General features: G+C 42.4%; 10 protein-coding genes, 3 long non-coding RNA genes and 2 other non-coding genes across 47 annotated transcripts in view; 7 read left to right on the forward strand and 8 right to left on the reverse strand.

Annotated features, from left to right (window-relative positions):
* Positions 1 to 894: 894 nt before the first annotated feature.
* On the reverse strand, positions 895 to 22,541 carry ect2 (epithelial cell transforming 2). 6 transcript variants are annotated; one of them, XM_029000718.1, is made up of 26 exons: positions 22,228 to 22,541; positions 21,636 to 21,782; positions 21,383 to 21,462; positions 19,633 to 19,728; positions 18,680 to 18,859; positions 17,893 to 17,982; positions 17,058 to 17,165; positions 15,992 to 16,065; positions 14,994 to 15,124; positions 14,501 to 14,616; positions 14,226 to 14,288; positions 13,912 to 14,134; positions 12,972 to 13,096; positions 9,887 to 10,006; positions 9,717 to 9,785; positions 9,511 to 9,621; positions 9,257 to 9,353; positions 8,917 to 8,998; positions 8,655 to 8,733; positions 7,898 to 8,017; positions 6,999 to 7,137; positions 5,659 to 5,813; positions 4,888 to 4,995; positions 3,958 to 4,098; positions 2,512 to 2,785; positions 1,519 to 1,600 (listed from the first exon to the last, which is right to left on the reverse strand). In XM_029000718.1, the coding sequence occupies exons 2-25, from the start codon at positions 21,760 to 21,762 to the stop codon at positions 2,519 to 2,521; spliced, it is 2,901 nt and encodes a 966-aa protein (XP_028856551.1). In that variant the 5' UTR covers positions 21,763 to 21,782; positions 22,228 to 22,541; the 3' UTR covers positions 1,519 to 1,600; positions 2,512 to 2,518. The 6 variants fall into 6 exon arrangements, with proteins under 6 accessions (XP_028856553.1, XP_028856555.1, XP_028856554.1 ...); XM_029000720.1 differs by lacking the exon at positions 2,512 to 2,785 and having other exon boundaries at positions 895 to 1,600; XM_029000722.1 differs by lacking the exon at positions 2,512 to 2,785 and having other exon boundaries at positions 895 to 1,600; positions 4,881 to 4,995.
* A 1,370-nt stretch (positions 22,542 to 23,911) lies between these two features.
* Positions 23,912 to 76,225, reverse strand: mcf2l2 (MCF.2 cell line derived transforming sequence-like 2). 10 transcript variants are annotated; one of them, XM_029001923.1, is made up of 35 exons: positions 76,162 to 76,225; positions 74,801 to 74,981; positions 62,608 to 62,691; positions 60,667 to 60,781; positions 59,354 to 59,444; positions 56,922 to 57,035; positions 56,499 to 56,615; positions 55,730 to 55,879; positions 55,289 to 55,413; positions 55,076 to 55,190; positions 54,851 to 54,970; positions 54,041 to 54,232; positions 53,336 to 53,527; positions 53,019 to 53,196; positions 51,994 to 52,097; positions 50,077 to 50,165; positions 39,010 to 39,076; positions 38,543 to 38,658; positions 37,640 to 37,709; positions 37,115 to 37,207; positions 36,753 to 36,845; positions 36,342 to 36,467; positions 35,914 to 36,135; positions 35,280 to 35,372; positions 34,428 to 34,506; positions 33,351 to 33,405; positions 33,137 to 33,231; positions 30,350 to 30,448; positions 29,114 to 29,197; positions 28,674 to 28,745; positions 27,816 to 27,905; positions 27,574 to 27,689; positions 27,196 to 27,290; positions 25,969 to 26,060; positions 23,912 to 25,275 (listed from the first exon to the last, which is right to left on the reverse strand). In XM_029001923.1, exons 2-35 carry the CDS (start codon positions 74,877 to 74,879, stop codon positions 25,208 to 25,210), a joined length of 3,690 nt encoding a protein of 1,229 aa, XP_028857756.1. In that variant the 5' UTR covers positions 74,880 to 74,981; positions 76,162 to 76,225; the 3' UTR covers positions 23,912 to 25,207. The 10 variants fall into 10 exon arrangements, with proteins under 10 accessions (XP_028857756.1, XP_028857755.1, XP_028857754.1 ...); XM_029001922.1 differs by having other exon boundaries at positions 51,994 to 52,094; positions 56,916 to 57,035; XM_029001921.1 differs by having other exon boundaries at positions 56,916 to 57,035.
* b3gnt5a (UDP-GlcNAc:betaGal beta-1,3-N-acetylglucosaminyltransferase 5a) lies at positions 40,002 to 45,252 on the forward strand. 2 transcript variants are annotated; one of them, XM_029001931.1, is made up of 3 exons: positions 40,002 to 40,244; positions 41,741 to 41,828; positions 43,578 to 45,252. In XM_029001931.1, the coding sequence occupies exon 3, from the start codon at positions 43,845 to 43,847 to the stop codon at positions 44,982 to 44,984; it is 1,140 nt and encodes a 379-aa protein (XP_028857764.1). In that variant the 5' UTR covers positions 40,002 to 40,244; positions 41,741 to 41,828; positions 43,578 to 43,844; the 3' UTR covers positions 44,985 to 45,252. The 2 variants fall into 2 exon arrangements, with proteins under 2 accessions (XP_028857764.1, XP_028857765.1); XM_029001932.1 differs by lacking the exon at positions 41,741 to 41,828.
* Positions 76,206 to 80,988, forward strand: rfc4 (replication factor C (activator 1) 4). Of its 2 annotated transcripts, XM_029001933.1 has the most exons (11): positions 76,206 to 76,340; positions 76,542 to 76,656; positions 76,846 to 76,924; positions 77,454 to 77,533; positions 77,646 to 77,765; positions 77,901 to 78,044; positions 78,142 to 78,262; positions 78,361 to 78,486; positions 78,582 to 78,662; positions 80,420 to 80,533; positions 80,607 to 80,988. In XM_029001933.1, the coding sequence occupies exons 2-11, from the start codon at positions 76,544 to 76,546 to the stop codon at positions 80,700 to 80,702; spliced, it is 1,074 nt and encodes a 357-aa protein (XP_028857766.1). In that variant the 5' UTR covers positions 76,206 to 76,340; positions 76,542 to 76,543; the 3' UTR covers positions 80,703 to 80,988. The 2 variants fall into 2 exon arrangements, with proteins under 2 accessions (XP_028857766.1, XP_028857767.1); XM_029001934.1 differs by lacking the exon at positions 80,420 to 80,533.
* Positions 80,989 to 81,163: 175 nt separating this feature from the next.
* LOC114801892 (eukaryotic initiation factor 4A-II) lies at positions 81,164 to 85,763 on the reverse strand. The gene is made up of 11 exons (XM_029000368.1): positions 85,695 to 85,763; positions 84,232 to 84,289; positions 84,013 to 84,145; positions 83,369 to 83,508; positions 83,015 to 83,183; positions 82,727 to 82,836; positions 82,509 to 82,652; positions 82,293 to 82,430; positions 82,130 to 82,219; positions 81,963 to 82,042; positions 81,164 to 81,877 (listed from the first exon to the last, which is right to left on the reverse strand). The coding sequence occupies exons 1-11, from the start codon at positions 85,721 to 85,723 to the stop codon at positions 81,733 to 81,735; spliced, it is 1,236 nt and encodes a 411-aa protein (XP_028856201.1). The 5' UTR covers positions 85,724 to 85,763; the 3' UTR covers positions 81,164 to 81,732.
* LOC114802782 (small nucleolar RNA SNORD2) lies at positions 82,904 to 82,977 on the reverse strand. The gene has a single exon (XR_003751795.1). It is a non-coding gene; the product is annotated as a small nucleolar RNA SNORD2 (small nucleolar RNA).
* Positions 83,881 to 83,969, reverse strand: LOC114802781 (small nucleolar RNA SNORD2). Its single transcript, XR_003751794.1, has one exon. It is a non-coding gene; the product is annotated as a small nucleolar RNA SNORD2 (small nucleolar RNA).
* Positions 85,764 to 86,629: 866 nt separating the features above from the next.
* Positions 86,630 to 90,028, reverse strand: kng1 (kininogen 1). The gene is made up of 7 exons (XM_029000911.1): positions 89,774 to 90,028; positions 89,434 to 89,550; positions 89,087 to 89,162; positions 88,432 to 88,598; positions 88,161 to 88,268; positions 87,023 to 87,115; positions 86,630 to 86,935 (listed from the first exon to the last, which is right to left on the reverse strand). Exons 1-7 carry the CDS (start codon positions 89,972 to 89,974, stop codon positions 86,630 to 86,632), a joined length of 1,068 nt encoding a protein of 355 aa, XP_028856744.1. The 5' UTR covers positions 89,975 to 90,028.
* A 2,140-nt stretch (positions 90,029 to 92,168) lies between these two features.
* lamp3 (lysosomal associated membrane protein 3) lies at positions 92,169 to 94,214 on the forward strand. Its single transcript, XM_029000912.1, has 6 exons — positions 92,169 to 92,317; positions 92,522 to 92,739; positions 93,294 to 93,413; positions 93,633 to 93,705; positions 93,783 to 93,953; positions 94,072 to 94,214. Exons 1-6 carry the CDS (start codon positions 92,248 to 92,250, stop codon positions 94,212 to 94,214), a joined length of 795 nt encoding a protein of 264 aa, XP_028856745.1. The 5' UTR covers positions 92,169 to 92,247.
* Positions 94,215 to 96,939: 2,725 nt separating this feature from the next.
* Positions 96,940 to 107,432, forward strand: mccc1 (methylcrotonyl-CoA carboxylase subunit). Its single transcript, XM_029000454.1, has 19 exons — positions 96,940 to 97,231; positions 97,716 to 97,765; positions 97,840 to 97,973; positions 99,094 to 99,189; positions 100,000 to 100,121; positions 100,196 to 100,343; positions 100,445 to 100,566; positions 100,653 to 100,764; positions 100,944 to 101,025; positions 101,118 to 101,245; positions 102,160 to 102,343; positions 102,416 to 102,525; positions 103,478 to 103,694; positions 105,108 to 105,194; positions 105,711 to 105,760; positions 105,893 to 106,030; positions 106,129 to 106,236; positions 106,494 to 106,565; positions 106,761 to 107,432. The coding sequence occupies exons 1-19, from the start codon at positions 97,176 to 97,178 to the stop codon at positions 106,878 to 106,880; spliced, it is 2,136 nt and encodes a 711-aa protein (XP_028856287.1). The 5' UTR covers positions 96,940 to 97,175; the 3' UTR covers positions 106,881 to 107,432.
* A 1,550-nt stretch (positions 107,433 to 108,982) lies between these two features.
* Positions 108,983 to 134,744, reverse strand: atp11b (ATPase phospholipid transporting 11B). Of its 5 annotated transcripts, none has more exons than XM_029000483.1 (32): positions 134,239 to 134,743; positions 129,853 to 129,969; positions 129,623 to 129,712; positions 129,277 to 129,357; positions 128,660 to 128,767; positions 127,762 to 127,890; positions 127,035 to 127,138; positions 126,812 to 126,859; positions 126,584 to 126,648; positions 126,393 to 126,474; positions 126,155 to 126,305; positions 125,634 to 125,831; positions 125,369 to 125,527; positions 125,086 to 125,264; positions 124,619 to 124,687; positions 124,460 to 124,533; positions 124,263 to 124,366; positions 123,675 to 123,856; positions 120,570 to 120,773; positions 120,221 to 120,374; positions 119,961 to 120,063; positions 119,659 to 119,804; positions 119,506 to 119,565; positions 119,090 to 119,217; positions 118,537 to 118,675; positions 118,015 to 118,038; positions 117,457 to 117,522; positions 117,198 to 117,301; positions 116,683 to 116,848; positions 114,509 to 114,639; positions 112,613 to 112,746; positions 108,983 to 110,527 (listed from the first exon to the last, which is right to left on the reverse strand). In XM_029000483.1, exons 1-31 carry the CDS (start codon positions 134,263 to 134,265, stop codon positions 112,644 to 112,646), a joined length of 3,495 nt encoding a protein of 1,164 aa, XP_028856316.1. In that variant the 5' UTR covers positions 134,266 to 134,743; the 3' UTR covers positions 108,983 to 110,527; positions 112,613 to 112,643. The 5 variants fall into 5 exon arrangements, with proteins under 5 accessions (XP_028856316.1, XP_028856318.1, XP_028856317.1 ...); XM_029000488.1 differs by lacking the exon at positions 108,983 to 110,527 and adding an exon at positions 115,507 to 115,592 and having other exon boundaries at positions 112,617 to 112,746; positions 134,239 to 134,744; XM_029000485.1 differs by lacking the exon at positions 118,015 to 118,038 and having other exon boundaries at positions 134,239 to 134,742.
* A 5,333-nt stretch (positions 134,745 to 140,077) lies between these two features.
* On the forward strand, positions 140,078 to 142,571 carry LOC114801597 (uncharacterized). The gene is made up of 3 exons (XR_003751604.1): positions 140,078 to 140,206; positions 141,779 to 141,929; positions 142,454 to 142,571. It is a non-coding gene; the product is annotated as an uncharacterized LOC114801597 (long non-coding RNA).
* Positions 142,572 to 196,451: 53,880 nt separating this feature from the next.
* Positions 196,452 to 236,256, forward strand: LOC114802051 (uncharacterized). Its single transcript, XR_003751681.1, has 3 exons — positions 196,452 to 196,571; positions 196,926 to 197,019; positions 236,214 to 236,256. It is a non-coding gene; the product is annotated as an uncharacterized LOC114802051 (long non-coding RNA).
* On the forward strand, positions 221,758 to 225,594 carry LOC114802052 (uncharacterized). The gene is made up of 2 exons (XR_003751682.1): positions 221,758 to 222,168; positions 224,778 to 225,594. It is a non-coding gene; the product is annotated as an uncharacterized LOC114802052 (long non-coding RNA).
* The window catches only part of sox2 (SRY-box transcription factor 2), a 73,657-nt gene continuing 7,070 nt past the window's right edge, over positions 221,772 to 288,358 (reverse strand). Inside the window, exons 2-8 of one of the 13 annotated variants that reach the window (XR_003751678.1) lie at positions 257,430 to 257,555; positions 256,633 to 256,787; positions 243,442 to 243,635; positions 241,929 to 242,046; positions 236,911 to 236,987; positions 226,542 to 226,613; positions 221,772 to 222,366 (exon numbers count right to left, since the gene is read on the reverse strand). Coding sequence is in view for 10 of the 13 variants with exons in the window: in XM_029000670.1 (XP_028856503.1) it covers positions 238,350 to 239,297 (948 nt within the window). In the remaining 3 variants the exon portion in view is untranslated. Of the gene's footprint in view, positions 222,367 to 226,541; positions 226,614 to 228,063; positions 234,036 to 236,910; positions 236,988 to 238,289; positions 242,047 to 242,151; positions 242,169 to 242,709; positions 242,725 to 243,373; positions 244,568 to 256,632; positions 256,788 to 257,429; positions 257,556 to 288,358 lie in introns of those variants that run through there. The other 12 variants (XR_003751679.1, XM_029000670.1, XM_029000669.1 and 9 more) reach the window with 12 other exon arrangements.

The following is a 288,358-nucleotide window of genomic DNA, read 5'->3' on the forward strand; positions in this document are numbered from 1 at the left end:
TACAGTAGAAACAGTCATTGTGTGGTTGCGTGACTGAGGGAGAGGTTTAAATTATATAAAATATAATTATGTTTATAATTAAAACTGCAGAATTGATCACTTCATTGATAAAAGCACATTTTAAGTTGCTCTGGATAAAGGCGTCTGCCAAATGCCTTAAATGTAAATATAACTTGACGTCTTAAGCACATGGGTGGAGCAAGAGTGTTGTCACTACAGTTGAGTCTGTCTCTTTAATGCTGGTACTTTTCCTGAAAGAAACCTAAAAAAAAAAAATGTAGCTGCTCCTCTGGAGTGTTTCTGGTATATAAATGGTTGGCTCACCATTTCATGATGGCAGTGTTCTCTCTCAGTAGGACAGTGTAGGCTAATGCTCAGCCAAACCCAATTAGGAAAGTCTTGAAGTATATCATAACAATACAAATGTTGGACCTGTGGGTCAGGATACTTTCAGAAATCTTGTGGCGCTCATGTGCTGGAATATCGTTCATGTCCTCTCCCCCTTGCTCATGAGACATGAAAAATAGGGCCAATTTAAAAAGACCTATAAAATACTACTAATAAAAAAAAAATAAATAAAATAAAAAAAAAAACAGTTGTATCTAATACAGTAAATTATATAACTTAAATGAATTAAGGCTACAGATTGAATTATATTAAAAAGACTGTTGGTTTGATTCTTTTATTGAAAATCAAGCAAACTGGTGTCGGGGAAAAAAAACTCTTAAGTCACAATCTCAGTTGTGATTTCCAATGATTGATACTGAACAGTAATCTATCCTGGTAGCTCAGGAAAAGGTCTCTTAGATAAACAAAGATACAAAAGTGCCTTTAAATATAGCAAACACATAGTGAAGAAGAGAAAGAAAGAAGAAGAAAAAAAAAAAAGTCAGGACGGAAAGGAGGAGGGAAAAGACAGCATATTCGCACACTAAAAAGAAAACAAGAAAAATTCTTTACATAGAGTACATATGATTTCTCAGAATAAATACAGAAGACTGGGCTTTCTTTCACCTTCTTCAGATACAAGACATAAGAAAAAAACCTTTACCCACAACAGTAAAGTAAAATGAGTATTTAAAATATATGCAAATATAATACACGGTTTGGGTGTTAGTTGGCCAATACCCTAATTCGGATTACTGGAATTAAACAAATTGCTCTGTAGCTTTATAAAAGCTGGAAACTAAGGCAACTGAAACCAACAGGCTTGTTCCCAGACACGCAAATACTTTCATTTGTTAATCACTCAGTGAAACATTGCTATCAGTCTACAGAAAATGGATATAAAATGTCAGTTAAGTTAATACATTCTTACTCCAATGTTGGTGATTAGTGTGCACAAAACTGCTTTAATACAAAACAGAAAAATACATCCTTCATTTTGCCAAGCCAGACATTAATTGTCAGACCCTCTGCAGCTTTTAAAATGCTCAAAAAAAGAAAAGAAAAGAGGTGTACCATGGACCATTTATTTAAACAACTTTGCTGTTAAAATGAATCCCTTGCATCAAATGAGGTGGGTTGTTGATCGACTGAAGGTATGGTATTTCCTCTCAAACATGGATGGAAGGTTAACCATGGATGGTGAATGAACAACCTGTGTATGAAGAGGGAAAATAAAGTTTGATATTTATTAGAAAAGCTCATGTCTTAGTTCATTCAAGGTCAGCAATTGCCTTTAAAAAAAAACAAAAAAAAAACCACTTAATATTTCATACATTGTTAGGTCTTATGCCATTGCCCTCTCTAGGAATTTACATCAATATTTGTGCAAAACCTTAAATACTCCCCCAATATATAGAGAGTAAAAATTAATGAATTCACAAAGTTGTAATTATTGACTGAATTCTATTAAAATGATTTACATACACATTAACTACAGTTATCTTTAAGCATAGACCTAGTTGAGGACAAGCAAAACACACACACACACACACAGACACACAGAGCTAGTAAGAGAGTGATTATGATAGGAAGAAAGAGTTGTGAGGTGAGAGAGACCTCAGGACCACACAAGTATCTCGCAGCAGATCTGAGCAAAAACACTCTGCATGAAACACGTTGGTGAAAGCCCAATTCCCATGCAGGCTAACGGCGTTTATAGGTGCCACTGCAGTTTCATTGGATGGACCTGGATCAATGCAACTGGCAGGTGGGTAAATTCCAAGTGCGACTTTTGTTTAAAATCCAATGATAAATTGCCATTGCCGCATTGTTCTGCATCCAACGTGAAAAGCAGCTTTCGAAACCCAGATGCCTTTATATCGCGCAAATTAGAGAAGGATTTTTTTTATTGTATAAAGGGATGGTTGATTATATGGAAATACAGAAGAGAGTGAATTTGTTCAAGTGTTTATTTTAGAATGGAAGTAAAATGCACCCATGGGAGTTACGTGCTCGAGAAGCCAAATGAATCCCAGTTAATGACGGTGCCACCACTATATGCCCACTTCTGATCGAGTGAGAGAGGAAGAGGGTGAGTGAAGGACACAGAACTGCTTTGCTCACTTGGGGCCTACAGGAGAGTCTCCCTGCGGGGCGTGACCCTGCCAACTTGACAGGGGAGAGGCTGCCGACACAGTGCCGAGGGAGGAGCCAGATAGGCGGTGGGGGACTTAACGTTGGCCTGTGATTGGTCAGGGTGGCTAAGGGTGGTGTTCTCTGGGGTGCGCACACAAACGGGCACACATGGGCGCGGGGCATGGTCCATAGAGTTGGAGCGCTGCACCACTGCACTCTTTGTGGAGGCACAGAGGCTGAAAGTGGAGGCTGAGCGTGGCATCTAAAAAAAAAGAGAGAGATGGAAGGAGGACGAGAGAGAGAGAGAGACAGAGAGAACGAGCTAGATAAAGATGCAGTGAGGTTTTTACTGAGGTTACTCCACTCTTCCATTCTCAGAACCATCCACTTTGCTTAACAGAAAAGTTTCAAAAGCACTCCGTGTTCGGCCTTTGGTTTTTAAAATGTTTATTTTTATGTTATTATTCATCTCTCTCACTCGAATGGAAAAATAAAAATAAACAAATGGCAATTTTCTGCAGTGTTTCCAGAAACACAGAGTTTACCTGGGCAAGCAACCCAAGCAAAAATGAATGATAATAAATGTATATTTGTCACTTCTGTTTTTAAATATAAAAAACTCTATAATTTAACATCTGTAATGTGAATTTGAGCTGAACAGATGAGAAACTACGGTGTTTTGGATGCAGCACGTTACCCGAAAACCTGAGAAAATATTTCCACCGCTTGTATTGTTCTCTGTTTTAAATAATAATGGTTTTGCGAATAAGTTGGAAGTTCTAGCATTCTGACCACCATAATGCCTTGTAGAACAATGTCAACTCATCACTTGTTCTTACAAATTATTGACTTTACATACACAGACTCAGAGTGGAGATTCACATGGTTGAGGTAGAATCTATTTCAATTTTCAGAAAAGAACAATGTGTGGTTGAACAGGACAACATGAATGAGATATGGTTCATGAGGAATAACAAATTGCCATTAAAAGGTTCTGTAACTCCTTCTTGAATATTTTATACATCTACATAAATCTACATCATGCAAAGTACAAAACAATCTCCTCAAATTAATCTTAAAAAAAAGAGATTCAAATCTGGTGTACAATGCACAACGTCAGCATCCAGACATCGATTCATGTTAGGATGGTTAAAAGTAAGAGATGAGTAACTTGTAAAAGAAAACGTTCCTCACGTTCTACATATATTTCTTCTAAACCCCTGAACCACTACACAGTCATTTAACTGCACAGCAGAATTCAGAACTCAAGTACCTGTTGTTGGAAGAAAACAGTGTTTTCAACAGCACCGCGCACTGTTCAAGGTTAAATGCTTATCAGTGGCGATGGATGCCAAAGGAAGCAAGAGGGACGAGTGGTTGGATAAAAGAGCACAACTACACAGAGCAGACTGTCGGACAGAAAAGGGGACTTACAGCCAGAGTGGACGTGCTGGCCATGCGGCTCATGTGCTCATTGGCTGGGCCAGGGCTTCGTTCGTCGGGAGTGTTGCTGGCCATGAAGGCTCTCTGGATCACACGTTTGGGCGTCTTGGTGAAAGAAAATGCTCGGGTGACCTGGAATAAAGCATAGTAAAAGGTAGTTGCTGTAGTCATTCAAACTGAGGGTGCTTTCACACCTACCGGCTTTAGTGCACTTGAATCAAACTCAATTTCATTTCCTCATTTAGTCCGGTGTGAACACAGTAATATAAAACAGACACCCATGAAAAGGTGGTCTAGATTCGAATCGAAGTCTGCACACATACCAAACTAAAACAGGACCAAACCCTATCACATGATTTGATTACAGCGAGTTATGAGTAAATGTCAAATGCTACATTTCAAGATGTAAATGCGCAACATTTGCCTAAAGTGATAAATACATGTATTATACAATAAAACTGCCAAGGCAACAGCAAACTTGCGTAAATTTACTTCCATCATGTTCCTCCAATTTCACGCAAACACAGTCCACCACAGCAGATCTGCTTCCTGTATTTACTAGTGTTTTTCCCACCGCGACACACCTGCCAAATCAGCGGAGAGAAAGTCTCGCACCCTCAATGTGGGGCAGTAAGGACTAGAGAGTAAGGACTCCTAACTCAAGGGTTCAAAATCCCAAACCGGCAAGGTGCCACTGAGGTCCCCATGAGCAAGGTACCATCCCCCACTCACAGTTCACTAAGGGTGGTGGGTTAGGTGCAGAAGACACATTTTTTTGTGTGGAGTGCATCACAATGCTAATCCCTTTCAATTTAAATAACAGAAGCAGTTGATTCTGTGGTGTCCCATAATGCTTGTGTGTCTGCGCTACAAGGAATGAAGGACAGTCCTTCCCTCGGGATTTAATGTCTCACAAGGCACCTTCTTTGATGTCTTTTTGATGGCTCTGGATGCTCGGCTGAGGGTGCTGTCCATGTCTTTTGTGCTCACTTGGACTGAGTCGGGATCAGTGGACTGGATGAGATCCTCCTATTTAAAAACAGACAGAAATAAATAATTAATTGACTACAGAACTTGTTTTGCTTTGCCGTCAAAATGCAAAGTGCTGCTGTCCAGCTTCACAATATGATTGATATTCAAAAAGGGAGAAGACGAGGGGGAGAATTGCTTTAGGAGGTATAACAGGAGAAATTCTTTGGGGGAGAAAAAAAAAAAAAAAGTAAAGTAGCACATTGCCACCTTGTGGAGAATGTAAAAATTGCAGCAAGGGGTCTTCAATATGTTCATGTCTCTCGTGGGGGACCCATGCACTTGTTTTTAATTATGAAACGAAAATATATATATTGGCACATCCTGGCTCTGGATTTACTGGTAAAACGGCAAGAGGGACCTGTGCATCTGGGGTGGCCATCACTGTCTGGTGTGTAAAGTTCAAGTACAATTGTCCCTCTAATTACATTAATCTGTCTTCCAGGCTTAAGCACAGCAGACAATCTAATAGGATTAAAAAGACCAGAAAGGTCCTTCTGCACCACGTAATCTGTTGGTGTTTAAAAGATAATAAATAAATAAGTAAGTAAATATATAAATAAATAAATGTCCTTTATCGGCCTTGTTGAACCGGTAAAGAGGCACCGTGGGTGGGGGGAGCGGGTGAAAGGGTACGGCATGTTAGCGGGACGGGTGACTCACAGCGTCAGCCCTGCAGATGGTGTTGGCCACTTGCCGGCAGAGGGTCTTCAGCCAGACTGACTTGGGCGTGTCCTCAGCTGTCAGCTGGAAGCTGAACAACAGGTTCTCCTGCTCGGTGGGGAGGTGGACCACCAGCGCGAAGGCATTATGGCACTCTGTGTGAGGGGGAGATAGGAGAAATGAGCGCAACCACAAAGAGTAGAGGAAGTGGAGCTGATGCGCCTGATGGGGCTTCTGGGGTGGGAATCTGCAGGCTCTATGGCTGTTGATCTTGGAGCACCTCACTGAAAACACACAGAGCACTGCTGATCTGCCTCTGTGTGCATTGTTCTTTCTCTCTGCCATTATTTTATTAATGCATGCCTGGGTGACAAGTATTCACAGTCACCAAAGACATTTATCAGTTCTGTCACAGGAACTGATGGACAAAACAATAGCCTGGGATGACCACGTTTGGTATGTTACTTTATAATATTCAGCTACAAATGGCACAATTGTGTTTGGTGTCCATTTAAATCTTCATGATTCCGTGTCTTATTAAGAGGAATCTGTGTCTTTGGTCAGATTCAAGCTGGCCAGCACAGCGCCAAATGGAGCAGCTCAAACCAGCAACAGACTTGGGCTTTTGAAGAACCAGACTGCCTGTCTCTACAACTTCTGGCAAAACCTACCCAACATTCTTATGAGCTCAGTCAGCCTCCTGTTCATAAAAAAAACTAAAATTTAATATAGAAATGAAATTGGAGGGGGGGAAATGCTGTTCAATCAGTCATTTACACTGTATAAAGTGACATGTCTAAAACCCATTAGAGACCAAAACAAAGATCTAGGGACACCTGCATTAATCTTTCTCAGAGAGTTAATACACGAGAGGCAGTATAAAAGCTTATTCTAATATCTGTCCCCATCACAGGAATATGCAGGCAGACAGAAAGAGACAGGCTTAATGCACTGAAGAGCTACTTGCTCATTAAGCACATTCATTTCGTTAGAATCTGAAGTCAAACACAAATGAATTCCTGGAAGAACATATTGTCCATAAATGGCTTTCAGTATATATTTGGATGTGGGAGCTGTCGTTGCTAGGCAATAGAGAACTCCCCTCCTCCCTTTCATTGTTTTCTGAGAACATCTTTACATTTCTGGAGGTTTGTTGCACTGGCCGGGGACAATTAGGATTTCTAAACACAATAAAGCAGTTATTGATATGCAGGACAGATAACATTTAAGTGTCACAGATTTTTTTTTCATAAATTCTGATGTTTATGTGTCCTAAATATGGCGGTCGCTGTACCATCTGTGTATGAGCTGCATGAATGTAGGAGAAATAGTGGGCTCACCCTCTGTGTCCTGAAGGTCCAGCACCCGTCTGATTTGAGAAAGGGGCATGAGGGCAATATGCTTGAGTTGGGCAGGTGGCCGTGTCTGTCCCAGAGGGCTCCTAAAAGTACTGATGACCTTGTGCCGCTTCCGTGCAATCTGTGTAGTCGCAGAAACAAGCCAACGGAAAGAGAGACACACAAAAGGGAGAGAAATGGAGCTGAGAGACAAAGAGCACATCCACGTCCAATCATTACAACAACGAGTACCGAGCGCTCTTTAACCATGACTCATCTGTAACACCCTGCAAAAAGGGAAGCAATCCTGCTCATTATCCCCTCTCTAATGGCCAAGAACTAGGCTAAGAGCCACTGCTCTTTGGATGCAGGCATGTGGACGTAGGGGAGCAGTGGGAGAGGGACGAGGCGTAGAAAAGCATGGGGGCGTTAATCGATGAATTGGGGATTACAAGCACACTGTCCCCTGCGCTCATTACAGACCCTACCTAACACATTTCCAACAGAGCCAGCTGCTGTGCCCCATTGTAATTCAAGTGAAAAATACTTTTTTCTTGGAAAGAAATGTGGATAAATGATTGTTTAAAACATCCCTAATGCAGAAAGTAGAGCCTAATTTTGAGAGAAATGAAGTCAGGGGAGAGCAATTATGCCAAAATCCCAAAATTTCAGCCAACTGTAAAATTTGACACTTTGAATGAAGCATCAGCAGAGACAAAAATGGAAAGCAAAACTCAACACTCCTGTTTTCACATTAATAAAACAGTTAACATTGAAACATCAAAACATGGATGGAAGCCTGTCAGCAGGCCACCTTCTGTGCCTAGTCACCTGAAACTAGAACAAGATGCAAAACCGTTCTAAAAGCCCAGCTAATGCATGGTATTACACTGTAATGTTACCTCAAGGCAGTCGTTGAAGAGGAAGAGGGTGACGTGCTCTCCTCGATCACACGGCTTATCCCCCAGCGCAATGGTCTCCACTCTGTGCACCAGGCTCCGGTGAGACGATAATAAATTGGCCTGAAATCAGCAGAGCTGAAATCAGTGTTAACGCTCGCCACAGCCTTTGAACAGAGAACCAAGGCTTTGCTTATGAATAAATAAAACACAGGCTGCAGGAGATGGGGCCTTGATTATTCAATCAGAGGCACACTCCTTAATGGAGCGCACCATGTATTTATGGAGCTCTCAAACAACCTCTGTTTCGCACTCAATGGGTAATGGAGGGAGCCTGCTTTCTACTCAAATCAGTCCCCAAAACCTTATTACAAACACTATTTATGCGCTTAGAAGCCAGGCTTATCCATATTGAGATTCATGAGGTGCACTTAAGGTAGCAGATGTGTACTCATTCATTCGCCCTGATCAGTTCATAAAGGATTCAGGTGGAAAAAGGAGCCTTTATAAATCCTGTCCAACCAATACAATGAGGCAAAAAAAAAAAAAAAAAAAAAAGAGCTCTGACTGCAGCACCAACAAGCTGATTTGTAAGATGATGGTGTGAAATAAACAATGCTGCAGGTGCAGCCCAGGGAAATGAACTGAATCACATGGGTAACATAAACCTGAATACCTGAAATACAGATGACACAGATTGGAAGCTTATTCCAGTGCCACAGCCTGCCAAACACACTTGGGTTAAACACAAATAGCATACCGGACAGCCATCCACTTCATAAACAACATCGAAGATCTGCTTCTGGCCTTCTGTTTTCCTCTTGTCTTCATTGATGTGACTGGGAAAAAAAACATTTAAACTTCACACCATCATAGTTAAAATTAAGAGTTCTTAACTGTTCTTAAAATTAAATTAGTCATCACAGGTCTTCATTATATTTAAAGTGGACATATAAATTAAAGGATGTTTATTTTCCAGTTATAAACGTATTTGACATTTGAGGCAGCATTACTAGACTTACGTCATAACTTCCTTGAGTGACTCGATTGCTTTTTCTAAAGTGACTTTATCTGGGTTGTCCTCTGAAGTGTGCTTCTTTATGTCTGAAAAGAGATAAGAGCATTATATGTACATTACTTTACTCCCAAACCTATAATTACAGCACCAGGGCGCCAAAACTGCTGCAGAAAAAACACGTAACCAAATAACACATTGTAAGGAGAGAGCCGCGCTGCATAAACCGTTTGTTTTTCTCCCTCAGCCTGCAATCAGAGGGTCTAGACAGAAAGACTAATCTGTGCACCCCATCGAGAGCGGCTGCCGAACTAGGAACGGTAATTCTGAGGCATACAGTATTTTACCGTTGAGTAGGAGAGCCACGCTTGGCAGCCTCTGCACTGGACGAATCAGCAGCTCCACCAGGGTTTGCCGCCCGCATTCGGGCTTTGCTTGATTGATCTTTAAGGATGGGGGGTAAAGGAGTAGAGAAAGGAAAGAAAAAAACATTTGGTTAAAATACAAACACACACACACACACACACACACACACACAGACAAAACATCAACAAAAATCCCCACCTCCACATAGATAGATACCCAAAATTTCAAAACTTACCTTAAGAAAAGCATGAAATCGGGGTTTCTGCTTCTCACACCTAACAATAGTCTCCTTGCTCATCTCAAAAAAGTTGACAAAGGGCGGGTAAGCCTTGACCAGCTCTTTAGACTACAATAAAGCAGAGGCATAAGGTCATGGGCTATCCAGTAAAACTGCTACAAAGGGACAAGTCTAATTTGTAACAAGGCTCCAATCACACTCACATATTTCAGAATGATATCACCAACACTCTGATCCTCTGACCAGTTCATCACCAGCTCTTCCAGGTCAGCCTGTCAAATTAGGTCATCAATATTAAGCACTGCAGACACAGAGGCTGTTAAACAGCACTCTCTTCTCATTTGTTTGATGATGTGAAGGGATGCTGGCCAACCTTTATCCTTGTGTGCACTTCGTAGATGTCGGGAATGCTGCCAAATATGGTCTTAATCTCCTCTTGAGCCAGAATGGGCCCTCCCACCTGACCTTCCTTCTCTAGGGGGTGTTTGAAGAGCTGAAAGAAGAGATATTAAAAGGCGAGACTCAGGGGAGGAAGGTTTTCAACTGTTATATTAGCATGCATATCAACATGTAGGAGAAAGCAGTGCATGCCTAATCAAAGATGGATGGCCAATCTGTAATATTATAATAGACATTGTGATATATTATCATCTTATTTATGAATAATTAATTGTTTTAAGGCACATCATCTAACCCTATTATACAGTTAGAATCATAGGTTCATATCCAAGTCTGACTCCTCCCTTGTGGACAACACACGTCATTGAATAGCAGACGAACAAAACATTTCACAAAAGCTTAGGACACACATTGTTGTACACTCAGCTTTTAGTGATGTTAAAAATCAAAGGTCCATTAGAAAGACTCGTCTAGTCAGGATGACTTTACCCTTTTGGATTGTTGGATGTGACTGTGCCCTGGCAGAGTTACTGCAAATTGGGACACTGACCAAAACAGATGAAAGAAAGAAAAGGGTATGCTTTAGGTCGTACTGAATAGCATTCATTGAGGGACTAGAATTGAAAGTTTGTATGAATGACAGAAAGATCTAAAGCATACCATTAGCATAATATAATTGCAAAAAGAGAATTTTAGTGTGGCCAAACCATTTATGATATACACTCTTCAAAAAAATAAGAGAAAAAATAATGGGAACACTTAAACAACCTAATATAAGCCCAAGTCAATCACACTTCTGTGAAATCACGTAGGAAGCAACACTGACAATCAATTACACAATAAAGGTGTAGTTCTGCAGGTGTTGACCACTTCTCAGTTCCTATGCTTTCTGGCTGATGTTCTGGTCACTTTTGAATGCTGGTGGTGCTTTTACTCTAGTGGTAGCAGTCTACAACCCACGCAAGTGGCTCAGGTAGTGCAGCTCATCCAGATCCTCAGACCCCTTGTGAGACCATATACTGGTGTGGTTGGACCTGGGTTCCTCCTAATGCAAGACTATGCTAGACCTCATATAATTGGAGTGTGACCGCAGTTCCTGCGAGAAGGCAGCATTGATGCTATGGCATGACCCGCACATTCCCCAGACCTGAATCCAATTGAGCACAACAGGAACATAATGTCTCACACAATTCACCAACGATCAATAATTTTGTGGTCAGCTCATTTAACAGGTAAAGAACAAAGTATTTAATAAGAAAATTAAATTAATTCAGATCTAGGATGTCTTATTTTTGTGTTCCCTTTTATGTTTTTTGAGTAGTGTATTTATAAAATATAAGGAGTTTGGAACAGAATCTGATTATTTAAAAATTAAGCATGTCTCTCTTCATGTTTAATAATACACTCACGTAAGAAGTATGAATGGAGCAGTGTGCTGAACAAGTGAAAATTAAAAACCAGAATATTTGTCTTGAGCTGTTGCCAGCTAATAAACCAAGGTTGCACATTCTTAATCTAAGACAGATTGGAGCAAGGCCACCCTGATTGTAATTCAGTAATTACTAACATCAGCTAACTGAAATCTGGCCTTGAGAAATGTTCCCTGATGACTCCAAGCTCCTGTTTCAGCTGAACCACCAATTGCTTTCTATGGCTACAGAGTCACCAGAGTGCCCCATCATTGTTAATTGAATCCTTGAGTCCTATACTCAGGTCTGATTTTGCATACCCACCAATCCAGAACAGTAAACCTGTGGTAGACATAACCAGTAAAGATGGTAGACAGTAGGGCTATGACAGAAATAATCATCCAAAGATTAAGACTTTAAAGATCCCCCATTATGCTTTTATATAGGTCTTTTTGGTCCCCTAACAGTAGAGCTAAACTCTCTTTCTGAAATGCGGGTGTGGTGCAAAACTACACTCCCACAAGTTTTGGTGTGTAGCTTAAAATGAAAGTGTGAAGGAAAGAGGCAGGACGAGGAGGAGAGCGGTCTATAGAAGTTGAGGGGGCATCATCAATACCATTCACCAACCACAATGTTTAGTGCAAATAGGAAGTCGTGTCTGTGTTTTTCCAGAAAAAAAAAAAAGTGATAGTCTCGTGTGACTTAACAAAAAAAATTGTGCTCATTTTTATATCCAATCACAGAGCAACTGCAATTCAAGTTTTCGGTTGGTGGTATTTTCTCTGGGCGGACACAGTATGAGAAAGGGGATGTAACCTTTCCACTTATGACTATGTAGGTGGAGACATTCTAGAGCAGACCATCTGAGATGAACGGCAACGTACCACTGCAATACATTTCTAGCCACTGCATTAATGTTAAATAATCTGAGTGAAAGGGAAATTTGATCATGCCATTAAATATATTTCTCACTTTGCTGTAAATGCACATGCTCACATTGTCTCCCGTCCTGTCTTTGTTTATTGTACATAGTTAGTATTAGTACTTGTTTATTCTTACTTAATGTGAAAGCTCCAGCTTCCAAAAATTTCACACTAAGGAGAAATTAAATTTTAGACTTAAGAATTAGTTTGTTTTTTTTTTTACTTATATTTCAATGCAGTCAAAACAGGTATGGATAAACTGTTATGGAAATTTTCATCTCAATAGGAAATATCCAGTTCCCTAACAAACAAATTCTAACAATAAACTTAGATCAATAATAAAGATGACTGAGTTGCATTAATTAGTATAATGACTATATGAAGAATTGTCAACATGTGATTAATTGATGGCATGCTGTCAATGACCTAATCAATCCAATTCTATTATCCTTGAAAACAGAAAACACTTGAGGTTGACAGTGGGGTACCACCAACACCACTCCCCATGGGAAAGAGAATATAGCAGATACTGGCACAGGTGGCTGGGCAGGATCGGGGCGCGCTACCGACCGAGACGCCGCCACCGAAATCTAATTCATTTTCTCCCCCACTGGTCAGCACTGCTGGGACAGCATGATAAGGAAAGAGACAGGCTCTAAGCATTGCCTCTCTGTAAATGTGTGTGTGAGAAAGAGAGCACGAGAGATAGAGAGAGAGAGATGGTAACCTGGAGGACAGTGGCCAAGATGTCCACGTAGTTACTTTCCGTCTGATACAGCTCCTTGGACACCTGCCACCTGGCTGACTGCTTGGGGAGAGAGGGCGTGGAACTTTTCGAAGGCTTGGTCATCTCTGGAACGGATCGACAGACATGCAGAAGTGACTATAGAGATAGCAAAGGGTTTATGCCAACTTCACAGGTTTGGTTCGGTTTCACACGCGGCTCGATCCGCATTGTGCAGTTTGTGGGATCAGACAGCTCAACAGGATTCTCTACTCCAAGTACCGAGTATATTTCAACAGTGAAAAGAAAATACGCCAACCATCCTGAGCACCACTCTACAGAGATGACATAAGTGGCCAATTATGTTATATTCTGTAAAAATAAGTCTGTCACCAACAACGTTCTTCTGCTCTGCATTTTCTACAGTTTAACTGGCATTCTTTTATCTCTCACTCTCTCTCTCTCTCTCTCTCCACCTACGCTGAGAGGGCATCACCTGGGAGCTCTGGGGTAACCTGAAGGCTGGAGGTATGCTCCCAATCGTGCGGGGAGCAGAACAAGTGCTCCGTGTCAAGGGGATGCTGTGTGGGCCAAGGCACCTTCCGTTGGGTGCTGGAGTGCTGCTGTGCCCTCGTCCTACCGCTGGACTCCCTGTCACTCCTGCTGCTCCGCCTCTTCCTCGGCCTATGCCTGCCCTCTACACTGCATTCTGCAAGGGAGGACAACTCACTGCCATATTTGTTTTTATTCGATTTTTTCTTTCCACGCCTGAGTGTGATCACTTTCTACACCCCTAAGATCAAACAGAATAGAAAACGTGTTCCTGTCCTCAGTGAATTATTCACATCACTATCATCTGCGAATAATAAACAATGTAGAGCTCTACGGGTGATGCTGATACAACTGTGCTTCTGTCTTCAACACAACTGGGAGTCTCCCTCACCTCCCAAAGTTTTGCAGGACTCAGGAGTGTTGGAGATGTCCAGCAGGGAACCCATGGACAGCGAATGCTCTGCTGAGGGTCTCTTGCGAGGTGGGAAGGGGGAGATCTCAGTCTCTCTGGTGATCTGGGCCAGTGTGTCCCGCAGGCGTCGCCTCTTGCGGTTGCTATTGGGCGTGTTGAGGGAGAGCAGGGACACAGCCTTCTTCATGGCTGGACTCTCTGGCTATGAGTGACAGAGTTGACATAACTCACAAGCTTTCGTATGGTGGTGCGGATAAAGCTTAATGAGCAAAGAATTTGTAATTTTTTTTTACCTTCTGATAAGAGTACATTGTCTCTCCAGCCCTAGCATCCATCTGGATACTTCCCCAAAACCACTTGTAAAGAACAGAAGCAAAGAAAATTATAAGATTCAAAAAAATAATTGTAAGCAACCTGATATTTGTCACTGTACATTATCATAAGGCAGTAAAAGAATATTATTTTGGTGAAATACAGGAATCATTTTTAAGCCACACCCATCCAGAAAGTCAACAGATCCTGCAATGGAGCACTAGTGCCTCCACTGGAGAACCAAACAGGCACTTACCTCCTGCTTGACTACGTATAACCTCTTAGATGGTGTAAAGGGCAGCTCCTTAATGGAGTTCTCCTCCACCACCAAGTGGGTACACTTTTCATCTCCAACCTCCAAGTATCGCCCCCCTGAGAAAAAAGGTATGACAGCTGTCATCAGCAACTCAGTAGAAATCACAAGAAACAACAAAACTGACAAGTGGCTGTGGACAGCAGATGCTCCAAATGTGTCAAGTCTTTTTTTTTTTTTTTATCTTTGCAACTTTATTATGAATGGTGTCTAATCTCAGGGGATCTCAATCATATTCCTGTAGGACTGCAGCTGTAAGATACCTGTCCACCAGGTAAAGAGTTAGAATCACTGATCTGATGCATAACACAGTGCTTCCAGTCAGTCACATTATAAATATTTAATAGTCAATCATTCTGAGAGGTGAAGCTAAACAATATCAAATCATTTTCGCATCACAAAAGCTGCAGTACCCCAAAAAAAAAAACAGAAGTACCATGCTTTAGAGTCCGCTCCTCCATGTTGATTTTCTCCTCCTCGGAAAAGCCCAAGAAGCTCAGCACACAGTCTTGAAAAGGAGGGACTTTGAACTCGGTGCGGAATTCCTCATCTCCTGCGTGGAAATTGCTGAAAGGAGAAGCAATGCAGCCAGACACATGCAACATCGGGATTACAGACAAACTGGTGGGTTACAAAACCGAGTAAACAGAGCTGAAGCTCATGTGGCTGACCGGTCAATGAAATAAACAAAGGTGATTATCAACCCTGTCCTCGGGCCCCCAGTCAATATTTTGAAGGCAGAGGAGACATACTTAAAACGGAACGTTGGTAACACAGACTGGCTCGTACATTAACTGCTTGAGCAGGAGTGTAGGTCAGACACGAGTAGAAGTTAAGTGATGAGTTTACCACACTAATGTTCACCTTTGAGGCAGATAAGCATGTTTTATTCATCCTTAATACTGCTGCCGTTCAGACAGTTCCTTTGTCAAGTCTCTCCAAAAGGTGGCATTCTGGGCTGATTTCACAGCACCGTTTCAAAAACACGAAAAAGTGAAATTGGATTGGAACATATGTTGGTAGAATTTGTGTTAATTGTTGCGATTGATAGTGTTGAAGGGACTGTCCTGGATCATCAGTCTTTGCGGTTTATGGAGACGAAACATGGATGGCAAGACACCGTTATAATCTGAGATAATTACAATGCACACACATTCAAACACAACAGGACACATTCTGGGAAACTTCTGTACACGTCTCAGAATGACAACAGGCTCCTAAAACATCTGTGATGATGCAAATTCACAGATGTGTTCTGCTAGGCTGATGCTGTCACATACGAGGCATTCCTCCACCAACCCTGATTGCAATTTATTTTAGCTCCACAGCCTTTCTTCCGCTTCCACTTTGAAATCACATGCGGGTTTTCCTGACACGTTTCAGCGATAACAATGGCACTGGCCTGGAGTGGCATTTGGACTGCTGTGCACTCACATGTCATCCCTGAATTCCCAGGCCTTAAGGATCCAAGCGGGGGTGAGGATGGGTGTGCCCATACACACTGCCAGCTAATGAAAAAAGAACAAAAAGAAAGAGAAGTGAAAGGCCAAGAAAAAACACAATGTGAAGCAGGGGGAACAGAAACCCCACTAAGTCACACAGGGAGACTGTGCATCAATAAAGCATCTCACTATAAATTATGAGAACCACTGCGTTACATGATTTGGCAGAATTATTCATCACCTTTTTGAAGGCTGCAAAAGAGTAGAGCTTTAATCAAAATATTACTTAAAAGTCTCCATAAAAAAAGTTTCCATAATAGCTATTTTAGACCAGTGTTAAAATAGATGTAGCTAGTTCCTAGTGTCTTGCAACCAGCTGGTGCAGTCACTGTTAAACCAGTCAACTGGCAGTCAATTTACCTTTTAACTAAATGACTATTTTAACTTATAAATTCTCATCGACATCATAAATTAAATGGACAGAGTGATCATTTAACTGGATTCTAAATATTCTGATAACGATACGGTGGCTACATAAAAAAACAGACTGGTGTACTAATTGTGCTTCCTAATTGATCACAAGTTTAGCTCTAATATCAGTTAACACATTTGACAAGTGAATATGAAAAAAAAATTGACAGCAATCAACCAGCCACCCTTCCCAGGATTTACCCAGTCGAAAAAAAAATTGATAGAAGGCCAGAGTATTCTTAATTCTGAATTTTCAAAAAGAGAGGGGAAAAGATAAGAAAATGAAAGAAAAAAAAAAAAAAAAAAGACAAAAGAATGTGAGCTCAGCTTTAAAGAATCAACAGAGCGATACAAGTCTCTCATCTGTCAAAGCTCACAGGAAACAAATCCAACAGGAGAGCTGAGAGACTCTCCAGAGACTACTGTGCACGGATGAGCTGAGAGACAGGAGTGAAGCACAGTGAAAACCATTTGATCAGCTAACAGTTACCAGCACAGGCTGTCTGAGAACGGCTGACGCGACCTCCCCACATCAGCCTAATCGCTGTCAAAACCGGAGGAATGAGAACAGTGACTTCTGTACAAACCCTGTACTTCTCTCCATGAGTTGAATGAGCTATAAGGTGCGTGACTTTGGCACTGAAGTCCTTGCGGATGGTGCCGCCCATGTGATGAACCAGGTTGACGAGGTTAACCTACAACACACACACAGTGTTTACCAAAGGCAAGTTTAAAAAAAACTTCCACCTGTAATGGTCAACAATTAAAAACTTACTAATATTACAAATACTAGTCTAATAATAATGTTGCAGTGAGCATGGGGGATGTGCCATATGTAGTTATTAAAGATGTAGCATGTTGGGAGTGTTACAGTTGTCTGCCCATTTGGACTGCCTAATGAACAAGGGGTCTAAGCAAAAAAAAAAAAAAAAAAAAAAAAAGGAGGGCAACAGAAGATGAAGGGAGGAGAAAGGCTTGTGCTGAGCCTTGTGTTGGTGACATCATCCAGGGTCTGAGAGTGGTCATTCATCACTATGGAATCCTCCTATTTTAGACCTTAACAAATCACAAACTGAGAAATCAAAAAATTACTTAAATTACTTAGGGTGGTAGTATCCAAGTGGGTAACACACTCGCCGATGAACCAGAAGACCCGGGTTCAAATCCCACTAACTACCATTGTGTCCCTGAGCAAGACACTTAACCCAGAGTTACTCCAGGGGGGGACTGTCCCTGTAAGTACTGATTGTAAGTCGCTCTGGATAAGGGTGTCTGATAAATGATGCAAATGTAAATGCCATTTCTTGTTTTCAGCTGTTTGTTTCTGTACATACTGTACGTTACATTAATGAACATGCCTCATGCATTATGTCTGTTTTAGCTCATTTGACTGTCCAAAATATGAATCAGAGCTCAACTCACCACTTCATCTTTCTTGCGGAATCCAGTGAAACACAGTGACACGTTGAGCATCGTAGTTGAATACAGAGGACGGGAGGAGAACGGCAAAGGCTGTGGAAGCAGATCAGAGTAAATTGACATTTTAATTTCTATAAAGTGAAATATATACAAAATGTCCAATGTAAGAATGTGTTCCAATGAAATAATTCATGCTATAGTTGTGCCATGAAAAATTAACCATTTTGTATGACACCATTGCGAGAGAGTCCTGCTTCCTTTAATCCCTATACAATCTCTTTTCACGCAGCCACTTGACAGGTTGATTCATGTTTGGGAGTTGCTCGTCTCATTCTGAGTGTTATATAGCCTCATCTTTAAAGCGTTGGCGCCAGTGTCTGTCCTTGTTCACTTTTTAAAGTCATGATGTATTTCTCCATATATCTGTGTTAATCTCTGTGCAGAGACAGATGAGATTTGCAGTGAGCTGTGGCCAGTCGAGTGTTCATCTTCACAGTAATCTCCGGGAGCTGAGCAGGTGCTCTGCTCGTGACTCGGGTAACTACCAAGAATTTTAAGGCTACTAATAAAAAGCTGCATAGGAATGAGTTTAAACTTAAGACCCAACTTTTTTTTTTTTTAATGCATGAACACTTTTCTCTACTGCAGTCTCATAGGTACTTTAATGTAATGCACCCAAAAATACATTTGGGGGTAATGCCAGCGGGAGGAATGATGAGCTAGTTTCCTATGAAGACAAAGGTACCCTGGCAGAAGTGGTAAAGCGCCTTTTTTTTTTTTTTTTTTTTACCTCCTCCCTCGCAGCGCAGTGTAACACCACAGGAGGGCCCAGGATGCGCTTGTCGTTCTGGTAGAGGAAGTCGTAGTCAGGAGACTTGAAATTGCTCAGCACAAACACAGACTCAAATTCCGCGTTCTCCCCATCAAACTGTCTGACATCGTTGGTCTTTATGCACGGCATGTTGATGTCCTAAAAGGAGCAGAGAAAAGTGTAAAAGATAGCACCATTATAGCAGTGGGGTGATAATTCAGGTTTTTTTTTTTTAGTGAATGAATTTGACATCCTACAAGAATAACAGCATGCAGAGTTGCATAGTGTCAGCAGATTGAAATATGATGCGTGGGCTCCCGAGGTCAGCTAATGAACATTATGCAAAGCTGGATTTGAGCTTGTGTACATTGTGAAATTACATTAAGTGAAATGAATCTCACTTTAACTCACATTAAAACTATTCAACATAGACAGAGACATGTAGGAAAATCATTTTAAAGATTCATCACAATTCCTGATGCCTATGAATGTAAAAAAAATTACTTAAAAAAAGCTGTATGTTTATGTTCCAATTTTTTTTATTATTTAAAAAAAGTTGTCATAAAAAAAAGAATCATAAATTAACGGGAAAGTTCACACTTCACACTAATCTCACAGCTGGTGACTGAGACAGGAAGTGTGACTATATTACCTTCTTTGCCATTTCAATCATTACAATTAGTTGATTATGAATTAAACACAAATAATTAAATAATGTGCCCTTGTGCAATGATTCTGAAAGATCATTTTGATGTTATCTTTAGGAACAGACCCTCTGTTAGTTACTTTTAGTGATGACAACAGGTTACCTCATAATCTCATGGTGAGAACACAGGAAGTTTAGACCAGTCACCTTCGGATCACCCAACCCCATGCAGTTAAGTCCCAGACTGTGTGCAGTTCCGCATGCAATCCCAAATCCTGAGACATACCATATTGACTATAGATTTAATCAATTTCTCAGCCGCCTCAGTGCCCGGTTCACCTCCTTTAATCTTTACCACCGGGACTTCCATTATTTTGATGCCCTGCAAGAATGAAGTATTAGCATAAAACTGGCATACGGGCAAACCCGCTACACAAGGAAAAGGCAGAAACTTCAGACAAACGTCAAGCGCAATTCAGGGGGGGGAAGTGCTGCTAAATTAATAAAGTTCAAAGCAGCACAGGGCATTTCTACACCCACTTTGAGGTTATTCAGAAACTAGATGCTACGGTGATCAGGAGATCAAGATGTCGGCAGGACACGCCACTATTGCAGAACAGATAATGTAAAGTTGCCAGCAGGTCTGACAGACACCCCACGAGCAAACTCAGTTTGTTGCTGGGTTTACTGCAGGGTGACTTCAAAACACGAACTCAGAACCCAGAAACAACCACATCGGCCCCTCATCAACAGTCGGCCACTTGGTTCAGGGAAAGACCTGAAAAGCCCAAAGAATTCCTTAGGGGCCAGTGAGTGCAACTTCCAAGCAAAAAAAAATAAAAAAATTGGGAGGAAGAATTGGGAGGGTGGGGTGTCAGCTTTAGACACAATGGCGATGCACTGGAAATCAGGAAACATGGCTCTCAGCATTCTGTGAACATACTAAACCGACACAAGCGGCAAACACATCAAAATCCACTTATTTTCATGCAGAGAGGCTGTAACCCCCTTCCCAGAAGCAAAATAGGAAATGGTCACTATCTCCCTGAAAAGCCTTGCATTTACTTCTCTTATCTTAATGGGGGCTATAAAGCTTTCAGAGAAGAGTGAACTTCACTGCAACATATTCCTCATGGAGGCAGTGAAAAAGTTCATCTTGGTTTAAAACCTGAATATCTAAGGATAAGGCAAGGAATTCAAGAACAAGTTGGATTCTTTCGAAACACGCCACTAAAGTATATCAACATAATCTCTTTAAATATCACTCAGCCTTATCATTTATGCTTGCAACGTCATATGACGTTGCTGCTGCAGGAAATATGGAACTTGGGAATGGAGAGATCAGCTGTGGAACTATTTCATCACAGTAGCAGGGTGTATTTTTACTGTTGCACCTGCGGTATCATCACAGTGATAAACACAATGCTGTAAAGTGAGATATTGTCATTGTTGTATCAGTGTTTAGAACAGACTGTAGCCCACCAATCACGGGTGGGAACAAAAAAAATGTTGCAGCAGTATATTGCTATGCTTCAATTTATTATTTTTGCTGGATTTCAACTTTGAACCTGACAGACAGCACTGATGTTGGGAGGTATTGTGGGTGGTAGTAGCCTAGTGGGTAACACACTCGCCTATGAACCAGAAGACCCAGGTTCAAATCCCACTTACTACCATTGTGTCCCTGAGCAAGACACTTAACCCTAAATTGGGGGGGGGGACTGTCCCTGTAACTACTGATTGTAATTCGCTCTGGATAAGGGCGTCTGATAAATGCTGTAAATGATGTTGAAGCAATGCTGTTATATATGATCAAATTCTGCTTTGAAGGATATCATCTTCATCGGTTGTGTCACAAACTTGTCGTACAGAATGTGAGTATGAACAGTACTGAGGTTACAGAGACACCACGCCTAGCTCCAATCTCACATTACAGCACCTATATTTCGTCCATTATTAAATGCAACTGTAATTCAAAGCAGTTTGAAGTTAAATACATTTCATTGAGGAAGAAACACATTTTTGCACTTGTTCACCTGAAGAGCTTTCACAAGGTCTGCGTTGCCACCTGCTTCTCCCAGCAGAACCACTCTAGTCTCAACTTTAGGCAGCTCCTCTGAAAGAAAGAACACCGAAAGCAAGGTCACTTGCACAGAAAAGAGCAAAGCAATCTGAACAGGGCTGACCTCCAGCCGTTTGACGGACACAAGGGGACGGCGCTCTGCCACACTGAAGAGGGCAGTTAATATCAGAGCGACCGGAAGACGGGCAGACTTCATCTACTCTCACCATACTCCGACGCCAAGTCCGGAAAGGCATGTTCCTTGGAGGTTTCTGCCAGTCTGGAGTCGTATACAGAGGAGTCCACCAGGAAGCTCGGGGCGGTCCCTGAAGTAACCGCACTGCAGTCAGCCATGGCAGCGTGGCGACACGGTCCTGTCCCACGTATCAAAATTTAGACGTGCACGACACGATAGACAGGCAAACAGAGCGAAAAGGACGAAACACATTTTCAAAAAAAGACTGCTGAAGACTGGCCCATTGTTAATGGTCTGAATCACACCACATCTGCAGTCTGAGAGGTGTTTCAGGAAAATATATAAATAAGTCTCATATGTCAACTCTTGGAAAGTGACAAGTCAAGTAAATCCTTACACAAAGCCTTTACTCCGATTGTATGTGTTTTTTTTACATTGCAATACAATAGTCATTTTTTTGTCTAAAGGTAATGTGACTTAGTAATGTGACTTCTGATTTGCTGTTGTCATTAATTGTCATTAAAAATGAAAACAACAACGTTTGCTATATTTTGTTAGTATTTTTCATATCAAAAATGCATACACAAACTGTTTGCGGAACTAGCAAAAAAAATAACTCTCACCTGTTGTGAATCTGAACTTTATGTTATCAAGTGCTGGCCTCGCAAAAAAAATAAAAATAATAAAAATAATAGTTTCTGATGAACTGGCTGGTCGACCAGCTATCCTAGCCTAGCCTAGCTCAGCAGCTAGCCTGGTGACAGACGACCTGGACTAAAGTTACAGGTTGTTAACACGCGTCACGAACGTAACACGGGTGCGGAGGTGGAACGACCAGAACACCTACGGCTCCATTTACGCTGACTAAAGGCTCCGAGATGCGAAAAAGCGTTGTCTAAACGTAATCCTGAAGTCCATGTTTGCGTCGCGTATCCACCTTCCGTGCGAATTCAAAATGTGAGACATTCAGAGCGGCCGCGCGGCGATTGGCCGGCGCGCGAGTGCGTGGCGGACGTCGCCTCTGATTGGCTGCCGGATTCAAACGGCAACGCGCCCAGGAGAGACTCGGGAACGCGCCCAGGAGAGACTCGGGAACGCGCCCAGAAGAGACTCGGGAACGCGCCCTTCGCGGCGAGACTCTCTTCTCCGCCTCGATGTTGTTCGGTGCTCACGTCCTATACTACCACATTTGCAGCATTTGGCAGACGCGCTTTTTCAGAGCGACTTGCAAGCTGCGTGCTGGTTATATAATAGACCAATGCGTAGATATTTGAATTCTACTATTTTACTCTAAATCGAGATGGTGGTGTTCCTTGAAAGTCATATTGTAGAACGATGACAGCTCTTTGTCTGTGCTACTGTCATGTAACTCTCATGGACGCATGATGAATTTCTCCCAGGCATCGTGGGCCTCGCTTCTGTGTCTTCAGAGGGCCTCTGAAAACCTGCACTGAGCCTGAAGGACAAAGTGCTGAGTGTCGCTCTGTTTTTGTGTGTGTGTGAGTTTGTAGAGCTGGTGCTTGTGCATGCCTGTCACATATTCCTGGCTCTTTGTGCCAGCTCTGCTTCCTCCTACCTCCCCTCCCTTGAAAAGCGCTCTCAGAAGAACAAAGCGCAGTGGAGCCTGCCTCGCTGCCCCCTTCTCGCTCTGTCATCCCTGCGAAGGCTCACCTCACCAATTCCTCCACAGCGCCTGATTGGCCGTTATGGACTTAATGTTTGTGCAGAACCCTTCCTACTGGGGTTCACCACTTCGGCCCACGCTGCCAGTTTCAGGAAATGCTGGGATTTAGAAGGAGCCACCGGACTGGGCTGTGGAAAAGTAATTGGTGCCTTTGCTGGAAATTGCACTGTCAGTGAAAACAAATGTGGCCTAAAAGCAACATATTTCATAATATTTGGCTGTTACATTTAATTTAGCTAGGTTTAATGGACAAAGATGCCCTTTGTCAACCTGAGCAGAAAATGGAAACTGGTAAGCCATTGTTTCAAGAATCATAATTCTTAATAAGGGTCACTGCACACAGGCACAACATGGGGTTGTGTAGAGAACAACCCAGGCCGGTGCATTCTAAAACATTTAACTTTATAATAGGCTTGTCTTTAAAATTTTATCTCGACAGACAAAAGCAGATGAAAGTCAGCACTTGCCTCCAACTGAGGGAATACATTATGCTTTAGGTCTAACATTAATGGCTTTCTTCTTTCCCTCGAGGGCGTTGCAATGAGTAGGCCAGAATTATAATGATGTTCCCGCTGCGAACTGCCATACCTGAGGTGTCATTGATCACAGGCAAAAAAGAAAAGTCATATCCGCCAGCTTTTAACAATGCATGTATTTCATTATACATTTAAAAATGTACAGAAAAGGCAATTTACAGTTCTCTCACATTCCACTGACACTGTCCAGACAGTGCAGTCAAATCGTCTTTGTGTTCCGCTCTAAATAATTACAGCCCATTTCATAGATATGAGACGTTAAAATAGATCCAAGAATCGACATTTAACATCTGCGCGCACCACAATTTACAGCCTGCAATGTCCAAGAAAGACTTCCGAAGAGTATTCTCTGAAATCTCAGACGGAGTTAAGTTACACAGGATGCCTGTGGAATCCATCATTCATTGTTTTCAAGAAAAGCATTTTTAAGACAAGCTGAGTTATTTTCTATGTACTGGAGGAGCCTGAATTATTGATAAGAGATGCGAAACATACTTTATAACATTCAGATGAGGCTGTGGTGTAAAAAGACAGCAATGCGTCTTCCTATCTACTGCAACGAGACCGTAAAGATAACCATTATGGTATGGATCGAAGTTTAATGCAAAATATATTTTCCAGTCGAGATTAAAAAAAATAAGGTGCAATTGTAAATTGTAACACTGAAGTCTGTAAAAAGCATATGACATGAATATATATTCTCAGGGATATAAGACTTGATATGCTGAAAAAAAGAATATACATGTACACTTTTACATGATCAGCTGGGTCTTTTCGAATGATAACATGAGCACTGTAGCTGACACGAAAAGAGTATATAAATATATCACAAACAAATTAGATTACTATTATTCCTCAAAAAAGTGCTTATTAAGATGCACAGACCACTTTTAACCTGAAAAGAAGTCTACATGTGATAAATTCAGCAGGACAGTACAGTTGATATAGTCCAATACATATTGTCAAGTCATTTCTGAGACGTCATCAGATGCTTCCACTCCAGCTGCCATCGTGCCGTTCTCCAGATCTTCTCTGCCGTCTGAATAACGGCTTCTCGCTTTTTTACTCTTTAGTCAAAGGAGAGTCTGCCCGGCGAAGGCACAGCGGGGTTGCTAATAAAAGCACACTGAGCACCATCTTGCAACACGGACTTGAGACTCTCTCTTGGGGCCTTCGCTGACCGCGTGCAATTTGTTGCACGACACCGGCAGCCAAAAACACGGCCACCGAGGGGAGCAGTTCACAACCTTCAAAAAAAAAAAACTGCAGCTGGCCTGTCCATAGCAGCAAATGAGTCTGGCTCTTCGTAGTTCTTTTTCAACATGTGTGTGCGTCAGCCCCGCAGGACTCCCGCGAGCTTGAGGCGAGCATGCGGTGCGAGAGTCAGGCGGCGCTGTCGTCATCCTCCTCGGCATCCGAGAGAGCCGCCGTGCATGTGTCACTGAAGATGTCTGCGGAGACGGAGAAACGAAGCGGTTAGTCAGACGCCCGGGTCGGCTCCCGGGTCGAAGCGGCTATTTGTGCACTTAAGTGCCAAGCAACAGGAGAGCGTGGAAGGGAGGAAGCGGGTTGGAGGTGGTCATGGTTCCAGCCGCAAAACACAGGGCCTGAGTGCATTTTCTGACCAAATAAGAGAAGCGGCGAATTAATTTCAACGTCAAACTGCTAATTGCAAAACCCTTACAAATCCAGTCTGTTTTTAACAGCCTTTAAATGTGTTTACATGGTTTCAGCTCCTCTTATTTTGCCGTAAAAACGCAAACCAAAACTAGCCTTTGCAGCCAGTATCCCCGATTACTCAGTTAATTCACAAAATGCAAAATGCTAAATAAAAAAAGGGAGGCATTGGGGCTCGCAAACATTATTAAGTGCTTCCAAATGAAATGAAACTGCGTCAGGGAGGCAGAGACACGTGCACGGGGGGCAAGGCTCAGCGCGAAGGGATGCATTCGTGCACACAGGGGTCAGTTCTCGTGCTGGCGCGGGAAGCTGCGCCTGCGTTATCTCTACCACCGGTCGTCGTCGGCAACCAAAAGAGGGTTTCAAGCACACGCTGGGTCGAGAAGGAACGCGGTAAAAGGGACGGGTGGGAGGGGTGGCGCGAAGCGGTCGCCTGGCATTGGACGGTCTGTTAGTCAATGTACCGGTGTTACTGTAAAAGTCTTCCCCTCTCGACGAGTGCAGCGTTGCCGGCGGCAGCTGCCCTGTCTTCTGAGTAATAAGGTTCTTGACTAGCCTAAAACATGGAAAAGAGCGTTCAGGTTTGCAACTCAGTGACTATGTTCGTATGGTTTTTACGGCCCCGGGCCGTTGGAGGGACCGGATGACTTTCCTCCTCTGAAAAGCTGACACTGACGATGTCTTTAAGCATCCGGCTTTGTACATTTACATGGGTTTTGATACACGGTTTCCAGAACGGGTCTCTTTGTGAACTGACATTGCAGTGGATTGGGAATTTTCCGGAAGCGTTAACAAGCTCTGAGGCCTAGACGCGAGTGCACTCATGTGGGCCATGCTTCAGAAAGCGCGTTTCCTGTACAGGGTCTGTCTTGTCGTTTGTAATCTCGCAACCTGCTAGAAAGCTAAGCGCTCGGAGAAATTCACACGGCACCTGGCACAAAGCAGTTTAGATGCCGGTAATACAGCGGCCGTCCGCTGCGCCGCCCCGCCCCGCTCGCCGATGTAACTGCACTGTCGCCCAGAGGCTCTGGACGGGCCTCGGTGGGAACGCGGGGTGTGAAACAGACAACTCTGGCCTGCAGACAGGTGTGGCCTCTCCTGGGGATGACATGCTAACTGCGAGGCGAGTGGCAGCTTATTCTGTGTTGAGAATAAAAAGAACAGGATTCCTGCTGCCTAGATGTGTAGGAATCTGCCCAGTGGTTGTTAGAGAAGGGCTGCTGAGTTCTTCATAAATCTTTACGACACTTGAAGGCGGGGGGAAATAGAAGAGACGACAGAAGAGCGTGTGAGACTTTGAGCTTAGAAAAATGCTTTTTTTGTGTGTATGAAATATGCATGAGGTGACGAAATATGATCATGTTCAAAGCATCTTTAAGTGCGGCTCTAATTTCATGGAGTGTTAGTCACCACAACAATGCATTTAAAATAGATAAAGACAGAGATAACCAGAATTTAAACATTCTGTTTTCACTGTAGTTCTGGTATACACGTCTAACCAAGAAAAACTCTTTCATGTTCTAGACAAGAAGGGGAAAGGAACCTATTCTTGTTTTAAAAAGAGCTCATCTGACCTGGTAACTGTAATAGTCATGGCCTCCTAATAACACACACAGGTTTGTGATGACGCCTCTCCTTTACGGAACGGCATTTGCAAGTCCCCTGATGAGGGGAGCTCGCCATTTACTCACCAGTGCCCGTTTTCCGCTTCTTCCACGAACTGCACTAAATCTCCTGAATCCTCAGACAGGTTCTGCACCGCCCTCGACTCGTATGTCAGCTGAACCTGAACAGCGGACATGTAAAAAAGAAAAGCATTAGCGTTTGGATTATTTTATGTCTTGTGTGAACATGTGTGTGCAGGGTTCACTGCTTGAAGTCTCAGTCTCACAATAATCATGAAGGTTACAATATAGTGAGAACGCTTGGGGTTCAGAGAGTCTGACGCCAGGCTAATCCCTCTTCAATGTATTGTAAAGTCCTGGGGTCGTGTAACTATTTCTTTCTATGGGATTTTGGAACCGTATGGATACTGGCTTGGGGAAAATGTTGAATGAACGGAAGCCTACATTTTTATTATCGTTCACCTCCTCTCCGTCCGAGGAGTTGGAGAGCTCCTCAGCACTGGACGGAATGGTCTCAAAGTCTTCGGTGTCCATGGATGGAAGGCGACGTTGGGTCCATCCTGTGAAAACAGCCATGAAGACTTTAAATCCGCTTTGATCTGCTGTATTCTTACAAAAATCACAGAAAATGCTGTATATCATCCAAAGGGGAAAAAAAAGTTGTGTTTCAGTCCCTGGAACGTTACCTGGTTGAGAGGTAGATCTAGGCACAGCTGAAGTGCTACTTGTGGTACCTTTATGTTTACTCTGGCCTGGAACAGCGCCACGCAACGTATCTGAGAGAGAACGGGAGCTTTACAGGCTGCTATTCAGATTGGCCGAGCACTCCGCATGCACAATTCACCCCCACGTGCAAACACGTGCATCACACAGAAAGTCCGGCATCACGTAGACCACTGTTGCAGACGCGTTATTCACGCGTGCATGACAAATGAAGTCCGGATTCGGTTCCCGCTGCATGCTCACGGCCACAAGCACTACAGTGCCATGCATTATCAATCACAACACAGTGAAAGCTGCAGAACTGAGCCTCTACGGAGGACATTTGCATCTCAAAAAAACAACATTCAAAAGACTGGAAATGTATTGTCCAGCGTGCATGCCTGTTTAGACAAGGAAACGGGCTAGAATTACAATACAGTTTAACACAATCCACGTAATGAACTGTGCGACTAACGAAGGACAGCACATATAGACGGGTGACAAATTCTAAGGGAAAATCTAAAATGGAAAAATTGACATTCCCTTATTTTCATGTTTTGATGATCTCCCACCGGTGTTCAGTCGGGCTGGGATCTGGTCACTGAATACCATTTACATAATGTTCAGGCTCATCAACCATTCGGTGGCCCTCATCAGATGATAAAGGTGAAGTGACGCATCCCTCTAAGACCGCGACAGCGTACAAGATTCCCTGCTCGTATATTCAGGTTATTCCCCTTAAATTTGTCACCCGTCGGCATTAATACGCCACATGCACACTTCAGCGGTCATTTCCTCTCCCCTCTTATCGATGTACAATAATCACAGGACTTGGCAGGCACCTTCGTAACCCAGCGGCGTCGGGTCGCTTTTAATCTGATGTCTCTTGGATTTAAGGCTAGCAGTGAGCGGCCCTGTGAAGCAGCGAGTGAGGAAAATGAGAAATTAGGCAAAGGAACCAAAAGCACAGGAAACGCTTTCAAAGGAAATTAGAAACGCGTTTGATTCTTGCTGTTCTACATTTTAATTAAACGACAAAAAAGACTGCGCCTTTGAACTCCGGAAATAATTGCAAGGGCAATATTTGTAAATGTCAACCAGTCCAAATGTCAGCGCGACAATGCTCGCTCTTCATCAAAGACGAGATTTTATTCCTATATGTTATTTTCCCAGGAGCCAAATGATCCAGAACGCGAGGGCCCTAATGCACATGACTTGTATGCACGATTACTATTATTTCCGGCAGGGAGCAGGAGAGGCTGACCACGGCGCATGCAGTTACCTTTGGTGCGCGCAGTGGCAGGCGCATTGACAGAAGAGGCTAGAGAGAAGCGGCGAGGGACTTCGGTCTCCTTAGGGGCCGGCGCTGCAGCGAGAGGCGTGTAGGGGGTTAGTCTCTTGGCCCTGACTGAACCGGGCGGACGGGATGGAGGGAGGAGAGAATACAGGAGACAGGCGGCAGCAGCAATGGCAGATGGCAGGAACGGGGACAGGAGATGGTGAAGAGTTTTGGGACGTCAATTGATTTGTACCGTGCACGGAAACTGTTCATTGCTCATGAACCGCGAGGAAGCTTGGGCTATTCGTTCATGAACAGTGGGGTGACTGATGCAGAGTCCGACACGAACTGATGAATGGCGTGAGACGGAGGCAGCAAAGGGATGATAAAGACAAATAGTGTCGGGTGGGTGACGTGGCCACTTCGCCGATGTGGATGAAATATCGACTGGGGGTGGGGGAGGGGCGGCAGTTTATGCTAATAAGACCAAATCAATCAAGCGGCGAGGCTTGCCGACTTCGGAGGAATCGCGTCAGCAGGCCAATGAGAGGATAACCACACGCCTGTCTCAGAACATTTTTCTCACACGGCACGGCAGGTCCGGGGCATTCACAAATCAATTATGCGGTGCTGCTGATGGACAACTGATGACACTGGAGCAATGCCCAGGCTTCAGTCCACTTTAAAACCACAAGAGCTAATAAAAACATCCTGTTTTCCATGCTAACCAGATTTTACCGACTTGTATGTCACTGCAGGCCACAGCATATATCCTCACTCACTTCATCCCGGCATTGAGGTAAAAGGCAAAGGTTTTCTAGTCCCAAGGTAATACTGAAGCTAATAAAAGGAAATGTTGAATCAGAGCCTGCTTTTTCCAGAAAATTTAATACACTTTCTTAAATGTCAGTAGCCAGACAGTCACAATGTACCACTACAGCCTGGCATTTTCGAGGCCTTGAAGAATACAGCCCTGGTGTCAGCACCTATATCTGTCTGAGGCGAAGAGAATGTTTGCCTATTTTCCACCATGAGAAAGCCTTGCATATCGTTTTAGAACATGATACGTTCTGTGACTGGCTTTTTGCCGGTGCACAGAGACAGAAAACAGACAAACCGGGGCTTTGTGCGACAAAGACCTTTACCAAAGCCCCAGCCGGACAGAAAGTGGCGCATACAATGGAGAGGCTTTGGTAATGGGGGGACGCGGCAGGATAATAGGTGAGGTCATGGCTTTACCTGAGGGCAGGGACCTGCGGTTGGACAGGCCCTGTAAGGTGAAGCGCTTTTTAGCGAGAGCAGAGGAGCGGTCGGGGTTAGTGCTGGCAGAGGCATCAGCTGAAAGGGGAGAGGGAAAGGGAGAGGGATCAAGTGAAGCAGCAGGTATCACCTGGGCAAGCAGCGGCGAACCCAGCAGCTACTCTGGATACAGTGAATGTCAAAGGCCAGCAGCTATGTACCCAAATACCCGAATTAAGGGCATACATTATAATATTATTCATCATTTACAGAACAAAAAAAAGATACTTTTCACAATTTCAACAGTTCATATATGATTATGGACAGGTTATTATAAATAAGCTTTGCTACAGTTTTAAAGGCGTCATCTTGAGTGAAATGGCCGAATATAAGATGAACTGGGCGTGACTTTTTTTTTTGTTTTGTTAGTTCTACTTTACATTTGTGCCATTTGGCAGACGCCCTTATACAGAGCGACTTACAACGCGCATTCATGTTACAATCAATGAAGTAATTCGTTCTGGTTCACTAGGACCCCAACTATGACTACAATGAATATTATTTATTAGTCAGACTATAGGAATGCAAGTTAGTCTAGGTATTATCTAAAGAGGAAAGTCTTAAGCTGTCGATTAAAAATACTCAGCGACTGTGCTTTTCTGTCCCCGAGGGGAAGTTCATTCCACCCCCTAGGGGCTAAGACAGAGTGTCTTCCTCGTACCTTCATCGGTGGAAGGACCAGGCGAGCAGTACTGGAGGGTCAGAGAGTGCGAGGTACACTGTGTGAGTTGCAATAAGGGCTCTGAGGTAGGATTGTGCTACCCGGTATTTGGCTTTGAAGGCCGTCATCAGTATTCTGAATCTGGTGTGGACAGCTACTGGGAGCCAGTTTCAGTTTTATTTGTCAGGTATATGTAAGTTATATGTAAGTTAACGCAGGGACAAGGTGTATTTACAATTAAATGTGTATTGCTGATATGATTTACCGCCCAACAGTTCCTCCATCATTAATCTAATGATAATAGGTTAGTGGTTTTATCATCATTAAAAGGTCCCCTATTATGAAAATTTCGCTTTGTGAGATTATTTAACATTAATAAGAGTTCCCCTGTCTATGGTCCTGGAGTGGTTAGTGGTTAGAAATGTATAAAGCTTTCTTTGGCCATTCTGCTTTGCTGTTTAGATAGGGGACGGTCAAAGAATTTCCCACCCCTCGCCTAAAAACTCCACTGACTCCACTGAAAATGTGCAAAGCATTACAGTTGCTCGATGACTGGATGTAAAAATGAGAACAAATGTATTTTTTTGTTCTGTCTTGCGAGACTATGAAAAAACAATGGGTTAATTTTATTATTCTGGAAAGATGAAAACACGACATTCTGTTTAAGTCCAACATTGTGGCTGGTGAATGGTACTGATGGTGTCCTTTCCTCAAATGCCCACTTGCTTCTATGGGCTCTCCTTCTCCTGCCTCTCTCCTCCCCGTTAGTATTTAAAGCTACAGACACTGAAATGGCGCATCCTGGGGAAATCCCATTGTGGGACTGGCTCAAAGTGGCTGTAATTCTGAACCATGGCTGAATTTCAGAAAGAGACTTCAGATACAGTTAGGGGACCACTAAGACCTATATAAAAGCATAAAAAGCTTATAATAGGGGACCTTTAAATTAAATAAGTAAAAAAATGTATGTGCATTTATGCAAACAAAAGGTCCAAGCCAATCTGGCAACAATTGTTTCAAGCTCACTTTTCAAAATATTGTATTTGGTGTCACTAGAACCTGGATATAAGATAAGCCGACTTCGTCACACGAATTTTGAGAAGTCAAAACAATAACCTGCATTCTATTAAAAGATCAGCTTGACGCTTCCTGGTGTATGTAACCACATGATACCAACTGACCGATGCATGATTAATCTAGTCAAAGCACAGAAGGAGAACACATCCAGTATTTAAAATGTCAACATTGCGCTTTCCATAAGTGTCATTTAAGATAATTATATATACCTACATATTATCCCAGCATGATGGCTCCCCAGAATGCCACTGTGTGGTTGCTGAATACTTGAAATACAAAGGACCAATACAGACAGCATGATATTCTCATGAACTAACTAATAGTTTATGGTGTTCGGTATACAAAATTCCTCTGATTCAGATTACCAAGCAGTGGGTGTGACGGGCTTCAGACCACCATATTGGTCCACCAAGTAGCCTCACATACAGTATACAAACCATATTTCAGCCTCAAAATGAACCAAATGCAGTCTGACTATGCTTGTTTTGAGGTGTGTGAGAATCTTTTTGCATTAAATTAGACCAGTTATTGGGACATCAGACTAATCCAGAGAGAATTTTGTCCACTTTTTGAAAGTTTGTCCACTTTTCTGAGCATAGTTGTCCTGATCCCAGACAACTCAGTTACCTGTTCTGGCTCTACCTCCAGCAAAGTTTGATCACTAAAGCGGAATTCGAGAATGTGCAGAGTGTGCTGGCGTCAGCGCTGGGTGTCTGGATTGGATCACGGCTCTGATAATAAGGCTTCAGAGATAATTCTACCTGCTGTCCTGGTAATGAAATTAAGCTCTTCTCCTTCTCTGGGTTTGCAGAGGGGCAAGCAGAGTTTATGTGTGTGCGTAACCATGCCTGCATACATGACTACCAAGTTTGAAGCCATCATATAAAAATGAATATATTTACACATAATTGCACATGATTTCATTGTGTGTATAAGTTCAGTATATATGTATGTCATATTGTACATGTTCTGCTTGTCTGAAAGCTCACCTCTTTTCTGCCTCATGTTAGGGCTTGGGCTGCTGCGCTTGTAGCCGGTCTCTGGGCTCGACGAGTCGGACTGCCGAAGGACCGGTTTACGCATCCTGCAGAGAAAAGAACAGAGAAGAACAGCGTCACTCAGCCCAAGTGAACTTAAACATATCCAGACCACAAGCCATTCAGAACATCCTCTGTTGGGAACCGGGTTGAAACAGCAACGTACCTCATGGGAGCGTGATAGATGTTCTCACTAATCCTTTGATGAAGTTGACTTGCTTCTGTATGAAGAAAAAAACAGGGTTAGTTGTTACTATATAAATGCACTAATCGACGACAATAAAACCTGACTGCTTATTGGCCAAGTAAACACCTCCAACACCCCTTACATTGTCCTCCAGGAAAAGGCCACTGCCATATGTACCAGTGAATGTTTGGGTACACCTTGTACCCAGTCACCAAAAAATGTCATCCTGGAGATGCTCTGACCCAGTCTGCTTGCATCAAATATCTGTTATTCTTGCTTCCACCACATCAAGTTCAAGAACTGACTGTTCAGTTGATGTCACTGAATTTGTCCCACACCTAGTCCCATAGTGTCAAGTTGTGGAAATAGGCACATTTTGTAGAATTTCTTGGCTTTGTGCTTATTATATGCATTAAAGTGTTAACAGTGCTAAAGAGTTGTAGAAACTCAACTATACTGTGGACACAAACTGTGTGAAGACTTGATAATTACATGCCGCATGCTTGCTTCAGGGGTCTGTACGTGGTGTGCCTATTTGATGTGTTATGTTAGCACCTTAGATACCACTTCAGAACAACTTATGAGTTGAAGCTATGAGTTTTGTGATTTAGACAAGAGCTTCTGGCAAGTTAAGTTCTGGCAATGTAACCGGACACAGAGAAGGTAATAGATTAAATCAATGAAGCAGTTCAGTATTTGTAAGTGCATTCATTTTAATGACCATTTTGGCCCTCTTACATTTGGTCTAGACATTAGTAAAATGCAATAAATAATCTTCTTAAATTAGGATTGGCTTATATTTGCTGGTGTTATATACAAGTCTTATATTTTGCTCTGTTGATTAAAACAGGATACTGGAGCAACACAGCAGGCTTTAAAATCTGTGGATTAACATCAGTCACCAATGAATACACAGAGCGCAAACACACCTGTCCAGCGCTCAGAAGACAGGAGGGAAATGTTAACATGAAGAAGTGGTCAAGATACGAGTATCTCCAGGAGGCGACAGGGCTACATACATGGAATGGTGCCATCTTGTGGTGAGAGAGTACCTACCTCTGCATGCCTCAAGTTGACCTGTCAGCACTTTACGCATCTCAGACACCCACATGTTCTTCACATCCACAGAGGAGGCCTGGAAAGAGACAGACTGTCACTAGTATTCTTATACACATCAGTGTGTTTCTGGTGGTGGAAAAGCAAACAGCGCAAAGTCCAACACACGGTGGGACAATACTGCCCTCAAGTGGACTGAAAGGAGAAGTAAAGTGTCCATATTGAGTGAGACCCATTTGTGTGAAAAGTGAGATTTTATGCAAAACTGAGATGTTCAAATCAAATGTCTGCTATTGATTGGCTCAGGTAAATGATCTTAAATCTTTTTTTTTTTATTTACTTTAATCTATTTATCTTTGTTAGACCTAGTTTAAATGTGCCTCTCCTGGTTTGCTCCAAATATCTCGCTCTGTCTGTCTATTGCTCTCATTCTCAAAATGTCACCCATATAGTCTTCACCCCTCATACACATATCTGCATTTTAACAGTTTCTGTTAATCCAATGTAGTAAATGTTATGTCTTTTGCATATGGGCATGTACGTTTTTTCCTGGTCGGATATCCTTCCTCTGCACAATAAAGAAGTTCCTGTTGATGATATTTCACTCATATGATGATGTTTCATTTTCATTGTCTCAACATGACATCCTGTAAGGACTGGTGAAGGGACGTTGTAAAGGGAAGTGTTTCCTGAGTGGGGAGATTCTCTCTTTTTCGGGACAGGTGGAGTGTTGTGGCATTTCAGCAAAAGTAAATAAGGCTGCTTGAAAGCAGTCAGTGAGCCCAGCCTTGAGACGTCTGCAGACTGTGAGAAATGTGAGCCACTGCAGTGGAAAGGGAAAGGAAGACCAACCTGGACGATGTATACTTCCTCCCGGCCGTTGTACCAGACCTCAAACTTCTTGTTGTCCCCCTTGACATTCTCAGTAATTCCAACTGCACTCATCTGTAAAACATTTCATATGCAGAACCGTACCACTTTATGATTACACAGGAAAAAGTGATGGCGGGTGAGCAAGCATATCATTTAATTAATTTAAATGTGCTGATGTTTTCTCACAGTTCAACATTTTTCTTAAGCAGCAGTGTCTGAATCTGACAACAGAGCACAGGGTTTTTTGGACAATTACACACCTCTGAGTGCTAATTATATTCAAAGCCACATTAATTCATTATCATTTTAAACAGTTTGATACTGTTTTGCAATTCATGACATGAGATCATTTTCATTTCAATGTTTTTTACCATGTGACTGGAAAACAAGTGTTTTTATATGAAGTCATGTTAACCATGTCCACAAATCCTTGGCAGGATTACTGAAGACTGATCTTACTCATGCACAGATGTTTTTTGAGTACAGTACAGTACTTTACAGGCTGCATCTTCACTCTTATGGGAGTTTAATAAACATCATTTAGTAGTAATGTGTTACATAAATGCTGCTATTTAGTCAAATTAAAAAAAAAAAAAAATCTTTCTGCTCTCACCTTCAGAGAGTGCTTGAAACTGTAGGAGGGGGATTTTTCATGCCCATCTGATGTCTCTTCACGTTTTTTGCAGAAAAGAAGGATCTTGTTGTAGAGGAAGAGGTGTCTTTGCATGGGTTTAAAGCGGGCCAGGTCTTTCACCTTGCTGTGGACTTTCTTATGGTCTGTCCAAATGTTGAAGGAGCCCTGCATGAGCAGCTTCCCCAACTCACTGAGATTACCCTAAAACAGTAGTATGCATATGCACACATATGCATGTATTAATAATAAGCAAAGTACAAGCTCTGTCTTACTCCTGCAGACATGGCTAAATACTCACAATCTCATTATACAAATGTATAAGTTAATGCAGTTCGCAGCTGATCCTAACTAGTCCTGAGTGTAACAAGATTCTCCGGAGAAGTAACACCTGCTCTGGATCAAGATACCTCAAAGCCAGTGATGGCTATTTGGTGCATAGAGTCGTTGACAGACTTTATGATGTCCAGCATCGTCGCCAAAGCCTCCTCCAACTCCACGGTGCCCTCTGAGTTCTTGCTGCATTTTAACATCTCCTGAGATGGGACAGAATGTTCATTTTAAGGTGAAATTCTGCTATGCAAAGGAAATATGTATTGTGCTGTATTTTCTATAACATTCTGCTACTTTTTACTTTGGGAGCAAATGTTGAGGGACTAAGGCAATCCCAGTTAACGTCCGCTCAACTTCTTGGGAGGAAATAATGCAATGTGTAAAAACTAAATTGATTTTTGAATATGAATTATACCACAGCCAGTGTGCATTATCTCGTTCTCCCAGTGAATAAGCACATCACAATGTTGGCAACTTTTGAAACTTACTTTCAACATCAGCTGATACTTGGTGATTCTCTGCACTGGCTTCAACAGATAAGCATCTAGTGAGAGTTTATGGTCGAGCCTCTTCTGGCATTCCTAGATTTAAAAAAAAAATTATAATAATGTTATTTGTCCTGAACTTTCAAAGGCCATGACAAAAGTTGAAATCGAGCCTCATCATGTTTACATATCGATTGTAATGAATATTCTGATTCAACTAATAATGGAACTATTTTCTCTGATGTATTTTCAGTGCAAGTAACAAAGCATCTCTAAAAATTTGCCACACTGGCACATTCAACTCAACTGTTGAAATGAGAGAATCAAGAGGGAGAAAATAAAGCAGTAAATGTGCTGTGTGTGACCTGAAAGAAAAGACTGTCCCCACACTGCCTCCAGAGCGCTTCTGAGCGAGGTTTGTTCTGGCAGTACTTCTCATAGATCTGCAGCTCCTCTTTCTGCTCAAAAATTCCAAAGAGAACAGACCTTAGGTCAACATTGTTTAATTATTATTCATATCCATGCTATTTCCCACCACATGGTGTAGACTTTGAAATTAAAAGAGAAACTAAAAAAATGTTGTGCTCCATTGTTACAAGAAAGGTATAATTCTTTGAAGAGCTTTGAAGAGTCTGTAAAACTATCAAAGTTTATTGAAGCTTTTCCACCTGTTGGTCCTATTTCATACATTATAATACATTTTGTCATATGTCATTATCATTTACGTCTCCAAAGAGAAATGTAGCTTTTTTTCATTGTTAACTGAAATGTAATTGCTTTCATTTTAAATTGTTAATGTTTTTTTATGTATTTAATGAAATAATATTAATGCCAGAATAGCATTAGAAGTGAACGATTGCCTTGATTTAATTGTTTGCTGGATCACTTACCCTTTTTAAAAAACAAGTTCCCACCAGTTCTGGTTTTTCAATGCAGTTTTCTAATTCTTTAAGAAATGTTCTGCAAGGACAAAAAAAAATGCGCGTGTTCATTAAATGCCATTAATGCTGGCATTGTGAGACAGGCTTAAGCAGGGGCTGCTGGGAGAAAATCTGCAGATGACAGATGACTTGGAGCATCGATGCAATTTATTTCAGACACATAGAGTTTACATTCTTGCACAGCATTGTACAATTTATTCATCCTTTCCACAGTTCTACTAACATGAGATGGAGAAAAGCTACGGGCCGTGTTTAATGACGTCACCAAAGCAGTTTCTGCTAAAAATGGCTGCCACAATATTGGTCCACAGATCTGGAAGCTCTCCATTAGAACAAGGGCCGTGTATGTCACACACTGGTGTGAGGGGGAACTCTGTGGCAGTCGGCGGGTCTCCTGTGTCAGGCCGTTTACTCAGTCGGTAACCCGACCCTGATGTGAGGCCTCGCAGGAATATGGGATCTCGACAGCAGGGGCTAGCTGCACAGCTCGGGTCGTTGCCCAGAAGGCATTAAATATACATGACCCGACACACACATACACACATAAACAAAACACCCCCCAGGGCAAGACAATGTCTTTGGTTTCTCAGATGCCTTTTTTCTGTGTCTGGTGTGATCAGAGAAATTGGAAGCATCTGCAGGAGAAGTGGACAAAGTTGTCCGCCCACCGCTGCAGTAGTGGAGTGCTGTCAACTGTGGAAACCATGCCAAGAATGTGAAAGGAGAAGCTCTGAGCTGCTGCTAAATGGCACCAGCTGAGAGTGAGTGGGGGTGTTTGAGGGAGTGGGATGTCGTGAACATTCGTCCAGACGCACAGAGAAAAGAAAATGGACACCGAGAAATGTGTTATACCTATTGTGAAACTCGTAGATCTCCGAAAGGTTGCCGAAAAGAACTTCTTTTTTGTTGTCCAGTCCTGGTGGGATTAGGTGGGACAGCTCCGAGTTGTCAAGCGCCGCTGCATATCCCTGAGGTAACATCCAAATAACAGTCCACAGGTTTTCATTTAGCCATGCTTGTGCACAAGGGTTATAAATGCATAAGAATTTTAGTGTAATGATATGGAAAATATGGAAAAAAGTACTGAGGAGTAGTCGATATAATACACAAAGACCAATGAGAATTTGGTTTGTGCATTGGAAAGCAATACATAATCAAATTAAAGATTTGAGTGAGCACCCTGGACTATTCACACAGGCTACCTGAGGAAGTGTCTGTCAAGCAGGAAGCCATGCCTTCTCAGCATGGTATAATGTTGCATGGTGGTTAATCGATGCCTTTGTTGTCATGAGATGAGACGATGACATAAACAAGTGTACCTCCATAATGCTCTGCAGCTCCTCAACGTACAGTCGCTCTGTTTCAATGAGCTCTGTCATGATGTGCCTGCCGGGGTGAGAAGAGGGTGAAATAGAAGCCAGTCAATAATGACCGATGAACACCCAGCACTCCGTTTGCAGGGTTGGAGTGCACTAATAACATAAAATAAAATAAAAAAGGCGTTAATGGAGACTGCAGTATACAATTTCTGCACTCAACAGGCATGCTGAAAACTGAACAAATTAGGCAAACGAACTGGCATATAAAATATCGGTCAGTGAGGGCAAATGTAGAGCTGGGACTGCATGGGTCGGGAAACGGCCACAGAGAACTAAAGGCAGAGACCTGGCCGTAAAACAAAGCGCTTGAGAAAAGCTAACATTTCCAGACATAAATGAGCCTGTTAATGTGCACATTTGTATGAGTTCTAAGGTCCTGGTTTTTATGTGCCATCACGAGGCTATTGGCCCGCTGAGTGCTATTTGATGGACAACGACATTTTATTGTTCAATAAAGCTCCAACGAAAGTACTAGCAGTGCTGGGGGGTTACTGTGTGTCAGACCGAACACGAGCAGCACATATTCCTTCTACCCCAATGTTAAAGGGCCACAGACTAGGGAAGCACTTATGGGTCAAGAGCGGCTCCATGGCTCCTCTGTGGGTTTATTTACCTTTAAAGTCTGGCTTCTTCCCAGTCTCGGACTAGAAAGCTTTCAGCATTGACACTTATCCCGCTTTTTCCACCTCGTCCGACAGAAACCCAACACTCCCTAACACTGTTACCTCCTGTAACGACACACCTCGCCTAAATAAAACACTGCTGCAACAAAGATCGCCGTGTGCATGCTTTTTTTTTTATTTTATTAATGCGCTATTAATGTATCATTTCTAATGAAGCCTATTGGAATCTCCCATTCAGACAAAAATCAACTGCAGTCGGCCAATTCGACCGCAGTGACAGAGGCCAGGCTTGCTCATATGGCCATGATCCTCGTACAGCCCCTCCTCCACGCCCTCCCCGCTGCGGCCACGCAGCTACAACAGCGGCCACGGACTCACAGAGGTGGAAAGTACAGACAGACGGCCAGCAGCCAGCCAGCGAGCGCGCCCGAGACCCAAACAACTTTTTCAGGAAAAGGACAGACAGAAAAGAGGAAAACCCAACAATACTTGTCTTTCTTTTTTTTTTTTTTTAACCAAAAAAATAAACGTGGAGGAGTATCTTACTGGCCGGTAAGTTTTCTAAAAGAGGACTTGTTCAAGCGTACATTACGAACAGGAAGGCGCACACATTATATGGATATTCACTGGCAAACGTCCAGTGAAAAAAAATAATAAGACAGACAACCGTTTTTTTTTTTTACATTCTCACTGAATTTATGATGTGTGTAATTGCGGTGGAAAGGTCAGCTAATGCTACAATGTGACTTACACAGGCATATGAAAAGGCTACGGATTTTAGAGACAATGACAAACACACGCACACTTTCTTTTGGCCATTAATGAACAAAATATAAATTCTCTCTTGAAGGCATGCATCATTTTGGTTGTAACCCATTTCTATGCAAATGTGTGGGTTCTGTTGAGATATCAGTAGGGGTGGTGGCTGACGAGACGCTACAAGCTTCATGAGAATTTGATCACAGCGAACACAATAACACAGGGTAGCTAGAAATTCTAGTTTGTGTTCATTCACAAGTTATTGCTACTTTTGATATAATATAATAATTTCGTATTATAGACAGATCTGTATGACTTCCAGAGTGAAGTCACTCCATGTGACTTCAGCTGAAGTTAAATTAAACATGACCAGATACATATGTAGACATTTCAAAACCCTTTCTGTTCAAGAAAAGAAGCGGGGATGACTCTCATTAGCTGTGGCCGAATTCTCTTGGCTAACCCAGCTCTGGGACAGGACCCCTACACAGATTATCCACTGTCGTACTGACAAGGCGTGATCTGCCACAAGCTTTTCAGGGGCCTCATTGTTGCAAACGGTGGCTTTTCGTGAACTTGCTGTTGTGACGATTCTTTTTTGGACCAGTCAATGTTTGTACGGGTCTCAGCACTTCTATCTGGGTAGTTACTGAAAGCCCCCCATTATTGAGCTTAACGCTGGGCTGGCAGTTACATTCATTCACCAGGGGTTTAGCAAACTAACACCGCACATGGGTTTAAGGTTGGAGAGGCCAGGGGTAGCTACAACACGGGGCAGCTGTAGCACAAATGTGTCATGAAGACTCAAATCAAGATTGCATGGGCCGGGTAAATGCCCAAGTGCCCTGTTGTGCTCCTAATTTCACAAAATCAGCTGTTTAATTGTGTTATTGTTATTATTTTTTCAAATGTCTACAGATTTCCTTAAAACGTATCGATTTTATTTGCTCGGATGCAGCAAAAATTTAAAGTGCTAGTGTCCACGGCTTGTTGTAACAAGTGGAAAAACAAAGTTTTTTATGTTACAGTTGTACATTCAACAACAAAAAAAGTTGCTGACAGTTACTGCTGATAGAGGTTGCAGTGTCAGACATGTCAACAATGCTTGTAAAAATATTTATAAGACTAGGTCACTATATACTATTCTGATTTATTTAAAACCATAGAAAAAAGGTCAGAATAATGTCATGAATGTCCATGGATTTAGTTATATTATTTCTTTTTCAAATTTATTTTCTTTAAAAGTCATAGCCAAAATAATATCTGAACATGCTGACTATGTATTACAGACCATGCCTGAGTCTTCAGCTACTACAGGTGAATTCAGCCATCTTCTACGAAGTTACAAGAAGCTTTTATTAGTCTAGACACACACTGGTGAGTGTATTAGTTTACTTTCATCATTTTACATTTACATTTACAGCATTTATCAGAGCGACTTACAATCAGTAGTTACAGAGGCAGTCCCCCCTGGAGCAACTTAGGGTTCAGTGTCACAGGGACACAATGGTAGCAGGTGGGATTTGAACCCAGGTCTTCTGGTTTATAGGCGAGTGTTACCCATTAGGCTACTAGGCGTTACCCATTAGGCTACTACCACCCTACATCATCATTACACCATCACAATAGAGAAAGAATATTAATGCATATGTAGTGTACTGAACCTAGATATCATAAATGTGACTGGAAAAGGGCAGAAGCTCATATGCATGAACTGTATGTTTTCGTTTGGGTACCCAACATGTTCAGTAGTAACATCAATGAATGCCTTGTCAAGCCAGATAAGAGTTGCAGAATTCTTAATTGGGAATTTTTCTCCCATTTGTTCCCTGCAAAAGGTCTCGACATATGTTTTTAAGATGAGATGATGTGACATTTGCTTCCAGGACTGGCTTGTATTTATTTGTCCTGTCCTATTCCAATGAAATGTTGCCTGTAACACAAGTCCAAGGCATCATTACATCCACCACCCAGGGTAAATACTTGGAAAGGTGTTCTTTTCCTAGAATTTGGCACCCTTTTCTCCAGACTAGTTTACATCTTCATTTGCAAACATCTGAAGCAGAATTTTGTGGCTAGGAAGCATGAAAGCTTTTATTCTGGTGACTATCATGAAGGTCTTATTTGTTCAGGTGTTACTGCACAGTAGAACAGTGCACTACCATTGAAAGAATTCGCAAAAGGTCTTCTTAGGTCAAACGTTGGCTTTATTTGATTTTTGAGCAATCGAATGAGCGGTTCTTTCATAAAATTTACTGGTCTTCCAGACCTCAACTTGACCTCCCCTCTTCCTTTTAACTGCCATTTCATAATAATAGCTAACTGAAAACACTTTACAGTCATCTTGTAACCTTCTCCTGCTTTGTGATTGTCAATTATTATACTCTTTCAGAATGTGAGAGGAGCCCACAGCAGTTAATTCTGAGGAGTCAGAGAAGTTAATAAGCTTTGAAATCATGTGGCCTTTGAAACTGATGACTTTGAATAAGCCATTAAACTTAAGTTAAATGAGAACTAAAATGTTTTTACACATATGCTGAAGAGAAGTGACAGATTTTACCTTTTCATCCATTTGGTGATCAGTGCATATTTTGCTCGCAGTAACACTTCACAGTTACTCTACACATTGGTGCTTGCAGTGGGGTTCACTGTATGTGACATTTCCAAATGGCAAGATATATAATCGCAACTGCACATCAACATATAAATGTATAAATATGCATGAAAAGCGTCTTTTGTTATTTTACTAGCGTACGAAGCACAGTGAATAAAATGGGTTTGCTGCCATTCTAATGTGTAGGCCAAATTTTTGATTTCATATAAACGTATTATATACTATGAAGGGTGTGAACCATTATGTGGATAACAGACAAACACAAAAAAGAACCCTACTTTGATTAACCTTGTGTGTTGATTTCATTTTTAACGGTGAATAATGTATGTACTTCTGTATGTTCAGTGTTAAGTGTTTTTGCTTAATACCGCTATAATATTATAAGAGCTTTCATTGGATATGTATATTTCAACTTCAGCTGAAATGTCATTTACACCCATATGGGTCTAACCCCTCATTGTAACGAATTCTAATTCAAGGTTTATTAATACACTTCACATTTGTGCTTACAGATGGTTCGAGGATGGCTGATGCATGATGAGCCTCATGGAAGAATAAGATTATGAGGTCAGTGGACTGAGGGAAAGAGAGCGGCCTCTCTTCTTATCTCGCTCCCTCTCCGTCCCTCTACCAGAGAAGCGCATGCCTGGTGGGTCGGATATGATGGAACTCGGAAAGGCCAGAGCTTGGAATCAAAATCAGAGCGGTCTGTGTGGTTCATTGAAGGCGACATACTGGACTTGACAAAAGAGGGCCGCCAGATTCGGAAGGATTGCAGAATGTTTATGAATTTCCGGCGAATCAAGAAATGTCAGTGTTTGCAGTTGGTCTCAATGGGCTTTGCCCTGTCTGTTCTGATGGTGTGCTGGGACCAATTAGACCATCATGTAGTGAGTCACATGAAGTCTTATTCTTACCGCTACCTGATCAACAGCTATGACTTTATCAACAAGAGCTTTAGTGTTAGCCAACTAGAAGCTGAGAGGTTCTCCAGTTTCCCATATTTGCTGAACCACAATGGCAAGTGTGATGAGAAGGATGTGCTTCTGCTGCTGTTCGTCAAGTCATCTCCAGAGAACGTGGAGAGGAGGCAAGCTATTCGCTCCACATGGGGAAATGAGACCTACATTCACCAAGCGCTAGGAGTGACTGTGAGGGTGGTGTTTGCGCTTGGGGTCCACCCTGAACCACAGCAAAGGGCGTATGTTCAGCAGAAGCTCTACCAGGAGGACCAGGTGTACAGGGACCTTGTTCAACAGAACTTCAAAGACACATTTCACAACCTAACCCTCAAGCTACTGTTGCAGTTTCGCTGGGCACATGTGAACTGTGCCCACGCTGACTTCCTCATGTCGGCAGATGACGACATCTTTGTCCACATGCCTAACCTGGTGCATTACCTGCAGAGCTTGAAGGAGCAGGGCGTGCAGGACTTCTGGGCAGGCCACGTTCACCGCGGTGCCCCGCCCATTCGACGTAAAGACAGCAAGTACTACATGCCTTACGAGATGTACCAGTGGGCCTCCTACCCAGACTACACAGCAGGCGCGGGCTACGTGGTGTCCAGAGATGTGGCCGCTAAAATATATCAGGTCTCCCTGTCGCTCAATGCCTCGCTCTACATTGACGACGTCTTCATGGGAATCTGTGCCAATGCTATGGGAGTCTCACCCCAGGAACATGTTTACTTTTCAGGGGAAGGCAAAGCCCCATACCACCCCTGCATCTATGACAAAATGATAACGTCACACGGTCATGTGCATGATGTTCGTTACCTCTGGAAGGCAGCCACTGACCCTGAGATCAGTGGAATTTCCTCAGGACTGATGGGTAAACTGTACTGCACAGCAGTTAAAATAATGCTCCTCTGTAAACCCCAATATTTGAATACTTACCCATGTAAAGCAGCATTTTCATAGTGTACTGTGGGATTGGCAAATTTAGGTATTTAAATGTGTTTGTTTTCCAAAATGACAGGCTAAAGCCATGACCTTAACTTGTTTGCCACTGCAGTTTGGTGGCATAAAACTGGCACTGTGTACCATTTAAATGGCATTGCCTAGCTGAGACTTGAGTTTTTTTTTTATTGTGTGCATTGTACAACTTCAAGCATAAAGTCTTTTTGAATACGTACCAGTCAACCAAGGTTTCTATACAATTGTTTTCAATTAAAGTGGCATATCTATATTCAGTCTCCTTTTTTGTTGCATGTTCTCACTCTGCAAAGACTTGTCTCTACTTCATTTTTCACTTAAACCACAGACCACACCAATCATTTCCTGGACTGTCTACAATAATAGTTTCCCTCCTGGGGGGTGACAGAGATTGCAGGGCAGGCAGGGGGGAAGTATGTTTGTATCTGCACTGAGGTTACCAAAATTTTATTTGCAAAAGTTAAATGTATAAAATCCCAATAACACACCCAAAAGGATAATGAAAACTCAATATAATCCTGTATGCTATATAGAATAGAGCTGTAAATCTTGACAATCCTGTAATTTGTCATGCTCAATTTGTATCATTTTAGTCGGGCTTGGGTCAGTCTAGAACTTCCGGCCTATAGTACTGTCAGGAGGATGCAGATGTGGACATGGGTGGGACATGGGGGTAGAGGAGGCCGCTTCTGAAGAGTGGGTGAGGAGGATCGAGCCAGCTTGGGCTGAGGTAAAGACTGCCATGTGGTCTTAATGTTGTGGCAGTTCCGTGGCGCATGAGGGCAGATGCGCCGGTAGCGGCACCGCAGGGGAAACATTGGAGATGCAATGGAAATAACAAGTAACACTGTTGTGTGGCACACGCTAGGGATGCATGATGCCACTGATTTTCTATTCAATCCGATACCAAATAAAATTCGGCAATATTTACATTTACAGCATTTATCAGACGCCCTTATCCAGAGCGACTTACAATCAGTAGTTACAGGGACAGTCCCCCCCCTGGAGCAACTCAGGGTTAAGTGTCTTGCTCAGGGACACAGTGGTAGTAAGTGGGATTTGAACCTGGGTCTTCTGGTTCACAAGCGAGTGTGTTACCCCTAGGCTACTACCACCCAATACTGACACTGAACCTTTTAGAAAAAAACAAAATGTGTTTGGAGAATCTAAATGAGATTTCTCCCTTCACAGGGAAAAAAGTGGTCTGGTCTACACTGGTCTACAACATCACCAACACACCAACCCCTGCGGTTTAAACAGTTCCACATGGTTAGTGTGTATATAGTGCATTGCAGGTCTGACTTTATGGTGTAAAATCGAGTGAGTAAGACATTTAAACAGTTACCGGAACATGAAGCCATAGGTAATGACTAACACTCTCTTGCATCTGTTGGAATCCTGCTTATAACACATTTTCCATAAATAAGGGAGCTGACTTTTCCCACGCATGTAATGTCATACTTTCTCAACAGTGCAGCGCTTACAAGTCTGTCCTGTGTGAATTTTCACATCAATAGCTTTGAGCAAAAGTAATAAAAACGTATTGATTTTTTCCTGTACATTTGTACTTAACGCGTTAGACTTGGCCTGATTTACATACATCTTAACGCTGCATTCCAGTCTGAAGGCAGTTTCCGTTTCATTCTCTGCCCTCCAATTCACCTTTCCTGTTCTTGTTTCCATCTACACACAACAGGATAGATCCTTAAAAAGTAAATGTTTCCAGCTGCCAAGGTATCTTACACTGCGACGTCTCCTGCTGCGCCACATACTCGCTGAGAAGGAGTCATACAAATCGGCGCGATACGGGTGATCCCAGCTGCACGTTTACCTTCTGGTTATGATCTATTGGGACACGCCCACGTTAACTTGTGACAGGTCATGTTTTAACCTCGTCACCCTGCACATACAGACGCAAATACACGTGATATAAAATGGTGAAAGGTGAAAGACACTCATAGCGGACAACTGCACTTGAACTTCCCTTTTCACTGGGTTGTAAAGGTTTTACTGTTAACCGTACTCTTGTATCCAGGGTCTGTCCAGACTCCAGGCTGTCTGTGTTGACATGTGACCAACGGACCCCACTTGAGATGAGCGAGCGGGAAACTTTCATTGAAATTCAGCAGAAACACAGTTACTACCACAACAAAAGACTGCAGGATTTATGTTATATTTATGACTTTTTTCCCAATTCATTTTATGAAACTTCCAAGAGACCACGATCGTAGCACATCAGTTGATGTGATTGGCTGTGAACTTTGGAGACTTTTGATTCGCTACCTTTTGAAAAGAAACACGTTTGTGAATCGAGCGCTGTCAGGGAAGTTTTAAAAAATCCACAGATAAATGTAATGGTGTTCACACATATATGGGGGTTTGTAAATGCAGGTTTATCAGTTTGTGAATAAATGTAACGACACTGATATTTGTGCATAATTTTTTGGAGTCAAGAAATATATTTGTAAATGGTGTGATATTTATTAATGAATTTTGAAACTAAACTATCTCCCTAGTTTGAAGGTTGCGTTTTCACAATGTACTCAAAGCTACTACTGCACAAAAAGTAAGATGTTCAAAGTAAGTGTTTACTGTTAACATTTCTGAGAGATCCAAGTTCACGTGGGTCCCAGAGAGTTCGCTTGATCAGCAGAACAGCTTTCTCTTGCTGACAAAGCACATGACTAATAGGAATTTTGGGCACAGACCTATTTTTCCTCTGCTCAATAGGTCAAGTCTGCTGACAAAGCAGACAACCAACATGGAATTCTAACATACATAATCCTCCCAAAGTTGCCACTAAATGTAAATCCAGTTTAGTGTAATTGTAAATGTGTCAGCATTAAGTCTGCCACAAGCTAAATAAGCCTTGCAAGTATGTTTTTCCTTTTTTGTCTATTAGCAGTTGCTCACAACACATGACTCCCTCTGCCCAAAATTCCGGATGCCTCCTTCTCTCACGCGATATCTCAAATTACAAATGTTTCCAAATGCCTGGTGTCTAATAATAAAGTGAAAAATGCCTGAATACAGGCATTATACACTGCTCAAAAAATAAATAAAAGGGAACCCAAAATTAAGACATTAAGATCTGAATGAAATATTCTTATTATACACTTTGTTCTTTACATAGCTGAATGTTATGACAACAAAATTACACAAACATTATCGATGAATATCAAATGTATCAACCCACAGAGGTCTGGATTTGGAGGCACACAAAGAAATTTAAGGGGATCCAACTTTGATATAAGGTACTTAAAACAGTGCCTGTATGACCTCTCTGGGCATGGGCATGGACAACACCTGGGCATAGCCCTGATGAGGTGGTGGATGGTCTCCTGAGGGATCTCCTCCCAGACCAAGACTAAAGCTCCGATTCCAATCATCTCTGTTCTCCGTTGTTGTCCCTGGCTGGTGGAACAACCTGCCCTCCTCCACACAACGAGACTATCACCACTTTTAAGAAGCAGGTGAAAACCCTCTTGTTCAAAAAATATTACAGACAAATCTAACACTTACACACGCACATGCGTACACATTGCACAAACAATACAAAATTGTATAAATACATTAGCACCTAACAATCTCTGAGCATGCTCTTCACTGACAAGTTTGGGCCTTATCAGGGCTCTTAGTTTGTAAACTCAATATTCTATAGAAATCGAACGAGAATTGCTGGTGTCTTCCTCTTGTAAGTCGCTTTGAATAAAAGCGTCTGCTAAATAAAGTAAAGTAAAGTAAAGCATCCACCAACTCCTGGACAGTCTGTGGTGCGACGTGGTGTGGATGGAGCGAGACATGATGTCCCAGATGTACTCAGTTGGATTCAGGTCTGGGGAACAGGCGGGTCAGTCCATAGCACCAATGCCTTCATCTTGCAGGAACTGCTGATACACTCCAGCTAAATGAGGTCTAGCATTGTCTTGCATTAGGCGGAACCCAGGGCCAACTGCAGCAGCATATGGTCTCACAAAGGGTCTGAAGATCTCATCTCAGAACCTAATGGTAGTCAGGCTACCTCTGGCAAGCACGTGGAGGGCTGTGCGGCCCCCCCAAAGAAATGCCACCCCATACCATTACTGACCCACCACCAAACTTGTCATGCTGGAGGATGTTGCATGTAGCAGAACGTTCTCCATGGCATCTCCAGACACTGTCACGTCTGTAACATATGCTCAGTATAACCCTGCTTTCATCTGTGAAGAGCACAAGGTGCCAGTGGTGAGTTTGCCAATCTTGGTGTTCTCTGGCAAATTTCAAACATGCTGCACGGTGTTGGGCTGTAAGCACAACCTCCACCTGTGGACATTGGGCCCTGACCGTTTGAGCAGACACATGCACATTTGTGGCCTGCTGGAGGTCATTTTGCAGGGCTCTAGCAGTGCTCCTCCTTTTCCTCCTTGCACAAAGGCGGAGGTGGTGGTCCTGATGCTGGGTTGTTGCCCTCCTATGGCCTCTTCCACATCTCCTGAAGTACTGGCCTGTCTCCTTGCAGCGCCTCCATGCTCTGGACATTACACTAACAGACACAGCAAACCTCCTTGCCACAACTGGCATTGATGTGCCATCCTGTATGAGCTACACTACCTGGGCCACTTGTGTGCTACCACATGCTACCACCAGAGTGAAAGCACCGCCAGCATTTAAAAGTGACCAGAACATCAGCCAGATTATTATTATTATTGCCTATAATCTCCACCTGTTGTCTATTCCATTTGCACAACAGCATGTGAAATTGATTGTCAATCAGTGTTGCTTCCTATGTGAACAGTTTGATTTCACAGAAGCATTATTGAGTTACATTGCATTGCAAGTGTTCACTTTAATTTTTTTAGCAGAGGGGCAAACTCTTTTTGGAGAAGTATGTCATATAAACAACATGTGAGAAGAACCTGTGTTACTATGATTCCTGATTGTTTTCACCTGTATGTGTCTGTTCTCTGTCAGGTCGTTGTTGGGTGATGTTCCCCTGTCCTGTGTTCATGTAATAAATGCCCTGTCTTGTGATGTCCATATGTCCAATGAAATGAACCACAACCTCCTTTCTGCCAAAGTGTGTTTAACAGCCTCTTACCTTCGCCTGTTTGAAAGGCTTTCCTCACTCTCACTGGTTACCAAAACATGGCTGGAGCCTCCCTGGCTTTCTTCGTGCATCACTTCAATCTGCCATTAAACCAGAGGAACACAGGCAATTTAATTACCCTGATATAATTCATGAAGTTAAAATAGAGTTTATTACATAATTACATGTATATAATATGTACAATCATTAATCATATTTATAATGTATCATATATGAAATGTATCTCAAAAGCCAACACCACCACCCCTCACAGTCAAACCAACAGGGTCAGTTCAAGAGAGGTATACGTGAGTGGGCAGGCAGATCTGTGCAGGGAGCATGTGGTGGCAACAGAGGCCGGAAGAGGAGGGGTGCTCTGGATAACTGTTTTTGTCATGTAACTGGAATGCACTTTGTCAGGCCTCTACCCTACGACCTGTCCAACTTGGGTGTCCCACCTGAAGGCTGAGCTTAGGGTCAACTGAGGCATACAAACCCCCTGACCATGGCAAAGTTGGCAATCCCTCTTGGGGGAAAAATAAAACAACATAAAATAAAACAAAATATTCCTCATCAGATTATAACATCTTAAAACGTAACATTGACCTTAATTGGATGGCCTATATCAAAGATATTCAAACCCAACAATAACACTTTTTACTATTGCCAATATTAACAAAACTCAAAAAGGGTTGGCATAGTTGAAAAAAGGATGCATCCTTAAAGTAAAGTGAAGTGACTGTCACATGTGATGCACAGCAGCACAACACATGGTGCACACAAAGAAATTTGTCCTCTGCATTTAACCCATCACCATTAGTGAGCAGTGGGCAGCCATGACAGGCGCCCGGGGAGCAGTGTGTGGGGACGGTGCTTTTGCTCAGTGGCAGCTCAGTGGCACCTTGGGATTCGGACCGGCAACCTTATGATTACGCGGCCGCTTCCTTAACCGCTAGGCCACCACTGCCCCCAAAGCATTTACTTTCCCTTTGTGAGCTGCTGGGGTGGAAAATGAAGAAGTTGACAGTGATGCACTGTATTTGCATCAGTACATAAATCTGTTGAGTGCAGAGTTGGGGCAGGGCTTTGTGTCTGGGTCCTCCAATTGTTTCTATGCATCAGACTGCAGTGCTGTAATAGGGTCTAAAAAGTTGTGCCCGACCAGATCCGACAGGTAGAGCTTTTTAAATCCTGGAATTTTTTTCGTGCACTACAAGCGATGGACTAAATGGGAAAGGAAATATGCGGGGAAATGAGAAGGTATAAAACAATCACCTAGCCCCCATCTAGCCTTTATTTCAATTTCTCAGGATCCATTTTTGCATCACTCTCGCAATAATTACCTGACGATGGTAGCCAAATTAAATAATCAATTTATTTATATTTACAAAATTTACAAATTTAAAACATGCAAAATACTTTACATATCAGCGAAACTAATTTACAAGTAGTACATTATACAGAAAGGATAGGTACTATAGACTAGAAGTTTGTGTATGCTGACTGCTTATTTACTGCACCAGCTCGACTAGAGGGACTAGTCCCTCATTGACTGTACAAATAATAGTTGTTTATTTACTTCTTAATTATCTCACCAGTCCTAAGATTTTGAAGACAAAGATTTGCATCTTCCTCTAAGCCTCTTGTCTTTTTGCTCTTCCCCGAAGAAGAGCTGTGTGAGCCTAGTGGGTGTCACACCTGTCATCTAATTTGTTCCCTCTCCAGTAGATATTCAGATAACCTAGTAAATCATGTCCATATTCAGTTTGTGGGTAATCTTTTATTTTCTTTTTTCAACTTTTTAAGGGGGGCAAGACGTTTGTTTAAGGGGCAAACCAATGAAACAGTTTTATCTGATATGCACACATTTTAATTAAATTAAATGTGTTTATTGTGAAGTTCCAGAGTAAATAAGTGCCAAATGATTACCTTAATGCCTCCCTTTGATTTGCGAATGTTCTTCTTTCTTGCCAGGTCGGCATCAGCAGACTGCTTTAAAGCATTTGAATTGTCTGGACACCGTCGGTTTGCTACTGGTGGCATGGCAGAATGACACAAGTTATACATGTACACACAGTTGTATTTCAGTTTAATAATCACCCTAGCAACAATGAACAGCATGGGTCCTATTTTATTTCTCCTCTTAGCATCCTGAAGGACCCCAACCACCCTGCACTGTCACTTTTTACTTTCCTGCCATCAGGCAAGAGACTCAGACAATTCACACACGCACATCACGATTCAGAAACAGTTTCTACCCCAGTGCCATCAGGCTATACAACACATAGTATGCACTGTCACTTAAATTATGCACAATCACTTTCTTATGCAACTTATATATATTCACCCTTCTGTGACTTATTATTTATTTCTGCTTTGTCTTCTATGTCTTCTATGTATCATGTTCTATGTTCTGTCTACGTGGGAGAGGTTTTCAAGTAAGAATTTCATTGTGCTCTGTACGCTGTACTTTGTACATATGACAATAAACTTCAACCTCAACCTCAGATTACCAAATGCAAGCTTACTATTAATTGAATTGTGGTTCTGTAGCTGTACTTTGTGTACCTTTTTTATTCATTTGAGCTGAAACAATTTTTTTTTTATTACAGTTTCCAGCTAGAAACTGTCCACAAGCAACCTGAAGCGTCAGACCCACTGTTCAGTTCGGTGCTCATTTCCATTCAAAGGTGCCACCCTTGCCACCTTCAGCAAATATGTGCAAGTATACCATTTTGGCCTGAACCTCATTCCCAATTTCTCACTGTAATGGTTTTAAATATCTATTATAACAAGCTGTCACAATTGTCACAATTATTCCTGATTCATTAATTGCTAAACATCCAATTAATTGAGTAAATTGTCAGACATAGTTTTATACAAAATATTCGGATTTAGTATGTTTAGACATTCATTTGTGAGCAATTTTGTATATGCTTGATAATGGAGCTCACCAGTGCTAGCTGGCCTGGGGCTTTTAGGGGTGGGACGCTTGGGGGAGGATTCTGGGCGTGGAGCTACGGGTTGCACAGGCCGTGTCTGTTTGGCAGATAGCCTCTTCAGGCTGACATGTCTCTTCTCAAACATCTCTTGCACATCAGCAAGCCTCTGAAGAGCCTTATCCACAATGACCTACACACAAAGCAAGAAAAAAAACAAGCCAGACTAGATTTTTAAAATGTCCATCAATCATCCTATTAAGGTAATAACAAAATAGAAAGTATAGTATCTTGGATTAGGCTACAATCAAACTGAGTCTCAATAATGATACCTTTACATATTCAGAAAGGATGGTGCCATGCTGCTCATGGAGATCTCTGAGGTTGCCCAGCTCCAGCTTTTCTGCCATCTCCATGAAGTTTTCTATGTCCTGTAGAGCTGATTCTGCCCCCTCCTGAGACTGGCATTTATCTAACGCCTGTGAGGCGAGGAGGTACACTCCAGACTCACACCACTGGTTAACCTGCAAACACACATGCATAAGAACACAGACATGATTCACACACACACATATATATATATATATATATATATATATACACACACTAGATCTTTACAAGCACCTACAAATATGCATCATATGTATTAGAATTGCGTACTAAAAGCAAGTGTACACAAATGTCAGACATTTGATAATCATTAATATAAAAAATACAAGTTGACATACACTCCTCATGACGTAAAGTATATGACATTCATGACTGTTGTTCAGTGCTATGTACCTCTACCTTTTCTGATATGCAAAGACATAATAATAATATTATTATAATATGAATGGCAACAAACCAAGCAGAGTACATTTTTATTAGGAATGTAAGACAAAGGGAAGTTCATTTCTTTCTTGGTTTCATAAAATCATCTTTGGTGTGTAGTACACTTGGCTGGTTAACTCATTGTAGTCAGATTTGTTGGTCTCTCTACTGTTAAACATTCATTAAGTCGTTTCATTAATGAACTTGTCATTTAAGTGCCTTACCTTTTCAATGCCTCTTTGGATTTCAAGTGATTTTGATAGGATGCCAAGCTTCTTCTTAGCCTCGTTGCTGAAATCATCACAGATGCGCCTCAGTTCCACGCACTTTGGCCTGATGGAATCCACAGCATAGTGATTGCTTTGGATGAGCTGATCGCCATGCAAGGCGTGTAACTGGGCCTTCTCCAAGAACTCCTGTAAAATGGCACCAAGTGAAGATCATACATAAAAGATTCTGCAGAAAGGACACCATGGCCAATTTAATATAAGAGTTCTGAAGGAAATCTTGTGCATGAATAACAGTAATAATTTGTCTAATTTATAAAAAAAAAGAATGCACGTGGGTGTGAAAAAAATAATAATGGCATAATTCAAAGTACTTGTTAAAGAAAGAAACATTTTTATACACATTAACTGTATCTGTGTGAAGCCACAGTGGCCCTCACCAGCAAATGTATTAAGAAATAAGTTTTTTCACTATGTCCTGTCCCTGTGTCTTGGCATGGCATGACAATCTGCAAATGATCTATTCCCAGATTTGCAGATGGCCAAAAATGGATATAAGTTGCTGTGTAAATGGATGGGACATTTTTGAGAGAAAACCCCCTGAGACCCCCAAGATCACTGGAACGTCCAAAGAGATTAAAGGTCTGATCCAGGCAGATAAGACAACTCTAGAATGGCTTAATTAAAAAAAAATGCACTGTGTGAAACACATGGATATGTCATTTAGATACATTTTGATGGGAAAATATATGTATAAATGTCATAAAATGTTTTACTGTTTTCAACCAGAATGTGATCAGGCTTGACCTGAGTTTTGTCCTCCAGGGCTTTGAGATCCTTCAACAGCTGCTCAACATGAGCTGCACCATCGCCAGTGTCTGACAGCCCAGCTAAGGCCTCCATTGAGCCATCCAGAGACACCTTCACCTGGGCACAGAGTCAGGGACATCAGGTACAGAAGCCCACAGACAAAATGCTAAACACAGGCCATAAAGAAACACTTCAAGAGTGGGCTTCAAGGAATCCCCTTACCTCTCTGAAGTCCTGCTCAAAGTGGCGTAGCTGCAAGCATTGTTCCAGTTTGAGATGATGTCTCGACCAAAACTGCTCAAAGGCATTTTCTGTTTCGTCCAGCTGTGCCAACAACCTGAGACAAAGAAGAGCATATGCTATATGTGTTATGCCCATCATCAGAAGTTAAGACATTGACTAAAGATGGGAAATATTTGATGTGTCATCAGAAACCTTTCAACTGTGGTTAAGTTCTCTGTTTCATCTGGGTTTAGCTTGTGACTCTCTGACTTGTTGGCTTGATCTCTGATACAAGATAGTAAGGTAGTTCCTTGTTTCATGGCTAATTTAAGTTCATCCTGTAAATAAGAGACAGGCAGATGGGATTATCAAAATGGACTAAAGCGATGTGTCTAATCCAATAGCCATACACTATGATTAAGGCCACTATGATTAAGGCAGAGTGCAAATTATCATATTTTATTCACTACATTACCCATTTGTCCTATTAATTATGACTTATCCATGCATTCACATCTCTTCCTGTACTGTGCATGTAAGTATGCATCATGTCACACTGCTTTTTCTGAGCTTTAAAACATTGTCTATGCTAATGTACTGTATAAAACAGACATGTTTTTGTGATTATGTAAAAATTCAGAATGGCTGTCAGACCTTGAGTTTACTGTGCTTTTCAGAGTGTGAGGCCAGCAGGTCTTTGGTACACTGCACATCATTGGGAAGCTCGGTTTCAGCTAGGTCAGTACCAAACTTTTGCAGCATGTGGGCTGTGGTTTTCACTGTTAAGGCAAAGTTCTCAATGGCCTGTGGCATGGGACAAGAACAGCAAGCTTTAAAAACCTTTGAGAAAAGCCATGACAACAGCTGTATGCCTCTGTATAAGACACTGTTCCATAACTATCATATCAGGTTTAAGACAGCAGTGATAGTAGTAACAAGATAGAATTTAGTGTTGTATATATATGCAATATAAAAATCACTGAAGAAAGAATATACTGTTAAACTGAAGGAGACAAGAGCAGGATGGAACAACAATGTTGAAACCTTTAGGACCACTATTGAAACCCACTGTACCTCACTGTAAAATCTAGACAAAAGGTAGCCCAACCAGCTGCCCAAGCCTAATTTTTCTACAAATGTTGTTGTTTATTCATGAATATTCATTATTTCATATTTTAGACTATTAAAGTAAACAAGAACAGACAAGGTCAGATTTTACATACATTTTACTGGCCCACCACAAAACATCACTTCAATCAGATAAAGTTTTTGTGTACATTGCAGAAACATAATGCTTTATACAAACATACACCTGCTTGGATTTATGCCACCCTTGTCTGGTTTACATGACCAAACCTGCTCATTGAGGGGGTCATGTTTATTGCTACATAGCTGTATTTCTGTGTCGGTGTCGGTAACTCACAGTCCGATGGTGGATCCACTGGCTGTGACAGTATTCCAGGTTTCCTCCCAGTTCACATGTAAGCTGGCCTTTGTCGATGTATCCTTGCAAGTCTGATAAGGAGTTCAGCATGACAATCTGAAAAATATTTGTAAAACTTGTGTATAGTCTTATACTGCAGCTATAGACTGCACAATATTTACCGCAAAAAAATCACTCTGGAAATGTGCATATCAATGAGCATTGACTATAAACGCAGACACATACAAACACACAAAACATGCACAATATGCAGAAGCATGAATACACTAGTTAGTCAATACACAGTATGTCCCCATGCAACATATATCCAATATATATCACAGTGATAGTTGGAAGATCCCTTTCAGGCATGCTCAGGCACTACTTCTACACAGAAGCATGTGGAGGCATGCTTACCGGTACCTTCATTTTAAAGTCGTCCCGATGTAGCCGGATGCCAATGTCAGCAATGGTTCTTTGGATTAAACGTGAGGGTCGCAGAACCAGTACAAGCTGTAAATTCCCTGGAAATGCTCCCTGTTGAAGACAACAGCATATATAAGGAGAGTAAAGGATGAGTGAGAGTAAAGGATGAGTGCCATTACCCACATTAACAAACTGTTTCAGGCCAGGGATCCCATGGGGGAGAAAATTGTCACTGAGCCCCTAAACAACAAAACTAAGCATGATCACAACAGATACACACACACACACACACACACACACACACACATATATATATATATATATATATAAAAGCTCACACCCTTGTAAATTACTGTGAATTTACTTGCAGATTTTTTTTGTTTGTCACCATGGCCAACTGTTTTCCAATTGTGTCACAATTCCTTGCACAGAAACAGTTTTAAACATTAAAACATTTTACATGCTCATGATGTGTGTTAATCAGTGGGATCTGAATGTACAGTACAGGCCAAAAGTTTGGACACACCTTCTATTTCGATGTGTTTTCTTTATTTCCATGACCATTTACATTGGTAGATTCTCCCTGAAGGCATCAAAACTATGAATGAGTACATGTGTTATGTACTTAACAAAAAGTGAAGACCTGGCCTACACAGTCACCGGACCTGAACCCAATCGAGATGGTTTGGGGTGAGCTGGACCGCAGAGTGAAGGCAAAGGGGCCAACAAGTGCTAAACACCTCTGGGAACTCCTTCAAGACTGTTGGAAAACCATCTCAGGTGATGACCTCTTGAAGCTCATCGAGAGAATGCCAAGAGTGTGCAAAGCAGTAATTAGAGCAAAGGGCGGCTATTTTGAAGAAAATAGAATATAAAACATGTTTTCAGTTATTTCACATTTTTTGTTAAGTACATAACTCCACATGTGTTCATTCATAGTTTTGATGCCTTCAGTGAGAATCTACCAACGTAAATGGTCATGAAAATAAAGAAAACACATTGAATGAGAAGGTGTGTCCAAACAGTTGGCCTGTACTGTAATTTGTGCGTTTTTCTTTTGTTAACTCTGGTTTACTGTGTATGTGACCAGCGGTGGGGTAGTACCCTCTTCCCCCTTTGTCACCGATATGGATTAAGCAGTTATGAAAACTGAGTGAATGAGTTATTGTAATGATATGAGCAATTAGTTCCAAAGTGCAAATGTTATAGGCACACTCATAGGTGACCCAGTGACCCAGAAGTGATAGCGTCGCTCACGACGTAAGCTGGTGGTTTTAAAAAACTGAGGTAAAGATCATTCTCCTCAACAACTGCCTGTGTGGTCATTTAAAAAACCCATAGCATAAAATGAAACAGTTATATGGGTAGTGTGGGTGTGATGGAAATTCATATGGTTGCTGTCAGTAAATTATGGTTTCATTTCCTCAACCTTTAGACTTAATAAATAATTTTTTTATATATGGAAAGAGGTGTGTTATCAGCGTATTTTACTGTCAGGCCATAAGCCTGAGCAGTAAAATACGCTGATAACACATCTGAACAATGGGCGGTTATGTTCCAGAAGTGATGGCATGGCTCATAATGTAAATTAAATTTAAGTAAAGATAATTTTCTTCAACAACTGTCCATGCTGTCAATTAAAGAACCCACATCATGAAATGAAACAGTTATATGGGTAGTATGGGTGTGATGGAAATTCAAATGGTTGTTGACAGTAAATCGCGGTTCCATTTCCTCATATAATTAAACTTTAGACTTATATATAATAATTACTATTTATATCAAAGAGGTGTGTTATCAGCGCATTTTACTGTCAGACCATAAGCCGGAGCAGAATTACAATGGGCAACAATGGGCGGTTATGTCAGTGCGGTTATCAACTTGATATTTTGGGTTTTCAAAAACATTGATAGTAAGAAAATTGAAAATGGGACTCAACAAAGAAATAAAAAGAAAATTACTTATTTTTTCTGGGTGCTAAAAACCTATGTACATTTACATTACATTTTACATTTACAGCATTTATCAGACGCCCTTATCCAGAGCGACTTACAATCAGTAGTTACAGGGACAGTCTCCCTGGAGCAACTTAGGGTTAAGTGTCTTGCTCAGGGACACAATGGTAGTAAACGGGATTTGAACCCAGGTCTTCTGGTTCATAGGCAAGTGTGTTACCCACTAGGCTACTACCACCCTATGTAAATCCAAGGCAATAAAATTCTGTGATGCTAGGGTGCCCACAGTCGTAATTTGGTGTAATTACACTACCCTCTCATTCGTTGACTTCAGTGCTGTTCTGTTGTGTTGTGTTTTTATTTTATTGTATATTAAAACCCTTATTCTCTATGCTTATTCACTATGTCGTGCGCCTGTGCCTATTCCTTTAACCGCCATGGCATTACAAAGAGATGGTCATTAGAGTGACTGACCGCTATCCGTGCAAGAGAGGCCTTTACTGAGCTCCATTTGTCTCTGCGCCGGTCTATGATGACAATGAAGCCAATGCTGGCAGCGTCCATGCTGAAAAGAAGAAAAATGCAGAAACGTAGAATTAAATAACAATCCCACACAGGTAAACCAATGTCCAGCAGGAAGTTACAGTGGTGGCCAGTGGCTGCCTGGCGGGTAAGGAAACGGACGCGTTATCAAAAGGTGCCACTGAGCTGCTCCCCAGGCGCCTGTCATGGCTACCCGCTGCTCACCAAGGGTGATGGTTAAATGCAGAGGACACATTTTGTTGTTTAGTAAATTCGTGTTTCCCCTGCTTTCTTTCTGTTTTATGTGTCCTGATGAGGCTGTCAAATCCTGCATGTGTGCTTTGATGTTTGTTTTATGACAAGCTCATGAAAGAGACTATGCCCTGTGGAACAAGCAGTAATGTCATTATGCCAGGGGGCTAGTCCCCAGGCTCACCTGAGGCTGCTCATGTGTAAAAGACAAAGCTTGTGGCACCATGTCACTGTTCACACCCCACAGAGTCAAGGACCAGACACACTACCAACCCAGAATGCAAATCGGAACCTTTCACACCCTTCCCACTTCAGCTGAAGAATGACAAACTAATTTCCTTCTTTTTGTTATGTCCCATAAAGCAGCTAATGTCGTGTGTTTGTCTGCAAATTGTAATGTACCGCCATCTTGTGGAAACAGTGGGCTAATGTAATTAGGAAAAATATGTCATTTACATTTACAGAACTTATCAGACACCCTTATCCTGTGCGAATTACAATTCGTAATGACAGGGACAGTCCCCTTGGAGCAACTCAGGGTTATGTGTCTTGCTCAGGGACATTATATTAGTAAGTAGGGTTTGAACCAGGGTCTTCTGGTTCATATGCAAGTGTGTTACACACTAGGTTACTACCATTCTCATTTCTGTGGGCATGACTGGCATACACTCACAAAGGCCTGCCCCAGCTTTCACTATACTGAGAGCAGTTATAATATCGCACATATTACTATTTGCACTTGTGCAGAGCCATGTGAATACTAGTACTTGCCAATTAGATATTTAAGTAACCATAGAGTGGTGAAAATTAAAGCTGGTATGGAATGCCCAGAGTAAAAGTACACATGCAAAAGTGCTTGTTGCAACATAGCTCTCCAATAAAGCATTAGACATTAAAAAAAGGAAAATGATTTGCAATGTAATGGTCTAAAAAGAAATGTATGAAAATATTTAAGTATGACAATTTAAGTAAACAAACATACAAAATAAAATGTACATAGGATGAAATCTTACCTTGGAATGCTGGTAAGATATGTGACAACATTGAGGAAGTCATCATCAGGAAGGTCATTAAAACCAGAGTATTCTGGGAAGGTAATGATTGGTGCGCCATCTTTTCCTCGTCCCCCTAAAAACATGTATGAAAACATCAGTACACTACCAAGACCTTCGTAACCACTTAAAACTTGTTTTGGAGAACCCATGGGACACATCAAGCATTGGATGGTCTCACGTATTGTAAATTGCATCTGATATGGATTGTGGGACACAATCCCACAATCTGTGGATTTGATTTCCACTTAACCTTGTCTTGGTTGCCCTGTCCCTGTGATCTATTGCCATGTGCCGGAGTGGATTCTGAAGCATATGTTGGTAGCCTTATGCAAACAGACTAAGTTTGTGCTTGTTTGTTTGTTAGGTTTTTTTCCTGATGTTTAAAACTCAATAAGAATTTAAATGATAAAAAAGAAATAGATTTTATTAAACTGTAAACTCACATATACACCACAAGGTGGCAACAAAGAACAGCGGGAAAGAGAGAGACAGACAGACACAAGCCTCATTCACGTATTCACAGCTATTCATAATGTGTGACGAAATTAATAGTTACAAATATAATCAAATGTTTAAGGTTTACATAAAATTTTCTATTGAATCAATGCTTCCTGGTAGCCTAATTGGAAGGTCGACGGTTCAAATCCATCAACCACAGACCACACTGTTCCCCAGGTGCCATTTGCAGCAGCCTACTGCTCCTACACACATGGGTTAAATACAGCAAGATAGTTGTTCTGGTTATGCAGGTTATGGCAGAACTGTAAATCCTTGCCCGAACCCGACCTGACAAACCTAACCTTTTGATTCTACATGGCAGAAACCTGTGAAAAGTATGGCATATTTAACAGTCTGCTGGAAAACTACAGGCAAGGCCAATGTTGCATAACTCTGGACTTTCTAAGGCCCAGCGTTCTTCTTGTAAAATGCAGCACAGCCCCGCCAGTCCCTCGTGGTTTGACATGGGTGGGAAGGAATGGAATTGATCTCGGTGGATCTGAGCACTTGTGGTGAAGAGGTTCCACCCAAGTGTAGCTCATTATAAAGCACTTGTGCTCTTGTTTTTTTTTATTTCTATAAATTGACAACAGTCACCATCAGGCTGCAATTAAAACGGAAATGTTGTTTTTCATTGGGAATTTCATTGGAATCGCCTTGATAGCAAATTGTAAATATAATAAAGAGAAAATGTCAAGTGATACTTGTTTTTAAAACTATTGTAACAGAACCAAATAGGTTTGGACATCTGAGACATGAGCGATACTGTAAAAAGTACAGTAAAAATTACAGTAGGTCGTACCTGTTATCAGGAGCAAAAGGCTGAAATTGAAAGTACATTCTCAAGCAATTGTTAGTTAGATCCTCTTTTTCCAAGCTACAGCTAAACAGGAAACCAGACCTTGTTCCTGATTATTTACTTCCTGAAACACACACTTGATGTGATGCTGGCAAATTGCAGAAGCAGGTGGAGCAGAACTGCGCCAAACATGCAAAGAGTGGCCACCAAAACAGCCCGAGACAGGGGCTCTTTTCTGAAGGTGGCATGTGGGCTACATGGACTGCTACATTATCATCATTTTGATTTAGAATTAGAATAGAACAATGAGCCCCCGCGACAGTAGCTGAGCTCCAGCAGATATAGCCGGAGTGTAATGTAATGAAGCAGGAAGTTCAGTGGTGCACTACGTTGCAGAGGAAGTGATTATTGGACATTACTGTCCATTAGCGCTGCAGAATTTAAAAATTGATTAAGGCACACGTCTCGGGGGTCAAAGGTTACAATCAATACCATGAAGACAAACATATGGGACAACATATTGTAGTGATGATCATGAAAATGAATTTTGAAAGACAATTCAAAAAACGCTCAGAAACAGACAGCGAGATATAGAGGCATACCTGACAAAAGGGCAAACTGCCGGTGTAGCTGCTCAATGATGTCCACAGCCAGCAGCGGCCGTATCTCCTGCTGCATAATCTCATCTGTGAGGGGACACACAGACAGAGAGAGCGGGGAAGGGCATCAGTACAGTATTAAACCACAAACAAAACATAACAGTCATATTTAATATTAGAAGAGTATCGCGAAGACTGGTACATTGCACATGCAATTTGGATGATGTATACATGTATTTGTTCTATATTCTGATGCGTTCAAGCATGAATAGGGCCCCATATCTAGCAACCCATATGTTCATTTGTAAAAATGGCCATTCAAACAAATCCTCTTTTCACTGCACATTGACGGAAATGATCAGTCCCACCATTCTTTGCAAGAAGGGTCACACTAAAGAGCACTGCAGGCAGACCTGGACACTAGAGCAGACAAAAAGTCCACTGTGCGGCCGAATAATAGAGTGCATTAACCCAGACCGCACATTACCAAGGGCCTTGTGAAGCCTTTGCGGTCAGCGCTATAAAGAGGAAAAGGAACAGACTCACAGGACATGGTCACAGACATGACAGAATGTCGCAGCTTCCTGACACAAGAGGAAAATTTTATATATATATATATATATATATATATATATATACACACACACACACACACACACACACACACACACACACACACACACACACACACATAAATAAAATATATATTAAAAGCACACAGACACACACACACACACACACTGTCTGTCTGATGCAGGCCTTTATATTAATGGAGTGGCAATAATAATGCCCATAGTAACCAAATAAGTGTGATGTGATGCTAGATGACACTTGGTCATGTGGTTTACTGACAGGCGACCTGAATGGTCAGGTCAATCTGTCATCCCAAGGGGGTCCTCCCTTTCAAAACTTCATTAAATTCGTCTTCCGGGTTTTGGAAATAATTGCGCACAAGCAAGAAAGGGCTGGTCACAGTTCCTCGCCTCCAAAATACACGCAATTAAAACTCCAGTTGATTCATGTTTCCATCAAAATATTCCTGCAAATCCAGATAATTTTAAATTTGATTCAAGGCTTCACAGTTTAAATTTGCTTCACGGCTCATACGTACACACACACATGGATACGTACACACACAACGGCAAAGAAAACACATGTCCTCACTAATGTGTTCGAGAGGAAGGACCTACGTCAGGGAGGACATGAACTACAGATCTTATCTTGTACCGGTGTCCCCAGACGTCCAGTGCTTGATGTGTAAATAAATTATTACATCCAGTGCAGACAGAAGAAAAGATCCCCTTCACCTGCCCCGCCCCAGCTTTTCCCACAGGAGGCACAAATATTGGAACAGACCGAAGTGAAATAATAGGCCGGACATACGTGTCTATAGAAGTGAGCCGATACGAAGGAATAGGCCAGAAGAGAAGTGATTTGGGGTCATTTCTGTAAGGGCCATCGCATTCTGGCACAAAAAAAAAAACACAACAACAATACACCCCGAACTCAGCAACGGCAATGTGCACTACAACATGCCGTAGACCTGCAGATACGCAATTAATTTATCATGAGGTTAAATGTCAGTCTACCAAACCACATATAGGACAAGGATAACAATTTCACAGAAGAATAAAAAAATTGCCCCAATGTATTTTTTCATCAATGTGTATAGCGTTTGTGTATAAAATGACTGCTGTTCTCCACGATTTATGAGTTTAAATGGCAGATTGCGCAGGCGCCACACGGGGCCTCGGTGGATTAACGTCATGGCAACAGTGCGGTGCAGGGCTATGTTCCTCCCGCTTCGGAAGACTGTTTCCTTGGGTATATTGGAATCGTCCATCTGTCGCAGGCGCCCGCTGCCACCTGTTAACACACTGGCTACCGCGCTCCCTACAGGTGCAGAGAGGTCTGATCCTGAACAATCCAGGCAACATATATTCCGCTTTGTCGATGGGACACCATCCAGACACCATTTCAAAAGAGTCGTAATCGACTAGACGACTACAAACTCACAGGTTCAAACCCCACTTACTACCTGAGTGTCCCCGGGGGGGACTGTCCCTGTAACTACTGACTGCAAGACAGAGGCTTACATATGAAAATGCATTTACAGAAACACTCTTTTACTTCACTGTTTTAGGATTTGCAGGAGAACCACACTTTTGGAGGGGTAAAAAAAAAAAAGAACACAGGCCAACGGCGTATGATTTAGTTCCAATCTTCGGAGGACCGCTTCTGCTTTCCCCTCTATCAGTTCTCTCTTAGCCTTCCGAGATTTACATGAACGCCAGAGTTTGCATATAAAGATAAGTGGCAACGCTGGCTGACTTCTTCTTCATCATCCATAGTCAAATCGTACTGGGTTTCGCTGGCCAGGCTCACAAAATAAATCTGTGGAGCACAGAGTCACTTTCATTTCTCCCACACAACACCACAGAACAATCGAGCCACTTTGTCCCCGGGTATTAACTCCACAACAGGAGACTCGTTGAGCTGCTCGGACTGTTTCCAACGCTTCAAAATGCACAGCTTATCATTGTCCAGTATGGTCCAGCACTCTCCAGTGGCCCAGTCTTATACGCCGTCGTCCAGGTCCATACATTTCTTTTTTTGAAAACGTCCAGTAAAAGTCTTACCCATGAGCGGTCTGCTTCGTCTCATCGTGGTAGCAGAGGGATGAAAACGAAGATCAAAGGTCCCGGGGGGAAAAAATGCTAAAGCCCTGAGCGGTGGAGTCTGACACACGCCAGCATTTGGGTTTCTGGCATTTCTGCCGCTCCCGGTCCCACTCCGGCCGCTGGAAAACACAGCAGCTGCGAGAGAGCCTGGGTGGGAGGCGGGCTTTTGTGGGCAGCCTCGCGCCGTGGGTCACTTTTTCCAGTTGGTCCCTACGGTGTTTGCAGACGGGAGTGTGAGGCGTGTGTGAGGAAGGCAGCGACAGCTGACTTAACACAAACTCCCCCCTTCTCTCTGGTTGGAGATGTCAGATAAGCACTTTTGGGATGGCGGGTAACGTCGGAACTCTCCTCCCTCAAGGCTGCTCCGAGGGAAAGGTCACGTGGCGTCACCCCCCCCCCCACTTTCTAGCCGACCGCTGCCTCAGCGCATGGCCACGCCCCCCCCGGCCCCGGCCACAGCGCGCTGCCTGCGAATGAATGGATGCAACCTTTAGTCTGTTTATGATCGGAGAGGAAGTATTACCCCTAACAGAAGTGGCCGTGGACAAAAGCATTGTATTCAAAGCGAACGACATTTTCCGCCTCGTACAATTCGTACAAAAACCGTAGAACCCCATGAGAAACACGAGCAGCACCGTGTAACAAGTCTGGCATAAATATAACGACACAAAGCCTCACCTTCGATAAGATCTCTTTCACAGCGATGGCTGCTTCCATTTGCATGCATCCACATCCAGGTGAAGATGTGGGCCATCACAATTACAGAGAGGAACCAGGGCTTTTAAAAGCTAGACAGGGAGGGGTCATGAGGGATCAGGCAGAGTTGGTGTGATGGGATGATTAGCGGGAAGGATTTTTTATTTTTTTTTTATCTCAGAACACAACAAACACAGCATACTATCCCTCTAAAGCGCACAATGCGGCTTGTGTTTGAGTGTTGCACAACCATCTGACGCGACCGAGGGGAGCAATGGAGATCGGAATAGGTACGTTAATGACAGCAGGACCTTATGGTTGTGCAATCAATATAATCAACACACACACACACACACACACTGTAAATGTATGCGTTTTCCACATGACCTCCATTTAACTACCTGGGGTTAAAAATTAAAAGAATGAAACCCCTTAAAATGGAGCGGAGAGGGTTTTTCTACCGAGAGCCCTGAAGGAGGAGACCAAAACAAAGCAGCCTCTCAAGCCACGGCAGCCACTGTGCTTCTTCACAGAACCCATAAGCATGTGACCCGAACAGCCGAAAGAGCAGAAACCCCCCAGCTGGCCCTGCATGGAACATCTCATGATCCTGTTCTTCAGTCAACCTACCAGGCCTTGTGTAACACTTTACACCAAATCACCAAAACATACAGAAGGTGCCGATAAAATCACTCTTCTCGGAGCGTGGAAACAATCTCACCACTATATCGACACAGTGAGGAATCGTTTGACTATTTAAGGATCTGAGGTGGAAATCTTAAATCAAATCAATATCCAATTAAATGACACTCAACAACAATACTGCACATTCGTATTTTTCATATATATATATATATATATATTTTAAAAATGTATTATTATTTTTTTTTCCCCACATACGTTCCACATAAAATACAATCAGATCCAAACCAGACCATTTTTTTTAGCAAGTGGTGCCTGAGCAGAGCTCAATCATTCTAAAAAATGTAGTGGTGCCACAGGTTCACATCAGACTTTAAGGAGCCTATAAAAGCCAGGGAAAGCATTTGGGTGAAGTAGGACACGCTTTTATCACCACCCTCTCCCAGAGGGGCAGTAAACCAAGCATGAGGATGGGAGGATTGTGACAAACAATGACAAATACACAAACATACAGTACAGGCCAAAAGTTTGGACACACCTTCTCATTCAATGTGTTTTCTTTATTTTCATGACCATTTTCATTGGTAGATTCTCACTGAAGGCATGAAAACTATGAATGAACACATGTGGAGTTATGTACTTAACAAAAAAAGTGGAGACCTGACCTCCACAGTCACCGGACCTGAACCCAACCGAGATGGTTTGGGGTGAGCTGGACCGCAGAGTGAAGGCAAAGAGGCCAACAAGTGCTAAACACCTCTGGGAACTCCTTCAAGACTGTTGGAAAAGCATTTCAGGTGACGACCTCTTGAAGCTCATCGAGAGAATGCCAAGAGTGTGCAAAGCAGTAATCAGAGCAAAGTGCGGCAATATTGAAGAAACTAGAATATAAAACATGTTTTCAGTTATTTAACTTTTTTTGTACATAACTCCACATGTGTTCATTTATAGTTTTGATGCCTTCAGTGAGAATCTACCAATGTAAATGGTCATGAAAATAAAGAAAACACACTGAATAAGAAGGTGTGTCCAAACTTTTGGCCTTTACTGTATCTAAAACACATAATCATAAACTACATTCTGAGATGGGACCTCCAACCATTTCAAACCAGTATGTGAAAATGTACAGTAGAACGGTTATACACACTACTGTTTAGGGTCATTCAGACTTGCATTTTAGATTTTGTCTATTTCGATAACATCCTGACATCCAAATAAATCCTGTCCAGACTTTCTTCATGACTACAGTAGCTGGAAATGGATGGAATGTCTACATAAATGTTCACTGAAGCCAGTCCGTCCCATTTTCAATATGAAAACCGCTGCCCTGATTAAAGAAGATATAAAACTGTCCTTCTGCCAACAAGTTCCTTTTGTAATATTTTATCGTTGCAAAAAAAAAACAAGGACATTTAAAAATCCACCCAAACCATTTAACCTGAGTTTCAAGGCAGAGCGTCAGCCAAGAATAACAATAAAAGGATGTATCAGACATTTTTTTTGGTGCGGAAAGGCCTCTGATTATGAACATTTTTACACAAAAGCCTCCTGATTGTCCGATCGACAGTAATAACTGGTCCGCGGACAGCCAGAACAATCCGTGGGAGACCAGCGCAAGTTTCCAGACAGGCATGTGGGGTCGGGAGATGGTATGACATGCCCACGTGGACTTGATTATGCTGGGGCCCTTTTTTGGGGCTCCCCAGGGTGTTTGAGAGCCTTTGGCTGCCAGAACAGCAGATCTCCAGGTGAAAAAAAAAAGGGATATGCGCATGCCGACAAAAAACAAAAACTTAAATCTAACTGTTCCAAATCCGCTCATGCATTTGTGAAGTCACGGTGGGAAGTGCTGTCATTTCGGGAAAATGTAAGGTCGCCCTAAGGACAAAGGACTTTATTTTTTTTTTTTTTCTGTTTCCACCATTTTAGGATGGTTAAAAAAAAAAAAAAGAGTCTTGGAAATCCTCCCAGGCAGATGGGGAAACTATGCCAGGGTCTCGGAACAGAACAGAAGCAGCCTCGCTACCTCGCTTCCTCCTGCTAAAGCCATTTCCCGCAAGGCCACAGCTCAGAAGAGCAACATATATTTTACAGTCCGACCAGCAAACGTGGGAAGCACATGCCAAGAATGACTGAGAAGAAAGAGAAAAGTTGTTCATATCTCTCGTCTGTAAGTAAGAAGAACGGGCCAGTGTGCAGGCTGGACCGGACGCAGGTCACAATCTGGAGCTGCTGAAAGCAGGCAGGTCGTGAGGTGGCCCGTGTCTCGTCTAAGCTCTTTAACTGGAATCCAGCCTGGAAGAGCATCAGCACTTCTTCACCTCTGGTGCTGTATCTGATCCATCTGTTGTTTTTAAATCTGTGCGCGGAACGGCCCGAACCTGTCGGAGGTGACGGGAACACCTACGTCTCTCCGCGGCCGCCTCGGTCCCCCGGCACACGGCCAGAAGGCGGTGGTAGGACTCCATCTCTCCGGCCGATATGCGCACCGTGGAGAAGGGGGCGCCGCGAGAGCAGCGGCCGCACGCCGGGCACCGGGAGGGAAGGGTGGGGTAGCGAGGAGGAGGAGAGGAGCCCTCCATCCTGCAGCGCCGTGCATGCCCGGCGTGAGCCGCCACCTGCGTATGCAGCGCCGGGTTTGGCCAAGGTCAGTCCAGCACGGGGATAAAGGACAGAGGATCAGTGGAGAGAGAGAGAGAGAGAGTGTGGCAGTGGTGGTGGGGGGTAAGTCAATTATTCCTGCCGTCAGACGGGTCCCCCCGGTGCGGGATTTATTTACCACTGCTGGCACCTCCCCGCATCTCAACAACTGCTGTCCTTTCCCCTTCCGCTTAAATGATCCTTTACATTTACCTTTACAGCATTAACCAGACGCCCTTATCCACAGCGACTTACAGTCAGTAGTTACAGGGACAGTCCCCCCCCCCCCCGAGACACTCAGGGTTAAGTGTCTTGCTCAGGGACACAGTGGCCACCCTCTACCATTCCGTGATCCCGTGGAGTGTCCTGCCATTTCTGCACGTTTGTGTGAAGGACAGCCAGGTGAAGCAGGTCTTAAACCTCTCTGTACGTAATTAGAATGTATAATCTACTTAACTGCATCTATTCAGAGACTTAACTGTAAGTTTAAAGAGCTTTTTTATCAAGGATTTCCAAATCGTTAAGAATGAATAAGAAAACTCTTTCTTCAGTTAACCGGAACGGTAGAGGATGTCCAAGCAGGCCACCCCACGACGAAGAGTTGGGTTTCAAAGACTTACACATTACAGATCCCATGCTGAGAACGGTCGGCTCCGGGCCGTATATCGACCCCCCCGCGGCCCTCTCCCCTCGCTGTGCGTCCACCTCAGGCTCCGGCGAGCGCCCCGACTCCGAGCCGTGGACCAGCGCAGGCGACTGGCACGGTGGTGCGAGTGCGCGAGCCTCCTCAACAATGCTCGACTCGCCGGGGGCTTCCTCTTCCTCTCCCACCCACCAAGGCATTCATCATTGTAGGGAGCAGCCGCGGAGCGTCAGGAACTGCTCACAAAGAGAGGGCTGCTCCTTAAACCCCCCCCACGCCTCACCGCCTAGTGCACTCGGCCCTATCCCTCTCCCAGTCTGCATGCCGGTTCACCCCTCCCAGGAGAAGGGCGAGTTCCCCTTTTTGCATCCAAAAGTGCCATATGTGTCCACCGCAAGCTGTAGGGTCTAGACAGCCTTCCACACCTCAAATGGCACTTTTTAAAAAATTGAACAGGCCACCTTGGGCATATGGGATTAAAACCAGCGAGGCCTTCTCATGAGAAAATCGTGCACATTTATGGGATTTGAAAAACAATCCCTTACACTTGCAAAAAAAAGTCTTATACAACACAACATGTAAATAAGACACTAAAATATCAATGATGTTGCCCTCAATGAGCAATGTATAGAAAAAGTGCACAAAATTATTATTTAGTAGAAGTAGTATTGGAAAAAGCTCAGTGAAACCCAAGACTTTTCCCACAAAATATATTAAATAAGCAATTAAACGGTAATAAAATTTGAATAACTTAAAACTAAAGACAGAATTCAGGGTCGGTGAATGTGAACTCTGCGGATGGTTTATGAACCACAGTAACCCACGCGTTATGTTAGGTGTACGCATCACGTGTGGTGAACCGGGCAGTGTTACTGTTTGATTTTGGCCACTGAAAGCACTGGAACAGAATGGAATCGGTGTTCTATTTAAGAATGGCAGTGTGCAGTATATACTACAGCGGGCGGAGCCTTTAGATCATTTATTATCGTCGGCAAAAACCACTACAGCATGAAGCTGGTCCTCTTTACATGGAATTGGTGTGTGTAAGGGTGCACGAGAGTTAAGAGGTTAATGCCGCAGCCAGCAGAGGAAAGGATAATGGCCAACACATCCTACACCTCCCACTACTACCAGCTACCGGATTGGAATAAAAAGGACTATATCTCAAAATAATTAACTCCCGAGGGAAGACCAAGGGGAGCCAAAACCTGATGGACTGTGCTTTAATGCATTTACATTTTCATTTACAGCATTTATCAGATGCCCTTATTCAGAGCGACTTACAATCAGTATTTACAGGGACAGTCCCCCCCTGGAGCAACTTAGGGTTAAGTGTCCTGCTCAGGGACACAATGGTAGTAAGTGGGATTTGAACCTGGGTCTTCTGGTTCATAGGTGAGTGTCTTACCCACCCGATGCAAATAAGTCTTACTCGCCAAAAAGCACGACCCCTCTTAAAACCCTCTTATGGGTTTTTAAACGAATAAAAGCCGACAGGAATAAGCTGCCCTGCAACCTTGAGCTGAGAGGTTCAGTTACTGCTGCACAGTGGCACGTATTCGCTCTGATTCGTTTCCAGTAATGCAGAAGCGATCCATTGTGCACCTGACGTGACCTATAGCCAATGGCGCATGACAACGGCTATTTCAAGCCGAGCTCACAACGGTAGCACAGTATTTCAGCGCTGAAGGTGAAACTACACCATATGACATCACAACAGGGTCTCCAACAGCACAGCCCAGTGACCTCTGGTTCTTGGCTCTGGGTAATAAAAACATGAAAACAGGAATGAGCGGGCTTATTAAAAGCAACAGTTCCATGTTTGGATCCGGAGTGTGCTCTTCCTCTCCGTCCCTCCTGGCCAAATTGTGTCTCCTTTTACTCCAGATACCACTAAAACTCTTCCTACCCCTGGAGGTGCATAACGTTCAGCAATATGACTATTCATACATGGAGATGGGGCTTTTACGCTATCATCCTCAGACATAAACACACACACACACACACACACACAGGACGGGACACCAGGCCAGCTCTTGAGAGCACCCTGCTGGCTCGAAGCGATGTCTCGTGTTTGCTTCCTGCAACTGCTGTGGCACATCTCTCACAAATGTATTACATGCTGTCCAATGTGAACGTGGCTCCCACTCGTGCACTTTCTATGCATTTTACTTTCAAAACAAACACTGAAAGCCTAAAAAGAGAGACACAAACAGGAAGGTCCATGTTCTGTGTCAACTTTCAAAGGCACCATGCAGAGCTTTGAATCGTCTGTCTGGGTCGGCAAAGCTTTCTTTTTTTTAACCCCCAAGCATTATTTGAATCCAGTTTTGGAATCTCGGTTTCAGAATTTCATGTGCAATAAATTATATGGCTACATTATGCATTAAACACTAAAACAGGTTTCGCCAAATTATGTTTTCCAAAGAATGTGGACGGAATGAGGAAACAAATCAGATGCAGTCCCACATTAGAGGACAGGATCAGGACCTCATACCATGTCATTAATTAACAAAAAACATTGACATATGGGCAGTTTTTATCCCCCACCACAAACCAGTGAACAAACTGCACTACATCTGCAATCCTCAGTGTAGGATGGACATATTGATTTATGAAATGATTCATCAAAACTAATGAATGGATGGTCCACAACATATATACTCATAAGTGCAATATGGAAAATATTTTTCAAATAAATATTAAAAGAAAGAGTTTTAGAGCTACCACATCTAATGACTATTGTCGTGGAATCTATACCAAAATCGGCTAAGGAAGGAAGGGGGCTGTTGGGACTGTTCTGAAGTGACGTGTTATGGCAGAGTTGCATCAGGAGGAGACCGAGGGAAGGAAGTCTTGTGACCTTCTATTGTTCACCTTTTGTGATGTTCGCCATGGAACCAAGGTTTTTTTCAGCCCTGTGGACCCTCTAATTCTGTGCCAAGGCATAATTTTGTAACACATGGGCACAGGGCCATTGAGTTGAGTCTGGTGTTGATTAAAAGACAATTAAAGCCACAAAGCCTGCTGTGAGCACAAATGTGGAACCAAAAGTGGTTACAGTCTGACAAAAATAGACAGAGAACAACCACAGAGCAGAATTCAATATAAATTAAAAATACTATAGTCCTTTATATACATTTTAATGAATTCATTTTAATAGTAATTATTGTTTTATTATATTAATTTACCATTCGTTGCCATACATTACAATAAACATAATTTTACTTTATTTATTTATTTATTGCAAAAGGGGTCAATTTAAGGTCATTGCAAAAAACCAAAACACTACAATAGCACATCATGAGTTAAAAGACTCATCAGACCATCAGTGGGCACAGAACAAGAATTCAGGACACAGTTAAAGCATGAGAGACTGATGACACACCAGTTTTATGTTTATATATGTATCCCAAAAGTGGGATTTTTTTCAGGAAGGACAAAACGATTGTAGGATGAACAACAAATAATTACCCTAATTAGTAATTACATAACCAACCACCAGGTCATTTAAAAAAAAGACACACAGCAATAACACCTTACATTCCAGAAACCATGACATCACCAGCAACCAATGAGAGCACAGATATGGCCTATATGCTCTCACTAGTAGTGAGTCAGAATTGCAAGACTGAGACGTAACCCAACTGAGTCAGTGCTGTAACACTGCCTGTTTCTGGGTCTGGGACTCTGATGGGACGTGATGAACATATTACATAACAGCTAAAAAGGATAGCAGCTGCAATTACACTAAAGCAACATCCAGCAAAATACTGCCACAGCACTACTGTCTAATAAAGCACAGTTCCAGCAACATCAGGGTCATGTGATCTGTAAAATATTGTGCATCATGTATTTAAATATTTATGGTTCAATGTCTATATTTCATCAAATATTTATTCCAAGGTCAGAATCGTGAACCACGAAAGTCATTTAAAACTACAAATGGTTTCTCAACCATAAGAAATGCTGCTTCAGTTTCAACGCAAATGGCCAGGAGAGAGAGCAGCAGACCACTGGACTGACTGGTGTCATAATTGGGAATCCCTAGTGAGTTGAAGAACAGCAGGCGAAACATTTGGGAGGCAAGGGTCCAGTCCAGGCTGCTGCCATGAATCAATATGGTGAAACGCATAGGCCCCATGCAAAAGGCTGCCTATCACAGTTGCCATGGCAACTGCCAGTACGTCGCCTCAGGGCTGCTGCAGTGCTGGAGCTGCGGATGCGAGAAGCTCCAGCGTGGCACAATAACCTACTTCCTGTGCCTGGCCTACCAAACCTGCCACGGAAGAACGGACCACTCACGAGGATCCTTAATTTTTAACCTGATGCCATACTGCTTAAAAAGTGAACCATTAATCACAATCCTGCAGGGTTAACCCTACAGTCACAATACTGATTTTTAACAATATGAAACTTTCTACTCACTGCAACACTTTCTTTTGATAATTGGAACATAAAAAAATAATTTTGCATTTTAGTGAATCCAAAACCACTCATCAAACAGTAAAATGTGTCAATATTCAAAATGTTCCCATGTTCAGCTTCCTCCTGATTGGCATCCAAGCGAGACAGACGATGTTTTTTTATCTAATCTAATGTAATTACAATTTGATGTGGGAAGCATATTCCAGACAGATCATTTTTTTGTTAAACTGCATTTGTAACATCTGCTTCAAAAAGGCAAATAACGATGGCTATAATTTTAGACACTGAAAAACTGACCACATATCTGTGTGTGTGTGTGTGAGAGAGATTTCCAAGTAGTCCAACCCCCTTTACTACACACTGTCAAACAGGGCACTTGCATCCTGAGGCTGCTGCAGAATCTTCAGATAGATTGCATACCCCCAAATCTCCAGCACATCCCCATTTCCCCTGATTCCCCACTCACCGACATGGGTGACGACACAGTCCACACGCTGCTGAAGCTCCTGCAGAGACATCTCGATTTCCCTCAACCAGCAGAGCATCTCAGGGTGTGTATGGCCGCATCCAGTCTCCCTCCCCTTTCTTCTCCTCCCGCACACGGGAGGGCTTTCCCACGTACCCCGCACAAAGCGTGATGCCACTCCCTGCCGGAAAGCAGAGCTCAGATTTAAAGAGGCAGAAACTGCAGAGTCCAGCCAGCACAGCGTCCTTTTAAAATGTAACCGGACTGCGCAGAGGAGCCTCGGTTAATTATCTCTCGTCTGTGCACACACACACACACACACACACACACACTCCCTCTTGGTGGCCAGGACTGTGTCACTGACTGGGGACTTGCTGGTTTACACGCTGGCCCAGGCACAGAACCACAAATCACAGAGATGCTACCTGCCAGTCGGCTGCTTTAAAACGTGGACTGGAGCTGAGCAATGGCATCCAAAACGTCTGCATTAAGAGTCATTTATAATGATGTTTAAATAGATTACTACATGCTTGCAACCCCCTATAAATTGTTTTGAAAAAATTATAAACACGTGTGTGTGTGTGTGTGTGTGTCTATATATATATATATATATATATATATATATGCATATATTACTATTATTTCTGTGCATATATATAGAGAGGACCATAATTTTATTACAATATTCGTTCCTTTTTGATTGTCCACTTTCTTTTCGTGGGTTTCGGATAGGGATCTCAGCTCCTGGAGCAGTAAGAATACACTTTAATGGTGATCGCTGCCGGCGATGGTGAAAGTCCGCCCCGCAGTTTGCCGTTTTCATCTCCCCCAACACACATCACCCCTGGGACCGCGACGCCTGCCTTGGGAACTGTCTGCCGGGCGACGGCAGCTGCGCCCATCGCCCGCCCCGCCCCGAAGCTTACTGTCAGGTCGTCGCTCTGAATTAGCAGAGCCATCTGAAATAAGGTTTTTACATCACTAAATACATTTACATTTACAGCATTTTACCAGACACCCTTATCCAGAGCGACCTACAATCAGTAGTTACAGGGACAGTCCCCCACAGGAGACACTCAGGGTTAAGTGTCTTGCTCAGGGACACATTGGTAGTAAGTGGGATTTGAACCTGGGTCTTCTGGTTCATAGGCGAGTGTGTTACCCACTAGGCTACAACCACTAAATCTTTTTATCATTTTGTCTCCATAACATGGATATGAATACATAATAATTTACAAACATAAGTTAAATAATTATTTACATAATAATGTACACCAAAAAATGTACATTGAAAGCATGCAAGACACGACAACACGCAGATTTCCGATATAATTCGCCATATTAGCATCATAAAGAGGCACCTGTCAGTGGCGCCGGTCCAGGCGTTGTTTTTCCCGGAAGTGACGTAAAAAGCGGACGCAGGATTCAGACGCGCGACTGGCGGGAGTCCGCGGGACTTGTCGGCGAGTGTGGCGCACGGCCGCACGCTTCACTTGAGGGTTTTTTTTTTTTTAGTTTTGTGGAATTTTTTATTTTTTTGGTAAGAATGTCGCCGTCTGCGAGCTGTTAGTTGCAGTATATTTGCCTCAACCTAAAGCTAGCTTAGTTGCAGCTAACTAGCATTTAGAAGCAATGCGATACTGCGGCTAGCTACGATGATGTCGTTTGCCGCTTTTTCAGTTTCCTTCTATCCACTCTGTGTTGAAATAATTGCCATTTGTATTCCTTATTCTTATTTAAGACATGCAGGCGTTTTTAAAAGGAAGCTCCAGTCAGAGCACTAAGCCTCAGAAAATCAAAGCAGCCGGACCCAGTGGAGAGAAAAAACAGAGACCCATACCATGGGTGGAGAAATAGTAAGCGATTATGCTCTACTATTAGCTTTACGCGGTTTTAAAATGGTTTGCAGTGGTGCGAAGAAACCACCACCATGTAGCGGATATTTCCTGTTTTCATTGTCAGTAACGCAGTTCTCATGCGTGATGTGGTGATCTAATACTGAACAAAACCATGACGGCTGTGTGTTCATTTTTATTATATTACAGCAGACCAAAATGTGTGGACGAGGTTGCATTTCAGGAGGAAGTTGTTGCAGTTCTGAAAAAGTCTCTAGAAGGAGCTGATGTAAGTCTGTGATATGTCCAATTCATTCAAATATCACCAACTAACAATGGAATTCCGATTTCCTGTGAGCTTTCTGGAAGAAACTGAAATTTGGTCTACTAATACTACTTTGGTCTAATATTTTTGGTCTCCTTTGGTCTTATTCTGTTGTCACTCACATTTATATGCAAAAATACATACGATTCTCAGAGACACTTGAGCAGAAATGCAGATCGTACTGTGGGGATTCCCAACTTTTTTTTTTTCTCCCCATTCATCTAGTCCTGATGTCTTGCTGAAAGAAGCACTTGCTCATAGGGGTTGCTGCCCCTATTGAGTTTCTTCTAGACTATTAATAGTCAGTGTAGCTCCCTTGAACCCTGATGTCATGCAACATGATGTCCTGCCAGTTTAGTTATTCTTCCAAGACTGTCTTTTTGTGATTATACATAAGTTATGCACGTTATGTGTAGGTTAAATGCACAGGCAGTTTGTTTGCACATAGTTCTAAAGGAGTGAAGAACATGTATTATCTTTCTCATCTCTGAAGTTACCAAACTTGCTGTTCTATGGACCACCTGGCACAGGAAAGACCTCAACCATTTTGGCAGCAGCAAGAGAGCTCTATGGGTGAGGTTGCGCTGTTTGTACTGTAAACTAAAGTCGTTCCAGTGCTAAATCTGTGGTTTGTGTGTCTGTATTAAATGGCACTTGGGAATGAGATGGATTTTCTGCTCTGCAGCCCGGAGCTCTTCCGGCAGCGCGTGCTGGAGCTGAACGCCTCAGATGAGCGAGGGATTCAGGTGGTACGTGAAAAAGTGAAGAATTTTGCTCAGCTGACAGTGGCAGGATCCCGTGCAGAGTAAGGGCTAGTCTGTGTGCTCTCCACCTAAAATGGTATCTTGATGGATGTATTTGGTCTGTAGACATGAACTGAGAAACATATCAAAGCAAGGAGAAACTGTATTATAACACTGCTGACCTCACTGTTCTTTAGTGGGAAGCCTTGTCCTCCATTTAAAATAATCATCCTTGATGAAGCGGACTCCATGACCAATGCAGCGCAAGCTGCCCTCAGGCGTACCATGGAGAAGGAGTCTCGGACCACGCGCTTTTGCCTCATTTGCAATTATGTGAGCCGGTCAGTGAAACCCCTGTTTACTCACCACGTGTGCAGCACTTGAATGGCTTTCAAGTAGATGTTGTATTTACCTGTTGTTTGACGGTCTGCTGCTCAGGATCATTGAACCCCTGACGTCCAGATGTTCCAAGTTCCGCTTCAGACCACTTGCCAATGACGTCCAGGAAGAGAGGCTACTGAACATCTGTGAGAAGGAGAATATTAAATACACTAAAGAGGTGATAACACTGGAGATGCACATTGATACTGGCCTTGTAATACATGAATTATTTTAGAAACGGTTGCTGAAATTTGGTACATTTATTGTTTATCACAGGCAATCCAAGCTTTAGTCAAAGTTTCGGATGGGGACCTTCGAAAAGCAATAACATTTCTTCAGAGTGTAGCCAGACTCAATGGTGAGAAGGAGATCACCGAAAGTGCTGTGATTGAGATAGCCGGGGTGAGTGTTCTCATTATTACTCAATACAATGAATTGTGAATACTGCTGGATTTGCCCTGAAGTGTGAATTTTTTTTTTTTTTTTTTTTTTTTAAGGTTGTGCCCTCAAAACTAGTTGATGGATTGCTTCAAATCTGTTACAAGGGCACATTTGACAAGATGGAGATTGCAGTAAAGGTATGCAAAGACATAAAGTTGGTAATATTTATAATTTCATTTTATCCTGAGCAGTATTACTGCTGTATCAATCATTTGAGATACTGTAGGGAAAATAAGTATTTAATACACCCCCAGTTTTTCAAGTTTTTCTTACAAAGAATAGCGAGATCTGTAATTTTCATCATAGGTACCCCTCAACTGAGAGTTTGTCTTTAAGATTCAAGATTGGTTTGTCAGAACAACAGTATTCACAGTATACAGTGTTGAAATGATGTTTCACACAGACAGCCCCCCCATAGTGCAATCATAAAAGAAAAGAATATTTGTATATACACACTAGACTATACTAACTAAAGCTTAAGTACTGTACAGGTTCTCTCTACAGGATAATCACTCCTATCCTCCACTCATTACTTGCATTAATTACAACTGTTTGAACTTGCTACCTGTATAAAACACCTGTCCCCATGCTCAGTCAGACTCCAAAATAGACCTGCAAAGGGTTTGGACGGGCTACAGGCAAACAGCTTGGTGAGAAGCAACAACTATTGGCAAATTTATTCGAAAACTTGTCCACTTGTCCAGTTTGCTAAAGACCAGATGAGGCATGGTAGAAGGTCATGTGGTCAGATGATACTAAAATAGGTCTTTTTGCTATGAACTCCATTCGCCGTGTTTGGAGCAAGAAGAAGGGTGAGTATAATCCTAAGAACACGATCCCAAGCCAAGTAGTGACCTAGCCAGTCTCCAGACCTGAACCCAAAAAAAAATTCTATGGAGGGATCTGAAACTGTGATGCCCGGCGACAGCCCCGAAACCTGAAAGGAGTGCTGCAGCGTGTGCAAACTTGGTTAAGGACTACAGGAAACACCTGACCTCTGTAGTTGCTTCTGTACCAGATATTAAGTTCTATTTTTCTATTGTATCAGATACATACATACTTTATGCAATAAAATGCTAAATAATTATTTTAAATTCAAAAAATCACATTGTATGATTTTATGAAAATTACATATCTCCATTCTTTTTAAGTGGGGAAAACTTGAAAAATCATCTGTGTCTTACATATTTTCCACACAATACACAAATTTTATGAAGTGGTTTGCCAGGTATTTTTGAGAATAGGACCTTGTTTCATGTAATTATTTGTACTCTATAGAGCAGATCTTCCCTTCCCCCAGTTTAGTAGTGTGAGTGTCTGTCCTGACCTCATTCGAAAGGAAGCTATTAGCGTCAGGGTTCTGCTGCAAGATTCAGCGTTAGCACACTGCCTGTAAGGGAGCTTTTAAAACTTGTTTGGCAGCCATGGCCGCATTTTAAGATTGGGCCATTATTCAATGGAACAAACAGCTCATGTCGCAGCGGCAGCAGCTCAGCTGTAAATGCTGAACTCTTATGGTATGCTTGTTCATGTAGGCCAGAAAACCATAGCAACTCTGTCGAGAATTTTAGAATTTTTTTTCATAAGTTTGCCATTGCATGTTTTTAATTCAAGTTTACAATGTCCAAATGTATTTTCAAATACCAGTTTTAACTGTTTTATCCCCTTTTTGGCACACTGCTTTATGCACATTTAGTGTAGTTTAGGGAGGTTGTGTAATCTGATATTTGAATTATGCAGTGTACATAAATTGCAATACGTCAATCCAGGGCGACACAGACAGCCCATTTTGACCTCACAATCATTTTCAAGATTTCATCCTTACAATGTTTTTTTTTTTTTTACTTTATATTGAAGAAAGTAACATTTTTGTTTTCCCTATTACTTTAAACAGAGCTTGATAGATGAGGGCTATGCTGCAACACAAGTCCTTAACCAGATACATGATGCCATCATAGATGCCAGCCTCAATGACAAACAGAAATCTGCCATTACTGACAAAATGGCAGTAAGTATTTTCAGTTGTATCTAAATTGAATTAAGATACATTAGGTATGATACTTAACATTGTTTTCTTGTAGGAAGTTGACAAGTGCCTGGCTGATGGTGCTGATGAGTACTTACAGCTGATGAGTCTGTGTGCAGTGATCATGCAGCAAGCATCCCAGAGCAGCTGAGCTGGACATCCAGTCTTATATGTCAGTTAGTGGAGATGTTCCCACTGGATTTTTCCCCAAACTCTTTGAGGGTTCAAGTGCTGTTCATAGAAGAGCTTTGTTTCATATCTTGTCTTTTGTGAATACAACCTGACTTATTTCAATGCATCTTTATTTCTTTAATGCCAATAAAATAAACGACCATTTAAAAAAAAATAAATTCTTGACTGCATTAGGATGGGTTTTTTGAACTGTGCGCTTTTGCTATTAAAATAAAAACAAAAAAAAGGCTATTCTTTTCATTTGACAAGTACAGTTGCACATAAAATTTTTGCATGCTTTGGAGTAGCATTGATTCTTCATTGCCAGGTTAACTAGCTCAATGGTAAGTATTGACTTTGCATTAATGAGCCAGGTCTGTTAGGTTTACTCCCCCCCCCTAATACAGACTTAGACACAAGTACTAGTCCAGGGTCAGCAAATAAGACACGTAATATCATTCCAGTTTATTTCAAAACAGGACAAATACATTTCAAGGTCAGGTAAGTGCTACTCTATAGATATATATTGTGGCCCACATTTAAGCAGTATTGGACCTATTAAAAATAAAATTTAAGAAAGTAGGATAAATACATTGCACAAAAGAAGAATTGCAAAGTGCTTAAATAATGAAAGGCCATTTTTATCAGATACTACAATAACTGCACGGATGCTAGCTTCACAAAATTAGCAGACTTGACACAGCATTTATACCTTTTAGTCCACAAATAAGTGATTAAATGATACAAGACATCTACTATACACACATTTATAGATCTAGGAAAATAATACCTAAGAACGCATATACTGTGAGAACTCATGTCTATTTGTAAAGCCCACAGTTAAAAGGACTATGCCTACAGCAGTCCCTGTAACAGCTCACGACCAAACGTCTGGAGTTTCTGATTCACTTTCAGCATGGACAATTCGAATTCGGATTTAAAAACAAGCACAATGCACCTGTGTGTTTCAGCAACAGAGAGCACGGCCTTACAAGACAGCAGCCCGGGAGTTAAATCAGGTCGGCCACATTCATAGGCATCTCCTCAACTGTAGTATTGTAAAATGTCTCAATGTCCCGAAGAATCCTCTTGTCCTCCTCGGTAACAAAATTAATAGCAACTCCTTTCCGGCCAAAGCGGCCACCGCGTCCAATTCTGGTGAGAAGGGGAGATGGCGAATTAGTCAATTAACTCATTTAACAAAAGGAAAAAGCATGACGACTGCAACAAGAGCACGGACCTGTGAATGTAATTCTCTCTGTTGGTGGGCAAGTCGTAATTAATGACCAGGGAGACTTGCTGCACATCGATGCCACGAGCCTACGTTGTATTTTAATAATTTATAGAGGTAATCAGACTTCAAATGCACAAACATGCGGCACATTTTTTTATTTGTGTCAGCATTACCAGCAAATCTGTGGTGATCAGGACTCTGCTGGACCCTGATCGGAATTCTCTCATGATCACATCCCGCTCCTTCTGGTCCATGTCTCCATGCTAAAGAGGGGACAAGACTCATTACACAGTTCCTGGCACGCACACATACGACCTCATCATGAGAGGAACTCACCAGGGCAGAGACGGTGAAGTCCCTGCCATGCATCTTCTCAGTCAACCAGTCCACTTTTCTTCTTGTGTTTAAGAAGATCACGGCCTGAGTGATTGTCAGAGTCTCATATAGATCACAAAGTGTGTCTAATTTCCATTCCTGGTGGGGAAGCAATTGGAAAAAGTTCCCTTTTGCCCAAATCCATTGTAAATTCTCTTTAATTGGATCCCGACTCACCTCTCGTTCTACGTTGATATAGAACTGCTTGATACCCTCCAGGGTAAGCTCCTCTTTCTTAACCAGGATGCGGATAGGCTCCCGCATGAATTTTTTTGTCACCTCCAGCACATCGGTCGGCATGGTGGCAGACAGCAGCACAACCTGAAACAGACGTTCCAGGGATGTTTAAGAGATGGCAGCGGCCGTCCTGTGGAAACTTGATGGGCACAGCTTACTTGGATGTTGGTGCTCAACTTTTGAAATATTTCATAGATCTGATCCTTGAATCCTCGACTCAGCATTTCATCAGCTTCATCCAGGACAAACATCTTGATCCACTTAGGAGCTGCACAAAGACAACCAATGCTACTGTGATCTAGTCGATGGGTGTGACCAAAAGTTGAGGCAATTACTAGTGATCAGTTTGGGATAAATCTTCGTCACGGAAAAGATCAGTCCCGAAAGATGGTCAAGCATCATTTCACTGCCCGACGTGATGTCCCATGACATGGTGTTTTACTTACACAGGTATCTCCGGTTCAGCATATCAAACACACGACCAGGAGTCCCGACTACTATGTGGTAGGCCTCGGCCTGGAGCTTCTGCATCTCGTTGCGCACATTTGTACCACCGATGCAGGCATGGCAGGTGGCGCCCATGTAGTCACCCAGGGCCAAGATGACTTTCTGAATCTGTCAAACAACAAAATTCACATGGTTCTATCTTATCTTGCATTAACAGACATCCCAGATTAATCTTAGATGCACTACACATTAGGCTCACTTGGAGGAAAACAAACAATTAAGAGCTTCAAGTGATACCCTTCAGTTCATCCATGCTGCCTTACTCTGTTGCCAAGAGCTAAGGTGCAGCATACCTGTTGGGCCAGCTCTCTTGTCGGAGCTAAGACCAGAGCCTGGGTCTCTTTTTGCTCTACCTCCAGCTGCTGCAGGATGGAAATTGCAAATGTGGCAGTCTTGCCAGTGCCTGACTGGGCCTGAGCAATAACATCATACCCTTTAAAAAATATACGGAAAAATAGAACTGTCAGCTTGCTGATCTAACGTCTGAACATTAAATCAATGCAGACTTGTACATGATGCATCAGGAGTAACTGACTACATGATGATCACTGCCTCCTCACCTCCACAGAGTAAATTTGTAGTTAAAGAATGACATTTTCTGAAGCAATTGCACTTTCATTCATGTATGTGGGTCTTCCAGACCAACACAGGATATTTACTTACTGGACCTTTACAATTCAAGGCATTTTGACATATAGTATAACACACCATTGATACTTTTATTTTACTATGCAGTGAATGTTAATATTCCATGCTTGATTAGTAATAAAGAGGTGCCGGCCAGATGATACTGAGTGATCATTTTGAGTGATGATTTTGTTTGGAAAAAAAAAAAAAAACATTAAAAATCTCTCTCAAGTCAGTCCCGAAAGATGGTATGCAATCATTTCACTCAGATAATTGTTGAAATGGAAGTTCGTCAGTGATCACACCCTACCCTTGATGCATGGAATGATGGCCCTCTGCTGAATGGCTGATGGCTTCTCAAAACCATACGCATAGATGCCCCTCAGGAGGGTTTCTTTCAGGTTCATGTCATCGAAGTTGTCCGTGATCTCATTCCAGTTGCTCTGCAATGACAGATGTTTGGGTTTAAAGCACATGGCCTCGTGATGTGGATACTGCCATGCAGAGCCATGTTAAATGTTTAAGTTACCTCGATGACACCATCAGGCTCCATTCCCTCTGGGCCTCCATGGTCTCTGTCTCTAGAGCTGACAAAATGCAACCTTATTGGTAAATTGTCACAAACGAGCATCAACTGCTTCCATGTGCAAGCAGATGGACAGTGGTGGCCTAGTGGGCAGTGGTAAGGAAGCGGCCACGTAATCAGAAGGTTGCCAGTTCGAATCCTGATCCACCAAGGTGCCACTGAGCAAAGCATCGTATGCACACACTCCCCCCCCCGGGCGCCTGTCATGGCTGCCCACTGCTCACTCAGGCTGGTGGTTTAAGTGCAGAGGACAAATTTCACTGTGTGCACTGTGTGCTGTGCTGCTGTGTATCACAAGTGACAATCACTTCACTTTTTTTTCTTTTTAGATGGAAACACCGTCCCAACAGGCTTTTAACGCTGATAGAACATTATCAATCAACAGGCAGTGGTGGCCGAGCAGGTAAGGAAATGGGTAAGGCCCCATAATCAGAATGTTGCTGGTTCAAATCCCGAACCGCCCAAGGTGCCACGGGGCAAAGCACTGTCCCAACACTGCACCGTCTGCAGTGTTTCACAACAACAACAAAAAAAGTTTAGAAATTTATATCTAGAAAGATCATTGTTTGAAAATGGGTTTGAATATTAAAAAAAAAAACGTGAAAAGAATAAGTCATTTGCAACCCACATCTTCTGATGCACTTAATACTGTACTAGGGCAAATCTGCCCAGTTTTATTGGTGTAACTTTTAAGCTGTAGAAAAAAACGTGAAAGGCTTTTAAAGCTTGCAGACGCTGTGCGGATATTCCACGACTGACAGCCATTTACAACATGAACAACGTCTGGACTTCAGTTGTTTTTTTTTTAACCAATCTGAAAAACAATAATCGTTTTACAACGACGTTTCCATACGACCCTTAACCTCCGTGTTAATGTCACGATTAAAACACGCCTGAGACAGCAACAGCCTTGCCTATTTAACGCAATGAAAAGGCCGCTCGGTAAACCACCTCTGCCGGCAGTTTTAATGTCACCAGGCATTGATGACATTAGCCCACAACTTTCCAAATGCAGTATTGTAGCGTGGTGGTAGGAGCCTGGCGGGTACCTGTGAACCAGAAGACCCGGGTTCGAACCCCGCTTACTACCATCGTGTCCCTGAGCGAGCGTCTCCAGGGGGGACTGTCCCATTAACTAGTGATTGTAAGGCGCTCTGGATAAGGGCGTCCGATAAATGTCGTAAATGTAAGTATCCTGGCCGGGAGACACAGGTCTGGCCGTTCACTCCGTGTCAAACTAGCCAGGGAACTCCGGACCGCACCCCCGCCCCCCTGGTCCCCGGACCCTCCTCACTCCCCACTGCGTAGCTCGCGTCGCCCGACGCCGCCGGTCAGCTCCCGACTGGAGCGTTGCGCTTCGTCACGCCGCTGCGCGGAACGCAGGGCGCGTTATTGTCGCCGTGTACCTGTTGTAATCCGCGGAGCCGCTGGACATGGTCTGACCGAAGCGTCGGGGCTCGACTGAAGAGGAAGTGCGTAACGCGCGCAGTACGTTTTTACTGCGCGGCCACATCCGGTGAAGGGGGGGGGTGCACATGGGGCTCTGAGTCGCGCCACATTGCATACAAACGAATTTATATATTCAGGTAATAATGATGTTGTTGTCTCTTGTCGCATTTTGTCAAGTCAATCTCACAAATCCACGGGCGTTGACTCTGGCCTGGATCTACATTAACAGGCGGAAGGATATTGCAGTAAATCCAGTGTATACAGACAGCTACGGGGTTTCACGAATCGTTCAGCAGGGTGTCGCGAGTCTGGGTAATGTATTCTTTCTGTGTGTTTGAAAAATTCTGCCAGTAACACGTACAGTGGAATTAAAGCTCTTTTTTTATTCTCGATTAATCTAACCTAATGAGATTAATGAGAAGTGTCTGACATCAACAAAAATCCAAAATCCTGTTTAAAAGTCTCTTTTCAATGAACAGGAATTAGTAGCTGAAAGAGGGAGTAAGATGGAGTCAGTCTCTGTGTAGGTCATATGTAACCTCCACATGAATGCAGGGCCCAAGGTTTCCCAGCAGAACGTTGTCCAGAGCATTGGTAGCATTACAAATTGACCCTCCTTGCCTCCCTTCTTCTAGCTTCTAACACATCAAACTTTTTGACAGGTGTCATTGTGACAAAGTTGATCCCACGTTTGTTCAAACGGTATGAAACGTAATTGAGAACTTTTACGAAGTGTGAACAATGTTAACAAGGTCAGCTACTTATGAGTTTGCAAATACACAGCAATAGTCTCCAATAATATAACAGTTTATTCATAATTCCTCAAAATAGAGCGCAAAAGAGTGTGTTTTAACAACAAACAGTAGAAGAGAATCATGACCCTGTTGCCTGTTTACTGTAACAAATCTAGATCACTGAATGCCCCATCTCCTGGACTTATGGATGGTGGAGCACTAAGACTGGGGTTAGTGGGAGGGGTGGCTTCCACTGGCACAAACTCTTTCCACTCCTTCGAGGGGCAGTTGAATGACTTTTCAAGAGCCGTGGTGGTGAAGGACAGTGGGTTAGGGGTGGCATTTCCTTCCTGAGACTCCTCTGAGGACCTGTCTGTCTTGACAGGCAGAGGTGGAGGAGTTGTGACTAGTCTCATGTTCCTTAGTGGAGACCACCCTGGTGGCCTCCTCCTTGAATACACCTGCTGCAGTTTCGTGGACATGGAAAAGTAAGGTTAATTAAGGCGAATTCAGGCAGAGCATTGTGAACAAGTTTACGTGATGGAACTTACAGGAAGAAGACCTGGTGCACAGATCACATGTCCCTCGGGAGCCTCATGTCTCCATGGAGCCACATCAACCGTAGAATTGCAATGTACAAACATCTAGACATGACATATATTTTGTCATTTTTCATTGGTCTATTGCATTGGTCTATATATCAATACAAGTCCCTGCATCATTTCATTTTATTACACAACTTCATTTGGTTGCAGTGGTAACCTAGAGTTTAAGGAAGCAGCCCCACAATCAGAAGGTTGCCGGTTCGAATCCCAAACTGCGAAGGCACCACTGAGCAAAGCACCGTCCCCACACACTGCTCCCCGGGCACTTTTCATGGATGCTCACTGCTCACCAAGGGTGATGGTTAAAAGCAGTGGACACATTTTGGTGTGTGCAAGGTTTTGCTGTGCTGCAGTATTTCCCAATGGCAATGACTCTTCACTTTCATTTATGGACACCTATGCTTATTTGCATGATTGGATTGGATCTGGTGAGAATGTCACCTTTAGAAATATATTAACTTAGAAAATTGATGACATGTTTAAGACTTATTTTAAGCCATACTTTAATGGTCTTGCAGATGTGAGCTGACACAAGGAAAGCTGCTTTTAAAAACATCTCATTAGCTGTATAATAATAGTAGAAGCATCATGGAATTTTAACTCAAATGGCCGGAAACTTGCTCAGTGCCACTCAAAGGTTGTTTGAGTAGAACTAACATCGTACAGTAGAAATAACTTAAGGGGGCAGTGGTGGCCTAGTGGTTAAGGAAGCAGCCCCGTAATCAGAAGGTTGCCTCCAAGGTGCCACTGAGGTGCCACTGAGCTAAGCACATCCCCACACACTGCTCCCCGGGCGCCTGTCATGGCTGCCCACTGCTCACCAAGAGTGATGGGTTAAATGCAGAGGACACATTTTACTGTGTGCACCATGTGCTGTGCTGCTGTGTATTACAATGACAATCACTTCACTTTCAAGTACGACTAAACTATATGAATCACAATTAACTTTAGTACCACATTCTGATATGCAAATAGGTAATCAGTGCATCTTTTTTGCAAACTATAATAAATTTCAATGCATGCATTTGCTTCAGTCAATTGTTTAAAAAAAATCTTAATTGTGCTGTTCCCCTTTAAAACATACCTTTTCCTCATGTGGGTGGCATTCAGGGGTTACCTCGCTGAAATCTTTTTTTGTACAGTTGCTTCTCTGCATGTCAAATTTCAGTCGGTACCTGAATCCAGCAACCACCTTTAAAGGAAAAGTGTCATAGTGGCCTCAACACAGGCTAGCAATCAGAAATGCATAAGCTAAAATACAGGAGGACAAGCCATGCTAAGTCGTGGCTAGAAGGTAGTCTTTAACACTGAAGACTTAAGCAAATGCGTGTAAAATGTATGGGAAACACACCTACCTGCCTTGAAGCTGAGCCAATGGTATTCAGAATAAATAAATTCAGGTCGTCATGCATGCTGTTAGCTTTTCCAAGAGAGTAGCTTAGTGGAACCTTTAGGTCCTCACTTTTTACATTAATATCCTCTGGACAGCCCAAGCATGTGGCACGTGATGAGGTTACACGCTCTGGACACACAGAATTTTACATGTAACACAGTATCATGTTATATAGCTTTGTTTCCCACAACACTAAACAAAAGGTTACTGAACCAGCAAGACCAGTCAGATCCAATATACAAAAAATTTAAACCTGAGTAAAGCATAAACTCTATCAAGGGGTAAACTCCTGAGGAGCATATGTGGCATTTCAGGAAAAATGGAAATACATGAAAAGTCTCATCAAATGGTTATTGAAAGATTGAATTAAGTTCTTTGAATCACACTTGATATATTCTTCTTACTTAAAAGCAGATGTATACGTACATATATACTGGCCTCTCACCACTTATTGTAAGGATCTTATGTTAGATATGACCACATTCTAAGCAACCAAGAACAAGCTTACCTTCTATTGACACTTGACCCCATGGCAGAGCTCAGAAATAAATTAATTCACATGCATTTTACCAAAACAATCCCTCCTACTCTTCTAAGGGTCCCGTGCTGCAACTTACCCAAAAGACAGTCAACAAAAAGCAGTTCTTTACGTCCCCCTGTGACAAGGATTTTTGATTCACAAGTTTTTGGATCCTAGGGGGAGAGATTGGTAAGTTAAGGTTTGGTCTGGAACAAATCTGGGCTTCGCTGAAGTAACCCTTGTAACCCTTCAAGGCACTAAAAAGCACTGAACAGAGCCTTGTGGGTTTAAACCATCCCAACGGACATCGATTATGATGTCACCAGACATAGTAGACCACAGAAAGATACAACTTCAAAATAAACTTCTCACACTCAGGTGAGAGGACACTTTAGTCAATTTTAGAGAGCATAATTCCCTTAATTGGCCATTTTTGACCACTACCTTGGAGCCGCTTGGAAGATATTCACAGTCTCGCCACTGTTTGTCTCCACCTATTGGGCAAAGTGTCTCTCTGCTGGTGAAGCGCATGGAAAGTTCTGTTCTTGACTCATTTTTAGCCTTTGAATGCACAAATAAGGTATTGTGAGTTATTTATATATATATACACACACACACACACATTTGATACTTGTAGAATATACAAATGAATTCAATATACTGAGTGGCATAGATAGAAATGTCCATACCCTAATTTTTGTAACACATGAGTCACAAAATGATAAAGCCTTCTATTATTTATGAAAATGAAACATAAATATATAAATTCACAAAAAGTATTCACCTGCTTAGCTTCATGAATTTGATAGAGAGCATACAAATTGCCCGAAGTTAGCATCTGGTTATATTCCACAAGGGCCAGATCCACTGCCTCTTGCACACTTTTGTCATCACAGAAAAGCGAGACCTCCTCCTGTGCCCACCCGCCAGCCCAGAACAGGCAGGAGAGGCAGGCAGCAAGCACCGACAGCCTGTCTCCCAGCATTACAGCAATAGCATGGACGCCCCAGGTCAGGAGACTGGAAGCTGTCCTCACCGTACTTTTTCTCTTGTAATGATTGACGGCTGTTATATAGCAGAATGTCGGGTCTGCTCCCACCCCGAACCGACTTGTGCAAATAAAATGAGACCGCAAACAGCAGAAAGCCTCCCAGGCATTCATAAGCGTTCCTGCAAATGTTTACTTACCTCTGTTAAGCCCTGCAGTGCAGAAATCAATACTTCACATTTTTTGCTTTGAAAATGACGACAAGAAATAAGGACAATCAGAGCCAATTTTATTTTGAATAATTATTTTACATTTTGAAATATGATAATGGAGCAATGTATAAATATGGTAGAAATGTATTATTCCGAAGCAAGAAATTATTCCTCCACATTTATGTGGTGAGGAGTTGAACATTTCAACATGTTTTAACCAGAGTTCTGGTTATAAATGATGTGAACATAACATAATACACTTTTTTTGCAGCCATAGTTCCACAGGATCGTTTTTGATCCCGGCGGCACGGTGGACGAGCAGATCCTCACACACACTCATCTCACAGCACAAGACTTTGGATGTGTAAACATAGCCCCTTCTTCATGCCTTTCGTAAAAAATACAAATTTGCGCTGATCACATTGACAAACCAGTGCACTGTGTATTCAAGGGGATACTTTGTACTTCTTTACCTTTGACCCTCACTGATTCATAATACCCACCCACAATGTTTGATTTCCTGCATTCCTAGAATTTCCCGTGCCGCATAAATGAAAGAAGCAAGTTTTAACTTTTAAAAGGTAAATATCTATAAAATAATCAATGCTCCAGAAATGCATCTCCAAAAACACCCGACAAAAAAACTAAAGAAATGCACATAAAATTTGACACTGTTGAAAACTATATTGGCTCAATGTGTACATGTTTGGGTGTGCATAGGGGGTCTGTTTTGTCTCACTGTACATGTCTGAATGTGTTCTAGTGTAGTGTAAATTTCTCATTAAGCAAGTAGAAGTAGAAGTTGACAAGTGCCAAAGTACATTTAGTAAGCACAATTTTCACAGTTTTTCACAGTTTTAGGCCACTTCATGAAATGGATGTATTGCAAAATGAGAGTAAGTGTTTTTCAACATGTGTGGGTTTTTTAATTTGTTCTATTTATGATGAACTTGATGATTATTTAACATATGTCTACAGATTTCCATTTTTCTATTTTCAATCACTGAGGCCCCGCCCTTCCCTTTCATCATGGTGCTGCTCCAGTATTGAAAGTTCCTGATTGGGCTTTTGACCACGCCCTGTCTCGTCTCCCATGATTTTGTTCACCTGTCTCTATAAATGCCTCCCCTTGTAGTCTATCACCATCAATCTATCCTGAGTCTGTCTGTTTGTGTGCAAGTGAGTGAGAGTCTGAGACTCTTGATATTGGGTTTTTTTTTCTTCTTCTTCTTCTTCTTCTCCTCATTTCAGCCATAGTGCTGATTATATACACACACACACACACACACACACACACACACACACACACACACACACACACACACACACCTTCTCATTTATTTTCATGACCATTTACATTGGTAGATTCTCACTGAAGGCATAAAATCTATGAATGAACACATGTGGAGTTACGTACTTAACAGAAAGTGGAGACCTGACCTCCACAGTCACCGGACCTGAACCCAATCCAGATGGTTTGGGGTGAGCTGGACCACAGATTGAAGGTAAAGGGGCCAACAAGTGCTAAACACCTCTGGGAACTCCTTCAAGACTGTTGGAGAACCATTTCAGGTGACGACCTCTTGAAGCTCATCGAGAGAATGCCAAAAGTGTGCAAAGCAGTAAGCAGAGCAAAGGGCGGCTATTTTGAAGAAACAAGAATATAAAACATGTTTTCAGTTATTTCACCTTTTTTTGTTAAGTACATAACTCCACATGTGTTCATTCATAGTTTTGATGCCTTCAGTGAGAATCTACCAATGTTAATGGTCATGAAAATAAAGAAAACACATTGAATGAGAAGGTGTGTCCAAACTTTTGGCCTGTACTGTATATATGATCCTGTCTAGTGTCTTTATATTCAAATGCAATACCAAAAGGTGCATAATAAAGGACTGTCACAGTATGTAAAATGGACAGCACCTTGTTGGGAAGGAATAAAAAAAAAAAAACATCTGACTGCGTGAAAAACAATTATGCCCCTCCTACCCAGACAGTGTACTCCAGAGGACCATTAACACCCAACCTACACAACGCTGCAGCTTTGAGGCGTACAGAATGACAAAAGGACTAAAAAAGGTCAACTACCTCATGGCATGGTGTCTCTTATCATGTATTCTCTTCACTGGTAAGTTTTGTAATAGCTGCTCCATCCAATGTCATTGCTGTATTGCAGTCATGTTGTAGTAGATGTAGAGTAAATTGTAAATTCTGCATCATAGCAAGAACTGTGTGCACCTTTTGTCTAGCTATAAATATGAAAGAAGATTCTTCTTACAGAGAGGGTCTTAAGCAGCTCATGTCATGACCACATCTTGTCACATCCCCGCAGCCTCTGCTTCAGCAGGAAGTACCTTCACCTCAGATGAAGTACCTTTGCCTGATGCAACCGGCTCCCCTCCATATAACCAACTCAGTACAATGCATAAACCTGCTCTACAGTCCACGGCTTCAAGGCCCATCTCTGGCATCTACAGCCTGAGGAATCATCAAGGCAAAGTGTGCATCAGAGCAGTTATGGGAGTGCAGTACATGGTCAAAGAGCACAAGGTCAGAACTGACACAACATCAGCACTTAAAAGCCTGAGTTTCAGATTTTTTTTTTGTGGTTTCACCACCAACTTGTTAACACTAACTGCCAAGCTTATTTTCAGTTTCAGACTGAATGTTCACATTATTGGTCAAATATAGGACCAAAAAGGACAACAGATGTTTCAAAAGCATAGTCTTTTGACCATCTAATGGTAATATCAAAAGCATGATACTTTGGGGAAATCTGGCAATGTACCGAAGGATTTTTGGGCATGATAGTAGACACCAGACACCATGCCCTTCTGAGATGAGGGTTGCATGTATGGTTTTACCTTTGATGCCTGGAGAATTTGTGTATGTGCTTTTTATGGAGTCATAGATCAGCAGAAATAGTTTGATAAAAGTAAGGTTTTCCCCCTCATCAATACCAAGGGTGACTATATCCAAAAGTCTAAAGCATATGATTACTTTTGCTCCCTGATCAATTAAAAAATGGGCCTAATGAGTATTCACAGATAATGTGCTTTTAAACCCCTGAAATAAATACATTTCATTTGATGCATATGTTTCAGAAATATTTTTATTTCAACATGAATCCAAAAGACACAATTGTGACCGGATACTGTGGAATCCAACATTCACTTATGTCACTGGACTTTGATGGCGGGAATCTTGAGTTCACGTTTTTAAAGGTTTTACATTTTTATTATTATTTCAATTTAACGATGCTGTGAACATTTTTTGCTGTTTATTTTCCATTTTTGATCTTTAAATAGTGCTATTGAATTAAGCTGGTTGTATATGCGGCTTGTTAAATATCACTGTATATAATATATAATTCACCTAGTCACATATATTCTGTACATCCATACTGGAATGGACCTACTCTTCTAAGCTTCTAATCATCACAGGAGGCCAACACATCCTATGTCACTAAGATGAGAGCTAATTTGGACACGGCACCAACATGTACAAAATGCAAAAGTAGGTACACTGCTCATGACATGGGGTTATTTGGAAAGAAAAAAGGTGGACTATAACATGCTTAATTCTTCCTTCAGGTAAAAGTTATCCTGGATTGCTTGACCATGAAAACCTATTCAAATCTAAAGCCGGACTTTACTTCGCTTGTAAATCTGATCTGGAGTTTCAAATGTCTCCAGATCTGAGGGTCATGATCGCATCAGTGCAGCTGCAACCCTTTGATTTGGTCAATGGGCAATTTGGAAAAGGTATGATCAAGCCTACAGGATGTACAACCAACATATTTGCATTATTGATATGATGACTTTGAGTATTTATTAAATATTAACGTTATGAAATTATTATTTTTGTCCCTCTTTATTTCAGAATTTGAGTGCTGGGAAGACTACATCAATAGAATCGTTCCCATCATAGTTGGTGCTATTGCTGTGGGGTTTTGTTTGATTGCAATCATCTCTTGCTTGGTTGTCCGTGAACATCGCAATCGGCAATATGAAAGGCTTCAATAATACGATAGCTGAAACTGTACAGAATGTATTTTCTGACACCATTGAGTACAAACTGATTGCTATAAAATCCCAATAAAAAAAAAAAACTATTGATACCAAACATTTTTGGGGCTCCTGTCCTTTAAGATTGTAAATAGTATTTTTGTTAGCCAGAAGTCAATTTATTTGTTGCTGAATGATTCAACAAGGCAGATGTAATCCTGGTGACTTAATCACATTTTTTTTGGTGTGTCTGCAGCAGAAAATGGCAGGGTTGGTGATTGGGACATCACAGTTTTAACAGAGGGAGAATGTAATCCTGGTGAGTTAATGTGCCTGGTGTATGTTGCGAGTGTATGTAAAAAATTTGTGTATTGACAGCAGCCTTTAGGGGTTCATGACACTGTCGTAACCCAGCGTTTGTGGCTGCTTGTATCCATGGTGATCTGAGTGTGTACAATGGCAGCTGACTGAGTTAGGTTTAGGAGTAGGTTTAGGTTTGGGAGTAGGGTTCAGTTTAGGGTTAGGTTAAGGAGTAGATTTAGGAGTAGGGTTACCACGGTGGCTTTCACAGTACGCACTCTCATGCATGCGCAGTCCAAATGTGACAATCACTTCACATTAAAACCAGGTTTCCAGTCCAAATCGTATAGCGACAAGCATCCCGACTGCATGCTGTTCTTCATCTCCTGTATTTCACCTGAGATGTATGTTTTCCTGTTAGAAAAATCTTTGGGGATTCTGTGACCTGCACCATTTGGGGAAGGACTGTGAGTAGAGCGGCCATTCCTGGAAAACTGCAACAATTTTATTCATTAATTTTTTATCACATTCACATTATTTTTTTTGTACACATGTACACACGTAAAGAGCTCAGAATTAAGCAGCACTTTTCTTTCTCCTCACAGATACTTTCATTTTTTTTATCCCATCGTGGGATGTTCTTTCCCAGATTCCAGGGAAGGGATATTGAGATAAAAAATGACATACTGTTTGTTTTGTTGTTGTTTCTTATGTTTTTGTACCTATGTAAAAAAACAATATGTTAATTTGCAATGTGACCTTGTTATTGCTCTGAAAAAGTGGCCTGTGCTTCAGTCTGACATTTAAATAATTTTAATAAAAAATAAAAACATGTCTGCTATAGGACATACTAGTAGTCATATTTAGGGGCACATATTGTAAATTTACTGTCAAGACTGGGATCCAGGTCCACCAAACTTCTTGAACTTGAACCAGCAGACTCCTATCATGCTTGATCAGGATATCCTTGATCTCCTTCTTGGAGGTCTCATCCACATCTTTATTAGAAAGTCTGCTATGCATGACCACAGAACAGAAGAGTAAAATGATACAAAGCCCAGATAGAAAACAAGAGATTTGAAGATAGTCTGGCGGATGGCTATGGAGAGAAGAAAATATTCAATGAGCAATTTGCAACAACTATTACAAGGTCAAAGAACTTTGAAGAACCTCCTAACATTGATCTGTGCAACGTTTCCACACCCTGATGTCAACACCAGCACCAGCAGCCCTTGCCAGGTGGAACATCTGGCTCCAGCAGCTAGATTCATCACATCCAGCATCACACCCCCTCCATCTACCTCGTATTGAGCATGACACACATGCATTTCTCATGCTTAGAAAGTATTAACATTTACCGCACAGAAACTCCTACAGCGTGTTTTACAAAAAACGAATCAAAGCTTCAAGCACGTGTTCCATGATCGCATAGTGGAGGGTATGCTCACATGCTCACTCCAAGCAAACTTCAAAACTTGAGAGTCCTAATGAAGTGGTATAGGGTGACCAAATGTCCTCTTTTCTACATACATGTCCATTTTTTGAGACCTGGAAATTGTGTCCGCCTGGGTTTTTAGAATTGTCCGTGTTTTTTGAGGTGCCGAAACATTCGTCACTTCACGGGAGTCCTATACGTCCTATCCACTTGTGCTAGTTGATTGGCTACCCCCCTCTCCGTGCATGCCTTTTTTTTTGCAAATGACTCTCCCATGATGGAAGATGGTGTGACATCTTACAAAACACCTAAAGTTTCAGCTGTGCTGCTGAACCCTGCCATGTGCAAAACCGAGCCTGTCGCTGTCCCAGGCCGGCAGGGGGAGGAGTGACACTACTCAGTCGCTACTACCTGCCACTTTACCACTTACCACTTTAGGTTCAGGCTGTAATTGAGTACGCATGCGCAGAAGCGATCGGGCAAGTGGTACGGATTGGGCACTGACGCCGATGAAGAGGCGGTGGATGATGCTGGGAGCATGGACCCTTCTCAAGTGAAGAGAAGGTGATTATTTGTCACATGTGATACACAGCCCCAAACACTTCTCTCGTTTCCTCCATCGGCTGCAGGGACCTGGCCAGCATGGATTATCTCGTCCCACCGCACCAACTAAATTAAAGGAAATGACAAACATTGTGTTTTTTTTAAACAGTATTATTGTTTTTATTACATTATATATAATGAGGGGACTGTAGGGGGAAGAATAGGTGGAGATGGTGACATTAAATGGACATTTGACGGCTGGGATTCGCGCGAGCGAAAGTGAAATCATGTCAACTTGTCCACCCGACTTCGAATTTACGGATGGACTAATCATCTAAAGTCATTAATGCCCGACTACGCACTACGCGTAAAAGTACCGCAACCGCGCAAAATGTCTTGGTGTCAATGAGTGGCACTTTTATTTTGTATATTTCTACCCGAGCAGGCCGAGTTCCGCCTCCGAATCTGCGTTTTCCATTGGTCGAATGAGGTACGGGTCGCTACGTGGGACAAACCACTTCAAACACATGAATTGCCACAACAGGAAAGTCCTCGCACCTTTTTCTTTTTGTTAAAAAAACAAATGCGCACATTTTGAGCGGTTGCGTCCAGCTGGTGGATGCGTTGAAATGTGCCTGCGTGCGTTTCTGAGGCCATTTGCGAGCTTTCCTCGGTAGTCCAGCTCCTGCCCGCCAGTGAACATGGCTGCTGTCTTGCTGAAGGCTCAAGCCCATGATGGTCTGCGAGTCCTGCTGCGGTAAATTTCGCGTCCCGTGTCACTCTAACCACGCCGAATCTCACACGTTCGTTATAGACCGTGCGCTTTGGAATCAATGCGATTTTCTTTTACCTTAAGATTAGCTTCGCATGTGTATTCCACTGATGGGGATTTATTTATTACGACCAGTGTTTACTCTTGCTGTTTATTGAATGTAGTGGAAGGCTGCGGGATGTCCTCCTCAGCGTTGAGCGTATTATGACAAAGTAACCAGACATTATCGCAGCGCCTACGGGCAACAAGGTTAAACTTCACCATTAGCCTGTTTGCTAACCGGTCACTACGAGTGTTCGTTTTTTAGAGATGCTCTCTTTCACAACTGAACCCTAAACCCATCTAATCGGCGCTTCCTCTCTGTATTAGATCCATAGCCATACAACCAGGCAGGCAGCCTAGATCGTTTAGTCTAAAAGTTTCAATCTTTAAAGGTCATTCACTCAGCAACCTGTTGTTGCACCCCTAGGAACCAGATATGGACCAAAGGCTCCCTTCGCCTCGCCTCACTTTCCTCAGGTGAGCAAACCACAGCCATCCATTTCGTACGTGTCTCGTTACGTGTGCTGTAACACCATTTGTTGTATTTCCAGCCAGGATAGAGAAAGTCCTCATTGCCAACAGAGGGGAGATTGCCTGCCGGGTGATGCGGACGGCGAGGAAGATGGGCGTCCGCTCCGTGGCAGTTTACAGTGAAGCTGACCGACATGCCATGCACGTGGCCATGGTGAGAGATGGAGGGAAGAAGAAACTGTTGATGACGCTGCACCTTCACTGACAGCCGTGTTTTATTGGCACAGATAGGCTGCCGGCTTTTCTTCTTCGTGCAGTTTGGCCAGATGTATATTGAACAATAATTATTTCCTCATTAACTCTACCATCTATTCAGTCATAAGAATGGTCACTGTAATGCACTTATAGTGCAAATGCACATTTAGTAGGTTTTGGCCAGAAGTATGTTTCAAATAATAACAGATGTAATAATCTAAAATTTTAATACTTGACTACAAATACCCAAAACAAGATTGCATATGGTAGTAGGGTACAGTCGTGGCCATAAATTTTGAGATTGACATAAATACTGGTTGCTCAGGAATGGCAGAAGGTAGGTGTAAGTGCAACTGCATGAATAGTGAGGCGAAGACTTTTGGAGGATGTCCTGGTGTCAAGAAGGGCAGCAAAGAAGCCACACATTTACATTTACAGCATTTATCAGACACCCTTATCCAGAGCGACTTAAAAATAAGTAGTTACAGGGACAGCCCCCCTGGAGCAACTTTGGGTTAAGTGTCTTGCTCAGGGACACAATGGTAGTAAGTGGGATTTGAACCTGGGTCTCCTGGTTCATAGGCGAGTGTGTTACCCACTAGGCTACTACCACCCTGTCTCCAAGAAAAACACCAAGGACATACTGATATTCTGCAAAAATTACAGTGATTGAACAGTGATCTGATTAAGCACCTTTTTCAGATTTTAATCCAGTTAAGAATTTGTGGTCAATCTTCAAGAGGGGGGTGGACAAACAAATACCCTCAAATTCTGACAAACTCCATGCACTGAAGGAAGGAATGGGCTGCCATCGGTCAGGTTTTGGCCCTGAAGTTGCCAGGCCGAATTGCAAAGGTCTTGGGGGAAAAAAAGGGCCAAATCTGCAGACAAAGCGACAGACTTTGTGAAAACCAGTATTTGTGTAATTCTCAAAACATTTGGTTGTAGGTCGTAAAGTAATGCATTCAATTCTGACATGTCAGTTAACGTGGTCATTGATGCAGGACTAGATTTGAGTACTAATGAATATAATGAATATGAGTCCTGTTGACTAAACAATTATTTTTTTTTGTTCTTAGGCAGATGAAGCATATCATATTGGACCTGCACCATCACAACAGAGTTATCTATGCATGGAGAAAGTTCTCGAAGTTGCAAAGAGATCTTCTTCACAGGCAAGATGAATCACATGCATATTAGGGATGTGCAGAGCATGCACTATTTGTATTTGTATCTATGTAGCAAATATTTTTAGGTGTTATTACACATTTAAGTTTTTAAATAAAATCACTTACAATAAAGGCGCTTATCTGCATGTTTGGTTTGGTAGTGCACATGGTTGTGAGATGATGTTTTTCCACTGAAGGTGCCCTGAACATGTATTATTATCACAGAAATTTTAGGTGGAGAGGAGGAGCGACGAAACATGTTCTTATGCTCTGTATTGGGAGAATAGGTACTGAAGAGCCCAAAATTGTACGTTTATTTAAAGGTTTATTTTTCCATTTTTGGCCTTTGAGGTTCAGGCACAGCAGATACAACCTTCTTTTACCTATGAGTCAGGTATGAAGCCTTTATACATCAATGCAACGTTGGCCTTGCAATTTACTACTTTTTTCTGTATTTTACATGGGCAGCCTGCTTACTTCAGTGCTTAATTGAAAGCTTTTCTTGTCATGTAAGAAGTCAGCAACACCCACCACACAAAACTGGCTATTTTAAATAAATAAATGGCAAAAAGTGTCTGAGGTGCCACTGAGCAAAGCAGCATCCCCACTCACCGCTCCCTGGGCACCTTTCCTGGCTGGCCATTGCTCACTAAGGGTGATGGTTACATGAAGAGGACACATTTTGTTGTGTCTCCATGTGCTGTGCTATACCATATTTGGATTTAGCACCACCCCTATTACACGCAACACTCGATATAATGCAAACCCTTACAGGTGCTTTTTTTTTTTTTCTTTTCTCCCCACCCCTCTCTCCAGGCTGTCCATCCTGGCTATGGCTTCCTATCAGAAAATACAGAATTTGCTGAACTCTGCAAGCAAGAAGGCATCATCTTCATTGGCCCTCCGTCATCAGCCATTCGAGACATGGGTATCAAAAGGTAACTTGAACATGTGATAAATGTTGACCTGGCACCTGAGATCAATAAATATCTAATATTCTCCTTTAAATCAGCACATCCAAACACATCATGTCAGCAGCAGGGGTTCCCATAATTGAAGGTTACCATGGAGAAGACCAATCAGACGAGAAACTTCAAGCTGAAGCTGCAAGAATCGGCTACCCCGTTATGATCAAAGCAGTCCGGGGGGGTGGTGGAAAGGTAGACAGCAGTCATCAAAGGCGCGAATAACTACAGCAGCAGGCTTCTGCTACTGACCTGTCAGAATGTCCGTTTCATCTGGCTGTGTACCTTCGTTATAGGGAATGCGTATTGCACGCTCCGAGGCAGACTTCCATGAGCAGCTTGAGTCGGCGCGCCGCGAGGCGCGAAAGTCTTTCAATGATGATGTCATGCTTATAGAAAAGTTTGTGGAGAACCCGAGGTAGGCCATGTACTCTTTAAACCTTTGGGAAATTATAGCCTTGAAGTTGTTTGCTGGTTTTCTTAGTACCTTCCTATCCTGACCAGGCATGTGGAGGTGCAGGTCTTTGGAGACCACCATGGGAATGCCGTATACCTGTTTGAGAGGGACTGCAGTGTACAGAGAAGGCACCAGAAGATCATAGAGGAAGCCCCTGGGGTAATGGCAGTTAATTGGGTTATTAATCAAATTTATCAGTATTTCATGTATGGGTTGCCCACATATATTAATTTATGTGGGCAAAATAGGTTTTGGGATGAACCTGCTGTCACAGCTTCATTCAGTTTGGTGACTGGCTTCCCAGCCTGTGCATGTGATGTTGGCACTTGTTCCTACAGCCTGGCATTAGTCCTGAGGTGAGGCGGAAACTTGGAGAAGCTGCAGTTCGGGCCGCTAAGGCTGTGAACTATGTGGGAGCAGGTGAGAGGCCTGATTTATGGACTGGGTGGGTGTCAGAGGGCCCATAGCTAATTCATACACAAATAAATGATCTGATCTGTGTGTGTGTGCAGGCACAGTGGAGTTCATCATGGATGCTCAGCACAACTTTTACTTCATGGAAATGAACACTCGCCTTCAGGTTGAACATCCGGTGTCTGAAATGATCACTGGTACAGACCTGGTGGAATGGCAGCTGAGGGTGAGACAGTAGGGGTTATGTTCCCCTCCTATGTGTCCATGTGCAACAGAGCAGAATCGTTCAAAAAAATGCTATATACCAGAAGTTATTACAGAGGTGTGGGACCAGAGGGAATCAGAAACATCCACACTGAAGACCCACACAGTTAAAATGATCACTGCTGAGTAGATGGTTGTACAGAAGCAGGGTTAGAGTAGGGCTGGGTGATTAGACTGTTTTGATTGACGATCAGCCTTGGGCATTTTTCACGATAAAAAAGGCATACATTAGCATATTTTGTGTGTGTCTTTGTTCCTTTTAATATCCAAAGTCTCCCTGACGTTCTGGGAATCATACACATATTGAAGGCAGCTCCATGATGCCTGCAAAATGCATAAAATATCCCATAATTAGATCATGTACAATAGTGTTCTTATCTAGAAAAGGGAGGCCAGCTGAAAAGTTCGGGAACCACTGGCGTAATGCTAGCAAACAGCAAAATGGAACCAAGGAGGTCAGTGACAGTCATGGTTTCATATGTTAATGGACTGTTTATTAGCTCTGCTGTCTTTGGTTTCGGTCTGGAAATATCAGAGAAAAAAAAAAAGAAAAATGGTAGAGTTTTCTATGTCTGGGGCAGTGGTGGGATCAGAAGGTTGCCAGTTCCAATCCCGGTCCGCCAAGGTGCCACTGAGCAAAGCACCGTCCCCTCATGGCTGCCCACTGCTCACCAAGGGTGATGGGTAATAGCAGAGGACACATTTAGTTGTGTGCAATGTTTCACAATGACAATCCCTTCACTTTCACCTTCATTAAGATGACTAGTGATGTTCAGAATATGGCCGCTAGAGGGCAATGTCTACCCAGTGTCTGTCCACGATGATCAAGGTTTATGAAGTTTCTACTCTGTTCTTCTGTGTTGATGTGATGTGTAGGTAGCGGCTGGAGAGAAGTTGCCCCTCAGCCAAGAGGAGATTGTCCTGAAGGGTCACTCCTTTGAGGCTCGTATCTATGCTGAGGACCCGAGCAACGACTTCCTGCCTGGTGCAGGGCCACTGTTGCACCTGTCCACCCCTCAGGGGGATGAGGTCACACGTATTGAGACTGGGGTTAGAGAAGGTGAGTGTCTCTCTTTGGCACTGACAATTCTGTGAAATCATTGACTAATCTTATTTAAATGTCCTCTCTCAGGAGACGAGGTGTCTGTACATTATGACCCCATGATCGCCAAGCTGGTGGTGTGGGGAGAGGACCGCTCAGCTGCTCTGAAGAGGCTGAGATACTGCCTGCTCCAGTACAACGTAAGCCGGTGTAGCCGTGTCTCCAGTCGGCTACTACCACCACTAGGCTACTAGGGTGGTAGTAGCCTAGTGGGTAACACACTTGCCTATGAACCAGAAGACCCGGGTTCGAATCCCACTTACTACCCTTGTGTCCCTGTAATACTGATTGTAAGTCGCTCTGGATAAGGGTGTCTGATAAATGCTGTAAATGTAAATGTTTAGAATCCAGTTTATAGTGGGGTTGTGGATTTGCCAACCGCTAATAAATAAGAGTGAAAAGTAACTTTCTTTCTCATAGTCATGCTGATGACTTTAAGAGATGATTCATTGTATCCTGATCTGTACAGTTTTGTTGTTAATGCTGTCTAGGGCCCAAGTCCTGTTGGATTGAAAGAGCTCAAAGTCCCCTTCCAGCCCATAAAATACACAGAGCAGAACAGGTTAACTGAGGGGAAAGAACGACAGTGAACAGATTTAGCATGCAGAACGTAGCCTACAGCACCGCCAGGTTCGCCAGTTGGTCTTATAGACAGTGTGTGAGGGGTAAATGCCATGGCCAAAGGTAACTGAACCTGTACAGTTACCAATTTTTTTTATATTCCCTTAACTCACACCCCATGTTGAAATAGTAGCTTTACTATGGCAATACATTCATACAAATTGATAAATTTTATGAGTGTGAATATATTGTTCAAAAGTAGGGGACACGAATAAAAAATAAAATAAATAATTTATTTATTTATCAAAGTATAAGACCATATGGATTTTTTTATGATATTCTGTTGTTCCAGTTGTATAAAATGATGTTCACTGTGGTTGCAGTGATGCTGAATTGTACAGCAGCCAAGAAGTGGAAAGTTGGCACTGACAAAAAGAGCTTCTGTGGCCCAGCAGGAAGCTGAAGTTAAAGACACCCACAGCATGTGTGTATTTGTGATGAGGCTTATGTCTCTCCTTTTTGGACCGCCAGATCGTCGGCCTCAACACAAACATCGACTTCCTGCTGAGCCTGTCGTGCCACCCAGAGTTTGAGGCGGGCAACGTGCACACCAGCTTCATTCCTCAGCACTACGACCAGCTTTTCCCCGGCCCCCGTGCCCCCTCCTGCGAAGTGCTCTGCCAGGCAGCCCTTGCACTGGTGCTGCGAGAGAAAATGAGCACAGAGGACTTCAGGGCTCAGAGCGCTGGTGAGCACACTCACAATATTACTGTCACAAGTGTACCCAGTGATAAACAAGTTCCAGGAGCAACAATAATATGAAATGCCTTGCTCATTTTTATGGGTTGTGATTTAGGGTGGTAGTAGCCTAGTGGGTAACACACTCGCCTAAGAACCAGAAGACCTGGGTTCGAATCCCACTTACTACCATTGTGTCCCTGAGCAAGACACTTAACCATAAGTTGCTCCAGGGGGACTGTCCCTGTAACTACTGATTGTAAGTCGCTCTGGATAAGGGCGTCTGATAAATGCTGTAAATGTAAATGTAAATTTCTTAAAACAACAAAGTGAAAAATTATCACCAAAAAGTCTAATGCTGAATGCCGAGATTCTCCCACTCAGTTCGGTGTCGGTCTGAACCACCAACTGTAATTAAGAACTTCTAGTGACTGGGTGCAGTACAGGCTCATCTTGGCTCATGTTCTCACAGGCCAGTCAACCATTTCGATTGCACTGTATTTTCTCAGTTTAATGGCGATTTCATTTGTCAACCAAATCTGCCCGAGAAATAGAAATATTGACCTGTTAAAAAAAAAAATTATGCATTTTCTCTTCAAATTCAAATACTGAAATAATATTTAGTTATATAACCTTTGTTTTTGCATCTGCATTGCATAGTCAATCAACTTCTGGCACCTTTAAACAGTTTTTTTCACAGAATTAATTTCTAAATTCCAGACGCCTAGTTTGAACTTTTTTTTTTTTTTTTTTTCCCAATGAAAGAGGCAGTTGAACAAGTGCCTTATTCACCTTGTTTCCTCATTTTACTGATGCTGTAAATTAAGCTTGTTTAGACAATTTATAAATTTGTATCCATATGTGTACCCAAATATAGGTTTTCACCCATCTGCAGGCCATCCTTTATTAATAATTAATGTTCATATTTATGACTGTTATAATATGTGTTAATGGGCAGTAAATAACAATGAAGAAGGGGTGTGTCGGAAACATGAATGGTTGCTTCAGAATTTAGTGATGGGGCAGTGGTGGCCTTACGAGGGGCAGTGGTGGCCTCGCGGTTAAGGAAGTGGCCCCGTAATCAGAAGGTTACCGGTTCGAATCCCGATCTGCCAAGGTGCCCCTGAGCAAAGCACCGTCCCCACGCACTGCTACCCAGGCACCTGTCATGGCTGCCCACTGCTCACTCAGGGTGATGGGTTAAATGCAGAGGACAAAATTCACTGTGTGCACCATGTGCTGTGCTGCTGTGTATCACATGTGACAATCACTTCACTTTACTTTAGTTTCAGGTTGCCACTTCCCTGCAGTGCACAAACTCAAAGAAAGATGGCAGTGTCGATCCTCTAATGTACAATGTTTTCTAGTCCCTTGTTTTAAGTGAAACACCTGTGTGTAAGTTATTTATTGTTTCCTGTTCTAGACCCGTTCTCCCCGTTCGCCTTAAGTAATGGGAGACGCCTGAACGTGCTGTACAACAGGAACCTGACCCTGCAGATGGGCCAAAACAGTGAGTAAAGAGAGGGCAAAATAAAGAAATACTGCATAGTTTGCAACACCTCCAACTCGAGAAGCTCACCTGGGAGTTTTTTTTTTTTTTTTTACTTTATGCGTTCTGTGATAATGGCTCTTTAAATTCTGTGGGTTGACATCTTTTTTTTTTTTTTGTGATATGTGGATATACCGTCTAAGCACTGTGGTATCATCTTGTTCAAGTAATGTAATATGTTGTATGATTCATATTTTTTTATAGAAAACAAATAATAATAAAACATGATTCTTTTGTTGTATAAAATTAGCAGAAAACCATGTTCAGTAAATGAAGACGCTGCTCACTTTGGCCCACATGTCAGGCCTGAGAAATAACATGATCTGAAAAAGGGAAATTTCCTCTGCATAATGCATGAGGTCTAATGCACAGACATTGATCATGAGAGATCACTGGTCAGAACAAGTCCAAATATAGCTGAGATGAGGAATCGTGAAGGATGCATGTCTGAAAAGGGCTGTGATCTTTCTCTCACAGAGGTGGACGTAGCTGTTACATATAATCCAGATGGGACCTACACAATGGAGGTAAATTATAGGTGCTTTTGGGCCATAATATTGCAAATGACTGCATCATAATGTAGCCCACTGGCATAAATACCTTGGTCAGTAAATGATGATTATGCCTGTATAACATGTATGTTATTGCTCTGTTTGTAGACTGAAGGAAAGTTGCTCCAGGTGTCTGGGCAGATGCAGATAGATGGGGGCGCAACGTACCTGAGCTGTTCCATCAATGGGGTGCTTACTCGGCCCAAGATGGTCATCCTGGACAACAATGTTCACCTCTTCTCTATGGTCTGTGGATTTTTTGTTTGTTTTGTTCTTAGAAATTAAGTCTTTAAACTTACTTTCCCCCCCCCCCTTTCTTTTTATTTCTTTCTTTCCCTTTTTAGGAGGGCAGTGCTGAAGTGTCTGTGCCTGTGCCCAAGTTCTTGGCAGGCATCAGCGGTGCTTCAGCCCAGGGTGGGGCAGTGGCACCTATGACGGGCACCATTGAGAAGGTAGCAGATTTAATGTTTTATAAAATATATATTTTTACGTTTCTAAGTGGCAAAGTTCTAACCATCAGAGCAAACATGTTGCTATTTACAGCATATTCAGTAGTGACTTTAGCACTGAACAGATACAAATGTGCATCCTGTTGCTACGTGGCTCATTATACAGTTTCATTTTTAGACAAGGTTTTCATTTGTTAGAATGGCAGTCACTGTCTAATTGTGTGCATTTAAACTCTTCTAAACAAAAATGCTTGCCTCAGGTGCTGGTGAAGGCAGGGGACACAGTGCAGAAGGGAGACGCCCTGGTGGTGATGATCGCCATGAAAATGGAGGTGAGCTTGTGCCTCACTCTGCATAGTCGCGGACTGGGCCTGCAACTAGAGCGCCAGCTCTGCTCGATCAAGCGGCGAAAGCAGGCACTTTGTCCGACATTGATGGTCATAAACTGCTTTAGTCCTGTTCGCGCTTAACATGGTCAGATGGCACTTAACATTCATTCATATCCCCACTTTTATTCCTCTTTGCAGCATACCATACGTGCCCCCAAAGCAGGAGTCATAAAAAAGGTCTTTTTCACGGAAGGATCTCAAGCCAACCGGCACGCTGCTTTAGTGGAGCTGGAAGAAGAGGAGGCCAGTTCCGAATAAACTTCAGCACTGAGACATTAGGAGAGACTAATTTATAAATGATCTGTGGCTGGGTCATGATGGAAGGGCTGGTAAAACACTACAGCAGTTTGCCAGACAGTGTACTGTTGCCTTTGAGGTCCCAGATTTTAGCCTTGATTTTATCAGAGCATTTTTCCAAGTTTTTTTCCACTGCATTAGACATCTTACACCAACTGTCAATCATTCAAATGCTTGCTTGTTTTTTTTCCCGTACTTCTTTGCCCTTGCGTTTTGCCTCAATGAGCCTTTGTACTGAGAACGTGGCGGTCATGCTTGGCATCTGAGTAAGTTTAACACCTTCGTGTTGAACGTCTATGTACTGTGGTTTCACCTCGAATATGTAGTTCCCTGTGTCATGTAGTGTGATAAAGTGTCAACAGCTCTGATCAGCTGATGAGTGGGGGAGGGTTGGAATAAAAGCACTTGTGTTAGAACAAAGGATGATCATGAAATTATTTGTCATTGTCATAAAAATAAACATATGAAGTTCCCTTAAGTTATACCCAATAAAGTTTTTTTTTTTGTATTCTCCTCATCTGTACAGAGTTAATACAATGCAAACATTAAATAGTGTTTATAAAAGGAAGTCATTTAGAGGTGGGGATCTCAACAGAAAGCAGAAGATGAAGTTCTGTTTTGATTAAAAACATTGTGCGACTGATAATTTTTTTATCTTTAATGAGATTTAATTTAGCTGTCGAGATTGCAAAGCCAAAGTAAGCATACTGAGTGCTTCTGGCATGGCGGACACACAGATCATGAGCATTTTTTTGCATAATTTGAATATAAAACCAACTGACTACTTCACATGTGCACACTTGTTCAGAAGCCTTGGGGCTATCCTGACATGGCCCTTAATTCCCAGGGCGCTTTCTATATTCCCATGACTCATGCCCCACTGACAAGTTGTTCCAGTCCTTTTCAGGAGCCAGCAGAGCGACACTCCCCCCGAGCTGTTCTTTTTCCAGGAGACTCTGCTGCCCAGCATTTGAACAGCTGTCAAGGCCAAAGCGGCTATCGCGGCTAAACAGAAACAGACTGTAGTGGGGCTCAGGCAGTCCCAGAAGCTGGATCCTCTTGCAGCTTTAATGAGAACAGTTACTAACTGTCAAGCAAAAATAGGTCTATGTAAACACAGAATTAATACTATCATTGAGGGCCCATATATTACTACTTACATCCTTGCAAACCTGATATTAATGTAACCGTTCAGGACAACTGTTCATGCTAGAATGGATCAGAGCTGTTTTGTCTGTACAGGTCTTTCTGCACCTTTAAGTCACCACAGAGGATTCCTCTTTAATATTTTCTAAGGGGAATGAACGTAAACCATAAATGCATGACCATGCACAAGTGTTCGACGTCTTATGAGTAACTACAGCTGATTTTCCCACAGAACAGATTCTTCTCAGGAGGACAGAATGTGATGACTACAAAGGGACAGGTCTGCACTTGAAAGTGAAAGTCATTGTGATACACAGCACACGGTGCACACATCACGCTTAGGAGCAGTGTGTGGGAATGGTGCTTTGCTCATGGGCACCTTGGTGGATTGGGATTCGAACGGTCAATCTTTTGATTACGGGGCCGCTTCCCTGCCTATAGAACTACCACCATTGAACTATTGCCTTATGCTGGATCATGACAGAGATCTGAAGAAGGCCTTATATTAAAGTGCAAATCTGGTTAGTTTTAGATTAATTTTGAGGTTCCTTATTGGGTTGTGTTGATCATTTTTGGCCAACTTGTGGATCTTCCTGTTTTTTTTTTTTTTAAAAAACAGTTCTGAAGTAACCCTGAAAGACTTCACTAAATTATCAAAGTAAAATTTTATCAAATGTTGAATCCCCCCCACGAATCCAACAGCAAAAATGAATCCCATGACATAATGCTGCTGGCAGCAGTCTTTGCAATTGGCATTGTGAAATGTCATGCTGCTTTCCCATTAATAGCTTCTCCCTTTTCTACTGGGAACCGTGTAACATCTGCCAAAGGCCACTTGTGGTAACCACCCTTATATGTAATCAAACAGATTCTTAGAATCAATTTTTTTAAATAAAATAAAAACATAAAAACAAGGATCACCTTCTTTAAAAACAGATTTATTCAGTAAATATAACTTTTCATAAACATCAGCAATCCAACACTTTCAATGTCAGGAGCATACAATTACAGTAACAGACCTTAATTTATTCCCCCTCAAACATTTGAAACAAACGAAACAAAAACTGATGGTGCATCCACGCAAAGTATTCCCAGATCTATTTATTGCTAATGGGTCACCCAGGGAAGGCATTTAACATTATATATATTATATATAATCAAAATGTTGCCACCCAATGACCAATTTAATTCTTGACATCACTGGAACCAACTGACAAACCCTGGGACATAACAGATGCGCAACTTCAAAACGTACCTTCAAGGTTGAAGTACATCAACTCATCTTAAAAATGGCCCATTAACCAGCACTTCACACGCCTGGGACCATAATCAATGCTTCATTATTTCACGTGTCTTCTATAGAGAAACATACTACAGCTTCCAGATTTTCTTGGGTTTTCCTGGTCAAAAACCAGAAATGCATCAGAGTTCCAGGGATCTGGTTGTCTCTGGCCACGGATCAACACCTTGGAGCCTGGCTGATTGAAGGATTATAACATGCATTCTGATATGTCACTTTAAAACGGTTGTCTGAATGACAATCAACAACAAGATTTCCTGTGTGGTGGCAACCCAAGGCCTCTCAAGGTCCGCATTCTCTCCGTGAGATGAACGAAAAAAAATGCCAAACAGAACAAACATCAACAAGTGGTTAGTCACACAAGAACACAAAATGCCGCACAGCAACGAGATGTTAACTGAATGATGACATACAATGGAAGGAAGAATGCACTGTACAAAAACAAAGCCACTACATTTATATATATTTATACTTATAAAAGACTCAAGGTGCAGGCCACAAGTTCTAGGTCCATAGTTAGGATGATATGTGGAGTTTTTTTTTTTAAGAGGGACATTCTTCCATCGATGTGTCCCTGTACACCAACATGTGCATATGGTGCACAGGGTCAGTTAGGGGTACATGGGGATGTGGCCAAGAAAGTCACCCAGTCAAGTGCTAATGTTTACACTGCGCTCACATTTCATACCTTGAAAAATCAGGTACTTAAAAGGAAGGATGTATGGCTTTAAAAAAGGGCCCTCTATTTTCCTCAGGAAAGAAGGTGGCCCCATGGAAAAAAAAAAAAAATTGGTAAGCAGCAGTAACCTAGGGTAGCAACAATCGATGTTCCTCTCTGCTTTCCTCCAGTCACAACGAATCCTTTGGTTTTCAGTACCTTCTGCCTCCCTTTCATTATTTACAGGTACACATCAGTGAGTGAGAGGTGTTTTTGCAATAGTAATAGTGGCGTCTCAAGGTCAGTCACATTCTTCAGTTGGGAGTTAAGCCTGGCTGGTGGGAAGGGTATGGAGGGAACAAGCTCCGCCCTGTCCTCAGGGGGCAGTCCCTCTGGGAGACGGGCTATGGTCCTCCAGTGCATTAGCAATGAGAGACCTCCATGGGTGAGAGGGTCAAGATGCTCCGGTCGTTGGAGAAGTATGGGTCCGAGTTGCTCCATGATCTAAAAGCACCAATGACAGTGATGACAGTAAGGCTCGGGCAGGGGCTACTGTGTGTGCGTGTGTGTGTGTAGATAACTGCTAAGGACGCACTAGCTGCAAATGGTAACAGCAATGTGTCTTAACAATAAAAGGATCTGCTATAGCACAGAATCGTTACCCCTAATCCTCTATTCTATACCCCACCATGCAAACAGTGCAAAGGTTGAATGGAAACACATATTAGTAGAGAATGAATCAAAAAGAGGCAAACTTGGTAAACAGAAGCCACCACCCTCTCACAGAAACACAACGCACCTTTAATGTTCGACAAGACTAAACTGGCCACACAATGGACATAGGATTACATGAAAGATTATATTTGCATACCCTATGCTAATCTATCATTTTGGTTACCTCTAGTATAAAAAAAGTGATTAAAATATGTAGTTACATCACTGATGTACACATATCATAAATACAGCAGTCCTGAAAAATTGAACCTACAGGGTTTCAATAGTATTGACTGGTGAGAAAGGCACATTAGCACCACACTAGTTTGTATGAACTGGCTGCTTGTGCCACCAGGGGGCAGGAGGGAAACCTGTTCCTGAAGCTCTCTCTAGTATGATGTCATGCATTTAAGAACAAGAGCTGGGATTAGGATGCTCATCCTCAGCTTGGTCACCCCACATATACTGCAGACATTAATGTGTAAAAATCTTTTTAAAAAATGAATAAAATCAACCAACATGCACTTTATACTGTTTATACGAAGACAACCGTTTTAAGAGCTTGTGGAAAAAAGACAGAGCCGATATAAAATATACCTATATAGTGATATAATAAAGATATGTTTTAGCAGAACGGACAGATTTCTTTTCACTGCGACCAAGAGAAAGCGGAGCTGCAGTGCATTAAAATGTGACCAGGGCCACACATTGCTGGCCCAACCCGTTTACCTCAAGGCGCATTAGAAACACACAGTAAAAGGTGAGTGAGAGGAGGGAATAGTCAGCGGATCCTTGCCCAATACAGACAAGGAGAGGAGGGTGATTAAGACGATTAGAGTGCAGCAGGGCAGAAGACAGACACACACTCTTGCATACACACATATTACTCATCACACAGAGCGCCAAAGGCAGTACTCATGCAGTAAAAGACATTCTTCTCTCTGTTTTTTGTAAGGCTTCAAGTAAAAAAATAAATAAAATAAAAAAAACTAAACAAAAAAAAAAAAACAGTTTCATCCCTCTCTGTCTCTTTCTCTCAATGTGGTCCCCTTGTTTGTTGCCGTTTGGTGGCAGTGCTCTAGCAGTAAGGCTCATCAGACAATTTCCTGCTCTCTCTGAACGGGTGTCGCACAGCTTTGGAAACTAACAGTCAGTCTGCACAGGCCTCCATGTAGGCTGGCACGTGGAACAACCCAGAAGAGAGCAGGGACTGTTACATGTGCATGTCATCATTAAAAAAAAATATATAGATATAAATGTATATATTAATTACAAAACAAATAGAAACAAGAGGTGGGGAACAAAACAAAATGGACAAGAGCCATGCTTGAAAAGGACAGCTTGCTACCCCCATGGTGAGTTTGATCTTTGAAGCCATGGCACAAACCTAAGCCATTATATTTAACAGAGTTACAAGATCTTCCAAAAACAAGACAATGACATCGATTTGCTACTTTGGTCAGAGACAGAGAAAAGGCAGCCCACCAAGGCAGCAGTGGAGAGAAGACATTTTAAAAAGGTGCAGGCCAGGCAAGGACACACATTTGGAAAGACAAAGCAGACTACATGAACTCGTATGGCTTTACAAGACACTGTTGCAGTCCCAGCTCACAGCTTATACAAAAATAATAGCGTACCTGCCCCACTGACTTATTAAAGCCACAGAGTTCCTCATTTAGTATACAATTAGCATTCCATTAAAGGGCAAGCTAGCACACCGCATCCCTGTTCCACTGCACCCAGTCTGCCAACGGAATAAAAGCAGAGCTCCCAGAAAGCCAGGACCCTCAGCTAGCATCGAGCCTGGCTGGTTCGTCGTGCTCCAGCTTGTAGGAGATGCGCCCGCTGCACAGGCTAGTGAGAGAGAGTTCGCACCTGGCGCCCCGTACGGGGTCACAGCGGCCCATCACTCGCTCCACCAGCCGGCCCAGCCGTGCGCAGCCGCTCGACCCCTCTGAGACGCAGCACAGGGAGTCCACACAGCTGATGCCCCGGTGGGCTTCAACAAGCTGCAGGGAGAGGGAGGGAGCGAGGGGGGGAGAGAGCGATATTGGGGAGGTAGTGAGAAAAAAATTGATTAGAATATTACAGATGAAGTCACCACATATACTACAAATACTACAAAAATGAACCATAAACAAATTCGGGTAAGCAGCCACGATGACTACATGGTGGATGTCTGAACATATGCTTAAATACGAAAAGGGCAAACGATGACCGCACAGCATGTAGGATTAAAAATATAGATGAAAACTAGATTAAAAAAAAGAAAAAAAATATTGCACACAAATAAAATCCATAACAGTGATGAGTGCTGCAGTCTCGTCCAAGGTAAGGCTGTCCTTGGCCTAGGAGCAGTCAGGCCAAATGATTACAGAAAGTCAGACCCCAGTGGCAGACAGTTCCACCTGAGTGCATGTTGGGAGATGCCAGTTAACTCCACTAGACAGCATGTCACAAATAATTAATCTTTACATGGCAACCCTTTAAAATAAATCATTGGACACATGTGATGAGCTGATTAAGTCATGTACAAGGAAATACAAGGAAACAAGTATATGCAACCTGCACTAATGCTCAGGAAGCAACATCGGCGTGTTGGGTCCAAGACTGTTTCGATCCCATTACAGCCAACTTTTCATTTCCTGACTATGCATTTCTAACAGCCACAAAGATCATGACCATCAATACTTGGTCTACAGCAAACCTTGCAGAGACAAATAAGGTTTCAGACAACTCCTATTGAGTCGTGAATAATGAAGGAAGGAAGAACTGGCAGAGAGTTGTTTGCGTCGACTGCTTTATCTGATGTCAGGGAAGGACACGGTAATGCATTAAGCCAAGAATCATATCAGTCAGTGCAGGGCTTGATCAATCCATAAATGGAGTGGACAGATTAGATTTTTTACAGTATCTACAGTCATGTACCAGGGAACAAATTATCACGTCATGAGCGTCGAGGGTGGAGTCATAATATGTCAGGCAAAAGTGTGCCATCCTTGAGATTAATTTATAATCTCCCCCTAATATTAAAGCACCACAGCAGCGCTGTATCCATGAATTCCTTTAAAAAGAGGACAAGCTACACAAACATGAGAAACTCTATGACATCGATAAATACCACACTGGACTGAATATAAGATCTTTTTCAAGATTTTAAAGATGTACTTTAAGGAAGCAAAAAAAAAAAAAAAAAAAAAAAAAAAAAAAGCCCTATATTAAAGACCAAACCGCAATCAGAAATGTCTGACAGCAAAATGCAATAATCATTGACTATTTTATTTCTTAATAGAACAGCCAATTTGTATTCTGCTTTACAAAAATATATGTAGAAAAATAATTAACAGAAAATACACAAAATAATGACTGTTTACAAAATGAAGGAAAAAGTAAGTGGCCGAATGAAAAAGGCATGCAAAATACTGCTTTTAATAGGCAAAAACTAGAACAGACATTATGAGTGGTTAAACATGAGGATTCAGGTATATGGAGAAAATAGATGACACAGGAGAAAAGACTGGACTGGAGGAACAGAATAATTAATACAAATAAAAATTAAAATAATAATAATAATAAAAAAAATCTCAGACAAGTGTAAATCATGCCGGCATTCCCCACCACCCACGGTTGGCCCCGCCCCCCCGGCTACAGTCTGTCCGATGACTGCCGTCAAAGTGGCTGGGCTACATGGGAATGACTGGGCGATGGCGTCCGCATGGTGGGACCCCCAGACACACACACACAGAGGGGCCGAGCCAGGGCCAGTACTACCTAGGGGAGGATAGGGCGGCACCATGGGCAGGGGGAGGAGAAGCAGCTAGCAGTTGCCAATTGTCCTCCCCTCTGTTCCTGCTTTCAGCAGTGTCATATTCTGAGCTGACTGAAATCTTATCCTCTTCCATCTGGAAGGACAAAACAATGCATTAAGTCTTCCAAACGGAAGAAAGGAGGAGAAAAAAAAAAATTAATGAGCAGGAAAACGCCTCCATGTCCTCAAAAAAGGCCTTTAGTCGTTTTCTCTGTGATCATTAGCCATTTGGAGGGGAGAAAAAAACAAAAAAAAAAATAACAAAAAAAATATTTACCAAAATATATTCTGATTAGCCAGACAGGCAATTTATTAGCAAAACTAATTAGGGCTAAGTGTTTACACTTGAAAAAATAAATTACATTGCATTTCAAATGCAACGTTGGCCAAAAAAAAGAAGTGCATTAGCGTCTGGACTGGTGACCATTTTCTGCTCATCAAAAATCAAAACCAATAGAAACATTTAAGAATGTCATGCAGTCCAGATTGATATGACGCCGCACATTCACAAATGCTTGGACAAACCACTGGGTGCCATTTCACAAAAAAAAAAAAAAAAAAAAAGATTTCATGCATCAAGTAAGCAACCGTGCACATCCACGTGCAGGATCCTCCTCATGCAACACATGAGGAAAAGGGCTTAACCATAGCTCCACGGCGCATTAACATGCAGTTTCAAAACAGGCAGAGGATATTGCGCAGTTCCCTGAACGTTAGCTACTCCGACACTGTCCTATGGCTACGGTTTCAAAGCTAGCTTTATTAGGTCATGCGGGTCGGTAAGAGTTTTGGGTTATTTCAGCTAAGTCTGGCATGCAAAGTGCAAAGAGCAACAGACATCTGCTCCAGTACCTCTCTATCACTCATTCTCCTTCTCTTTCCCTCACTCTTCCTGTACTCTTAGTTAGCTTGTTCACCGCATGCAGACAACACTGGGGTGGGGAGTACGGTCCTACTCTACCTAATCTTGCCCAGCTGATTCTTGGCCCTGGACAGAGGCTGCAGGGCGATGAAGTCGTCACCTATGGCGACGCGGTTTGAGTACATCTACAGTGCAGAGGGGGTTGAAAACAGAGTCAGCAGAGGAGAGCGGGAGACAGGAAACTTCAGAAACTAGACAGAGGGTGAAAGAGAAAGAGTGAGAGAACACGGCAAAACAGACACATATGGAAACATTAGATCAAAGCCCCCTCTCCCCCACACAGAGAAACTTGCGACCACACACACACACAAGCCTGAGAAAGAAGAGTCTATTATGCAACAGGAAACAGAGGAACTGAAAGACAAATTGAAAAAGAGAAAGAGAGAGAGAGAGAGAGAGAGAGAGAGAGAGAGACTCCTATTAGTTATCATGTGTCATCTGTAGTCCTGAGGAGCGCACTTTTTCTGTGTAAATTGCTTCAAGAACTGTTGAGTGCACAGCTAACTGCATGAAAATGGATCAGAAGATATGGTTTCCCAATTTACGGCCGAACCAACAAACAAAAAATTAACATGGCATGAAACACATGCTGACCTATATAAATAAACCTTTTTTTAAATATATATATACACATCTTTCCTCTCTGCACTAAACTCTAATGTATCTGGTGTACGGTTGTTCTTGTGTGATCATAACATATGTCTGAAAGTTGATTCTGATTTTGACAAGCTGGCACAATCATTCAGGCAAATGGGGTAAAAGTAAGCAGGGGCCATGCACCCCCCTCAACCGTGAAGTGGTAACAGGTAATCAGCAGACATACTGAAATGGGTCTCATCTTCCTGTTTGACCGGTCCAACATGAAAAACAGCACTTCCTCACTGGCAGGGAAGAGCTTGCTTCCCCTATGCCAGCATTTCAGGTTGGCTTGCTCTGTGATGTCCAGCTGCTAGAACTGTGATAAGTTGTTCTGCTTGAGCATGCCCCCCACACTTTGTAGTGCTGAGAAGGGGGCTGGTGAGAAGTCATGCGTCTGCGGTTTGAGTTTGCAACATGCACTCCTTGTTTTTTTGTGCGCTGGCTAATCAAGGTCACAACCGCTGCTCTCACCCCCACACCAGCTGCTGTGCCCTGCATAGGTAGCTGCATGCATGTGTTTTACATCCCAGGCTGGTGTGAGGTCAGAGGCAATACCGTGGCACTTCAGGACCTCACCTGAGATTTCTGGGTGTTGGTGGGCTGGAGGTGCCTGTAAAAGACCTTCTTAATGACATCAGGAAAGAGGCAGCCAATGACAATGATGATTATTGCAAACCAGGCTGAGCCACTGGAGAGCAGTTGGACGAAGACGAAGTACATGTCCTGCGTGTGGAGGAAGGGCCTGTGGAGAAAGCACTCAATGCTCTGTTAAATCTCTGTTAAAAAAAACCCCTCATTATTCAAAATAAGCAGTATCCTGCAGGAGATTACATATGTATACACACACACACACACACACACACACACACACACACGTGTGTGTGTACTAAATGTTTAATATTTTGCATATTATGAAATTAGGCATATGTATATGTAAAATCTATATCATGTGTAAATTTTAGTTAAAAAACACAAATTAAAATGCCACAATGCAAAGCATGTCTGAGTGTAAATTTGGCCAGTCAGACACATTTATAGTATAAAACAGAGCATTTTCTTCATGATCTCATGAAAAATTAAAGTAGCCATACCAGATGATTCCTCCATAAAATAAAGAGAAGACAAAATAAAAAGCAATGGAGCCCCAGGTGACAAAGTGATTTATCCAGGTCCAAAAGTGGGTCTCTAAGGCCAGCTGTGGAGAAAAGCAAAGGACAATTAATCAGTATTTAATTAATTAATTTACCAATAAAAGGGCAATAAAGTAAACTATGTTCAATCATTGAGGTTCCCCTCAGTAAATTTCAGCTAGATAATAATAATAATAAAAAAAAAACCACAGCTCCTTACCTTTAATGTAACTGTGATGACCATTACTGTGAAGACTAATGTTCCAAAAGTCCAGTTTCCAAACATCTAGACGCAAAGAGAAGAGCTTTAAAATGCACCTGAATACAAAAGTTTCGCATTGAACAGATAATTTGTACTAGCAGAGCAAAGTAAAAACAAGTAACAATCACAGATGTAATGGAATATGCAAGGCCACTTAAGAAGTGCAGTATCCCATTTAATCGGGGACATCAGACCACCAGACGCTGACATGTCAGGAGGACAGCTGCACTCACGAGATTGCTTCAAGCATCCAATTTATGAGGAAGAAGCAAAGTCATTTAGAACCAGAGCAAATCTGTCAGAGCTTTGGAATACATTTGCAGTCATGCAAGGCTGGAGAACACTTCCAACAACCCTACCAATCCGGAGACAATCATCCTTTTAAATGAGCGTGGCATTGCATCAAAGAAAGCTGATCAGAACCCTTACGCTGAACGCTCAATCATGTGACAGCGGCAGCTGTGGATTGTAAAAGGGGTCATGCATCAACTACTGTATAATCCAATCAACTCTTACCAGTTGTCTGCTAGCTCTCAAAATCTGAAGACATGCACGGCATGAAGAGAGAGGAAGGAGAGGAAAATATAAAGAATAAAAACAGGCAAGACTCTCCTGGATCCAAGCAACAATGTAGTGAACTGCCACCAAGATACACAAAGATACAGGCTGCAGCGAAGGAGGGAAATAAAAAAAAAAAAAAAAAAAAGCCCAAACACGCATGCCATTTTGTGCTTTTACATAATTGCTTCATTCCAGTGAAATTGCATTACAGATCAATATACTGTATTACTCTCTTGGCACAAAGATGAATCAATACAGCTTATTCTGAGAACAGACAGGGACAACCGTTTGAGTTGCGCATTGAATGGTCTGCCTGCTCTGAAGCACAAAAGGCCACCAACATGACCAGACAGCAAGAGCAAGCCATTGCCTGCGGTCCCTCTGCTAAGGGAGACGCAGGCAGGCATGGCAACTCACTGCGAACCTCAAAACTAGACAGCCGATATGGGACAGGAGGCACACTTGTGAAATACTGACCTGTCCATTACCCATGAGGGATGTGTCTTCACCCATCAGTATGTAGGAGCCGAAGAAGAACACAAAGGCATGGCAGAACCCCAGCAGTGTCCAGTACAAAAAGGTTTTGAAGGACAGCATAGAGTTCTTACTGATGTCCCTGTAAAACAATAAGGTTGTTCATTATAATGCTGCATTTCTGGGTTTTCTGCATTTCAAACAAACACAATGTTCCAATGTTACAGGTGCAACCTGCTTGTATTATGTTACCAGTACATTAACATAACATAACAGTACTGTTAACAGTACATTCACATCTTAAATTATGCTTCAGTGTTAGGGTAAATAATACTTATTTTATATTTGGGTGACAATTTTGCGGCTCTATATAAGACTATGTGTAAATGTCAGAATGGCTAACTAAAGCGTGACTATATATCTGCATGTGGACCTATCTGTGGAACGGGTGCTTTTTACCCTTACTTCATAAGAGAACTGGTTTGAAGAAAATTGTTGTTTTACTTATATACAAACAGAACAGAAACCATTTTACAGTCATCATGGTTCTAGTTACCTGTACAGTGCTGGTTTGCTCTGCAGCACATGGGGGTGGACCAGCTGCTCAAACAAGCTGTACACCAGGATGGGCAGCGAGGTGAAGCAGATGTTGTACAGTGTCAGATACACACTGTCATAAAGAGTCTGGGGAACAGATAAAGTCATGGCCTACAGGCAATGTCTCACCCACGCAGACAAACTCAGTGTTATAGAAAAGAACATGAGATGTGAAAGAAAAAAAAAAAAAAAGTTGTGAATGCAAACCTCATTATATTTTAAAGCGAGCTCATCTCTACTTTAGTTTAAGAATACGTGTGTAAATGGCAAACTCTTCACTTAACAACAAAGTGATAGTCACAGCGGCTTCCGAGTAAAGAATGCAGACACATAATGAACACTGAAACAAAAAAACAAACCAAAAAAAACACTTACTTGTTGTGAAAACAGACAGAAGAACTGGTATAAAAACTGGGGCGTGATAAAACACACATTCTAAAAAGAAATGAAAACACATCGAAAAGAGGAGTCAAGTCATGCACTTCTGGCTTGCTGCTGAGTCTAGTGTGATTCATGGTATAAGCTTACCTTGTAGAAAAAGTACTGCACAAGGGTGGCTATTCTAATGTAGTAGAAATGGCCGTGCACCAGCAGCAGCTTGGAGAGGAATTTAAATCTTGCGATTGCATAGTCACTGTTTCGGACGGCCTGTCTGCCCTCCTTTCCCATGATACCTAAAGAGGAATAAACTTCATTAAGAAGCATTTACAGAGGTCTCTTATGATAAGAGGACCACAAATTATAGTAGTACGTGGAATCTGAATCACTTCATAAGCAGGAATCAGTAATGATGTCTATAAGGTTTTTATCCTATAACTGAAAAAGCTCACCTATTCCAACATGGGCTTCTTGGATCATACTGACATCATTGGCTCCATCCCCAATGGCCAGCGTTATAGGCTTCTCGAGGGATGTCTTCAGTAGCCGGACCACCTGCCAGACAAAATACTCCTATTGGCAATGATGTTACAGAAAAACAGGAATGTGTGGACAATTAACACTGTGTGCGCATGTGTATGCACCCCTTTAGAATAGTTAGGCAACAAGTAGGTGAGACTGGAGTGGGTCACAGAAGGGGGAAATTACTCGCCTTGGCTTTCTGCAGAGGTGCCATCCTGCAGCATAGCACAGCAGAGCAATTCTTGCACACCTCCATGAAGAGCTTCTCGTGTTCCCGCAAAGCCAGAGACAGACTGGCTCCATCCACCACCAGTCCGTGCTGGATCACATGATCCTCTTTGATCCTGTGTGTGTGAAAGATTTTAGGGTGGAGGTAGGCAAACAGCATGCAAACCTCTGCATATAATTACTAAAATTTCGAAAGATCATTACAAAACTTTGTTACTGGGATTCATTAACATGTGGTTGGTCCTCCCTTTAGACCACACCTCACTCGCTAAGACGTGGCTGGGGGAAGGTGGGGTAAGGTATTTTTGTACCTTCTTGCCAGTCTTCGGAGCTGCTCTGCACACTCATTGTCTGATTTCTGCTGGACGAGCTCCAAGATGTTCATTGTGCGATGGAAGTGGCCACAGGATAGGCTGACACTGACTGCCGTCTCATGCTTGTCCCCAGTCAGCACCCACACTTTAATCCCGGCCAGACGCAATGCTTCAATGGTCTCCTGGACTTTCTCCTGTAGCCTAAAATCACAAATCAATTTGTATTAATATTTATTTTACTTTTTGATATAGAACTTAAGTAGAGACCAAAGTATTTCACTGCTTTTTTTTTTTTAAAGCAAATATGTGGGCGCCAATGAAAGATTGTGTCAATCCATCTTATGTTTCAGAAGGAAAAAGAAAGTGAGTGAAAAATATACTCCCCTTCAAGTGCAACATAAAATGCAGGGAAAATTACGTTTGATACAGTAATTACATACACAGTCACAGCTTACTGTTCATGCCTCAAGCAACAATTTAACACGCATCTTAACGCTCAGACTTGACAGGCAAAAATATTCTGCACTCAAAAGCACAGTGCACTTACAAAGAGGAACCTATATTTCAAAATATATAATTAAAAAAACAATTTTGCTACGAAATGGTCTGAGGTAGTGTCAGCAAAAGCTGTGGCTATTGCAAAGCCACAGGGCTATGTTCATTAAGCACAGACACACAGAGTGGGTAGATGGTGTGGGTAGTCTTCACTAAATGCCATACACATACATATGTGTGTAAAACACGCACACGCACACACTCAAATGTCTTGGTTTACCACTTCAACAGCATTGCAGTACAGCCACCAGCACAAGGAAGGAATTATCTACATGCCCTGCGTCTCATTTCCCAGTAGGGCACAATTTGTCCTAATAGGGCATGAATTCCCATTTACATTCCATTACAATTCAAAATGACAGCCCCGCTCAGTGAAATCGCTCAAGAGCCTCTTACATGTCAAAAGATGAGCAAAGGGAGCAACTACCAAATAGTTTGTATTAGAGCACACTGTCAATTTATTAAGAGTATTATATAAAGAGTACAAGTACTCTAATAAATCATATTTTCACTTACTGGCTCCAGAACTAAGCCCATTAATCATAATCAGCCTTTGAATTCCAAACAGTCAACTTATTTACTGCAAAATTGTAGAGGCATTTCCTTTGGTATTTAAACAGTGTTTAATTTCCAATGCCAATAAGCAACAAATATTTAAATTAAATTATTCAGCTTGCTCAAATTCAACTCATGAAATTCAGGATCAGTTTCATGATGCTCCAAACAGTTATCATCAGTTTCATGATGCTCTAAACAGTTATCATAACCTCCTAGAGGAGTTAAGTAAAACCTACACACTCAAATATGACTGGTTTATTTGGCAAAGCAAATCAATCAGAATGAGTGATCCACTTGCTCGCTCTTCGGTCATGTGAGCGTATGATGCAAAATGATGCTGAAGTGAAGTGATTGTCATTGTGATACACAGCAGAGCACACAACACAATGTGTGGTAAGGACAAGGACCCGATGGGATAAATCCACAGGACACATTTCGTGTTGATGTGCTTGCTGTGTATCACACTGACAATCACTTTACTTTCACTAATTTGAAGGCAAAATAAGTTGTAGATTCCGAGAATTTCTGAATGACTTGTGATACAGTCACAGACACATCCAAAAATTTCTGATAGTTTGCCGCTATTGCCATAGAGGGTCAAATAAATGGCACTGCGTTAAAACTTTGAAATGTAAAACAATAAAACAATGTGCAGTAGTCTACAAAGCAGGAGTGATACGATAATAGACAGACTTTGGGGGAAAATTAAACAAAGTCATGAGGCAAAGTATATACCTCAAATATTTTTTGTATTCAAATCATTAGTTATTCGAATACTTGTTTCAGCCCTGGCCATTCATATAAGATCTTAATTTTACATTCATTTTATAATTGAATGTAAAATCGGGGCGGTGGTGGCCTAGCAGTTGAGCGGTCTTGCTCAGGGACACAATGGTAGTAAGTGGGATTTGAACCTGGGTCTTCTGGTTCATAGACGAGGGTCTTACCCAATAAGCCACTACCATCCCCCAAATAGGGTGAATCCATTCACCTTATTCTCAGCCTAATAGGAACAACTAGCTCTGCTGTGGTGGCCATGATTGACGGTCAACGCGTTCCACAGACTTGCGCGCACACACACACACACACACACACACACACACACACACACACACACACACAAACACACACAAACACACACAAACACACACAGTCATGAATCATGTCAGGGTGTCAAATAGCATTAGTGCAGAGCAGGGTGCTGTTGCACTGTGACTCACTGCCTGCTGCCAAGGTATGAGAGTCATTGGAAACAGCAGTTGTGGGCTTCAGGTCTCCACAATTTTTCATTAATAATATCACTTTACTCCCGGTACAACAGCACAACACAGGGAATATCCCTGACAACACACTGGTCTACAGTCTGGGCGGAAAATGTATTTGGTCTAGGTGTTTGGATAAAGGCAAAATAATTATAAGGTAAGAATGAGGCCATAACTCTTTTCCCTAACCTGTAGAAAAATTGATGGGATTGTCATTGTGAAACACAGCAGCACAGCATGCGGTGCACACAACAAAATTTGTCCTCTGTATTTAACCCCTCACCTTAGTGAGTGGTATTTGGCCATGACAGGACGACCCTGGGGAGCAGTGTGTGGGGACGGTACCTTGCTCAATGGGACCTCAGTGGCACCTTTGCGGTTCAGGATTCAAACCGGCAACCTTCCGATACAAGTCTGCTTCCTTAACCGCTAGGCCACCACTGCCCCAAATCAAACAGGATCAAACCGCTATCCTAAAGGTCCCCGAATCTATCTTCAATGTATACTAAAATGGTTTGTCAACATTAAAAACTCCTAATCCCCTGTGGCAAAAGTATAAATGTGGAAATTTGGAAGCCTGCAGCATTTCATAAAAACAGTATTAGCTTCCTGTAGATGTTTCTAGAACCAGAAACATAATGTATAATGTGATTGAGACTGAGTGAGAGCTTTAGATCTAGTTTTTGAAAACACTATAAAACATCTGCTGCAATTAATGCTGACTCACTTGTCCTCCACGCCAGTGGCCCCCAGCAGCTCCAGGTCTCTTTCTATAAAGCTGAAGACCTCAGCCAAGCGCTCTTCTCTCTGCTGTAGAGCAGTCCGGGCTTCATGAAGCCGTCGGTCCACCTCCCTGTACTCATCAACACTGAAGCGTCGCCAGGCCACCACCAATGTCCTCAAGCCCTTCTACATTTGTAAGGTAACGGAGAAAACAGAGGAGATGCAGGTTTCTCTCAAGTAGACAAAACACTGGCAGACATTTGTCACTGTTTATGGTCACATCTATGTGACAGGCTAACAGAGTCTCTTCCTTTCATTGTGAAAATGAAGGTCATTACCAACAATATCCTCAAAGTAAACCTCAAAAGGGTTTGATTTTAGTTACATAATCTTAGCAGCAGTATGTAAGATGATCCAAGTCTGAGAAAAAACAATAACACTCTCGTGTTGTGTTTGTGTCTGAATGCGCATGAGAAGGCATGTGATACTGAGCTATCTCATGGATGTTGTATTTAGTACAGTCAACAACTTCCTCTTTGTTTACTGCATAAAAATTTGCATGTAAATCACTGTGCAATTAATGTCTGCCTACCAGAGCGAATTCATCCACATGGAGCCGTGTCTTATCAATCTCCCCACTCTTGGCATACGGAAGAATAGCAGATTCAGCTCCTTTAGTGAACAGCACAGTCTCCCCTGACAAAGAATGAAGAAGGTTGATTTAGGTTGTTATAAAGCATGTGTAATTTTGAAAAGGACCCACGATCCGTTATTCAGAAGGGAACATACCTGAGGGTGTCTGTAATATCACACTCATGCGCCTTCGGTTTGCATCAAACTCTAAAACATGGAGCAGCTTGTACCTGTGTTGAGGTACAGGCAGCATTTACATGTTAGTGCAGCTTCCCTACCCTCTTCTTTTTTATACAAATATCAGCACACACTTACTTTTCAGATTTTCCAAATGTTTTTATGTCCATGGTTTCTCCATTGTTCCCCATAAATGTAACACCCATCCTGTACAGCAAATGAACATTTGATTATTAATAACACATACACAAACACAAGCTACAAACATTATACTGTAATATTCTCATTAGCAAATTAGAACAAATTTCTATAATTGCTCTGTACTGGCCAATCAAGAAAAATAACTGTTAAAGCAAAAAAATAAATAAATTTTAGATTTACAGCATTTATCAGACGCCCTTAACCAGAGTGACTTACAATCAGAATTTACAGGGACAGTCCCCCCTGAAGCAACTTAGGGTTAAGTGTCTTGCTCAGGGACACAATGGTAGTAAGTGGGATTTGAACCTGGGTCTTCTGGTTCATAGGAGAGTGTGTTACCCACTAGGCTACTACCACATCACAATTCATAACAAATACTGTTAATGTAGGTCCTTTAATCTTACCTTTTGGTAGCTTCCACTAGAGCCTTCTCATCAGGTGAAGAAGCATAATACTCCATTTGGGGTGAAAAGCCATTGGCATGTGAGAAGGGCATATCCCCAAAGCCATCTGTTTGATCATAGCTGATCTGTACTGTGTGGCACAACGAAACAGCTTTCAGGAACAGTGACTCCTCTCGGTTCTGTAATGACAAAAATTAAACAAGATATTCTCACTGTTTCATAAAATGTGTAATAAATCATTCCTGTCTGCCTTGCCCATGTGTGTGGAGGCATGTGCGGTTACCACATGAGAAACGGAACCATCCGGTGAATCTTCGGTCATTCCCTCTGGGACTAGCTTGCCGTTGATCTCCTGATATTTGATGCCATTAATGGAGCATTCCCGGAACTGCATCTCATTTTCCGTCAGGGTGCCGGTTTTGTCTGTGAACACGTACTCCACCTGGAACACAACAATGAAAGACAGTGCGTTTTTATGATCCAATTTCATCCTTGAAAAAGCTGCAAAGTTAGGAAGATTAACAGCTTTTACAACATTCACCACACACCTGACCCAGTTCTTCATTGAGGTCTGAAGTGTTAACTTGAGCCTTCTGATCAGTCTCTTCATGGTAGAGGTCCAAATCCCAACCAATGAAAAAGGACCCCAAAAACTTCTGCATTTCCACGGTAACGTAGAGTGATATTGGTATGATGAAATTGTACAGAACTAAGAATGCCAGGAAGTCAGAAATGAACTTCAAAATCTGTGGCACAAAATAAAAAAGGACAAAATGAAAAGTCATCACAAATCAAAATAGAAGGGGTAGGACATCACATTTCTTTATAACAGATGGCAAATGCCAGTCTGCCATGCGACAATGCAAGTGGGGGCCATTTTCTCTTATGGCCTGCCATAATATTTTGAGGCATTGCTAAGAGTCTTGTGTGGGTGGACCTGCAATGTGCATGTTTTAGCAATTTCTTGGAAAACTCTTTTAATATTTTACTCTGGCAATTAAGGATGCTAAATTTGCTGTAGGAGTGTATGGAAACAGGTCCTGTTAATAGTGCAGAGTTGATTATTAACCTTGCTACTGTTCTTCTCCTGTTCTGTCTTCTGGTTGTAAAACGGCTCGTCCCACTTTTGTTCTGCCTGCCATGCATATTTCAGAATGGTGCTGAGGATGGCCTCAAACAGCAGAATTCCCAAGTAGATGATGAGAAACGTATTCATTGATCTAGAAGATAAAAAGGAAAAGACGTAGAGCTGTTAGCAGCTAACTAAATGTTTAAGGCACACTATGCCAAGTTACAAAGAAGCTTACTTCTCCACAGCGGAGCGCTTCTGCGATTTGCATTTGTAATTCAGGGCCATTTTGGACTCCATTCCTGTGTACACTGCCACACCTGAAGAAGACAAAATTGATCTTTTAGATTCCTTACCTCTGAGCACAGTGTACACTGCTATACTAGCATCATGGGAAAAATCCACAAAGTTGATCATGGAGCAACATACCAAAAATTTCTTTGGTGTTTTTTAATCGTGCACCTCGCAATAGAAGGTTTTCCGGTCCTAGTGGCCTGAAGATAAATACATTGAATAAAACAGTGCTTACATTTTCTGAGTGCTACACAGAAACATCACCAATGACAAAAATCCACCCCAAATCTTCACAAATTCAAATGAAAAGAACCTCCACCCCTTCGTAGTGGTTCTGAAGAGTGCTTTAGTCAGCCACCTTACCTCACAATCTCCTCTCCTTGTTGTGTTACTGTTATTCGCCCAACAAACCTGAAAGGGGAGGTATTTGTGCTGAGTCGGGGAAAAAAAGGTGTAATAGAGTAGCAGGCTGCTGCCATCTAAAAATACAACATTCTGACAGACAGAAATGTGAATCTGTGTAGGAACAATGAAGCGCGCTGTCAGCAATATGAATGGCCTGGGTGGAGTGCTGCTCCCACAGTACCTGTACAAGTCTGCCTCGGGCTGCTGGCACTCTACCACCGCCTGAAGGGCCTCCAGCCTGGACACCGACTGGCATACAGCAGTCTCTGGCACTGCATAGTGAGTCTGAGGAGACACATGTGTGAGAAAGTATGAGTAGGTAATTTCGGAAGTGACCTTTAAATACCCCAATAAACATGTGAGATGCAGGAACAGGCAGAAAAAAGGTTAATCGTTATAAATGCAAGGTAAATGGGGACCATTTTCAAACTGCTGTCAGACTCTAGACTGAGACTTAATCTAATTTAACATGGTCTGAGAGAGCATCCTGAAAAGGCAAATTGACAGGAATGTTTCCAAATTACATTATACCACAGTGATGTAAGATTTGTATGTACTTCATATGCAAAATTCAACCATTGAAGATACTGACAAAATCACATAAATCCTGGAATTACAGAAACAGCCTGTTTCTTGTAAACACAATGTAAAAGGGAAAAAAACTGGCATTACTCCCAGTCTCTTTACATCTTTAACAACCCAAAATAACAAGATAAATTATTAGATATATAGCACAATTAGGTTAGAAGAAGATAATTATATTATCTCCCTCCAGGCAAGTACAAATCCCTTGATAACAAGCATGATTATGTAGAAACAAAAGTCTAGCAGCATGAGACAGCAGTCTCGGTGACCAGGGAAAGTTGTAAGCTACTCATTTGCAGAATAGAGAAGATCAAAGCACCAACCTTCAGGTTTGTTTCCCCATCCAAACTGGCCGTGGTGATGTGACAGGTTCCTTCTGCTCGATCCGAAGACAACAGTACCAAGTCTGCTGGGAAGGTCTCATCTTTAGCTACTCGCACAATATCCCCAACCTATAGGATACAAGGAGATCTGTAATGTTTTGTCAAATATTTGTCTTTGATTTGTCTAAGATTTGTCTTTGCCATACTTAAAGCTTTAAAGGTCCCATGACATCAATTTTTGGTTTTATTTTGGTCTTAGTGGTCCCCTAACACTGTATCTGAAGTCTCTTTCTGAAAGATCTGCAGCCTGGGTGCAGATTTACAATGAGATTTCCCCAGGATGCGCCGTTTCTGTGTCTGTAGCCTTAAATGCTAATGAGGAAGAGGGAGGCGGGATGAGGAGGAGAGCAGACTATAGAAATTTAGGGGGCATTTGCGGATATTACGATTCAACAACCCCAAACAAACAGGAAGTTGTGTTGCCATTTTTCCAGGAAAAAAACTAATTAACCCACTGGTTCTTCAGAGTCTCGCGTGATGGAATAAATGATGGTCGGTGGAGGGGGTGGGAAATTCTCTGGGCAGACAAAGCATGAGAAACGGGAGGTAACCTTTCCCCTTATGACGGCATAAGGGGCTACTGACTGCTTAGACTGTCTGAGCTGCCACTCTCTCAACGGTGAAGCAAAACACTATACATATTGCCCTTCCTAGCCACTGCAGGACCATAGACAGGCTGGGGGAACTTGTATCAATCTTAAATAATCTCATAAAGTGACATTTTCATGGGACCTTTAAGTGGCAGCAAGAATTCTAGAAAATGTATATTTACACAAAACAACTTAAATCAATTTTATGAATATTTTTGAACACTTATATGGATGCCACAGTTTCTTACTCGTATGTTCTTTGAGCGAGTTTGAACCAGGCTGCCACTGCGCACAACAAACACAGGTGCCCCATTGACTTCATTATCTGCTTTATGTCGCAACCAGTCTTCATACCCCTGTGAAACATTGATGCAATAACAACATGATGTGGCATCAGTTAAACCCAAACAAGGTAAGTCAATTGCTGCAGAGGCATTTAGATGATAATCTATTAACTGATCATAAGTAGCATTACTCAGTTCAGAAGGTATTATTATTATAACTGTAGAAGTAACTAAGGATTAAGGAGGGTGACATATGAAGATTCAACTCCCATATGCAGAAATTGACAAACTTTTTAATATCATATTACGTAGCATGCACATTCATTTTGCATTCACAATCACCACCACAAAATGTGGGATGTGTAATAAGTTGTGGTAAAGTATTTAGATAGGCCAACTAATGTAAAAAAAAGTTTAAGACAATATCAAAATGTAATTTTATATAGCGTCCCCCCTCCTCCGATAGCTCACACATGTAGTATCTATCATTAAAAATTGGTGAGTGTTTTAACATTTCATTTCCCCCGTCCATGTGAAAGAGAACTTGTGAAATATATATCCATGCACAAATAAATTCTCACCTGTTTGATGGCAGTTACTGTAATGACAAAAAATAAAGGAAGTCCACTGGTCACAGGTGAAGTGGGTGTGTCTATCATTAGCTGTGGGGCAAGAAAAAACCCATAATGCAGCCCATTAGACAAAAGTGCTCTAAAATCCAGAATGTAAAGGGTCTGTCTGGGCCGATCAGTTACATAGCTGAATTAAAATCAGCTTGGTCAGTCTGCAGGCTCCCTGTCGAAAGCCAAATTGCTGGATTCGGCCTGGACCCAGCATGTCTGAGTTCACGCCGTCTTCCTCACCCACTCAGCCACATGCTCACCAACACAAAGCCTGGAGAGTGACAGGTGTAATGAGGGCGCTTACCTGCACAAGGAATATAATAAGGAAGTAGAAATTGGCAATCCTTCTAAACTGTTCAAACAGATTCTTCGGAACAAAGTTCCAAATAGTGTACTGCGGACACAAAGAAAAGAAAAATCAAAACAAGTACCAGATTTCACAGTCAAATTCAATTGCTGTAGAGGATAAACAAATCCTTGGGCGTGAGTGCACTGCAAGGCCTCGGAGGACAAACTTGCATTTCCCAGTCTTACCTTCGAGGATATTATGCGGTTGTCTGCAAACCTTTGAGGGATATAATGGCCATGTTGAGGGAACCGATTTGCAATGTAAACCGTTCGGGTGTCACTCTGATGGGGAGGGTCAAAGCCCTGGAGGAAAGCCAGAGAAGGGACAGGCAGGTCAAAGCACTGGAGCGCACAGCCTGTCCAGCTAATTAAGACTGAGATGTGTTAACGATCATTTAAGCTCTAGAAGAAGACATGCAAAGAGTTTTCTATAGGGATGTCTTGATCAAAATTTAGATAAGGAATGATACATTAATATCCACATGATTGATCCACATTTTTTTATTTGTTTTTGTTTTTACACTTAACGTAAAACTTTCCTTCATGTCAAATTAAAGAATGAAATTCCTAACTTGACATTTTAAATCAATTCAATTAATCAAGAAATTAATATAAGAAATTATGCGGACAAAAAGCTATGATTTAGGCTCATCAACAAAATGTGTGATCGCAGAGCTCATAAATACGAAAGGACAGAGCAATCTAAAGTTCACATCAGGTCAGCAGATAGATATTTAATAAATAGGAAATTTGTATTTCATCATCTGTTCTAAATGCCCAATGTTAGATATAGGACTTCACTTTAGGTTCATATTTCGTCAAAATGCTCTGCACGCACAGCAATTTGGCCACAGTAAAAAAAAAACAAAAAAAAAAAACTTGGAATTACTTGGTGGTTCCAAATGCAGTTGATTTGTAGTCTGGAAACATTCAAACAGTTAATTATGAGAGTAAACAAGTCTATACTATATTTGACCTGACACTGTGGCCATCATAATCACAATACAATATTTTAATGATGTACTGCTAAGCCTTCTGCCAAAAAAAGGAACACTTGTGGGTGTGAGTCACTGAGAAGGCCTGGTCTACATTATATACAGACGTTCAGTGTTCAGAACATTCAGTGAATATTTCAAACAGAAAAACACAGTTTCAGTATAGGCTACTGTACTGTACACACTGCTTGGACATGGCGGTCTCATCTGCTGCTAAGGGAAAAGAACAGTAAACACTAGGCCACGTCATCCAGCCCTGATAGCAACACATGCTTTCAATTAGGCCCCAGTCACAAGCTGTCTCTGTGTCTCTCTCTCTCTCTCACACACACACACACACACACACACACACACACACACACACACACACAGCTCAAACAAAACTGACTACACTCACTCTAACAATCTAACAATCTGCTCTGCCACTGTTTGACAGCAAGTTCTCTCCTTCATACATCACTACCAGACACATCGGTGGACAATGAATTACTGAAAACAGTACAAACAGAAACAAGGCCTCAAAGTTCCAACCAAGAAAAATGTGTCCTCCTGAGAAAGTGAGGTTTGCTCCGCTCATTAAGTTGTATAGAAGCTGTATAAATAAAGGCTTGGAGTAGCTGCGCTTTTCAAAATGGCAAAAGATTTGCCATTCACTGTTAACGCACAGAATAATCATACTTTGAAACTTTCTGATTTTAAATATAAGAAATCATTGATATTCAAATAAAACAGGTTTTCTAACATTGGCAATTAGATGGTCTATACTGGCGTTTCCCAACCCTGGGCCTGGAGGAGCGTTAGGAAAAGAGTCTTCACTCCAGCCCCACTTTAATTAGGCTCAAGTGTTATTTAATGGCCTGATAATCTGTGGGGCAGATTGTGAAGATGTGGGTTGGAACCAAAACTTCCTGGCAGATGTTCCTCCAGGACCAGGGTTGGAAACACTGGTTTATACAGATACTCCATCTTATTGAAAGTGGGTGTTATATATTTACACACAGACACACACACACACACACACACCTTATACATACAAAGTGACACAAACACAAAGACTCATGGTCAGAAGTGGCCATTCTGTGCATTTGCTTCTCAGTTGAAGCCATTATCTTAGCAAGCCACTCTTCCCCACTGTACTCTGCTGTGGTTTTAATTACATGTGCATGCATTCAGCACCTATCTAGAATGTTCTATTTAATAAAAAAAAAAAAAAGTGTGACAAAATAAATTTAGGCTACACAGTTACACATTTCGCTGGCATTTTCCCAGGTATTTATTTGAGATGTTTTGGAATTCACTAAAATGCAATGGAGTTTGTACCTTTATTCCTAATTGTGTGAGAAATCACCTCATCTACATAGCTCTTACACACTGACCAATGGTCTAGAAAACTAGTAATTAATTGCTGGTTTATTAATGTCCTGAGATCAGCTCCAAGAGGACTCCCAGACTGGGAACATTAAGTAGATAATGGATTATGCCAGTAATAGATTTGAGCAACAATGAGACAGGCAGGCTAATTAAATTCAAAAAATTAATGGGAAGGCCAGCGGTGCACCAACATCCTCATCTTATGGGCTCGACAGCTCGAAACACGCAGCATTCATTTATATCTGCCAAAACTTTCAACTGGCCCAGGGTTAGTGGAAAGAAAAAACGCAAAAGCCTCTCAACATTTGTAGTTGCTTGATCTAAAGTTGCATAAAAGTGGACAGATGCAATAAAAGGGTCACAAATACACAACCCCCTAATGTAAATAGGCATTTTCCAGAATGTTTCAAATGAAAAAGCATTTTCAAAATGATTTGTAATACAAATAAAAATGTAAATTTGTTGAAGACATGCAAAACCTTTCAAAAAACAAAAATTAAAAACAAAAACAAACGAGAGGAAAAAAAAAAAAAATCCAACACTGAAGCTAAATCCTGTTTGAAGGACAAGAGCAGTGAAAATATTTATTCCAAAATAAAACTTGGCATGTAAAATTCTATCCAAAGCTACGTATCTATCCATATCTACATTAATTACTAAGTTGTATTGATAGCAGGTTTTTAAAAAGCTATATTAAAATAAACTATTTTCTTAGGCTTGTGTGATACAGATTTAGGAATAAACGGATGATTGCATCCATATTTTTGGGAACATCCGCTCTGAAACAAGCGGTAAGCAATCACCTGAGCACCAACAGGCAAAAGGTTAATTTAATTCATGAAGAAAGGTGTACAGTGGCATAACAGTTGGACTGATTTGGAGAACATCAACCAACCGATATCTCTGACTTCCCTACATCGATGTCGTAATTGATATTCATGGGTGTGTCAATAGAAAACTGCCGCTTTAAAATGAAAACCCTCGAGTCGTATGTTACTGGATTGTCTATTTTAACACGTCACAAGTGTCCTCCCGCCCTCTGCAGTACAGGGGTTAAAGGTGCGGGTGGCTTTCATTAAGAGTGACGAGCCTGCACCAGATTAAGCATTCACTTCAAAACTTGGGAGTCCGAGCACTCTGCCACGAGCGGCACACAATCAGTGGGAAGCTAATGAGGTGAGGAGACCCGGCGGGCAGGTGGTGGCAGCTGGGGAGAGGACCCATCTTCCCTGCACGCGTCCCGCATCCGTCCAGCCAAGAGCAGACGAAGTATGTCTGTTTCTGAGGACTTGACATGAGAGAAAAGGGCCAGAGGGGTACGATACATTTCAAATTTGTATCTCGCACACTTGCCAGTTTTATTATCATATTATTTCATTTCATCGCACCTGTGATTCCTTATTTGGGGTTAAAAAAGCAAAAAACCTTTCGTTGTCAAACTGCCCGGCCACTGTGGCAGTGGTGGCCTAGCGGTTAAGGAAGTGGCCCCGTAAGAAGGTTGCCGGTTCGAATCCCGGAGGTGCCACTGAGCAAAGCACCATCCCCACACACACTGCTCCCCGGGCGCCTGTCATGGCTGCCCGCTGCGCACCGAGGGTGATGGTTTAAAAAGCAGAGGACACATTGCGTTGTGCGCACCGTGTGCTGTGCTGTATTGTTTCGCAATGACACCTTCACTATAGACGCGTTCCCTTCTAAGAGGTTTTACCGCGAATCCCACCCTCGGGGGTGTCCGAGTCCGAAAACAGCCAAAAGTCCGCATGCACTTGTCAATAAGTGAAGAAAAGCAGCGCGTAGCGGCCGTACGAATTTATATTGACTCAACGTGAACATTTTTTTTTTTTTTTTTAAGTCCTTTGTCTTCGGAAAGGTCGCTACCGGTGGCAGGTTTCGGGCGTCACCTTGCTGGCCGCCCTTCACTAGCGGCGAACTACACGAAAGCGGAAAAGGCGAAATAAACACCACACACTTCAGGCAAAAAGGCGGGATTGTCCCCGATCAACAACGCTAACCAACTTTTGAGCCCAACTCGGTCGTCGCGGGGTGACGCGAGGCCAGCCGAGGTGTTCGCGTCACTCCAAGCGGCGTGTGCGTCGACGTCCAGGTGCCACGACGCGTTAACGCTCCGTCCGAAACGAGCTAATGACAGGTGTCGCCGCGGAGCGCCGCGGCAAAAGGCCGTTCCCCGTTCCCGCGGTGCACTCACCAGCTGCTGCCGAATCCACCTCAGCATCCTCGCGAAAATGTCCCCCCGCACGCAGTTAGCAGCTGCTAGCGCGCTGGCTAGCCGACCGTGCTAGCGTCGCCGCTCCGCAGAAGCCGATCCCTGCCCGACCATAAGCATCCCTCCCCGGGCGCCGTGCGTCTTGCGCGGGCTACACGCGTTCGACGTCGGCGCGGCGGCGGAGCGCGGCGCGGTCCTCTTCCATCGCCGACGCGCGCCTCCCGCCGGCTCCAGCGTACAAGTGGCGGCAGGGGCGACGGAGCCAGGGGGACGCCCGCCTACACTCGGCGGCGCGGCTGAGGTGTGCGCCGGCGGCTCCGCTTCGTTCCGACGCAGCCGCGCTGCGCGTACAGGAAGTGACGGGAGACTCGAACGTGTGTTCGGCGAGAGGGCGGCCCCCGGGTCGCCGGTCGCCCGACGGGGGTTTATTCCTGCTCCTCCGAGCGGCACGACAGCCTGGTGACGCGTAGGGACAACAGGAGCCGGCGGAGGAGCAGCCTTGTCGCCTTTTTACCCGGCGACAAAGTTTGCAAAAGGCCGCGTGCGCCACCTGCAGGAAACCAGACGCAAATGTCCAAGTTTCGATTGTTGGGTCGAACTAATTTACCCAAATATTGCGAAGCAATTCATATCTGTTTCGTATCTAATTTGCAACTGGAATAAATGCATTCTATAATAAAGTGTTAGCATTGCGTCCCAGAGCGTCTCCAGGGGGACTGTCTTTGTAATTACTGATTGTAAATCACCCTGACTTAGGCTTTTCTGCCCTAACTGTGTAGTTGTACATGGCCATTTTATAGTGTAAGGCTTTGTATAAAACTTAATTTGCCCCTCTATTGGCACCTAACTGTTGCTTTAGGCCTAGCTGTACAGGTATGTAGATCGGATGTGGACTAGAAAGCGCTAATGTACATCGCTCTGGATAATGTAAATGCACCATGTTACCCACAAGCAGAAGTTATCAGCCCATAAAAATCCCTGATCGCTGTCATGCAGACAGCACGCCAGGCCATCTGACTGATGAACTTTGAACTCTGCTCGACTCTGCACACTTCTCTCTTTCGCAAATTATTCACAAAGTAATCGGTTTTCTACATATGTGTTCTTGTTTAAACGTCCATTCTGTTGTATGTCATATGTCTCTTGCATTCTGATGTACTCGTGACAATTTACGTGACAATTTGATCTGGAGAAAAAAACTTGCTTACATAAGCCATGGCTAAGTATAAATGATAGTGTGCTGACTATGATGACTCTCATCAAGTGAACTTTATTGCACTGAAAGGTCAAAGGCCCCAATAAAGTTAATAAATATAGTTTAAACCAATTTAGTCCAATTCAGCCAGTTCAATTGAAATCATGCAAACATGGAGTCTGTACTTTTTGTGTAACATTTTTCGTTAATGTTCTTTATAATTGCCACATACATGTATCTAAATATTAATTCGATTTCCCTCTTTGTTTATTCTAGTTTGAAATCCAACTATAAAACGTTGCACTGAGCAGAACATTAGGTACTTAGATGGATGATTCTTCTAGATATGTGCTCATAGGCTTAATGGATTCTTGCTCTTTACGAATCGATGGAAAGGTCACTTGATTTCTTTGCCAGTCCTCTCACGTAAGCTGATGTCACCCATGCCAATGTAATCCCATGAGTAATTGAAGATGAAGGGGTGTCACTGTTTGCAGCAGCATCCTCCTCTGCGCTGTGATACTCCCCTGCATTAAACATGATCATTAAAACATTTAGAGCATGATAATAAAATAATGACTAATATGTTTTTTTATATATAATACATTTGTACAGATCCTCCACTCAACAATTGCATTTTCTTTCAGTTTAATTATTCATATGTTCATATCTGTATCAGTGTGCCTGCCTTTTCCATTTCTAAACGACTCAAATATTAAAATATTTAAATGGTGCCTGTTTAGAATCTTTATAGTTACACAGAAATGATCACTTTTTCTAACTCATCAGAATTTAAGTCTCAAGTATATGTGATAAAGTGATGTGTGAGATAGATTGTGTCTGAGGACTTCGGTCAATTAAAATGTCATGAGCTAAAATGACTGAAAAGGCTTTTTCAACTAAACAACTGGTACCGTTTTGTCCGTAATTTACGTGTGCTAGTAGTCCATAGGAAGCGTGTCAGCGGGGGAAAACTCGGGCAACAGTCGCCCCCTGGTGGCCGCTGAGCGCACAACACACCCATTTTCTTTACCGAGATCTCTCCTGCAGGACACGTAGGAAACGAACTCTTCAACGACCTGGAGCTCTGTCGAGGAGAAACAGAACGATGTAAAATGTCGCAGGTAAAGCGTTTTAAAACCACGAACAGGTTGCCTCAGACAGGTCCAGTCATAACCTGCGCCCATTACCATCTGTCATTTCTAGCTAAATGTTCTAGAAACGTCTGTCAGTATATAGCAGGTTCCCCCATGCTGTAATAGTTTAAAGTAAAGACTTCATTAATAACGAACCGTGTGCTTCCAGCCAAGTGGCCTACATATTGCCAAACAAATTACAATTAATATATAATACTTTTCTATTCCTTTAAACATGTTTTTCTATATTTTACTACAAATGAGGCCATTGTCTATGTATATCACATGCATTTTGCATGGCAATCACTCATAGATTAGTGTTCCAGGGGCTTCAAGGCTTCAATATTAGCATGGCATCTCGCAGCATGAATTTAATGAATAATTAGACACTTTGTCTCAAACAATCTTTTGTATGTTCTAAGTTAAAGAGCATTCCTAATGTGCTCTCTCTCATTAAGTTTGCACAACAAGTTAAGGGTCACGTTTAGGAATCACGTGGATGAATGTCTAAATTTCACCTGTCCTTTCTACATATGGTATGTAGAGTAGGGTATTGATGTATGTAGGGTATTAGGTTATGTAGGGTAGGCTATTGGTGTATGTAGGGTATTAGGGTATGTAGGGTAGGGTATTGATGTATGTAGGCTAGGGTATTGGTGTATGTAGGGAACGGTATTGATGTATGTAGTGTAGGGTATTGATGTATATAGGGTATTAGGGTATGTAGGGTAGGGTATTGATGTATGTAGGCTAGGGTATTGGTGTATGTAGCGAACGGTATTGATGTATGTAGGGTAGGGTATTAGGGTATGTAGGGTAGGGTATTGATGTATGTAGGCTAGGGTATTGGTGTATGTAGCGAACGGTATTGATGTATGTAGGGTAGGGTATTAGGGTATGTAGGGTAGGGTATTGATGTATGTAGGGTATTAGGGTATGTAGGGTAGGGTATTGTGAATGTAGGATAGGGTACTGATGTATGTAGGGTAGGGTATTAGGGTATGTAGGGTAGGGTACTGATGTATGTAGGGTTGGGTATTGGTGTATGTAGGGTATGATATTAGGGTATGTAGGGTAGGGTGTTGATGGATATAGGGTTGGGTATTGGTGTATGTAGGGTAGTATGTATGTAGGCTAGGGTATTAGTGTATGTAGGGTAGGGTATTAGGGTATGTAGGGTAGGGTACTGATGTATGTAGGGTTGGGTATTGGTGTATGTAGGGTATGATATTAGGGTATGTAGGGTAGGGTGTTGATGGATGTAGGGTTGGGTACTGATGTATGTAGGGTTGGGTATTGGTGTATGTAGGGTATGATATTAGGGTATGTAGGGTAGGGTGTTGATGGATGTAGGGTTGGGTATTGGTGTATGTAGGGTAGTATGTATGTAGGCTAGGGTATTACTGTATGTAGGGTAGGGTATTAGGGTATGTAGGGTAGGGTACTGATGTATGTAGGGTTGGGTATTGGTGTATGTAGGGTATGATATTAGGGTATGTAGGGTAGGGTGTTGATGGATGTAGGGTTGGGTATTGGTGTATGTAGGGTAGTATGTATGTAGGCTAGGGTATTAGTGTATGTAGGGTAGGGTATTAGGGTATGTAGGGTAGGGTACTGATGTATGTAGGGTTGGGTATTGGTGTATGTAGGGTATGATATTAGGGTATGTAGGGTAGGGTGTTGATGGATGTAGGGTTGGGTACTGATGTATGTAGGGTTGGGTATTGGTGTATGTAGGGTAGGGTATTAGGGTATGTAGGGTAGGGTACTGATGTATGTAGGGTTGGGTATTGGTGTATGTAGGGTATGATATTAGGGTATGTAGGGTAGGGTGTTGATGGATGTAGGGTTGGGTACTGATGTATGTAGGCTAGGGTATTAGTGTATGTAGGGTAGGGTATTAGGGTATGTAGGGTAGGGTACTGATGTATGTAGGGTTGGGTATTGGTGTATGTAGGGTATGATATTAGGGTATGTAGGGTAGGGTGTTGATGGATGTAGGGTTGGGTATTGGTGTATGTAGGGTAGTGTCTTACTCCACAGGCCACTAGTGCTTCAGATAAGCAACCAGAGAGCTTTGTGCAGTTGGTATCATTTGAAATCAGTAGAAACTCATTTGAAATAATGTTTTGCACCATCACTATTTCTTCTTCTTAAATCGCTGTCAATATATGCAATATGGTTTCAGGTTATGGGTCCGGGGGTGGGCCCTGCCTCGCCCTTCACAATTTCTGATATACGACGGGGACCTAATATGTATTTGTTTTACGTTAACCACAGGGAGTTTATGGAGACTATTTTCCCCCGTGACAGTACCACTTGCCTGATCAGCAACAGTTTGAGTTAGGGGAGAAGGGTTAGGTTAAGGCCACTAACATGGTGGCTTTTGGAAAAAGGTAAAAGAACGGCTGGTCTCACCAGTGCCTCTGTTATTTTCAGTCGTACCATTGTGAAAATACATTGTATGTGCGACCAAATTTGTTTAAAAAGTCTCAAAGGGATGGACTGTTGTTGCACAATATCCCTTTAAATATTAAATTATGGCCCAAATGTCACATGACAAGCTATTGCTTAAATGATGTTGCTTATGAACAGAATGCTCAGCTTTGCTGGATCTGTTTCATCATGCAAACTAACATATCCTGAGACAGATTTATGTTTTTTTTTTTTTTTTATTCAAACAAAAACCCTTAATGAACATTTAAGAGCAAACTGTTTGCCTCCCACATGAGATCTGCTACAAAAACCCATCGGTAAACTTTCTCTTTTCATTCTTCTGTTCCTCTGGGTGCAATCATAACATGTCCACAGATGGAGGTGTGAAACCATCGTCTTTTCAGGTGATTTGACACAGAACAACCCAACACTAAAAAGGATACAGAGTTCTGGTTTCTGTTTGTTATGCTGCAACAGGTTGCCACCAATATCTTTAATCCTATTTAGTGGAAGATACTTGTAATTGGCCACTTAGGAGTCTTAGAGCCAAGTTTCCTGTTGGTCTTGCTTGGCTGCAGCTGGCAGACTCCTTTACCTGTGTGTGTGTGTGTGTGTCGGATTGGGTTTCTTGAAGAACTAATCCTCCACCTTCCCCCGGAATCTCTCACAGCCAGTGACCCAGAGCAGGAAGTGATGCAGCAGCTCTGAATGCAGCCATGTATTTCTTCATGGATGACAGAACCGCATCTGTGTGTGTGTGTGCAGCTCTGAGGATGAGAAGGAGCTTTTTTGGCATACGTGTGTGGCCCGAATCTGGATGTGTGGCGCGTGTCTTTCTGCAGCGATGCCTCACTTCCTGATACAGAAGTTGCTGTAATGGTAAGATGCAACGGTGCTAAAAGGCAGGGGACCTCTAAACATTTTAAAGTTTGACCTCAGCTACCTGTTGTCTGGTTTGCTAGTGGGGTCTGTCAAGACTTGTGTGAGAGCAGTTTGTGGATGAAGCCTGGCAAACACGTTGCCTGCCGACAGGGCCAAGGGCTGATGGGATTCGCCCGCTAATGGAAGGAGAGCTGCGCTCCTGCGTCGTGCCTCATTTCCAGCAGGGCCTGTTGTGGCTTGAGAGGGAAACCCTGCTGACAGCTTCCCCAAATCCCGTGCTGCCAGTACAACGCTAATGGTGGTAAGAGAGAGAGAGAGAGAGGGGGGGGGGGGGGGGTGATTACAGGTTCTGGCTGAAACTCTGTGACACTTTTGACAGGTAATGGGCAAAGGTGGAGTGTCGTCTCTCCTACATGGTGTCGGTGGTTTTGAGACCGATACTTATACTGGCTTAGAAGCAGGACACAAACCTTAAACTTTTCTTAAACTTTAAAATGGCTCTGCCATTTAACTGAAAGCAAATGAAAAGGGTGTTTTATCTTTTCAAGACGGGTAAATCCTTCTCATGTTTGCAAGGCTCACAGCACTGGGTGGGGATGGAGGCGTTGGGTATGGACCACTGTGACCACTGTGACCTACTCTGCAGAGTAGGCAAATCACGAACATGATTTCATTTTTAAAATGTAGATAGTCCAAATACTCATTCGTCTTCATGGGAGGCTCAATGTTTAAACAAAGCTAACACGAACTGAGCTTAATAGTTTATCTAGAGTTAAATTACAAACGGCACCATTTAAGTTGCGCCCCGTGCCTGCAGCATTCCTTCCCCGTATCATGTGAGGTTCAAGTTTGCTTGGTTTGGCAGCGCTGTTTGTAGTGAGAGGAACACTCCTCGGCCATCAGCCTTTAATTACAAAACTATTTGAACTTCTCTTGATTCAGGGTTGACTTAGAACAAATCGCAATTTGCCTAAGTGATCAGCATGTGGGTATCTGACACCTTGAGGAGTCCAGGTGTTTCCCTCAATGTTATCACAAGGCTTCGGCCTGAACTCTGTGCTCCCGCTGACAGCTTGTCTAGATCGAACTGCCTGAAGTCTTTTGTAGCTTGCCTCTCTTAGATAAACCTCAGCAAGTTCAATGCAATAAATCATCCATGTTGAAGACATACCTTTCCTAATGTCAGATAAGATATTGGTTTTCAGCTCCATTTAGGTTGTTGAAAGAGTTGGAAATGCAGAAATACCCACTTTGGTATTTCTGTCACTGTCTTTTCCACAAGATAGAATTAACATTATGGTGTCCAAAAAAAAAAAATGTACTCCCACTTACTACCTATGTGTCCCTGAGCAAGACACTTAACCCTAAGTTGCTCCAGGGAGACTGTCCCTGTAACTACTGATTGTAAGTCGCTCTGGATAAGGGCGTCTGATAAATGCTGTAAATGTAAATGTAATGATGATGTCATGGCTTTTGTAATGCAATGATGTCATGTAAGCTTTTAACTATGATATTTGCCAAATGTTGAGATTTTTTATTACTTTCTTCAATTATTTTGGGAATCCGAACGGGCCTAAAACTGAAAGGTTTTGTATGATTTAATATCAGACTGTAAGAAAAAAAAAGTTAGATGTCTTCTTATACAGTCTACGTAAACATTTGGTTTCACCTGTACACACACACACACACACACATATGTATATACACACATGTATGTATGTGTGTGTACATATGTAGTGTTTAATCATCTAAGAATTACAGCATGGAATTTGGCTAGGACAAGTGATTGAAGAGTGCTGTCAAATACCTTTTTGGAATTGTTACTACCTGCATTGGCCTTAATCTGCTCAAATGTTGTTGTTTTTCTGCTCAGACAGCAGAGAAGAAAGCCCAGAGACAGAGACACCTGGAGACCCCCCACTTCATTTCATTCACACCTTCTCCCTCCCCCCAGTCTTCCAACAACGTTCGGTGGAACCTGAGAAAGATATTAGCCACTGGGGTAGATGTAACAGTAAGGCCCGGTACGTACAGTAACTCTGACATCTTTCTTCTCCATATGTTGGGTCAGGCTGGTGATAGAGAGCAGCAGTGTGGTGCCTGTGTCCCCGGGACTCCTGTCTTTACAGCACGGGCATGATGAAGGCCGTCGTTGAACATCGGCTCCTTGTACTTCCCTAAATCAATAATGTTCTGAGATTTCGACAGCATGCAGATAATTGACTGCTGTTTATGCTGGCCGAGACATAGATTTGGTAGTTTCTCTTAATACACCTGTAAATCGCTTTGAGCCAGATTGCTTTTCCATTGTGGATGCTTGCCTGTCGATCATCATATAATGTAGGGGTGCTTCTCTTTCCAGAGCTGTAAATAATTTCTAGCCTAAAAAACATTATAGATGCATTAGTGTTCAAAAGTAGTCCTTTTAATTTCAGTCCATTTAATTGTATCAGCGAAAATGATGCATTTATTTTGTGTGGATTGGTAACATACATTTCTGAAAAAATGAAATGAAAAACTGATCTCGGTGCCATGAAACCCTCAAAAGGGTTTGGTTTTTGAATCCAAAACCAACAGCATCCAGAGGAGGCTGCCTGTGCACCATGCCAGCACGATCACAGAGATCCTAATCGCCACTTCACCCCTATCGCACACGTGCCTCAACCACCTCCTCCTGCTTTCTTCAGAAGAATCCACCGTCTTCCACACAACAGAATCAAAGTCTGGGATGGGGAAAGAGGTGTCACAGATCTGCAACCCTTTAACACCAATGGAAGGTAAATATTTTTGTCTGTCAAGGAAGTGTTGAGAGATCCCGGAAGCACGGATTGTGCTAGAAGGTCACTGTGGGAAAAAAATGAATTCCAATAATATTGTCAAATAGTCAAAATATTTTTTTATTAAATGTGTGTGGTTTTTTTTCATTTATTTAATGAAAGTTTAAACAACCTTAGGCTATTGCTTAAAAGTTATTGTTAATTCTTATTAAAATGCTTAATAATATCATATAACAAATGTTTAGTTGATGAAACATTTGAAAGTCAATTCAGCTCGCAACCAGTGGATGGCACTGTGTACCCATCAATAGTTTTTTCTGACAGCTTCAAATCAAGGAAATGCTGTAGCATCACTTACTCTAACTCAGACTCCTACCTTTTAACACATAGAATGGTGTTCTTGTGTAAATTGCAAATTTGTGATTTTTCCCAAAAACAAATAGCATTTATTTAATCAGCAAATTCATTTCCAGTTAAAATCAGGCTAAAGTAGCTTTTAAGACCAGAATTACTAATACAGTGCACTTATGGATTTAAAGTTAAAAAAGACAGACTTCAGAAAGCCCCCAAAGTACCATATATAGGTTTATTTAAAACTATGTCAAAGCATTATGTTATTGATTATTTGCCAGAACTTTCTCAGTGAGACGCAATTGGCACCACTATCCATTTAGTTACTGAATAGGAGGGACTGGTCATTTTACTGGTTGAACCCATGTTTTTGCATAATACTCACAGAGGAAAGTGTATCTGTCCATGTTGCTAATAACATGTGCGAGCTTTCACCCTGAATCTGGAGATGTGCGTCAGTCGATCTTGATGTTTGCTATGGAGGCACTCCATTCATTTACAAGGGGCAAGGTGATGCATAAGGCAGCAGTAACAGAACCTCAGCACACTGCCAAGTACAGGACTCCAGCCACAGACCTCACATGTGACGTCCATGTCATGCCTGAGAGTGGTCTCATCTCTGGAGACCTTATGAAACAACATGTAATAATGTGAATTCATCTCTATGTCAGATTTTGCAGGAAGCTTCTTGTTAGTGTTTTAAAGAATGAAGTGAGTTTTTTCCCCATCTCCTTTCCCCCCAAAAACAAAACAAAAAAAAACCCCCACCTCACTCTCCCAAGGGGGGGTTTGCAGTGACACGACATAAACGGATAAATAGCTGCCATTATGTGAGAGAGCGTTTGTTCAGCTAAATTGATTTCAGTGTTTCCCCATGGCACTCTGCAGTGCTGATTTGTAGCTCTGATCTGCCTGAGCCAGCTACGACGAGCGCGAGCCGTTTGTGCGTATGACTTCTCCCATTTACCCTTTAGCCACAATTACAGCGCATCAGGAAATGCACTTCTTTCCCGTGGCATTTAGGCGGCTTAAAATGCTCCCTGGGCTGAGAGGAGATCAGAAGTTACATACAGGTGTACAGTAACAATGGCCCACGTGGATTGATGTGGGCTGCCGAGTGCTTGTGGTTTCACTGCGTGACTACGGCGGCAGACACAGGAAAGGTGGGCCTGCGCGGCAGCTGTGTGTATGGAAATTCTTTTCTTGTTTGTTTGCTTTCTGACGGCGAGAGAACTACCACAGTCTTAAGACCCGCTAATCCCTCTCAAGCGCAAGCGGAAATTCTGATAGTTTCGACAGCGGCACGCTCAAAACTCATTTAATGGCAGGATGACGGAGTGCCCGTTCTTCCACGTCCAACTTAGGAAGGACACCTTACATTAAAGTTTGCGTTGAACTTGTTACCTTCTGCTGCTCAGGTAAATGTTAGCTCATGGGCCCTGGGTTGCTTTCATGTGGATAGATATATCCGTTGTGTCAGCAAGCGGTAAAAGAAAGTTAGGCCTCACTCCTCTTGTTTAGGAAAAGGCAGTAAGCTTCAGCTTGTCACCGGCACATCAGTCATAATAAAGCTGTTGTTCCATGTGCCCCTGTTTGTAAGATTTACTTTTTTTTTTTTTTAAGGGCACCCTTTGGCTCTGAGTCTGTTCTTTAACGTCAGCAGAGCGGTTGTGTGTCAGCTTCCACACATGAGAGTATAAAACACAAACACACACACACACACACACACACACAGATGAATAGGCTCCCAGCTGGAGAGGGGAGTGTGCTGTAACGACAGTGAAGGGACTGAAACAAAAGCCCTGTACATGTGAGAAATCCGAAATTTCAGAAGAAGGACGGGACACAAACAACTGAGTTAAACTAGGTGGATTACAGCGTGGCTCGTTTCACTCGGTCTAGGATAAACCGTGCCTGGCCAGATTAATCATTCCTCTACAAAACTAGCCGCTGTAAAATGTGTATTTTTAAATTAGTAATAAGAAAATATATTTACATATATTGTTGTTAATAGTAATATTAGTAACAAAATATTTAGTTTGCTCATAAAAGATATTTTTGTACATAAAACAGGGAATATTGGATTGTAATTAACAGAGAAGAGCTACCAGAATAACACACTGCTAGTGGGGGGCCGTGGGCCTTTGGCCGTTATCTTTCACATTCATCTTCATGAGCAAGCTGTCAGTGATACACACAGGCCCCAGAAGCCTTGGCTAAAGTATCTGCGCTTACACCGGCTTTGCTTGGACCGGGCTCAAGGTTCATCTCTTTATGTTTCAGGCTAGGTCTGTGGGGTGCGACCCCAGGGAGGCCTGTACATTAATCATCAGGCGAAAGGAGGGCCCCCGGCAAGCCCGGCGACATTCCTGGGACAGCTTTCCATAGGGCAGGTGAAGCGGCAAGGCTGGCTCTGACTCTGCTGCAGAAGCAAGGTAGGGGCCTAAGGGTTTGCCACAGAGCTGCTCCCCATATAGAGCGCACCCACTGCACCCCTGACAAGTAAATAGGATGAGTAATTAGATATTATAATTAAAGATTAATGGTGTCAAATTGATAGTTCCCTTGGAGCACAGTTATACAAGCCTGCCTCCCAGAAGGAGAACCTTTTGCTATTATATGGTCAATCCACTAGTCAGTCGCATAGGGTTTGCATTGTAAATATGGGTCTGTTTATGTTACACTGAGTGTATAGAACCAAACCAACCATCCACTGTCCCAGAGGGCTTGGACGGCTTCCAGTATGTAAAACCTAGCAACAAGAATTGGCAAGACCTCAGAGTTACTGGATGGGATTTTTGGCACCCAAAACAAGGCCTTCCTTGATTTTCTTGCAGGAGCCTCATTGCAGATATCCTGAGCTGTATATTTATTTCTTTTTCTTGTAATAACAACAAGAACAACAACAATAATAATGTTATTAATGTTGTTATTAATGATATATTTTAGAAGGAATAGAAATTATGATGCCTGTGTTTTACTCCTCGGTTTAAAACATTTAAATGAAAATGAGTAGATTTCTTTGCTGATTGAGCTTCCCTCTCTGCCAATGTATTTATTGGCCTAAGAAATTCTGAACTTAACTAGGTGAACCAGTGAACACTCGGAATGGCCACAAATTGCGTTGCACTCCATTTTGTCTTAATTGATGATGACAGACACAATTACAAAGACTGTCTGTCTGTCTAACTGGAGCTGACACACATTTTTGTAGACACCTCCTCCAGGAAATTAGGGTTTGATGACCTTCGTGACCCTTCTGGTGGGCTGCCACACTTGATGCCATCCAAAGTGGATTCTCAAAACATGTCATGTTCACATATTTTTAAAAAGGCTACTCATTCGGGAGTAGCATTTCCCTAAATTCTTTGTGTTACCCTTTTCTTATTTTTTTATTTTTTGATGAGTCTTGAATTTATGCTGCCATGAGGTAACTGTTAACTGATCTCACTGAGAGGCTGATGTAGTGGTTTTGTATTCGGACAAGTAAATGATGTGATTTAAACCACTTTGCTTCTTTTTGAACAACTCAAATATATAGGCAGCTAATAGCGGGGGCCCAATAGACCAGGTGAATAGCTGAATAGCTGTACCTGCCTTCTTTCATGGCGCCTTATTTGATCAGTTGATTGCTCTATTGCTTGTTCGCTGTCTCATATTTCATCTGTGTTCTTATCCCCCCCAGACTACAGTCCCAAAAATGGGTTACTGGACTGAAATGTATTGCTCTTGAAAATCCTCTTGTTGTCTGCTCTTGGTTAATTGAACTGTGGAAAACCCCTGTGTAATATTAAGTTAACATAGCAGCTTGTCAAACAATTCCACAGACTGATTAGAAAATGTGCATGGTTAAAACTCTAAAATTAGCATAAATAAATTGCTCTATTCATTTCTGGCTACTCAGAAATAGAAGTAGTCACATTCTTTGCCATGTTGTAATATGCTGTTAAATATTATGGTCATTATAATCATTATGCTTAATTCAAAGGATATTTGAATTATAGACATCAGTAACTTCTTCGTGTAATTCATAGTAATTTGTGAATAATTTTCCATAGGGTGGCACTGTTATTCAGAGCTGCTTTCGTTGAATTCCATGCTATTCTGTGTAGTGATTGCATTTTAGGGATATATTTAATACATATTTTAATCACATTGTAATTTTGGGGGGTAATTGGGTTTTGCGTTTGAGTAGCACATCTTTTTACCTTATGTTCAATGTCAAAAACACCTAAAGACACACAATCGTTTGTACCTTAATTTGCATGCAACTGAAACGTCACTTGCCTTTAAGCATCCACTAAAATAACATTTATATTTACATTATAAGTCAAAAGGCAAATTAGGAAATGTCAGTAGATTAAACCGAGGCTTCTTTAAAATCATGATACATTGTAGCGCATTATTTTAAACACAGTACATATATATTTTTAATCAGCCATTTGTCTACTGGCAGCCAAATGATCACAGAGGTCTTAGAGGGAGATCCGTTTTTCTTTAGATATCCACATGTGCCTTCGAGCCTGTATGCTTGTGGTTGTATATGCCTGTGCATGTGTTTGCATGCTGTGTTTAGAACTGGTGCCTGGCTCGGAGCGTACATTCACAGATGAAAGCGAGGGAGCAGCACACCCTCTACGGCATTCAGAAATATGGAATACGGAACGTTTGCTCACCTGGACCTGCAGTGGAGATCGCAAGCATTGGTAAACAAAGAGCGGCTTTGCTCTGAACATGCAGAACAGCTGTCAGTCGCTGTGCTGAGCAACAGCTGTCACAGTCTCTAGCTGGAAGAACTTGAAAGGTGGTTTGCTCAGCCTGGAGTATTGGCTTATGAGCTTAGTTCATGTTTGACTGCCCTAGGGTTGATCTAATGTGAAATGCACTTTGCACTCATATCAGTTACAGTTTGTGAGGATGATATAGAAAATTCCTTAATTTGATTTTCTCTGCAAGTATTGTTGAAGTGTTTACATATACAGTATCTTACAGTAGTTTTACTTTTTCTGTTCTTCTGCTTTAAATGCTAGAAATGGGGCTCATTTGGTAGCTCTGTGTCATAAAGTGTTGTCTTAATCACATCCTTAGAAAAAAACATAATTTCTAATTTGCTTTTGTTGAATTTCTTTATCTACTTAAAAAATGTCATTGTTAATCTGTTTTGGTTGCACCGAGCCTATTTAATCCCAGGAATAAGACAATCTGTTGGAAAGTGAAAAACAAGTGGAAACTGAAGTAGAAAGTGAAAATTATCATGACAAAATGACAGTGTACTGTAAATTGTGTCTTATTTTGCCATATAAGAGTAAGAATTTGCATATGAGCCATAGTGCCACTTGTAGAAGGCCTATGCTTAAATAACCTCAAAATCACAGTTTGTAGCTATATGTTAATGCTGTTGCTGCATTGTAATTTAGACTGTGCTGTAACATCAAGGCTTTTAAATTGGTAAATGTGGCAGTAAACTGTTAAAGTGTGCTTGTCATTCATCGAGAAGAAAAAATGTCAGACATGCCTACAGCAAAAGATGGGTTATGAGAGAATTATATTTCTTCTGCTGCTGAAAACACACCAGGCAGCAGAAACTTGTGCAAACATCACTGGTGTCTGGATTGAACATGGCCAGTTCAAACCGTGCTGACACAAAAACTATTCCCCCAGGCTCCATCTGAATGTTTACTACGTTGAAGAGAGGAAAAGCTCTGTAGTACGTCACTTAACATAGTAGCTTGTAAAATTGCAGAAAGGGGGAGCACACTGAGCAACTCCCTGTAGATCCAGCATTAGCTGACAGTGACACAAGGAGAGGATGTCTCAAGGAGAGGCAGTCAGGGTTATCAGAACCTCAATTTTTCAGAAATACTTCTTGCAAAGGTGTCACATACCTCTAGGGTGCTCACCAACTTTGCTCTGTGGTCATGTCATTACTTTCATAATGAATTTTGCCCATTGGCCTACTGGTTGGGTCAAGAAGCTCAGTACACGTTTGTACTGTTTTGTACTATATACGCTCTAAACACCTGACAAGGCATAGCCAGTGTCTTCTAATTACTGCTGGTAGACATCAAGATAACCCTGATAAATTACTTTGCTAATTGAAATAATAGTATTTGCCAAAGCTTGTAATTACTTGGAAACAATTAACCATGTGTGACTGAAGTGCCTCGATAGCCATTAAACTGCACTAATCAACCACACAGAGATTAGACCAAAGGAAACATCTACAAATAGAAAGGCATTAGCCACTGTCACCAATGGAGACATTACATGCCTGTTTGGCCCTAGAGATTTTACAGTTTATTAATTTGCGGGTGAACACATCTTTCTTTCAACCGCTTCTATTCTGATGGATGAAGTTCTATCTGAAACACATCACTATTGTGAATGGACACAGGGTACTTTTGTTGTGGGCTGCTGTTTGCCAATCATTAATAATATCACAAATGTGACCAATTAGCATATCAAACACCTAACTTTAGTTAACCCTGCTTTTACTGGGCATATGCGAATTACATGGGGTAAATGGTATAGATAAACCTAGAGCACACAAGCATCTTAAGGCTTTATTGCGGTTCCAATGGGCCCCCTCTGTTACGTTTCAATGCTGGCCTAATAAAGCATCCTCTGGGGAGAGGTGTGAAGTAGTAACCAGCCATTTTAATTGGGTGTGAAGAGAAACATGGGCCCTAACAAGGTTATTCACATGGTCATCCACAAATGACCCCTCTGAAGCCTGGATTAAGCCTCCCTGCCACTCATAAAGACCAATCACGTGAGGAATTTCCTGTCCGAGCTGTCTTTAACAGCTGGGAATAAAAGATGGGGACTTGTGAATGGGGAGCTCCCAGTGGGGTAGGGGTTTATTAAGCTGATCTAAACACCTGTGCCTCCCCTTTCCTGGTGGAGCCATTGCTCGTGTGAATGCATTGCAATTTGTCGACAAACTTTTAAATTAGTTTGCCGGCGTTGGTGAATAAGCTTATCACCGGGTGCTTTAATATCAGTGACATCATATTGTTACACTCTTAGTCAGCCCCTTCATAATGCCAGCACACACAAGCAGCAGCTCACTAATCTCTAAATAAAGTGGCTTGAGTGTGTCTGAGTTGTAGAGGCATGAATGTCCAATTTTATCTTTGCTCTTTGACAACACATTTGGGTTTGACCCATTGATGGCTGACACCGTTCATTAACCTTTTCACCACACTGTTGGCTAGGAGAAAAGATATAACTTTTGTATGTGTTCTCTCATGGTCATGATAAAATTGTTAATTAATATTTATTTAGCCTCAGTAGGACTTTTATTGCAATTCCACCAGAGGTTTGTAAACAGCACATTCAAAATCTCTTTATTTAAATTTTAGTAAAATTGAAATTGAAAAATGAAATTATCTAAACGTGTGTGTGTGTGTGTGTTATATTTATATATATAACAGCAAACTTTTTTCCAGTTTGTTTGCCTCTTTACTGTAGCAACTCCCTCATTGTTATGCACCGCACACACTGCCCAGAGTATGTTGATCCACACTGCTTGGACGAAGGAAGGCTAGGGATTTTTGGGAGGAGGGGCTGACAGAGTAACAGTCCTCCACAGTCTTCATTCATTTCCTCCCTTATATATTTTCTAGCCTCGGACAAACAGAAGTTTGTCTGCCTCCACCCAGAAGCCCAAAAATATGAATTTGGTCGTCCACGTCGACTGACACCTATTTTAACCCTCAAAGCATTTTTGGAGGAGCTGGAAAGCTCTTATTTCTTAAGATGCCACTCCAAAAACCCCAGCCCACCCACTCGAGCCCTCCAACTTCATTGATGTCTGATTTTTCTTGTCTACTTTCTTTCCCCTTTGGTGTAGTCGAGAGACTGTGCATGACCAACTGAAAAACCTTCTTGTTTCAGATGGTGAGGAGAAAAACGGCCTGGTAACAAGCAGGTGCATAGGCCCAAAGCAGCTGTTTTTGGTACTCAAGGCGCGGCGTTCCAGCTCCCTTAAGCACTTCATATAATCCTCTCATGCAGTTCACACTGTAATTGCTGCGATACAAGCTGCCAAGGGCAGTTTCCCTCTCCCTCCAATGGCAATGTCCTCAGCAAACACGGACCACTGCATTAATTAGTCGCATGAAGCTAGACAGGACCGCATCAGCAGGGCTATTGTTCCATCTCTCGCTTTGTGTGTGCGCGTATGTGTGTGTGTGAGTGAGAGAGAGAGAGGGAGTGAGACCGGGTGTGCATGTGTGTGTGCATAAGTGAGTGTGCGTGCTTTCTTTTCTTATTCAAGGACCTTGGTTGGTTCAAGTTGAATTTTACACTATTCTATGAGTTCCTTGTTGCAACTGTGGCTTGGTCAATAACTGGAGATGAAGTCTGGTGCGTAGGCTGCCGGCTGTGAGGGTTATTGTGCACAATAGTGCTCTTCCCTCCAAGGCCTTGCCTGATAAACTGATGATTAAATGAGGGGGCTGAACTGCGTGTGCCTTTCTCTCTGCTTTGTGAATGTTTTATCAGCCAACCAAGCTTTCATGGACCGGGGGGGGTCTGCACAGGAAGACATAACTTCCAGTGGCTGCAGAAATGCGAGTCTGTGTACGACGAAGAGCAACATTTTAAAAACTTTTAAAATTAGAACTTTTTTTTATGATCATGTTGGAAAATGATTAATGGCTGTATTAATGTATATATTCAGCATCTGTGGCAAATTACTGTGTACTTTGGTTGACTTGTTTAATGCATGTTACACCCATCTCTGTATGGCCCTCTTTGGGTTTTTGAGGTTTTTTTTTTCCACGGCTCCTTGAATACTTTTAGGATTTAGTTCTCCCCCCAAAATTGAAGGAATGTGCTTGGAAGCAAAGGGGCTGTGGATTTAAAATCTCCACCAGTAAAAACCAAATTCTTTTCTCCCCCATGCAAGGTCCTGTCACCCCCTCCAAAAGCCCCCAGGGATGACACAGCTCATTGATGCATCTCTCATTAGCATTTTACCAGCTCGCCTCACTAATTCTGAGGCTATCCGTCATGAGAAAAATGGAAGAATGTGCTCCATTGCATGATCCTCTGCCAGAATACAAGTTTATTCACTCTCACTCTCCTCACTTAGCCATTTGGTCTTGTGGGCTAAACTAAATTTTCAGGAAAGTCACAGAACTCACACTCAAAAGTACATTTCTTAATCACTTTTTCCTAAATTGTATACTTATTACATTTTATCCATATGCATATTGCCCTAAAGTTAAATAAAAAATATTTTTTCAAGTAAATAATTTTTACTTAATTTTACCTAACAGATTGTTATTATTTTTTAACACTTAAAAACATAGTGAAACAATCCTTACAAATCAAACTCACAACTGGAGGTTAAAATGTTTATCTATATGTCTGACTGTCTGCAGTAACATAGAAATGAACTATCCATGCTCGTGCTTTTCTTTCTTAAAGCAGAGCGCTGCTCAAGCAGCTCAGAGGGTGATGTTTCATTAATTATAGGTAATTAATTTTACCTTTGTGCAGGGTTACAGCTCCCATCCCTTTCCTCTCCTGTGGGCCTGCACTTATTGTGGAACTGCTGTCTAACTGTTGTCTAACCTATTCCTAATCCACCTCATCTTGAGCTGATGGAAACCTCTTTTGTCCCACCTCTTCTGGAGGTAAGGGGGAACAATCTTCTTATTCACGGGCATCTACACGGAGCCTGCGACGCACACACACACATGCACCCACATTAAAAAAGAAGGCCTGATTAATGGCTGCTAATTAGCAATGTTAATGACCAGGTGTACGAAAGCAGGCCAGCTTCTCTCAGCATGGAGGGGCTCCTCATTGAGAGCCCCGCAAATCCATTCCCAGTGACCCCTTCCTCTCAGCTGGCAGCCCCCGATGCGCCACTCTCTCATTACCCCAGAGAGTGGCTCAGAGGGAGGCCAGGGCCTGAGAGCCGGCCGAGTTCCCATTTCCACCCAGGCTTGTATTAATTAAGGTCAGGATTGGCCAAGACTGTGGGGTACACTCTGGGAGCAGAGGAAAGGATGAAGAGGAGGAGCTGGGGGGAGGAAGTGGGTTGGGGGTGGCAGAGGAGTGTTAACCCTTTCTGTAATGTCACTATCTGTTCCTCCCCTCTAATATGCCCCAGTCAACAAGTGGAACAGAAAAAAAAAGATAAACATTGGCGATTACCACCGACAAAACATTGGTGGGTATATATATCATTTGTGCAATTAATTATCATTAAGTGGTTTTGCGAGTTGTAGATATGATCAAATTTTGAACAAGATGTCAGCTCATTTTATGGCCACCAACATATGTAATTAGATTTTTTTTCAGCCATTTAATGTGAGAAGAAAAAGTAGAATGTAATGTTATATACTGAATGATATATTTTAGTAGTCAACATTTTCATTTGCACTAGGATTTTGCTTATCTATCACACATATTGACTGTGAAGTGCAGCCTCCGTCTGTCCCTGAACAAAAGTGGCAGAGTTTTCGGAAGAACACCTGGCAGACCTGGAATGCTGCTCTGAGTAGGGGAGGGTTGGGAGTGAGGCAGCGTCAACCACTCCTTCAAGTGTGTCTCATTTAACCCATTCTTTAAAGCAGAAAAAGCTCAGTCACCAACCCTCAGAAAACCTATCACTCCAATCATATGATAAATTGCAACAATTTAAGTACCCATACATGACAACTGTGGGGATCACAACTGGAGTGAGTGAAAAGCAATTAAAAGTTGAAATCATGTAATGTGAAATAAAGAGTTCTGATGGAACAGCCCTATTGTCCACCAACATCTGGATGCGGGCAGAGGGACACAATGGCCCTAGCGCACAGCCCCAGCTAATCGGTCTTGCATAATTGCATGCATTGAGAAGCTGGAGGAGCCTGCAGTACTCAAGGCTACCAAGTAATTAAGGAGGCATTTTCTTGCTAAGCTTTAGCATCCTGGTTATGTTCTACTTCATTACCTTTTATGGTTAAACCATGAGAGGCAAGAAACCTTGTTGCAATTAGCAGTGGTACGTGTCTCAAGGACCCGCGAAATAAGGAAATATTCCATCATCACTGACATTGAAGAGCGGTTGCTTAAAGGGTTTAAAAAACTTTTTAAAAGTAATTTAGAAATATTTCTGTGTAATCAGAATTTTTTGTTCTTTTGATTAGAGTTGATTCTCCAGAAACTGGTATAAACGTGTCAGTAATGCGTTCAGGATCAGAAGCACATAGCTGTTGGGTATAGAGAAGAAAAAAAACAAAAACTCCAGAGCCTGAAGTTTTGGCTTGAGGAAGCTGCAGCGACGGGGGCCTGGCTTGCTGTGCCCTGCCACCGTGACGGCAGGGAGAATAAACAGTGAAACCGCAGCCTTCCACACACACGCAGGTTGGATTTCTTGATAACCAGTGGCAGGCCTGAGACGGTCAGGTTAATTCTCGTCCATTTTCGGGCAGGGGAGTGGGAAAGTAGTATTTATCACATGCTGTGCCACAGAGCTCTGGTTCCCACACACTCTGGTTACATCATTACAGGGTTTGCGAGCCAGGCGTCCAATGGCACCCCGGGGTGCTGGTCAGCTGACCTGCATATGAAAACATGGCGGAAACCCAATCCTGCCGATGGGGTTACAGCCGGAGCCCACTGATAGCTGCCTCCTCTCTCGCTGCACTGCAATTTTCAGATTCTGTTTCACCTTTGCTTTCATGCTAAGCTGTCGGATCCCAAAGGTTGATGAGTGTGTGTGTGTTTGTGTGTGTGTGTGAGAGAGAGAGAGAGAGAGAGAGAGAGAGAGAAAGGGAGAAAGAGAGGCAGCGAGAGAGATGGTGTAGAATGGCCTTTGTACGCAGGTGCTATGGTGCACCACCACCTAGTTGACATTACAACAGGCACTCCTGAGCTTGCCCTTCTCAATGACACCCTTTTACAATATTGTTTTCCTTTGGGTGCAATTGTTGCACTCCCACTCCAAACATTTTTCAGCCTGCAATTTCTCTCTTTGTGGGAGTACCTCCATTTCCTAAAAAGGGCCTGGATTTATAGACATAGATATATAGAGACAGACGTGTTTACAGACAGACAGTTTGGTGTTTTTTTCTTTTCCACTGTGGTCATATTAAGATCATAAGCCGCCCCCCCCATCTCAAACTTTGAACACTAGAGGGAGACAAAAAAAACCCTACAAACATTGTGATTCACTGCAAATATCATCAAATATATTTATGGTTACAATATGTAATATTGTAATCAAAACAGTCAAAACAGTCTTTATCAAAGGGTAGCCAAGGATTACACAGCATGTTTCTTCAGCAGATATTAGACAAAGGTCCAGTGTTGGATTATTATTAGTGCCCAGACTACTAATGAACTGCCCTCTAAATCTATCTGCCTCGGGCAGACAATTCAGCCAGTCAGGCAAAACAGAACCAGAAAGGAAGGACAGAGCGACTTGCATTTTGCCCTGAATGAAGAATTTGTCATTTTGTGCCAAGATTTTTTCATTAACGGTTCAGTAAAATATAGCAGTTCTATCCCTCCCCGTGCTTGACAGTGCTGCATTATGGAATGAGTGACAAGCCTCTGAGCCATTCAGAGTGAAATTTGAGAATAGATCTGTACCTTAACCCCTAAGCAGCGAGTTCACCTGAACTTGATTGTTAATTCTCATGGCATTCTGACCTAAAGTGAAACGAGATAGGCCTAAGGACGCAGGAGCTAAGCCTCTTCATGTGAAATAATTTCAATGGTGGTTCACATCCATTTCCTTATCTATATTGGGGGAAGTAAAGCATGCTGTCCCTCTTTGATAAAAGTGCAAGCACATTTGTACTCTGTTAGATCCGACTGGATACCGATGGGCCGGTCATTGTATGGCCTACATTAGACCACGGCAGCCACAATAATGATAAAGATCTGGCAAACAAAATTGAGGTAAATAATGGCAATCTTCGTGCCTCCTCCTATTTACATCAGTCCCAGTTTACACAGCAAACCTGTGCCACGTAGGCCACGGCAGACCCACAGATCTGCACTCGTGAGTGTCTCAGGTGTCCATAATGAGACTCCAAACTGAATCCAAGCAAGCATGACATGAGGGCCTCAGCAATACACTACTAATGTAATTGCTGCTCTGGTTGACCATTACCGCACCTTGGGTAATACGAAGCCTTTTAGGTCAGCCCAAACTTCAACAGAGCACTCTGCATTCCTGCACACAACTTTAAGTGCTGGCTGCCTGTGCGCGTGCTTTCTCCTTGTCTCCTATTATCACCATTATAAAAGAAGCTCTGGCACATGAAACTCAAGGTCAGAGCCCTTTTCCCACTTTCGAAACCAGGAATTTTGTGAATATTCTGTCGCTATTAGAATTTGACACAAAGACTCACTAATGGAAACGTCTTTGCCAAGGTTCGCCATTTGTTGCTTCCGATTTTAATTAATTGCGAGTTCACCTGAGACACCAAGTCTGATCAAGGCTTTTTGGAATTAGCACAGCGAAAGGACTTGCGCTGTCTTTCAAATATTAAATACATTCGGTATTTGTTTGATTTCTTTTTTTTCTGTTGTACTGAAGTCTCTGGCATTGTGGTGGAAAACTAAAGAGCAGTAGAATTGGGATCTGATTATGCTGCTCACAAGATTCAATACAATTTCCCACCATGCTTTGATCACTGCCACATTTGAGTGAATATGATAGTATAAGTAATTGTTTTAAGATTACATTTCTCCCAGTTTAACCCGACTCTCTTTCTCAAATGGCAGAATTAATCTGTAAACCAGCAATGGGCACCTGTGTTATTGAAGACAATTTAATATAATTTAAGTTTAGGTGACATTCATAATGCTTATGAATACATTTTTCCTTATACATGAACAGGTAGGAAGCATTTGAGATTCTTGCTATGTCTGGCTTGAACTTTTGTGGCCAAGGGGTTGGGCTTTAGCTGCCCGTGATTTTGAACCTTTGTGAACTCCTCTGCTGCCGTGGATGAATGAGAAGCACATGGTTTGTGGTGGCTATTCATCCTAAGGTGGTGCTTGCTGCCTTGTTCCCTTTCTTGTCTCCTGGGGCTGGGCGGTGGGTCCTCTCCTTTCTGTCTGAGGCGCCCAATGAACTGTCACCTGTTGTCTCCTAACCCCCTCCCCCCCTCCACCCTGGGCCCTTGTGGGAGCAGAAAACCCTTCCTGTCCCATTGACTGGCGGAAGATTATAACTCGATATCAATATATGAGGCTTCCGTTTTTCATATTCTACAATTGTTCCCCTGTAACCAATACGAGACAAAAGAGTGGTGAAAACAAGAGCTTTGTTAACTCAGAGACGCGTCATTATCACCCGACACCCTGTTCTCTGAAAGGAGTGCAAGCAGATCCCTTTATACAGCGGCTTATTTATTGTTTTTAACATTTTTTGTTTTTTAAAAAAACTAAAATCTTAATGTATCCTCATTGTAAACATAATAATAAATATACAATATACAGCCACTAAATGAACAAAAAAATATTTACAATTGATTGATTGTGTCATATTTAAAAGTTGTGTGCCTTTTTTTTATTCGGTGCTTGCCTGTTTGGCTCTAAGGACATTCATTATTCAGCCCAAGCAGAAGTCTCAGATATTAAAGCAAATTCATAGCCATGCTGGCCTGTCAAATGTCTGACAGTCAGGAGTTTAAAGAGGTTTGTTTGTACAATCAAATTAGTGTAAAACACATAAATCCCCCTCCACTGGCTTCGGCCCGGCTCCTCTTATAAAAAAAAAAAAAAAACAACTTGACACCAACAAGGAATTTTGAATTCTGTCCAACTGAGATAAGACCATGAAGACAGGCTGGCACAAATTAGAATTGCTGTACCTGCCAAGGCAGAGGAAACTCTGAGGTTTTTGAGGGTGGAGGGAGGAACATACTTACCAGCCCTAATAAATGGAAGTTCTTGTGTGACTCCAAATCCAATTCATCGAAACAAATGGAGTACACACGAGATCATGCAACGTTGAGCCGGCTGACAAACTAAAGTGGCATAAGCCTAAATCTTTGAAGACTATGAGCCGTGTAAACTTGGTGTGAAAAGGAAAAACATCATTACTGAGGGTGGGATTATGTAAATGCACATAATTCTGACCTCAACATTCAAACCTCCATCTGGCAGGCTTGAGAGAGTTTTTTTTTTTTTTTTTACCCAATCTGTCACCTTCCTGCTGGTGGAGGGGTGTAAATAAATGTTGCCAGTGTCATTTACCTGATCTTAAAAGCTGATAACGTGACAGTGAGAAAGAAAAACAACTCCCCATAAGCGGCTCCCTGGCAACCTGGGAGCTTGGGTGGGTACTGACTCACTTCCTGAGGATTAAACAATTTCATTATATGACACATTTTTAAATTTCCTTTAAAATCTAGCCAGCCGTGCTGTTGCACTGTTTGACATCCTAACACCTGAGTTTATCAGGGCAAGCGTTTCCATTTATCAGTGTTTGTGTTTGAGAGGGAAACGTGAGGCCTCGGCTGAAGAGTACGTTGTGTTTGGCTTGCTCCGGGTTGGTTTAACACCCATCTCCCTGTCCGTCTTTTTTACCTGTTCGTGCTCGATTAATAATTCAGACTGGCATCTGCATGTAGAGAGCACCTGCTTCAGGGGAAAGAGCCACACAACTTAATAATTTAACATAAACAGTCTGTGGCTCATAATCAAACAAAGGCCTGGTGTTAGGGCACAAAAGTCAACAGGGCCCTCTGCTGAGCCAGTTACTTTCCACGTAACTTGCTCTCTGGCCTCTGGGCACTATTCAACTGGTCTTTTACTTGGAAGGCTTATCGGTGTTGCAGTACTGTCAACTTTGCGTGACAACACCCCGACCAGGGTCCATATTTATCCAGATTATTTAGGCTCTTTAGTGAGGCTTTGAAAGGCATTTAAGAACAAAATAAACTGCGATGAAGATTCATAATGTGACCCCTTTTTTCTTGGGAGAAAGTTGAGAGTCCTAGAAGCATCCTTGTCTAGCTAGGAGGGGCAGGAGGGGTGTGTGTGTGACAGGTTGATGGAATATAATGCCAGTCCTGCTCTCTTCTTGAAAGAGCATCCTTTAGGTATCAGATGCCTAAAGTTGAGCTTTCTGGTCAACCAGACACCTCCCCCGGGACCCTTCTGGGCTGAGGGCTACCTCTACCTTGCTGGCAGAGACAGTCACCTGAGCTAGGATCAAAGTGCAGTTTTTTCCTGCTGGGACACACACACACACACACACACAAATTTACGCATACATTCACTGCCACTGCACTCCTGCTCCTGTGAAATGAAGGTGTGTTGAGACCCATGGGACCTGGTGTTCAGGGAGAGGATTGAGTCCCTGTCGTAGCTCTTCCTCTGGGGAAACAGATGAACTGCAACACCATTCACGTCTTATTATCAGAATATTGTGTATCTGTAATTTGTTCATGAACTCTGTAGGTGAGGGGAGTCATCCCAGTCATCCCAAATTTTTGTTGTTATCATAGTTTGATTCATTTTTTCATTTTGTGCATATTATCATGAGTGAAAAATTACCTAATGATATGATGGCCGTGTTCTTCACTATTTCATTTGTTATTATAAAAATGAACAGTGGTAATACCCCTCGGCATAAAATGTAATATAGCCATTGTGAAGCACATGAAATATCTGCACTCTGCAACTCAAAGGTCCATGTGTTCACCGAATTCACATCAAGGTATTATGAAAATAATGTTCCAACTGCTAATGACTGCTATATATACCAAAGGCCTTTAAAATCTGTGTTATGACCGATTATTAAGGCCAATTTTCCTTAATAGACTTATTATTACCATTGTTGCTCTGTAGGAAAAGGAGATGCAGAGTGGTGTCTGGATACAGTTAACAACTGCAGAAATTTAAATCATAATGCACTGATGATACTTAATATACATCTCTGTTCCAAAGCTGCCATTTTCTATTGAGAACGGTTTGGCTCAAAGCCTTATGTGTCAGAACTAAAACAAACACCTTGAGAAGATTTTGTTATGTTTAACATGTCGTGCAGTTCATGGACTCACAGATTCAAGCACTTCTGTCATGGCTCAGTGATGAACAATGTGTGACAGCACATGTTGTCATTTCTTACTTTATGATTTCCTTCCCAAAGCTTTGATCTTTGTAATTTGACATGAGAGTTGAGAATACCCAAGACTATTCAAATGGGTGAAAATCTGTCATTTTTGTTGTAGCCAAGCGCAACAATAATCAGAGTAATCAATTAGCTTTTTATATTTCTGCATTTGTATACAATATTTATGATAAATGTGTAAGATTGTAAAACTGTAAGATTAAATTGATTTGGCTAAACCTATATTTAAAAGATGCAGATTAGAAGTGAAAACTATGTAGTATAATATGATAAAATTACATATTTAGTTAGTTGATTATTTTGCATCTCTTGGATCAATGTGGACTTCTTTTAATTTGCTGACTGGTGCAGAGGATTGATGGAGGTGTGGCTGTCTGATTCTAAATATGCAGACTAGCTGTCAGATGAGCAAGATACTTAGAATACGAAGCAGCTAGATTAAATGTCATGGTTTTCTTAAACTCATATTCAAGACTAAATGAATGAATGTATATTGATATTTCACTTCTTGCCTACCTTCTATATTATACATATAATATAGAACAGTTGTTCTGTACACACTTAACATAGAGGAGAAAAAAATAATTCCATTCAAGATGCTTAAAATTGCAGAAGTCTTTATTAAAAAGGTTTAGGGCTGTGTATAGGCAATAAAATGACATGAAACGTGTTACAAATCGACATATTTATTGGGATCCTGTGTGCAAGCCGGTAAACTGCTTTTTTTTTCAATTGCAGAAAAACAAAGAGCATAAAAAGACACCACCATGTGAATGCAGATTTAGGTAAAGAAGCTCAGTAGACTAACAGGGTGCACTGGAGATACTAAATGTTACTAAATCTAAGTTACATGCTGATTAATTATAGTCTTGCACTGAGATGAAGATTAACTGTGATTTGAGACTTAATATTTGCCAAATAATTTAATCGGAATACTTTTATAGAATTTACAAACTGGTATGTGCTATAGTCACTGTCAGGAAAGTGTTAGGAAATTTTTATTTACATTTTTAGAAGTAACCTATTGTGAAAATTTCATTTTGTGAGATTATTCAACATTAATACCCTAGATTGTTTATGGTCCTGCAGTGGCTAGAAATGGCAATAGGTGTAAAGAGTGCCTTGACCATTTTATTTCGTTGTTCGGAGAGCAGCAGCTCAGACGGTCAGATCTGGAATTTGTCATCATAAGGGGAAAGGTTACCTCCCGTTTCTCATACTTTTTCCACCCAGAAAATTTCCCACCCCTCCCCTAAACATTATCTCCACGACTGTCATGGCTTCCAAATATGTGATGCATTGTAGTTGCTCGGTGATTGGAAGTAATTGGATGAGCACAAATGTATTTTTTAGTTCCGTCACACGACACTCCGAATAAACAGTTGGTTAATTTAATTTTTACTCAAAAAATGCAGACTTCTTGTCTGCACCAAACATTGTTGTTAGTGAATGGTGTTGATGACGTCATTTCTGCTAATGCCCCTTTACTTCTATAGGCTGCTCTCCTCTTCGTCCTGCCTCTCTACTCCTCATTAGCATTTAAAAGCTATAGACACAGAAACCGCACGTCCTGGAGAAATGTCATTGTGGTACTGGCTAAAAGTGGCTGTAATTTTGCAGCAAGGCTGCATTTTGGAAAGAGACTTCAGATATAGTGTAGGGGAAAACTAAGACCTCTCTCTATATATATATTTCCTTGTCAAGGTACCTTTAAAATTACAGCATTTGGCAGATGGTCATTAATGACCATCAATAATGTGGACTCTGTGCTTGTGCATTCAGTTTCCTCAATTACACTCCTTCGGGTTCGTTTTGTTCATTTCAGTTTGCTTTTTGGCCCTTGTGCCTGTTTAATTCGTTTTTTATAATAAAAAACCCTACCTTATGATGTCCTGCTTCTGCACCTCCTTTCCCTTCAAACCCCAAGTCTTGACAAGTGCATTTTTTTTAAATGAGTCTTGATCCAGTATTAGTGCTGACCAGAGCAGATGAGCTAAACAGTTTGTGCTGGTAATGTTTAATGCTTGACCTGAAGTTTCATTACTTTATTACTTGTCTATGGGAAATTTTTTTTTTTGATTTTCCCATAGACAATCGTATACATTTGTAGATAAATGTATACGATGGGCTGGAGTAGTGCACCACAAGGAACAGTGACTTGTCTTTGGAAAATGATTATTATGGATTAAATAACCAAGGGAAGATTGTGTAAAATGTACAGTGTGATAAAAGACAGTGAGTAACAGTACTCACAATAGCGTTAACAGTTTAAATATATTTGCGAGCTATGGTCTTATTTAGCCAGTAGATGATTGATTAAACATATTATAATTAAAAATTGCAATTCTGTAAGCTTTTCGGTGATCATCTTTGGACTTCTAAAGAGTTTTTAGTGTTTACAGCTCAAGGCAGTTGGTAAAGGGTTAACAGACCCAAACAGTGACAGTACACCGGTCAGATTCTCACCTGAGTGCAATATCACACCACAGGCATACCCAGGGGATCGCAAGCATGCTGTACCCTTCAGCAACAGAACATACTACCAGCACAGGGAATATATATTTACGAGACAGTCCATTACTTCTGCCAGATAAAAAAATGCCCCTGGAGCATTGATTACTCATTTTACAGTATGTAATTCAACGAAATCCAAGACAGTGCCACTGCTTGGGTCAGAGGAGTTCTGTCTGTTTTATGGGAAGTATTAAATTAGCTAACTGACAAGCTTCAGACAAAGGGGGGCAGAGGAGGAGCTCTTAGAGTGTCCCATGGCCATAAAGTGTGTCAGTTACCAGGGGGATTGTGGAACAATGCAGCGGGTGGAAGGACTGGAGCCAGGGGTTGCATTACTGGGTGGAGCCCTTTCTTGCCCTTAAAAGATGTGAAAGAACTGAAATCAGGTCCCAGCACCAGTATCACACGAGAGGGCAAAAGCAACAGGTAGTGGAAAGAGGAAGCAAAGGAGGTTAAAAAACAAGGAACCCATAAATAAGGAAATTGAATTCATTGGCTTTAGAAAGTTTTATACAAACAGACATTTTCAAACCTATTCAAAATCATTTGGAAGTTTGTGTCAACTGGCAATGCCTGTTCGGCCTGGTAGAGCAAAAAGCTATGTCACCTCTAACTTCCAGATGTGTGAGGTTGTATAAAGTGCTTCTGCTGAAAAGGGGAGCCATTTCAGAAGTTAAATAGTTACAAACGAACACAATGGACTGAGGACTGAGTGTATATTATAACCACTGAAAGCAGAGAGATGCAGCGGAGGGGTGTGTGCGTGTAAATGAGAGGGGGGTGTCAGGCTCCTGTCATGCCCTGCAGACACGCCATTCCACCCCATCGGCGCAGGGAGTCTGCAGGCCAGCTGCTGCCTCTCCAGCAGTATTTGCCCAAGGGGCATGTGTTTGTGTTTTTCCAGGGCAAGGAACACCAGCCAGGACCCACCCTCCCCGCCCACTCCCAGATGGAAGATAGAACACTCAATCAAGGCATCACTTTTCAACACTTCACCCTAGAGATCATTGTTTGGAACATTCCAGATACATCCGGCAATGTTGCTATTTATGGGATTCATATCTGTAGATATTAATGTTCCTTTTTAGGAAGTAGAATTTTCACAATTATATAGCTATATGACCAACAGGGTTTATGGAACAGTGTGCATTATCTAAAAAAAAAAAAAACATAGATATAGTTATATAATGGAACATAACTGATGTACTAGAACCCTACAATATTCTTGATGTAGAATCAAGGCAGTGTTAAATCTGCTCATCTGTGGTTATCTAGTTCTTGCACAAATGTTCCTAAGTCACATGAGCTACGCACCCCTACACCAATTTTTTATCTTACTTGAAGGTGTCCAAAAAAGATCAACACCCAGCACATAGTAACAGTTATTTTCATATATAACCACCATGAAATTAAACCAAAAGGCTGACATTTCTGAACTCAGGACCAGAAATGTCTTCATTAATGACATTTTGCCTGGAGTGCATGTTGAGAATGCACCTTTGAAGCTCCAAGATGTTGATATTTTGCCAAGAGGCCTAAAAAAATTGCTCTGTCTTACTTCCAAGCTGACACGCCATGTTTTAAATGGATGAGTGTACAGTTTCATTACATTAACAGCATCAGTCTCTGCTCTTTGAAGCTGTGCCCCTGCACTTAGTAATTTGGTAACAGGTTGGAAATGGGCTATGGGGTAAAATGAGACTCTGTTGTCCTGGTAACAGGTACCCACCTCTAATTTTTTTGAATCACTCTTGTAGCATAAGGTGACATTTTGCTATTGGCAATATTCATTTTGAAAACACTGTTTAAAACAAACAAGGGCAAAATACTAATTTCACAATAATTATTTTCAGTAAATAGTAAATGTCAAAATGAATTAGTCACATTAGTCTTATATATGTCTGTGTGTGTCTATATATACACACACACACACACACACACACACACACACACACACACATACACTTATAAAGGTAATAGTAAGTCTATTAATTAACCTTAATAATCCATCATAACACAGACATAATGTGTTATCAAAGTGTATATCTGTTTATCTATCCGTTCTCAGGAATGTCTTCACCATTACCTCTAGACAGAAGTCGTCATCCAAAGGCCTTATTCATCAGAACAGCATCATCTCCTCTGCACGTCTGCTGAAAGGCAACTCAGGGAGATGAGGAAATGCAATCTTCTGTCTGCTGTATATTAGCCAGGCCATTAATGACTCACTGTTGCCAAATATTCAAAACATGACCTTTATAATTCTACATTAGACCCTGAAGAAGTAAGTGCCCATTTCCCATTTGATCCAACATCTCAGACAGACACTTGAGCAGATAAGAGGGAAAAAGCTTTTTGCAGGTTGGTTGTCCGGAATTTGAAAACTTGAATGGAACAAGCTGATTTTGTGTCAGTTCCGGAATGGACACATAATCAAATGAATACATATGCTAATAAATGTTCTACTTTTAATTTGCAAAACAGACATGTGCAGTTTCAGGCCTTATTATAACTGATGGCTTTTGTTGATCTGTCATAGTTAGTCACACAATGTGCTTGGCAAGCATTGGTCTGTTCAGGAAGTGTTTTTTGGAAATGTGACAATGATTTGAACTGTCGACTGCCGCTTGGTGGAATTTTTGCAACGTGCCTAATCAGAAGTCAGACAGACTCTGTGCTCAGTGTCTGGTATTAAGAACAATGTTAGGAGCGCTGCTAAGGTAATCGTATTAGGGTGTGATCCTGCATGATAAATGGTCATGTAAGCTTATCATGTACTGTGTTTGCCACCTGATCCCCCTCCTTGTCCTCTTATAAATGGGCCACTGAGGTCTGATGTCTGCTTCCTAATTTGCTCAGCACTGAATAGTTTGGGCAATACCATTGGTCTTGTCCATATTGATTAGGGAACGATTGGGTTTGGCGGCATGAGGGGAGACAGGTTTTGTGGGTAATTAGAGATTACTTAGCCCAGAATCTGGTAGTTTGTATCATGGCTGCAGGTCATCTTGGGGTCACTGCACATGGCAAATTTAAGGCACTGGGAAGGCGTGGGTGACAACGGCCTGGTGCGGTCAGGGAGAGCCAAGCGTACAGAATTGTGGAGCCAGCGAGGCTGGAGTGGCACATGCACAGCAAGGGCTCTGGCGATGGTGGTCACACCAGTCGGCAGGAATGGTGACACATACTGCACCACTCATTCCATATTGCTGTAGTCACAGACTTCCTTTCTATCTTTTCTTTCTTTTCATTTATTCATGTTAAATTGACACAGCAAGCCATTCCACGGTTCCAAGATCTGTTTATGTATCCAGTATCGGCGTGCTTTGTAAGTGAGCAGCCTAAAGAGTTTGATTGCTGTTATTCGATCGATCTGATGAACCTTGTTGGGAGGAAACCAGAGAAATGTGGCTCAGGTTTCACCGGAGTAATTAGGTTTCCGAGTCACTAATTACCTGCAAGTATTACAAGGATGATTGACTGTCATTTAAGCATTTTAATTTCAGGAACATTTTGAAAACTTTTTGTAGTCACAGTGTAAATAAAGGGAACATTTGATAAGAAAATATAAATTTGCATGCAGCATCTCATGACTTGATAATCTTTGACTATTTAAGACATCAGCATTCAGTTCTGTTTATGGTTTTATAATAGATTGAAATTATTCATTGTGGCACATTGCAATTGCTGTCCCTCCCATATGTGTGGAAACATCACAAGTCAGTTTTAAAGGTCTTCTGTCACACTGGTATGCATCATTGCACTGATGTGTGTGTGTGTGTGTGTGTGTGTGTGTTGAGGAACACTCTGGACTTTTAGGAATGAATCTTCTTCAGTGCTCGATACCTTGCCTTACTTTTACCACTACAAAAGGCTTTAAAATAGAACTTGAAGTCCTTAACCCTTATTATTAATTCATTAACTTCAAACACATCATCTAGTAACTGAAGAGGGGGTAATGGCTCGGGTTTGTTGTCAAAGGTGGCTTTAACTGTCCATGAACTTGGAAACAAAGCGTACGTTCCCCCTCCCTTCTATTCTTAATGTGACCAACATAGGCCAGCCCTGCACTGTCAATGGTAATCAAATACGTCTGAAGCTATTTGCACTGTCAACAAAAGATCACTGTCAAAACATGAATGGGATCAGCCCCACTCCTGGCTGGATGGCTTCTGCTTTGTTGAAGGAATATTGCACATAGGATGAAAGTAAAACAAAGTTGTGATAAGGGAAATCTCTTCCATGAAGCCTTCCAGACATGACAAATGTGAAGAAATTATTTGCCACCAGTGAAAGCACAGTGTAGACTGACAATGGCACACAGGTTGCAGAAAACCTGCATTTGAATAATCACTTTATAGATGCATATATATGCAGGTACACTAAAAAAAGCTTTTGAGCAAAATGGCCTTTTGGTACTTCAGTATTTCTTGACAGCATGTCAGAACTGCGCCAGTGTACATTCACATTACAATGAGAAACAGGCCAAATATGTCAAAAACCTAGGCTGAATGAATATGTAACGAATAAATATTCTGTGTAAAAATCTGGATCTGATTTCCTTCAACAAAGGGAATTATTTGCAATATTGTATTTGTTCAAATATGTGGACAATTTGTTGCTGATTATTTATGACAATGTAGAACAGGTAGATATTTACATTCAACAAGAGTATATCCAATTCTTTCCAAGTGAGGGGTATTGATAAGTGCTGTCAAATGAAGGAATTTCTGGCTTTTTCCAAAAAAGAATTTGATAAGGTTCTTTGCTTTGACTAAAGAATACAACAAATTAGTCTGCTGTAATACACATTTTTTTTAAATCTCTGAATTCCTAACATGATCAAAGTTGATTCTGGTTTTATGTGAGCATTCAAAACATTGGATCAAAAGGCAAAAATTGCAGTCTAATAATGTAAAACAAAAGGACACGACTTGATTGTGTCAACTTACACATTTATGACATTTCAGGAAAGACTTTTGAGTTGTGTAGACTGTGTAATACATTGAATTGTTTCAGGCAATGCCTACATACATACATAGCACAATGTATATACACTTCTAATGAAAGCAGTGAATGAGCCAATATACACATTCATTAGATATGTACATTTAATGGCCTCTAATTTATTCATTTATCTGGTAAGCCGGTCTGAAATGCTGAAAATGATGTGATTAATTTGTTTTCAGGCTGGGATAATCAATATTATCGATTGACAGGAATTTTGTTAGGATAAAATAGAAATTCACTTTTTGCAATGACCTGGCTCTGGCTTCAAATGAAAGATGGTGGTCAGTCTTTTTTTGTGCTTTTGCCAAACTTTACACTATCAATAATGTAGAAATGCTACTGAAAAATCTAGTATCAGCCCAGTCCCACCCATGTGGTGTCTGCAGTAAATTTCTGGTCTGTTGTGTCATTAAAAACTGTTGGAGCTTGATTGTGTAATGAGCTATTTTGATTGCTCATGTGCTGGTGTTTTTCTTTTGTGATCCCTGAATGGATGTATCAGTATGCCTGGATAATGACACAGTTCTTTCAAAATATATTTCTGTGAACCTGGTGGAGATTAAAGTTGCCGTTGCTTGCTGCATTAGAGCCTTTTTTTTTTTTTTTTAATTTCAGTCAATGGCATTTAGCAGCATCAAGCAAATGGCATAATAGGAATGGTGGAGGAGCCGTAAACATCACCTTTGTGAAACACAATAAAAGTATGAAGTTAAAGTGGTGTACCGTATGAAAATATTTTGAAATAAAAACAGCTGGAGTTAATCTTTAGGCGAGCCACAAACACAAAGGCATCACACTATTGTCAGCCACTCTTTCTAGCACATTCCTAGTACACACACACACACACACACACACACACACAAACAAACTCACAGCAAGACTTGACGCTCCGAGCCGCTACATTTAATTAGCATGTGCGGCGCCACTTAGAAAGGACAACAATTATCAGGGACGTGGCGAGCGGCTCAGCATTAAAACAGGCTGCGCTGCGGCTCGCCCTCCCACCTCATGTGGGACTTCAGCCGGTCTCGAGTTTTTTTACCCTGTCACCGTTTGATGATATTTCTGCTGTCCTTTTGGATCGAGAAGTGCCGGGCAGACACAGGAAGCCCCGAGCAGAGGTGCCGTGGCGTACACATCATTACGGCGCCGTGGCAGCAGGAGCTCGTGGTGTTCTCCGAGCGCACAGATCTCATTAATCTGCCCTCCGGGAGCTCTCCACATTGCTCAATAACCAGCCCGGGATCCCACAAGACACTTACAGTGATGGAGAGGGCCGCCTTGAAAAACTCTCTCCCGTATCCCCCTAGCTTCTTACCAGATTAACTGCACAATCCCTTAATAGCAATCTCTCTCTCTCTCTCTCTCTCTCTCTCTCTCTCTCTCTCTCGCTCTCTCACTCTCTCTCCCGACAACCCCAGTTCATTTTGACCACTTTATTTCAAGTGGCATTAATTTTGTGGGAATACATTGGGGGGTGTAATGACAGCACAGTTATTAATTAATTGCATGTGTAATTGCAAAATTAAGTTTCGGAAAGTTGGTAATGATCTGTGGAATTACATGATGTGGTCACATTATGGGGGAAAAGGGGGACTTTTGAGTGGCGCTGCTCCCTTTCTAGGGTGAGAAAAAGGGAGCGCAAGGCTTCTGGTGTAATCCTGGGCTGGGAGTTCTATGGCCATGAGAGGTTTTGTCTCTAGCGGTAATCTTGTGAAGTCCTGTCATGCCCATCACTCATTTCTGACCATCAGTTTGTCATCCTTGGGACAGAGAGAGAAATCCCCCATTGATTTCAACACTGCCACTTTAATTAACTTTGGGCAAGATAATAGGGATCTGAAGGAAACTCTGGGAAAGTTTTGGGCGGGAGTAAAAATGCTCGTGATTTTTGGAGTGTTTTTTGTCTGACTTTGTTTGAAGAATTAGATGTGAATATTGAGTCTGAATTGTTTATTGTCTGCAGCATTTGGCAGCAGATGCGTGGCGTTTCTGCTGCGACTTGATACGAGCTCCTCCATTGTGCGCGGAAGTGTCATTTCTCTGGGTGGAAGGACAGAAATGTCCTTGGGTGCATAATGGGTTATCTGCTGTCGTCATGCGAACAGAGTTTTTCAGAGATTTCTGCGCTCAGTAGAAAATTCATTTGCCAGGAAAGATTCAGATCAATTCCGGACAAAAAAAAAAAACTTTTAAACCGTTCAGCCAGCCTAATACTTCTTGAAGCATGTATTTTAATGAATTACGTCTTTGTCTTTCTAACTGCAGTTTGGTAAAGTTTCTACTAGATCGATGTTATTTTGTACTAAAAATAAAATATTAATGAGGAACCAGCCGGCAGCCATAATGTGTGCATTTTGCCGTTGAGAAGCTCATCCCTTCTCCTCCTGCGGGCGGACGGCGGTTGATATGCTGAGCATCGCTGGTGGCACTGGGCTCCCCTCTCACCTGCGCTGGCCTCCCAGGCTCAGCGCTTCACTGCACAACCCCCTGCCACCCCCCACGCCGGCCCCTCTGGCACTGAGAGAGTTAAGCGCGATGCTCCTGATATTTTGTATGTTTCTCATGCAGTTCTGTTTACCCCGAGAGAAAGACCTTCATTCAGGGGGGCAGGCTCATCTGTTTGTTTCCCAGGAGTGTCCTCCTCTACAGGTACAAATGACTTGTTGTTCCCGCGTCCCGTCTGCCTCCTTGGCGACGGTTAGACGAGAAGTGCCGTGTGAGCGCTGGGACTCTAATGTGATCCGGGTCTGGGCCGCTGGCGGGCTGAGGGTGGACGCTCTGGCTGCGCCGGACGGCTCCCCCAGTGCGGCGGGGCCTGGCGGGGAAGGGTGGCCGCACACCGCTGGGATCGCGCTGCACAGCCCTCACGTGCTGCCGGCCCTTCCGTCCAGCCAAACCTGCACTGGGACAGACCGCTGAAGCCCGTGTAACTCTGCACTAAATATGCACGTCTCGTGTACAAGAACTCTCACAAAAATGCATGACGAGGTCAGTAGGTTCATGTGTCTGTTGTAGCACGTGGCAGAAGTCAGGGCGCATGCTCTTTGCCTACGCCTTTTCAGGGTCTGGGCACACAAAAACAGTGGATCTAATCCAGCCAGGGAGAAGCGGAGGCGGAGGGCCGAGGCCGGTCAAAATGATCTGATAGAGGGACACTTGATCACATTTATGTGCAGTTTACACCTTTTTTCTTGATCTTTGGGCTATGTAGGGATCACGTTTCCCCACGAAAGAAAGAGGCGAGGGGAGATCCATGAATGCTGGTTTGGACTGAAAAGCGAGCTTGGTGCTGACAGCTAAATGCACTAATTTTCTTCTGGGAGCGGGGCTTTGTCTTATGGGGGTAGTGGGCGATCGGCAGATACCGTAGAGACCTTGTACCCAGTCCAATAAAGTGATGTCAAGGGCCAGGCAGAGCGGAGGCACACAGCTAAAGTTTAGCTTACTGCTCTCTCATTGTCTGGCAGTCTGCTGACAGTGAAACACAGGGCCCCATGTGGTGACGAGAGCCATACAGGAAACCCTGGCACATCACCGCTGAGGGCCATTGATGCATTTGCACGGTCGGTGTGATGTTGTGCCCCCCCCCCCCTTTTTGTGACCTTATTTTATATCTGGATTCAAGTCTTTCAAGTTGCACGCATGTCATTTGTGATTTACAAACTGTTTTCTGTAAATATATGGCGAGTGAGCGCATTGCCAGGGGAGGAACCACTTTCTTCTTTTAATGTGTTAGGCTGTGGTGATTACCTATAATATCAGCTCTTATCTCCTCTGGGCCGTGCTTCATTACACCCACTGTATTCCTTACAGTGCTGTGAAACCTGAATCAAAGGCCCAGTTTAAATGTTAAAAGCTATTTTGGATTCATTAAAACTTATGGGCTGCCGCACACAAAGCGGCATTCACTGCAGTCAAAAGCGTAGTCTCCAGAATGGGTGGCTGCCTCAAGCGCTGGCAAATTAGGAATTATGAAAATGCAAAATACAAACAAAACGGAGTGTTTGCCTCGCTTACAATTTAGACTTGGTGTTGTTTAAAATACATTCAATTAAGTCTAATGTAAAAATAATAATTTGATTACCCTGCGTAATAAAGTAAATTAGCTCTGGCTTGTTGGCCATGAGGCAAGCAGCCTCTTAGGAACTGAAGCTCTGTTGAGCGAAGCTAAGTTATCTCAGCTTGGCTCTTTTGTCACTAGGGGGCAGTGCCACTGCATACCCTTCAGCAGACTGTCAGTTTTAGAACCAACATCTGAACCGTGAGCTTCATAATGATCAATCGTTCAGAAAGTGTGTTGATATAGAAATTCAATATGTAATTGCTGGGGGGAAAAAAGACTTTTCATTGTTCCAATTTTCATGATTTAGTTGTGCTTTGTCCTTATTAAAAATTGACCAAAAACTGAATATATTATTTAAAAAATATTTATAGAAACTTGTTGTCTTTTTATCACATTCAAAAAGTATTTTGGGCCAAAAAGTATGTTCTTTGAACAACAAGTTTGGCGAAACGAAATTACGTAGTGGTCAGCACAACCTGAGCTTGCTGGACACCCTTCATGGTGACATCATTCTAGTCACAGATGTTTTCTCCACTTTAAGAACACAGGACAAAACAGAGCTGTAAACCGGGCCAGCTTGTGGTGAGGCCGTTACCCACAATTCACAGAAGCGCTGGATGGTTCCCACTAGGTTCTGGTCGGCCTGGAAACGGCAACTTATTAATCTTGTGATGGAGGGCCAGCTGCAGCGGTGGCAGTTACCATATTTCACCATCAACCTGTTTTAAGAAGACTTTTTTTCACCCCCTTTGCTTCCAGCCTGGCCAAAGCATCTCCAAAAGGCAAACCAAACTATTTTTCTCATTGTATTTGATTACCCCCGGTAATATTAATAAATAAAACATACAAATGTCACACAGAAATTACAAATAATAACCAAACAAAAATACAAATAATAAATAGTGCCATCCTTCTCTCCTGCTCCCTTCTCTTTTTTTTGACTGTGCTGATTAGGTTTACTAATTCAGAAAGACTGCTTAGTTTTCCAACTTTAATGATATTCCCCCGGCATATCGCTCCGGTTGCCTGGAGACCGGATTTGAGCTAGGCCCCTCATTCGATTCCCACACATCAGAGCCTGAAAAGCAATTTTTTCTCCTTGAGCTTTTGATTCAGTCTCCTCTGAAACCCTTCCCCCTGCTGTGTCAGTATGGGTGGGCAGAACACTGGCAGAATAGGCCAGGGGTGAAGGGGAGGCCTGTGGGCTACTGGTCACACATCAAGGCCTGAAAACAAAGACCCCAGGAACCTTCCTTACAAACACAAATTCTCCTCACAGAAAGTAAATGTGCTGCTTTCCTTTTCCTCAACAGTGGAGTCACCAGCCCCAAAATGTCCCTGTCCACATTCTAAATATGGAAGAAAAAAAAAAAACAGAATCCTATCAGCAACAGGTAGGTTGTAGGATGCGAATGTGAGAAAAAAAAAGGCCACCACATAGTTTGTGTAATTTGAGACTGTGAGGCTTGGAGCTATTACATATGGATGTGTAATTAAAGAAGGGAAAGTGAACAGAAAGGTCTAGAAAATGGAAATGTCATTGCTGACTTGCCCCCCCCCCTCCAAAAAAAAAACATTACAACTGTGCCTCTGTTATTCAGAATATTAATTCAATTACAAGGAGAGTCTGCCTTCAGTCATTTGCACATAAATGTCACAATTCAAGATTTGGAGCACATCTATTTCTCTTTTGTCTAAGGCACCATGCCTATAATCTCTCCTTTATACAGGAAATGAATACTTTTGCAAACAAATTGGTTTAAGTCTGGCTTGACTGTTTTGTCCCACTCTGGTGAATGGCATATGAATTGCTGAGGATGTTCCTGCCACTCATAAGAGCGTGTGTAAGTCTCATGTTGCACCAGGAAATAAAGGCTGCATTTGTGCGTCCCTTATCGAGACCCTCACGTCATGTAGGCCACGTAAGCGATAAGCTACTTCAACCGGCCCACAACAAGGAGGAGACTGTTTCCACCCGTTTGTCTGCAAAAAAAAAAAAAAAAGAGGCAGAAACTCTTCTTCCTGCCAAGCTGCATCTCTCACGCTCAACATTTCATGGCTTTTCATGCGTTGATCGCATATTGGCTGGAGACAGAGCTGCTCATGTCCAGCATTGAGGCAGAGAGAGAGAGAAAGTGACTCAGAGAGGAGAGACTCATTCAGTTAAACCGCCAATGGTTCCTTTTTTATCAGCCAATAGGATCAAATGTTTTCCTCCTGTGATTTGCTTAGATAAATTTTGGCAGTAAATTCTTATCTACTGTTATGAGATAGTTGTTCCTATCTAGCCCTTATACCATGATACATGTATTTATTTCCAGAACTGGCTGTTGATATATTGTGCGTGTGTTCTTGAAATTTTACTATTGCCCTGGAATTTATTTGCATTTAACTGATAACAGCCACCGATGCATTTCTATGCTTTACATTTAGAGAAAAACAATAAATAATAATTCCTTGGTTTCCAATTCTCAAATAACAATAATTTAGCATGAACATGTTGGACTAAATGCATTTCGTGAGGTTTCCAGGACATTATCCAGACATATTTTACATGTATAATACCACAGTTTGCGGGAAGCTGGTCTGGATTTACAAACTTTGGGCAACCTCACCACCACCCCCACCCCTCCTCAACAAAGCCCCACCTCGAGATGCCTATATGCTGATGTAAGACTCACAAATGAGCTTGCTGAGGGGGCATAGATTAGCCCGGTTGCCAGGCAGTAGCCACTCCAACAGCTTTCCACTTCACTGCTTTGAGTCCCTAACCCTCTGAAAAGCACCATTTAAAATTAATTAAAGCTTTTCGGATTCGCCACCAAACCTTCCTTCTCTGGACAAAATTTCCCTCTGCCCATACTCCTTCCTTGTAAGGTGATGAGAACATTTTCTTCTGAAATGATAAACACCACAAGAGTTTACCATGCGCTATTTCCCTGAGCTCTCAGGAGTGAACCATGAACAAAACCAATGTGCTCTCACCCTGCAGCTTTATTTTCTCCTGCTATTCATTTCCTAGTGTGACATGTCTTATGTTCCATGTTCCAAATTGTCTTTTTTTCCCCTTTCTGCTAGCTATCTAGAAACTGAGCCATGCACACTTAAGTCTTTTATATCATATTATATTACCCATATTGCCCAAATTGCACCACTATGTTATAAATGTAAGAATGACGTGAAACTAGCAAATCAGTGCTATTCCACTCACATTTACAATACAAACAAATTGTTGTTACTTAAAATAACTTGAAGTGGAAATTGCACATTCCCAGCTTTTACAGAAAGGATGAAGGATAACATAAAAATGAAATTCCCTAACACCAAGAGAGGTTTTTAATATAAAAATGTATCTGTCTGTCATAAAGATTATATGTAGATTTATTGTAGATTTATTTTTGTAGAAAACAAGAATTCAGGTTACACCAAATACAAAAGTAATTTCAGTCAATTCCAGCTGCATTCCTTTTATTTCAGAAACAAAAGTGCAGTTAAAGTGTGGAAACCCTTTTTTATTTTTGGCACGTGAAAGCCATGGACGCGCTCAAAGTTTACTGATAGTATCAACTGAATGGTACACAGCCACATTCAGACTGCAGTTCTGGGCACTAGGCCCATTGTTTCGCTGACAAGGAACTGAGCATATTGCCGGGCCCAATTGTGGCTTTTATGTCCCTCTGTTGGGTGAAAATAGGGAGACACACTTATGTGTTTTGTGGCACATGCAGCGCGATTCTCAAAAGCCTGCCTGTCTACACCTTGTCCTTTGAGTTGGGCTCTTCTGTTCCTAACGTCTTCATTGTATTTCAGAATGACTCAGGAATGGGATTATGACTCCAGACGGAATAATTTTATTATTTATTGAGCATGTACTTGAATTTCAAAAGAAAAGCTATCTGTTTGGGATAGTGATTCTTTTTGCACAGTCAAAATTAATGTAATATTAGCATGAAAATAACATAGATGTATAAAATATATGAAATGAGTCTTGTACTTGATTAAGAATAGTCTCATTCCAGTCCTGTGTGAAACTACCTTGAAGGAATGATCAACATATGTTTATTGTGTAAGTGCATTTCACTTCTTTAACACTTTTGGAAAAACATATTTCTTCCTCCCTTTCCTCCACAGCCTTGCTCTTGGCAAGAAAAGTTTGATTAATCAGGATAATTAATTTTTGAGGAAAATTACAGCTTTCAATCCGCACTTGTGCAGTGAAAGAACGTTGTTGTGACAGCCGAGCATGCAGGTTGTCTTTAACAGCATCGTTTTTTTCTGTTTAGTGACAAAGATATCATGTGGCGCATCTTTAAACATGACACTGACATGTGGTACTTATTCAGTCATTTTAGTAACAAGTAAAATTGCACTTCATGACATTCCGTTATTTTATATGATGTAAACGTAGGCTGCATGCGATTAATAATGTGTTTTATTTTATTTTATTTTTTTAGATTTTAGCTTTTGAAAGTCAAAAGCAACAAAGGAGACAAAGAGCCATTGTGTATTTACAAATTAAACAGCTCTGTCATTGTGGCAGAATGAGTCAGTTTGGAAGGCAGAAAGTCGTATAAAAAGACCAATTTTATTCTAATTTCATTCCCATCTGTGACTGAAACAATTAAAATAGGCATTTGATGTGTTTATCTCAACGTGTAATTGGGTATTGTTCGTCGCTGAAAAGTTTCCATCAGGAGAGGGAGATTGAGAGGTGCAGGGAAGGTTGCTGCTTAAGCTTTTTAACGTGGGAGGAAAATATTGTCGAACATTACTTATTGCATTAAAACTTCTCTGCTTCTGACAAATCAAATATCATCATTGCCTTTTGTGTTCTTTGTGATTGAACTGCTCCTGCCTGGATTCTTTTTGTTTTAAAAAAGTTAAGATCATTTTAACTTTTAAGCTTTTCTGAGTCTTGAAATGCACAGTTTGTGGATTTAGACCAAGGGTTTAGGGGATGTTCTGTCTTATGTTCTACTAAGCATGATTGTGGAAGGTTGGCACAATCAAGAATCTGCAAAATATATCCTGGCCTTATTATATATATATGATTGAAGACCACTCAGGTTTTATTTCGAAAAGTAAATGTTATCCTGCCATTAGGTCTTATTATGTTCTATTGTTAAAGTGCATGACCTGAGTTTCGGGCCTGTTTGACAGCTAAAATCATAGGAACCTATCATGTAGAATGACGCAATGATTGACATCACAAACATGACGACTCCCTAACTTTTAATTTCTCTGGCAGGCAATACAGTGCATTAACACCTTTCCCCATCACCTGCAATCACTCCTGGATATGATAAGCATCTTGTCATTACAGTAAAGAAGTGCTAGTTGTTCAGATTAGGAGCTCTAAGCCAAATGTTTGGCAGCCTGCACAATGTTGACATATTCATTTTGTGACTACACCATTGCATGGGCATGACACATAAACCCCCACGCAGCTTTCGCGGGGCACTGGTGTGGGTCGCCTGTCCAGCATCATTAATTAACAGCGAGGCTGTGTTTGAGCATGCAGGCTTTTTTTTTTTTCAGGATGGCAACAAATGGCGTGTGTTTGTCTGTGCGTGTGTGTAAGTTCAAAGCTGAGGTGGTATCCCGCACGCTGATGCATTACACAGCACAGATGTGTGGTGAGCACACAGTGCCCTGCCTAGCTACAAAATATACACACGCATACAGACACACACACACATTATGTGCAATGATATTTATGTGTGATTGTTAATCATAAATGTAAGACACATCTAGTATACCATCTATATTTAACTGAAATTCACATTTCACTATGAATCTTAAAACCTTATTTTTTGCTGTATTGTTAAAACAAAAAATAGAACGGCTATGTTAATAAGTCTTTTACTCATGAGGAGTGTCCCCACAAGGTAGTCAGCCTGTTAAGAATCTTATGCTCCCACAAACACACACAAACACACACACACACACACACACACACACACACACACACACACACACACATGCAGATCCTCATGGCAGCATCCTGTGTAAATGCAGCTTTGTGTACATTTCTCAGAGATGCTGGCAGAATCCAGGCTGTGGGGTTTGTCCTTTGGGCCCAAGGGAGCCCTGAAAGCACACACTGCTGGATTAGGAGCCTGTGTCTCCACCGTCTCCCAGACAAATGGCTAATTAACTCCCGCAAATCGGATTGCTGGTCGAACTTTTCATGTGTGCTGGGAAAGATTTACATATACGTTGTTTTACTGATATATTTTTGTATACTTACACAATTTATGCTAATATTTAGTCAGAAACATACAAAAAAAAAGATGGCTAGGTGTGTGTAATGTTAACAGACAGTCACAACAAAACTTATTCCTTTGCATTGCTCTACGATACACAGCAGGGCGGTGTTTGTGCTGCCTTTATGTCCTCCTCTGAACTGGAAGATGATTATGAAGAAGTTGTCCACAAATTTAATTTAGTTCTGAAGATGCAGCCTTTCTGAGGGATAGGCTTAATTGCCAAAAGATAAAGTGTTTGGTAGGATTGTAGTCCAGGCTAAAGTAAATAGATAATTAGAAATGCCCACAGTTTGGAATAATTTGAATTAATATTCAGTGGGGACAGTTAAGAGCTTCCGCTACAGGTGCTCACTTCATTAGGAAAAGCTGGAAGCGGAAAAAAAAAAGTGGAGATAAGGAAGTAAGTAATTAATTGACGGCCACAAAAGAAGTTCACGATGTATCATGAGGTACTCTAGAAAATACAGAAAGTTTTTGATTAGGATTTATCAACAACATATTAAGAAAGACCAATCAAATTAGAGGGGTTTGGCTAGTGGTCTCCATGGCACGCTCAATGTATCGTTCTCCCTCTGAACGCTGGATTTCAAAGCAAGGGCAATTATTTGCTCAGTAGGACTTGCTAATCCTGCTTTATCTGCATGGACACCACCTAAAACACTTTGATCAGAGGTACTAGTGTACTGTAGCAGTTACCCACAGATACTTACATTATCGTTGGAGAGAGAGAGAGAGTGAGAGCTCCCATTTAAATCAAAAGTGGAAAACTGTGAACTTATTTGCCTCTTTGTTATAGCTTCTCCCTGTAATGTTATATACTGTATTTAATTGTGTGAGGAGTGGTCAGTGATGTCAACAGACACAGAGTACTGATACCCCCTTGTGGATGGTCGTCCGTGGGCGCTAATAAGAAATTATTAAAATTGGCCCCGTGTCATGACTAAAAGCCTAAGGTTAGGTTACACAAGGAACCGAAAGTGTCGGGGAGTCTAACTGAAATGGCCCGTGTGATTACAGCGTTGCCCCTGAAATATTTGAAGAGGTTAGAGACATTCGAAACTCTCAAATATACGCTAGTTAATGTTCAATAGTGCCTCTCCCGAGAAAAGCACAAGCATGTGTGAAAATGGATATTTCATTTTGAAGTTAAGGAAACATTTAACAAACGGGCTTTTCCTGGTTAATGAATGACAGGTCCAAGACAAAGATAAGCAATGTCATTTCTAAATGTGCCACTTTGAGCTATTGCACTGCCGTTAAGTGTATCATTTGAGCTTTTTGTGTCTTAAAATCGGATAGTATGGAGTATGTTACACAGCTGTCCTCTGACCTCTGCATTCGATGGATCTCCATCAGTTCCGTCTTTGAAAGCGATCAATGCCATGTGTCCGCAAGCAAAGAGGAAATCAAAAGACCCATCACATTATGAGATATATATATATATAAATATATATGGCCTGTAAAATGTTTCTCTAATATCCAGAGTTTTTGTATTGTGCCAAGCCGCCGGTCTGTGCCAAAACCTGAGGTTACTTCTGTCATCTTAAATGCCCTCCTGGAGCAAACTGGCATTTCATCTGAGGACGGGGAAGGAAAGGGGAGCTCTGAGTGACACCCATTTTCATGTGGGCCTGTTTCGGCATTCCTCTGTAGCTCCTGTTAACTGGTGTTTTGACATAGATTACAACTCTTTCGGATTCAAAATTTTTGTGTCTGCCTTGACAGTCATATCACGTTTACCTTTCCAGGCGATTAGGGAAAGTGTGATATTTTTTCGCGTTTGTCTGACTGTCGTGATTTTTTTGTCGGTTGTCTTTTGTCCCATTTTCACCTGTGTTTAATAAAGGAGCTCATTTGAATACAAGTTCTTTGTAAATAACAACATACTGATCTTTATTTCTCATGTATGCTGTGCAACATTTAACTCTGAATTGACGGGGAGGAGAGATTAAAAATTGCACCGTCCCATTAATCTCCATTTGATGGGGGAAACCTCGACTGTAATTGACTGTGCATGTTTTTTAAGAGCCCTGTTGACTTGGTGCAAAAGTTTACCCTTAATTGCACAGTATTTGTTACTAATTGGATAATAATTGGTGCAGGTGCAGTTTGCCGGGGTTTCATCGCATTCGGGCTTGAAGAAGAGAAATGAGGATGGCGGCGTGCCAGGGGAGGAATGCTCAGCTGCTCATTGCTATTTTCCCGAGGTGCACTTTAGCTTCATCTGCTTTTGCTGTCTCTTACGTAGTTGTGGAAACGTAATCATTACTACTATTTGTTTTATGGTCTGTGGGGGTACATGCCGAATAATTTCACCATCTGTGCTGAGTGTGACCGTGTTGTGTTTTTACATCCTGTGTCATCATCTTAATCGAGGTTCTGCAAATGCAATAGATGCGTTAATGTGTTAATAGAATTTGAAAAGAGAGATGAGTAAGGCGTTGTGACGCCAGAGTGGATTTAGCCACAGTTGAAGCAGTTTTTGCTCACTGAACTCCACAGGCAGAGGTCATATTTTCCAAATAAATACATTGCTGTACTTCAGTAGGTACAATTCGACCATGGTGAGGATTCAGGATGCACAGAGAGTATTAGGTGTTTAATAACCATAATATGCTGAGATATACTCCCCTTTGAACTGTAAATGCCGTGCATATGAGAATGTAAGATTATATTGTTACCTCGGAGATGCTGCGAATATTAAGGCGCATTGGCTCTAGCCGCACATAAACAAATAATCCATATTTCTAAGCAAAGCCCATCTCTCATCTATTTGGATTAGACAGCTGGCTGAGGAGAAAAGAACGTTACCTTTTATGTCGGCTGCATTTTAACTTTTTTTCTTCTTCTTCTTCGTTTAGCTCTGCTTAGTGAAATAACCACTTAATAAATTTGCAAAAGTGAATCTTCCGCGGAGCATAATTGAAGCATTTTTGAGAAAGTCTTCCCTGCTTTAAAGTACAGGGTATTAATGAAGGTGGTATGCGAGGATGGGGGGGAGCATGTCAGGATAGAAAGGAGTGGGTGTGTGCTTGGGGTAGGTACTGACGGTGATGCTCGCCAGCTACCTGTGTGACATTTGGTTTTTCGGGAAGCCTTTTCTTGTTATGGAAATTGAGCCCCATGTTTCAATTGAACATTTAAGGGATCTCGAGCAGGAACTCTGCTAGTGTGTTTAATGAACCTGCAGTTATCTCTGCGGCCTCCCAGTGCTACTGCTCCTTCTAATCCCACTATTCTTGCCTAATACACCGTGAGGAAAGCCGCTCTGTGTACCCGGCAATGGAAAAAATATATATGTGCATAAATAACATATTTGCTTGTTCACTAGAAAAATGTAAATATACAGATTCCTGGAACTTGTTTCGTTCTTCTTCTACACACCTACACCCACCATGTCACTCCACTCGTGGCATATCTCAGCTGACAGAGAACCCGCCTTGCTGTATCCACACTGCCAACTCACAATTAAATACAAATATGTCCAGGTGTCTTTAAGGTGGCCGTGCGAGCGTGAAAGTCACCCGTTCGTTTGAACTCCCGTCCCGTCAGGCTGCCGTTGATAAGCAGCTTGCCCATTGGTTTGCCTTCCCTGTCGTAAGTGCAAGGAGAGGTACACCCTTGTTGCCTTCGCTGGCCTTATCACTGGTCAGTACAAACAGTGGCTTTAGGAATGGAGACAGTGCGGAGATTGATGAGGGTGTAATGCGTTCACATTATTGGGTGGGGAGGGGGGTTTGATAAAGATGAAGGAACCGGCTGAAGCCGTGACCGAGACAGCACTGTATGTGGCAAATTACAGCACGCCGCAGAACAGGATCTGTGCTATTTATACTCATGTGCTGTCTTGAGTTCTGTATATAGGGCCTTTTTTGTCTAGGCAAATCAGTGACAATCAGATTATGGCATCCTTATCAGCACCCTGAAAAAATATTATATTTCACAAAGTGTGGGTTTTCTTACTCAAAGAACATCAGCTGCATTTCCCATTTTGCATGTTCTGTTCGTAGAGTCCACTGTTCTATGAATATACCTCTCTGGCTGTTCTTGGCTGTGTGACTATATCTTCACCCTTTATTCACTGATGTAAAAACTGATGTAATGTTTGTATTTACAAAGTGATTCTGTTAGCACTGAAAGGGATCACTGATTTATCTTATTGACTCATTGCACATTGTCTCTTGTGAGGTGATTATTTCTCGTCTTGAAAATGACTCGCTTGTCTGTGTGGTTTCAGTAGGGTCCTACTAAGCTTTTTGGAAGTGTTGGGACTCGAAGAGGATAAGTGCAGATTGGAGATCTGTGAAGGCTATTTTAATGTGCTTAAAGCAGAGAGGAAAGTGGTTCCAGGCAGTAGGGTGTAAGACGGTTTAAAAATATCTGGAAAGGGATGAGAAGCATATAAGTATCGCAGAACTATGCTAAGTGTCGGTGTATAGGCCTTGTTTGACAGCCAAAAGGAAGAGGACTCCTGGGAGATAGGGCTGTGGCACTGCATAATACTGGAGTTATGATGGCTGGAGGTGACCATTTGGTAATGAGGCCTGCACCAGTCTAACATTTGTTAGGCTTATTTCCTCAGCCCTCACATTCTCAAATTATAGATAAAGAGTTCAAATGAACCTAAGTCCGACGTGCAGGTAGAAGATTTAATTATTGAAACCGCGATCGGTGTTAGCGTTCAATTCTGCAGGAAGGAACACGCACTCAAAACAAACAAGTCTGCATTTTGTCATTCGTGTGATAAGTCTCCCTGCCCTCCATGCTCATAGGACAGCTTAAGAGCACTTATACATGACAGGAAGATTATTGTCGGGTGACTGAGCATTTGTGCAGCAACCTATGCTATAAGGTCAGCCTCATTAGGAGTGGCAGTCAGCGAGAGACTGCAGAACACAGCGTGGAGCTGCCAAAAGAGAAGCGCTGGGAAGACGACCGTCAAGCTGCCAGTGAAGGATGATCTCTTAATACAGCCCCCGGTACGATCTGTGATGGGGTCTCTCACAAATACAGCATCCCTGGCCCTTCAATCCCCCTTTTCTAAGATGATATTTTCATGATTCACTCTTTTGATTGTGTGATTGACGCAACATGATTGCTCATTAATGCGTTTGAATACCTGGCAATGGAAATAAATAAAGTTCAGTGTAGTTCCTTGTTGCGTTTGGAGGGACAGACGCAATTATCTATGGGAAAGGCAATTAAAATTAAGCTACGTGCTGTTTTGTGTTTTTGTTCACAGGTCTTAGGGTTGTTTGCTTGGGTTTTTTTGCCCCTTCTAAATTTGAAACGTTTAAATATAGAGTTGAGTGCATTGACTCATTTTTATTATTTTTTTATCAAATATGTGTGCATTTGTGTGGGCCTGTGTATGCATTAAACCAACATCAATAGTATTACATTATGCTCATGATATTTGTAATCATTAAGTGATTTTTCATATCAAGTGGCAAACATTTGGGATCTGAAATGCTATTCAGCGTTACAGCACTGTTAAGTATTCTTTTATGTCTTTTGGAGCTTTATGTTTGTGTTTCTTCCTGGTATGAACAATGGCTGATAAAGTCATTTATTTGATGATCATTGTAAAACTCAACCCGCTAATATTAGAATCAGATCACGTAAAATGTCACTCTCATGTGTTGTTACTACGTGGTGTTTACAAAATTTCCCACAATGCTGTGCAGGAGTGGTGACACGTCTGAGGTGGTACAGTGGCTCCACTGTACTCCTCCAGTCCCATGACTGTGTGGTCTCATGCCACCTTGTCAGGAAGGTTACCAGGAAGTGGGTCGCTGCAGAGGGACATGCTCCATGCCTCTGCCCTAATCTCAGGATTACGCCTGTCTCCAGCCCACTTCCTGACACAGCCATGACCTGTATGTGTGTGTGTGTGTGTGTGTGTGTACACCCACTGCCACCCAGGTACTGCAGCTACTCCGGCCAGTGCCACTGCACCCTCAGTGTGTCACAACCCTTACGCTTGTGCTGTGTTAGATTGTCGTTTGGCCCTGTGATTATCTGTTTGGCTGCCCTAAGTTTAGGGTGTGTGACTTTTTAATAGCAAATTCTCAGAAGCCGGTGACTCACGCGCTGTGAGATTGACAGCGTTTACAAAAAAAAAAAAAAAAAATGTGTGTGCTGCAGGGTGACCGTGTTTCGTGATGTCACAGAACAAGGTATTGCTAAACCCCGGCGATTAATTTGCTGTCAGTGACTGACACCCCTCCCATAGCTTAATGCTTTATAAACGCCTCTTTCATCAACATTAACTGCATGAATCAGTGGCTCTCTAAACTGAGGCTAAGATTACCGAGCACGTATAAGGAGCACGGGAGGCTTATTGGCCATGTTTGTCTTGTCCGGTGAACAGGGGTTATACAACCGATTAATATTGCACCGAGCTTCCCTCGCACTGGAGCCGTGTTTGGCTCCAGTGGAAAGGCCAGTTCTACTGCAGGCGTAATTCCTGCTGCTTTTGTGGCAGTTGTGCACGTTTTCGAGAGTGAACGTGAGCGTGCGTATGCGTGAGCGCGAGGCGTGTATAGCCGGCATCGCGGCAATATCACAACTGTTGGCCCAGCGCGCCGTTCAAGAAAAACATGTCTGACATTTAAAACCCAGGTGTTTTTCTATGCCTTGAAAGCCGGGTGTCATCGTAAAGAATGGTTTGTTTTCCTAGCCTTTAGGGGGATGAATCAGCGGTTTGTGCCTTTTCCTGTACGGTTTTGTTTTAGTTTAAACTATCACACTTTCTTGCTTTATTTTGGTCGTTCACAACATCCTACTCAACGGTAGTAAAGAAAGAAGGGGTTTGATTACACAGCCTGTCTGTCTGTGGAGAGGCTTTTGCAAGCGGAGATGTTGGTGGTTCAAGTTTCTCCTTTAGCTTAAACTGCTTCTTGCCTCACGGACACCTGAGCCGTAATGGTATGCATACTTAAATATGTCTGTACAGCTGATGAGGATGCAGGGGCTGGAATTACGACTGATAAATTAGGAAACCCGCTACTGATTGACACTAAACAAACACTGACCAGACAGGAGAGGTCAGCTCACTCATTTTTATCTCTCCCTCTCTCTTTCACTCCTTTCCCATTGTCAGGATTCCCCCCTTAATGCGAAAGCATATACAGAGTCACTCACTATACATTAATTACCACTTCCTTCAATGCACGAGGAGGCTCCCCCATACGCGTACTCACTTTCAAAGGCACACTTCCCTGCTTCCACGCCATTCATATGCAGGACAGTTCAGAGCCCGCTCCCCCCCTCTGGAGGCTCAACTGTCCATCCTCAGCATAAGGATATATTCATTAGGCAAGACAAAAGGCAATTTTCATGCCTTCTACTGGGCACTTTGCATGCCTTTCATTTTTGTCCAGCTGAGTGTGTTTTCTAGCAGGTGTCCTCTCAAAGAAACAACAGCTCCAGGCACCCAAGACAGAGCAGATTTAAACCTTGCCATGGCTTCTTTTAATGTTGCCAGTGAAAGGGAGGGAAGAAGACAGAACAAAGTCAAACCAAATGTTTGTTGTGGACTCTGAAAAGAAAGGGCCTTGGAAAGGGCAATGGTTGAAAACACATCCCAAAAGGCTACATTGTCATTCCATTTTGGTAACAACCACTAATCCAGTCTAACTAACTCATCTGATTCTCCCCTTTAAAGGCCCTTTATTTACTGCTGTAGAGAAGACTGTGGGACTTGAATTTATGCCTGAATCTTGCCCAGACGTGCAAAAAAAATGTATGAAACCAAAATGCTTTTACATAGCAGTAGAATGTCAGATTTGCTATACTGAAACGATACCTAAAAGGTGGAGGTCCTGTTTAAATGCAGCCGTGCAGTTTTAGAATGTCATCTTCCTGTCCAATAGGTAAAACTGTCTGAAGACATTTCTTCTAGTTCTCTAACTCTAGGCTTTGCAAATGCGGTGAAAAGACCAAGAGATAAGCAATTATATCTGGAGAAAAATATTGCACAAAGCAGTAGCTGATAGCAGTCTGCGTTATCCACAGGGGAATGTCTTATCTTTTCAAAATTTTCCCAGTGGTCTTTTCTTTCTTTAGCTGAGGTTGTCATCGATGTTAAGACTGACCAACATTAACTAATTGTGTATGGACATATGTGGGCCAGTTATGTTTGAAGGAGCCTGTGAAGACATGGACATGCTGTAAGCATGAACTTTTCCTTGCCTATGTGTGTGCATGTGTGTATGTACATAAGGCAGGGTCAGATATTCATTATCACAGAATGATAAGATAATTTTTCTATATTTTAATTTTCATGTTTCTCTATTTGAAAAATATATCTTCAAGAAAGGTGAAAGTAACTCTGATCGTAGTGATCGTAACTCTGAAACTAACTTTAAGTACCTTACTAATACAGAGTCTGAAAATTGACAAGTTCTGGAAAGGGTTTGTATTAATTGTATAATTTAAAAGTGCTCAGATGGGTATTCCATGAATCAGACTAGTTGTTTTCTTCTTATTGTACAGATATTTGGTTAAATGTGGCAAATATGGAGGTCATGTCCTGACAAATTTTATTAGTGTGTCATACCATCTGGGCTATAGTCCTTAGGCTGGTGTTTCACTTGCCTGCATTCCATAGTTCATCATTTTACAAATCTCTTTCAGTCGTGAAAGACATAAATGCACACATCTGACAGAAAAAATTATCCATAAGACAGACCACCTTCTTCCAATACTCTATGGATTGACATGCCCCTTATAGACACTTTCAGCTCTGGAGGGGGTCAGCATGGGCATGCAGACTGGACTGCAATGTGTAATGTACTTTGTGTTCTGACATTCTGCCCTGACGGTTTATGGCAATTTGCACCACCACGGCACTTATGTATGTCTAGACCAAGTTGGACTAGCCTTCACCTTCCCAGTTTATTAGTTGTTTTTTTTTGGTTGGTCATAAACACTATTTATCAGGAACACCCCACAGGCCCTTCTTGTAGACTCATTCATCAATCGACACAGTTTAGTTTCTCAGCTCCTTACATTTGTAGTTTTCCTGCCTGATAATTTACTGAATTATGTGCCTAATTTATATTGCTCATTGACAGGTCTTAGTTTTTATGTGGTTTTAATTATTTATTTAGCACATTTTAGGCCCTACCTCAAATTAGTTAAAAATACGTTATTCCAAAAACAAATCAACATTATTACAATCAAAGGTAACAGATGGGATTTTAATATTTTATAGACTATAGTAATGCATTAGTTACAGTTTTTGAACCAAAAATGTCAGGTGTGCATTCATGTCCACTTTACATACTACAAAAGGTAATAATAATTACCTTTAATAATACATTTCTAATATTTTTTTTTGTAATAAAATATACTACACAAAAATATGTATAAGTGCCGCAATTTATTTTGTAAAAAAAAAAGAGTGGCATGTGAGACTGGGCCCAAGCACCTAGTCCATGCTGTGTGTGTGTTTGTGTGTGAATATACTGTATATTACATATTTGTATATAATATGCTGTATGTGTTTGTTGGACATGTATGATGTGTTGTCTCTCCAAAATATGGATTTTTAGTTTAGAGTGTGTGCCTGTGTGTGTGTATGCTCTCTTCCTTGGGAGTGAATTCAAAAGCAGCCTATATACCGGTCCACATTTCAGATCCGTACAGGCGTGCGACTCCACGCGGCATGCAACGTTTTCAAAACACCCCGTTCTAGCTTGCCTGTGGCTGGCTTTTAAGATTCCTTCACCGACTGGGACTGAGGCAGGAGAGGGCGGCCAGGTTAGCGCCATCATGTTTGCTTTGATTTTTGTTTTATTAATAGGATTAGGTTTCTTTGCACTGAACGGCCAGTTTGGGTGCAGCAGAACTACCTGAGCTCTCCGCTAGACAGCAATCCTTTCTCCACCTACAGCCCTAATGGCTGAAATCCCTCTGAAAACACAATTCTCTCCCTGGGGTTAGTCTTGCACGATAAAAGGCAGACATGCTAAGTGAGATGAAATGCACAGTGTGGATTCACATGTTATCAGAAGAACATAAAATGGTCTTGAAAACATAAAAAAAAAATGCAAGAAAAATACCTTCTGTATACCATAACAGTTCACATCCAGATGCTCGCTTTCATCTGAAACAACACTATTGTCAGGGAATTACAGATCAATTTTGAAAACATGCATTACATTTTCACACAAAAATGTCAGCCTTCTTTTTTATTTCAAAAGGTTTTTCTTGCTTGAGTATTTTGCTTTAGCAGCTGCCAGGTCACTTTATGAATATACTGAAGCAATTTCCCCATGATTGTTTTTATCTTTATATTCAGAAGCTTTCTGCAGACCCAATTTAACCACCACATGGCCGATGTGCTATTTTTATCTGCTGTGCTCAATTATTGAGCTAATTGTCACACACAGGTACAGCTCCAGCCAAATCATCTCCTTGGGTCTCAGCTTCAGGGAAATGCAGTATTGAAAATAAGTGTCTTTCTTGTGAAAATCATGTGTTTCTCTGTGGCTACATATCACTTCTGCTGGGTTAAAAATGTAGATTCAGCAGACCTTAACTGTTGTGTGTCGAATTGCAGATGTAGCCCTAAGACTACAAGAGAAAAAAAAAACTTGCAAATTTCTGGTGTGCCTGGGGAGAGCATATCTCTTCTTTGATTCTGATACAAAGGCCCTGAGATTTTATGGGTAGCAATTACATTGGTTGACTAAATATTGATATACTGGTAGCACATTAAAGAAGAAAAATAATTGAATAACATAACTACAGGACATCCTAGAACGCCGAACATTGAGGCAGTGACGAATTGGATCCAAGACAGAGTCACTGCAAATTTCACAGCCTCTCAATGGGAGGTTTGTGAAGTCAGATATTCTCTGTATCACACTGCTTTTGCCTTAAAATTGCAGTGCATTCCCAAGCAGGCAGAGGACAGGACATGGCATTGGAAACTAGTGATCTTCTAACCTCTGGTCCACCAGCAAAATGGCTTGTGAATAAAAGATGAAGCTGAACAAGCCATGCATTTCTCCGCCACTTCTTTTGCACACACCGAATTCTCCCCCAGGAAACAACTAGTATTATCTTATACATATCACGTTCTATTTTTTTTTTTAAATCACACTAATTACTAATGATTTTCCATCTTCAGCATTAAGCAAGCTGGCAGAGTTTAAAATTTATTGTGCCAAATTGTTGGTCGGTGGAAGAGAAGTGAAAAGGAGCAGCGCTGGTCATGACCTCTTTGCTCTGCTGACCAGTGGAGCAGGTGGACTGGTTGAGTGGCTAGGGCAATAGTCGCCGAAATGGCCGTGTGCTGACAGCTCCCCTTCCCTCCAATGAGGGGGTGGATTGTTGAGAAGGCATTCCTGCTCTGCTAAACACTCATCTAACAGCATCACCATCATCGTCACCGTCACCATCATCATCATCATCATCATCGGTGGTGCGGCGACAGTCACAGCTGATTGAGTTTGGGAAATTAATTTAGCCTGACGCTGGCAGAACGATGTGGTGAAAAGCGGTTCATTAAGTCCCCATCGTTCATTCTGCTCTGTGCACATGAGTGATCCTCCACTGGAGATCTTTACCAATCAGAGCCAAATTACACAACAGCTGCCTATGGAACTGTATGGAGTTTCCTTCCTGTGTCCCTCTTTTGGCTGAGAATTTGATGAACAGAGTTTAGACCTTCAGATGTTTTTGAGGTGCCATTTTCAGAGCCCGGCTAAAAAAAAAACTGACTGTACTGTCATTTTCCTGTGACAGTGATTGTTCTTGCTTTGTACAACATGCTTTATGAATTAGATGCCAAGTTGCTGGGTCATGCCAGGACACCACTGTGCTCTGTAAAACAGAGCACTTTAAGGCCAAGCAATTCCATAAAATGTCCCAAGCAAACTGAATCCAATTGGGGGGGGGTTGAGGGTGGTGTCATCTTGCACCTTTGCGCCTCCCATATGCTATAAAAACATTGTTTCCGTCATGACAATTCAATAAAACCATTTGTTTTGTTATTTCTGGCTTCCTTTATACTGGCTCCCCCCCACCTCCATTCCCCGTGGTTGCAACACATTCACGCAATGGGGGAGCTTTTTTATATCCCTCACTCTCTAGTGCACCAACGACTCCTCTCTTATTTATAATGGAGAGATCTCCAGCCGAGATGTGCACATGGCTCACATAGCAGTGGGCTGACAGCTTTCTGTGTTCCATCCAAACACCAGGGGTTTGAAATTAATAAACATATCTGGCAGTGGCTGCGTTGCCGGAGGGCCCAGGATGACACTGTTTAGCAAACGCTGCCTGCATCTCCCGAGGAGGCAAAATTATTTAATGATTCAATTAGCAGATGAGGAGTGAAGTGCTCACCCTGATGGGAGTGATAATTGATAAACATTTTAATCCTGCACTGAAACAAGTCCAAGATCAACAGTGATGTGAGTGTTTGCACCCTGAAATGTAGCGGTGTCAGGTGCAAACACTCATTTCTGTTTGCCAGTGCTAATGGATTTTGATCAAATAAATTCATAAAGGAATGAATATTCAATGAAGCACTTTTTCCTACAACACATACTTAATAACATACAACATACATAAAAACAACATAATAACATGTCTGTGTTTTTTTGTTTATTTATGTCAATTTTAATACACTGTTTTCTTTCATGAGCAAACAAATAATTATGCACAAAACATATCAATTCTTGTGTGAATTACATGTTTACTGCCTGGAACAGCGGTTGTGATTGTGCAGGTTTGTGGAGGCGGCCCTGCACAGTGCACACGCTGGTACTCGTGAGCTCCGGGGCAGTCAGGGTGAATGGCCCTGCCCTTTTGTGTCCTGAAATGTTTTTAACGGGTTCCGCTGCAAGTCATGCAAACAGAGGAAGCCACTGAAAGGCTTTAAAAAAATTAACTTTCACTTCCTGTGTCTGGCCTTAACAAAGGGATTAGGGGTTGCTCCTAGGTGACCCACAGGTCAGCCACAGGGATTTTTTTTATGAAGAATATTTTGCAGCTACAAATGTTTGTACTAAAATGTTAATTATATGAAAGATAATAAAATAAAAAACTGTTTTATTTAATAAATTGCATCATATTTTTTGAAATTTTTTTTTGGGAAAAATCAGCCTCAGGGAACAGCAGTAGCGCTAGAGTTGTTCACAGATGTATGTTCACTGAAGTATAATCACCATTACAACGGTCTGCTACCGTGTGTATATCCGTATGGTCTAAAACAAAGGCCCATCTATATGACCGTTTTCACGGTCCATAATTCAACACGATGGGTGGCTACTGATAAAAAAGAGGTTTCTGTTAAACTGCAAAGCTTTGAAATCCCTTTGGTCTATAAGGCCACAACCTTCTAGCTGCCCCAACTTAGCCTTTTGATCTGAATTTTGTACTGATATGGCATCCACTTAATCCTCTCAGCTCACGGAGTCCCAGGAGACGGAGCAAATACTCTTACACTAAACCACACGAAGCGGGCCACGCTGCCAGAGCTAACGCCAGGATGGCTACAAGCAGGTCCCACTTTGCAATGCCCACCTCCTTTTTGTCTAGTTGCAAAACACCCCCATGTCAAAATGTTTTTTTCTTCTTCTCCCCATCATAACAAGCACACAGGAGCCAAATGACGACTCTGATGGTTGGGGGTTGGGGTGAGGGTGTATTATTCAATACAGAGACACTTGTAGCTGTCCTCAGGCAAATTGCACCTCTGTCTTACCCCCCCCAGCTCAGTGCTCTCATTGTGCTGTCATATTTACATGTGGTGGTGGAGATGCCTGCACTTAGAGGGTGAGTTGTGACGGCAGGTGAATATCGCAGCAAAATTACAGACTGCGAATAAAATACCAGGGCTTCACTCAGTGGAATACTGAGAGAGAAAGCTCTCACATGCCTGGAAAGTTTCAGGACAGTAGATGTTTAATACCTGATGCATTCCTAAGATTAAAAAACTTCGACATGAAAATGTCAAAAAGAAATATGTCATACACATAATTAAAGGATTGGCATTTATATTTATATTTTACGTGATAAAATAATTACGTATCCCTTCGCTCATTTAAACTTCGCCGCCTCTTTGTCTAAAGTTTCTCCGGCTCCTCAGAGGTATTCCTTCCACAGAATCACCACGGCTTTTTAATCTCGAGCCACTCTCTCCTGCGTCAACTGCAAAAATGAGAAATTGCGAAGGACACTCGTGACACAAACATCCCGATCCCTGGCGCTTTGAGTTTGCCCTCACTCGCTAGCTGAAGGAGAGCAGCCCGTTCCCCGCGGAGCTTGGGGAGGAACGCTGTTCCTTGACTATTCCTGCTTGACAGTTACATTAAAAAAAATCATTTCTGCGCTCAATAAATTTCATGTTCGAGACGCTAAAGTAATTTAGCTCGAACTTGACATGACTCTCATTCGCTCAAATGCGCCATAGGCATTGTAAAAACGCCACTTTTACATGTTCATCCTGTCACCGAGCCTGTAACCTCGAAAGTGACAAATCACCGCTGCAGCGACGTCTGAGGTGTGTCTGTGTCGTACAGGGGAGGTTCGGAGGTGGGCAACGTCTGCCAATTCCACTAATGTTCCTCTCGTTTTCCTGGATGCGGGATTAGTGGCATGCTAATGAAGGGGTTTATGTTTGCGGCGCTGTGTTTCAGTGACGGGCCGACCCGTTCTCCGGCGGCGAGCGCCTGCCAGGTTTTTACGCTGACGGACAAACAGATCACAGCGCTCTAATTCCTCGCTCGAGCTGTAACAACATCCAGCCCCCCTTTTCCCAGGCTTATTAACGTGAAGTTTACTAGTTGACTACGCCACGACAGGCGAGCAGGGGAACCATGTAGCACGTGCGATAATCAGGTTAGCGCCGGCGGCAGTATAAATAATCTAATTACGCCACAGAACTCGCTGGGATCACCTCGTCGCCAGCTCCTCCACTGAGAACACAGTCATTAACACCTCTCTGTTGTTTGTTTGTATTCACAAACCTCCTTTCATGGCTTTTAGCCATACAAGTTAAAGTTTCGCTTGGGCCATCAACATCAAATGCCGTACAGACACCCGTGGAGACCGGAATATCCGAGCTCAAGCGTATGGCCTAGGTTTTTGATGATGAAAAGAATATATGAATATTTAGTAACATACACTAGGAGCCATGCTAATACAAAACCCTTTTGCTAGTCGTCCGTTTTTTTTTCCGAAGTTACGTACTTCTCTGTAGTATGTTAGAAGATGGCTGGGGTTCGGTTTGGTTTTTACGGTAATTACAGCCTTAGTATTCTATTAGCGAAGCAAATTGGGAGGCTCCGGGAGTGAAATCTGTGGAAAGAGGGAGATAAAACCCAAACAAACCAAATCAGCACAAACAGAAGGGCAAAGGTCCAGTCTACAAGCGACACAGAGAGGAGCATCAAATGCAATTTGTCAGGCATTTCAGCAAAGGATACCTTTTATACAGCAGAGAATTAGTGTGCATTTTTTCGGCTGTTGAGTTTTTCTGCCGAACAGCTTTAGGGGATACAAAATATGAAGATGGGTATATCATTGAATTCTTGGGCTGAAAAATGAAGGGCAATTTGTTCAAAACATCTCAAGGTTTTGAGCGATGCTTTCAGCAATGTCCTCTACGGCTACAGAAGAAGCTCTGAGCACAACATGCTATTTATGTCTGAGCAGAGAATGAATAGATTGAATGGTTGATATAATGTTAAAAAGAACTATACAAGAAATACCTCACTCTTTGGAGCGTATGTTTATGTTGCGCCAGTGCTTTTAATATGTTAAAAATGAAGTACTGTAGTGAAGTATTGAAAGGCATTTTATAGTGTTTTGTTAAATGTCGATGCTCTTAATGCCAGAATACTGAAATGCAGAAGAAAATAATCTGGTTTTCAATGTCTTCAGTGTTCCGCCCCCAACAAAATTACTTTGAACAGTTTATGTCTGTTTTTGAGCTTATATTTTTTAAGGCTTCATGGGTTAAAGTGAAGGCCTGGCAGTCCCCAGCTCTTGAATCCTGGATAATTACCAATACTTAGTTGGACCACACCTTAGATAAACCCCTAATGCTTGAGTCTTCCACAAACATTCTCCTTCTAGCAAGCTCCAGCTTGCTTTTGCACGTATGTTTGTGCACTCTTGCTCCTTGCAGGCCTGTGCGGCGGCGGGTTTGTACTCTCGAACGGAGCAAACAAATCTGTATGTGTTAATCTTGCTGTGATAACCAGGTTCAGATCGGGTTCAGTCCTCTACATTATTTCAGGAGTAGAACAACACAAAGCCAAAAAGGGAATGTGCAATATACAGTACCACAGGTTGTGTTGTGCTGGGTGAACACTTCACCTAAGTAAAGAAATCTTGAAAGCCTGATTAAAGTTTCGCTTGGGCCATCAAGCATCTACAGACATGTGGTAGAAGATTTAATTTAATTGACTAAATGCTTGCCATTATGTTGTGAATTGCAACCACCGCCCATGCCTCCTACAAAGTGCACATCTCAAAGTACACTGTGGCTCACAGTTCTATGTTTTGACTAACTGACATGCATTCCATACGAAGTTGTCTCAAACCAAAAGTAGAGGGGATCAAGCCTGAGACCATCAGAATTAGTGGAATGTGCACAACAATTATTCCCAGTCCACTTAATATTCCAAAACATAACAACTTTCAGAAACGCCAGTGTAATGCCATATTAACTGTCCAGTTATAGTACCCCTATAAATGTGTTCTGCATCATAAAAAGTATATTCATAATAAACCGATCAGAAATGTATATATTACAGTCTACTGTGAATTTGAGTTTTTTCAAAAATAGTAATTACATTGTTTGTAGTTTTATAAAAATATATAATGTCTTAAAAGTCATTAAAAATCTATCATTAAATAGAGCATGTCACAATGACTAAATGTAGACTAAAATACATAAAAGAAATTATTACTAATAATAATAATAAATAGATACAGCGTTAAATAAAGCAGTTGCAATGAAAGTTGTCTTTCAGTTAAACGTTTGATCACTTACGTTATTTGAACTTTACATCAAATAATCTGACAATGTTTAAAACCCATCAATCCAGTCCAGAGGGGAGGAAAAAAAGTCTGTGGCTGTAACATTAATCTTTTTTATGCTGTAGGCTAGAGTAGTGTAATTGCTTTATCTTCCTAAATGCTCACCGGAACCCTACATCCTCCCCAAAACCACTTCTGTTGCTTTGCCAGACAATGGCCTGAATGCCTTGAAGTGACAGGACGGGAACGCGACTTGCCCCTATTACGACAGACAGCAGCCACCAGGCCAAGTCCCCGCAGCTGAGTCCTCAGGCAGACAGGAAAAAGCGTGGTCAACTGTGCGGAATACACAAAAGACTGTAGTGAGTGAGGTGGCTTAAGGTTCGAGGCTGGGCTTCCTTTATAGAGTCTACCTGTTTGTTTGGCGAGTTCACCGAGAAAACATGAAAAGGAAGTGCACCACAGCGCTCCATCCGTGATTTGGCTGGGGTGAACAATGTGCACTCGATTCTGATTTTAATAGCTTTTGTTTCGCTAATCGTCACACTAATCCAAACAGAGGATCCAGACAGGGCCCACCCAGGTGAGGGAGGTGAAAGTGAGAGAGGAGAAAGATGCAGCTGCTTGCTAATGCCTCGTGACAAAGACAACACAAAAGCGAATGTGTACTTTTGCTATGGGAATCAATGCTAGTCAAAGCCTCAGGCCCTTTAGACAAACTACGTTTTTTTTTTCCTGTGTCACAAAAACATTGAAACTTGTACTGTACACAACGTTTCTTACCTCAGTTGTGCCATCAATATTTCATGCTCTTCAAAATAGCAGAGGTGGTGAGAGCTGAAGACCAAAGTGTATTTAAGTGAGTAGTAAACAACTCTAAACAAGCATCCATCATATTCGGCGGAAAAGTGCTTATATTTCGCTAAATGTCAGGGATTGTAGACTAGTTTTAAGTCTCATCAAGGCAAAATCACTGTCAGACAAGTTTACTTGATAGCACAAAGGTTGTAATTTCGTTTTATGTAAATGTTTTACATTGTATTTACAATATAGGTAATAGTAATTGGTTGTACTTACCATGAGCACAAAAATGGTCGTTTTGAGATTTGAGTTAATTTTTAAAACAAATTTGACAAGAAATATAATTATTTTCACACCCTATCCTACACCAAAGTTACGTAGTTGTAACATGTGAAATTGACAAGAATTACTGCCGTTTTGCATTAGTTGTTAGCACATCTAATTCAAGGATCTGAAATTCTTCCTCGCATCATATATGTGTAGAGGAGAGAATCAGCGATTTCCATAATCTGTTTTTTGTGTAAAAAAAAAACTAAAAAGAATACAGCATTCCCGCTTGATTGCGAAACGATTTTGCTGTACGCGAATTCACCTAAGTGACATGATTGCTGAAACACCCTCTGTGCGGAGCTCGATAAACATCTGCGTTCTTGATGGCGCACCAGCGGCTCGGTTGCTGGCGCTGTAGATGCCGGGGAGAAGAGGATGTTTGTTTGGAGCACGCAGCCAGGATACTGTAGAGCCACCATGCCCGGAATTCAAAGGTAGATAGATCAAAGGGCTGACATTGGCAGAGTGTGGGTGAGTACGATAGAGCAGGCGTGCATGGTCGGACTTGCTATAGCTGCTCACCGCACCTGAAGAAACAACACAACTGTGCGATAATATCTCCAGTGGCAGGGAGCTCAGAACCTGTGCATATGAGTTTGTATAAAGCTAACACACAGTCACACTTTTAGATGTATATATATATATATATATATAGGTTTATAAAGGTGTAGTTTTATTGCCAGGCTGTATAGTTGATGTAAGGGGACTTCGCACCTCTTTCGCAGGTCGGGGTGGCCCCTTGACTTGTGTGTGTGTGTGTGTGTGTGTGTGTGTGTGTGTGTGTGAAGGTCCTGGCGGATTAGAGCTGCTATGCTCTGATTGCTCCCACCTGTCTGCGGAGTTAACCTCCTGCTCCCGCTCGGCGCACTCAGCCGTGCAGAGGTAAGACCTTCGGCTCTGCCCCTGACAGGCAAACAGTCCCACCCAGCCAACACACCTGTCCCCCCACCACCACCCTCTCCACGCCCTGCACGTCCCGTCCGCCCTCTCGGCAAACCCAGGGCCCCTTCGCTCTGCACACACTGCCACCTCAGCCCGGACAGCGTATCCACTAATGGAATTAAGCAAATCTCAAGCTCGGCCGGTAGGCTTGCAAATCATTCGGCATTAAATTGAGAGGCTACTTTTCCTCTTTTTTTTTTTTTTTTTTTTTTTTCTTCGCGCAGCCGTGTCGTAAAAAGATTAATTTCAGCTCCACTCCTGGTCTGGCTACAACTGCCACGGCTTAGGACTTGCATGTGATGGGGCTGTGAAATTTAGAAGAGGCACTTTGCAATGCATAAACACTTCACGCTGCCAAAGCATGGATTCATTTTACCTGTCGGCCAGTTTTTTTTTTTTTTTGGCTGTAATAACTTCCTGTGTAAGCTTTCCAGTTGTACTCCAAGTGCCTACGCTAACTTGCCTTGACTAGTAAAGACCTATATTGTTCCCCATTCAAACTTTGTTCGTTTTTTTGGTACGCAAACGCTCACACACAAACATGCTCACCATCTACGACAGCGTTGCAAGTCAAGCCTTCCCCTTTGCTAAGCCTGGTGTGTTTTTGCCGGGCGCATTCTTATCTCCAGTTTTAACTCCAGATCAGTGGAAGGATTGGGAAGGGAAACCAGATTGGCATCTCTCTGTGTGGTCCGCTCGCTGACTTCCACAGTGTAGCTGCTCGCAGCTATACCTCTCTGCATGCCTCGGTGCCTAACCCCCCCCTTCCCCTTCCGTCCCCTCCCCTCCTCGCCGTAGCCCTGGGAGTCTGCACTGGCCCGTCAACAAAGACAAGTGCGCCTATATCTCTCCCACAGTACCTGCCGTGCTTTTACATGCTCATCACACCCTGGCAGGCGTCAAATTCTGGCCAGACTTCATGGCCACGTAATAGCAGTTTTGGTGTCTAGTTGTTTCTGTTTCTTGTGTTGGCTCATGTAAGTGTCGTGTAAGATTTGCTCACGGAAATTCAGCCAATATATGATTTACGATTGAAGCGTTTGTCAGTGGTACAGTTTTCTTTTTCTATACCGTGTTTGTTGTCATTGTTTCGTCACTGCTGGATGCTGCCGTCTGATTCCTTTGTCTGGCGCAGGGGCACATGAAGCAGAGAAGCACCTTGCATGCAGCTCACACTGGCCAGTTAACTGGGCAGGCCTGGATTAAATTGCATGTCCGGGGATTTTTAAGTGGCTAAGCAACACCGGGAAATGACTCGGCCCTTGTCTTGGTCTCCATCTGCGTAATGAGTTTTGGACTGCCAGCCTAAGCCTCAGATAGGAGGGACAATTTTTAATGTCTAATCTAAGGCAACTCGCCATACTTTGGGCTACAACATTCTCATTTACATACTGCTAAGCCTCTTCTGAAAGCCCTGAGAGCAGCAGAAAGATATCTGACCTCTGGATGGGGCATAAAAAATTGCATTGCCCCCTCATAACATGGGGATTAATCACACATATGATTACACATTAAATTACCTGGGATGTATGCATTTGTGCTGTGCTTTGGTGTCAGCACGTCAAGGTTTTCACAAAGTTGGTAGCAACTACTTCCTTGCTTATGAAAAAAATCCTTGTAACCAATTGGTTTTTGACTGATATAGACTGACATTCTGCCTGGCTTACCCTTTTCTTTACAAAAAGGAAAGATTAAGACAATCCATTGCAAGCCACCTCGACTTTGCAAGGTGCTTAAGGACTAAGAGCAAAGAGGATTTCTCTGGTGCTCCTGAGAAGATGCTGAGGAATCTTAGCTTTTGCCCACCTGGAAGTGAACGTCGGACCACACCAGCACTGGCCTTTTGTTTACTCGATTAAAGCCCTGCGTACCACTCTGACGATAAAGGCCATTTCACAGGGTTCCTTTGAAGCCATCTGCCCGTTGGTACACACACTCACACGAACGCACACCATGCACTGCGGAGCAAGGGCAGCACACCCAGCACCACCCCTCACTCATGCCACTGGTTAAGCACTGACGCCCTAATCAACTGCCCCCCACATCAAAGACTGAAACTGTGTGACATGCCTTACGCTGCATCTAATCCTAAAATTGCGGCAATCCCTCTCACTCATATCAGCTGTGCTCTCGGGACGTAAAGCCCAATCAGGCAGGTACACCTCCGGACGTTCATTCGTTTTTTTTTTTTTTTTTCTTTTGCCTTAAGCTGTTTTTCTGCCAACTTTTTACTCCGTTGAGTGAGTGAGACGCGAAGATCAGAATGCATCTCACAGGTAAAGCAGGTAGTGTGGATTTATGAGTTACGTAAGCCGCGGGAAAACACCAAGAGCTGATAATCACTATTTTTTTTTTTTGTTCCCAGGCAGGGCCCACACCCCGCCTCGGAACAGCAGAAAGTAACCGTGAGGAGGAGCCGTGGGCCCAACTGGCCTCATGACGTTAATAGGCGCTGCCTTTGTTTTGCACGGGTGATTTATACACCTCCGTCGAAAGCTTTAGAGAACGCGTCTGCTGCTCCCTTAACGTAGGCCCCGCTTTTATGGAGTGACAGCTGGAGGACTTCAGCGGGAAAAAAATAAATAAAAAATACAACTTACTGCCCCCTCCCCAGAAAAACAAACTTTTTCTTTTTACAAAAGGCGCTAATTAAATGCTGGATCGCCCCCACACATCTGAGTAATGCTCTCAGAGTGAAGATTGCATAAAAGCAGACGGCATCACGTGTCCAGCGAGGGGCAGAAATTTTGGACGACAATGCTGTGGCCGCCGAGTTTGACAAGGAGTGGGAGAAGAAGCAGACGGCTTCCCCCGAGCCGTCGAAAAAAATGACCTGCGCGCCCACTACACAGTGCCAGTCACCCATTTTACGCCGCCCAGACCTACACTCAATCACCCATTTATCTCACCCAGTTCCCTCCGGCCAGGCAGATGGCACGGCCACCAATGCCAGAGAAGTGTGCCAGGCCGGCACCAAACCCGAATGCTAAACGAGTCAGCTGTATGCACATGGCATTAGTGTATAGTTGACCTGTTTGGAAACTTTCACGATAGCGCCAGACCACAGCCAACTCTTTCACATCTAGATGTTTATGAGACCAGTTGGCCCAGGGGGGCAACCAAGTCCCCTGCAAATAAATATTCTTTTGAAGGAGTCAAAGCCACTAAAATGCCCTTTGTTTCTATAGGCCGAGCGTCCACTAGTCTCAGACTGGTCTAATGCAATTTGTTTTCCAGAGACTGGGTGCTGTTACTCTGCAGAAGCCAGCGAAATTTGTAGCAATTCCAAGCGGCCATATGCCATTATTGGGTTCAGTTTCAGAGCAGACTATAAAATCAGATTTTGTGGAATGAAACATAAGGTGAACTTCACATGAATTATGTTTTTTTTTCCTCTTAGCTATGGGGCTAAAAGACAGTGACAGTGACCATGTTAACATTGCAAATAAACAGCATACAAAATGATGTCAAATTGACATCATTTAAATCTGGTCCCCAAGTGTCTCTTAGCTCAGTTTATTACCACTCTAGGCTGCTCTACTTCTACTACAAAGTGTAGCCTGGCTTTTCAGCAGAGCCTTGGCTTTGACTCTGACTGTATAATTGACATGATTGTGCGCAGATCGTGATACAGCACAATTACCTGTCCCCCGCCCCCTCCTCGGTGAAAATGAGAGCTCTGCAGTTTCCCTCCAGAGCCTTGAAAACAGTGCAGCGCACTGTAGACGCAGCTCGTCGTAAACAGTAGACAAAGCGTGTCCTGGTATTGCTCAGAATGTAATTATCTGCAGTTTGACCAAAGCAGTTGACAGTTCACTTGACCAAGCTACCAGTGATGAACGGAGAAGAGAGGCTCCATTGTTTTCATGTCTGTGTGGCCTTTTTAAATGACTCCGGGCACGCCAAACTTTTTTAACAGTTTCTCTCCAGAATATTATCCGGTTTATACATTTAAAAAGAACCTTCTAACGAATCTGTGTAGTAGCTTAAACGATGGCACAACTGAATTATTTTAAATATATGAGCGTGTCTAATGTAGAAGACCTAATGTAGTATCAATAATTATACTATGCCAAACGTGATCAGTCCATCACACAGAAAAGTGAGGAAGGGTTGAGCCGAAATGGCTTTTTTCCCTCTTCTCACAGGCTCATTAAAACCCATCTTCTACTGTCAGTCAGGGGAGATAGTTGAGAGCAATTGTAAAGGAGGTAATTACACTTATCTCTCGACAGCCTTTGTCTCAGGGCAACTGAGCCTTGGTGTGGAGTTGATACATGGAGGCTTTGTCCCGGGCGAGACCTGGGGCTACTGCCTCTTTCCACCTGCCAGCTGTTGCACACAGCTCCAAGCGTAGGGCCTGCCGCCGGCCCCCAGGACGCGAAAACAAGTGGGAGGGCAGCTCCACTCACAAAATATCAGGCAGATATCGGGCAAGTGTGACATTATAAGATGTTTTGTGATACCGCTTTAATAACACTTTGTGTTGGTTGGCTTAAAAATGTACTGTGTCGTCTGTAGATTTTGTTCCACAAATGCCAAAGAACTAAATCTTCTACTGCCCAGAATCATAGTAAAATGATCAAATATTTCTGTAGGCCTTTCAAGTTGATCATTCTTTCTTCAATCAAAAATAAAATGACTCATGTTTCAGTTTGTTTAGCTAATGGCTTTTAAGGGTTTGTGGTCTAATATCATTATTCAATTCTGAGACCTCTGCTGATGAAGATATTGGGGTTTTTTTATGTTCCACACTGAAACACTGGCTAAACGTAGCAATCTGTCACAATATTTTAGCTTTGCCGTAATGTGAAAAACCTGCTGTCAGTAGCATTATAGTAAAGTTTAAAAAAAATGTATGCCTACTAATAGGTATAAATTAGACAGCTTAGTGTAACAGAGCAAACTAATATTTTTTACTACTGCAATGAGAAAACCAACATTAAACCAACAACAGCTGCAGTTTAGTTTTTTTTAGTGCACGTCACCTCTCCATACATTAGGCTTTCAGTGTTCCATCATCTGAGGGGAATTAGAGGAAGGCATAATTATAGTTCCAGGAATCACTTGAGGTGTCTACAGAAATGTCTGGTTTGGTCAGTAGGAAATAAGAATGTCTTTTAACCATTCCTGGCAAACTTTATCAATGTCAGTGGCTTGATCAATATCTCAAATAGAGTGTCACGATATTGTCATGTAGGAAAACACACAGCCTATGAATAAAACCACCTAAACAGTCCCGCTTATGACAGATAATCCTGGTGTGTACGTCAGGATGGCCGAGCGGTCTAAGGTGCTGTGTTCAGGTCAAGGGCTCTCCTGGAGGCGTGGTTTCGGATCCCACTTCTGACAGATAATCCTGTTTTGGGGCAATGGTTGCCTAGTGGTTAGAGAATCAGAAGGTTTCCGAATTCTGATCTGCCGAGGTGCCACCTAGCAAAGCACCGTCCCCACACACTGCTCCCCGGGCACCTATCATGGCTGCCCACTGCTCTCCAAGGTTGATGGTTGAAAGCAGAGGACACATTTTGTGGTGTCACCGTGTGCTGTGCTGTGTATTACAATGACAATTACTTCACTTTCACTTTCAACAATGTGCTTAATATGTTAATATTATTCACATTATTCTAAAGAGCATATGTCTATTGTTTACAACATTATTGTGGCGTGTTTGAGTCATTATTCTTACATTTTACTGAATGCTGTTTCACAGCTTGGATTAAAAAGTTTTAGGTTTTGGGGCATTTTTATTCAAAATGAGATGAGAAACGAAGTTTTCAAATCAACAGTAACAGCTCAATTTCTGATCTATGATGTGGGACCAGGTGACCCCATTTGGAGTTAAATCATTCTTTCTTATTTGCTCACATGTGTTCTTGAACATTTTAAATGTCATTAAATGCTCTTAATGGTTTAGGCAGGAGCATACAAAACAAGTTAGAATTGGATTTTTAAGTGATTCGTGTGAAAGTCCACGTTAGAATTGTTGATAAATCAGGAAACATCTGCACCTGAAATGTTGCAGTGAATTGTGGCTTTGTATCATGCCTGTGGTTCCCAATCGACACTGAACCTTAAATGTTTGTGAAGAGTGCTCGTTTTCAATACTAAATCGAATTAGAGTAAGATGTTTTACTGCAGTGGGCAGCAGTGGAAAGGGACTGTTTCTCCCTGGAGGGAGATGGGTGCAGTTTTACCTGGAACAACAATAACAGGTTGTATGCATGGCGGCAGTTAGCCCATTGGCCTTGCCTGTACATATTTATACGAATTACTCATTAATAATGTAAATCAGTGTTAGATTGTATTTCAGTGAAATGCTTTAAACACATATGTCGTCGGTGGCAGTACAAGCTTAATTTGCATGGAATTTTTTTTTCATTCAGGGCATTTCTAAAACTTTTATGTAGTAGAAATACTTTTGAAATGTATTCTTATTTTTTAAATGTGTACAAACACTTATTAACCAACATTCACTATTATTGGCTATCAGAAGAAATACACTGTATAAATTGTTTCGGTTTCATTTGACACATTCAGCGCCATATTAGACCTTAAGATCAGTAGTGATTAATTGATCACGCTGCTGTCAGTGTACACTGGGAAAGGCTCCTCTCATTAGCCCAGTGGCACCAAACAATGAATAATTCAAGAGGAACAAATTTTGAATTTGACACCGATTGGACCAGTTCATGTTTTCAAAATACATCCTGCATGAATAATTGAGAGCAAAAATCCAATATGTGAGCACCAGACCATACGTACAGTGTTTAATCTGCACATGGCCAACATCACTGTCATTCTTGTGTTTCTGAGGCACGGGGTTTTGCACCAGGTTACAAACAATGCTAAACTGTAGACCAATTAGAATTTCTTAAAGCAATATATAGTACAGGCTCCTGGAGGACAAAGAAAATAGATTTTTTTTTTTAATGGGCCAGGAAGTTGCATTTATCTTCTGTTGCGTGAGCAGGGTGACAGCTAGGTGGCTTGGAGGAAGCTGCAGTTTCAGGCGCGTCAGGGTGTGGGAAGGTGCGCGGCTGCCAAACAGCAGTGGGATTAACACTAATGGCTCAGATTTACTCTCATCTCTCACCCTCACCTTTTTAGAAGCTTCCTGCACAAAACTCTGTACGGATAACAAACATCCTAAGGCTGGTGCATAACACACTACAGTCACTTCTCTTGGCATGCAGCGTAATCTCATAATTGTTTCTGTGTGAGTTCTCTCACCAGTTGGGGAAGAAAAACACATTTCAGAAATTTTTGTGTTCTTTCAGCATCGCTGAGCTATGTGTTGTATAAATAGGCATGTACATCATCACAAGTGCCAAGAAGACTCTCACGTTGTTCAGGCTGCGCTGAGAATCCCAAGGCTCTTGTCATTATCATGTAGAGAGCAGCATTAGCATGTGCTTGGTAGGACGGCCCCATGCAAATGACCTCCACCACATCAAAACCGCATGGGTTATGCGAGGGCTCCGACGCCAGCTATGCTTGCAGATTGTACATTTCTCACTTACACTTTTCCGGCCGGCCCCCCTCTTCTTTTTCTGCTCAGTCTGTCTCTGTCCCTTCTCTAACACTTGCTGTGCACATTGCTTTACAAAAGGTCTTGCACAAACGTGCTGTTGTGAACAGTGCACAAACAGTAGCATCGGTATTGCACTTGATTTTTAGGCATCCGATTTGCATGACTTCAGACACTGATGTATTATTCTGAAAGACTTTTATTTATTTTTCTGCTGTCAGAAAACATCAATGTAGGATTATTTTTGATATAGTGCATTAAACTGACTCATATTTGACTTTATTCAGTGACAGTTACCACCTGAGTGAAATATGACTCCTCATATTTTAAACACAATGATTAAATGCGCTGGTTTAGTTGAATATCTGAACCTGCACTTTTTTATGTGATATTGTTTGATTTTGTTTTGCAGCTCATTCATATTACCTAATTGACCATGTAAAGTATTTTATAAATTCCCCTTTTTTACTACATGCAGTAAAAGTAACATTTACATTTTACACATATCATGTCAATATAGCTTTAACCTCAAAGACATTTGTTTGTTGCTGATAATCACAAATAATCACAATAATAATGACACAGTAGTTCTATACTAATTTTTGACCTGTGTTGGCTGTGTGTTTTTAAATCCTATCAGGTTTCATACTAGTCTAACTAGTCAGGATAAGTAGAAATCTGGTATACAACCAAGCCTGGTGAAAGTACTAATGCTATGAAGCAAAGATGGATAACTTCCTTGGAGTGAAAACAAGTGCAAGATGGGGTCGGTCTTACATTTATGTTTCACAGAGAGGAGTGTCATATCTGATGACTCTTGAGGTATTTCTGTTCCTCAAGACATATTTTGACAAATCTTTTAGTGTCTGGCAGAATGACGGAACTGCGCGCAACACTCGCTTCATTGTTTTCATTCGTGGACTTCACGTCAACGGAATCAGGACATTCACAGCTCTGCTTAGGCGAGGAGGAACGTCAATCCATCTGCGACGCTCCATTTCACATGACCCCTAGCCGGCTCCTCTCCCACTGCATGTGCCTCTCAGGGTACGCCCAGACTGGTTCTCTGGGTGTCAGGCTGGCCTGTCAAAAAGGATTCTCCCTTCTCAGTATGTCATTTTATGTCAGTACCAGTGTCTTTTGTCTTCATGGGAGTCAGACACTACAACATTTTAGTATAAATGTGAAATCTCCTTCCATTGTGGATATCAGCTTGTCAAGCCAGGCAATATTAATACATTTAATGATTCCCTGACTGGTATTATATTCAGTCTTTATGTTGATTTAGTTAATTATGTACCTCTACCATTATTTGAATGGGAATACATTTTCTGGACTTAAACTTCTAATACACATCAACCACAGCATTAGTACTGCTGACAGGTGAAGTCAATAAAATAGATTTTGTTGTTACAGTGGTGGGATATATTAGGCAGAAAATCAATAATTTGACAATGACCAAATTCCGATGGCTAAATGGCTGGGTCATTGAATTTCCAAAACTTCACTTCCTGCTCTGCACTATTCAGGGCCAAAAGTGGTTCAAGGAAGGAAAACCCATGAATCATGGGGCTGACCTCTTTCAGCAGGACAATGCACCCTTACACATTGTACAACGGGCTCAGAAAGGTTTGAGTTGTGTTATTGCCCTCCAAGTTCTCCAGATCCGTGGTGGCACCAGCTCGCAATATAAAGGACTTAAAGAATTTGCTATTCACATTCTTGGTGCCAGGTATTTTCAGCTGTCTAGTGGAGCCCATGCCTCAGTGGGTCAGGGTGGATTTGGGAGACCTGATCAATACTGGGGGGGGGGGGGGGGGGGGGGGGGGGGGGGGGGGGGTGTGTTAATGTTATGGCTGAATGGTATGGTTGCCACTTTCTGCACCAGCCTGAAAACACACTCATCACTCTGAAAATAGTAGATTTGCAACTTTCTGGTTAGTTAATCTTCACAATGTTTAGCTTTCTTGTCCCTTAGTCTTACACCTTTGTACTATCGGTCCCAATGAGAGAAGAAATGTGAAAGCATATCTTTTAAATACTTTACTGTTTATACTTAATATTTGGCAGAATTTGTGTACTTATAACATAACATGCAGTAAATTACCATTCATATTGCATGGCAATTTTTCTTTTACGATCAACACATTTCTTAGTTTAAACCTTTAAACCAGTCATAGTGAAAATGCTTGGTTTGCAATGTGCATTTTACTAAGTGTCTGGGAGGGAGCGCTAATGCAGCACGGCCCCTTCTGACTTACCTCTCCTACATACAGGACGAACTGCATGGCGTTAGTTCATGTCATCAAAGGTGGATTAGGCCTTCTCCTGTTCCCCCTTTGGCTCCTTGTGTTCAGCTGGCCTGGATCAAAGGACCTAACTACAAACTGCAGTTAGGTAAAGCCTCAAAGTGAATCCATGTCTACACACAGCGCTAAACCACTGCTTATGGTGTACAGTACCCAGAGTTTGAGTGCACACCACCTGTTAGCATGCTCCTAACCGCTAAGATTGGCAAGGCTTTGGAAATTGCACTTAGCGTGCATTCCTTTTTCTGTGGTACTGTACCTCTGTGCATGTGACAGCTTCCCAGCAAAGATCTGTGCAGGTGTGCATGGGGGCAGGGAAAGGGAGGCGTGCACACAACCTCCCGGCCCTGGGATTAATATTTCATCAGGAGGCTTAATAACAATCTGAAATCCGATGCCCCACATGAACTTTCATACTAATTCAATAATTACAGCTGTTTCTTAAGTGGGCCACCTTCCAGTAATTACACAACCTGCACTTTGGAGTGGGAGAGGTTAACACCTGAGTTCAGATTCTAATTAGCACGTTGGGCAGACTTTTGTTTGCTCTTAGGTCCACTGCTATTTCCCAGAGTAAAGTTTCAACCAGGAGTTGTTTTAGGTCACATGGTCGACTGAAGCGCACAATTGGCCACCACTAAGGATTTAAGGTCTGATTCTCACCATGTTCAGAACCATCAGGAACAGCAACAGTAAGATCTCAGACCCTGTTTTCTGTCTCTTTTTATGAAGAGAGTAACTATTTTCCAGTACCCACCTTCCATGCAATCTGAAAGTTTGTTAGTAGCCTAGTGGCTAAGACACTTGCCTATGAACCAGAAGAAGCCACAGGTTTAAACCTCACTTGCTAACATTGTGTCCCTGAGCATCTGACGCTGTAACTACTGATTTTAAGTCACTCTGAGCGTCTGCTAAACGTGAATGGATGTAGAAAAAAGGCACGTAAACTTCACAAATCTCAGTTTGCATATGGGGTCTGTCTGAAATTTGTCCATCCTTCTGTCTTGCCTCCACAGAGGTCTCCAACCAGCAATTTTTGGTGAGTAATTTTGTGGTGAGGTTCATCAGGGAATTTTACAGCAAAGCTCAACAGCATCCACTGTATTTTGACCTTTTCCTCCACTGTTTCCTTCATCACCATTGTTCACAAGTAATTTGCCACTATTGCAGGCACCAACAGATCTAGATTGCTAGAATTTGACACAGACATTTCAAATGTCAACTAAATGTCTTAACGACTGAACCTGTTTCCCATGCATTTGAACGAGTTCTCTATTTTTAGACCTGTGCACTAGTTAGCATGTAAAGCATTAAGGTCCATATCCATATCCTGTACATATGTGCATTAAAGTAGTAAAGATTTTGCAGATCCAAGCTGGACAACTGGAAGCACCAAAGTTTTTACTTTTTTTTTTATTTGTAAATGCCCTTGTGGGACTAATAAAGGATCATCATATCTTATCTTTGATTAATGAACGCATTTGTTATCAAAACACATGCAAAACCCCAAGAATCGTAGATGACATCATTGAGGCAGTATGAATGGCAATCACAAGGGATACACAAGCAGCAGTGATGTGTAACTTGTGGAAACCCAAACAGCAGATGTAGTATGATAAGGCAATTCGCCTATTGTGTAACTGAAACCTGCATGTCGCATGAAAATGTGACCTCATTTTTTTGGATCAACAACTTAGGCAAGGAAAACACTTGTGTCTTTGCATTATGTGGAGTGACAACATAATTTGTTTATTATAATGTACATTGACTACAGGACATAGAGATATAATATGAACTTTGCTGGAAAAAATGTCAGCGTATTGATGTTATTGATTTATTCATACAGTACATTTTATATCGTACATCATTAAGTTGGTTGATTTGAAAGACCTCCTCCTTTGACCACCTTTGACATTTGTGGTAACAGAATGTCTGCTGTGTACTGCCTGTGCACTGTAGCAAAAAGGGGACCACAAAACAATGAACATGTACAGTATGTTCATTGGCTGGGGCCCTGTTGCCCTCTTCTGCCAGTTTGGTGGTTCTGTGTGGTGATGAGGGGGTCACTTCTGGCCGGGGGCTCCCGTTCCCAGCTGGCCCAATGAGAGGAGTCGTTAAAACTGTTAGCTGTAGGGAGTGATGTAACTCACAGGGTCAAATGATTGCCCGGTGGCTGCTTCTGGACGTCCCAGGCTCCTTTGCCTGCACTCACCCAGCTTGACTCACTAACTATCCCCTCTAAACGGTGCTGCAGGCTGTGGAGGGTGGTGGGCAATCTCCAAGGGGGGCTAGTGCCCCCTCCACTCGGCAGCTGCTTGCAGCTGCACCCCAGCGGAGAGCTGTCACAGGGCATCTGTGTCCAGGCGCCAGCACACTGCCGTCACCGGCCATTTCTGCTTGACCAGGAGGTTGTCACAAGTAGTCTCGTCCCTCATTGCCCTGTGAGAGGTAGCAGAGCTAATGATGGGTGAAGGCTTGCCTAGGGTGGTTACTGCAGCCATAATCACACTCTCAGCTCTCTGCACTTGGGCACACACACAACTAAATGTCTTAACGACTGAACCTGTTGATTCACATGCATTTGAACGAGTTCTCTATTTTTAGTCCTTTTTTCCTATATGATATTTGTTATCCTAGGGCTTTTGTTATGGGCTTTTCCTGTTCCAGTTTTCCTCACCTATTTATCTCCCTCATCACCTTGACTCCAGCCACCTGTCACCAAGAGCATATTTGCATTCATTTTTGTGCCCGTTTTGTGTATGCCGTTGTAATGCCATATCCTGTCTGAACACGGGCTTTAGGTTTATGTTTTTGATTTCACTTTTCAATTTGGTTTCATGGTTTGACTTACAATGTGCTAATGCACCTGTACTTGACTATAGATAAGACAATGCTTTATAAAATAATCCTTTATTCATCCCACAAGTGGGAAATTTGCAAATATTTAAGTAGTATTAAACTTTATAAACACGTCCCCCAGATTATTTTCTGTTAGTCATATAGATTTGAATTGGAAATATTCTTAACCACTTTCACCACATGCTTTTTTAAATTGTGGCAAGTTTCAGACATGGAGTCTAAAGCTGAAAGCAAGGCACATCCTAGATCTAGTCGTGTTGCAGTACTTGTTTAGCTCTGACTAGACACAAGTGTCGGGGTGATGTCTGAGCCTGCTGTGTGTGCAGCATTCTGCACCCTGGATTTAGCTCACTGTCTCCCCAGTACATCCTGCCAAGCGCCCATACCTCCATCTCAGTTTGCTCCAAATTAGTTCAGAGAAAAAACATCCTTGTGTGCACTGGAGTCCCCGGGTCTGACAGAGCCTGTCAAAGAGATAAGATCTCCTGCAGAATTAAGGCAAGGGGAAAGGCCAATCCCTCACAGTCATCGTGCTGCGATTAACATCAGGATAATTATAAGTTGTATAGCTGTGGGAAATTGGTTCTACCCAAGGGGGGGGGGGGGGGGGGTGACGCTACTGGGTGCCTCTGCATTTTGGTTTTTAATTGCCAATACTCTGAGTGTCGGTGCCCCCCAACACACACCCCACACCCCCACCCCTTGCTCCACTGGTTTCCTCAGTCTCTTAAAAATTTGACCACTCAAGTAAAATGATATATTTTGAGAAAATGACACTCTCAGATTGCTGTCTGCTTCCCCCCCCCATGCTCCTCTTGTCGTGTGTAATGTTAAATGTTTCACACATAATGAGTTGAGGACGAGTCAGATGGATGGGACAATCATAACCGGCTTATCGTGCACACAAGTCCCACGTCTGCCAGCATTTCTCTACAGTCTGCGCTAATCCGATGAAACAATTCCATGTGGTCTTCCTAGCAGGGCCTTTTGGGGGGCGACTCCTCCGATGCCATTAGTGGGGTGAAAGGCCATTCTTGTACCATGGAACTGTCATGCTCCATTACATCCTACAATGACAGAGAAGATCAGGGGTAGTCACTTTTTTAACCCAGCTAACCTTGTTTTCTTAATCCTGAGATGCCAATTCATCCAGTGAAACAACCAGTAACACAAAATAAACTTCTAAATGTCTGTACATCCTTTTTTACAATTAAACAATTATCAAAGCTGACAGATCCACTGGACTTGCCTATACTGCCCCATTCTTTTGAGAAAAAAAATCATAACACACAATTTCTCTGTTTTTCTGTAGTAGCAAGGATTGACTGTTTGGAACAGTGCTGTGAATTGGACTATTTCACATTATCATCACAGAATCTCAGCTGACATAATTGAACTACAACAACAACGTTTATGTCTTATATAACCCATAATCACATACAGTTTGTCTCAATGGGCTTTGACGGGCCCTACAGTTGACACCCGCCACACTTGACCCTAAACTCCACTAAAAAGAAAGGAAGACACCGTGGGAAGGAGTGATAGAGAGAGGGACCCCCTTCCAGGGTAGAGTGAGCCTGTAATTGGTGTTAGTGCAGGGTTGGTGATGATTTGTCTAAGAAAAAATAGTTCAACAGGTGTACTGGAGCATCTGTCCATGTTTGGAGGTACTGGACAGTGCAGAGCTACACTGCATGTCTATTATAATGCTACTGGTCCATTTGAAGATTCCTTGGCCGCTTTGGTGGTGGTGGCTGTGGTGAACCTCTGGTACATTTCATACTGGGTCGTCTTGTCAGAAGCTCATTGCCATTTATTTATGATGTGTCCCTGCTACCTAATCTATTTTGTCTACAGCAGCTGAATTGCAGGGTGTTTTAAACTCATTATTTGTATATTTGCTCATTACTGCTAAAAAACATACACAGATGGTTAGCAGATAAATCTGCAACTGGAACAGTTTTGTTGTCACTGACTTGTGCTTCAGTCCCCTTATGTGGTGTGATTGCGATATGGTAGGTTGAGATATGGTGACTGAAGGCCATAGCATATGATTTGCATCGACCATTTGGCTATGCACATATGCTAGATTGGAGCATCATTATCCTAGAAGACATCGCACTCATCACGCTCATCATCATAGTACAAAGGTAGTTACTCATCATATGACAAAGTGGCCATTCCCTCAAAGACCTAGTGGCTAACACTCTTGACTATGACCCAGAAGACCACAAACTCACAGGTTCAAACCCCATTTACTACCAATATGTCCTTGAGCAAGACATTTAAGCCTGAGTGTCTCCAGGTGTACTGTCTCTGTAACTACTGAAGTCACTCTGGATACGGGTGTCTGCTAAATGTGAATGTAAAGAAGCACAAATGTTTGTGCTCATTTATTGTATTATTTTCTATGTTAATTTAATATTAAATATACTTAAACTTAAAATTAATATTATACTTATCATTCATTTGTTTATCTGTATTATCAAAATTCCATTTTCATAAATGGGGCATTTTTTTCTTTCATACCAGACCATCTTTTATTTGATCTAATGGAGTTTAGGGGATAGAATGGGGCGTGAGGAAGCAGTTTGAAAGATAGCTGTGTATTTCGAGAAAGCCGGGAATGGAAATACCTTTTTTTTTATGTCGTGTAGCATCTTGTCATTATAGTCATCCAGTGAGCCTGCATCAAGCACGGTGGGATTGAGATAAAGCGATTATGCGTACACGAACATCCAGATAGCCTGCATATAAGATAAAATGGCAGCTACTTGTGGGTGTTCTCGTGTTTGGTCCTGGTCTGTTGGTAAAGCAATGGTAGGTAACCGGCAGGACCAGTTGCACGGCTCTCTGCTGTCTAGACCTTCACCACTACACATACCTCCATAAGGGTGCTTGCAGGGCCATGGGGGAAAACATCCGACCATTTTTTTTTTTAAATGAGAAAAAGCAGTGCATGTTGAGACTATGCGACATATTTAAATATTCTACCCTTGGCTTAACAATCTCATTACAAACCACAAATCTTTTATGATTTAGTTCACCCTTATGGATACAAGGGCGTTTATTTTCCTCTGTCAGCCACTTCCATGGCCTCTGGGCATTTGTAGGGGTGTGTGGATGTGTGGTAGGGGAAGTCTGGACAAGCATCTGCTCAGACTGCTGGTGAGGGGGAGTTCCAGACATGAGTCTGAACCTTCACATATTTTTTTACATTTACTGCATTTATTAGATGCCCTTATTCAGAGTGACTTACAATCAGTAATTACAACGGTACAATAGTAGCACATTGGTAGTAAGTGGGGTTTGAACCTGGTTCATAGGCGATTGTGTTACCCACTAGGCTACTACAGCCCAAATGGTTGTGTGTGACCACATAAGTCTTAAAATTATCTAAGTGCTTGGCCCAGCAAGAGCAAATACCAAAGTAGATCCAGCATCTTTCCAGCTGCATTCTTCTTTCTGAAAGCTGCAGTGCACAAACTTCATCGTAGTGCTGTGAAAAACAGAATATTGGGTGATTGGCCAGTCTCATTTATGATTTTGAAGACAAAGAGCATCAAAATGATTTAAAATGCACATTGTGAAGTTGTCTGACCAGTCCAGTGTTCTTTAATGATTTGCTTTGTTCAGCTGTGATTTACAGCCACAATTCATGACCAATAAGTTGCATCTTATAGATAATAAAATGTATAACTAATAAAATTATAAAAGTTTATGTTTTCCAAAATGTGTGCCTCTTACATGTATGTTTCTATTTCTAAGTTAATGGAAAATGATGCCAAAACACAATATGAAATGAACAGATCATACCATGAAGTCATTTTGAAATTAAGCATGTGTATTTAGTCTCAATCTGAGTCCAGTGATTTATCCATTTGCTGGAATTCACTGTTTGCTCTCTGGATTCTTGCCGCTGCTTAAGCTCTGTTTACCTGTGATTTTTCACCTGATTGCGTAAAAGGCATCCCGTTTTCAGGGCTTTTAAGCCATTTTTTTCTGCCCAGCAGCTGAGCTCTATCCCTCCATAAACACTGGACAGTTTTTCATATAATATCACGGCAGAAGCTAGGGCTTAAACACAGTTATTCACAAGATCTTAAAAAAAAAAGATATATATATACACACACATACACACACTTTTTTCCTCTGCATGTCGGACTCATTCAAGTTGCAAAGTGCAAAGTTGCTGAGAGTAGCCTGCTACTTGGAGAAGGATTTCCAAGACTTTCATCTGTCTTCTTCAAAAGTCCGCTCATGTTCTTCACAGATGTTGTGACAAATGGGAAATGCACGCGTAGCCATGGCTGCAATTATACAGTACATCATTTCAGGGGTTTGCATTATACGTTATTATTTGAAGATGATATCTGATTGTAAATGAACCTCTCTAAATATAAAGTTTGTGAATCATTAAATGCTTGTAAATATTCCCCCTAAATCCCTTTAATGTAATCCCGACCATACCAAATGAAAAGATTCATTATAGAATGATCAGCTTTTAAGCACACTCTTTAGGATTTTTACTGGCTCTGTAATTTGTGTGTGTGTGTGTGTGTGTGTTTAAGAGTGAGAGAGATGCTGTGTGTTATTTAGGCTAATTTCCATGCCATTTTACACTGCAGTAAAACTGACATCATTAAGAGAGCGGTAATCCTGAGCAAAAAAATAAACAGATTCAGGCTCCATTAAGAAGTCTAAATTTGTGAAGTGTGTTGGATGATCTGTTTGAGTAGGGATGAAGCTGATTCAAAGCTCTCCTTAAAAAAAAAAAAAAAAAATTGTCCCGCAAATGAGCTGGCCAGATAATTCAGTTAAGAGAGATATAATTACTTTTGGTTTGCTCAGAGGCAGAGTGGAGTTGACACACACTCGAGCGAGATGGAGCGCGCGGATCGCATTTCAGGCCGCTGCCTCTGCCAGTGCCGTGGAGGTCTGGGGCAGGGGACGTGTTTGAGGAAAGATTATCTTGACAAATTGGATAAACATCTTCTGCATGACAGGATGCTGATGGAGAGTCGGCGCGGCGGTGCACACCTGGTGATAGTTTGCTTAGCGTGTCACCAAGGTGTGCAAGCCACCCCTGTTCCTCCTGCCACGGGGGTTTGTTTAGCCCGGACAGGTAATAACAGGCACGAGGGCCGTGAGTTGTGCAAAACATTGTGCACGGCGGGTCCTCAGCTGGCGCTACGTCAGCTGCCGCCCTGTCTGAGAAACGTGCCTGGGTTCTCAGAGACGAGCCAGACTGGGCCAGGTAAAAAAAAGAGACGTCTGAAGGGACTGTCTCTCTGTGTGTGTGTGTGTGTGTGTGTGTGTGTGTGTGAGTGGAGAGAGAGCAGGTGAACAGTCTCTCGTTCCCCTCGCATGTCCTCCCTCTCCCTGGCCAGTTTCCACGCCCATCATTCAGCAAAACTGAACTCTGGGAGCATGAAACACTATCGCAGGGCCGACTGTGTTGAAAATCAACCACTCTGACTACAACACGTTTTTTTTTTTTTTCCTTCTTTCTGATCTCCGCACGAGGAAACGCACACGTTTACAGACAAAACATTTTGTCACCTTTTAAGAAACTCTACTGCTCAGTTGGTCGCTTTTCTCATCACAAGGCTGCTTTTCTTTTGCTGAGTCCTTGATCTGAGACCCGCGTAAACGTCGCAGCAGCAGGTTGTGTAACCCAAATGTATATCAAGCATAAACTCACCCGCGTCTGTTGTCACAATAAATAATGACCTTTTGCATTTTGCAGGAACATCGACAGCCGCCTCCGTTGCGGTGGAGGCGATTGGTGCGACGCGCACATCGAGTGTGTTACCGTATCTTGATGATTGTGCTAATGAGACAGGTGTAATGGCCTTTAGATTTTGTCCTTAGGGAACTGTCTGAGTATGATTGATCATATCGAGGGGAAAAAGGGCCTCACACCTAAGATCACATCTCTCTTTGTAGTTCAGAAACCTGGGAAGGATATTCATTACCTGGACGCCCATTCTGTCTCTCTCTCTCTCTCTCTCTCTCTGCCCCTCTCTCTTGCCCTCTCTCTCTGAAGATTTGGCTCTGTAAATTGGAAGGCCCGTGCACGTTTTTCTATGAAAGTTTCATTAGCACATATCGGATCCGCCCGAGTCGCATGGAGGTTAATTTATCTAATACCACGCACAATCTCACAAGGCTCCGTTTTGACAGGTCCATCTTTCGCATAATTTTACACAGGATTTAGTGATGTCCTATCTTACAGTTTGTATTTCCAGTATCTCAACGGGGGGTAACTTGATCACACTTAGCGGATTTAGGGGCAAGTTTTCTTAATTAGTATGTAACCTACTTTGTCATGTGTATATCTAGCACTTTGACTCCGTTTTCTAGCTCCAAATCATTTTCCCATTGGCAGGACAAGGTCAAGTTGTCCGTGAGCCGTAAATGAGAAAAGGAAGCGAGCTTTTGCCCGTCAAAATGAATAAGTTGCCCCTCAGCTTAGCTGTCCGGAAAACAAAATATTTTTAGCTGTTGTCAGTTTGGCTTTCGGTCTGAACCCCACTGTAATTATCACCATTTAACATTCTCTCATTACTGGCTCACAATAGTCTCAGGGTCTGCTTCCCGGCTCCAGCCAGCTTACAGTTACACCAGTGGCACAAGGATCCCAACTGGCAATCGCTTTCACGCAATCCCGAGCAGCACAGTTCATATCAGCACCACCCAGCACAATGAAGGGCAGCCTGTGCCCGACTAAAAATAGTCTACGAGCAAATAGCTCCCCCCTTTTTATTTTCTTGCATGTGAGAATGTGTGAAAGGATCCACTAATCAAGTCACAAAGGGGTTTGGAAAACAAGTGCAGAGGAGACACAAGGCGGGTGGCATAAAAGGGCTTTGTGTGGCGCTCTGTTTCCCTTCTAGCCTCTGAGTGTATCATAGCTGACATTTCCACTCTCATTAGTGAGATTCCATGAATGGGACCTCAAGGACATAGCGGCCCAGCGGAAGAGGGGGGAAAAAGATGGCGACCGCTTTATTTTCTGCATGTTTAATCTCACACAAGCGTGGACGCATTCCTTTCTAGTGGAGGTGTACGTTTCCATTCGGGTTCCAGCCGGAGACTCGGTCCGTGTGCGAGGTGAGACGCGCTCATGTTCAGGGATGCTCTTCCTCGCCCACTTGCCCCTCGGGGGGATGACTTCCCAGATTAGGAGTAGGAAATGCATTTAATCCCTGGCAGATTCATTAGACATCAAGAGGGTTTTTAGGCGTAGTCAATTGATTGGCTCACAAAGCTTTATTTATACTTAGAAATTAAACAGGGAATAATTAGTGAAAAGCGTAATGGATGGTAAATTTTATGTACCAAAAAATCACACTAGCCTGGAAAATCAAAAAGAATGAATGTAATTTAAAATTCTGGTAGAATCTTTTTAAAATTATAGCATTAAAACACAGGAATATACCATTCCCAACCACATTTATTTTACTTTATTATTATTCTTGGAAAAATAAATTGGGAAAAAAAATTATAGCCCAACATTTCTGTCATAAATTGAATGGGATGAGAGGGGAGATGAGAGGTATTGCTGTGGCCTTCTGCCATGTACCATTTTCATTTCCCTTCATGCCCATTCCTTACAGTCTTGGCATGGCCATATGAGAGTCCAGTCCCACGTTTCCAAAAATGCAAAGCCTGGTTGGCTCCAGTCCTCTTACTCATCGTTCTCAATGGCCCAGTCTCTCCAACTGGGAAATCAGAAGTGATTGCGTGGTGTGAAAGCAGCCAAAGCCGCCGAAGACAGGAAGGCGGTGTCCACAGAGAGACCCGGTGACCTTGTGCACGAAGCAGTGAGGGTTTTTAATGAGGCCTTCAGTTGATCATCACAAGCCATTCAGTGAGATATAGGTTATTAATCAGTGTGATAATGTAGAAGCTATTTTTTTTGGTAACCTTGTATAGCAGGGTGTTAGACATGGGCAGATGCCCACCAACAGCAAGGTCTCCATATAGTTGAATTTTTTTATTAAGTCATCATGACTGCAGAACATCACAGTTCTCATTACAGCTCTTGGTAGTGCATGTAGCAAAGTTTTTCATTTGGAGAAAATACGCTACACGTTGTTCAGAAAAGAGTCAATGTTTGTAAAGATTAGGGAGTGAGGTGTTATCTTCATGCAATAATGATGTTCTGATTTCCTTTCCCTACACTGATTTCCTTTCCCTACACTTTCCATTTCATTTTCTCTACACTAGTTGCATCTATGTTAAGATCTATGTTACTGTCTTTTTTATGGTGTTAATTGATCGAATTGTTCAAAGAAAACAAATATAAATAATTTTATAAAGTATAGAGCATCTACAGTTTCTAGAGAATCACCTATTTTTCCTATATGATGCAAAAACAGACAGACATGTCTATTTGGTCAAATCAACATCAATGCGACGGCTTTTCACTGCCTATACTATATATATCACATGAAAATCTATATTAATTTCATAATTGGAATACACATAATTGTGTTTACTTTCCCTCCCCCAGTGTATGCAGTCTAGAACCGGAATCGGGCCCAGTGTGTGGTGCTTCAGTCTGTAATGACTGGCAGTGGCAGTAGTGGCCTAGCGGTTAAGGAAGCGTCCCCGTAATCAGAAGGTTCGTAATCAGGTTCGTAATCAGAAGGTTTGAATCCCAATGAGGTGCCACCGAGCAAAGCACTGTCCCCATACACTGCTCCCCGGGCACCTGGGCGATAGGTGAAATGCAGAGGACACATTTCATTGTGTGCACCGTGGGCTGTGCTGCAGTGTATCAGAATGACAATCACTTCACTTTCACCAGTTTTGTCATGTTACAGATTTTAGTGGAGGGTTCAGTCTTATCTCATCAGGCTGTTGAGCAATTGCTGACACAGCATTTTAGAAACCGGCCTGTGGACGTCGGAACAGAGATGCTTTTCAGGGTTACCGGGTGGCTTATTTCGTCTCTCCATTTTACTCCAGTTCAGATTACTTTGGAGTGTAATCAGACAGAGCAGACGGCCTCCATTCATGCTGTTTGTATGCCCCACCAGAAGGCAAGTAGTACTCTGCATTCAAGATATGATCTATTGACTACAAAGATTCCTGTGACATGCTACAATGCCCTTTGAGCCAGCGATTTAGTGAAAGAGGAGTTAACGTGAACACAGTCTGCTACTCCAGCAGCAAGCATGAAGTCGTGAAACATTTTTATTTATATAAATCACTAAAATGCTGATAATATGTTGATAACAGGGACAAATGTTCACTTTTTGTCAACAAACAAACCAAGAAAACCCCAGTCCATACATGGAAAGGGAGGCCAGTAAGTAAAACACTTGCATCCTGGCATCTTCAGCCTTTCGGAAAATGAAGCTGTGTCACCCACTGCTCTCTCAGACAATCCCTCAGTCAGGTCCCAACACAGCCGGCCTGTGTGGTCCTCCATGAAGCCTGCTCACTGTTCACCATGCTGCGCCCAGCAGCATCATGAGAATATGTGCAGTCATCTGTGCGGCGATGCAATTCTCGGTCTCGTAATGCAAATCTGATTCTGTACTTTTTCAGTATTTAATCACAGACCTTACATGTGTTTTTCCTCCATGGCACCAATGTGAACCAAGGCCAAAATGATTTTTTTTTCTTATGTTATGGCTTGTCCTGGAGCCATACATGCAGCAGTGGGGTTAGTAAAACTAGCCGACTGCTCCGGGCGTGTGATGATGTAACTCTTGCCACTGTGGTAAATGATAGTGATCTGACGTATTCCCAAATGCCTCCGTTCTCTGCCTTCTCTGTGGTCGGGGGGCTTGGAGTTGACCACCTCCACCGAGGGAGCGAGAGCACGTGGTTCTTGCCGTCAGCAGAGGACACAAAGCTATCAGCACCTTGCCTCATTTGTATAATGTCGGGTCATGTATGAAATTGATTTTTAGACAGTGGGATTGAAGTTTTAATTTTAGCTCTTTGCTCTTGGGAAGCTGGGTGGCCGTACCCACCCACTCGACACCCAGTCAATTAAAGGAAAACACTGACCCACACTGCTCCGTCCTGCCCTGCCGTCTCCTTTCAAAACCCAATCCGCTGCTCACATCAGGCGAATGGGTTAGAGCGCTGTCCACGGCAAGTGTAAGGGATTTTTACTTTCGCATCGATCACCTCCCGTGCTGCTTTCAATGCTGGATTTTTCAATTAGTTGTATCTGTGGCCTGAAGCTAAAGGATCAGATGTTTCTACAGGAGGCTGCTGTTGTGCACGGCATCTGTCAGGTGGAGAAACAACCACCCCACAGAGCACATGCGTCGGAGGCTCCGTGGCCTCGGGTGATGACACCAAATGAAGTCAGCAGCTTTGGAGAGCAGAAGCAGCGGGCCGGTGTCACCGCGCCTTCCCGATGGGTGGCTGCTGGCGAGTGTGCCTGAGCAAGCTTACAGAAACCCAACCTGCCAGGCTGTCATAACTCCCTCACGTTCATCCTACTCCCCTCACTCCAGGCAAAGGAGAAGGACTCCAGGCCCTCGCAGCTCTCAGTCACTCAGCAGTGCTCTTTCTCTGGGGGAGGGGGGGGGGTGTGTCCACTCTGCTCTTTAATGGGAGGAAGCAAAGATAGCATCACGTGGATGACACTGCAAACCACAGGCCACTGGAGGCTGGGATGCCATTACATTTCCCTTTCACCCCCCCCCCCCCCCCCCCCCCCCCCCCCCCATGGTATCGCTGGCTTTTGTTTTGTAAGTGCTGCCCTGGTCAGAATTGGCGATCGCCCGGGAGTCGGAGATGGGGGTGTATTGGCTCGCTTGTTACTGTGTTTGACCTCTCATCGGGCCGTGGCTAATGCAAGTGTGGGCTGGTGAATGGGCTGGGGTCAGAGCCCAGTGACACATGACCTGCAGCCGGTTAATTCCAGCGGAACAATGAGCCCGGCCCCTCTGGGAGCTCATCCTGTTATACCTCCATGCCAAATTAATTGTTTGTTTTCATGGCTTCGCTCTTGCCCTGACCTCTCAGTCAACTTGCTTTAATAACTTTCCGTCTTAACCTGGGAAAGGAGGATTCAATCTCAGGTGAACAGAGAGGGAACACTCCACACATGTCGTCAAGGTCTTCAAGGTGTTAGGAATGACCAACGTTCTGTCGATCTCGAGTGTGTCAGTAGACTCCCTGTTTTCATTCTGGACCAAAAAATCAGTAAAGGCACATTAAAGGTAAGGTGCACAGTAAATGCCGGAGTTAAAAGCCATGAGTGAGAGAACTGGCATAATCGATAAACCCAAATGAATGGGAAGGGAGAACTGGGACCTGCTCGTCGCCGGGTGAATAGGGCCACACAGAGGGCTGGTGTCACAGCGCTGAGAGCCTGTGTATCTAAATAAAGAGGTCTGAATGGCCGTGGCTGAAAGCTGGGCCTGGGAGCTTCGAGAGCACAGAGGGTAGTGTGACAGAGACAGTTTCATCACCTCAGGCTGCAGCACTGATACAACATGAAAGTTATACAATTACATAGCGCCGCCGCTCTATAGATACGCAACAGAATGGCCTACGTTACGATAAATTACGCCCCCCCCCCACCAAAACCCACTTAATAGTTTACACAGTGCCCTAGTAGGTGAGAAGGGCCTGGAGCACAGACCTGCCGAACAGAAGCCCAGGGCTGGAATGCGTCCTTGTATAACCAACCACTTCCTGTCTAAATCCATTAGTCTTGACTTTCACTTGTCTCAATTTCTCAGGCTGATTCAAGACAGCTTCATCATAACTGAACCATTTTATGATTTAATTAGCATTGTTAGGCTAAAATAGAGTGACTCAATAATAAGCTAAGAATGGTGCTTTGTATTGGAATACATTCCACCTGTGTTGTGGTTTCAGTTATATAATTCAGGTACCTGATAGTCTTTTGCACCTGCATAACGTATTTATATATGGTATACAGCTGTATATTATTCAACGCTTTAATGGACACTTTTCTTCTGTTTTCATCAGACAGCACAAAATACTGATTTAAAAAAAAATTGATCTTTTATTCTGTAAAGTTCAGATGAATAAAACGGAAATGAATTACAAAACATTATTTAAAAACCTTGGTATTTCACAGAAATAGCATAAATCATCAGACACATACAAATATGCATAAAACATACATATCTGATATCTTTACTGCGGGTACGAGTATAAGTCGCTGTTTGCTTTCAGCCGTCGCCAGGATTCCAGTGGCTCGTGTCATCCACGGATGGCCAGCAGTGTTTTGGTTGTACTGCCGCCGCGGCACTGTCAGCAGAGCTGCCACCCTCGCCACCAGCAGATGACACCTCAACACACAACACTGACCAGCTCAGTGCAGCCCTGCCACACTCAGTCTGGGCACAGGGAGGCATTGGTGTGTTGGCCTCACAGGTGTGTTTTCTGTGTGTGTGTGTGTGTGTGTGTGTGTGTGTTTAATAGCCTTGGTCTAAGACAAACAGTGTGATGGAGGATTTGAGCAGCGCAGGGTGTGATAGAGTGGCCGCTATCTCTGTCTGCCAGGCCAGTTATCTCTGCACTTGAAGGAAGTGACTCTGAGGACAGCAAACAGCAGCGCAAGCAGTGTTCAGCCTGCAAAGAGAGGGGTGGTCATTGATTTACAGTGTCTGTGTTTGCATCCCAGACCTTCTGCTAACAAAAAAACACACACATACACATGGACACACAATGTAATTCAAGGTAAGGTTTCATTTTTTGGAACATGCAGTAACAAGCTTAGATTGAAAAAAATGGAACACAATAAATATGTTGCATTTGTACACATGTTATGACAGGTTATTAATATGCAAAACACAAACACTTGTGTGTATCATGTTTATGCATTGATCCTTTTCTGCCATTAAAAACACTAAGGGCACATCATTACGCTGGTTGTGCCATGTTTAAAGACACCCTCCGGAGTGTGTTTAGAAAATTATGGAGCTGGATTTTTTTTTCTTCATAATTGTCCATTTTATCGTTTTTGTGCAGCAAGCTTATTCAGCTGGGCTCCCAGTATAATTTATGAAATACAATTAAGCGTGTCTTATTTTAGGCCCCACTACAGCCAAGCGCATGTGTAAGCCCCAGTATATTTAAGTAGCATTAGGTAATTGGAAGAACACAAGATGAGAATCCAGAGCATGTGACCAAAGGGCAAAATTGTCTTTGTGGATTTATTTCGCCATAATAAATAATTCAGTCTAAAGTTTTAACTGGGTAGTGGGGGGATGGTCTCTAACTGATACAGAAACTAATTTGGGATGGCTTGTCCAAAGAGATATGCTTTCCGTAGAGATTGAATATTCAGGCAAGCCGGTACCTCCGTCAAAAGCACTAATGAAGTTGATCTTTTAGCCACTCAAACTAATTGCAGAACTGAGATTAAAGTATTCAGTCAGTAGAAAAGGGATTGTTCATTTAAATGGTGCCATATAATGTTAACATTTCATATAAATATATAGATGGTAATCAGTGATGAGTTTCTTGGCTGAAGCCAGAGCCTGTAATAACACTGTTAATGACTGTGTCTTTGCTGAATATGACATGCCAAGTGCACACATTGCTTATTTAGAAAACTTGTAATATATAGAATTTAAATGAAAGACGTTGTTGAGTTTCACCAAGTGCACCAAGTGCAATAAGACAATGTCTGCTCCTCTTTTTTTGCAAAATGAGGCACCAGACTGAGTAGTAAACTACAGTCTTGTTCATTTGCCCCCTCCTTTCCCTCTCTCCCTCTCCTCCGCCTCCTCCTCCTCCTCCAAAAATATGGAGACAACGCCTTGAGGCTTTCCAGTCACCATTGTGAGCGCCGTGAGTTCTGTTTGGGGTCATTGTCCTCGGCTAATCAGCCATGGCAAATGTGGAGCCCTCCAGCTCATTACGTATTCCCTCTCAGAGGTGACCATGGGAAGTTCCTGCTGCCCGGCCTGGCCTGATAAATTACCTGCCCCAGACACCTTGTGAGCCGCTCTCTCGGCTCCCTGAAGCTCGCGGGAGCAGCTCTTTTGAAGGCAGGCGGCCCTGTCCGTTCTGCTCATCGCTCATCCGGCCCTTGAGCCCTGCATCTCTGCTCACTCCGTGCCCCCTGCCTTGCTTGGGTTTCAGGAAAGGGCTTGTGAGTGAAAGGTTCACCTCTCTCCACCCCGTGGCTCTTTGCCGCACACTTTCTTCTAAGTGTCTAAAGTCAGGGTTTTTATTTTGAGTGAGTGAAACTCTTCTCCTGATGGCAAACTTATTTTGTCCTCTTTTTAACACCCCTGAAACCCATCAAGTCAGAAGAGTATTTTCAGAATCACACCTTTATGGCATGGTCAGCAACAGTCAAATTGAGAGAGCCTGTCTTACTTCAGCCTCAGTGTCCTGGGAAATTAGAGGCCGATGGCCTGCGGACGGCTGAGGGCTCCTTTTGAACACTGGGACTGGTGTGCTGATTTGTAAGGGGGCTGGGACTGGCAGTTTGTACGGGTTAATGTGACAATAATTAGAGTTGACTCACCCATCCCTGCTTATAATCCCCTGGATATACTATACTCATACAGGTGTCCACAAAATCCAATTATCACAGCCATGCTTGGGGAAAAGCAGGGAAAAAGAAAAGGGAGGGTTTGAAAAAAAAAGTGTATTTTTGGGGGGAAACTGCTGGCGCCATTACATTTTGCACTGTTCGCCTTTGAAAATGTAAAAAAATTATTGTTTTAGTTCGAAATGTGTACTTTGCTCTGTTGTAAGCAGTTATTATTGGCTTATTATACTTTTACAGTGGTGTTTAAGAGACACACAAAAAAACTTTACTTGGTGTCAATAGAAACACTTCAGTAGAGTTCATATCGATCTGATGAAACTGCACTCAGTAGCATTTATTCTGCTTAACTGTGTATGTGGGAATGGGGGTGAGGAGGGGGTCCCTTCTCTGCACTCCTCAGGAGAGAGTGGTAGGCTGATTTGCAAGCATGAAATGTGCTTTTTTTTTTTTTTCCTTCCCCCCGTCGCCATTGGAGGAGGAGGAGGAGTAGGTCGGAGGGGGGGATGCGTGCGTTTCCTTTCCTGCGGGGTCACAGCGTTCCACTCCCCCAGCAGTGACAAAGGCCTGCAGACAGGGCAGCTCCTCCTCTGCCAGGCTGCCCCACCTCCCTTCCCCCAAGACCACGCTGGGGGCTGCGGGAAGAAGACAGGCAGCCTCTCCACCTTCCTGCCCCGTCCCCCCTCCCCGTCAGCCCCCCAAAAACCCTCTGTTGTCACAAACATGTGGGCTCAAATCCTGTCATCCCGTCAGCTCGGCCAGGCACACGACTGGAACAAATTCTGGACAGATGGAGTCAGTCCCACTTGTCCGCCTGTGTTTTCTTCCGACTAACTTCCGGTACTGAAGCTGCTCGGGCCAATGGTGTGTAACAAGCGAGTCCTGAACGTCCTGGACTCTGAGAAAATGGACCCAATCCCACGCCTGGTGCCTAGCGCCAGTCCCCTGTGCAATATTAGAGTTTAGTCCAGAGTAAACATGAGTTTGATTAATTAGCACAAAAAAATAGTGGGATGTGTGCGCCCAGAGACATTTATCCTTAGAGAAATATGACAACAAGAAAGCCAACCATTGTTCTAATTAGTCCACACTGGAACCGCTGCGAGTTCAGTTAGCAAGCGCAAATATCCTTGTGGGAGTTCTGTTTGAGATCGGAAAACTGTACAAATACAAAACCACATCTCCACTCCAGTGTGTTCCTTCCTACCGTGAAATTCCACTGAGATTTGGAACAATATTCTGACAAACTGTCCTTTCACTTTGGCAGACTAAGTAAATAAACTGACTAAACTCTTGAGTATGATTTTGCGTGACTGAACAGGTTAAAATAATTTCTTGGGGTGATTGGTTATTTTAAAAATCTTTATGCTTGATAAAGATTTACTTTACTGCTTTGTCCGTTAGAAATGTAACTTAATTAGGCCTGTAGTTATACATGAGATATTTTAAATGCATTACCTGTAGGCATTACAGCTTCTTTAAAATAAATCATTTACATCAACATTTTTGGTAAAACATGTTTCAATACACATATGATTACACCACAATCTGCAGGCTTTGATTCGAATATTATTAGCAAACTTACAAGTGGCAAAAGGCTCTATTAAGATCTACAGAATATATCTTGATTGAAAACTAGGAATGTGGTTTAAAAATGTTTCCTCAAAATGCAGAGGAATGTCATTGTTCCTCAGACATTTCCAGCTCTGAAAGAGAGTCAATACTCCAGCACTGAGAGAGGAAGAAAGAATCAGCTTTATGTACCACTGAACAGCAGCCATGACAAAGCAGGAAATAGTTCACAAGGAAGCGGCACATTCCACAAGGAACAAGTGCAGTTTGGTATAAGCTCTCTCGCCCCCTTTCCCCAAGGCCAGGCTGTCCGTCAATATATATGTGAGGGGAAATGACGGGGACAGTGAGGCACAATGGCACGTCACAGTCTAAAGTGTCAAACAGAGACCTGGCTACCACCTGTGATGGCACAGCCGCATCTTAACCCTCCCAAAAATGTCTGCTATGTAGCATCCTGGAAAGGAAGACATCGTCCCATAATGCTCTGTGCCAAATCAGTTTATAATGGAAAGTAAAAGTATTTCAGAAACTGTGTCCCAGGGTATTATCATGTCAAAACAGAATTAACAATACTTACCGACTTATTACATCAATAGTTTCTTTACATATGTCGTTGGTTTAGTATGTACAATTAATTCACCTATAAAGCAAACAGGCTGTTGGTTACCTTTTTTATTCTGGAAGGCCCAAATCTTTGAAGATGAGACTCTTCTGGTCAATAGCACACATAACCATAGTCCTGCAATATAATATACAAATTGTAAACACGGTTTGCATCAGTGATTTCCTTAGGTTCAACAGTACACAACCTCATCCACTGTGATTATTTTTTCTCAATGCTACATTTTCTTCATCGACTCAAAGGGAATTTCTTGTTTGCCCCCCCAAAACAAACCACTGTTGGAATTTTCGGACTCTCTTGTACAATCAGTGGATTTCAGCCACTGACTGGGGCTGCAACAAAGTCTCGCATTCTGAAAGAAAGGGTGGCCTTGTGTCTGGCCCCATAGTACAGCTGCCATTTGTCCCTCTAGCAGTTTATAACACACAGCACTGCAATGAATGGAAGCTGCTGTACTACAGTATGCCACAATTACACAACTTCTCCCCTACCCCACCACAGATCCCACTGATCCACTGTGGAGCACCCCCATCATAATTCTTTCCCCGTCATAAAGAGCCCTTGGATGGATTGGGGGTTTGTCGTTGGGGTCTGGCAAGGTCCACAATGCCATGCCTTAAGGGTCTGTCGGTGCCATCCCCATTTTACTGGAGTTCTGAGACATCTAGGAGCATTCACTCATTGTCATTTGACAGAACTCTGGAACGATGTATAAAAAAAATGAGTTCAAGCAGAGCGTGGGTCTTTAAAAAAAGTGTCTCTTTTCTACTACTCCTTTTTGCTCTATTTCGTCTACAAATGAATGTAATTATTGTATAAAATATCTTCAGTTCAGATTTTGAATAAATCTCAACCAAAACCACAAACAGTTTGAGTTAAAACCATAGTTTAAATAGCGTTAGTTTTAATAATATGTATTATATGGGGACAAACCGATGACAAAAACATAATATCTGGTGAATATAGTTGGGGATTAATTAGTTACATGATTGCAAATGAGCCCAGAGTAGGGTCGCCCTCCTCACCCCTGTTCCCACACATACAGATTAAATAGAGGGCAGTTTCCAAATTACTGTTATTTTATTTATTTATTTATTTTATGACGCAAAACAGGTTCATATGATTGGAAACTGGATTTTTTTCTTTCCCCAACAACCAAGAAAACCTAGTCCGGATTTGCAAGAAAAAAACAGAGGCTTTCGTTCGTCAAACCCACAGCATTGAACAAACAAAGGTGTGCGTCTAGTGTGAATGGACCATAACTCTCATCGCATTTCAGCCCAGGTATGAGAAATTAATAACTGGCACGCAGACACTTTACGAAAAATACTGTTCATGTTCCCAATCCACTGACACCCCACCATCCCTCATTTGCTTACACTATATACATTTAGTTTAAGCATTGGTGTAAATCAGTAAAGCTTTTTTTCAGGTTCTTATTACAGAATGTGTTCTATTATGAACTTCTGCGTGATCAAGCATATATAGCTGACATCCCCAGCTATGAATAAACATAAAAGTTTTTTTTTTTTACATTTTTTGGAGTAAGGAGAGTCAACCTGCTTACTGAGGCTGAAAGTGCGGTGTGCGCTGTGGTATGTTTGTCCCAGTGAAAAGAGGGCTGTGTTCAGCCCAGCCTGGGCCCCTGTCATGCTGCAAACACCACGGATTTGGGCTTCTCTTTTGTTGTCCTGCATGCTGACATCACACACTGCTGATGGGCTAAAATCCCCCTTTCTCCAGCACCAGCACTTTTGAAACAAAACTGCCATGGCACTGATGAGTAATGCCAACTTGCCAAAAATACCTCATTAATCATCATCACACGAACGAGCACGCGCACAAACACTCACACACACAAAATACTCGCTGGAGTAGCCCATAAATCCTAAGGATAATCAGAGCCGCGGATTCACTAACAAGCCTTCAAACCAGCGTGGATGTTTTAATAAATTGATTTTGTAAAAATACTAGCTATTCTTTGCCATTGCTTTCTCTAGTGCATGAAAACAAAAAAAATACAAATTCTATGTTTCTATGGCAAATTTATATACCCTAAAGGTGCATGAATTTGGAAGATATAATAAGCACCACGTTGCTGTGAGTGTTCTCAACGTCCCTCCTTTGCCTGAAGAAATATTTGCATAGGAGCACAGTCACTGGTCACCTTTGCCCTGGCCGTATGATGACAGCGGAAAGGTATCAAAATGCAGGATCAAGTGCACAGCTCTCCAAAAAAAGAAAAAAAAACCCTGAAATAACCAAAACTCACAATGGAAAAATGTTGTACTTCTCCCTTTCAACATTTTAATGTCCATTTTAAATCCTAAAACTGCATTAGAAGCACATGATCCAGAGAGAGCTGAAAAAAGAAAAACCTGTTGATTCAGGTGATCTGGCTAAAAATCTGTTTCCAAGTGGTGAAGCCCCATGTGGCTCAGTTTCACCACATAACCGTGGACCATTATGGCTCCACTCGATGACTCTGTGTTTTGAGCAAGTTTTATTTACAAATGGCCGTAGTTTTTATGGAGTGCAGTGAAGAGCGCGCCGGGAGGAGCACTCACCCCTTCCTTAGACGTGTGACGGGAGAGGGATGACACCGGCTCTCAGGAGCATCACTGAAACTGCACTCAAACGCAATCAAACACAATCAGGGACAATTCCACTCACTGGCACTGTGCTACCTACACATACTAACACTCCTCTCTTTTCACTCACTCTCTCGGGCGCGCACACACACGCACAATGATCACCTTCAGCTTTTAAGCCATGAAACAAACGTCAATCCTTAGAGGCCGCACTGCTCTTTGGCCACATGAACCCCCCCTGGAGACTTTCTGCAACTTTAAATCACATAGGTGGCTGACATGCATTTGCGGGACTAGGGGAGCGGCTGCAGAAATAATACACATTTTGACACATGCATCGTCCAAGATCAGTCCAGCACATTTTTTTCAGCAGATGATGAGATGGCTATAGTGGTTTTCTTGGTGAAGACACAATAAAACCAAAAGGGCATTTCAGTTAATCCCTACCAAAGACCTTCAGAGACGGTCATGAAGTCCAAAGACAAGACTTAGTCTTAATGTAAAAAGTAAAAATAAACTATTATCACAGCGAACTACAGTTTTTTTCCCCTTTTAGCTTATTCTTTGTACCTCAGTTTTACTCTATTGCATGGTTATTAAGCATTTTTAACACACACCAGGTTATGCTTGTTGTTATAATGATAGTAACATTGTTGCTGTTATTCTTGTAAATAAATTTCACAATTTTGACATTGGAATTTAGTGAAAAATAAAATTACATGATAAAAATTCCTTCTTCTTTGCTAATGAATTCAAGAAACACGGCTCAGTTGTCTTTATGTCACCAATTTGCCAAATGTAAGACAAAAAATGAAAGCTTGTACCATATTTTCGAAAGAATGAATGAATGAAAGAGACTCCTTGGCAAGTGGCTTTGAATCAAACATCAGTCTCTGTAGAACCCTTCAGAGCTGGAATATTTGAATACACGCTCCCACTTGGCGGACATGCAGTGCGACCTATAGACTTCACCCCGAGTTGATTAGTTTCCCCAGTTTTCTCCAGTTGCAGCACTCCGCAGACGCATTCAGCCACCCTCTCCTGGCCATTGAAAACTTTTTAATAAGCTTTTAATGACCACTTCTACCTCACACCCACCAGCATGGAGCCCCTCCTATCCCCCTTTCTCTCTGCGCTCGCAGCAAATCTGTCAGGGCTAGCTAAATTCTCACCCAGGTTGTCAACTGTGCCTCTGCTAGACAGGGTCACAGGGTTAAAATCGATTTCACAGGCCACCTGGAGCGCCTAGGCCACGAACTGACTCAAAAAATTTATATCAGGCTTGGAATTGCCTACCACCCAGGGCTAGTCCAGGGCTAACAATCCCACAAAAAACTCTCAGGCCCAACAGAAGTTGGCACAGGGAGAGACTGGAGTTGTTGACCCTGCAAGCTGACCTCTTCAAACTTCAACTGAATTGTTCTGGCAGTTACCACGGCGACAAGGCTCTCCAACCTTATCCTAGAGCAGCAACCGCAATAATCTGCTAAGCAGTAATGCAAATGTTGCATCCCCTTTTTTCTCTTTCCCCCTCAACTGTAAAATGCAGTTTCTTCTGTTCTCCTCGTACAAAAAGAAATGTTCGATTAATATTGGGAAGACAATAGATGGGGAAATATTTACATTCAGCTCATTGTTTTAAGTATATACTTTTTGTATCTAAATTTTTTTTATCAGCATTCAGAACCTCAGTTGTCTAATGTATAATATTCTAAGAACATTCTAAGAACAAAGCTTGTCCAATTAATTGTTTAAAGGACAATGGAGGTGTATGTGAAAAATGACAATGGTCATTTTAATCTCGCCGTAACTGAAGTAACGTCTACAGAAGACCTGTGTGTGTGTGTGTGTGTGTGTGTGTGTGTGTGTGTGTGTGTGTGTTCTTTTAAGAATACATATACCCACCCCAATGGAAAACTGTCTGATAACGAGGTGGGTGATAAAGTAGCTTCTCAGTCTTGAGTATGAGCATCCAACAATGATGGTGGAGGGATGTCATTACTAGGCGGAAGCATGTGCCAAAAGGTGTTAATCGGTTTGATGTCCACTTCAACACAGGGGCAAAATGCCATAAATGACCCAGAGTGTCACATAATCAATAGGAGATGTCCAGCTGTCATCGGTCCCTATCCTTTTCTGGGAATGATAACTGGAGCTGGCACCGTGCCGACCTCACTGGGAGGAAATATTGGAGGAAGGGTGTATTTAGAAAATAAACAAGAAGAACAGAAGTTCATTCTGATCTGAAGGGTACAGAGTCTCACATTTTTAACTTTTCGATAAGAGCTTTTTTTAACTCACAAACCAAAGTTTTTTTGGTTCTCATTTGATGCTTCTTCTTGAGGCTTGTTCTAGTCTTCTGAACACATGGCAAAAAATCTGCAATACACTTCCCTGAATATTAATCCGCTCTCGCAGAGAAAAACACTCAAGACTTTCTCTGAAATCACCTCAGACCTCAAAATCAGAATCGGTACCCACTATGGCACAGAAAATCGAATGGCATGATTATATTTTGTATATGCTATATTTTGTGTGAATCTTGAAGTGACGTGATTGTCGTTGCGAAGCACAGTATTAAGAATGTTGGAGCATTACATATATGTTTGCTTATATCATCATGTTTTTAATTAATTAACTGGCCCATCATATATGAACTATATAGTTTGTCAGTTGCCCTGAAACAGGCGTCAGAGATGGTTTCAAAGTGACATTTAGCACTGATATCGAGTCAGGATTTGGAGCTACTGCAATGACTTTTAGAATGTTTTATTACATATGACATCGTATCGGCCCAGCACTGAACAAAACCCATTCTTCTCTTCCATTTTCTGCTGGGTGGTTAATATTATGTTATTACATATATAATATTATGTTATTACATCATATAAACATATTTTTAAACATATTTAGACCGTTTTTTTTTGCATGGTCCTTAAATTACAGACAATGCAGTTATGCTAAAGCAGAGTATTTATTCATTCACTGTTGTTCAACACAGTGCATATGCTAATAGAAGAGCTGTGGCCCAGAGACAGTGAAATCTCATCCCTCCACTAGACTGGCTTTTTCTGCGGGAGGGAGATGTCATTTCGCTGAGGGGACACAATGACGAGCTCGGGAGTGGCGGAGCTCTGATCTCCGTGATAGGGAGATAGGCACCTGATTAAAATGGGTCGCTTGTTCCCCCCGGTCACCCGATCGGCGTGTGAACTCCTCTTATTTACAATCAGATCCACTGACCACGGGAGGGCGGGGCTTTAACCTGCCTCGCTTTCACTCACATAAATCACACGCTTTCACCAGCATGACAAAAATATTATGATCATCGTTATTGTTAATAAGGCCCAGTCACAAAAAAGGTTTAGCGATTTAGTGAAATCGTCCAAAATTTTAAATCATTGTGACGAGCACGACGATGTCTGAACACATTCTGGTTTTTGCTTTGCTTTGATACAAATCATGATATCATATTCTCTTGTCCATGGGCTCCCAGGTCCGTTCAATGCTAACCGATGGGGAAAAACTGTCCCAGATTTTCCTTGCTTTAACATCGAAACGTCGATCATCAATCCGATGCTATGAATCATATACGGGTTCAGAATTCTTGTCCGGTTTCGGTTGGGCTCGGGCTGGTCTCCAGAGACGGACCGAAAGAAGCCCTCTTCCCGTTCCAGCACCGCGTCTGTCCGGGGACACGGACCCTTCAAAAGCCGGAGACCTCCTGACCCCTGCAGAAACGCATGGCTCCAACATAATCTCGTTCCCGGCTCGGACTGCAGCGGCAGGACAGGGAAAGGAACGTTCTGTTGGAGTGAAGTCACGCGTGTGATTGAGTATATTTAACACAAGCGCTTGTCCCCTTTTTCATTTTTATTCGGGATTTGAGGGAGGAAGGTCAGCCACACGGGCGAGATTTGACTTTTTTGGTGCATCCTTTTCGTCTCGACTAAAGCAGGGGATTGGGATTTTTTTGGATGCCTGTTGCAAATGTATTCTTACGATTTCATATCAGATTATGACATGGCATATTTCTGCTGAAAGCACGAACGCCGTGGTGAACATGCTTTACACGATTATTGTGATAAATTAGTTGGTCTGTCAACAAGCCCACGCGTTCAGCGAGTAGCCCTCCAACTCCTATTGAAAAGACCCGGGCCCGAGCCCGAGGAAATATAAAGGGCCGTTGTGGGGCCCTTTCTGTGTCCAGACAAACTTTTCTAAACCCTTTATTCTAAAAGCAAACAACAAAAAAAGGCCAATCGCTTTTGACTGATGGCAGCAACAAGCGGCTGTCTGTCTGAAATGGTCAGATGAAATTATTTCCCACATCTCGTCCGATCACATCTGAGCTCTGACTCCGATCCAAATATCTGCCGAGATCCCGTCAACAGGGTGGCTTCAAGCAAATTTACACCAGCGCGTTCTGCAGTTTCGTCTTTTGGCCGTCTGTGTAAAAATGTTCGGGGGGGGGGAATAAATGTTATTTGATGTTAGATCTGAAACGTCTGAACCGGGCCCGGCGAATCTGCCCGGCACCGGCTACCCTCGCGAACAAAAGCAACAAGTAATCTTTAATTTCTGCACTTGGATTTGCATGTCTCGGGAAATAGGGCAACCCAGATGCTTATAACGCCATTAATCAGCATTGATGGTATGTACAAGCCAAGCCTGAAATTGGGAGGAATGAGCGGAACAATGGGGTCTGCTGTTGCGGAGCGGGTCGCCTAATGACAGCCCCCTAACAGCCAGAGCTATTGCTGGGAAACCGGGGAAGAAAGTTCATGCTTAGTATGCAGATGCTTCAGCCATGCAAATGCGTGTCACACACAAGGGGGACACTAGGCACCCCAAAAGGTCCCCGGATATAACAATGGGCAAAATCCTTGTCCATCACGGGTCTCACGTGGATAATAAGAGGACGCATTTTTTTTTTTTGTAAATACTTATAGAAATATATTTTTTGTCCCGTCAAGTAGAAAGTGACGGCCCGGGGACACACGCCGACTGTCGCCGTTTTATTAAAGCCCAGGGCGCAGTGCGCCTTTGAGGACACACACAGACACACACACACACACACCTGCGACAAAACAAGCGAATAAATAAGGAAGGAAAACGATCGCGGGTCTCGACTCGGCAGATGTCCGCCGACAGTCTGGACGAAAGAAAACTTCGCCTCCGCGCGGCACAACGGCGTTTGTATGAAAGTCGCCGCGCCCCCTCCTCCTCCTCCTCCTCCTCTTCCTCCCTCCCCCCCTGTCCTGCGCCGCCGGTCCATTAAAAGCGGGCTTGATCTGCATCGCTCCGAACACCCCTGCTGACTGAACCGCTGCATCAAAGCACACATTGTTCCAGGCGTGGGGTGGGACCCCGTGGAAATGCCCGGACCGCTGCTGCTCATGGCGAGGGTTTTTTTTTTTTTTTTTTTTTTTTTTTTACGCGCGCCAATCACGCACCGCGACGCGCCGTGCGGACCGCGTTCATTAATGAATTTCACGGGGGGGTTATGCCACGCACACCACAACACTGTAAAGTCTACGGAACTTCCTCGTGTTGGTCTGGAGTAAAACGAGGCTGGGATACGTCGTTCCGACATCAGGGCCCTTACATTTTTAATTGTTGCGGAGAGTCCAATTCGACTTTTTTTGTCGTCCAAAAATAAAATGGTAATGAGTTCCTCCCGCAAATTCATCAAAAGTTTCAACCAAAAATGCCAAATGCTGCAATAGAACCGAACGCGCCGACCTCACACCGCAACCAACTTTTCCGAACCTCCGGGGATCAGACCTGCACCGTTATGCGTTATTAAATAATAACGAGATGGTGGTTTACATTGTTGTGGGGGGACGACGACGAGAGGTGTTATTTCACCACGTGGCTTTTTATTAACAACTTCTTACCAAACCAAAAAAACCGACACGACAGCGTTCAACCAACTTTCACCCAAACTCGTTCGTTCGTTCGTTCGTTTTTTTTTTTAGATTCAGGCTAGTAATTTCAAATTTGGCCGACATTTCACACACCAGAGTAAACGTTTCGTTAAGAACGTTATTTAAACAGTAAATAAATGTGTCGGGGCGCGTTTGAAACCGTAGGTGGCAGCTTTGGAAATGAACTTTTTTCCTTCCACGTCTGGTAAATGCTTTCGGTGAAGTAATCCAGCGGAATGTCGATATATCAACCCGAAGCCATCACGGTCACGTTGACAAATAATTTTTTAAAAAGCATTTAATTTATCAATATATACATACGTGTTCGTAATACATACGTATATGTTTGTGCGTTTATACATGGAGAAAATAATAAAAGGAAGAGTGAATAACGGGGTAGAGGGAGGACAGAAGGGTGCGAGGGGCACGGGCCTGATGCCATGCTGGCTGACAGTGTGTGGTCTATTGAAGGGAATGCGCATTTTGGCCGAGCCGGGGAGAGCGAGAGAGAGAGAGAGCACCCCCCTACCCCACCCACCCACCACCACCATCCCCCTGCTTCCCTGCACCTGCGCTGGATCAGGGAGCGACTGCCATTCACCCCACGAGAGACTGTTAAAATAGACGACATCTCTGACAGTTCTCAATTCAGCGCATCTTACAATGGCGTGGACCCCCCTACACACACACATACACTCACACACACACACACGGAAAGGGTGGGGGGGTTCACGGCTAAGAAAACACACACTTCTTCCCGAAGTTGCTTCCCCGACACAGTTCCTTAAAGATTTATTTACGTACATACGTTATCGTTATTATTAGCACATAAACATTTGTTATTATTTATTTATCGTTTAATTTTATGATCAAATATTTTGGCGTTAAATTACATTTGTTGTGTGCGTGTATATATAAATATAAATAATCGGTTTTATTTTAATCCTCGACTTTTTTTGTTTCGATTCGGTTTTTCCAATTGTGCTATTCCCTACATTTGTAAATTTTCCCTAATAAAAGTGAGACTGTTAAAATTTCCTGGTCCAATACCTGTGGTCATTAATAACGTCCTGCAAACATCGTTCTGACCGTAGTTTTATCGTTACCCTGAAAGTATTTCTTTATCCAGAGTATTATTTTCTCGCGGCGTTGGGACCGCTGTGACGTCACTAAAGAAAAGCGTTTTTTTTTTCCAGATATGGAAGGTGCAGCGCTTACCACCTGTTGCTGTTCAAATATCTCTCCAAAAAAAAGCCCCAGTGGAGCCCGGTGGAGGGACGGTCACCCCATCCGGGGACCCGGGACACTTTCTGGAGGGACGGCGCTGTATTATATATACAGAAACGTTTCATTACGACCGCACGCACACACCAAACACAAAGTCCCTTTTTAATAATGTCCTGCTCTATTCAATTACACATCTTTTTTTTTTATATAAACACGCACGTTGTCCTCGGTTTATGGACGCAGGGACGCGTTACATCCCGGTAATCCCGCAGGATCGCGACCTTCCAAAGCGCCACTTTATCAAGCGGCCCCTATAAATAATGGACGGGAACGGCGGCGCGCCCTGACCCCCCCCCCTCCCCCCAGGAGTCCGGCGGGGACGCGCGCTTGTCGGAATAACGCCTCGTCAAATATTCATTTAGCGGCTAATGCGAGCCGCGCTCCCCCGAGACTCGGTGTAATGGAAGCCCGTCCACACCCTTTACTCGGGGAGTAGCAGCGCCAGCTCCGCTCTTACGCGGGCCGGACTCGCCCGAAGGTGCCTTACACGTCTTACGACGCCGCGTAACGCTTATTCAGAGGTGACTGACAGGCGTCAGTCAAGGCCGCAGGTGAAGGCCGGAAGCGAAGGAAACGGGACGGACACGCAGAGGAAGGAGGAACTACCTTGACGCGCGTCTCCCACGTTTTTCCCCACGCACAGCTTCCGCCGCGGAGACCCGGATTTGGCTTTTCCTCGCGTCCTGAGCGAAAGAAAAAAAAAAAACAGAAACGTTATTCATATATATATTTTTTTGCCCCCCCCCATTTTTATTTTATTTTTTTTTTGGTTCTGTGTGTGCATTTTGTAAAAATTCACCCCTCCAAATAAAAAATCCTGGTAAAAAAAATACCAGCACTACTTACTTTTAGGATGAATCTGTCTTGGTTGAACATTCATTTTTTTATGTCAGTATTATAAATCTATTTAATAACTGGGCAGAATCTCATACCGGCAATTGATGTACAAATGTACAATTTGAACTTATTAGTAGTATTATTATCATGATTTTTTTTTGTTATTATTTTAAATAAAGTCAACAAGGGGCACGAGGAGAAATGACAAAATCTGAATGGTAAATAAAAACAAAAAACAATTTCAAATATCCAAATTTCCAAAATTTATTCATTTCAAACTGCATATTGAAAAAAACTCAGCTGAAATTGTAACTGTTATAATGATGTTATTAGTTCAAATATATACATGGAGTGTTGGCAACTGCGTACAGGCCACATATTTTTTTAAAATACATCTACGGAAAGGAAAAAAAAAACTTGAAAATAAAAAACTTAAAATGTCACAGTAAATATACAGAAAATTTACAAAACCATGAGAAAGTAATGAACACAAACTTCATACCTCTAACCAATGGAAAGTGGGAGACAAAATATAAATTAACTATAACCTGTGAGAGTTTTTTTTCTTTCTTTTTTCTTTTTTTTTAAATTCGTTTCCTCTCAATTAAAACTAAATTATAAAATGGTTTAGTACTATTTACCTTCAAGGAGAAACATTTACCTGGTTTACATCATTTCTTTCCTTCCTTCTACTGTTTGCTGAGTGAGCTGAGTTTATTGAACTCAATCAATCCTGTCATTCCTGACCTTATTAATTAATTATTCATTTAGCAGAACTGATGTTTATAAAAAATGTAACTTCTTGTAGTTTACAAACATTACAATCTGATTATGTATTTGATAAATACTGTACAAAAGCTGATTGCGATAATAAAACATTTGATTGCCCCCCCCCAAACCCACCCACCCTTTTCTACCTTCGAATTCTCATACACCTTTGAAACCGAAAAAAAAGGAAAGAAAGAAAAGAGAGGAAAAAAAAGCTTTTTGTCGAGCTCCTACCGTTCACCTAGAGATTTTCTTTAAATAAGAAAAAAATTCGTTTGTGTTCTTTCCTTGAGTTTCTATACAACAACTTTTCCACCCCGTACCCCCCATCCCATCCCATCCCACCCCACCCCTCTCTTTCTCTCTCTCCCTCTCCCCCCTCCAACAGTGTTCTGTACAAAAATAAAGTCCCGCGTGTGTAAAAAGTTCCAGGCCGCGCTTCACATGTGCGACAGGGGCAGCGTGCCGTTGATCGTCGTGCCCGGTACCGGCGCGCCCTGGTAGTGCTGGGACATGTGCAGTCTGCTCTGGCCGGTCTGCTCCGGGACCTCGGCCCCGGGCAGGTACATGCTGATCATGTCCCGTAAGTCCCCGGTCTGGCACGGCGCGGCCCCGCGCGAGTGCGAGGACGACGTGACCACGGGGGGGCTGGAGCTGGACTCCGACTTGACCACCGAGCCCATGGAGCCCAGGGCCATGGCGGGGCCGCCCTGCTGCGAGTAGGACATGCTGTAGGTGGGCGAGCCGTTCATGTAGGTCTGCGAGCCGCCCATGGAGTTGTACTGCAGCGCGCTCATGTCGTACCGGTGCATGGGCTGCATCTGGCCGGCGCCGTGCGCGTTCAGGCCGGGGTGCTGCGGGTAGCCGAGCTGCTCCTGCATCATGCCGTAGCCCCCGTTGGTCCAGCCGTTCATGTGCGCGTAGCCGTCCATCCTCTGGTTGACCCCGGCGCCCAGGCCGGCCCCCACGCCCACGCCCGCGCCCATGGCGTTGCCCCCCGGAGCCAGGAGCCCGCCCGGCAGCGTGTACTTGTCCTTCTTCATCAGGGTCTTGGTTTTCCTGCGCGGTCGGTATTTGTAATCCGGGTGTTCCTTCATGTGCAGAGCCCGCAGGCGCTTGGCTTCGTCGATGAAGGGTCGCTTCTCGCTCTCGGACAGCAGCTTCCACTCGGCCCCGAGCCGCTTGCTTATCTCCGAGTTGTGCATTTTGGGGTTCTCCTGCGCCATCTTCCGCCGCTGGCCCCGCGACCACACCATGAAGGCGTTCATGGGTCTCTTGACCCGGTCCGGGCTGTTCTTCTGGCTGTTCCCGGACGAGTTGGTGTTCCCCGTGCCCCCGGTGGGCTGGGGCGCCGGGGGCTTCAGCTCGGTCTCCATCATGTTATACATCGGAACGGCGTTTCTGGGCGGTGCGTGCCTCACCAGCGGGGAGAGCGGTCCGGTCCAGTCCAGGGCGCTCCGGTACGGTTACCTGCCGCCGGCGGTAACTTTCTCGCCGTTTCCACCGAAGAAAAAAGCCCCACGCGTCGCGCTGCCTGTCGCCCGGGTGCCCCGTCGGTCCTGCTGCTCCGCGCCTTCAAACTTTCTTCTCTTTTTACTCTTCTTTTAATTTTTTTATTGAATTTTTTTTTTAAGAATCAACAAACTGCGTCCCCCTCGCCGCCAGAGCCTTGACAACTCTCGATACTTTTTTGAACAAGTTAATAGACAACCATTCATGTGACGAGGGCTGTCAGGGAATAAATGGGTTCTACCTGACCAATCACGGAGCGGGATTGTGTCTCCCTCATTTGCATAAAGGGGCGGGGTTACTCGCGGTCAGCGGTGGCACCGAGGCAGGGACTCGAACAGCCAATGGAAGCCATAAATTTATCATAGCAAGCAGCCTACTAAAGTAAAAAAAAAAAAAAAAAAAACGGCATAAGTACTCAACTTAATTTTGTTTATGCACTGATATTTCTTTTTATTTTCCAGAAACTATTTATTGTATTTATTATGGTTTCATTCTCACTTTATTCTCTTATGGTTTCATTCTCATGTAATTTTTTTTAACGGAGAAGAACATACTGGATGTACTGCCAGAAGTAAAACCAGAAGGAACTTTTCACAGCGAGTGAAACTTCTCAGGGTAACTTTTAAATATATAATCGTCTCCGTAATTTCCCTATAGCAGGATTTTTTTTTTGTAATTATGCAAAGTATAGCGACGTGCTTATTAGTCTGTTTTACTTCATCTGATGGACAGAGTGGTGAGAAGTGATGGAATGGAGCTGAGCGAGGTTAAAAAGAGAAAGAGAAAGATGGGGACACGTCCATCACAAACGAGGAGTTTTGTTTCGGCCATTGTCGTTACATCAGGGCGAACAAAAGCTCGACTACGTTTGCTTCCATTTCGTTTGGAGAACCTTTGTTGTTGAAATGTACTCGGTGACAAAAGTAAGAGGTCGAGAAAGAAAGAAAGAAAGAAAGAAAGAAAGAAGAGAAAAAAGTCAACGCTCGCTTTAAGAAGCCCAGACGCTCGTGTGCGTTTTATTTTATTCATTGATCCATTTTTATTTTGCGTGTGTGTGTGTGTGTGTGTGTGTGTGTGTGTGTGTGCTGGCTGCGTGATGCGGCTAAAAATATCAAGTTGTGTGTTGAAACACGGCTAGACTTGCGCATAGTTTGAGGAGCGGAGCACGTGCGAGTGGATGAGCACTGCAATGGCGCCCTCTACCGGCCATTACTCCGACTGCGACTCTTAACACACACACGCACGCACAATAAATAGTAATCTACTACTCAAGACAACAGCAAGAACCGAAACCACAGAGGCCACGACGCCGTCGGTGTTGTCACCTGTCCCTGTCCGCGTGGTAAAATTGTCATTTTAAAAGGGATCGTGATCTCGCGGACGGGAAGGTTCCACGCGTGTATGACCGATTGTAAACATACAGGACGTGGATTTAAATGACAACGATGTCCCCAGAATTTGTATTTATTTCCTTCGGCGAGGGTCGCCTGGCTCGGGTGCGACAGGGACGCGGCGCCATTCTCATGCAAGTGGGCACGCCCGCGCCCTCCATCTGCATGTGAGTGCGTCCCCCGCCGCCAATCCTAATCTGCTTTATTCCGAATGGAGCAGCAGGGAATCGGCAGCACCTCGGAGGATGAATTTCCCAGCAGCCACCGCTGGCCGACAGAAACTCTTCGTACAAATAGCGAGAACAACGTGTATGAATGTGACTATTTTTTTTCTCCTATAAATTACACATTATTTAATCATCGTTGGAAGTAAATTGCTGTATTTGTAAAGATTTTTAACATTTACATAATTTAAAAAAGTTGTTATATTACAACGCCTTTAAATGTATTCTTATTTGTAATATGTAATAAGTAACGATCTTATTTTTCAGTAAAAAAATTAAATTCTATTCCAATAATTCATAACATTATTACTCTTTTTTTTTTTTTATAAAAGTCTATTGGTCCTCATCTGAATAATATCAGTAAATAATAAGTGGGCTACCGTGGGAAACGGATTATTTCTGGTTCGGGTCCAGACGGCCGTGATGACGATGATGAGGGGGATGAGGATGATGATGATGATGATGATGATGGGCTCCACTGGCCGCTAGAGGCCGCGGTAACGGCAGCTCCGCCGCCGCACGCCGCCGGGCGGAGAGAGAAGCCGCCACCGCTTCCAGACCGACTGTCACTGTGACGGTGAGTGCGGCGACCTCCATTCTAACGGTTCATTTACGGGACCGGATTAAAATCTGCGTCCAAATTACGACGATGAAGGCGAACGTATATTATTATTATTATTATTATTATTATTATTATAGTTGTTAATTAGCCGCGCGTTAACGAGGTTAGAAACTTGAGCGAAAAGTACTCACTGTTTAAACGTTCGGGAAACGACGCGAAGCCCCGCCGAGCAACGTCTCCTCACGCCACCGAATTTATTTTTTAAAAAAAGAAGAGAGAGAGAGAGAGAGAGAGAGAGAGAGAATTTAAAAAGCGAGCAGCTCGTCTCACGTCCCCGCAGGCCGGGCCGCCGTCCTCCTCCCCCGGCGCGCTCCTCTCCAGCCCCCGCGCGGCGGCACCGGAGATCCGGCGGCGCGCAAAGCTCCCCGGCTTCTCCGCTCCTCAGCCCCTTGGAACAAGAAAAGAAGGGGCCGTTTAAAAGAGAGGAAGAAGAGGGGGAAAAAAAGAAAAGAAAGAAAAAGAACGCGGCAAGAACAACAAAAGTCAGTTATACCAAGTGTGCCACCCCCACCAAACATAATGAGAAGGAAAAGCTTTATATATATATATATATATATATTTTTTTTTTTTTGCCACTGGGTATTCAAAGATAATTTGAAAGGCATTGTTTCTGCTACAGATGGTTCCATTTTAATACAATAACAGTGCGCTTTGTGAATACTACCCACAATAAAAATCTAAAGCGCGCTCCTGAATAACCATTTTGTTCTCTCTTGTATGGGGCCAACAAAAGCAGGCGTGAGGTAACGGGCTCGGGTTATTGAAAGGCGAAGAATGGGAATTTGATAAAGATTCCCCCCCCACTCCATCTCTCTCTCTCTCTCTCTCGCTCTCCTCCTCCCCATTTGCACACACGTTGCTACGTTGGGACCCACACGCACAAGCCATTATTATTATTTATAATAATTTTTTTTATTATTGCGTAATGGTGCTATTCGTGCGTTTGGCGACGTGTGCGTGACACGAGCGTGAGGGACGTTTTGTTGGGACGTGAAGCATTCAAACTGAAATCAGGTGAACGCAGACGAGCAAACGGGCCGCTTTAACTTACAGCGTGTTCGCCTTTCGGCTGTAATTAAGGCCGCGGGGTAACCGATACGCCGCGACGCCGGGTCCCGGACGCGCAGGGCCACCGCCACTCCGTCCCTGTCGCAGGGCGGGGCAGGGAAGGTTGTGTGTCCCTTTTCTATAGGAATGCCGAGCCAATAACGAGTTGAAGCGCTAATTGGCTCGCAAGGTGCACGCAGCAGAGGGAGGGAGTCTAATAACACACACACACACACACACACACACACACACACACACAAAATAACAGTAATCGCCTCCATAGCGTTATATTTAGGAGGCTGGTGGAAAAATAAATAAATAGATATATTAATAATCTGTAAATGTTTCATCTTTTTCTGCCTCTTTCTTCACAGAACTCACTTTCAAAGCCCCCCCCCATTCCTTCAAAAGTCAAAGAGAACTTCCCCGGCTTTAAGTATTATTACGAAGAGGATTAGACGGTTTACTGTTAGTAATTATTATCGTATTATTAATTTGATCTTGAAATGCCTTTTTTTTATGGCTGGTTCATTTAGTGGGACCACGGCCTGTATTTTTTTTCCTCACTATGTGTTCCAAATAGAAACTGCGCATTCATATCATAATTTCCACATGCGTGAGTGCGGCTGCACAAGGCCAAACTAATGGGCGGGCGACACTCTACTGACCCCAGCCGTGTTTTGTCGTGGGCTGGACGGAATCCGTAATCAATGGGAAGCGCTGTGGGGCGAGAGACCTGTCAGTCACTGTCAGAGATGATCCGCCGCATCAACTTCTTCAGGGCCTGGTGCTGCCAGAGGAGCAGTGGAGGTCGCCATGCAGGCCGGCGATGAGGCCAGGCTCCGCTGAAAGCCTGGTAATCAGGCAAGGCGCGGGGCGACAACGCATGTCGTCGGTGACACACGTAATCCAAGGAACAAGTGCACCCCGCTTGGAAAAAAAGGGGGAAATAAATATGAGTAATATCACAGTATTCCCTGTAATGCTCCGTCTTTGTAAATATGTAGTGCTGTTTGGACAGCATGAGGTGAAAGTCACTAAGGGAGGGTAAAACTGGTGGCATATATCATGTATAATGTAACATGTATAATGTGGTGCCAAGTGCCGCTGTGAAATATAATCCAGACTAGTTGGCATGTTCGCACTTCTTTCCTGTCTAATATACCATTTTCCACTTGAAAAAAATATGTAATTAAACAGGCTTTGAGTTTTCATCACGACCATGGAAGAGTGGAGGAAAAAAAACAGCGTTTCGTCCGACTTGCATCTGAGCACATTATCAGGAATCGGGAGTCCGAGTGAACTGAAATGGAAGAACATATGTCTTATATTTGCTCTTCTTTTTGCTTCAGGGTTCATGTTAATTAAAAGGAATCTGGACGGGATCAACAAACACACCTGGTTTAACTATTATCACGCTGGCCGCTGGGCAAGTAATGGCATAAAATAATTATATTTAATGCTGATAACTCTTTAATAATCTTTTATTGGCTAAATCTCAATATACATCTTATGCTTTCACACACACACACACTAACATACAAGAAATGCTTTCATATATTTATTTGTGTTTGCAGAGTTTTTTTTTTTGCTCAAACCAGATGCTGTAGGGGAAATAAATGTCACTTAAAAAAGATTGTGATCTTTGAGTTCTTTATGGCAATTATGTTTTTACATTATATTACATAACATGCGAATAAAGCAATACAGTAAACCTGATCCAATGCAAAGGCAGCATAAAAATATAATTATACATGCAGATTTCATGTACATGCATGCATCCATGAAACGGTAAGACATCGTAAGGATCGGTACCACCATGTAATGACCAAAGCAAGAAAATACAGCAAATAGGAAATGAATTCTTCAAATCATTTCCCCCTGCCCCCCCCCCCCCCCGCCCCCCACCCCCAGATATAAAAATTATTTAGAAAGACATCATGTGACAAACAGCATGTAACAACAATAATTGTGAATAGATAGTGAAGTCCCATTAGATCGGTGAATACCTGCTCACTATAATACCCATAATAGATCCCGCTAAGTGGCAGAAGCAGTGATGTGCTGTCACAGTGCTTACTAGACAGTTATTCTCACCATCAGACATAGCAGAGGGTTTTGTTTACTGGCCAATTTGAATTAAAATAAAGCTTTGCTTCTGCTGACTGCACATCATTATCCACGAGACTATAATCCCGCCTGCAAATCCTATAGCTTCCAGATCCTGGCCCTTTGTTTGGGATTACTGAAAGCTTAGCCTATAACAAAGAGAAATGAGGCGTTCCCCTCATCCCCTGTAATTAAGTGTGGAGAGTAATTTAGAATCGGACCAAGAAACCCAAAAGCATCATAAGATGATACCTCTCAGACTCCGGTGACATGTTAGCGTTAGCGATACCTTGCAGCGTGCCACAGGAACACACCCCGCACCTGCAGCCCGCCACGTCTGGCCAGACCTCAACATGTCAGATACGATTCTTTTCAGCACCGAGAGCCACCGCAGGTTCAGTCGCCGGCCAGGAGGATAATCTGTAATCCTTCACAGTGAATGTAGGAGATAATCAGATTCACACTTTCGGTGCAACCTTGCCTCAATTAATTACAGTCATCTGACAATGATCTTGGAGCTTCTCGTTTCCTCCGTCTTTGGGCCATGGACATCAAAACAGTAGACGCGTGAAAGATACCTGGAATATTTTGCTTCGGTGATTTCCCATCTGCAAAGAGCAGGAGAGCGTCAGAACCTCTGAGACCCTGCACCCATCTGAGGCCTTTATCTGTCCTAGGCCTGGTTCCTGAGTTGGGGGAAGCATCTAGATGTCCTAAAGGGACGGACCACGGCTGGCGACCAAAGGTGGGACCCATTGTCCCTCGTCCGCTGGCCTAGCTGGCGTCAAGTCCACCCTGTCGCAGTGGTGAGGACTAAGCGAGCTCATCCTTCCAGGCCGGGAGGAGATAGACATATACTCCAGACACCGGCTCTGGAAGAGCATCTGAGGGCTCAGCTGCCTTTGATAGAGGTGGAAAGCTTTGTTTTGATGGCCGTCCAGAGCCCTGGATCAATACGGCTATCTTGTGGTGGACTTTGCAAAAGCCGAGTGAATCTGGAAAAAAAATAAAGACCAGTCCCTTGTGGACGTGAAAATCAATGAATGCCCCCCCCCCACACACACACACACACACCTCCACTGTGAGAGAAGAGACAATAAGTCTTGTCGTCTTCAACTCTGCGGACGAAGGATTCAGAAACAGAGACACGTCCGATCGCCCTGGTGATTTTTTTTAACAGTGCAATTTAGCAACACGAGGAACACTCATAATACCTGAACTGGAACTCATATTTCTATGTTAAGTAATTACTGACAAGCTCTGCATGCAAACATGAAAGCAATTTCGCTATCAGTTCACCTTATTTACTTTTATATTGTAGAACGCACTCTGCCGGTGACCCCCAGACCCCCACCTGCCACCGCCCACTCCAGCAAAACAACATCGCGCTCTCTGCCTAATGTGGGAACACCAGGGAGGTCTCAGACGGCACAGCCTCCTCCAGCAGACAGGCCGTGACTTGACACCCGTTTGGCCGCCCCTGGCTTTCTTCCCCCTTGTTTAAACACTAGTTGTAGAATTTCACAACTAGCCCGTAAACGGCACCGGCCCGCGGGAAGATAAATCATCGTGGTTTGGCCGGCCTGTGAAAAGCAAAGAGAGCGTCCCGAGCCATCCGTTCTCGGCATCTGGGAATTGCGGGATCGCCATGGGAGAGGCCGGGGCTCAGCGAAACGTTCCCTTAAACAGCACAATAAAACCACACAAACGGTGCGCAACAGTTTGCAACATCTGCCTCCCCACTGTGTGTGTGTGCGCGCGCGTGTGTGTGTGTGTGTGGGCGAGAGAGACAGAGAGAGGGAATGCAAGTGTGTGTGTGTGTTTGTGTGTTTTGGCAAGGAACGGACCGCTGACAGCCCTTTTACCTCCCACCGTTAACATCTGCTGCGCTTAATGCTGCCATGTACCTTCGCTACGGATCCACGTTGATGGGCTAAAATGATTGCATTACACACGTGTGTCTGGAAGCTCAAACACGCCGATGCCGGGCTGAATTAGCGTTAAAACGTTCTGGGTTGCTGAAAGGAACGACCGCAGAATTTATTTTTTGGGACAAACTGTGAAGATAACTTCACCTTATCTCATTTCAGACATCCACGCCCACGGACGAAGCACTACTATGTCATGATAGACCCTTTTTCTCTGCAGTAAGTCGTGATTTATTTCCCAAAACAGACGACTCCCATTAGTTCCTTACAAATGCCGCCTTTCAGCCGCTCCCGGCAGCAGAATTAGACGCCGCACTTGCTTCGAAGGCACAAACATGGCCACGAGACATATCATAAAAGCCACCTTTGCGGGTCGGCGGAATCTCATCTCGTGTTGAAGCGATTCCGCCAGCGATATGACATGGAGAGGAACAATGACAGCTGTCCGTCTCTGGGCCATTGTTGCAGAGGCATTTGGGCCTCTCCTGACATACATCCCAAACCGACTCCCAGGACTACCCCCAATTCGTCCCATTGATGTTCCGTGCAAAATCAATAAAAATGATCTCGGAGTCCATACGCCATTTGGCAGCTCCATCTTGTGGCATCGTCTTTAGAATATAGGGGCCATACTGTACAATGGACTAGCCGAGCGCATGTAATTTGTCAAGCTAATCTGTGGCACTCTTACATTGATTTTTTTTCCCTTTCCTGACTCCTTAGCCTCTAGTCATTACGAGCACAAAAACTAACTTAATCATACAGTGTGTTAATGTACGGGTCACAATAACGTCCATTTTCTTGCCCTCTGGTAATTTTAGTCTTTCTTAAGCCTTTCTCCGAGATCTTTTTTATGGGTCAGTGTCCCTCCACTTCTGAAAATGGACCAGTGAAGATTTTTTTTTTTATACAGAATAATCTTCTAAATTCATCTACTACATGGTTATTGTAACATACTGTACATAATTTGATATACAGTTTTTATAAAAAACAAATATTTTGGTGGCTTTAAATAAATTGGTTTACTGTGTCAAACCGCAGTTTTTGCATCATCGTGTTTCAGAGAGAAACTGCTTTCGGCGAGCGTGATACGAATATGGTAAAGGTGCACTAGAGGCGTGCAGTGTGCTTCCCTTCTGACTATTGAGAATGGCTGTGGACCCTTGATATCGAGTGGCATTACACAAAGTGGCGCCGTTGATACCTGCTCATACAATACCCCTGCGCAGAGCGCGACAATGCGGCGCGGCCCTTAAACCCACAGCAAAATAAGGCATTACATTTCACTTTATGTAGCGTTCCCCCGCGACACCGCTGTCGACAGAACCCGATGGGGAAGTGTTGTTACTATCAGGCATCTTATTAAATAATCCCGGCACATCCACTACGGCTGCAGGATTTCAATCGGCATTTGTGATGTTTGCCAAAACTACCATTCACACCAAAGCTGTGGGAAGTTGGGGGTGGGGGGTTCCTCCTGTGGCATGTGTGTCACCCACTCTGTGTCACCTCGTCTGTGCTTATCTGCCTCAGTCAAATGTATTTCTTATCAAAAAAAAAAAAAAAGAGGAGAACTGTCTGACAATACGGCGTTATCAAATTTCTTCAGCTGAGTCCTGGTGTCATTCAGCAGTCAGATGGTTCTCGCTTTGATTGATGGATGGGCTTCCCAACAAAATAAAACTGGGATCAACAGCTTTGCACCTCTCTCCCCATCGGAGACCTGACCGAAACATTCCACCATAACAAAGGCAGGATTACGGATGCATTAGCTCTCCATCGACCACAGCCTCCTAGTCCTGTCAATACTTTGCACATAATAACCTGAAGCCACGATAAGGAAACAAAAGAAGTGGGAGATAGGAGCAGCAAGGAAAATAAATCAATGGGAGCAGGGGGGAAAGTTTTCTCAAAGACACACTGTCAAACCGGGGAAGAATTTTCAGGCGAATCGCCGGGATAATGGCCTCTGACATGAGCACAATGAGCCCTCCAGGCCCATCAGTGGCTGGCCGCCTGGCCTCGATAGGCACAGATAAGGGGGACGCGGTGAGTGTCCACTCATCCAGGCAAGAGGATGGGACATCTGCATCCCATGACGTCCCGCGTCTTGAGCCTCAGAGAGCTGCACACCTTTCCAGCGTTTCCGCACAACATTCAATTACCGCATTAATCCCAGGCTTTGTGGGGATCAGTGCACCTCTGGATGTCCCCTGGTCATCTCATATATTCATGCATTTCCTTTTTATTTCTCTCACAAAGTCTTAAATGTTCCGCGGAACATGGCTGGAATGCTGCACAGCAGTCGTTTCAAAAAAGATCACTTCATGAGGGCCATGGCAGCCTGTGAGTGGCAGTTTCCGATGGCTCTGGGAACGCCCGGCGTAAATAGCGTTGTTGAGGGAACAGAAGAAATGTACTTGCAGGCGCCATATCTGCGGTGGCACTTCAAGCTACTCCTCAAATCTGTGGAGGGTTGAGCCGTTGAATAAATGCGAACGGCCCGGGGTAATTGTTTCAGCGCTCCTAATTAATTAATTTCCCTCCCCGCTCCTCCATCCCAGTTGTGGCATTTGCTCGGCGGGCCTGGGCGCAAAAGCGCAGGTATTAATAAAAAAAAAAAAAAAAGAAAAAAGAAAGAAGAGGGGGGCAGGCGGTGGAAAATTAATGCGAAATGAGAGAGACAGAGAGGGAGAGAGAGAGAGAGAGAGAAAGAGAGGGAGAAAAAGAGGCGCAGCTTGTTCTGTCTGCAGAGGGTTGACATACAAAGACACAATAAACCTCAGAACAAACAGTCACTTAAAAAACTACCCAAGAAACAGTGAGCAAATTCAATTACAGAAGTAATTAGAAGATATAGGGCAAGGCTGCCTTTTGGGACTGTGCCAGAAAACATGAATTAATAAGAGAGAATAGGAGGAGGCCGGTGTAGTAATTAAGAGGCAATCACCTATGTCAATGAATACCTAAAAACAGGATGGAAAACTATTAATTCAGTGATCAAAATATTTTTTTCAGATGATTAATACAGCAAATTCATTTAAAAAGACTAATTTCTGGAAAGATAGCAAGACAATTGCACATAATGTGCTCCTTCTGGCATTTATATTGCTAATTAAATTTTGATAATTTGCTGAGGCATTTTGAATTATCTGTAAAACAGCGAAGGCAGCATTTACTAAATATTGTCTTCGGCAGTGAACTGTGCTTTCTGGCACAGGCCGAGATCGTGTGTGGCTGGCTTCCATTCAGAATTCAAAGGAAACTAGTTGAGAACTTTTTAGACTTATCAGTTTCTCCCTTCCATGAAACAATGACAGCAATTTAAATGACTTGATAAGAATAAAATAAATATTATTTTGCCAGAGTAGCCTCCCCTGTGGGAGATATCATTTGTCCTTGATAAATATTGAATCACTTTGTGAAGTAATTAAACCATTTAAAAAATGCTCAACTTCAAAAGGTCGAAGGGAAAAAAAGATAGAAAATGTTGAGGAAAATAACATAATAAATTGCAACAAAATGAATAGAATTAGTGTAATACCATTAAAAAGAATAAAAAAACATTCTAAACATTTAAGCAAATATGGGTTAGAAATAAATTATTTTATTATTTTTTGCATCCTTAACAGCATCTTTTTAAATTACTGCTGTCATAAGGAAAATTTATCTTTGAATAGGATAGTAACAGGCAGCAGTAAAAATCTAAAATGAGTTCCCCCCCATCTTTGATTTGAAATGTCATTTAAATAATATTTATCATATTTACTTTTTCCAATATGAACAGAAATGGACATTAAATAATGTCCACAGTGATATGAATTTTAAGTTTGTGATCTTAGAGGGGATTAGTTATTCTTTCTTTGCAAAATAGGAGATTTCCTTATACAAAAAATTTACATATTCATATGAGCTAGCAGTTCAGGCCATTTTAGAACAGATATGAGGGTCCAAATTCCACTTAATATTATCAAGGCTGGAAATCAGCTGGCATAAAAGGCCAATTGCCTGAGGGTTATGGATAACACTAATATGCTTTGAAATTTCAATGAAATACGAGTGCCATATTTACACCATAAGGTATATCATTTACTGCAGGGTGCAGAGAGAAGAGTGGCTGGACACAGGCTGCCATGCAGGGTTTTATCGTCTGCACTCCAAGTTCAATTATCACTTAATGGACTTAATATAAAAGATGGTAATGATGAGTGCCATTTCCACAAACGTCTGGAGAAAGCGTGTCTTGAAATCAGTGGACAAAACAAATATGCTCCAATGTGATTAGTGTCCCCAAATCATTAATGCCCCTTAAAATGTCCAAATCAACGATCAGCTGTGGGCCATTAAAGCAAAGTAATATCCAATGAAGTTGCATGTTATGCATGGGATGTCAGGACCTATGTGAATTGCTTTGATATGTGTCAGCTGAGACGCTTTAATTTTCTATTCAGAGCGTCTGCTGGGGGCCTTTTTTTGGAAATGAGAGTGATTAACTGACGATTGCAACAACGCAAACTGTCACTCAATAACATTTCTGAGAACATCTGCTGTCAGAGAGACCTGAGACGTGAATTGAGAGGCGAGAACTTTCCCTCTTCAATCTTGGCATCCGATGCACACCAGGCATTGGTTCCATGCCAGCTAGTGGGCCATCTGGGTCTCTTTAACCCTGAAGATGACAGATGTGGAGGCAGATTCAGCTGGATTCTCCATATTTCGCTTCATGAACATGAAGTGCTGTGACTCTTTCGCATTTCCTGTCATTCACAGGGCGAACCGCTCAAATCTAATCATCCTGAATTGTGTCTGAACAGGAAGACATTCTACAATGGAAACTTCAAGGTAGCTTTCGTCTAAGTTATTTATTTTACTGAAAAAAACTAACATATTAAATCTGCCAACATACATTTTTGAAGGGAAAAAAAGCATCACTTTTATACGTTTTAAAAGGGTCATTTCATCTCCTGTAGGTTGAAATAATAGATAATCGTTTGGGACTGATGGGTCATGACCTGTACCGTAGATTGGCGCAAGGACTAATAATATGTGACCCATGTGTGAGCCAACAAACCGAGATGCCTCCGGTTTGCCCAGAGCCCTCCTCTCCTGATTACGGATGCTCTGCTCCCCCCTGCTAGCTGGCACCTCAGAGGCCTACCAGGTAAATTGCAGTCTCCCCCATCACCCTCCCTTTGTAATATAAAGCACTGTATCCCAGCCGGACTGCATCCCTCTGACTGGCACTCTTTACTCAAATGACAGTGTTCCTGCAGACGTAATGGTGCTCATTTTGCCAGCACCCAGCAGTGGTTTCACTTATCATCAAACTTGATGGGCAGCAGGTTCGCGCTGGCGATGTTTGATGGCTGGGCTCCTCGTGTGATATGTTAATGAGGCCTACTACTTTCTCATCCACCACAAATATCAGCATAGAGTCAGTTAAACATCACCCTTGATCTCGTCTCATGTAACGGAACATGACACAATTTGAAGGTAAAGGGTCAGATTTTTACATTCTTTGAACTTCTATTTGCTGGATGCTTTGGGACTATGTTATATGGTTTGAATGAAGCTCATTTGGAGGCTGCATCAGTTGACTGGATGACTGTCGACATAATTAAGGCTTAATTAGCAAATGGTTGAATGGCTATAACTCGTTATCAATATCATATTGTACCTCTGAAGAGAATCTCACAAAGTATATTTCTCACACAGAGAAGCCTAAATGCTCCTCAACCTCACTCTAATTGTACCATGATGAAATTTCACAGCAAAACCGCTCATAAAGATCCCATTCAGTTTTCCAGAAGCCCCCTTCCTGGGAAAGATTTGACCCGTCCAAAATTTGCCAGAATTCCATCAGAACACGACTGAAATCTATACGTCTTTATTTGGTGACAGTTGTGCCCTTTGTGATTTGCGGCGCTCAGCGGTCCTTGTCCCCAGTGGGATGGGCAAATTGAACAACTGCTGTTGACCTCCAGTCTATGGGAACACACATCCAGTGTGCCGACTGCCATACCCTGAGGGACAAGCCATCCCATCCAAGCTCCCTGGAGAGGACCCAAGAATCCCCATAATCCTCAATCACACACACACTCACTCACTCACGGAACACACATGGAAACACGTTCAAATTAAAACAAATTGGTTGTTTTCTCAGAAGTGTGCGGTGCATGAGCACACCGCGCCGTTTCCGCTGGGCATTTTGATGAGCTGTAAGTGCCGTAAATAATGAAATCTGCGCATCTGTCACACAGACACCACACACCGCTCATGAAGTGTGACGGCCTGTGACGCTGTTCATTTGTCACACCATGATTAGTGTTATTGATCCCACCCCCCCTTTTTTTTTCCAGAAACAATTATGATTTGCAATAGGACTAATCATTTTCATGCTGCTCAAATACAGTACTTAAATTCAGAGTTTACACTTGCAAATGTCAGGAAAAGTCTTTTCACTGAAACATTTGTGTGATTTGCCCGTAATCCTATTTCTCTGCGTGGCGTGTGCATTAATAAGCAGTGTGAAGTGGCCGATTCCCAGTAACACCCAGTGATCCGCGGCGTTTGGCCGTGATGGTAAGTCAGCCACTGATCACGTCTGAATACGTTATTGTCCTTGTCTGAAAGAGATCAGCGCTTTCATGTCTGTATCGCTGACGCTCCCAGCATGTGGGGAGAAGCGCTCCAAATGGACAGGCGCTCCAGCGGTAAGCAAACACAAGTTACTTTATGCTCTGGACCCAAATTGGGAAACACGAGGCAGCTCACATTCTACAAATTTGGCCCCGGCTGTTTGGGCTGCAGGATTATGGCAATAGTTAACAAAAAATGATTGAGTCTAATATGACAGGCACTGAATGATTTATACTAAAGCTCTAAAATGCACAAACTATCTCTAAATCAATTCTATTTCATAAATAATAAAAAAGGAAATGCATTCAGAACAATACATGTATTTTGAAATGCATATTAAAATAACCGTACCCCATTGTGGGATTAATGTGTACCCATGTTGTGTGCATTTTAAAATGATACGTGTGTAAAAATGAGAACCCTTTGTTGAGCCTGGCCTCATTCCTCACATGTTAATGTTGGGTAAGTTCCTTGTTGTGAGGTGGCGCCTGTCAGAAACTGCTGATGCCTGGTGTGTGTGCGCAGGTCAGGGCCACTGCTGGAGATTAGAACTGTATTCACAGCGAACTCTCTGTGTCTCTTGCTCCTTCATTGACGTCTGTCCCGAAAGCACAACGAAACAAGTGGATTTGAGAGCATGGATGTTCACATCACAAAAAGCACCTCCACAAATTGCACTTACTGAGCAGCTAATTTGGCAGTCTCACTTCACGGGGACTGGCAGAGTGGGGAGTGTGAGGAGGATGAACACAAAGCTGCAGAGACAAAGCCGCCCCTCAGTGGGGTAGTCTGGGGGGGGGGCATGAAGAGGGGAAGCGAGGACTGGAGTGGGACGGGCATGGCTTATCGCACGGAAGGGGAAGTCGGAAATGACGGGTGGTGAGGGGAAGACACTGTCCTGGAAAGCCTACCTTCTTTCTTGGGCCACCTCAATTAACCTTAATTACGAAAAGTATGAAACAGCTCACTGCTCAGGTGTACATTCGTGTTCCCTCTCAAATGTTCTGTCATTTATAATTGGAAGGCAGGATGAAGTTTTGTCCCTTTGCTCTAAACGTAAAAAAAAAAAAAAGGTGTTTGATTTCATGAGCCTTTAAAAGGCTTTGATAAACATTGTTTGAAGCTTCCTTGTGTGCACAAACTCAGTTCCTGTGATCAAAGTGGAATTTCTGCATGTTGTATCTGATCAAAAGCTGTAGTGAGATTAGGGATCATGAAAACAGCAAACAAGAATAAATAGAATGCCACAAAGGAGCTAAATAATACACCAAAAATCACCATGGATAGTGACATACAGTCTCCAGATACTTAGAATGTCAGCAATTAAAGACGTTTTGTGAGTATTACCGGATCTTAGTGTATTTTAAGAAGATAATGTTGGCACCTTTGGATACTGCTGGATGTAGACAGTGCAAAAACAAATATACACGGCGTGCACAGCACTGAACCGAATGCAATTTGGCCTGTCACTCCAACCATCGCAACTTGGGCTCACCGACAGGAAGCACATCTGTGCGTTGCCTCACTTAATGGCTGCATTAAAAGACAGGTATCCAAACAGCTCGCAATGCTTTTTGGACCGCAACATTCGAGAAGCATAAAAGATGGCGCATTTGCTGTCTGCGAGGCTTACCATCACTGTAGTACATTAACATCTAGGGCCTTTTGAGAAATATTGCTGCCTTGCCCTGCCAACAACTTGCTCTTTTGTTACCACACTCACTTAGAGTGCCTGTAATGGCCCGAAATGGGTGAGGAAACAGACAGGCAAGGGAAAAAACACACCCACACAAAGGAGCCCTAAAAAAGAAGCTCTGCAATGTGGTCTTCTGCTGCTCAGACCTGTAGGGTAGGAGGCCGCATCTTTAGAATCTATCCAAGCGGCACTAAAGTTCACTGTCCGTGCCCAATCAGGGCCATTTTTCCTAGCCGCCGGGGCTCCAGCATCCCTGCCTTTGCACTACACTGGAAGCCCTTTGTACTAATTGCTAGATTGTACCAGATTTTCTAGTTCAGTTGCACGATGGGCAAGGAAGGGGAAAACGTCAGGGGCCACAGAGCAGAAATGACTGAAGGAAGTGAGCGAGTGTGTGCGTCTGCATGTGGGGAGAGGAAGGTGGAGGAAGTGTAAGTCATGCAGGACTTATTATCTCCCACCCCCAGCCCCCCTCTCAGAGGACGCCCGTGTCTCGACGTGCGGCAGCCAGTGTGTCCCATTGCTCAACCCCTGATCTCACAAAGAATAGGGCCCCCGACCTAAGATCAGCCCGACATTGTTCTGACCCTAACCTCATTCACTAAGAGCTGAGAGGCTAAACTGATCTCGGAACAGCTGTGTTATGTCTAAGATGGTTTTTGAATAGGGGCCACCCTCTCCTGCTCTCAGCTGCCTCTAAATCTCCACCAGAACCTAAAACAGGGTGGTGCGGTGAAAAATTACACCATTAATATTAACACAGAGATGAGCTCTTGAAAGCTCTTTGGTGAAACACTTATGCAATGGTTGTGTAGAGCACCAACCGTTCTGTCACATTGCAGCTCATCCTTGGTAGCAGAACAGCCCACAAGCAGCATAGCAGCTGCTCATTTTTGAAACCTGTAACACTTTACTTTACTTTATTTGGCAGACGCTTTTATCCAAAGCGACTTACAATGGGAAGACACCAGCAATTCTCGTTCGATTTCTATAGAATATCAAGTATACAAACTAAGAGCCCTGATAAGGCTTAGACTTGTCATTGAAGAACATGCTCGGAGAGTGTTGGGTGCTAGACTAAGAAAAATTATAATGTATTTATACATTTTGTATTTGTTTGTTAAATGTGTATGCATGTGTATGTGTTAACACACATTGCTAGTGTAGGAATGTGAACTGACAAGAAGGTTCACAAGAAACTGATGCACAGAAAGAGAACCATGCACCAGGACGTTTTTGTTACCACTCCTTTGTTACTGCAATGCCACAAAAAGGGGCACAAAAGTGAAGTAAACGTGCATTTAAAAATCTGCAAACCTGTATAACCTCAGTGTGTGGACACGCGTGCCAGGAATCAACATTTGCCAGCAACGTCCAGCTCTAAAACAACCGCCATGGTCCCCCCCTGGTGGCTCCTAACAGCACTGTTTCACAGCGCGCACCTGAGCCCGAGCTTCCACGCCAGGCCAAGGACATCCAGTGGCAGAGACAGCAACACCGCGGGTGGCGTCGCCTTGCCAGAAGACAGCAGCATCGCAGGGAGCGGTCGCCTTACCTTTTCCCCGGCTCAGGGGCATTTTCTTGGGCCCAAAGCTGCAGATATGTCCTGACATTTCGTCCCAGAAACCAACGAGATCGAAGCTGGAGCAGCACCTGACTGCGGCAGAGAGCACAAGACCAGCATGTCTTCTTCCCTCTCCCTCTCTGCCACTGTGGAAGAGAGGCTAGGAATGCACCGGCTATAGACTTTTGTCCAAGCTGTAGGTCTTTTTTTACTGAAGCAAGATTAGTTCATACAAAACTCAACAATACAGCAGTGAAACCCATTGTTGATATTCAACATTTTTCACATAGCGGAACAGAATAGACAATACGGTAGCTAGGAAACCCTGGGCTGGATTACAAGCTGATGATATCTCATCCTTTCGCGGCCTGTAATCCTTTTCACCCGTTCAGAGACGGAGCAGACGTAAACCAAAATCAATATTGGTGGGACCGGGTGAGATGGGGGAACAAACGGGGTACAGGATGTTTTCAAATTGTACCCGGCTACGCAATTTTTTTTTTCATTCTTACGACTTTGAGGGCATTCCACCTGGCTTTACACATCTAGCGCATTCAGAAAGATCCCTTGATTGACGTTAAAGTTTAAGCACTTTAAAATCCTGGCAAAAGCTTGTCGTAAAGGCTACCAGAAAAATAACATATTTATTTTTAAAATGATGTAAAAAATATAACAAATAATACAATTAAGAATTTTATTAGTATAAATAAGTATAAATTCATGAAATGATGCAGGACATAGTCTGAAATCATGATCTAAAAATAAATAAGAAGAAGAAATGATCTTACCGGGTCTGCACCTGCATGCCTAATCCACTCACTGGTCCGTTCCGGCTGCCACATTTTCCCAGCACTTCTGAATCCTCAGGGTAGCCAGAGTGCCGGGACTGTTCAACTCGCTCCTTTTCATCACTTCTGCAATTGACCAATTGACAACTGATTGATGGTTATCTTTTCACATACACAAAAGCAGAAATTACCATCACTAAAGCCATGTACAGTAAAAGACTCACGAGCAAATTACATGTTGCTAAAATTCTCCTTCACTCTCTTTCCCATACAACGGCAGGCAAACAACAGCCCCCCCCCCCTCTTCCTTTCCAAAAAAAAAAAACTTTCCTTTTTGTCACTTCTGTGCCACTGTAGATTTGGCCTTCCCTGCCAACAGCAGAAAGAGCTTGACAGCTTCTTTAAATGCTGCCGCACAAAGGACCTTGAATGAGGGATGGTACTGGGCTGGACTGCCATTCTCTGGAAAGGACCATTCTTTGCATTGAAAACAGAAGGCTTGTGAAAAACAGATAAGCCATATCTGAATGGGAGCAGGGATACTCCAAGTGACCTTGAGTTAGGGAGGGGGAAGGGTGTCCTTATGTATCCACGCCTTTCGAATTAGTATTCCTTCTGTTGCAAATAAACAATAATTACACTTGCAGCCATCACTTCGCAATTTCTTGACAGTTATGCTTCATCTACCTCAAGCCAAATATCAGCAGCAGGGTGCCCTTTGAATTTCTCATTGACAAAAGTAACCATGCACTGGACATCTACGTATTGTACACAGAAACGTGCTAAATGGCCATTGATATATTAAGTAATTCCCAAATATCCCAAACTATGGTTAGCATGTTTCTGCCTCTTCTCTTTCCAAGCCTGTCATGCTGGGGCTAAAAGGGCTGAAAAGTAAGAATTGAAAGGGAGGGGATGAATCGTATGTCTGGGGCCTGTGTGGCAGCCCAGAGTACTCGGCTGCCAACAAGGGCCAGTGCTTTCTATGGGTCGAAGAACAATTAAAACCAAAAAAACCTTTTCAGAAGCTTTCAGTCAGAGCAGATCCCAACCAAGAAGGCATCAACTTTGGAAAAGAATCGCCTATTCAAGGATGCCGATATAAGGCTTCTGTGTCGAAGAGCCAAGATATAAGCGTATTACTAAGACATGAGGGGCTAATGTGTAAGTCTCATACTGCTCTTCAGAATGTCCTACATGTCTCCATACAGGCCCAGAAGAACCATTTTCAAGTGGTGTATAGTTAGTCAGAATACACCCACCAGTACCAACACTCAACTCATTGCACAACTTACTGTTTTAAAGGCAAATGTGAAAATTTAAATCTTATTATCTGTACAACATTTTCCTTTGAAAAGAATTATATGAGCAAATATATTCAAAGGCATGTCATTATTTTACTATATATGACAAAGTTGAAATATAATGACTTAGCAATAAACAAAAATATATAATATAATACATAATGGGTAGACAGGTTGAGACTAAATTCTGATACTGTAATTCTGCACAATATGTTTGAATAGAATATGCATTGCAGCCCATCATGATGCAACCTGTGGCCAACTTTTGCTTAACTCTTGACCCTCATAAAAATTCATTGGGTTGTAACATTTAAGCCATTTTGGCTTAACTTGTGTCTTTATCATATGTGCATGTTCATACAGTCCTTTCAGTGTTACTTTCATAACATCTTGCACCAGATTTTACAACATTTACATTACATTTACGGCATTTATCAGACGCCCTTATCCAGAGCGACTTACAATCAGTATTTACAGGTACAGTCCCCCCCTGGAGCAACTTAGGGCTAAGTGTCTTTCTCAGGGACACAATGGAAGTAAGTGGGATTTGAACCTGGGTCTTCTGGATCATAGGCGAGTGTGTTACCCACTAGGCTACTACCACCCTACAACATCAGTATTATGTGCTTACATGTAATGAATTACCTGTTTATTTTTTAAAGGAAGCATCTTATTACTCTACTATAAATATAACTTTTAGATTTTTAAAAGTATGCATCATTTTAATGGCATTAGTTATGACAATGTGCTGATCTCTTTTGTGTGTGTGTGTATTTCTATTTATTTTAAAATGAAATCTAAAGCAGCATGTAGAAAGTGTTTCATCGCTGTATGGACAGTTGACCCATTATCTGGAGAGCTACATGCAACGGTACAAAGTAGATAATATGCTCTGCTCCAAATCCCTTCCTTCGATTTGTTTAATTCAAAATGATGGATATGGAATGTTTCGCCTATGTTTTATTAATGGGACTCAGCAGGGAACACTCAAATGGATAATGGATATAAACAAATTGATAACAGTGCTGAAGACGCAAATCGCGTAGACATGTGCACCATGCTGATTCTCTTCACTTGGGTGCCAATCTGTTGGGTTTAATTGTTCACTCCCTGAATGAATACATAAATAGGTGCCTCACTATTTCACTATGATAATGACACTATTTTTAGCGCCCGAACCACTGAACAAATTGCTGCTTATTTCAGGTTTCCATGGAGATTCTCATCACTTATCAGCGCTTTTACATATATTCCTGCATATCTCGCTGCACCGAGAAACACATTTATTTCCAATGCATTTATGCATTTCAGGAAACCCATATTGTAATAGCATAATAATACTAAAATTGAGGAGAATGGGAAATTAATGAACTAATGGAGGAAAATGTAGCTGATGCTCTGGCTGATGCTCAGCGTAAATCCATCTTCCCACAATCCCACATGCAGGTCAGAATCCTGAATCTGCAAGAAGTGAAACTGACTGATGGCCATGGTTACTTATCATTCACATCTTCTGACAGAAATTGAAATGAATCAATTTTTGGACGTGGGAAAAAATATAGCAAGTTTAATAAATTGTATTAGAGTGCATTTTTTCCAAATTGTTATTGGAAATGCACTCACATGTATTCCTCCCAATGCAGTTTTGTATGAGGTAGAATTTTTTGTTTTTCAATGAAGAACTTGAGGATTACAGAGGTAGATTTTATCTCTTTGAAGTGCGAAAATCCGAGAAACATACAAGATTAGTCTTGGATGAACAGCATTTCAAACACCAAAAAATAAACAAGAACATCAAGATTGCAACGTGGGACATTTTTCCACAGATGACCTTTTTGTCTTTTTCATTGTGCAAAATAAAAGTCAACCCTCCGCTGCATACTGTGCACATGATGTACACTGGAATAGACGTCACTTTGTCTTGTCTTCCGGAGCTGCACAAGCCCCTCCACGGGGAAACATGATTACATGTAAGCAGAAGCTCCCGGTGGCAATGTAGGTGTTGAGCACCGAGCTCCTCCGAGCTGAGAAGCACACTTTGTCACCTCAACATAAGCCTCTTGTCCAAACAAGTCACACGGGGAAGCAGGGCAAGGAACCCTTCATTGTCTCTCTCAGTGTGAATCTGTCCATCACTGATGATGTCTATTACCTCAACACATAGGTTACAAAAATAGCCATGATTACCTTGTCAATACTGCTGCCCCTGTAGTGATGTGTCTGCTGGGAACATCTGCAGGTCAATTAATCAGAATCTAGCGCTATCATGAAAACTATCACAATATTTCTAGATGCCAAAGCCAATGTTACTCGCAGCGTGCAGTAAATGCAATTAAAACGTATGAGAGTGTTATTAATAATGTTCGATTTCCATGCATCACAAGAGAATGGACTGCATCTTTCAACATGCTTCAGCGATTCAGATGTCACGTCTCCGGGGACATTTTATACCTTACTCTACTCAGTGGATTATATAACATGGTCAATATACACTGACAAAATGTAATCATCCTATTATTGAGTCCAGTTATTTGGTCAAACAAATTGAACTTTGAATGAAGGTTTTGCACTTTATGTTATTGAACTGACAATAACTTCAGCATAATATAAAACATATTTTGTAATGTTATTTCAGATCCACTTGATGATCAATAAAAAAGTATTGACCATCCAAATATGTGAAACCAGTTTTATATAGGAGCCCATTTTAAATGCGTCTTTGCGTGTTTATTGAATTTCTTTGATATTTAAAGATATGCTCTGAAGGATGTTTCTTTTTTTCTGCTTTGGCAACCCTTACAAGTTCTATCAGCACATCACAGAGATGTTCTCCAGAGGGCCCTCTTTTATGATGCACCGCTCAGTATTTCAAAGACCAAGCTAAATAAACACTCTCCATTCATTCCACTAGAAACCGAGCAGGACTTGCATGGGAGATGTCAGCGCAGCGCCACAATGGCGCTTTAAGGAGGGGGGGGGGGGGGTATGCGGGAGTCTCCCTGCAAACAGACTGGAACAATGTTAAACAGTAGCTCCACCATGTAGCTAGGCAAGTGTCTCTTCACACCCCACTGAGAGAAAAGCAGCTGTAACCCCCCCTCCTTCTGCCCTACAGAGGTGTGAGATGTCTCGCTGCCCACAGCTGGAGAGGTCCCATGCCTGTGGGGTTGGGGAGATGGGGAGGGGGGTGCTGACTGCCACACCTGCAGGAAGAGACCTGCTGTAATGAGCTGCTAACACCTCTGGATTTGTAGAGTCTATAACTTTATTTACATTGGGCAGGTGCCATCTCCTGGTACATACAGCACAGATAGATAGATAGATAGATAGATAGATAGATAGATAGATAGATAGATAGATAGATAGATAGATAGATAGATAGATAGATAGATAGATAGATAGATAGATAGATAGATAGATAGATAGACAGACAGACAGACAGACAGACAGACAGACAGACAGACAGACAGACAGACAGACAGACAGACAGACAGACAGACAGACAGATAGATGGATGGCAAAATAATCACAATGGTTATGAAGAACAAAATAAGTGTCATAGACTTAATCAGTTAAACAAATGACAGTAACAGTCTTTAGAAAGTGTTATCCCCAGTCTGAAAAGCTGTTATCCATTATTAAGTGTCCCTTCCATTTCCTGTTTCCAGTTACTAGAGTATGCTATTGTCTCCCTTCGGCCCAACCAAGACCAATAATAGAGTTAAGATGCTTAGCCAGTCCCATGCATGGTTTAGGTTTTAGTCCTTTGAGCCCAACAAATTAGTACAAATTGTAGTTCTGCTAAGTCATTGCTTAACCTGCCAAATACTTCCTAATCTCTTTCATAGTGAGAACCTGTCAAGCAATTAGCTGATCTGCCTCCCCCTGAAGCTACATATTTAAAACAAAGGGCTTGTGGCTGGGAGGAGGAGAGAGCAGTTTCACGCGATCTGCATGACAGTTTGGCCCACATTGGCCCAGCGGAATTCCCTGTTAGCCCCATTGTGGATCCCTGCGAGTGGCCCCTTTGTGCTGGGCCCGTGAAAGGCATTGTCAAGTGGTTGGCACCTTTGCTCAATGTCCCGTCATATTGCATCACAATGAGAGGTGTTTGGCTCTACCTTTTGTGGCCAGAGGAATTTAGCACATTTAAAGAGATTGTTTCCTAACAAAGCCATTTCACACCCGCATAGAATTACATCAGTCGAATTTAGCACGAGTCAAACTGCAAATAAGTGCCGGGACCCCATGCTGTGATTACAATAACTAACAAGTGCCTAACAAGGGCACCATGAGCTAGCAGCATTAGTTAAACTGTATAAAGTGAACACTAATACTGGGTTTGCATGTTGAACCAGATGTACTAAAGCATAATGAGGCCAAAGCGGAATACTTTGAATCTTCTTCAAGTGCCGTCCACAAGCGTATGGCATTGTTTAACCTTCAAAGGACACACAGCCGGGCTCTCCTCTCCAAAAGTCACTGTCACTCTCCACTCTCCAAAAGCATACCCCATTTTCTGCAAAAGCAGTTGTAGCAAAGAGCAGGTGCAAAAATAAATATCAAAGCCACTCCCTTATTACACCAGCGCAATATTTTGTCTGCGCTCGGACCAAATCTAAACTGAGTTGGACAGCTTGCAATGTGTGTGACAGGCCCGACGTGTACAATGCGGATGATTATGGCAAACGCTGCTGCTGATCAAAGGCGTGTCAGCATGCAATCAGCTGAAAGCAAGCCGGGGATCTGTCCCGCTGTAGTACAGCCGGTGCTGAAAGGAGCTGACGACAAGGCCCCCATGGAAAGCCATGCTCGCTGACACAGGAATCAAATCAATGAGCCTTTGCGTTGCCATAAATAGGGCTGTAGGTTCACACTAAAGATAATTGTTACATAGTAGCTTAGCTATGCTGGTGCATTCATAGTTTCAGTGATCCAATTTTCCAGACCATGTCTATAAAGGCAAACCAGTGAGAACAGGTTTCAGAGCCTATGGTCATCAAGGGAAGGGCATGGCTACGTGAGGTTTTTAATAAACGAAAAAAAACACAGATCAGCCATTACATTAATACCACCCACCAAATAGAACACTTGCATCCAGAACAGCTATAAAGAATTACGCGATGGGGTCTATTTTTACAGAGCATTTCTCAGACGGTACGTTGGACTGAGATCTTCCCATAGTGCATCTTGTTGCCATCAGTTCCCCAGGTAAACAACAGTGAGCCAAACGTGTACCCACATCACAAGAAGTCATCATCTTACATAGCTACACGACATAGTTCTTACACCTTGTTTCCTGCAAGTTGGGGTGGTGGTTGAGTTTGCCTAATATATCACACCCATTGACAAGTGTCATCGTAATGAGGAGAATTTAATCTTGCGGTTTATGTTTCAGCTGTGTATAGATATTTCGGTCATAATGTGAATTAATGCCCACTGGGGTATAGATCAAATATATTTATGATGTGATATCTCCATTTATATACATGAATATGGTGTTTCATTTTAAATGACCTCTACAGAAGTCATTTCCTCAAAATGTAACATGTAATTATTAAGTTATTGTTTTAGTTTTTTTATCATTTGGAATGCTCAGTTCTCAATCAGAGTATCGATCAATTTAAATAGGACTAATCACCTTATGCCCACGCACACCCTAAATGCGTCTTTGTCTTCACTGCCACAATGAAGGTTATCTCAGTAGGTGAGGGAAACATCAGGTGACAGCTATTTCCCATGATGCTGCCTGGGTCGTCAAGCTGTCCATCCAACTGTCAGCTGACCAGTGGTTCCCATGGTGCTCCCTGCTGCCAATCTGTTGAATAGAAGGCCTTCATTATCTGGCAGTGTTGAAGAGGAACTGCTCTGGCTTTGATAAGCTATCACTGCTCCCAGGTGAGCCCAGGCCAGCATTTCAAGACAACACAACACTTAGTAACCACACGCATACACATACACACACACACACACACACACACACACACACACACACACATGCTTTATCTCATTTTGTCAACCATCAGCACACTGCCTTAGTTTTATAGGGTGATATGTACGTGACACTGAGCCAAAGACAATCTATTTGCTCAACACCCACTTAAATTGCACATGCACCAAAAGAAATGATGCATGTTTTAATTAGCTTTTTGCAATGCACAACTGCGCAGGTAAGAAGTGCTCCTACCACCACCTTGTGTACAAACCCTTGCATGCGTTGCCTTGTTTTATCTGGGAAGTGAAACATGACACCAGACTGGAAAGTGCCTGCGATAAAGAATGTTTACTTCATTCTCCCCGGGAAAAACAGGCATAGCCGGGCTCGCTTTGTGAAACAGAGCATCACATGTCTGCCTGGCTAATAAACAGCCACTTTGTCGGATACAGAGGTTCATTTCCTGACTTGTCTCTAAGAATCACTATGTCATCAAGAAAGGGAAAATGTCACCACCCCCCAATATCTCACCGCTATTCAGATAAAGAAAAAGAAAAAAAAAACGCATCATTGTCTAATTCAGTTCAGTAATAGCTTTAGCATTCCGCCACTTTTTGATCATTAGAAATTTTGATGGTGCACAAATTGCTTTGGTGAATTCTGGGTTCAGCCACCCAGAACCACGAAAGATACCGGTGACAGCGCCAAATGAGCAAAAAGATAACGCTAAAATGAAAAACGGGCACTTTTTGTATTCATCCGGAAATGTTTTTTCCCCAATCACCATGGCATAAAAAAGAATTGAATAATTGATTTATTTTTTTCCCCTGCTGTTTTTCCTCCAGTGTAAAATTTTCTTTGCTATCGTCTAATCTAGTCATATCTTTCCTCGGTCTGAATGACACTTTTCCCATTCTGGTAAGGCAGTGAAAGGTTGTTTGTTCTGCTAATTAACTTTATTACCCTGATAGCTCCCCACAGCCTTTGACGAAAACAATTACCATCCCTTTTGCCAGTGGCAGAAAGACTATTAATTAGAAATGGGGCCTGGTCCCTGCCATGTTAGCCTGCCATGTTCCCAAGCCCTCAAGCAGGATAGCATTACATTGTCAGTAGTAATTTAGCTCTTATCTGTCTCTGCTAATTATTGTCACATTCATCAAATTCATCAAGGAAAGTGCTCTCAGAAGGATTGCATATTTGCAGTTAATATAGCATAAACTGGTATTACCCATCACCACATTTGTGATGATGAGAGGGACACAACTTATTCATCCTTAATTAGAGCAAGCTGGGTAATTAATTATACATTCCGCCTTATTACTTCGGAGTCCCAGATATTGTTTGTGGAAAAACTGGAGAGGGAGAGTGGGGAGATTGCAGGAGAAGCCAAGAGCCGGAGAGGGGGAAAAAGGGGGTGATGTGTTTTGTCACATGTGCTCTGCCATAATTCCCACCTGACAAACGTCCCAAATCAGAAGGAAATTGCAACTTGTCAGCCAGCAAATAAACTGCGGTAATAAGTGATTAATAATCAGCACCTGTGACAGGTGCAGCATGAGGCTGGAGACGGGTCCCAGACAACCAAAGGGCGCAAATAAATCCCACAGATGCTGCCACCCAAGCCATGTACCATTTCATTTAGTTCAAAACCTTTGGGAGATACTCACATCATGGTTACGGTGTCACCCCAAATCTCAAAACTCAGCATGGTTCATATTCTGGTTAGTTTTATTTTAATACCTTTTAATATATACATTTAGATGTATTTCTTTATTTCTTTATTTATTAGATGCGTACATAAATTTATTCTTGTTATTTGTTTCAGCTGACAGAATGATAGGAACTTAAATTGTATGAAAACATTTTATTTCTATATTGTATATTTGCAAAAAGTATAATTATGTAATTGTATTCTGTGAGTAGAACTGTGGTTAATAATACCCCTGTTGTACCACAAGCATATAAGGTCACTGTGCTAAAAATGTCACGTCCTGTTCTCTCACTGCTGTGTCCACTGCCTGCGGCCATTAGGATTGAGTGACGGTGAATAGGGCTGTACCTTCCCAGCAATGGCTCATTTAGCCCCCTCCCTCCACCCCCTCCAGGCTCCATGGGGACACCTCATCTTGACTTCAGACGTCCTTCCGGTACCTCTCGTGCTGGCATTTCTCACCGTCCTACAATTACACATGACACACTTAATCAAAGCTCACAATGGTGCTCTGGGGACTCTTTGCTCATGAGGTCAAAAGTGACAGGGAGGGATCTTGTGAATATACCTAGAGACGTCAGAACAGCTGAATGACATAAAAACTCCAATATCATATGATTTCAGTTGGTGCTCGCATATCAAAGGCATGGTAATATGGTACAATGGAGGTGTGTAAGAAAGAAAACAACCAAATAGAGAAAAATAAAAGTAAAAAAATTAAATGTGTCCTTTAATCTATAAATATGTATCTAAGAACATAGTAGATTGCATGTCAATTCCCATAATCATAAATCTGCTCTTTGGGCCTTTTCATTTTTTCATTTAAAATTTTTTTTTTGCTACTGGCAGCACGTTCCAGCCCCCTGCTTTCAAATACCTCATTCCTATTCCACTGCTTTCTATTTCTGAATGTATCATTACGTAACAGTGGGTCTTCAGTTGCCCTTGATGGTCAGTTGAGAAGTCCAGGTGTGTGCAATTATAGTGGTCCTCTAGGGCCCGCCGCCTCTGAAGGGCTTCTAGAACAGGACCATCACTTGGGCTCTTTAGAGTGCTTGGTTTGTTGTGTTCTGCAGTGTAAGAGAACTTGACTGAATGCACTGTGGAATAGCATCCGTTGCAAAATACATTTATTTTTTTTAAGCCAATCAGTATTATTTACATTCTTCTCTTTATTTATGTATAATACAGCACAGGTATTACCATATTCTTATTTGAATGCTGATTGATGTTACTTCTGATTTTATTTAGGGGGAATTACAAATGTAAAAATGTATGTTTTAATCAGAGTTGATTAATAATAAAAGTGCCTGAGCAAAGTCTTAGAACCCAGTAGGTGGTTGCATTCCTTAAGAATGTCAGATTAAACTAACATGTGCCAGTCAATATTGGTACACAGTGACCCTTAGTACCGTTGAGGCAAAACCATTAAGTCCAACATTTCCCCCTGTAAGTGTTTATCAGTATGGATGGCTTACATGTCCTCTGAAGCAGATATTGAAACTGATTGGACAATGGTGAAATACCAGACAGGGGACCACAAGGCCGACCCCAGCAAATAGGGAGAGAAAATCTTAATCTGCAACACAATGGTGCTCTCTTGAAACCCTATCATTTTCACTTTCAGTGAGGCTGCTGTCTGACTGCGAATGAAGTGAAAGGAGCGGATAGTGTCGAAAATTGGATCAGAGCTAACATTCGCTCATTTTTATCAGTGGCTGCCAAAGGTCATCTGACATAATAGCTGATGAATTTAAACCCGGATGGATTTCATTTGCAATTTTCAATTTAGCAAGACCTCCGAACCCCATGGTGATAAGAGCCTTCTCCTATCATGGCCTGTCACAAACATCAAGGATGGGTGTGAAGCCCACAGGAAAGAAAAAGAGGGGAAGAAGAGGGAAATATCAACAGAAGGGGAGATAACGTTGTTAGAGAGGAGAGCAGAGGATGGATCAATGCAAAGCTGAAGCTCAAAGTTTGCTACATGCTGAGCACAAGATCCACCAAAAGATAAATGGCGCCTAAATCTAAATTTAACTGTGTGAGGGTGAAGCTCCAGTGCTTTTCATTTTTTAAAAAGGAGTCAATTTTTTCCTTTCTTGTGAGTAGGGAATTTCTACAAGAAAATCTTCTGCCGTGTCCACACTCTGACATGTTCATAAATGGATCCATTTCTAGGAATTCAGTAATTCAGCTCAATCCATCATCCATGCACTGTAAGGACTGATGCTCAAACATAATGCAATTTATACACCAGAGACTCCCATTGTTGCTAATATTTGCTGTAGCATTGCCACACCATTTTTACGGCCCACTAACCTCTAATCACCATAGCATGGCAACCCCTTAATACGCCATTGCCTGGCATGATACACTATCAAGACGTATTATCCTGTACAGGCAGCTTTGGCAGGGAATCCAAACAAAATACTCCCCATCAAATTCAATTCAGAGGCGGTAAGGGACAGCTGACTATCATAGAAGTAAGGAAGTGATCCAGCAGGAGGCGAGTGAATGGGAGAGGCACTCAGAGCCACTTGGCAGAGAGGCTGTGCCAGGAAAGGAATGGAAATCACAACGAACAGCTGTGACTAATACCGTCTTATAAGTGCTAGCCCCAAAGAAAATGTAGAGTGCTTCAGAACAATTCGGGCAGGGGGGGTGTTGAAAAAAAGAGATTTCCTAAAAAGCTAAATGACAAGACCATTGCTTAACAGGGAAAAGATGTGCAAGTAATGGCCATGATTGAACTGTACTTTGAATTTAATGGCCGCCAAATTGTGCGAAAGTGGCTGAGGACGTTGGAGTTGACAGTAAAACAAATGAATTCGTTCAACAACCATTCAGAGTAATTTTATGTGTGGGCTACATGGTAAATGTTGTAAAAACCAAAAATAATGTGATGCCAACACTAATGCATTATCCTCTGGCACAAGAGGACTTGCAGGCCGGCCCGAGAGAGGTAATATATCTTAATTAGCCATATACAGTAGTGAAATACATTCAGCTGATTCATGCTGTACTCCTCAATTTACAGTCTGACTGTCAGTGTGGAATTAATGAGGATGTTCGAGTAAAATCAAACAACGACTTCGGGAGCAAAAAAAAAGACTCGCTGTGAATTAAGCCCTATTTGCATTTGTAGCAAAGGACTGTATTTCTGTGTGCACGTGTGTGAATGTGTGTGTGTTTCACATGTGTGCGATCCATACAACCTCGCTCAGCGCCGAGAAGAGAGAGAGAGAGAGAGAGCGCCTCATCTTACACATCCAAGAACAATGCGGAGGGATGCAGTGAACTCTGGGATGCTTGACAAGTGTCTTCATCCTGCATTAATTGCTCAAATTGAAGCAGTGCCACATCTCTCCAAACTAGACATTGCTGTGAGTTCCCTTTGATATGATAATGGCATGCTTCTTAGCAGAGGAAAATGCAAATTGCAGGCGGTAATTTGGTGGCATGCACCTGCCGACACGGCGCGCCTCAGCTTCGCAAACCGCCGGCTCAAGCCACACAAAAGCCGCCCACCGCTGAAATTATGCTCACATGGACCATTGGTACCAACAGATGCTCTGTCTATCTCAGCAGTGCACACTCCCTTCCGCTCTGAATATCACCATTAGCACGGAAATTCATTTTTTTGCACTTAAGAAACAGTCAACATTTGGGTTGCCCTCAAAATAAGTGATAGCCTTGCAGGCAAGAGCTGTCGGAGAGTCACATTTAAACAGCACTAACCTCCCTTTTTAGCATTCAAATTGTCTTTACGATAATGCCAGACATGCAAACCAAATGACTTGTGACATGTAGAGAGGTAAGAGAGCGGTAATTTATCTTAATTAGCCATATAGCCAAATGTCCAGTGTTTCTTCCACATGTACATTTAAAAAAAAAAAAAAGCTTTACAAATATGCAACAGCGAAGGCAATATGCCGATTAAGTCAGATTGCTGCTGAACAAAACAAAAATCAGAGTATCATGTTTCATAATTAATATTTATCTGACTAACAGCAGCCTGGTTAGGCTGTATTAATCCACTGATTAACATGTTTTTAAAACCACACATTTTGGAATGGATTCATCACTACCAATTCTAAAGCTTGCTTTAAGGCATATTTAAAACTATTACAGAGAACAGTATGAAAGAGGCTTGGACAAGGAGCTTATCTGGTCAGACCTGCAGATTCTTACAGTAAATACAATGGCAATAAATGTTTTACAAATGACTTAGTTTTTTATAATTGAAAAAAAAAATTCTTAACTCATGTAGTTTTAAAAAAATCTCTTAACTCACATGATTCACCCAAAAACATGTCACATGGTCCAGATTCAGTGCAAGACCTGTGTGTCTCCATTTGAAAATAATGATGCATCACCATTCGCTGTCCTTCTCCATCTTTATGTAGGGATTGTTTTTGCTTGGATGAATTTCACATTTCATTAAATATTTATATATTAATCACATCAATTAATGATCTCTCTCACTCTCCAAACATCCGCTTTTAGCATTTCTCAGCCCTTCTCTATTTGCTAAATTTCACTACTAGAAGTAAAACGACTGCAATTTGTATTCAACTGCAGGCTGTAAAACACTGGCAGTAAAAATGCAATGGATTAGCTATTGATCTTTGTTCTTCAGATTACAACTTGAAAGTGATTTCTATCGACCATAACAACAACAACAACAACTACAGGGAAGGTGCACAAACAAGAGAAGTGTTTGCAGCGGTACTCTTTTTCTATTAATATAAATTGAAATGCTGTAGTAATTATTAAAAGAGGACAAAGAATGTGCCACTCAAGAGCAGTGCAGGCTCAATAGAAATCCCCGCGACATAACAGTGGCTCACAGAGGGAAGAACTGATGCCTGACAGTAATCAAGGATAACTGTAATAACTTCAGCTTGATGTCTGCCCCCTTCGTTTTCATACTGATGTGCTACAGAATGGTCTGAATCTACATTTCAAAATGATGAATAAATGTAGCTGTGAATGGTCAGTGGGGGTAAACCTGTGTGGTGTCTAGGAGATATTTCCATCTAAAAATTAAGTTTAAAATATGTTATGCACCAATTTAGACTAAATTATCTTAATGTCAATATCTCCCAGCACACTATGTAGCTCTCTGTTTAAAAGGAGGAATCTTCCTGGGTCTACATTAGTCTGGTCTGGTCCAGCTCGATCTGGTTTTATAGTAATGACTCTCAGCCGCCTCCACAGTTAAACACATCATGCTGAAATGATGTAAAAGGTTGTGCCTCTCTGACTCACAAAAGCACGGCTTCACTGGTCACCACAGCTTCCAGTCTGAACTCAGCTGTCTGGAATGCAAGGTCTGGACCAGTGACGAAGGAACAACCAATTACAGGCAGCATCAGAGCCGTCATCCTTCATATGTTTCACACAAGTGCATACTTTTTTCATAGTTTTCGCACCAAAGTGTTAAGTTATGCGGGCTCAAGGAGAGCTGATGGGAATCTATAAACTGAAAGTGTTGCTGGAATTGAGGCTGAGTCTTTTATGAGTGGCTGAACACTGGACATGAATAGGGATGAAGAATAGAGTCTCTGTGTCAGACAAAACTGCCCATGTGCTTCAGTGTCATCAGAGCAGCCTGTGGGTAATTCAGTCCAGCCGCCAACAATCTGACCTTATAATACCCCCCAAACCTCAACCCCATCCGAGCAACCAACCTTTATGTGGTTAACGTTAGTCAGCATTAAGTATGTTTGCTTGATGTCTTTTTGAAAACTTAGTGTGCTATATGTGGGAACATGCATGTGCAACCCAATCAAATGACATTTTAGGGCTTAAAGACCTTCAATAATGTTTTCATTTATGGATCAAATAAACATTTCAACGGTTTATAACAGACTGTACATTTCTTTTAGGACAATTTAACTCTGGCTAAAAAATCCCCTAGGGGGGAAAGAAAATATCGTAATCATGCATGGTTAACATGCGGGTAATACAAATTATAGTTAAGGCCACATTTTTACAATGGCTCTTAAGTTGGACTGTGCAGCCTTAAAAAAAAAACAAGTGGCCTCCACACACCACTGGGCTTTACTTCAGCTTTCCCACTGAGGGACATTAATCAACTTACAATGAGTTTACATAGCAACGCCCAGCAATTTAACCCAGAGAGAGTGAGAGTAATAAAGAGAGTGAACCAGCCGCCACCATCATCAGCTATTAATAGAGGATAGGATTAATGCTGGATTATGTCATAATGACTGTGGCGTGAGATGGGCCACTCTTGCTGCCAAAACATTTGTCTTGCAATCCGGAGGCTAACAGTGTCAAATGAGAGCCACCAGGGGTGGCCCCAGTATGGCACACCAAATATTAATATATAGAATATTAATACAATGGCAAGGAATCTGACCCAGTAAGACAAACTCATTTTCAAACAGATACATTTGCACAGAATTTCATATAAAAGCTAACTGGACCTTTTTTGAAATTCATTTCTGTCAAGATTATATTGTTTAGTTTTTGCAGATATATGTCATGTTTTGTAATATTGGTTTATTAGCCATTGGTAGAGGAGACACTGTAATTTACAGTGTTGGGCTTTATAGTAAAATTTCCATATTTGTTTTTAAAATTATTAATTAGGGTTTGGGTGAGTTTTGTGTTTGCTCTGTGGCAGACTGGCTAACCCCACCCAGCTGTGTAGCATATTAAATATTATTTCAAAAATATAATAACATTTAATAGTTAGTTATGCCAATAATTTTTGGATACACATACTTATTAGGGATTGCAGAGAGTGTGAAATTGAAATATCATACCAGGTAACATACTACAGTGTACTTAAAATATAAAATTTCTTTATTCATTAAAGAAAATATTTTTGGTAAACAACATACCCTATGTGATTTAATGACCAACAGCGAAAAAAATCTTTCCCACATTGTGTCTAGCACAACCAGCATCAGTAGGTAGATTCATACACAGCTGCATGGGGAAATAGCAGGCCTTACAAACCTAGTTATCAGTCCGGGCCATGCCGTGCTCTGCCCAACCGGCTTTGCATCTCGAAGACCTTCTTTACTGAATCATTTAAATGTAAAAATGTCAGTCAACTCTATGAAGGTTTACATTGAGCATCTATTTTAACAGTCCCATTGCCATAGACTACAACAGAAAAAGCTGCACCGATCAATGTAGTGAGTAAACGCATAAACTTTTCATCATGGTAGTTTTACATGCATTAATGTAAAAAAAATCATCATTACATTTTGTGCATCATTTTTTTTGTCTGTTCTTGGATGATCAAAATGTGTCTAAATACAAAATGTAGTATTTAAAGTAATATTATTAATCTTGGAAGAATAATGAAGAGGCTGTATAGTACAGTTTGATTTACCATGTCTGTCTCTGATTGTCCATGTGCAAAGATTGATAATTGTCACGACACACTAATTTAGATTAATCAGGAAAGGTTATATTCAAAGTGAGTTGGTGAAATGAAGCCTAAGAGGTCAAGGGTCAAATCTGAAATCCTAACCATCAAACCTGTCAATAGAATCCGCATGTCAGGCAACCCCATGTGACATTAGCTGAAATCCTGATGGGACTTTGGCTCAACAGTCCTGAGTGATGAGACTTGGTAGCAGACTGTTGAGGCTGGCACGGAGCCCTTCCCCTGCCCACATATGCGACAGGGTCATTCCTGTCCCACTAGTCTGCATGAAAGAGCTCCTTTCACTTGACTGCAATGGCTGGCATGCTCCCCTTTCAGGGCCCAGGCTGACTGTCACTCTGGATGTAACAAATTGGTACATTCTCAGAATAATAATTAGTGCAGCAATGAACATACTATTGTTTCGGCTGCATAATGAAGGAACTGCCTTCTGACCACGTGATGACCTTTCACTACATTCGCCAGCTCTGACTCCAGTATTAGGGAGATGAAAAGCTGTGTACTCACAGAGTACGGGCATCCTGGGATTAAGGAATATCAAATGCAGGGGGGAAATAAAAGGCACCGTGTAGCAAAATGTTTTCTGTTCTGTGTCCACATGGCACAGTTAAGACAACCAACTGCTATCCTCACATTCAGAGCAAGCCTTAAAGGAATTAACAATACTAATGCAATTTTATGTTAAATTAAGTGTATTGATATAAGCAAAGTTGTGTGCTATAGAAATTTATTTAATACACATAGTTTTTAGTATTTCTAGTAGGATCCTAGGGTAGGATTTTTTTTCAACATTGTCCCACTGATTGGGAGTGATCGTTTTTGCTGATGAAAGCTTTGTTAGGCTGGGTGAAAGCACCGAGATAGAGGTTTCTTCACAATCTTGAAAATTTATCTGGGAAATATTCTGAGCAACAAGTCAATAGTCGAATGTGCAGAGGTGGTCCGTAGGTCCAAGCTTATGAAAAGCCTCTTACTGACACTAAGAGGACACTGTAATATAATCAGCCTTGGAGGGTAAATATTTAAATGGCATCTCTGTCCACTGCTCATAACAACAATATTTCTGGATAAAATGAAATAAAATAAAAAAAACCCTCTTTGAAATTTTCGACTTTGGTTATAAAAAATGGGCATATGCATTAACACTGTACTTATTTGCAGTGCTTTCCTATGTAAAATAAATAAATAAATAAAATTATGCATCATGGGCAATCAAGACTAAAGAGCACGTGGGATTATCTCACTGAAAAAAAAGGAACACAAACCCTGCCGTTCATTAGGATTTTGCTACCATTTTTATCAATTGTGGATATGTGCTCTCTTACTTTTTTTGGTAAAAGATTTAGTGATTTATATTTTTAAATCACATGGTAAAATGTGTCTTAATGGTCCTGGGAAGAAAAGCAGTGTTCCTTAACAGACAACAGCTGTAATGGATGTACATCACTAATTATTTCCCCCATCCTGAATGACACTGAACCTGTTTCCATGGCAATGCTTTTCCTTTTCATTCTCCTTAAGAACCCTGAGCAGTTCCTGAACCCTGAACACATTTCTCAAGCACGTTTGAGGAACGCTTTGTGTTTGAAAATGAAAAATTGCACATGAATGTGTCTGAGTCCTTCAGAAAAAAAAAATCAAACCTGATTTAATTTGGCAAGTTTCAGATTATTTGTGCTGTTTTTCCTAGACTAAAAAACTGATATTTTAACAAAGCCACTGGAAAAATCTAATATACTTTTAATGGCCTCTTTGTGATAATGTAAAGGTAATTTTATTTATCTCCCAATCTATAAAGGATGACAAGTCCTCGTCTTGTGAAGAAGTGATTTTTTTCTGGTCATGTCTGGGCAGGAGTAAGAATGGCAGACTGCCCTCTTCTGGAGACTAGGAGCAAAGGAACCATGTTTAATTAGTCTTTTGATCTCAAACCTTACATAATCTTTATATTAATGCAGATATATCAATCTTACCCCTTCACAAAGGTGCAAGCTTAATGATTATTTGAAGCCCAGCAGAACCGTAATGCTACGGCCCCTTGACAGTTGGGCAATTTTTATAATTGTTCATTTGGTATAATGTACTGCATATATGCTTTGATTTGAAAGTATTCTTTTGTTTGAGTCTTCTTTGAGTTTGAGTTTTCTTTGAGTCAATTGTATAATAATTTTCAAATCAGTTGCATAGGTCTTCAGAATTATACTCTAGTGATCAAAGCTGATGGAGCCTGCCCTTCATTTAATGAAAATGGACATGTGCCTGAGATCTATTTAATTTCCAGATTTTAGGTTGACATTATGCGTGTGAGAGTGTATGAGTGTGTGTGTGTGTGTGAGTGTGTGTGTGTGTGCTTTTTCAAGCAAACATACAAACATATGTGTTCTGTTTCAATAAAAACAGAAGTAAACAATGTTTTTTTAAAGCGCCAGATAAATTGGAAATAAATCATCTGCACAAGGAAACATGAAAGCGCCTTTTGGTCAAAATGTCCACACAGCGTAACCTAATAAGTCTTTACATCGCCTCTAATGTAGTGTGAGAGTTCATGAGAAAGGCCAGTATTAACATTTTTTTCCCTCTTGAAGGCAGTCAGTACTGTCTCGACATCACGACATGGAGGAAAAAAAACTTTAAAAAGAAATCAAGTTTATGGGGCAGAGATCAAAAATAAGTGCTGCTCTACAACATGCTGAGTCTAGAGGAAAAAAAATTAATTTCACATTCTTTAATTTTCAGAGTAAAATGGACAGCCATTTCAGGTCGAATAATTGTTTGAACCAAGGATTTTATCATTAATCCAGGAGGGCTGGCGGATCTGGGGTCACACTGGGGGTTGATTAGGTACGAGGCGCACAAAGCTCTCCTCAGTCGATGCCATTGAAAAGAAGCAAGTAATTTAGATTCAGAATTGGTCTAGGACTGTGAAGCTCGCTCCATTACCAACCATTTTCAATTTCAGCCTCACAATAAACATCAGGCTTGCCAAGGAAATTAGAGCATTTGGTAATGCACTAGAGGAGATAGGTGAGCCACGACAAGATGACACAACCTAAGCTTCCACTAAAAGAAATCCTTGAGACTAGGCTCCTATTTGCCTTGTTTGTATGCATTTTTAAAAAAAACATATTACCAAGACGGACATAGTCTTGGTTAATTCACCCAGTCATATAAAAAAGTAACTTTTTCATCCATTAAAATAAAATGCACACAAATGTAAAGGTGGCCTTCCTGCAAATATGGCATATTTATAATTCATTTATTCAATCTCCATTGTTTAGATTTTATTTTATTTAATTTTTTTAAAGATTTAAAAAGGGGGGTCATCCTAAAATATGAAAAATTATTTATAGTGGGAATATGATATGTAATGATATGGCATCAAAAAAATGGCATCAACATTAATTCTACATTCACATTCTAAATGTGGGCATTATTATGTCAGAAAAAACCACTCAAATCAAAACATGCTGTAAAATGTTTTCATTTGAAGAAGATACTAATTAAATAATTAATATTGATTTATTGCTGTGCTCTATATATATATATATATATATATATATATATATATATATATATATATATAGAGAGAGAGAGAGAGAGAGAGAGAGAGAGATTGTTCTATTAGCTTTTCCCAAGATCTCTGTATTCCAAAGGATTAAGGTTAAACAATACCTGGTGGTGGATATAATTCCCAGAATTAAGCACATTATGCACAGCACTTTATCAATAGCATAAAATCAATGAGTAAATACTCAGAGGACAGTGCGAGAGCTCATTTTCCCCTGCATTCTCCCTGCCTCCAAGTCCCAGAGAGAAGAAGAAAACCTTCCATCCAGATGAATATTATCAGCATGAAAACAAAGTGACTACCTGAACAAAGTCCATTTTACACTTGCACTTCAATAGATTTCAACCCCATCAAACAGAGAGCTGGGGCTACAATATCCTCTCCAGCCAGACACGGCAAACAGGACTTCACTTCATCATTTTTAGCAGTTCAGCTCTGCTCACTCTCAGCAGCATTGCTGTTTAGTAGCATCGATTTTTGGCATTAAAGTGCACATAAATATTATTTTGTTAATTTTTTGTTATTTTCTGCTGTACTGTGTGCACCATAGTTAAATATATGCTTTTCTCAGGTATGCGGAGAGGGGGTGAAAGGAAATATAACTGAACGGCAATGTCGGTACATGACTGTGATAACCTTTTCCCCAGGGGGGCTTGTTGGCAGACTTTGTGCTTTGCAATTAAGGTAATGAAGTAGGAGTAGAATCTTTAGTGATTGAGTCATGAAGTCATGGTACATGCACTGTCACACCGAGCCAGTGGAATAAAAATCCCATATTTTGCTCAAACCCAGGCAGGAAGAAGAAGAAAAGTGCTGTCAGGGCGTTCCATATGTCACCTGGGTTCTCCGTGTTCTGTTTGAGCAATTGTGTTTGCAGCTTCCTTACTAATTCACCGGCCTCCGTGTTGCCTTGGAATTATCTCCTCCGTTGCAAAAGCCAATCATCTTGGAAGTGGAAATGGGCGAGAGGTTTTCCATTAAATAAACAGACTATGAGACATGTCCATGTTCCAGTCCTTGACAAGGCTGCCTTTTGCTGACTGTCCTTCTGCCTTGAGCTTCGAATGCATGTTTTGCTCAAGAGCCCAGACGCATCTTCATCCGAAACAAGCAAAGGTCCTCTAGGATGTCCTGTTTATATAGTTTGTAGATGTCGGAATCGAGCAAATTGGAAAAAAAAAGAGAGAGAGAGAGTAGCTGTTCTGACACTCTATGTCCTCGCTATACAAAGAGCTACACGCAAGCCTATTGCCTTAGGTTCACGTGCTTTACACTTAACATGCCTTCAGTCCGCACTTGAGAGGAAGCTAGGAAACAGACAGCCAGAGTGAATCTGATGTGCACACACACACAAACGTACTAAACTTCTTAAATGCGCTGCCCTTAGGATACACAGGTCCATCCAGAAAGCAGACAGAAAATGCAGCACGGGGAGTTCAACCCTGGAGTGGTCGGCCTTTGAAAGACAGGTGAATGGGAGCCAGACATCTATTCCACACCAGTGCCTCCAATTTACTCAAGGTGGTAAACCCAGGAGATAGTGTCAACACTAAATTATTTGAGGATGTCAGGGTTTTTTTTTTTTTTTAGGACGAGGGACAAAAAACATATCCCGGCTCCTCAAGATATGAAATTAATTATTGACTTGATTAAGGTGTATGGTGTTAAGATTGATCATGTGATTGTAGTGGAGAGCAACAAAGGGTTAGTGATGCAGAAAGGCCAGCAAAAAAAGGCATCAGGGTCAGGCAATTTCCCAGGAGAAGATGCTCCTGTGATGGTTTTTCTGTGCCCTGTGCTGCCCCCTGGGCTACTCAGCAGCCCAGGATTCCTCTGTATCCCACCTCGAGAGGGAGTAGATGGAAGGCGCAGCATTCCTTCCACGTGTTTGGAAACACGGTGCACCGCGAACGCCCATTAATCCACCTCATTGCCCTCAAAACACGTTACACGGCTTATAAACTATGACACAGCTTGTATTTTTTAATCAGGTTCCATTTATCCTCTCAGCATGTATGTGCGGCAAGTGAGTGTTCTCCGGGTATTTACGGCTTCATTTGTCAGCCATACTCAATCACAATGTGCATTGTACGGTTTGAAATGTGCAATCACACCGTGCACACGGATCACATGTTGTGCCTCCTTATCATATGAAATGTTCAGGACTGGGGACTTCTTTCACCTTTCTTCAGAGTTTGATAGAGAAATGATTCTTATTTTGTGCTGCCACTCCACGGCTTCCTCTGAGTCCACCTCTATTCTGCGTTCAGGAAGAAGGGGACCCCTCAGTACTTTATGAAAAAAAGATACATATTTCATGAGATTCTCAAAAAGAAGACAAAAAATTCTGGCAAGCTCCGAAAGGCTTTTTTTCAATGGAGGTAATGCATACAGCAGATGGTCCTCGTTTCCCCCTGAAATTGTCTATAATTGTTTCTAGCCTATCTCAGATTGTTTTTCCCCCATCTCACTAGATCCTTATCTGTATTACTAACAGGTGTGGCATAAAAGAGACAGAGGAACATAATCGGAAGGATTTGGAGGCTGGCCTATATAGCGCAATAGTGGCTGAAATAAAGAAAAAGAAAATCGGGCCATTTTGTCCCACTTGAGGATGAAATTACGCTTTTATGACAGCTCTAAAAACTCAGCCTCTTTCGTTAGAAGGACGTCTCAGTTAGATATGAGCTACCACCGAAAATGAGTTCTATTAAACTCCACTGTTTCCATATTAGATTTTGTCCCACAGAATTATCTTTGGGGGCTTTTTGTTGCTTATTTAGTTGTTTAGTTTTTCATATTATTACAGCCTAGAAATTGTAACAAATACTGTGAGGCTTTTCTCCCCATTCTTGTTCTGTATTGTTTAGGCATAAATACATTCAAAATCCTTTAATTATTTGTTTTGAAGGATAATCAATATGCAGGAAGTACCACTAGATGGAGCTCACTGTCTGTAAATATGTAAAGTGAAAGTGATTGTTGTTTCCCTCTGCATTTAACCCATTGTGAGAAGTGGGCAGCAATGAAAGGCGCCTGGGGAGCAGTGTGTGGGGAAGTTACCTTGGGGCAGTGGTTGACCTAGTGTTTCCGTAATCGGAAGGTGCCACTGAAGAAGGTTCAAGCACACACTGCTTCCCAGGCTGCTCCTTTCATGGGGGCCCATTGCGCACTAAGGTGATGGATTAAATGCAGGGGATAGATTTTGTTGTGTGGACCGTGTGCTATGTGTTTCACAATGACAATCACTTCACTTTCACCTTGGTGGTTGAGGATTTGAATGTGCAAACAAGTCCGCCTACTTAACCGAATTAGTTTTTTATGGACCAAGGTAAGACAGCATTTGGAAGGCCAATATACACTGAATATAAGACTCCTTCTTTAAAAGGCTCGTTAAACATTTTCAAGGCTAATTGTTGCAAAATAGCATGGAGAGAGAGAGAGATTTTTTTTTAATATACTACAGTCAGTCTCTACTGAAATACTTTACATTTACAGCATTTATCAGACGCCCTTATCCAGGACGATTTATAATCAGTAGTTACAGGGACAGTCCCCCCCTGGAGCAATTTAGGATTAAACGTCTTGCTCAGGGACACAATGGTAGTAAGTGGGATTTGAACCTGGATCTTCTGGTTCATAGGTGAGTGTGTTACCCACCACTACCACCCCCCATAAATACTTATGGCCATAACAGTTCACCCCGATCCAAGGAACAAGATATAGACTATTTTTGAATCTTCAAAATAGTAAGTAACACTTAATAAGTAAAGAATGTTTCACACATCATTTATTTAATGAATAAAAATAGGTATTACAGCATATGCATTCTCCACATTAAAGTCTAAAGCATCAAGAAAACTACACAACCAACAATGAAAGTCATGAGTTGAACACTTTTCTCACCAAGCATTTCAGAAGAACTGTACATCTACCGCTTGGCAGCACTGTGCCACTTGGCAGCAATAGCCCAGACAAAGCAGAAAAAAAAACTAGAAGGAAATCAAAGTTTTATTTAATGTCACCCAGTCCCCCACTGTGCAGCCCCTGCACCCCCTCCATCACAACAATGAGGAAAAGATTAGCAGCGGAGCTAAGTGCTGTCAGTGGTAGAGCAGAAAGACAGGGCCACTTCGTGTGTTGCCGCAAGTGGGGTTAAAACTAAGATGTTTAATTTCTTACTTTTTATCATGACCATGCAGGCCACTCTGTTTCAGTTTTCAAACTACGTCTTTCTGCTGCTCACGTTCCAACAGAAAATCTCAAGCTCCCCAAATCTTCACTGTGTGAGTCCCAAGATGTTCCCCCCAAAAATCTGGATATTTCCAATCTTGGCGTGATGGCTGGTGTGGAATTAAAAGAGGCAATTACAGAAAAATGAAAATTTTCTATACAAATGTGGACCAAGGGACAACAGATTACGATAAATCCGAATTGCCCATAAATTCTGTGGGTCCCTGAATGACAGAACTTGTTATTACTGTATGTAAACACTGCCAAGCTGATGATATTGTGGTAAAACACATCCTACATAAAGCATCTCTAGGCTTGTTTAATTACCCAAAGCACATTAATGGCCTTGTGAACAGCAGTCAAGATTTTTGGTTCTAATCTTCTTTATGCAAAATGTTGAAAGAATTTCTGTGATGCCAGTTTAGGCAAAGTAAATGGGCATTAACCATTTCAAGAGCCATGGGTACTCATCTAATCAGAGTCTCAGCACGCTGTAAAGCAGATGGATAGAATGGTCAGTGCCAAAAATGAGATGCTACTGGATCATGAGTGCAGTGACATTTCCAGTCTGATGCTCAAGTTTCCAGTACGCATCATCTAGTCAGTAACACCAGAGCTTCTTTGACATTGAAAACATGGAATACAAACTGAGCTGAAAACTATGGGGACTAAAGTTAAATTGGTGCTAAGTGCAGAGTTACGTGCTAAGTGTGTTTGCTAGTTTAAGGTCAAAGGCATCCTCAGGATTTACAGTACAGGCTAAAAGTTTGGACGCACCTTCTCATTGAATGTGTTTTTCTTTATTTTCACGACATTGGTAGATTCTCACTGAAGGCATCAAAACTATGAATGAACACATGTGGAGTTACGTACTTAACAAAATGTGGAGACCTGGCTCCAATCGAGATGGTTTGGGGTGAGCTGGACCGCAGAGTGAAGGCAAAGGGGCCAATAAGTGCTAAACACCTCTGGGAACTCCTTCAAGACTGTTGGAAAAGCATTTCTGGTGACGACCTCTTGAAGCGCATCGAGAGAATGCCAAGAGTGTGCAAAGCAGTAATCAGAGAAAAGGGTGGCTATTTTGAAGAAAGTAGAATATAAAACATGTTTTCAGTTATTTCACCTTTTTTTGTTAAGTACGTAACTCCACATGTTTTCATTCATAGTTTTGATGCCTTCAGTGAGACTCTACCAATGTAAATGGTCATGAAAATAAAGAAAACACATTAAATGAGGTGTGTCCAAACTTTTGGCCTGTACTGTACATAAACCAATAGATAAAGCAAGAAAGAAAAGAGTCTAATGATGTTTGCAGATGTGATGTACTGATGGTCACGAGTTTAAATGATCCAGAATGAAGAGGTAGCATGTTTGAGAGCTGTCAATCATCGGTCGTCTTTATAAAACCATCATTAAAGATTGTTTTCTGAGTGACGTTAATATGCACACACCAAAAAAAGTGTTAATATTAGTTCACATTTTTTAAGATAGAGATACCAGGCAGTTCTTTCTTGTTTCATCTAGTTACGTAAATCCTAGTGAACGAGCCCCACACTTAGTGCTGTGCTTACTGCTAGTTTGAAAATAGTGCCCTATAAATGAGGCCAAAAGCCATAATCCCTGCTGCTTGGATCAATGGGTTTATTTCTTAAATCATTACTGAAAGCAAATATTCAATATGCACTTATAGCTTGACAAAGAGCAAAATGATTGGCATCACACGTTCATGGTTGCCCTTGCAGCAATGAGTTAAACCATCCATCGTCACATAATTTGTGGCCCAGTTAAAATCATATGTATTCCATACAATCGGGAGTGCATTTGTACTTGCTGAAGCATAAAGAAAAATGAAATACTTTATTTGGCCGCTGATTCTTTTTCGCCTGTCTCCGAGTTCTCATAAGCCCCACTCTGCCCCGTCTCAGCCATGCAGGTTACAGAAACCATCTGCATTGGCAGATTAAGCTAAGGAGCCCTCCATTAAAGAGCCCTGGCTACAGAAACATCATTTCTATGCATTTCAGGCCGTGCTCGCATGGAAGATATTTTGCCACCACCACCACCCCCACCCCCTTTTCCTCCCTCACTCCACCCCCCACCACCCCCCAACATATCACCCTGGAAGACCATTAAAGCCTAACCATGTGAATACCACCTATTCACAGAGAGCTCATTGTTCATGGCAAGGTAAGTGGGGAAACCTTTACACTGTAATGACTCTGGCACGCCACACATGCTGATTTTAAAAGAGGAGAGGGAAGAAATTGGAAAAATAAATGTAGAGATACGGAGGCGCCCCGCTCCCACAGCTTGTAAGATAGTGTGTGCACAGGAGCAAGTCTAATTCTCTCCTTCCCTCCCTTAAAAAAAAAAAAAAAAATTAGAGAGTGTGCCGAGCAAAACATGTAAGCTTTTTGATGCCACGGGACGTATGCATGCAACCACAACATATTCAGCCCCCTTTGTCAGAGGATGAGGGGTGCTTGAGTCAACTAAATCCTATATGTTCAATACGCTGGAGAGCAAATAAAGAAAAGAAGAAGGGGGAGACCACACATCATCGTGCCAGGCCACAAGGCTATAATACTGAGCAAAGGTTGCTCGGCAAACACTGATATTTATCTACATGGCTTAGCACAGTGGCAGCTGTGTGTGATTTTAAATTCACAGACGTTTGAAGAACAGTCTTGAAAATAAAGAGCAGTGGTGTGTATGGGATCATTGATATGGCCTGCTTTAAATAAACGATCCATATTTGATATGTAAATGTATAGAGAAGTTGCATGGGGATCAGCCAACCTTGCTGACCTCCCTTTCCACTGCAAAGTGCGGAGTGATAACTGCACCAGCGCACGCTGAGCAAACATTGACAGTGAGACCTCAGCGCTGCGGGCCCGGCCTCCTGTTCACAAGGTGTTGAAGAGCCCGACCCGCCTGCGGCGCCGGGGCCCTACGGCAAACATGCATGATTAATGTCTCTCAGGATTAAAAAGCCTGCCCGTCCTACTGCGCTTTAAATTAAAACATTGCTAATAACTGTCAAGTAAAGCCACATTTATCGCCATGTTTCCGGCATGTGTGAAGAGAGGATTCTGGGGGTTCGACAGGAGGCCGCGCTAAATAGCCCTCGCTTGCCGTAAACGTACAGTATCAGTGTCTTTTTAACCGCACTAATGTTGGTGTGCAATTTTTTTATTTATTTAATTTTTTTTTTACAAGCAAAATTGTTTTCTGGTGTTTCATGGGTGATAAATTATGTTAATCCTGGAGGGGCACTGGGGTGGAAATGAATGAAGTGAGAGTGCGGCTGAGATTAGCATAGCCTAAATCCATTTACAGACTGCCAGTGTTTGGAGCTGGGCTCTCATTTCACCAGTTATTATTCCATCATCGATGCTTCATTTCATCCCCACACCCACCTCCCTCGCACCACCCGCCCCCCCGTCCTCGCCAAACTCTGTTTTAAAAGCGCCGGCTTTATTTGCCCCCAATATTTGTTACAGCGTCTGGATTAGCGTGAAACCTGAGGAGGGTGATTACTGCTCGTTCCGACAGGATTCACAAGAGAGCAGCAATGTTGCTTTTCACACGCACACACACACACACACACACACACACACATATGCATACATACATATATATTTTACTAGTAGTGTATAAAAACATATATGTATATATGCATATATTTGTAGAATGGTGACACAGCAGCATGACTTCAAGCCCTGAGCCTCTGAACCGTGGAACCGCAGTGGGATGTTTCGCTGGCACAAAGAAGCCGGAAAAAAAAAAAAAAAAAAAGTGGGGAGAATAAAATAAAATAAAGAGAGAAACATCCCCAAAAAGCACCGTGGCTTAGAAGCAGGATATTCTTATTTAGAGCAGAGGCCTTCTGTGATTCCACAGTCAAAAGTAATCAGCTGCCTCCCCAGACTGCTCCTCTCTTCCCGCGGCCCGCAGCCAGCGAAAACATATTTCCATTTTAACGCCTTCAGATGATCAAAGCATCAGCTTAATATAATCAGCTCAAACCCATTTACCAGCGAGCCCCACCGCTGCGTCTGGGGACCGCTTCCCTTCCCAGCCCTATCTATTCGGAAACAGGTGCTATAATAGTAAATTAATTAGACTGAGGAGATGCACCTTGTTCCTCGCCGCCGCCAGCCCCTCGTGGGTCACAGCCTCCAGGAAAATGCCATCTGGGCTCGAGTTTCCCTCCGGGAGACAAAGGGGACGGGGGAGGGCGGGCGGGGGCAGCAACCGGGCCCGCAGTCGACTGTGGAGGTTTTTACATGACAATTAACCCTATTAGCCCCTCGCTCACTGTGTGTTTGCTTCACTTTTTCTACCCCCCCCCCCCCTCCGGCTCCTCGTGAGGACTTGGGGTGTGGGCCGGCGGAAGGGTTAGGGCAGGGTGGGATGTGCGTATGTGAACGGGGGTGGGGGGGGGGGGGGGGTGTTTGTGCACCTCAACACGTTGCCTTCCACAAATGTTTACCGTACGAGTGCGGAGTTTAGGGGTGGGGGGGTAGGGGGGTGACGCGGCCTAACCCCTGCAGCCGCCGCTCTTTCGGCTAATTTATTCCCAGCGAGGGTTCGGCTACCGTGGCCAGACCATTGTCGGCGAGGTGAAGATAATATTCTACAAGAGCTTTGAATGATGGGAGATTCGGCCGCCGCGTCTGCTAATAATGAACACGTGTAAATGCCCCCGTTCTGCTCCCAGCAGGAATAGTAGATTCTACTTCTTGTGATTGCAGCCACAAATCTGATATTTCTGGAAATATACGATTGTCCATAATTGTTTCTCATGAAACAATGCAGTGGGAAACAGAATCTGTAAAACAATTTGGGGCTGAAACACTCTTGCAGGACAGTTAATGGCTTTCAGGCCTGCACTGTTGGTGTTTAGGTGAGGAAGGTGGCAGGCCTCTGAACCTTAAAAGTCCTGGACAGTTGCGCCTTTCTGAAGCTTCCTAGGCTAATAGCAAGTAGCAGTGGAAAATGTGAAGGGGAGTTTGAATCCTGAGCCTGAAATCTTACCGTCAGTCGGCTTTCAGGGCTTTGCATCTCCATGAAATAAGGGAGAATGGAGAAGCCACTGCTTAATGAGTTTAAAAAAAAGCCTGAAAATTTATGCTTACAGGATTTTTAGGGTGACTTGGTGTAATTGCCGGAGAGCCAGAGGAGATCTGGGGCCCATCGCTGACGCCTCGGGCAGCTCTGGGAGAGGAACTTTCGAGAAGAAGAAAAAAACGGAAAGGTGCAAACCAGCAGCGCCGGAGCCACGAGGCAGGAGTGGCGGTAATGGCGGCGATAGAGATGTAAGATTGCGCGTTCGTCACTCACCGCTGATGAGCACAATGGAGAACTAAGTGCAATAAAGCGATTAGCGGCGCGTTCGCTCCCCCTCTCTATCTGTCAGGGGGGCTCCCTCTGTTTGCCACACAGATTTAGTGATTAATCAAACGCGGGGAGGACGGGAACGGGAGTTGCGCGCCAGAGAGCCGGAGGGGCCGCGGAACTCCTCCTCGCCGGTCCTCCTGGGCCCTGGGATCAGCTCTGCACAAATATTGGGATTTGATGGGAGTTGGGCGGTAAGCCGCGAGCAGATGGCGGAGGATGTTCAGTTAAGACGGCTGATTGATTCCGGGAAACAGATATCCCCCTCGTTACGTTGAAAGCACCTTTGGGACCGCGGTCAAGTGCTCAACTAGCCTCTGCCGCCAAAAGGCAGAGCGCGGGGAGGCAGGAGACGATGGCAACGCACCCCGCGGACGCAGGGAGAGGGACTGCACAAGCCCCTGATCCCTGAATAATGGGGCTGGCATAGGGAGGAAATTACCCCTCTCAGAGACGAGGCACTCACACGGCGGAAAAAGAGGGTTAAACGGGGGAAAGGGGCGCGCTGCCCGACCTTATCTTAACCCGGGCCGTGCAGCGAGCGACGGCCTGGCTTCTGGGCGTAAGCACATGATGTAGAAGATGGACTCATCGGTGCTCAGAAATTACTCTCTTCAGTATGGATGTGACCTACATAAAGTCATTTGTTGACAGCGCAGCGTCCGTGTTTGGGAGTTTTTTTTTAGGGGCGTAGTATACACGCCGCTGCAGAAAAAGTGATTGCAACAGATTTTTCTAATACTGTTTACAATTCATGAATTATTAAATAAATTCTTTACGTAGTTTAGAAAGCTTAAAAATAAAACAATTGTTCCATTGTAAAATAATAGTGAATTAAATAAATGTATGATGCAATTTTTTTTTGTAATTTAGAGTAATTGTAATTTAATTTTTTTTTTTTATGAAGGAGTCAGAACCCCAGGAGAAGAAGGGGTGAAGAACGGTATCTGTTCTGTGTGGCGCTCCATTGAGAAGGAGCCCCGGGGCTTTTGTGAGGTCAGCACTGAGAGAGGCGACGGTGACAGTGGCACACCGCTCTCCCCGAGCACCGGCACACACCGCTTCTCACCAACTCTTTCACCACACACACACCAGCACAGAACTGACCGATGGAAAAATGTGTAGCATAAAGGTTTAATTCAGTCTGAATTTCAATTATATTGGCAATAAGATTTTTTATCATGACATTTTATCAATATTATCATATAGACCTATTTGTTTATTGGCAGTATGTTTAATAATTCAGTTTTAGTGTACATATCAGTATATTTGTCCATTTTGTACAATGTTGTTAATTAATTATTACAGTATTAATCAAAACATAATAATTACAAATTGTA

Source organism: Denticeps clupeoides, chromosome 13, assembly GCF_900700375.1.
Source record: "Denticeps clupeoides chromosome 13, fDenClu1.1, whole genome shotgun sequence".
NCBI classification, from domain to species: domain Eukaryota; kingdom Metazoa; phylum Chordata; class Actinopteri; order Clupeiformes; family Denticipitidae; genus Denticeps; species Denticeps clupeoides.

Coding starts and splice junctions, on each gene's coding strand:
- LOC114801892 (XM_029000368.1), bottom strand. CDS start 85,723: ATGTCCAGCGGCTCCGCGGATTACAACAG. Junction 84,146..84,231: donor AGCCTGATGGTGTCATCGAG/GTAACTTAAACA, acceptor CTGTCATTGCAG/AGCAACTGGAATGAGATCAC. Junction 83,184..83,368: donor CAAGAGAGCTGGCCCAACAG/GTATGCTGCACC, acceptor GTTGTTTGACAG/ATTCAGAAAGTCATCTTGGC.
- ect2 (XM_029000718.1), bottom strand. CDS start 21,762: ATGGCTGACTGCAGTGCGGTTACTTCAGGGACCGCCCCGAGCTTCCTG. Junction 17,166..17,892: donor TCCGCAAGAAAGATGAAGTG/GTGAGTTGAGCT, acceptor TGTGTGTTGTAG/GTTAACCTCGTCAACCTGGT. Junction 14,289..14,500: donor TATACGTAGTCAAGCAGGAG/GTAAGTGCCTGT, acceptor GTTCTTTACAAG/TGGTTTTGGGGAAGTATCCA.
- mccc1 (XM_029000454.1), top strand. CDS start 97,176: ATGGCTGCTGTCTTGCTGAAGGCTCAAGCCCATGATGGTCTGCGAGTC. Junction 100,567..100,652: donor AAGTTTGTGGAGAACCCGAG/GTAGGCCATGTA, acceptor TATCCTGACCAG/GCATGTGGAGGTGCAGGTCT. Junction 102,526..103,477: donor ACTGCCTGCTCCAGTACAAC/GTAAGCCGGTGT, acceptor TTGGACCGCCAG/ATCGTCGGCCTCAACACAAA.
- atp11b (XM_029000483.1), bottom strand. CDS start 134,265: ATGCTGAGGTGGATTCGGCAGCAGCTG. Junction 126,649..126,811: donor CAAGGAGAGGAGATTGTGAG/GTAAGGTGGCTG, acceptor ATTTATCTTCAG/GCCACTAGGACCGGAAAACC. Junction 117,302..117,456: donor TCATCACAGTTACATTAAAG/GTAAGGAGCTGT, acceptor TTTTCTCCACAG/CTGGCCTTAGAGACCCACTT.
- lamp3 (XM_029000912.1), top strand. CDS start 92,248: ATGACAAAAGGACTAAAAAAGGTCAACTACCTCATGGCATGGTGTCTC. Junction 93,414..93,632: donor TTGAGTTCACGTTTTTAAAG/GTTTTACATTTT, acceptor TAATCATCACAG/GAGGCCAACACATCCTATGT. Junction 93,706..93,782: donor AACATGTACAAAATGCAAAA/GTAGGTACACTG, acceptor TTCTTCCTTCAG/GTAAAAGTTATCCTGGATTG.
- b3gnt5a (XM_029001931.1), top strand. CDS start 43,845: ATGTTTATGAATTTCCGGCGAATCAAGAAATGTCAGTGTTTGCAGTTG.
- kng1 (XM_029000911.1), bottom strand. CDS start 89,974: ATGCTGGGAGACAGGCTGTCGGTGCTTGCTGCCTGCCTCTCCTGCCTG. Junction 89,163..89,433: donor ATCTTCCAAGCGGCTCCAAG/GTAGTGGTCAAA, acceptor CTCTCCCCCTAG/GATCCAAAAACTTGTGAATC. Junction 87,116..88,160: donor GCCACCCACATGAGGAAAAG/GTATGTTTTAAA, acceptor TGTCATGTCTAG/ATGTTTGTACATTGCAATTC.
- mcf2l2 (XM_029001921.1), bottom strand. CDS start 74,879: ATGCTCTGCTGGTTGAGGGAAATCGAGATGTCTCTGCAGGAGCTTCAG. Junction 57,036..59,353: donor CCTCTCTTGCACGGATAGCG/GTCAGTCACTCT, acceptor TGTCTTCAACAG/GGAGCATTTCCAGGGAATTT. Junction 50,166..51,993: donor AATCAAAGGGAGGCATTAAG/GTAATCATTTGG, acceptor GTTTAATGGCAG/ATTGAAGTGATGCACGAAGA.
- rfc4 (XM_029001933.1), top strand. CDS start 76,544: ATGCAGGCGTTTTTAAAAGGAAGCTCCAGTCAGAGCACTAAGCCTCAG. Junction 78,263..78,360: donor ATATTAAATACACTAAAGAG/GTGATAACACTG, acceptor TGTTTATCACAG/GCAATCCAAGCTTTAGTCAA. Junction 80,534..80,606: donor CCATTACTGACAAAATGGCA/GTAAGTATTTTC, acceptor GTTTTCTTGTAG/GAAGTTGACAAGTGCCTGGC.